This window comes from Capra hircus, chromosome 7 (genome assembly GCF_001704415.2).
Source record: "Capra hircus breed San Clemente chromosome 7, ASM170441v1, whole genome shotgun sequence".
In the NCBI taxonomy this organism is placed as follows: Eukaryota; Metazoa; Chordata; class Mammalia; order Artiodactyla; family Bovidae; genus Capra; species Capra hircus.
The window spans coordinates 92,691,162-92,979,519 of record NC_030814.1 but is presented as its reverse complement, the minus strand read 5'-3'; the positions used below and the strand labels follow the sequence as shown (position 1 = coordinate 92,979,519).

The following is a 288,358-nucleotide window of genomic DNA, read 5'->3' as shown; positions in this document are numbered from 1 at the left end:
CCATAGACAGCAGCCCACCAGGCTCCTCTGTCCCTGGGATTCTCCGGGCAAGAATACTGGAGTGGTTGCCATTGCCTTCTCCGGAAAAACGCCCTGAGCAGATATCAAATAATACTTCAGCAACACCCACAAACTCCTGAGGAGAAATCTTTTCTGAGAACTAAGAAAGAGGAAGGAAGACAGTCTGAGATCCTGTGGTTCAAACCTAGATATGGAAACTGAGCCAACCCATATTTGTAACCAAGGCAGGTGAAGCTTGAGAGTTTCAAATTACGTGAAAACTGGGTGATTTTTATCAATGTGGGGCATGATTCACGACGTAAGCTTTCAGAAGATGGAATATTGATTATAAAGAAGTGAGATGCATGTGTGCTAAGTCACTTCAGTCATGTGCAACTCTTTGTGACCTTATGGACTGTAGCTCACCAGGCTCTTCGGTCCATGGGATTCTCCGGGCAAGAATACTGGAGTGGGTTTCCGTTCCCTCCTCCAGGAGATCTTCCCGACCCAAGGATGGAACTCACGTCTCTTATGTCTCCTACATTGGCAAGTAGTTTCCTTACCACTAGCGCCGCCTGGGGGTAAAAATAGCAAATAGCATTGGATGCTGTACCTTCAGTTCAGTTCAGTTCAGTTCAGTTCAGTCGCTCAGTCGTGTCCGACTCTTTGCGACCCCATGAATTGCAGCACGCCAGGCCTCCCTGTCCATCACCATCTCCTGGAGTTCACTCAAACTCACGTCCATTGAGTCGGTGATACCATCCAGCCATCTCATCCTCTGTCGTCCCCTTTTCCTCCTGCCCCCAATCCCTCCCAGCATCAGGGTCTTTTCCAATGAGTCAACTCTTCCCATGAGGTGGCCAAAGTACTGGAGTTTCAGCTTTAGCATCATTCCTTCCAAAGAACACCCAGGGCTGACCTCAGAAGTGCAAAAGAGAAGACGTGCACCCTCCCAAGGAAAGCATTAGAAATGTCTCCTTCTGCTGCTTTTCCTATTTTTTTAAAAGATGAAAACACTTTATCAAAAATGTATTTGGAAGTATAAAAGCCCTGCAGTCTAAGCACATATTTAATATCTTGCAGCTACCTTTAAACTGGTAGTTGTTCAGTCGTGTCTGAATCTTTGCATGTCCAACTCTTTGAGTCACCAGGGACTGTAGCCCGCCAGGCTTCTCTCTCCATGGGATTCTCCAGGCAAGAACACTGGAGTGGGTAGCCATTCCCTTCTCCAGGGGATCTTCCCAACCCAGGAATCAAACCTAGGTCTCCTGCATTGGCAGGTGGATTCTTTACTGTCTGAATCAAGTATAGTCAAAGCTATGGTTTTTCCAGTAGTCATGGATGGATGTGAGAGTTGTTGGACCATAAAGAAGGTTGAGCACCAAAGAATTGATGCTTTTGAACTATGGCACTGGAGAAGACTCTTGAGAGCCCCTGGTACACAAGGAAATAAATCCAGTCAATCCTAAGGGGAATCAACATTGAATATTCATTGGAAGGACTGATGCTGAAGCTACAGCTCCAAGACTTTGGCCAGCCATCTCATTGGGAAGGACCTTGATACTGGGAAAAATTGAGGGCAGGAGGAGAAGGAAGCGATGGAGGATGAGATGGCTGGACAGCATCATCAACTCAATGGACAAGAATTTGAGCAAACTCTGGGAAATAGTGAAGGACAGGGAAGCCTGGAGTGCTGCAGTCCATGGGGTCGCAGAGTTAGACATGACTGAGTGACTGAACAATAACAAAATAACCTATAATGGAAAATAATCTGAAAAAGAATATATATGTATTTGAATTAATTTGATGTATACCTGAAATTAACATGTTTTTAAAACTTTTTATTTTGTATTGGGATATAGCCAATTAATAATGTTCTGATAGTTTCAGGTGATTAGTGAAGGGACTCAGCCATACATTTATTTACAAGTATACACTCTCCCCCAAATTGTCCTCCCACCTAGGTGGCCACATACCATTGAGCAGAGTTCCATGTAACACATTTTAAATCAACTATGCTTCAATTAAAAAAAAACACACACATTGCATTCTAGTCTCAATAAAGCCAAATGGAAAATGGTACTGATGAACCTGTTTGCAGGGCAGGAATGAAGACGCCCTCGTAGAGAACAGGCTTGTGGGCACAGGGCGGGAAGGAGAGGGTGAGATGAACTGAGAGAGGAGCACTGGCATGCGTACACTGCCATGTGTAAAATAGATAGCTAGGGGGGAGCTGCTGAAGAGCGCAGGGAGCTCCGCTCAGAACTCTGTGATGACCTAGAAGGGCGGGATGGGGGGAGGTGGGAGGGTGGCTCAAGAGGGAGGCGATATACATCGAGCTGATTCACAATGTTGTACAGCAGAAGTCAACACAACATTGTAAAGAAGTTATACTCCAATTAAAAATGAATGTAGAAGATCATTTAAAAAGTCAAATGGTAGGGTAAACAATCTTTAAGATCTTTTATTTTTTATTGTCTTTTCAATTGCTAATTTTTTTATTTTTTTTTTAATTTTATTTTTACTTTATTTTGCTTTACAATACTATATTGGTTTTGCCATACATTGACATGAATCAGCCACGGGTGTACATGAGTTCCCAATCCTGGAAAGGTTTTATCAGAATGTCTGAGAAGTTTGGAACATCATTTGAAATAAACATCTTTTTAGTGCAGTTCCGAATCTCATTAGAATGAGCTCCAAACACATATCTAAATGCTCATACAAGTTCTTCTGTTTGCTGGTCATGAGGATGGGCAGAGTCGTTATTATTGTTGGTGTGTCTCCCTGACCCCCTTTTGGGTCAGTTGTCTGCCCCCTTCTCCTGAAAATGCTGTCGTGTCTGACTCTTTGAGATCCCATGGACTGTAGCCCAGGCTCCTCTGTCGGTGGGATTCTCCAGGCAAGGATACTGGAGTGGGTTGCCATTCCCTTCTCCCGGGGATTTCCCGACCAGGGATCAAAAATGTCTCCAGCATTGCAGGCATTCCCATTCTAGCTATAGGATTCTTTACTGTCTGAGCCACCAGCCCTGCATCGCTCTGCTAGAAATTGGTCCCCATGAAGCAGGAGCTGTGAAACATTGTCCCATCACAGTGGGGGCAGCACACAGCCAGTAATTGACTGACAGAGATTTTTAAAAAATCGTTGGTTCCCTTGTGTCAAAATGGGATGAGGCTGAGATACAATTCATGGATCAGGCTGAAAGTAAGTTCCAGTCAAGACTGTAAACTTGCCTGGCTCCTTCTATTCCTCATCTTGTTTCCTTCACTTTTTCTCTCTTTTCAGAGCATTCTGTCGATAAATCATGAGCACCAAAATCACCCCTCCCACGTTCTGCTTTTAGGGAACCTGATTTAAGTCAATAGTTGTTATTTTATAAATAGTAGTGTTCAGTGGAAAACAGTGTGGAGAGTCCTTAAAAAAAATTAAAAACAGAGTGATCGTATGATCTAGCAATCCTACTCCCAGCCATATATCTGAGAAAAATGAAAAGTCTAATTTGAAAAGGTACATGCCCTAATGTTCATAGCAGCACTGTTCACAAAATAACCAAGACATGGAAACAATCTAAATGTCCATGGACAGAGAAATGGATAAAGAAGATGTGGTAAGTATATACAACGGAATATTACTTGGCCATTAAAAAGACTGAAATAATGTCATTTGCAGCAACACGGATGGACCTAGAAGTTGCGCTACTAAGTGAAGTAAGTCAGACAGAGAAGGAGAAATATCATATGACATCCCTTATATATGGAATCTAAAAAGCAATGATACAAATTGACTTACGTTCAAAACAGAAAGGGAGTCACAGACTTAGAAAATGAACTAATGGTTACCAGGGGGAAGTATGTGATGGACATGTACACACTGCTATATTTAAAATGGATAACCAACAAGGACCTACTGTATAGCACAGAGAACTCTGCTCACTGTTATGTGGCAGCCTGGAAGGGCGGGGAGTCTGGGGGAGAATGGTTACATAAATGTGTATGGCTGAGTCCCTTTGCTGTTCACCTGAAACTATCACAACATTGTTTGTTAATCGGCTATACCCCAGTACCGGGGGGGCGGGGGGGGGAAACGTTTAAAAAAGAGCTGGAGGTTTCTTCGTTGAAAAGCAAGCCAGCCAGTCAGAAAACAAGTCATTTATTGAGGGCTACTCTGTGTGCGAAGCATGTGATAGAAGCTGGAGAGGCATGCTTAAAGCCACACATCAATGGACTGAGGACAAATCAAAGTGGTAGCCAGAAGTTCTTGGTCCTGCCATTGCACTGAGATCTGTTGTCTCCACAAAACTCTGAAAAGTCAGAGTTGCAGAACACGGAAAGTAAAATGGTAAGCTGGAACAGAAGCTCTTCTTTTCTCACCAGGACAGGAAGCCATGGGAAGACCACCCCACCCAATCATCCATAATCCAAATTGTCCAGAGAGTTCTAGGGCTGGCGAGATACTGCATTTCCACATTAAGCTGAGAAGAGATTTCAGAGAAGGCTTCTGCAGGCACCTGCTTTCCTGAGATGTTATTCCATTGTGTATTTGAAAGCAAGAAGGGACTTCAACCCTGTAAGAGAAATCAGAATCAGAATCAATGGCAGGAGTAGTACAGTTTGAACTTAGGGATCATATGTGTGTGGGCACAGGTCTTAGAAATACAGGCAGAGATAAATACGGCAACAAAGACTAGAAGGATAAACATTAAAAATTTAACAATATTACCTCCAGGCACTGTTGACAAACTCAAAAGCTGTTCTCAGCCTCTTGACTATTGATATTCCCATTCTAGAAGCTAGAAAGCAGAATACTTGCTTTGTCAAATTCCTCTATAACTATTACTATACTATTACTATAACTATAACTATTCCTCTATTCCTCTATTCCTCATGTGATACAGTTCTGACCAATTAGGTGAAAGGGAAATCCACTAAGGGGCTTCTGGAAAAACTTTTGTTTCTTGTTAAAGAGAGAGGGTTGAAAGGTGAGTTTGCCACTCTGTCCCATCATTCTTCTTCCTGCCTTGAACACGCTCATGATGACTGGAGCTATGGCAGCCACCTTGCAACCATGAAAATAACTGATGAAAAGTCAGTATGTTATTGGTGAGATGGAAAACTAGGAAGAGCTTAGATCCTTAGCAACCTTCTAAGCAACAGAAGCAATACCAGCAACACCTAATTCTGAGCTTCTATTCTTGCAATAAAAAGAATTTCCTATTTATTTAAGCCACTGGATCTTAGTTACTTGTTCTTGGAATATGTCACGGGGGGGGGGGATTAATAAGGCATTCTGGTAGGAGATGAAAGACCACAAAAGATAAATGCAATAAATAAGGAAATTGTAGTGTTAGAAAGTAGAAAGTACAAAAAAGAAAATCAAGATAAGGGGGTGGGAGAACCATGAATACCTGGGTGGGTGAATAGGAAGCTGCACAAAATAGAGTTATCAGAGGAAAATCTATTGAAAAGAAATGACTGGAACAAAGATTTGAAGGAAGTGAGGGAGTTGTCTATGTGGGTGTTGGGACAAAACATTCATGGCATTCAAGAACATTCAGTTCAAGACTCCAAAGTAGTAAGTGAGCCTGGCATGTCTGAAGAATCTTGAGCAGGCCAGTGTGGGTGGAGCAAAGTGAAATGAGGGGTCTATTAATAGGTGACAAGGACAGGAAGGAAAAGAGAATCAGATCAGACAGGGCCGTGTGGGCCACAGGGAGGACTTTGGCTTTGACTCTGAATGAGGTGGGAGCCATGGAGTGTTGTAGGTAGAGACGGGAAGATACCTGTCTTGGGTGTTCACAAGCACCCTCTGGTTGCTGCAAGGAGAACTGACCAAAGATAGTGAAGTTGGTCAGTTGCGTCCGACTCTTTGTGACCCCGTGGACTATAGCCCACCAGGCTCCTCCGTCCATGGGGTTCTCCAGGCAAGAATACTGGAATGGGTTGCCATTTCCTTCTCCAGGAGATCTTCCCGACCCAGGGATTGAACTCAGGTCTCCCGCATAGCAGGCAGACGCTTTAACCTCTGAGCCACCAGGGAAGACCAAAGATAAGGCAGGGAATAGATTAGGGAGGCAGGGAGGCAGACCTCTTTTGAGTTTATTTCCATCATCCTGGATAGAGACAACAGGACTTGGACCACAGTAGAAGGAATGAAGGGAAAGAGAAGCAAGCAGATTCTAGATCTATTTTGAGGAGGAGTCATCAGGATTTTTGATGGAGCAGAGATGAGGGAAGGGGAGAGGGAAAGCAGAGTCAAGCAGAGTCAACGTTAATTTCACAACTTCACTCTTGAACAATAGAAAAATAGAGGACCCTCTGTGGAAATGAGAGGTAGGGGAATCTGATGATGTAACATATTGCAAATGAGATGCTCATTTGGGACAGGTTACCTCTGAAACATCTATTAGATATCTAAGTAGGCATTTGGTAGGTGGCAGGTTATATGAGCGTAGAATTCAGGAGACAAGGGTGGACTGCACATTACTTAAATTTGGGGCGTCGTTGCTAATAGATGGTGGCATAGCCATGAGACTGGATGAGATCCACTGTGTAGGAGACAACGTGCGCTGCGACGGAAAATGATGTGCTGTCAGGGGATACGTTCTCTGGGTTATCTGGCCCAAATCTATAGTGGAACTACTTTACAGTTTTATCAGTTTTAAACAACTGACAGTGATGGGAAATAATTTCATGGAAAAAATAGTTTTGCCCCTACTTGTCCATTCATTAGATATTATTGAGATTATATATGTATTATAATTAATATATTAAAACACAGATAAATACATTTATGAATTTTATGTGTTATGTAATATAAATGATTCTATATAACTCCTGAATATTTACATTATATGTACATTATATATATTAAAGAATATGAATAATTACATATAATGTCTATATATTTAAATTTTTATGAACAATTTATATATATATAAATTTATATTTATATAGCACATAATTTGAAATGCATATATTATGCAATATGAATACATATATAAAATCTGTATATACAATTATATGTATAATTTATATATTACACATAAAATTTTTATATACTATATGTATTTATTGGAGAAGTAAATGGCAACTCACTCCAGTACTCTTGCCTGGAAACTATATATTTGTACTTATATGTATATGTATGCTTATATGTATATGTATACTTATGTATTTATACTTATATATGTATACTTATATGTATATTTATACTTATATATGTTTATATTTATTAACATATAGTTGGGCTTCCCTGGTGGCTCAGTGGTAAAGAATCCGCATGCCAGTGGAGGAGACATGGGTTCAATGCCTGGGTTATGAAGATCCCCTGGAGCAGAAAATGGCAACCTACTCCAGTATTCCTACCTGGGAAACCCCATGGACAGAGGAGCTTGGCAGACTATAGTCCATGGAGTCACAAAGAGTGGGACATGTCTTAGCGACTAAACGACAATAACAAATATAAAATTTATATATTATAATATGAATGATTAGATATAGTGTTTGTTTATTTACAATTATGTGTATAATTACATGATATATAATTATGTTATATTATATATAGTACATTTATTTACCAGTGAGAAAACCAGGCAGATGTTATAACTGGTTCAAAAGACAACACAAAGAGCATACATATATATACATTAAAAGTATAGTGATATTATGTATTGTGTATACATTGTGAACATTGTATACATTATATGAGTGCTATGCATTACGTATCAGAGAAGGCAATGGCACCCACTCCAGTACTCTTGCCTGGAAAAGCCCATGGACGGAGAAGCCTGGTAGGCTCCAGTCCATGGGGTCGCTAAGAGTTGGGCACGACTGAGTGGCTTCACTTTCACTTTTCACTTTCACGCATTGGAGAAGGAAATGCAACCCACTCCAGTGTTCTTGCCTGGAGCTTCCCAGGGACAGAGGAGCCTGGTGGGCTGCTGTCTATGAGGTCGCACAGAGTCGGACACGACTGAAGTGACTTAGCAGCAGCAGCAGCATGCATGCCTTAGGTATACATTGTATACATTATATGTATGATGTAATACACAGACATGTCTGTTCTTTACATTCTCTTGTCAGCCAGTTACACCATCTGTTCATTTCTTCAATGATTAATAAGCAGAATAAAATCCTTAACATATGCTTATTTCATATCCATGAGTCATGATTTTATCTTTTTTAGTTTGCACAGCTACTGAAGTGCAGAGCTGGGATTTATTTATTTATTTATTTTAAATTTAAATTTATTTATTTTAATTGGAGGCTAATTACTTTACAATATTGTACTGGTTTTTCCATACATCAACATGAATCTGCCACGGGTATACACATGTTCCCCATCCTGAACCCCCCTCCCTCCTCCCTCCACGTACCATCCCTCTGGGTCATCCCAGTACACCAGCCCCAAGTATTCTGTATCATGCATCAAACCTGCACTGGTGATTTGTTTCATATATGATATTATACATGTTTCAGTGTCATTCTCCCAAATCATCCCACCCTCTCCCTCTCCCACAGAGTCCAAAAGACTGTTCTATACATCTGTGTCTCTTTTGCTGTCTCGCATACAGGGTTATCATTACCATCTTTCTAAATTCCATATATATGAGTTAGTATACTGTATTGGTGTTTTTCTTTCTGGCTTACTTCACTCTGTATAATAGGCTCCAGTTTCATCCACCTCATTAGAACTGATTCAAATGTATACTCCATTGTTTATATGTACCACAGCTTTCTTATCCATTCATCTGCTGATGGACATCTAGGTTGCTTCCATGTCCTGGCTATTATAAACAGTGCAGAGCTGGGATTTAAACCCAGGCAGCCTAGCTCCCCAACCCCCACATTTAAATACCACCGTTTATCAAATGAGTTAATACACATGAAGGTCAAAGCTATGGTTTTTCCAGTAGTCATGTACAGATACAAGAGTTGGACCATAAAGAAGGCTGAGCACCAAAAAATTGATGCTTTTGAATTGTGGTGGTGATGGTTTAGTTGCTCAGTCGTATGTGACTCTTGCAACCCCATGGACTGCAACCAGGCTCCTCTGTCCATGGAACCCTTGAGGCAAAAACACCGGAGTGGGTTGCCATTTCCTTCTCTGCCTTTGAACTGTACTGCTGGAGAAAACTCTTAAGAGTCCCTTGGACAGCAAGGAGATTAAACCAGTTAATCCTAAAGGAAACCAATCCTGACTGTTCATTGGAAGGACTGATGCTGAAGCTGAAGCACCAGTACTTTGGCCAGCTGATGGGAAGAGTCAACTCACTCCCTGATGCTAGGAAAGATTGAGGGCAGGAGAAGGGGACAACAGAAGATGAGATGGTTGAATGGTTATCACCAACTCAATGAACATGAGTTTGAGCAAACTCTGGGAGATAGTGAAGGACAGGAAAGTCTGGTGTGTTGCAGTCCATGGGGTCACAAAGAGTTGGACACAACTGAATGATCGAACAACAAATGCTTAGCTTACAGCACATAACACTCAGTCTGACCAGAACATGCAGACAACACACAGTCTCACCGTTTTGGAAGTGGAGGGAACGGATGACAGTACGATCCCTGAGGTCTGGGTCTCAGAGCTGGGTTTGGTCTTCCTGGCCATGCATCTTCTATATTCTTCCCGTACCTGAAGGCGGATACACACCATGGGGAGATGAATCACGCTTAGATACAGGGGGAGTGTCCGTGGCACGGATAAGCTCCCTGGAAGGAGCGGGGCTGGGAGGGCAGCAGGTACGCACCTGGCGGCTGAGCAGACAATGAATGAGGAAGATGAAGGCCCCCTGCAAGCTGTTGATGACGGTGAACAGATAAGCCATGATATTGGCCACGGGTCCAATTTGGAAAATGCCCAACACCCAGGAGCACCCCAAGATGAAGATCTGGGCAAAGGCTTTGAAGGTCAGTAACCTGGAGGGGAAGATTTGCAGAGGATATAGTTCTGGCTGTCACCCTCACGGGCCACCATGCTCCCAGGTATAGTCTGAGGCTGCCACCACGTGACCCATGACCTGGGTGAGAATCAATGTGGAACACAGGATCTAAGCCTAGAGGTAGGGAAGTCTAATCCTACAGCCACTGAAAAGGCAATTGGCCTACAGGTACACATGGTCACAAAGATGTGTGGACACATGTATTTAATGCAATATTGTCTGTGGTAATAAAAGGCTAGACATAAAGTAGCCAAGCCATGGAAGCAACCTGAACGGTCATCAGCAGGGGATGCATAAAGAAGATGTGGTGCATATAGACAGCGGAATATTACACAGCCACAAAGAAGGATGAGATAATGCCATCTGCAGCAACATGGATGGACCTGGAGAAGATCCTACTAAGTGAAGTAAGTCAGACAGGGAAAGACAGACACCATATGATATCACTTATGTGGGGAATTTGAAATATGGCACAAATGAAGCTATCTACAAAACAAACAGACTCACAGACACGGAGAACAGACTTGTGGTTACCAAGCAGGAGGGGGTATGGGGGTGGGGTGAAATGAGAGTTTGGAGTTGGTGTGTGTGTTCAGTCACTCAGTGGGCTCCAACTCTTTGTGATCCCATGGACTGTAGCCTGCCAGGCTCCTCTGTCTATGGAATTCTCCAGGCAAGAATATTGGAGTGCTCTTCTCTGGGGGATCTTCCCAACCCAGGGATCAAATTCAGGTCTTCCACATTGCAGGTGGATTCTTTATCATCTGAGCCACCAGATCATTTAAATAAACTGTGTTCGATCCTTACACTGAAACACTCTATCTTTAAAAAAAGGTATTGTCAACAGATTTTGGTATTGGAAACACTCGTTCCTCCTAGCAATGGTGCTAAGGCATGCTTCACACGCCTTCCTGATCTAGACACTATGCTGTATTCCATTTGGAGTGCAGGACCAGGCTTACAAAAGGTACTCAAGTGAATATTTGGGGAAATAAGGAAAGGGGACTAGAAGATGAGGGGAAAGGAAGGCTGGACTGTACCTGGTGTCTTTGAGTGTGGAGACTTCCGAATTGATGCTAGAAAGCTTCTGCCTCAGGATACATAGTGTCCAAGTCAGGAGGATGGAATTGACCTACAGAGCCAAGCAGAAGGGATGGAAAGGCTGGATATACAAATGGATGATGGCCAGACCATTTATGAAAAGGGAACTTTGACCCATAGTCTGCAGTAACCACTCCAGGAAGCCAAACAATAACTCCTTCAGCAACCCACCCCACATGATCAGGACTTGACTGATACTTGACAGCCTCCCTCATTTTTGCCTCTGCTTCCAACTTAGGACCAAAAGGAAAAAGCCAGTATATAACCCTAACCGATCCCCTAGGATGCCCTGCATTTAGTCAGCCTACCTGTAGAGTCCTTCTGTCAACAGCCTCTGAGCAGGGCATACCTGAAGCCTGCCCTTTTTTCCCCTATAGAACTTTCCCACTCATCTGCCTGTTTTTGAGTCTCTGACAAAAGCAAGTGATTTGACAAATGAAAGTGGCTGACTCCCTTACCATAAGTGTTTGTGTTCAGCCACGTCCAATTCTTTGCAACCCCATGGACTGTAGCTTGCCAGGCTTCTCTGTCCATAGGATTCTCCAGGCAAGAATGCTGGAGTGGGTTGCCATGCCCTCCTCCACGGGATCTTCCCGACCCAGGGATTGAACCCGCTTTCCTTACATCTCCTGCACTGGTAGGCGGGTTCTTTACCACGAAGTGCACCTGGGAAGCCCTGGGTCTCTTTGATCCTCCTCCAAAACACACCAAACCAAGCAATCAGCTTACCACTATAATTGTGCACACTGGCCCCAGGAAGCTCCAGATGAACCCTGTTTCTGTATTCAGCCAGCAGCTATGAAGAAAAACAGGAGTCAGTTATTGTATCAAAGTCCTAACCCTAAAATGACTCACACCCTGCCAGATATGCTTATGGAAGAGTATTGGAGGATGAGGTTGAAGTGAAAATTTTCACGATGGACCAGGTCACATTTCAGTTTTCTTCTTTCAGACCTTCTTCCTTAGTGAACGTTCCTGAAATGTTCTCTTCACGCCTGGGATAGAGATCATTTCTCAGTTCATAACCTTTGTATTTCCTCTCTCCAGAACTCTCCACGGTGCACTTTGTCATTCAATTCTCAGCTCGAATATCACCTCCTCTGAAAAGTCACACTGTGTCTGGTCCTTCCCTAGCAGAATTTGCTGCTTTTTTTTTTCCATAACACCTGTCAGTATCATAAATTATCTTGCTCAGTTGTTTGTTTAAATTGTCTATCTTTCCCTACTAGACTATGAGCTGCAGGAAAATTTGGGCTTTGAATTTTTTGTTTATCTCTGAATACCCAGCACTCAGTGCAAAGCCTGGCATGGATGAGGCATTCTGTAATTATTTGTTAATAGAAATGAAGTGAGAAATGGAGTCAGTAAACAAGGATGTCATAGCCATCAGTGATTCCAGCCCTCCAAAAGTGAATTTCTGAGCCTGGAGGGCAATCAGGAAAAACAATACCTGCTATCAGGCAGCCATAAACCACTCCCCTCCATGAGCACTGAGGACCTAGGGGTGGGGATGTGAAAAACCAGGATACTGGCCCCAGATAGCTGGGATGCAAATGAAAAGAATGATTTTAGTGAGCCCAGACTTTGTTGACAGATGTCCATATAGTCAGTTATGGTTTTTCCCGTAGTCACATATGATCTAAGAGTTGGACCATAAAGAAGGTTGAGCGCTGAAGAATTAATGCTTTTGTACTGTGGTACTGGACAGTGAGAGTCCCTTGGACTGCAAGGAGATCAAACCAGTCAGTCCTAAAGGAAATCAATCCTGAATAGTCATCGGAAGGACTGATGTTGAAGCTGAAGCACCAATACTTTGGCCACCTGATAAGAAGAGCTGACTCATTGGAAAAGACCCTGATGCTGGGAAAGATTGAGGGCAGGAGGAGAAGGGGGCAACAGAGGAGGAGATGGTTGGCTGGCATCACTGACTTAATGGATACGAGTTTGAGTAAATTCCAGGAAATAGTGAAGAACAGGGAAACCTGGCATGCTGCAGGCCATGGGGTCACAAAGAGCTGGACACAACTGAGCGACTAAACAACAACTATAACTACTATCTTCTCACATAGAACCTTTGATAAACCTACCTCACTTTAAAACAGACCCATGGCAGAATATTTCTAAGCCATAAAAAGGGACGAATTTGGGTCAGTTGTAGTGAAGTGGATGTACCTAGAGCCTGTTATACGGAGCAAAGTAAGTCAGAAAGAGAAAAACAAATATCGTCTATTAATGCATAGAAAAATGGTACTGATGAAAGTATTTGCAGAGAAGGAATGAAGATGCAGGTGTAGAGAACGGATTAATGAACACAGTGGGGGAAGGAGAGGGTGGGATGACTGGAGAAAGCAGCATTGAGATATACACACTGCCATGTGTGAAATAGGTAGCGAGTGCATGCATGCACAGCTGCTTCAGTCATGTCTCACTCTTTGCAACACTATGGACTGTAGTCTTCCAGGCTCCTGTTGTCCATGGGGTTGTTAGTGAGAAGCCACTGGGTAATACAGGGAGCCCAGCTTGGTGCTCTGTGACAACCTAGAGAGACTGGGGTGGTAGAGGGGAGGGAAGCTCACAAGGGAGGGGACATATACATAATTATGATTGATTCACATTGTTGTATGGCAGAAACCAACACACCATTGTAAAGCAATTTTCCTCCAATTAAAAACTAAATGAAAAAAAAGAGACCATGGCAAAAGAATAGTGGCAACAATAACAGGTATAATGCTTTACACTGTGCCAGGCACTATCTAAATATTTTGCAGATGCTAACTCATTTAACACTGACAATTACACGATAATATAGGCATTGTCATCAGCTTGCATATAATAGATGAGGAAATGAGAGCATACAGAGTTTAAGTAACTTACCCAAGGCAGCATAGCTAGACAGTGGTGTAGCCAGGATCCAGACCCAAGCAAGTTGGCTCTAGAGTCCAGAAACTGAAAACTTTGCGGTCAAGTTTACTGTTTACATTGCCACTACCCACTGATACTATAGTGCAAACAATGGCTTCCGGATTTGTGCGATGCACAACCTGTGCTATTGCCCATGGCAGCCCTGAGACCTACAGCCCATAAAGTAAGAGCTCAATAAATGGTAGCCATGACTACTGCTCCTGTTATTGCTCTTTTGTGTGTTCATTTAATTATCACCATGGAATAGTTAATAATAGCAATAATTTTCAGGGAAAGAGAAGAATGTCACTTACCGATTATACATCCCATAACCATGCGGTTGTAAGCCAGCAGAGACAGCCACCACCAGCCCTGGGAGCCCATAGCCAAAGGCGCAGAGATACAGCATCTTGACGTTTCGAGAACTGAAGTAATTCACCACTTTCAGGTTCCTGACCATAAGGAAGAGCACCACAGCCTCCACCAGCATCCAGAAGAAGCACGCAAGGAAGAGGTAGTGCAGAAAGCCTGCGATGAGGGCGCAGCCCATCTGCAGAGGAGAATCAGGCACCTTCAGTCTCCCTTACTCCAGGGAGTATGTTCAGAGGAAGAGGGCAGAGAAGTGGCTCCTCTGTCACTGTTGTTCTTGCTTAGAGTGTGCATTATTTATTTAGAATGTGTATCTATACATTCCATATGGCCTCCCAAGTGGCTCAGTGATAAAGAATCTGCAGACACGTGGGTTCGATCCCTGGGTTGGGAAGATCCCCTGGAGGAGGGTATGGCAACACAATCCTGTATTCTTGCCTTGAGAATCCCATGGACAGAGGAACCTGGTGGGCTACAGTCCATGGGGTTACAAAAAGTCAGACATGACTGAGCATGCACACCACACACCACACACACACACACAAACACACATACACATTCCATGACAGAATTCCGTCCGTCTCAAAAGGCAAAAGCAGCTGTAGTTAGTTTTCATGGGCTGGGTAATTTCATAGGCTAACAAGTAGGAAGATTATTTCAACTATATATTTGGGGGAAGGAGCAGGGATTTCCAGGAATTGGGCCACTGCCCACTTTTTGGTCTTTGATGGTGGGCCTGGGTGCCCATGGGTGGTCATTTAGCATCCTAATGTATTACAGTAGTGTATAATGAGGCTCAAGGTCTACTGCAAGTTGAATCTTCCGCCATCTTGGACCTAGTTGGCTCTAATCAGTTTATATTGTATCCTCAACAGCTATGTCATTCTTTCAGGGTTGTGCCAAGCCTCCTTCCCTGATTCATGTTGATGTATGGCAGAAGCCAGCACAGAATCATAAAGCAATAATCTTCCGATAAAATTTAAAAAAAAAACATAAAGGGGCTACTTTGACTGGACTTCCCCAAATACAGCCTCTTCATTCAGTCCACAAATATTTATAGATATATTCTTCACTACAGGTAGTTCCATCCCTTTAGTAGGGACACCAATCATTCTGGTTTCCCTAGAAATGAGTTTTCTCAGGATGTACAACTTCCAGCGCTAAAACTGGGAGAGTTTGAGAGGAAAACAGATAGATGACCACCCTACTTTAGGAAATGTTTGAAGATACAGGGGGAGGGGGAAGGGAAGGGATCCACAAACTACAGCCATGAATGGGTTGCAGGTTTTGTCATGAACATTTCATTGACACGCATCCTTCCCCATTTATATATTCTCTATGGCTGCTTTCAGCGGGTAAAGAACCCGTGTGCCAGTGCCAGGAGATGGGTGGGGGGAGGTTCAGTCTCTCAGTCAGAGAGATCCCCTGGAGAAGGAAATGGCAACCCACTCCAGTATTCTTGCCCCATGGATAGAGGAGCCTGACAGGGTACAGTCCACAGGGTCACAAAGAGTCAGACACGACTGAATGACTAAACAAAAACATGGCTGTTTTCATGTTAAAATGGCAGAGTTTCCTGCATTGAACCTGGGCTGGTGACTCGATTCATATATGATATTATACATGATTCAATGACATTCTCCCAAATCATCCCACCCTCTCCCTCTACCACAGAGTCCAAAAGACCATTCTATACATCTGTGTCTCTTTTGCTGTCTAGCATACAGGGTTATCGTTACCATCTTTCTAAATTCCATATATATGTGTTAGTAAACTGTATTGGTGTTTTTCTTTCTGGCTTACTTCACTCTGTATAATCAGCTCCAGTTTCATCCACCTATTAGAACTGATTCAAATGTATTCTTTTTAATGGCTGAATAATACTCCATTGTGTATATGTACCACAGCTTTCTTATCCATTCATCTGCTGATGGACATCTAGGTTGCTTCCATGTCCTGGCTATTATAAACAGTGCTGCGATGAACATTGGGGTGCACGTGTCTCTTCCAATTCTGTCTCTTCCAATTTCCTTGTTGTGTACGCCCAGCAGCACTGGATGCTTGGGGCTGGTGCACTGGGACAACCCAGAGGGATGGTACAGGGAGGGGGCGGGGGGGGTCAGGATGGGGAACACATGTATATCTGTGGCGGATACATGTTGATGTATGGCAAAACCAATACAATATTTTAAAATAATCAAGTCCAATTAAAATAAATAAATTTATATAAAATAAAATAAAATGGCAGAGTTGAGTAGTTGCCAACGGAGACCACGGCATCTGAAAAATTAAAAATATTTTTATCTGCTTCTTTACAGGAAAATTTTGTTCACCCTTGGTCCCATGATGAGAGGTGGGGAGTGCTACTAGCCTTTGGTTCCCAAGGGGCCTAGGAAGTGAAACATCCCATAGTGAGAGGGTAGTTCTGCTTTAAGAATGATCATCGTACCTGAAATGTCAGTAGTGCTTCCTTTGGAAATACCCCAAAAACCTACTGTTTCAGACACGGTTATTGGAGCTTAATTGGCCAAAAGTTCTTGTTCTCATGGGGCACACAATCTTGTGGAAGAGGTAATACACGATAAGTAAAACAACAACAACAAAAAATCAGTATGGTTTCAAATATTAATAGGTGCTGGGAAAAGATGCGGAATACAGTGATTAAAAAGTAAAATTTCTCACCTATGGATGCAACTAGAGATGATCACACTAAGTGAAGTAAGTCAGAAAGAGAAAACAATTACCATATGACATCATTTATATGTGGAATCTAAACTATGATACAAACGAACACAGACATAGAGAACAGACTCATTGTTGCCAAGCTGCGGGGAGGGAGAGGGATGGACTGGGAGTCTGGGGTTGTTAGATGCAAACGATTAAATTTAGAATGGATAGACACAAGGTCCTACCGTACAGCACAGAGAACTATGCTGAACATCCTGTGATAAACCATAATGGAAAAGAATATTAAGAAAGAATGTGCATATGTATATAAATGAGTCACTTTGTTGTACAGCAGAGATTGCCACAACACTGTAAATCAACTATATTTCAGTTTTTAAACAAAGAATTTCTCAACTGTAGAAGGCAATGGCACCCCACTCCAGTACTCTTGCCTGGAAAATCCCATGGATGGAGGAGCCTGGTAGGCTATAGTCCATGGGGTCACGAAGAGTCAGACATGACTGAGCGACTTCACTTTCTCGTTTCACCTTCATGCACTGGAGAAGGAAATGGCAACCCACTCCAATGTTTTGCCTGGAGAATCCCAGGGACAGGGGAGCCTGGTGGGCTGCCGTCTATGGGGTTGCACAGAGTCAGACGCAACTGAAGCGACTTAGCAGCAGCAGCAGCATTACTAATATTTATAACACTGCTACTGCTGTGCTGTGTACAGTTATGTCTGACTCTCTGTAACCCCAGAGGAGCCCACCAGGCTCCTCTGTCCATGGGATTCTCCAGGCAGGAATGGAATGGGTAACCATTTCTCCCTTCAGGGATCTTCCTGATCCAGGGATTGAACCCAGGTCTCCTGTGACTCCTGTACTGGCAGGGGGATTCTTTACCAACTGAGCCACCTGGGAAGTCCCTATTTGTAACACTATTTCCTCACTATTTTCTGCAATGGGTAAATGAGGGAGACAGTCTTGTGCACTGTAAGATGTTTAGCAGCATCCCCTCCCAAAGGCGACGACTAACAGCATCTCTATATATTGCCAAGTGTCCCCTGAGGGCACAGAATCAGCCCAGGTAAGAACCAAAGGCTTAAAGAGTAGGAATAGAGACCACCCCCATACATAACATGATCAGGAAAATCATTCAAAACTGAGACCTATCACAAGAAGGCATCAACTAGAAGCTGGTGGATGAGTATGGGAAGAGGGGAAAGCACGTGCAAAGATCCTGAGGTGGAAACTAGCTTTGAGGGAGTTAGGTGAGGATGAGCAGAAGCAGATGGGGAGATGGATGGGGACAAAGCCGGAGGGATACGAGACCTGGTTGTCTGTCTTGTCCGCACCAGTGAGAAACAGTATCTTGGCCAAGAAGAGGCATATGCAGAGGTGCAGGTGGATGTAGGTGTTCTGGTTTCGGAGGGTACGACACAGAAGGAAGGTGATGATGGCCACGGCAAGACACACCAGTGAGATGATCGTGCCCACATGACTAATGAGGTACAGGGTGAACTCCATCTGTCAGAAAAGAGATACACTGTTGGCCTCAGAGAATGACCAGTTATAACCCCCAGGCAGGAAAAAGAACTATCCAGACTCTTGGCTTGGGTATATAGAGCTTAGAAGCTTTTTCTCCCTCGGGCGCTCGGTGGTGTGAACTAGATATTGTTCATCATCACCCTTCGGCATCCATCAGCACCCATTCTCATCCCTCTCCTATGTCTTATTCCTATAGGGCAAGACATCTGCAAACTGCATTTCCCATAATCTCTTGGGGCTAAGGTCCTGAACATCATTTAGGTTCTCCAGTGAGATGCACACATGAAGGTTTTAAAAGGCAGGATGGAGGCAGATACCAGTTTTCTGCAGACAGGAGTGAGCTATGGCTGGACTCCACATTCCGACTATCCGATCTTTAATTTCATGGATGTGAGGTGAAATGCCAAAGGTAATTTATGACCTCTGGGTTTCAGCTGCAGAGGGGGTGATCTTGAAGCCAAATTCAAGTGGCAGAACCCCTTACTTCAAGTCCTCCATCCCTTCCAAGAATTCTGTGAGCATCTAAGCCCCTGTATTAAATACTTTCCTGCTTGACATACCTTGAGAGGTTCCTGTTACCTGCACTGAAACAAGACTGATAATAGGTGTTCCAAGATGCTCCAACTTCCAGGAGTGGAGGTGACAAGTTGAGTCCTTCCCTATGCCATTATTTGTAATTAATTTTATTGGGGTGCTTTCTGTGTGTTAAAGATATGCCAGGCACCAGCTTCTCTATGATGTTGTGATGTAGTGGTTAAGACTACAATTCTGCCAGTTTCTGGCTGTTTAAGCTTGGGCAAGATACTTAACTGCTCTGTGCCCATTTCCTCCTCTGTTAAAATGAGGATACTAACAGTAATGATCACGTGGAATAATTCCAAGAGGATTCAATGAAAATGCTTAAAGTACTTATACCAGTGCAGAAAACACGCATAAATGTTCATTTTTATCATCATTTTTCTCTTTTTCCCTAATTAAATGCTGATACTTTTAATTTTTTGTTTTTGTCTTTTGGCCACACCTTGTGGTATCTCAGTTCCTAGACCAGGGATGGAACCCAGGACATGGAAGTGAAAGTGGTGAGTCCTAATCACTGGACTGCCAGGGAACTCCTGAGTCATCATTTTTCTCTTGTTCTCATTTTTAAGATGAAAAAATTTGGCTCAGCTCAGAGAGGCTGAGTGATATGCCAATGGAAACACAGCTCTGAAGTGATTGAGATGGGACTTGAAACTAAGCTAGACTTGCTCTGGATCGAATTTTCTTAAGCCTTAAGCCTTACATTCCTCTAAGTAGCAATTTAGGACCTGCTTGGCAGAGAACTGAACTTGGGATCCTACTATAGACAAGGATACCCATCACAGCAGTAATGAGCATGTCTTCCCTATCTACCAAATCTAACTTCTCACCAAGTCTTATTTCATGTTCCACCTCCTCCCGGACCTAACCCCAGTTCTCAGTGACACAACTCTCAGTTTCTGTAACACAAATTCTTGCACCATTTACAGGCAGACCTCAGAGACAGTGCAGGTTCAATTCCAGACCACCGTAATAAAGCAAATATTGGCAATAAAATGAGTCACATGAATTTTTATCTCCCAGTGCATATAAAAGTTATGTTTACATGCCACCATACTCACCATACACATTTAAAGTGTATAGTAGCATATGTCTGGAAAATGTAGATGCCTTTATTAAAAAATACTTTATTGCTAAAAGATGCTACCATCGTCTGAGCCTTCAGTGAGTCATAATCTTTTTGCTGGTGGAAGGTTTGAGATATTGCGAGAATGACCAAAATGTGACACAAAGACATGAAGTGAGCAAATGCTGTTGGGAAAGCAGTGCTAACAGACTTGCTCAATGCACACAGGGTTGCCACAAACCTTCAATTTGTTTTCTCTTTTTTTTGAAAAAAAAAAAAAAAGTGATATCTACAAAGTGCAATAAAATGAAGTATGCCTATAGACGATTTTGTAGAAAAAGACCTCTGGACTGAGACCATCCTGGGTTTGAATCCCATCTCTACTAATTACTGGCTTCATGACTAAACAGACTATTGAAGTCCAGCCTCCTGTCCTGAAAAGTGCATCTAAAAACAGCTAAAGAGTCAGGCATATAGTGTGTGTTAAGGCGCTTCAGTAGTGTCTGACACTTTTCGACCCCATGGACTATATCCTGCCAGGCTCCTCTGTCCATGGGATTCTCCAGGCAAGAATACTGGAATGAGTTGCCATATCCTTCTCCAGGGGATCTTCCCGATCCAGGGGTCAAACCCACATCACTTTATATCTCCTGCATTGGCAGGTGGGTTCTTTACCACTAGTGTCACCTGGGAAGCCCAGGTGCTCTGTAAGTGGGGTTTCTAGTTATTATTGTGCCTGCACCTGTTTAGGGTCAGTTCTCATTTCATATATAAGTGTCATAGCTTCTCAACCAGACCACGAATTCTCTAAGGGCAGAGATATGGCACACACCCCTTCTGTCCCCATGACTCCCTCCCACAATGCCCAATTCCATGAGAGGCACACGATGAATGTTAATCAGTATTTTCCCATTGGATTTGAGGACCCAGACTACAGAGCATCATTACTGACCGTGACCTCCCCAGAAGCCATGATGACGGCCAAGTTCACCATTCGATTACAGCCACAGACAGTATGCGTCTTGGAAGCTTCAAGGAGCACACAGCCTGATGGTGTCCATCTGCCTCCCTCCACATCCGGTCTCCAGGAAACGCAGATAGCACTCTCAAAATCCTGCTTTGGCTGAAAATTCAGAGCCTTTAGTTGCCTGAGAATCCATCTTGAATGGATTCAACCTGACCAGCCTCAAGAAGATGTGGGCACGTTCTCTACGGAATGGAGAAAAATGCTGATATTTCAACGTGCAGTGATAAAAAGAAATGTCTCGGGTGCCAGACCTGTATCCATTATTAACTTGGTTATAATTAATATAAATAAAGTTCATGTAAATGTTCCTGCATCAGTGTTACTTAATCTAACCTCAACCTTTCCCATTGATGAATGGAAAAATGCCACATTGAAATAGAAGAGCTCATTTTTCTAGCAGTGGATTTTGGGAAGTGGTTGAGTTATCAGAAACTGTGGACACTTGCTGCTTAATGTTGTCACTAAGCCATGTCTGACTCTTTGCGAATCCATGGACTGTAGCCCACCAGGCTCCCCTGTCCATGGGATTTTTCCAGGAAAGAATACTGGAGTGGGTTGACATTTCCTTCTCCAGGGGAATGTTCCAACCCAGGGATCAAACCCACATCTCCTGCATTAGCAGGTAGATTCTTCATCACTGAGCCACCAGAGAAGCTCTGCTTAATGGGTCCCTGTCAAAAAATGAGAGTTTAGCCAGTAGAGGATGTGGAGTTCCCAGTAGATAGCTGGGGGCCCAGTGAAAACCTTGTCACCAACCTTGATGTTCTCCAGAGTGTAGATGACTGGTTTAGAGAACCCGTCTTTCTTCCCTCCTGTTATGATGCCCCCAACAACGCGAGAATTCATCTTCAGCTTCTTCTTGGAGTTGGCCCAGGGGATCTGAAGATCTTGGAAGAAGCGCTCATCCAAAATAGACTCCATGGCCGCAAAGGAAACGAAAGCCACCCCGTTGATCCCTGAAATTTCCCCCAAATTAAAAAAAAGCCAATCATTTGCTTAGTAGCTATTACAGATGACCCAACTCATCCACACATGCACACATACTTTAGTATCTCACGTATTTCTGCACCTTCACTGGCCTCCTCTGAGGACTGAAACACCAGTGGACTTCCAGATAGTTAACTCTCATCAGAAACTTTAAAAAAAATCTGAGACTTCCCTGGTGGTCCAATGGTTAAGAATCTACCTCGCAATGTAGGGGACTCAGGTTTGATCCCTGGTCAAGGAACTAAGATCCCACAAGGCGCAGGGCAATTGAGTCCAAGCACCAGAAGTAGAGAGACCATGTGCCACAACAGAGCCTCAACACAGCCAAATAAATAAATTTACTTGAAAAAAAATCCTGAGGTGGTATTACCTAAAAAAAAAAAAAAAAACCTTGGCTACATTTAAAAATTAATTTGAATTTATGTTGTTTTTAAGGGATGATTCAACTCAGCAGTGGGAAATAAGTTTCCCTTCTCATATTTATGGTTATTGTTGTTCAGTCTCTTTGGTGAGCTTCCCCTTTCAATGTTGGTGGTCTGTGTCCTAGCCTGTTCCTGGGCCATCCAGACAGCATATAGGTCATGGGAGTGATGAACAATGACCTACAAGCCAATCTGGCTATCATTGCTTTTTTTTTAATTAACAAAATGTTTTAGGCTGTGCTGGTCTTTGTGGCTGCAAGCAGGCTTTATCTAGCTGCAGGGAGTAGGGATACTCTCCACTTGCAAGGCAAGGGCTTCTCATTGTGGTGGCTTCTCTTGTAGAGCATGGGCTCTAGGGCATGCAGGCTGCAGGAGCCCCAGTGAATGGGCTCAGTAGTGGTGGCACACAGGCTTCATTTCCCTGCGGCATGTACGATCTTCTCTGACCTAGGATCAAACCCACGTCTCCTGCATTGGTAGGTGGATTCTTAACCAATGGACCTTAAGGGTAGTCCCCATTGCCTGTTTTTTTGTGTGTGTGTGAATAAAAATTTCACTGCAACACAGTCTCACCCATTAATTTACATATGGCCTAGGAATGCTTTTGCGCACCCTGAGGACACAGTTGCAAGAGTTGCAACAGATCCTATCGCGCTCAATGCCTTGAACATTTACTAACCACGGTTTACAGGAAGCATTTGCTAATTCCTGATACAGATTAGCACTGTATGTTAGAAATTTAGTATGAGTCACATGTGTAATTTGAAATTTTCCAGTAACCACATTTCAGAACAGTAAAAAAAAAAAAAAGGTGGGGGGATTATTTAAGTTATATATTAACTCACTACCTGCAAAATATTTTCATTTCAACATGTAGTCATTCTAAAAATTATTGATAAGATATTTTAATTCCTTCATCTCTGGCACCAAGACATTGAAATCCAGCATGTATATTACACTCAGAGTCTAACCACACTTAAAGCTCTCAATAACAAAATGTGACCAATGGCTGCTGACTAGACAGGAAACATCTTGTCACTCCCATATTGTAAGATTATTTTTAAATTAATTTTTTGTTGAGATATAGTTGATGTACAATGTTGTGTTAGTTTCTGCTGTGTACCAATGTAAATCAGCCATTGTCGTTCAGTCTCTAAGCCGTGTCTGACTCTTTGCCACCCCATGGACTGTAGCACACCAAGCTTCCCTATCCCTCACTATCTCCTGGAGTTTGCTCAAACTCATGTCCATTGAGTCGGTGATGCCATCCTACCATCTCATCCTTTGTCACCCCCTTCTCCTCCTACTCTCAGTCTTTCCCAGCATCAGGGTCTTTTGCATAGACCTGCCATACATATACAAATATCCACACTCTTCCAGACTCTACTCCCAGAGATTATTTAATGTCTGACTTCCCTAGAAGGTGGTAAACTCCCTGAGGGAATGGGCTATTTCTGCCTCTATCACTATTTTATTTTCAATAAATACTTGCGACCCCGTGGACTGTAGTCCACCAGGCTCCTCTGTCCATGGGTCTCTCCAGGCAAGAATACTGGAGTGGGTTGCCATTTCCTTCTCCAGGGGATCTTCCCAACCCAGGGATCGAACCCAGGTCCCCCATATTAGGGGCAGACGCTTTAACCTCTGAGCCACGAGGGAATATAAATATTTGCTCAAAATAATAAGTTAAAAAATAAAGGCACCCCAATGTTCATTGCAGCAATATTTATAATAGTCAAAGCATGGAAGCAATCTTTTTTTGTTGTTTGGGTTTTCTTTTTTTTTAACTTTTTTAAAAAATTATTTGTTTTAATTGGAGGCTAATTACTTTACAATATTGTAGTGGTTTTGCCATACATTGACATGAATCAACCATGGGTTTACATGTGCTCCCCATTCTGAACCCCCCTCCCACCTCCCTCCCCATCCCATCCCTCTGGGTCATCCCAGTGCACCAGCCCTGAGCACCCTGTCTCATGCATCGAACCTGGACTGGTGATCTGTTTCACCTATGATAATATACATGTTTCAATGTTATTCTCTCAGATCATCCCACCCTTGCCTTCTCCCACAGAGTCCAAAAGACTGTTCTATACATCTGTGTCTCTTTTGCTGTCTTGCATATAGGGTTATTGTTAACATCTTTCTAAATTCCATATATATGTGTTAGCATACTGTATTGGTGTTTTTCTTTCTTGCTTACTTCACTCTGTATAATAGGCTCCAGATTCATCCACCTCATTAGAACTGATTCAAATGTATTCTTTTTAACTGCTGAGTAATATTCCATTGTGTATATGTACCACAGCTTTCTTATCCATTCGTCTGCTGATGGATATCTAGGTTGCTTCCATGTCCTGGCTATTATAAACAGTGCTATGATGAACACTGGGGTACATGTGTCTCTTTCAATTCTGGTTTCTTCAGTGTGTGGCATAGAAGTAATCTAAATATCCATGGACAGATGAATGGATAAAGAAGATATAGTACATATAAACAATGGAATACTACTCGGCCATAAAAAAGAATGAAATAATGCCATTTGTATTAACATGGATGGAGCTGGAGATTATCATACAAAGTAAGTCAGACAGAGGAAATAAACCATAGGATGTCACTTATATGCAGAATTAAAAAAAACTGATCCAAATGAATTTATTTACAAAACTGAAACAGACTTGCAGACGTAGAGAATGAATTTATGGTAACTGCATGGATCGGGATGGGGAGAGTCTGGGGAAAGGATACAAAGGGGGAGTTTTGGATTGATAGGAACACACTGCTCTATTTGAAACAGATAACCAACAAAATATTGTTTTTGTTGTGCTCAGTCAAGTCTGACCTGACTCTGCTATCCCGTGGAGCCCTGCCAGGCTCCTCTGTCCATGGGATTTCCCAGGCAAGAATACTGGAGTGGGCCACCACTTTCTCTTCCAGAGGATCTTCCTGGCCCAGGGATTGAACCCGCATCTCTTGCATCTCCTGCGCTAACAGGCAGAGTCTACCACTAGTGCCACCTGGGAAGCCCAACCAATAAGGGCTTACTATAAAAATTTTGTTTAATTTTAAAAAGGTCTAAAAAGCAGTCAATCCGTGGGGAGGGTGGGAGGGAGGCTCAGGAGGGAGGGGACATATGAATACATATTGCTGATTCTGGAGAAGAAAATGGCAATCCACTCCAGTATTCTTGCCTGGGAAATCCCACGGACAAAGGAATCTGGTGGGCTATACAGTACATGATGTCGCCAAGGCTCGGACATGACTAAGCGACTGAGCACGCATATAGCTGATTCACTTTGTTGTACAGCAGAAATGAACACAACGTTGTAAAGCAAGTACACTCCATTTAAAAAACATTAAAAATTAAAATTTTCTAAAAAGCAATCAATCCATTAGTATTTGTTGCTTGAATGCACCATAACCCTCCTCTTTGTTTCTCAGGAATGGGTTTGTACCTGTGGATTCCGATTCTTTGATTGTGGAACACCAAATCTTCATTTCATCCCCTTTTGCTTTCAACTTAAATGTCTCATTCTCCTTAGTGCATTCTTTGTCGATCACTTTGCTCTCAATATCTAAAAGGGAGAAAGGGAGAAGTGGCAGGAGCTCACCCAGGAAGTAGGATCTGAATTTGGTTTCTGGCCAAGAAAGGAATGCATCTCTAGTTGTAAGCGAGGGAAAGAACAGAAAGAATGTTGGGTCATGGGAAAGACCTTGAGGCCCTTGATTGGCAGGCAGATGGAGGCACCAAACAAATTTGAAACCCAGTTGGAACTCTAGGAGTAAGGGTTCACATCTCAGGAGACGCTTCAGGGAAAAATGACCTTGAAGTGAACGAGGATGGAAGATAACAGAGTCATGAGCCTCTGACTATGTCAAATTTAGACTGGTTTTCCAAAACCAAAGGAAATCGGGAGGGTCTGGAGCAAGCCCAGCAGGGTGGAAAAGGGCTCAGGTTCTGCAGTCACAAACTAAGGGCCCGGCTCTACCACCCACCTGCTGTGTAAACTTGACCAGTGACTTAACCTCTCTGAGCCTCAGGTTTCTTACCTGTAACATGGCAATAATTACAGGACTTTTCATGAAAACAAGATAGGTAATGGAACCAGAGGTGTCCTTTAAAAATATAAGCTAGATGACACTGTGTTTATTCTCAAACTTTTCAATCCCACTCCCTCCCATTATCTCAAGTAAAACTGTGACTCCCTACTATGTGTTCAGTCACCTCCAACTCTTTGGGACCTCTTGGACTGTAGCCTGCGAGGCTCCTCCAACCATGGGATTTCCCAGGCAAGAATACTGGAGTGGATTGCCATTTCCTCCTCCAGGGGTTCTTCCTGACCTGGGGATCGAACCCAGGTGTCCCACATATCCTGCATTGCAAGCAGATTCTTTACCACCAAGATATCAGGGAAGCCTGCATTTGTCTACAAAATCTGCCTCTCTCTTTTCTGATCCCTTCTCTGACAGATTTTACTGTGTTCCACTCTTCTTTAGGGCTTCCCAAGTGGTTCAGTGGTAAAGAATCCACCTGCCAAAGCAGGAGACACAAGTTGGATGTGGTGTATGAGAAAGCCATGGGGAATCACAATGTCAAAGTCACCCACCTAAGTCAGCCCCCGGATGTGACCTTGACACCAAAGATATATCCTACCTAAATGTTTCGTCTGAATAGTCTGACTGACATTCGCTGAGGGTTTCAGAAAAGCTGCCAACGTGGTGCTTTGCACGCTCTCCAGCAAGACTGTGGCCAGCGTAGAGGTCTCTTCTTTGGTGAAGTTGGACCACTTGGATGTGTTTTCAATCACAGAGGCAAATTTCTTAGCTGTATTCTGCAAGGAAAGGTATGTGTTTGCTCTTTCTCTCATCAGTGAAACAGCAGTTGTCCCCCGTCTCTCACCATGAGAATGGGTTGACAGTCTGGGATGATGAAGAATTTAAAAGGCCATTCACTAGGGACTTCCCTGGTGGCCAGTGGTTAAGACTCCTCCATACAGTGCAGGTGGCATGGGTTCCATCCCTGGTTGGGAAGCTAAGATTCCACATGTCCCACATCCCACACATCCCTGGTTGAGGAGTTAAGACCCTACACATCATCCTACATTTTTTATTTTTTGGCCAAAAAAACAAAAACAAAAACAACAACAACAACAAAAAAAAAAAACAAACCAAAACATAAGCAATATTGTAACAGACTCAATAAAGACTTTTAAAAAAATCTTAAAAAAAAAAGAAAAGACATTTCCTCAGCCTCTTTTTCCTGATTCAGGAAGCCCTACTGGGGATGCAACTTGGCGTGCAGTAAGTCAGCACTTGTTGCCTTATAAATTACATGTACCCTTTTGACTCAGCAATTTCCCTTCCGGGAATTCCCTCCTTCAAGAAATACTTTAAAATTGTGCAAGGATCTTGTGTAATGATGTTCATCTTAGCATGGTTTTTGATAGCAAAAATCTGGAAAGCCTGAATGTCCAAGCAATTGGTTAAATAAAACATGCTAAAATCAAATCATGGTGATTTTGCAAAGCCCTGTCTGCCCAGCAGGTCCACTATCCTTTGGAGGTGCTAGGCTTGGGTAAACTGTAAGAGGGCCAACCTGGATCTGGGAATTGCGATCACAGCTAAGGGGACCAAGCTCTAAAATTCTATAAAGGAGTTCATGAGCTGGAATATTACCCTTAGGTACCTCAGTAACCCTATAAATCACCTAGTCTCCTCACCTCCTAGTGTTGGGGTACCCACTGCCAGCCTGCTTCCTTAGGCCAACTTACCTATGAACACCAGCACCCTCAACATGGCATTTTTGTACCGCTTGGGATTCCTCTGGCTTGGGGTGAGAAGTAATTGGGAAGAGCTGAGATACGAGCCCTAGGTGTTTGTTCAGTTTTTTAAAAATAAATAAAATAAAATAAAATCATGGGATAGTGTGAAAGTGTTAGTCACTGAGTCGTATCTGATTCTTTGTGACCGCATGGACTGTAGCCCACCAGGCGTCTCTGTCCATGGGATTCTCCAGGCAAGAATACTGGAGTGGGTAGCCATGCCTTTCTCCAGGGGATCTTCCATATACAGGGGAAGCTCCATATGCAGTTGCTAATAAAAGAATGATATAGCATACCCATATATATTAACAAGCAGAAAGGTTCATGAGCTATTTTTAAGTAAAGCAAAGTACAGAATCACATTTGTTGTTTTTTATCTGGTTTTGACATTTTCTCATTATATGAGATGTCACCACTGGGGAAATTTGGAAGTTTTCAAAGGATTCTGTCTATTTTTGCAACTTCCTGTGAGTCTACAATTATATTTCCTCTTAAAAATTTTTTATTTTATATTGGAGTATCATTGAGATCAGCCCTGGGATTTCTTTGGAGGGAACGATGCTGAAGCTGAAACTCCAGTACTTTCGCCATCTCATGTGAAGAGCTGACTCACTGGAAAAGACTCTGATGCTGGGAGGGATTGGGGGCAGGAGGAGAAGGGGATGACAGAGGATGAGATGGCTGGATGGCATCACTGACTCGATGGACGTGAGTTTGAGCGAACTCCGGGAGTTGGTGATGGACAGGGAGGCCTGGCATGCTGTGATTCATGGGGTCGCAAAGAGTCAGACATGACTGAGCGACTGAACTGAACTGAACTGATCATTGATGAATAATATTGTGTTAGTTTCAGATGTACAGTAAAGTGATTCAGTGATACATGTACAAGTATCTATTCTTCTTCTCCCATTTAGGTTATTAGAGAATATTGAGCAGAGTTTCCTGTGTTCTACAGGGAAAAGCCAGAAACTCTGGCTGTCTATTTTAAGCATAGCATTATGTACATGTCAATTCCAAAACCCCAATCTATATCTCTCCCCACCTATCCCCCCATAACCATAAGTTAGTTCTCTAAGTCTATAAATCTGTTACAGAACCATGTGTTATATTATCTCATTTTGCTTTTAAAACAGCAAGCATTTTAATTTAAACTTTCATATTTATGGTATTTATGTTTCTGGCACTAACTGAGATTTTAAAATAAATATAATTCATACTTATTGTGAACCAAGTATTGGTTATATAAATATTATTTAATTATATATGTTATATATTATTTTTATTTTATAAAATAATACATATTTATTATATATATTATTTATTTAATAATATATTATTTAATAAATGTTATATATCATATAAAATATATATGAATATTCATATATAAATATATTTATATATTATTTTAATATTATTAAATTTCTACTTAAATTAATTGTATTTAACTTATATTATATACAGTATATATTATATTATATATAGTATGAAGTGAAGTGAAGTGAAGTCGCTCAGTCGTGTCTGACTCTTTGCGACCCCATGGACTGTAGCCTACTAGGCTCCTCCGTCCGTGGGATTTTCTAGGCAAGAGTACTGGAGTGGATTGCCGTTTCCTTCTCCAGAAGATCTTCCCAACCCAGGAATTGAACCCAGGTCTCCTGCATTGCAGGCAGACACTTTACCATCTGAGCCATATATTGTATTATATCATAATTTATATATTATATTATATATTATTATATATTATATATTTAAATAGTATATAAATTGTATATAATATATAATTATATATATAAATAATATAGTTTTATATAGCATATGTAAATATTATATAATATATAATATATTATATATATCATAGATAATAGATAATATATAATAAAATATAATATATAACACACATATAATGTATATTTTATATTTATATTTTATATTTATTATATTTATATATTATATATTATTATATATTTTATATTTATATTCTATATATTATATATAATATATTTTATATATTATATTATATATAATATATTTTATATATTATATATATTATATATTTATATTTTATATATTTTATATATTGTATATCTTATATAAGATATATAAGATATATATACTATAAGATATATATTTATATATAGGATATCTTATATATCTTATATAATATAACATGATTTGAATATACATTATAATATAATGTTTAATGTATAATATTATACAATATATATATTATATTATATATGATATATAATACATAATATATATAATTTATATGTAGCATATATATTAAACTATGTATTATTATATGATATATTTTATACATAATCTTATGTATTACTTAATTTTATGATATATTATATATTATTTAATTATTGCATATATTATTTAAATATTATCTATTGTTTGAATAATATTATATATATTATTTAATTTTATGATAACTATGAAATTGAGGCTACTGTTAATACCACTTTGGATAGGAAAACATGAGTACATATCTTATAGGTAGCAGGACAAAGATTTGAACCTTGGGGATCTGACATCAGAGATTGGATTCTTAGTCACTGTTATAAACCACTCAGTAGGTACTCAATAAATGCTTCAATGTGTGTGTGTGTGTGTGTGTGTGTGTGCGCGCGCGCGCGTGCGGTGTGGATCTGTTTTCCATGTATTCACAAAGTAAAAAAAGATATGGAAAGATACACATCTAAAGGTTAACATTTGGTTCTGTCTAAGGAACAGAGTTAAGGAAAGAATAGCAATAATTATATTAATATTAATGCTGATACTATTTCTTCAATTGTTGATTATCAATAAGTTGACTATAAAATGTGATCCCAACAAAAAAAATCGGAAAATAATTCACAACCTAAAAAATGAAGGGAAGAAATTTATTGAATCCAGTCCAATGGTGAAGGACATTAACAGAAATCTTAGCAGGGAAACCAATTTCTATCTACCCAAATTTGATGATGAGAAGATGAAAAACTTCAGTAAAAACTGAGTCAGAGTGAAACTTGAGAGATGTTTGTCTGGGAAAAATAGAATGTACTGAGTTTTGTAACCATATCCCAAATGAAAGGTATGTATTTGGGGTCCCTCTCCACTGAGGCAGCAGAAGAATCTCAACTAGAATCATCCTGAAAAAGTGTGATTCTCAATTCTGTAGCAAATGAAATATCATCAAAACTTCCTCTGACATTAAATGTATTCATCTTAGCTAGGAAGTTTATTTTATATCTTCAGAAAAGAAAAAAATGGCAGGCAGGCTAAAACTCCATAATAGTGAAACATGTGTGTTAATTTTAGGACATCTTTTAATCTTTGGCTTAATGTGGAAATATGTTCCTTAATGGCTGGAACAATTTGATGTATTAGAGAAGGAAACCAACCAGATGATTTCATGCCAAAAAGCAATTAGACTTGTGATTTTTATCTGAACAATTTAAGAGAATAATTTTAAGATTGACATACTGCATTGCACATTTTAAAAATCTGAATTATTATATTCATATGTGTGGTTGATTGGATTTATAAATCCTTCAAGAGCATAGTAAGGGCTTCTCAGGTGGTGCTAGTGGTAAAGAACCCGCCTGCCAACGCAGAAGACATAAGAGATGCAGGTTTGATCAGGAAGATCCCCTGGAGGAGGAGATGGTAACCCATTCCAGTATTCTTGCCTGGGGAATTCCATGGACAGGGGAATCTGGCGGGCTATACTCCAAAGGGTTGCAAAGAGTTGGACATGACTGAAGCGACTTGGCACACATGGCATGTAAGGGTACAGTAACCTTGCCTTAGGTTTGTAAATCTTCACTCAGTACTTAAAATTTGGGGAGAAATGAGAATATATGTAAACATGGTAGAAAATGTTTATAGGAATTTAAATAAGTTTGTTGAAAGGGCTCATTGTTTATACAAATTTAATCTAAAAACTCCATGAATGAATATACACTTCATGAATAAATCTTATACTAATTAATTTAAAATTCACCAGAATACAAATGAAAGTGTTATTCTTATTTTCATTTAGATTTATCAATGAAATAACAACAACCATTAGTTGCAACTTAAAGACTTAATAGAAATTAATGTTTAATATCTGCAAATGTAGAGAACTATATTCAGTATCCTATGATAAATCCATAATGGAAAAGAATATTTTTTAAAATGTATATATGTGTGTAACTGAATCACTTTGCTGTATGACAGAAATTAACACAACACTGTAAACCAACTATATATCAACAAAAAGATCTAAATAAAATCTGCAACTATAATGATCTAGTCATTCCACTTCTAGGTATTTACCCTGGAGAAATGAAAATTCAGATTCACACACACACACACAAATGTTTATCGTAGCTCTATTGATAATCACCAAAAGTTGAAGTCGGGGTGGAGGAATGAAGAGATCTTGGTCAGGTGGAAACAATTAAAATATCTTTCAAAGATGAGTGGATAAACCTGCTGTGGTCCACCCAGAAAAAGGGATACTACTCAGCCACAAAAAGGAGTGAAGCATTAACACATGCTACAAAGTGGATGAAACTTGAAAACACAGTGCTTACTGAGAGAAGCTAGACTCTAAAGGCCACTTATTGTGTGATTCCGTTTACAAAACATTCTTGAAAAGATAAAACTAAAATGACAGAGAACAGATCAGGAATTCACAGGAGCTAATGGTGAAGGGATTGAATACATGGCTATACAGGGGAAACCCAAGGAACTTCTTCAGTGGTCCAGTGGTTAAGACTCTGCACTTCCACTGCCAGGGGTGCAGGTTTGATCCTTGGTTGGGGAACTAGGATCCCACATGCCATGCAGCCAAAAAAAATTTTTTTTGTTAATTTTTTAAGTAAAAAAAAAAAGGAAAACCATGGAAGTTGTTGGGGGAGAGGGATGGAACAGTTCTATTGTCTAATTGTGGGTGGTAATTACACAAACCTACTCAGGTAATAAACCCCGCAAAACTGTACAGAAAAAAGGCAATTTTTCTGCATGTTAATTTTTTAAACCTTACAGCTGGAGTAGATCAAATGTTGACTCACAACCCTTTATGCTAAAGAGGATGTTCTGCACCCAAGGTATCCCCCAAGATGTTCAAAACTCAAAACACAATTGCAAAGACTTCAGTGTTACCTTCAGAGAGACGACAGTGGTTTTGTTTTTACAGACATTGTCCAGAACGCTGAGGGTGTCATTCATCAGTGCACAAAAGGAAACCTGTATCCAAGCAGGAAGAGCATCTGTGAGCATTGAACAAGCATGAAATGCACAAACTGGGCCCTTGAGCCCTCCACATGGGGGTGGTCTTGAATTCCTGGATGTCACGAGGCTATAGTATTCTCAGGAAAATAAAAACTCACCCTCAATCAGAATTGGAATCACAGCACCTTTATCTCCCATAAGTAAGAAAAGAAACCATCAACCAACAGCAAAACTATTGAGTGGGGTAAAAAGACAGAAGTTCCAATATTTTAGCCACCTGATGTGAACAGCCGACTCATTGGAAAAGACCCTGATGATGGGAAAGATTGAAGGCAGAAGGTGAAGGGGGTGACAGAGGATGAGATGGTTGGATGTCATTATTGACTCAATGGACATGAGTTTGAACAAACTCCAGGAGACAGTAAAGAAGTGAAAAAGTGCAGAACCTGAGTGCTGCAGTTCATGGAGTCGCAAAGAGTCTGACACGACTGAGTGACTGAACAACAAGAACAAAAACAGACAGAAAATGTGTGGAAAAAAACCAGTGGTCCAATTGGAATATAATTCAGCTATGAAAAGGACTGAAGCACTGATATTCCCTACAACGTGGTTGGGCCTTGAGAGCATGATGCAGTGAGAGAAGCCAGACACAGAAGACCACATAGTATGTGATTTCATTTATATGAAATATCCAGAATGAACAAGTCTATAGAGATAGAAATTAGATCATGGTTTTTGGGGGGTTGAGGACAGGAGGGAAGACAGAGTAACTGCTAATGGGCATACAGGGTTTATTTTGGTGGTGATGAAAAGCTTTGGAGATAGAAGTGGTGTTTTCACACCACTGTTGAGTGTACTAAATGCCTCTGAATTGTACGCTTTAAAATGATAATTTTTATGTGTATTTCACAATTAAAAAAAAAACAGCTGCGGTCTGAAGTACACCGGAATTCCAAAGCTAATTTATAAGTTTATATTTAATATAGTGATATCAATTTCTGAAAATGCTTCTGGAATCTTTACACACTAGAATGACTTCATTAGAAAATCAAGATATCCAGATTCCTCTTTGCCTGGCTTGGAGGCTGTGTATCATCCATTCCACATCAGACAGATGCAGCAATACACCTCAAAAAAAGTGAGACTCCAACATTCTTACTTATTTGAGTAAATGAATTCCCAAGTTTTAGAAAGGTAAATGTCCTTCCTTTCCAGCTTTACTTGAAACTAGGTATAAGCAAAAGTGATACAGGTCATATGCTTAAATGGAAGGACTGTGCCTTTCACTTGCTCTTCTCCCCTGCCCACCAACTGGAATGCAGATTTGATGACAGGAGCTGCAGCAGCCATTTTGGGCCACAATAAGGGAGTCTTGTGTTGATGATGGAAGAGCCATCATCCATGGTATTACGGAGCCATCATGTCAGATCTCAGCAGCTTACATTCAGATTGCTACAAAGAGAGAAATACACATCTATCTGGTCTAGGCCATGATCATTTTTGTTTTAGTAAAAGCTGCAGGACAACATCCTACCTAAGTGCCTTCTGGGAAAAACCTCAAAAACTAGGATCCTTCAAAAATACTTACATATTTAGGCTCCACTGCTGCTCCCACGTGGCATAACTGGACCTGCATGTTGTTGCCTATCACATCATCTTTACACTTGAAGGGAATCCCTCCTAAGAAAACAAAAGCAACCAAATCAAACTTAACCCCAAGTCTGCGTTCATCATCCCCTGCATGAAATCCATCCATTGCCATGTTATACAATACAACCGTGAAAATGAACAAACTATAGCTACACACTACAGCAGTGATTCTGAGAAGCATGATAGCAAGTGAAGAAAGCAAGTCAGAAAAGACTATACATAATAAAATACCATTTTTATAAAGCTCCAAAGCAAACCATACTAAACAAGGAATGTTTAGAGGGGGAATATTTTAAGTTCAGGAGTTACAAAGTTCCAAGTGGGCCTCTCTTCAGAGGACTCAGGGATATGCATTGGCATTGATGATGTTCTAGTTCTTATGTTGCTAAGGACTTAAGATATACTCATTTTATTATTATACCCCTTTGCCTCCATATAAGTTATCTATACTTTTACAACATCAAATAGTCCATAACTTAAAAATTTTTACACCTTTCAAAGTTCCCTGTGGTTCTCAGCAAAAAGACTACAAAATTCTCTACATGGCACACAAGTCCTGTAGAAGCTGACTTATGCCCACATCCTCAGATGAAGTAAATGCCATTTCCCATGCCCTCCTCACTTTGCATTAGGCTCAGGGCCTTTGCACATGCTATCATTTGGAGCACCATGATCTCTGCTCTTCATCTAAATAATCCACACTCTTCCTTCAAATTTCTGTTTAAATGGCACTTCACAGAGCATATTAAATATCCCACTACACAATGCACAACAAAGTACACTGCAATTTTTCAATTATCACACTCATTGTGGTTATTAAATAATAATGCATGTGCTCCCTTCCCTAGACTATAAGCTCCATGAGGGTAGCTATCATGTCTGTCATCAGTTCAGTTCAGTCACTCAGTCATGTCCGACTCTTTGTGACCACATGAATTGCAGCACGCCAGGCCTCGCCGTCCATCACCCACTCCCAGAGTTCACTCAGACTCACATCCATCGAGTCAGTGATGCCATCGAGCCATCTCATCCTCGGTCGTCCCCTTCTCCTCCTTCCCCCAATCCCTCCCAGCATCACAGTCTTTTCCAATGAGTCAACTCTTTGCATGAGGTGGCCAAAGTACTGGAGTTTCAGCTTTAGCATCATTCTTTCCAAAGAACACTCAGGACTGATCTCCTTTAGAATGGACTGGTTGGATCTCCTTTCAGTCCAAGGGACTCTCAAGAGCCTTCTCCAACACCACAGGTCAAAAGCATCAATTCTTCCGTGCTCAGCTTTCTTCACAGTCCAACTCTCACATCCATACATGACCACTGGAAAAACCATAGCCTTGACTAGACAGACCTTTGTTGGCAAAGTAATGCCTCTGCTTTTGAATATGCTATCTAGGTTGGTCATAACTTTTCTTCCAAGGAGTAAGCATCTTTCCATCTGCAGTGATTTTGGAGCCCCCCAAAATAAAGGCTGACACTGTTTCCACTGTTTCCTCATCTATTTCCCATGAAGTGATGGGACCAGATGCCATGATCTTCATTTTCTGAATGTTGAGCTTTAAGCCAACTTTTTCACTATCTTCTTTCACTTTCATCAAGAGGCTTTTTAGCTCCTCTTCACTTTCTTCCATAAGGGTGGTGTCATCTGCATATATGAGGTTATTGATATTTCTCCCGGCAATCTTGATTCCAGCTTGTGCTTCTTCAAGCCCAGCGTTTCTCATGATGTACTCTGCATAGAAGTTAAAGAAGCAGGGTGACAATATACAGCCTTGATGTACTCCTTTTCCTATTTGGAACCAGTCTGTTGTTCCATGTCCAGTTCTAACTGTTGCTTCTGATCTGCATATAGGTTTCTCAAAAGGCAGGTCAGGTGGTCTGGTATTCCCATCTCTTTCAGAATTTTCCAGTTTGTTGGCAGTCAAAGACTTTGGCATAGTCAATAAAGCATAAATAGATGTTTTTCTGGAACTCTCTTGCTTTTCTGATGATCCAGTGGATGTTGGCAATTTGATCTCTGGTTCCTCTGCCTTTTCTAAAACCAGCTTGAACATCTGGAAGTTCACGGTTCACATATTGCTAAAGCCTGGCTTGGAGAATTTTGAGCATTACTTTACTAGCATGTGAGATGAGTGCAATTGTGCGCTAGTTTGAGCATTCTTTGTCATTGCCTTTCTTTGGGATTGGAATGAAAATTGACCTTTTCCAGTCCTGTGGCCACTGCTGAGTTTTCCAAACTTGCTGGCATATTGAGTGCAGCACTTTCACAGCATCATCTTTCAGGATTTGAAATAGCTCCACTGGAATTTCATCACCTCCACTAGCTTTGTTTGTAGTGATGCTTTCTAAGGCCCACTTCACTTCACATTCCAGGATGTCTGGCTCTAGGTGAGTGATCACACCATCATGATTATCTTGGTCTTGAAGATCTTTTTGTACAGTTCTTCTGTGTATTCTTGCTACCGCTTCTTAATATCTTCTGCTTCTGTTAGGTCCAGACCATTTCTATCCTTTATTGAGCCCATCTTTGCATGAAATGTTCCATGTTCCCTTGGTATCTCTAATTTTCTTGAAGAGATCTCTAGTCTTTCCCATTCTGTTGTTTTCCTCTATTTCTTTGCACTGATTGCTGAGGAAGGCTTTCTTATCTCTTCTTGCTATTCTTTGGAACTCTGCATTCAGTTGCTTATATATTTCCTTTTCTCCTTTGCTTTTCGCCTCTCTTCTTTTCACAGCTATTTGTAAGGCCTCCCCAGACAGCCATTTTGCTTTTTTTACATTTCTTTTCCATGGGGATGGTCTTGATCCCTGTCTCCTGTACAATGTCACGAGCCTCATTCCATAGTTCATCAGGCACTCTATCTACCAGATCTAGGCCCTTAAATCTATTTCTCACTTCCACTGTATAATCATAAGGGATTTGATCTAGGTCATACCTGAATGGTCTAGTGGTTTTCCCTACTTTCTTCAATTTCAGCCTGAATTTGGCAATAAGGAGTTCATGATCTGAGCCACAGTCAGCTCCTGGTCTTGTTTTTGTTGACTGTATAAAGCTTCTCCATCTTTGGCTGCAAGAATATAATCAATCTGATTTCAGTGTTGACCATCTGGGGATGTCCATGTGTAGAGTCTTCTCTTGTGTTGTTGGAAGAGGGTGTTTGCTATGACCAGTGCATTCTCTTGGCAAAACTCTATTAGTCTTTGCCCTGCTTCATTCCGTATTCCAAGGCCAAATTTGCCTGTTACTCCAGGTGTTTCTTGACTTCCTACTTTTGCATTCCAGTCCCTTATACTGAAAAGGACACTTTTCTTTAGTGTTAGTTCTAAAAGGTCTTGTAGATCTTCATAGAACTAGTCAACTTCAGCTTCTTCAGCATTACTGGCTGGGGCATAGACTTGGATTACTGTGATATTGAATATTTTGCCTTGGAAACGAAGAGATCATTCTGTCATTTTTGAGATTGCATCCAAGTACTGCATTTTGGACTCTTTTGTTGACCATGATGCCTACTCCACTTCTTCTAAAGGATTCTTGCCCGCAGTAGTAGATATTAAATCCTCAGGACCTAGTGCAGGGGACTGTTGAATTCATTAATTAGCAGTTGCTCCAAAAATACTTTATCAAATGAATGATTAATGAGTTAACAAGTGAACAGAAAATAGGAGAATATGTAGATAAAGTAAAAAAAAAATAGGAAAATCCAGAGAATGAGAAAAAGTGAAAATTCTACAAAGCAAGACACAGATTCCATTGCCAAGACATGTAAGGAGATTATTACTTTGGCAGCTGAAGTTGCCATGTTTCCAGGAGCCTTCTGGATTGGGATGAAAACCTACAATGCAGCCACAGCTGTAGGAGCCCAGGGTGTTGGTGCAGACAGAGTTTGGGCCACATCGTGAGGGATCCTGAAGGCACTCATCGATATCTGCAAAAAACTCAAAGATATCAAACAGTGCAGAGGAGTAAGGATATAGTTCTTTCCAAGGCGGTCCAGCAAACTTCCTACTCACCTATGCAGTCTGCCTTTTGATCTTTGGAGTTGAGTTGTCCATTGCTTGGTGCAAAGCCCGGGTGGCAGGTGCAGAAATAGCTCCCAGGGGTGTTGGTGCATGTCCCATTGAAAAGGCACCTGTCAAGGCACTCGTCAACATCTGTGGAGTAGAGACCAGGCATGATGCAGGATGGGTCACCAAGCCAATGAAAACCAGGCTTCCCCTTTCAAAGCAGAGGGTGCACATGTGCTCTGTTGCTTCAGTCGTGTTCAACTCTTTGTGACCCTGTGGACTGTAGCCCACCAGGCTCCTCTGTCCATGGGATTCTCTAGGGGAGAATGCTGGAGTGGGCTGCCATGTTTTCCTCCAGAGGATCTTCCACACCCAGGGATGGAATGCACATCACCTGCACCTCCTGCATTGCAGGCAGATTCTTTATCACTGAGCCACCAGGGAAGCCCCTCAAAGCGAAGAGTTCTTGCTAAAACATAACAGCCCAACCAGGGACTACATTTCCCAGAATCCTCTGCAGCTAGATGGGATCAAGTGACTAGCTTTCACTTATAGAATGTGAAGGAGTATGACGTGTAACTTCTGAGCCAAGGGGTTAAGAAGTTGCTGTACCTTTTCTCTTTTTCCCCACTACTGACTGTAACCAGAAATTTCTTTTTAAAATCTTCTGGCCATGCCCACATGGCTTAAGTGGTACCTTAGTCCCCTGACCAAGGATGGAACTTGCACCCCTTACATTGAGAGCATGGAGTCTTAACTGCTGGGCCACCAGGGAAGTTCCTGGAACCAGGAATTCTAATGTCTTAAGGGATAGAAGAACCAAGAGATACAAAGAGACTGGTTCCCTATATCACTCCACGGAGGAAAGTTGCCCCTCGGCCAAGTATATCTGTATTGGATTGGTGTGAGAGTAAGAAATCTCTATTTTGTTGATCTAGTGGTTCTCAACTGAGGGACCTTGGGCAATGTCTGGAGAAATTTTTAGTGGTCACTTGGATCCAATGGGTAGAGACCAAAGACCCTGCCAAATATCCTATAATGCACAGGTTAGCAGCCCCCACACACAACAAAGAGCTATCCAGCTCCTAAAGTCAATAGTACCAAAGTTGAGGAACCCTGGCCATATAACCAACGTCCCTCTGAGAGTTTCTGAGCCAGCTGCAGTGCTCTGAGGAAGCCCAAGCAGCCATGAGGAAAAGTTCATAAGGAAAACTGAAGGGCCAGCTGAACTCCCAGCCAGAGGCCATTGCCAACTACCAGCCATGTAAGCAAGGTTATTTTGGACCTGCCAACCATGGTAGGGCCCCCCAAAAACTGTATGGTCAACCCACAGAATCATGGGCAAAGACAGGTGACTGGGGACTTCCCTAGTGGTCCAGTAGTTAAGGATCTGTCTTCCAAAACAGGGGACATGGGTTCAATCCTTGGTTGGGGAACTAAGTTTTCAAATGCCATGGAGCAACTAAGCCTGCAAGCCCCAACGAAAGATCCCATGTACCACAACAAGACCCAAAGTACCCAAATAAATAAATACTTTTTTAAAAAGAACAAATGACTGTTTTTATAAGTCACCATGTTTCAGGGTAGTTTGACACCCACTGAGAAGTCCCCAAAATGGCTGGAAGAGTTACCTGCACACTTGAAAGCCTCAGGCTTTTCAGGGCTCCACACTCCAGGTGAAAAGAACCCTGGCAAGCAGGAGCAACTGTATTTTCCTGGGATGTTGGTGCAGACAGAATTGGGACCACAAAGAGTTGAGTTCCTGGAACATTCGTCCACATCTAAGTGGAAAATCAAAATGCAGAAGAATGATGAGAGTACAGTAGCAGTTCACAGCCCCATCACTGGCTAAAGCCAATGGGTTTCCCTGACTCCTTCAGGCTCACCTTTTAAACTCATTTTTGTCACTACGAAAATAAAGCATTTAGAGACGTGTGTGTGACCCATGCAAATCTTCTGATAAGGATCCCCCACAGCTCAGGACAGAATCCACACTCCTCATTAGAACATGTAAGACCCTGAGAGTCTGTTCTCAGCTGAGCTCATCTTTTCCTTTCTTTTTTTTTCTAAGTTTTTTTTTTTTTTTTTAATGTGGACCAAGGCTTCCCTAGTGAGTCAGTGGTAAAGAATCTGCCTGCCAAAGCAGGACACATGAATTCGATCCTTCGATCCAGAAAATTCCTTGGAGAAGGAAATGGCAACCCAGTCCTGTATTCTTGCCTGCATAATCCCATGGACAGGGAAGTCTACAGTCCATGGGGTCGCAAAAGAATCAGACATGACTTAGCGACCAAACATTATTTTAAAGTTTTTACTAAATTTGTTACAATTTCGCTTCTGTTTTATGTTTTGGGATTTTGGCTGTGAGGCAAGTGGGATCTTAACTCCCCAGCCAGGGGCCAAACCTTTTCTCACTGCATTGGAAGGTGAAGTCTTAGCCACTGGACTGCCAGGGAAGTCTCTCATATTTTGCTTCTAATGCTTTCATAATTCATGATTCAAATTCATCGATTACCTGTCGGTTCATGAGGCTCATTCTCTCTCACCTGTGTTCCCTCAGCCTCAAATTTATCATTCCCCTCTTTTGTTAATGAATTTCAATTCCTTTCCAAGGAATCACTATATCCAAGTGGAGGGGAGAGAGCATGGATGTCATGAGTTCAAAGCCTGGCTCTGATCCTTATAATCTGTGTGTTACTGGATATTATGGAGTGAATTATGTCTCTCCAAAATTCACAAGTTGAAGCCCTCCTCTCCCCCAGTGGGATGGCATTTGGATGTGGAAAACAATTAGGTTTAGATAAGATCTTGAGTGTGGAGCTCTCGTGATGGGATTAATGCCCTAAAAAGAAGAGGAAGAGGGACTTTCCTGATGGTCCAGTGGTTAAGAATCTGCCCTGCAATGCAGGGGATGGAGGTTCAATGCCTGGTCAGGGAGTTAATATCCAACGTGCCATGGAGCAACTAAGCCCTCACACCACAACTACTGAGCATGTGTACCACAACTAATGACTCCAGGCACCACAAGGAAGACTATGAGTGCCACAATTAAGACACAACACAGCCAAATAAATACAATGCAACCATGTGTAAAAAAGAAATACATGTTATACTTTTGAAAAAAAGAGGTAAAACACAAGAGCTCTTTCTCCCTCTCTGCTGTGTGGGGACACAGAAAGAATGCAGCTGTGTACAAGACAGGAAGAGAGCTCTCTCCAGAACCCTACCATGTTGATATTTAATCTTGGACCTCCAGCATCCAAAACTATGAGATAATAAATCTCTGTTGGTGAAGCCCCCACCCTCGATATATGGTACCTTGTTATGGCAGTCTGAGCTAATACACTGGATAAGAAAATTGATCTCTCTGTGTCTCTGTTTCCTCATCTTTGAAATGAAAGCAATAATAGAACCCACCCAATTGAGTTCAGAGGAAATAAGATGATGAGATCAAACCAGTCAATCTTAAAGGAAATCAACCCTCAATATTCATTGGAAGGACTGATGCTGAAACTGAAGCTCCAACACTTTGGCCACCTGATGTGAAGGGCCACCTAATCAGAAAAGATCCAGATGCTGGGAAAGATTGAGGGCAGAAGAAGGGGACAATAGAGGACGAGATGGTTGGATGGCATCACCGACTCAATGGACATGAGTCTGAGCAAACTATGGGACATAGTGAAAAACAGGGAAGTCTGGCATGCTGCAGTCCTCGAAGAGACAGACATGACTTAGTGACTGAACAACAATAAGTATCTTTAAATACTCAGAATGGAATCTGGGACAGAGCAAATATTATAGAAGTATTCACTAGCTAACATAAAAAATGCACTGCAAACGTGTTGCTCTTTCTTTATGGCAGGCAATGAGGAAAATCTTTATAGGCATCCACTTCATGAAAGCTCACAGCAGCCCTATGAATTGCAAACTAATATTTCAATTTTTCAGAGGAGAAAACTGAGGCTTCAAAACTGTGAAAAATCACATATCTTGTGAAAAGCACAACTGCGATTTAAATCCACGTTCTGTCTGGCTCTGGTGTTTTTACATGACAGCTTTCCAAGCTGTCTTGAGTCTCAGAGACTGGGAATTTGAAGATTAAGTTGATATCTGTCCTGCACAAGCCCACCCTGAGATGCTAGTGTTTGCAACCTGATTCAGAGGCAAAAGGGCATGGTGGTTGGGGTATGAAGTCACGCTGGGAAGAGCTGAATCTTAACTCTCTTATTTCCTTTCTATTTGACTTTGGTGATTCCATCACAATGGAGGCTGTTCCTCATCTGTAAGATGGGTATAAAATGCCATTGTACCATCAGTTTGTTGGGAGGACTGAACTAACACATGTTTGGAAGAGCTTAGTGTCTTGGCTGGGATCCTGCCTCCAGACCACTGCACCCACTGTTTCCTCTTCCTAGAATACCCTTCCCCAGACACCCAGTATCTCACTCCCTCGGGTCTTATATCAAAAATCAACTTCTCAGCATGACCTCTCCCTACCACTCTATTAAAACTACAGCATCACCCTCATGTATTCCCTATTCACCTTTCCTTGAACTATTCCTGACACACAAGATTTTCCTGCATGCATTTTGTTGTTACCTTCCTCTCCCCACATTTTAAGATAAGTTCCAGGAGAACAAGTAATTTTTACCTGTGTTACTCACTGCTGTATCCTTCATCGCTAGAATAATGCTTGGCATATACTAGGTGCTCAAGAAATATTTGTAGAATGAATGCATGAATGAATGATTGACTATTGGCTTCAGCTCTACAGACAAGGGCTTTGGACTCAGCTGAGACCCACTTCAACTTCTTCCCCACCACTGCTGTCTTTGCAAACAGATTGGACTTGATTCTTCACTTACCTTCACATGTCTCTCTTGGTCCCTGGAAATTCTTCTTTCCACTTCTGGATTCATATCCTGTGTTGCAGACACAAGAGTAGCTTCCAAGACTGTTGTGGCAAGTCGAATGCTCTGGGCAGCTTCTGGGATTGGCACATTCATCCACATCTGGTGAGTAGAAATCAAAAGCCATGTCAAAGAAGAAGAAATGGTAAAGATGGGACACTACAAACAGGAGATTATCTCCACTTGACCCTCCCCAATATCCAGACTTTCTCCTTCTCCCTAACCTCACTTTAAGTTAGGCACGGCCATGAGAATACATTCTGGCCAATTGCATGCACACAAAAGGTAACAAATAGTTTCAAACCATAATGATCATAGATTGTAGAAATGGCTGTCATGTTCTACTCCTCCCTATGTCCAACCTTGGCATGAGGCTTGTGCCATACAATGTGACATTGCCACTCATCTCTCTAACGTGTGGAGTTTGATTCTGCAGCCCTTCACTCTACCTGGCTCTATGACTTGCACTAGCCAATAGATACAGCAGAAGCAACATGGTGGCACTTCCAAACAGACCTCAAGAAACCTATTTCTGCTCATTCTTTGGGTCCCTTGCCTTTGTCACATGAACAAACTCCAGGATAGTAAGAAAAAGACAAAGTGAAAGAGACACAGATCATCCTAGATGAGCTGCAGATATATGAGGCAGCCCAGCCAAGATCATCAAAGCTGACACACAGCTGACCACAAACACATGAACTAGCCCAGTGGAGACCTAAAGAACTGACCAGAGCAGAGCCCAACCTAAACTTCCAACATGTGGAGTTAAGAAATAAACAAATGGTGGTAGTTTTAGCCACTAACTTCTGGGGTCATTTGTTACTCAGCAATAGCTAACTGCTACAAATAGATCAGAAGTGTCAGAGATGATTTCAAAATATCTCTAACTCCAAGCCAAGGGAATATGTTGAGGGCTTGATCGTTCTATGCCTTGCTTATGGAATCACCCTCCCTTCAGATAATTAGTAATGCTGCAGCAAGCAGACTCAGGAATTGAAGCCCATATCTCTTGGTGACAGTATTCTGGTTGCAGTGTGCAGAATAGATTTGAGAAAGCAACACTAGAAAAATGGAGAGACTAGTGAGGAGGCCACTGTAATAATGATGGAACTTAAACCAAGGATGGAAAAGAGTGGAGAGATTCAAGACATATTTAGCAGGTAGATTGCCCAAAACACAATGACCGATTTAATATGGAAGGGAAAGGAATATCAAGAATAACTCTCAGATCTTCATTCAAATACCTTTCAAGAAAAAATTCTGAATTTTGGATCTGAGCTTTCCCCAGGACAGAATTTATCTCAGTGCTAATGACACATGGGACCAGATTATTCTTGGTTGTGGAGAGGCTTAGATGTGCATTGGAGGATGCTTAACAGGATCTCTGATCTCTACCCAGAGACTGACCAGTTGATTAATACAAACTACCCACCAACATCATCAGAACGGAAAACCAAAACTATCTCCAGATACTGTCATATCTCCCACCAGTTAAGTGTAAATCAGGCTAGAGCTTGAGCCATGAAGTATTCTCAAGTATTGCCTGAGCCACAGCTTAACTCATAGATGACACTCAACAGGAGTTCAAATTCAGCTTCTTCCACTTCATAGCTGTGTATCCTTGGATAAATGACTTTACCTCTCTGAGCCTCAAGTGGATCATTAGGAACATAATCTTTACCTCATAGGAACATCAAATAAAATTCTTAATTAACTGAGTAGCTAAAAAAGAAGATCAAGTTCTCTATACTTTCACAGATGGGGTTTTTAGAGGTGAATCCAACATGACAGCTGTAGCGGTAGCTTCCCAAAGAGTTGATGCACTCAGAATGCTCTGGGCAGACCCGATGGGAGAGGCATTCATTAATGTCCGAGAAACAGTGGAGGAGAGTGAGCAGACCAAAGATTAGGTGTCTAAGTTTAGCACACCATGTACTCAACTAAATAGGAGTTGTCTACCAAAGATCCAAGCCTGAGTCTGAGCGCATTACCTGTGCAGGTAAAATGATCTGACTTTCCAGGGATCCAATTATTTCCAGTGGGAGAAGAGAAACCAGTCAAACAGCTGCACTCATACCTTCCTGGCAGGTTTCTACAGATTGAGTTAGGACCACAAGTTGGGGCCCTTTGAGAGCATTCGTCTATATCTGAAGAGAAAGAGAGACAAAGTTACAAATTTTCTTCATCTTGGGAAATAGTTTGTATTTTCCAAAGATAGTTGAACCAATATCTTTCATTCCTAATGCCATTAATTCAATGTCCTTTCTTTGATACTCCTTCCACCAACCAATGAGACTTATATTTCTTCCCCTTGAATCTGGGCACGTGTGTGACTGTGGTGGTGGTGACACTAGGTCATAAAAATACCATGCCAAGTCATCACAATATCACACACTTCCACCTGGTTCTCTTGAGATTCCCATGCTTGACTCAGCTGCCATACTGTGAGGAAGCTCAACTAGCCATGCTCTCATGGAGAAGAACTTAGACCTGCAGCTTACAACTCTGGCAGAGCTCCCAGCCAACAGCCAGCACCACCTTCACCTTGTGAATGAGCCCCTTTCAACGTGGATTCTCTAGCTCTCAGTTGAGCCAACACAGCTGTCACTGCATGGAGGAATGTCAAGCCATCAGCAGCAAACTCAGCCCAAATACATGACTGTATTTTGTTTCTTGTCTGATTCTCTCACCATAATAAGAAGTTCCAGTAGAATAAATGTTTTTTCTGTATTGTCACAGTTTCCTCCATCCCTAGAATAATGCTTGGCATACAGTAGGTGCTCAACAAGTGTTTGTTGAATGAATGCATGAATGGATGAATTGGCTTCAGTTCTGCAGACAAGACTGTGAACTCAGCTGAGCTACCTCAACTTTTAACTCTTCATCCAACACTGCTGTCTTTCCAAACAAATTGGATTTGATTCCCCAGAAACCCCTGCACTTACCTTGACATGTCTCCCCTGCTCCCTGGAAACTCTTCTTTCCACTTCTGGATATATATCCTGAGTTGCAGACACAAGAGTAGTTTCCAAGACTGTTGTGGCAAGTCGAATGCTCTGGGCAACTTCTGGGATTGGCACATTCGTCCACATCTGGTGAGTAGATATGAAAACCCAGATCAAGGCGGAGGAAGAAGCAAGGACAGGGGACTGCAAACAGGAGATTCACTCCACGTGTGCCACCTGATGCTCCCAAATACCCAGACTTTCCCCTTCTTCAAAACTTCCCTTGCAGTGAGGCATGACGTGAGAATAAATTCTGGCCAACTCTATGCACACACAAAATGGTGGCAAATACTTTCAAGACATAATGATCATTGATTGCAGAAATGGCTGTCATCATTTTCTCCTCCCTGTGTCCATACCTTGGGATGAGGTTCGTACTACACAACGCGACCTTGTCACTCTTCACTTTAAGATGTGGGGTTTGGCTCACCACCTCTTCACTCTCTCTGGTTCTGTGACTTGCTTTGAACCAATAAGTACAGCAGAAGAAAGTGGTGCCACTTCCAAACTTACACCTCAAGAAGTCTATTTGCTTCTGCTTATACACTGGGCCCCTTGCCTCTACAATATGAACAAACCCCAGGCTAACAACAAAAAAGACAAAGCAGAACAGAGATGGATCATCCCAGATGAGTTCCAGATATGTGAGACAGCCCAGCCAAGACCAGCAAAGCTGACACACAACTGACCACAAACACAGGAACAAGCCCAGTCGACACTTAAAGAACTGACCAGTGGAGCCCAACTCAAAGTGCCAACACATGGTCAAGACACAAAGAAATGGTGTTAGTTTCAGCCACTAACCTCTGGGATGATGTATTACTCAGCAATAGCTAACTGCTACAAATACACCAGAAACGTCAGAGATGACATCACATATCTCCATAAAAATCAGGTAGAAAATCATCATCTCTACCTCATAGCATCATCAAATGAAGTTCTTAATTAACTGAATAGCTAAAGAAGACCAGATTCTCCACACATTCACTGACTGAGGATGTTAGAGCTGAATTCAACTTGGCAGCTGCAATGGTAGCTTAACAGTTGGTGCACTCAGAATGCTCTGGGAAGACCCCACTGGAAAGGTGCTCATTAACCTCTGAGGAGCAGTGGAGAAGAGTGAGCATATAAAGATTAGGTGTGTAAGGTAAGAACACATATGTGTGCATGTGTGCTAAGTCACTTCAGTCGTGTCTGAATCCCTGTGACCGTATGGGCTGTAGCCCACGAGGCTCCTCTGTCCATGGGATTCTCCAGGCAAGAATACTGGAGTGGGTTGCCATGCCCTTCTTAAGGGGATCTTCCTGACCCAGGGATCAAACATGTGTCTCCTGAATTTGTAGGCCGGTTCTTTAGCACCTGGGAAGCCCCAGGAAACATATGCACCCAACACAATTGCAGCTGTTCACAAAAGCCCCATGCCTGAGAGCCTGAGCACATTACCTGTACAGGTGAAATGACCTGGCTTTCCAGGGATCCAATTATTTCCAGACAGAGTAACAAATTTTCTTTATCTTGGGAAATAGTTTGTATTTTCCAAAGATAGTTGAAACAATGTCTTTTATTCCTAATGCCATTAATTCAATGTCCTTTCTTTGATACTCTTTCCATCAACCAATGAGATTTATATTTCCTCCCCTTGAGTCTGAGCATGTATGTGACTGTGGTGGTGGTGACACTAGGTCATAAAAATACCATGCCAAATCATCACAACATCATACACTTCCACCTGGTTCTCTTGAGATGCCCATGCTTGACTCAGCTGCCATAGTGTTTGGAAGCTCAACTAGCCATGAAAATAAACAGCTCTCATTGAGAAGGCAATGGAAACCCACTCTAGTACTCTTGCTTGGAAAATGCCAAGGACAGAGAAACCTGGGTGGTGCAGTCCATGGGGTCGCACAGAGTCGGACATGACTGAAGTGACTTAGCAGCACGGAGAAGAACTTAGACGTCCAGCTCCCAACTCTGGCAGAGCTCCCAGCCAACAGCCAGCACTTCCTTCAACTTGTGAGTGAGCCCCTTCCAACGAGGATCCTCTAGCCCTCAGTTGAGCCAACACAACTGTCACTGCATGGAAGAATGTCAAGCCATCAGCAGCAAACAGCCCAAATACATGATTGTATTTTGTCTGTTGTCTGATTCTCTCACCATGATAAGAAGTTCCAGTAGAATAAATATTTTTTCCTGTGTTATCACAGTATCCTCCATCCCTAGAATAATGCTTGGCATATAGTAGGTGCTCAAGAAGTGTTTGTTGAATCAATTGCTATTGGCTTCAGCTTTGCATATGAGGGCTTTGAACTCACCTAAGCGCCACCTCAACTTCTCACCATTTCTGTCTTTGCAAACACATTGGACTGGATTCCCCAGAAGACCCCTGCAAATACCTTCACACATCTCTCCTCGCCCCTGGAAACTTTTCTTTCCACTTCTGGATTGAAAACCCAGGTTGCAGACACAAGAGTAGCTTCCAAGACTGTTGTGGCAAGTCGAATGCTCTGGGCAACTTCTTTGATTGGCACATTCATCCACATCTGGTGAGTAGAAATGAAAGCCCGGGGCAAGGTAGAAGAAGCAGTGAGAACAGAACACTGCAAACAGGAGATTCATCCCACCTGTTCTCCACCACATGCCCCCCCGCACCCCACAATATCCAGATTTTCTCATCCTTTCTAAGTTCCCTTGGAATTAGGCATGACATGAGAATAAATTCTGGCCAATTGTATGCAAGCAAAAGGCTGGCATTTGTTTCAAACTGTAATGATTATAGATTGCAGAAATGGGTGTCATCTTTTACTCCTCCCTGTGTCTGCACTTTGGGATGAAGTCTGTGCTACACAGTGTGACCTTGTCACTCCTCTCTTTAAGACGTGCAGTTTGGTTGACCAGTCCTTGACTCTAGCTGGCTCTACAACTTGCACTGTCCAATTGAAATGGCAGAAGCAATGCGGTGCCACTTCCAGACTTAGACCTCAAGAAACCTATTTTCTTCTGCTCATACATTGGGCCCCTTGCCTCTGCCATTTGAACAAACCTCAGGCTAATAAGGAAAAGACAAAGGGAAAGAGAGATGGATCATCCCAGATGAGTCCCAGATATGTGAGATGGCCCAGCCATGATTGCCAAAGCTGACACACAGCTGACCACAAACACATGAAAAGCCCAGGGGAGACCAGAACTGAGCAGCAGAGCCTAACCTAAGGTGCCAACACATGGAATCAAGAGATTAAAAATTGCGGTTGTTTCAGCCAGTACCTTTTGGGGTGATATGTTACTCAGCGATAGCTAACTGCTTCAAACAGATCAGAAATGTCAGAGATGACTTCAAATATCTCTAACTTCAAGATGAGGTACCCAAGATCCATCCTCACTATAAATAAATAATAGTGTTGTTTAGACTCAGGAAACTGGAGGCCTTAACTCCTGGTGAGAGTGTTACATACTGGCTGCAGTGTAAATGATAGATTTGAGGGAGCACCATTAGAAACAGTGAGAAGACTGCTGCAATAATGTTCGAACTTAAACCAAGGATGGAAAAGACTGGAGAGATTTGAGACACATTTAGCAGGTAGATTTCCCAGTGACCTGATGAGTCAATAAATATGCAATGGGGGCAAGGATCAGGAATAACCTCAGGTCTTCATGCAAATGCCTTTCAGGGAAAAGTTCTAACATTTGGGTCTGAGATCTCCCTGGGAAGGAGTGTCTCTATCTCAGTACTATTTACATTTGGGATCAAGCATTCTTGCTTGTGGGAACGTTATTCTGTGCATTGGAGGAGGTTTAGCAGGATCTCTGTCTCTACCCACCAGTTGACAGTTACACATCCAACACAGCACCATCAGCAGTTTGGACAAAAGTGTCTCCAGACATTGTCAGTACCACCCTCGCCCCCAGCAGGGCAAAAATCAGGCTAGGGACTGGGTCCTCCAGTACTCTCAAATACTGCTTGACCCACTGCTCTACTCATAGTACACCCTCAACAAGAGTTCAAAACCATGTTTTTCTACTTACTAGCTGTGTATCCTTGAGCTAGTCACTTTATCTTTCTGGGCCTTATTTGGATCATTCCTAAAATGGAGATCAAAACCTCTAGCTCATAGGATCATCAACTAAAGTGCTTAATTAAAGGAGTAGCTAAAAGAAATCAGGTTCTCTGTACATTCACAGGTGTAGTTTCCAGAGCTGAATCCAACTTTGCAGCTGCAACGGTAGCTTCCCAAAGAGTTGGTGCACTCAGAATGCTCTGGGCAGACCCCATGGGAGAGGCATTCATTAATGTCTGAGGAGTAGTGGAGGAGAGTGAGCAGACCAAAGATTAGGTGTCCAAGTTTAGCACACTATGTACTCAACTCAATAGGAGTAGTCTACAAAAGACCCAAGCCTGAGAATCTGAGCTCATTAACTGTACAGGCAAAATGACCTGGCTTTCCAGAGGTCCAGTTATTTCCAGTGGGAGAAGAGAAACCAGTCAAACAGCTGCACTCATACCTTCCTGGAAGGTTTCTGCAGATTGAGTTAGGACCACAAAGTGGGGGCCTTTGAGAACATTCATTTATATCTGGAGAGAAAGAGTCAAAGTTACACAGTTTCTTCAAATACAACTAGGATCTTCCAAAGATGGTTGAAACAATGTCTTCTCTTCCATATGCCCTTCATTCAGTGTCTCTTCTTGGGTACGTCTTCCATTGAGCAGGCTCTATATCTCCTCCTCTTCAATCTGAGCATCTCTGTGACTATGCAGTGGTGACACTAGCTCATGAAAGTATTGTGCTAAGTCATAAAACTATCACACACCTTCACCTTGCTCTTTTGGAATGCTCATGTTGGACTCAGCCACCGAACTGTGAGGAAGCTCAAAGAGCCATGATAAAACAGCTCATGTGGAGAACTAAGACCTCCAGCCCACAGCTTCATTCAGCACCAGCTTCACCTTGTGAGTGAGCCCCCTTTAAAGTGGATCTTCTAGCCCTTAGCTGAACCAGCTCAACTGACACTTTGTGGAACAAAGTCAAGTCACCCTCACCAAAGTCAGCCCAAATAGCAGATGCATGCGCGTATGTTGCTTATCATGTTTCTCCCACCCTCAACAAGGAGTTTCAGGGGAACAAATATTTTTGCCTGTGTTACTCACTGCAGTATCCTCCATCCCTCGAATAGTTTTCTTTCTTTCTTTTTTTTTTTTTTTTTTAGGGTCTCTCTCTTTTTTTTTTTAACTTTATTTTACTTTAAAATACTGTATTCGTTTTGCCATACATTGACATGAATCCACCACGGGTGTACATGCGTTCCCAAACATGAATCCCCCTCCCACCTCCCTCCCCATAACATCTCTCTGGTCATCTCCGTGCACCAGCCCCAAGCATGCTGTATCATGCATCGGACATAGACTGGCGATTTGTTTCTTACATGATAGTATACATGTTTAAATGCCATTCTCCCAAATCATCTCACCCTCTCCCTCTCCCTCTGAGTCCAAAAGTCTGCTCTACACCTCTGTGTCTCTTTTGCAGTCTTGCATACAGGGTCATCATTGCCATCTTTCCAAATTCCATATATATGTGTTAGTATACTGTATTGGTGTTTTTCTTTCTGGCTTACTTCACTCTGTATAATCAGCTCCAGTTTACTGATTCAAATGTATTCTTTTTAACAGCTGAGTAATACTCCATTGTGTATATATACCACAGCTTTCTTATCCATTCATCTGCTGATGGACCTCTAGGTTGTTTCCATGTCCTGGCTATTATAAACAGTGCTGTGATGAACATTGGGGTACATGTGTCTCTTTCAATTCTGGTTTCCTCATGTGTATGCCCAGCAGTGGGATTGCTGGGTCACAAGGCAGTTCTATTTGCAATTTTTAAGGAATCTCCACACTGTTCTCCATAGTGGCTGTACTAGTTTGCATTCCCACCAACAGTGTAGGAGGTTTCCCTTTTCTCCACACCCTCTCCAGCATTTATTGCTTGCAGACTTTTGGATCGCAGACATTCTGACTGCTGTGAAGTGGTACCTCATTGTGGTTTTGATTTGCATTTCTCTAATAATGAGTGATGTTGAGCATCTTTTCATGTGTTTGTTAGCCATCCATATGTCTTCTTTGGAGAAATGTCTATTTAGTTCTTTGGCCCATTTTTTGATTGGGTCATTTATTTTTCTGGAATTGAGCTGCATATGTTGCTTGTATATTTTTGAGATTAGTTGGTTGTCAGTTGCTTCATTTGCTATTATTTTCTCTCATTCAGAAGGCTGTCTTTTCACCTTGCTTATATTTTCCTTTGTTGTGCAGAAGCTTTTAATTTTTTTTAAGATTTAAAATGTTTTATTTTTTATTTTTTTTTAAATTTTAAAATCTTTAATTCTTACATGCGTTCCCAAACATGAACCCCCCTCCCACCTCCCTCCCCATAACATCTCTCTGGATCATCCCCATGCACCAGCTCCAGGCATGCTGTATCCTGCATCAGACATAGACTGGCGATTCAATTGTTACATGATAGTATACATGTTAGAATGTCATTCTCCCAAATCATCCCACCCTCTCCCTCTCCCTCTGAGTCCAAAAGTCCATTATACACATCTGTGTCTCTTTCCCTGTCTTGCATACAGGGTCGTCATTGCCATCTTCCTAAATTCCATATATATGTGTTAGTATACTGTATTGGTGTTTTTCTTTCTGGCTTACTTCACTCTGTATAATCGGCTCCAGTTTCATCCATCTCATCAGAACTGATTCAAATGAATTCTTTTTAACAGCTGAGTAATACTCCATTGTGTATATGTACCACAGCTTTCTTATCCATTCATCTGCTGATGGACATCTAGGTTGTTTCCATGTCCTAGCTATTATAAACAGTGCTGCGATGAACATTGGGGTACATGTGTCTCTTTCAATTCTGGTTTCCTCGGTGTGTATGCCCAGAAGTGGGATTGCTGGGTCATAAGGTAGTTCTATTTGCAATTTTTTAAGGAATCTCCACACTGTTCTCCATAGTGGCTGTACTAGTTTGCATTCCCACCAACAGTGTAGGAGGGTTCCCTTTTCTCCACACCCTCTCCAGCATTTATTGCTTGCAGATTTTTGGATCGCAGCCATTCTGACTGGTGTGAAGTGGTACCTCATTGTGGTTTTGATTTGCATTTCTCTAATAATGAGTGATGTTGAGCATCTTTTCATGTGTTTGTTAGCCATCTGTATGTCTTCTTTGGAGAAATGTCTATTTAGTTCTTTGGCCCATTTTTTGATGGGTCATTTATTTTTCTGGAATTGAGCTGCAGAAGTTGTTTGTATATTTTTGAGATTAGTTGTTTGTCAGTTGCTTCATTTGCTATTATTTTCTCCCATTCAGAAGGCTGTCTTTTCACCTTGCTTATATTTTCCTTTGTTGTGCAGAAGCTTTTAATTTTAATTAGATCCCATTTGTTTATTTTTGCTTTTATTTCCAGAATTCTGGGAGGTGGATCATAGAGGATCCTGCTGTGATTTATGTCTGAGAGTGTTTTGCCTATGTTCTCCTCTAGGAGTTTTATAGTTTCTGGTCTTACATTTAGATCTTTAATCCATTTTGAGTTTATTTTTGTGTGGGGTGTTAGAAAGTAAATTGTATGCCAATAAAATGGACAACGTGGAAGAAATGGACAAATTCTTAGAAAAGTACAATTTTCCAAAACTGAATCAGGAAGTAATAGAAAATCTTAACAGACCCATCACAAGCAAGGAAATTGAAACTGTAATCAGAAATCTTCCAGCAAACAAAAGCCCAGGTCCAGACGGCTTCACAGCTGAATTCTACCAAAAATTTCGAGAGGAGCTAACACCTATCCTCCTCAAACTCTTCCAGAAAATTGCAGAGGAAGGTAAACTTCCAAACTCATTCTATGAGGCCACCATCACCCTAATACCAAAACCTGACAAAGATGTCACAAAAAAAGAAAACTACAGGCCAATATCACTGATGAACATAGATGCAAAAATCCTCAACAAAATTCTAGCAATCAGAATCCAACAACACATTAAAAAGATCATACACCATGACCAAGTGGGCTTTATCCCAGGGATGCAAGGATTCTTCAATATCCGCAAATCAATCAATGTAATTCACCACATTAACAAACTGAAAAATAAAAACCATATGATTATCTCAATAGATGCAGAGAAGGCCTTTGACAAAATTCAACATCCATTTATGATAAAAACTCTCCAGAAAGCAGGAATAGAAGGAACATACCTCAACATAATAAAAGCTATCTATGACAAACCCACAGCAAACATTATCCTCAATGGTGAAAAATTGAAAGCATTTCCGCTAAAGTCAGGAACAAGACAAGGGTGTCCACTTTCACCGCTACTATTCTACATAGTTCTGGAAGTTTTGGCCACAGCAATTAGAGCAGAAAAAGAAATAAAAGGAATCCAAATTGGAAAAGAAGAAGTAAAACTCTCACTGTTTGCAGATGACATGATCCTCTACATGGAAAACCCTAAAGACTCCACCAGAAAATTACTAGAGCTAATCAATGAATATAGTAAAGTTGCAGGATATAAAATCAACACACAGAAATCACTTGCATTCCTATACACGAATAATGAGAAAATAGAAAAAGAAATTAAGGAAACAATTCCATTCACCATTGCAACGAAAAGAATAAAATACTTAGGAATATATCTACCTAAAGAAACTAAAGACCTATATATAGAAAACTATAAAACACTGCTGAAAGAAATCAAAGAGGACACTATTAGATGGAGAAATATACCATGTTCATGGATCAGAAGAATCAATATAGTGAAAATGAGTATACTACCCAAAGCAATTTACAAATTCAATGCAATCCCTATCAAGCTACCAGCAACATTTTTCACAGAACTAGAACAAATAATTTCAAGATTTGTATGGAAATACAAAAAACCTTGAATAGCCAAAGCAATCTTGAGAAAGAAGAATGGAACTGGAGGAATCAACTTGCCTGACTTCAGGCTCTACTGCAAACCCACAGTCATCAAGACAGTATGGTACTGGCACAAAGACAGACATATAGATCAATGGAACAAAATAGAAAGCCCAGAGATAAATCCACACACATATGGACACCTTATCTTTGACAAAGGAGGCAAGAATATACAATGGAGTAAAGACAATCTCTTCAACAAGTGGTGCTGGGAAAACTGGTCAACCACTTGTAAAAGAATGAAACTAGAAGCTTTTAATTTTAATTAGGTCCCATTTGTTTATTTTTGCTTTTATTTCCAGAATTCTGGGGGGTGGATCATAGAGGATACTGCTGTGATTTATGTCAGAGAGTGTTTTGCCTATGTTCTCCTCTAGGAGTTTAATAGTTTCTGGTCTTACATTTAGATCATTAATCCATTTTGAGTTTATTTTTGTGTATGGTGTTAGAAAGTGATCTAGTTTCATTCTTTTACAAGTGGTTGACCAGTTTTCCCAGCACCACTTGTTAAAGAGATTGTCTTTACTTCATTGTATATTCTTGCCTCCTTTGTCAAAGATAAGGTGTCCATAGGTGTCTCTGGGCTTTGTTTTTTGTTCCATTGGTCTATATTTCTGTCTTTGTGCCAGTACCATACTGTCTTGATGACTGTGGGTTTGCAGTAGAGCCTGAAGTCAGGCAAGTTGATTCCTCCAGTTCCATTCTTCTTTCTCAAGATTGCTTTGGCTATTCGAGGTTTTTTGTATTTCCATAGAAATTGTGAAATTATTTGTTCTAGCTCTGTGAAAAATGCTGCAGGTAGCTTGATAGGGATTGCATTGACTCTATAGATTGCTTTACATAGTATACTCATGTTCACTATATTGATTCTTCTGATCCATGAACACGGTATATTTCTCCATCTATTAGTGTCCTCTTTGATTTCCTTCAGCAGTGTTTTATAGTTTTCGATATATAGGTCTTTAGTTTCTTTAGGTAGATATATTCCTAAGTATTTTATTCTTTTCGTTGCAATGATGAATGGAATTGTTTCCTTAATTTTTTTTCTACTTTCTCATTATTAGTGTATAGGAATGCAAGGGATTTCTGTGTGTTGATTTTATATCCTGCAACTTTACTATATTCATTGATTAGCTCTAGTCATTTTCTCGTGGGGTCTTTAGGGTTTTCTATGTAGAGGATCATGTCATCTGCAAACAGTGAGAGTTTTACTTCTTCTTTTCCAATTTCGATGCCGTTATTCCTTTTTCTGCTCTGATTGCTGTGGCCAAAACTTAGAGAATTATGTTGAATAGTAGTGATGAAAGGGGGCACCCTTGTCTTGTTCCTGACTTTAGGGGAAATGCTTTCAATTTTTCACCATTGAGGATCATGTTTGCTGTGGGTTTGTCATAGATAGCTTTTATTATGTTGAGGTATGTTCCTTCTATTCCTGCTTTCTGGAGAGTTTTTATCATAAATGGATGTTGAATTTTGTCAAAGGCCTTCTCTGCATCTATTGAGATAAACATATGGCTTTTACTTTTCAATTTGTTAATGTGGTGAATTACATTGATTGATTTGCGGATATTGAAGAATCCTTGCATCCCTGGGATAAAGCCCACTTGGTCATGGTGTATGATCTTTTTAATGTGCTGTTGGATTCTGTTTACTAGAAGTTTGTTGAGGATTTTTGCATCTATGTTCATCAGTGATATTGGCCTGCAGTTTTCTTTTTTTGTAGTACCTTTGTCAGGTTTTGGTATTAGGGTGATGGTGGCCTCATAGAATGAGTTTGGAAGTTTACCTTCCTCTGCAATTTTCTGGAAGAGTTTGAGTAGGATAGGTGTTAGCTCTTCTCTACATTTTTGGTAGAATTCAGCTGTGAAGCCGTCTGGACCTGGGCTTTTGTTTGCTGGAAGATTTCTGATTAGAGTTTCAATTTCCATGCTTGTGATGGGTCTGTTAAGATTTTCTATTTCTTCCTGGTTCAGTTTTGGAAAGTTGTACTTTTCTAAGAATTTGTCCATTTCTTCCACATTGTCCATTTTATTGGCATATAATTGCTGATAGTAGTCTCTTATGATCCTTTGTATTTCTGTGTTGTCTGTTGTGATCTCTTCATTTTCATTTCTAATTTTATTGTTTTGATTTTTCTCTCTTTGTTTCTTGATGAGTCTGGCTAATGGTCTGTCAATTTTATTTATCCTTTCAAAGAACCAGCTTTTGGCTTTGTTGATTTTTGCTATGGTCTCTGTTGTTTCTTTTGCATTTATTTCTGCCCTAATTTTTAAGATTTCTTTCCTTCTACTAACTCTGTGGTTCTCCATTTCTTTCTTTTCTAGTTGGTTTAGGTGTAGAGTTAGGTTATTTATTTGACTTTTTTTCTTGTTTCTTGAGGTATGCCTGTATTGCTATGAACTTTCCTCTTAGCACTGATTTATAGTGTGCCACAGGTTTGGGGTTGCTGTGTTTTCATTTTCATTCGTTTCTATGCATATTTTGATTTCTTTTTTGATTTCTTCTGTGATTTGTTGGTTATTCAGAAGTGTGTCGTTTAGTCTCCATATGTTGGAATTTTTAATAGTTTTTCTCCTGTAATTGAGATCTAATCTTAATGCATTATGGTCAGAAAAGATGCTTACAATGATTTCGGTTTTTTTTTTTTTTAATTTATCAAGGTTAGATTTATGGCCCAGGATGTGATCTATCCTGGAGAAGGTTCCGTGAGCACTTGAGAAAAAGGTGAAATTCCCAATAGTTCTTTTCTATATAGCAGGGGCTCAAGAAGTGTTTGCTGAATGAATACACGAATGGATGAATTGGCTTCAACTCTGCAAGCAAGACTTTGAACTCAGCTGAGACCTAACTCAACTTCAAACTCTTTGTCCAGCACTGCTGTCTTTCCAAAAAGATTGGACTTGATTCTCCAGAAGACCCCTGCACCTACCTTGACATATCTCCTCGGGTCCCTGGAAACTCTTCTTTCCACTTCTGGATATATATCCTGAGTTGCAGACACAAGAGTAGTTTCCAGGACTGTTGTGGCAAGTCGAATGCTCTGGACAACTTCTGGAATTGGCACATTCATCCACATCTGGTGAGTAGAAATGAAAACCCAGATCAAGGCAGAGGAAGAAGCAAGGACAGGGGACTGCAAACAGGAGATTCACTCCACCTGTGTGCCACCTGATGTTCCCAATACCTAGACTTTCCCCTTCTCCAAAACTTCCCTTGCAGTGAGGCATGATGTGAGAATAAATTCTGGCCAACTCTATGCACACACAAAACGGTGGCAAAACTTTCAAGGCATAATGCTCATTGATTGCAGAAATGGCTGTCATCATTTTCTCCTCCCTGTGTCCACACCTTGGGATGAGGTTAGTGCTACACAATGAGACCTTGTCACTCTTCTCTTTAAGAAGTGGTGTTTGGCTCACCACCTCTTCACTCTCTCTGGTTCTGTGACTTGCTTTGAACCAATAAGCACAGCAGAAGTAAAGTGGTGCCACTTCCAAACTTACACCTCAAGGATTCTATTTGTTTCTGCTTATGCACTGGGCCCCTTGCCTCTACCACATGAACAAACCCCAGGCTAACAACAAAAAAGACAGAGTAGAAGACAGATGGATCATCCCAGATGAGTCCCAGATATGTGAGACAGCCCAGCCAAGACCAGCAAAGCTGACACACAACTGACCACAAACACAGAAACAAGCCCAGTGGACACTTAAAGAACTGACCAGCGGAGCCCAACTCAAAGTGCTGACACATGGTCAAGACACAAAGAAATGGTGTTTGTTTCAGCCACTAACCTCTGGGATGATTTATTACTCAGCAATAGCTAATTGCTACAAATACACCAGAAACATCAGAGATGACGTCACATATCTCCATAAAAATCAGGCAGAAAATAAAAATCTCCACCTCATAGCATCATCAAATGAAGTTCTTAATTAATTGAATAGCTAAAGAAGACCAGATTCTCCACACATTCACTGACTGAGGATGTTAGAGCTGAATTCAACTTGGCAGCTGCAATGGTAGCTTAACAGTTGGTGCACTCAGAATGATCTGGGAAGACCCCACAGGAAAGGCATTCATTAACCTCTGAGGAGCACTGGAGAAGAGCGAGCAGATAGAGATTAGGTGTCTAAGGTAGAAAACATATGTGTGCTGCATGCTAAGTCACTTCAGTCGTGGCTGAGTCTCTGTGACCGTATGGGCTGTAGCCCACCAGGCTCCTCGGTCCATGGGATTCTCCAGGCAAGAATACTGGAGTGGGTCGCCATGCCCTACTCAAGGGGATCTTCCTGACCCAGGGATCAAACATGTGTCTCCTGAATTTGTAGGCCGGTTCTTTAGCACCTGGGAAACCCCAGAAAACCTATACACCCAACATAATCGGAGCTGTCCACAAAAGCCCCATGTCTGAGAGCCTGATCACATTACCTGTATAGGTGAAATGACCTGGCTTTCCAGGGATCCAATTATTTCCAGAAAACAGAGTTACAAATATTCTTCATCTTGGGAAATAGTTTGTATTTTTCAAAGATAGTTGAAACAATGTCTTTCATTCCTAATGCCCTTAATTCAATGTCCTTTCTTTGATACTCATTCCTTAAACCAATGAGGATTATATTTCCTCCCCTTGAATCTGAGCACGCATGTGACTGTGGTGGTGGTGACACTAGGTCATAAAAATACCATGCCAAGTCATCACAATATCACACACTTCCACCTGGTTCTCTTGAGATGCCCATGCTTGACTCAGCTGCCATACTGTGAGGAAGCTCAACTAGCCATGCAAAAAAACAGCTCTCATGGAGAAGATCTTAGACCACCAGCTTACAACTCGGGCAGAGCTGCCAGCCAAGAGCCAGCACCACCTTCCCCTTGTGAGTGAGCCCCTTTCAAAGTGGATCCTGTAGCCTCAGTTGAGCCAACACAACTGTCACTGCTTGGAAGAATGTTAAGCCATTAGCAGCAAACTCAGCCCAAATACATGATTACATTTTGTTTGTTGTCTGATTCTCTCACCATGATAAGAAGTTCTAGTAGAATAAATGTTTTTTGTGTTGTTAAAGTATCCTCCATCTGTAGAATAATGCTTGGTATACAGTAGGTGCTCAAGAAGTGTTTGTTGAATGAATGCATGAATGGATGAATTGGCTTCAGTTCTGTAGACAAGATATTGAACTCAGCTGAGATCTACCTCAACTTCTAACTCTTTGTCCAGCACTGCTGTCTTTCCAAACAGATTGGACTTGATTCCCCAGAAGACCCATGCACCTACCTTGACATGTCTCCCCTGGTCCCTGGAAATTCTTCTTTCCACTTCTGGATATATATCCTGAGTTGCAGACACAAGAGTAGTTTCCAAGACTGTTGTGGCAAGTCGAATGCTCTGGGCAACTTCTGGGATTGGCACATTCGTCCACATCTGGTGAGTAGAAATGAAAACCCAGATCAAGGCAGAGGAAGAAGCAAGGACAGGGGACTGCAAACAGGAGATTCACTCCACCTGTGTGCCACCTGATGTTCCCAATACCTAGACTTTCCCCTTCTCCAAAACTTCCCTTGTGGTGAGGCATGACATGAGAATAAACTGCTGACAACTGTATGCACACACAAAATGGTGGCAAATAGTTTCCAGCCATAATGATCATTGATTGCAGAAATGGCTGTCATTGTTTTCTCCTCCCTGTGTCCACATCTTGGGATGAGGTTCGTGCTACACAATGCGACCTTGTCACTCGTCTCTTTAAGATGTGGGGTTTGAAGCTGTGGTACATATACACAATGAAGTATTACTCAGCCATAAAAGGAATACATTTGAATCAGTTTTGGTGAGATGGATGAAGCTGGAGCCTATTTTACAGAGTGAAGTAAGCCAGAAAAAAAAAACCCACCAATACAGTATACTAACACATATATATGGAATTTAGAAAGATGGCAATGATGACCCTGTATGCAAGATAGCAAAAAAGACACAGATGTGTATAGTGGAATTTTGGACTCAGAGGGAGAGGGAGAGGGTGAGATGATTTGGGAGAATGGCATTGAAACATGTATAATATCATGTAAGAATCGAATTGCCAGTCTATGTCCAATGCAGGATACAGCATGCTTGGGGCTGGTACACGGGGATGACCCAGAGAGATGTTATGGGGAGGGAGGTGGGAGGGGGGGTTCATGTTTGGGAACGCATGTACACCTGTGGTGCATTCATGTCAATGCATGGCAAAACCAATACAGAATTGTAGAGTAAAATAAAGAAAAAATTAAAATTAAAAAAAAAAGATGTGGGGTTTGGTTCACCACCTCTTCACTCTCTCTGGTTCTGTGACTTGCTTTGAACCAATAAGCACAGCAGAAGTAAAGTGGTGCCACCTCCAAACTTAGACCTCAAGAAGCCTATTTGCTTCTGCTTCTACACTGGGCCCCTTGCCTCTACCACATGAACAAACCCCAGGCTAACAACAAAAAAGACAAAGTAGAAGACAGATGGAACATCCCAGATGAGTCCCAGATATGGTGGGACAGCCCAGCCAGGACCAGTAAAGCTGACACACAACTGACCACAAACACAGGAACAAGCCCAGTGGACACTTAAAGAACTGACCAGCGGAGCCCAACTCAAAGTGCTGACACATGGTCAAGACACAAAGAAATGGTGTTTGTTTCAGCCACTAACCTCTGGGATGATTTATTACTCAGCAATAGCTAACTGCTACAAACAGACCAGAAACATCAGAGATGATGTCACATATCTCCAATCAAAATCAGGTAGAAAATCAAAATCTATACCTCATAGCATCATCAAATGAAGTTCTTAATTAATTGAATAGCTAAAGAAGACCAGATTCTCCACACATTCACTGACTGAGGATGCTAGAGCTGAATTCAACTTGGCAGCTACAATGGTAGCTTAACAGGTGGTGCACTCAGAATGCTCTGGGAAGACCCCACTAGAAAGGCATTCATTAACCTCTGAGGAGCAGTGGAGAAGAGTGAGCAGATAGAGATTAGGTGTCTAAGGTAAGAACGCATATGTGTGCATGCGTGCTAAGTCACTTCAGTCGTGTCTGAATCTCTGTGTCCCTATGGGCTGTAGCCCACCAGGCTCCTCTGTCCATTGGATTCTCCAGGCAAGAACACTGGAGTGGGCTGTCATGCCCTCCTCAAAGGGATCTTCCTGACCCAGGGATCAAACATGTGTCTCCTGAATTTGTAGGCCCGTTGTTCAGCACCTGGAAAGCCCCCTGAAACGTATGCACCCAACATAATCGGAGCTGTCTACAAAGACCCATGCCTGAGAGCCTGAGCACATTACCTGTACAGGTGAAATGACCTGGCTTTCCAGGGATCCAATTATTTCCAGACAGAGTTGCAAATTTTCTTCATCTTAGGAAATAGTTTGTATTTTCCAAAGATAGTTGAAACAATGTCTTTCATTCCTAATGCCTTTAATTCAATGTCCTTTCTTTGATACTCCTTCCATTAACCAATGAGACTTATATGTCCTCCCCTTGAATCTGATCATGCGTGTGACTGTGGTGGTGGTGACACTAGGTCATAAAAATACCATGCCAAATCATCACAATATCATACACTTCCACCTGGTTCTCTTGAGATGCCCATGCTTGACTCAGCTGCCATAGTGTTTGGAAGCTCAACTAGCCATGAAAATAAACAGCTCTCATTGAGAAGGCAATGGAAACCCACTCTAGTACTCTTGCTTGGAAAATGCCATGGGCAGAGGATCCTGGGTGGCTGCAGTCATGGGGTCACAAAAAGTCAGTCATGACTGCAGTGAACTAGCAGCATGGAGAAGAACTTAGACCTGCAGCTTACAACTCTGGCAGAGCCACCAGCCAACAGCCAGCACCACTTTCACCTAGTGAGTGAGCCCCTTTCAACGTGGATTCAATACCCTCTGGTGAGCCAACACAACTGTCACTGCATGGAAGAATGTCAAGCCATCAGCCGCAAACTCAGTCAAATAGCACACAGCCCAAATACATGACTGTATTTTGTCTGTTGTCTGATTCTCTCACCATGATAAGAAGTTCCAGTAGAATAAATGTTTTTTTTCTGTGTTATCACAGTAACCTCTATCCCTAGAATAATGCTTGGCATACAGTAGGTGCTCAAGAAGTGTTTGTTGAATCAATTGCTATTGGCTTCAGCTTTGCATATGAGGGCTTTGAACTCACCTGAGACCCACCTCAACTTCTCCCCACCATTTCTGTCTTTGCAAACACATTGGACTGGATTCCCCAGAAGACCCCTGCAAATACCTTCACACATCTCTCCTCGCCCCTGGAAACTTTTCTTTCCACTTCTGGATTGAAAACCCGGGTTGCAGACACAAGAGTAGCTTCCAAGACTGTTGTGGCAAGTCGAATGCTCTGGGCAACTTCTGGGATTGGCACATTCATCCACATCTGGTGAGTAGAAATGAAAGCCCGGGGCAAGGTAGAAGAAGCAGTGAGAACAGAACACTGCCATCAAGAGATTCATCTCACCTGTTCTCCATCAGATGCCCCCCCGCACCCCACAATATCCAGATTTTCTCATCCTTTCTAAGTTCCCTTGGAATTAGGCATGACATGAGAATAAATTCTGGCCAATTGTATGCAAGCAAAAGGCTGGCATTTGTTTCAAACCGTAATGATTATAGATTGCAGAAATGGGTGTCATCTTTTACTCCTCCCTGTGTCTGCACTTTGGGATGAAGTCTGTGCTACACAGTGTGACCTTGTCACTCCTCTCTTTAAGACGTGCAGTTTGGTTGACCAGTCCTTGACTCTAGCTGGCTCTATAACTTGCACTGTCCAATTGAAATGGCAGAAGCAATGCGGTGCCACTTCCAGACTTAGACCTCAAGAAACCTATTTGCTTCTGCTCATGCATTGGGCCCCTTGCCTCTGCCATCTGAATAAACCTCAGGCTAATAAGAAAAAGACAAAGAGAAAGAGAGATGGATCATCCCAAATGAGTCCCAGATATGTGAGATGGCCCAGCCATGATTGCCAAAGCTGACACACAGCTGACCACAAACACATGAAAAGCCCAGGGGAGACCAGAACTGAGCAGCAGAGCCTAACCTAAGGTGCCAACACATGGAATCAAGAGATTAAAAATTGCGGTTGTTTCAGCCAAACCTTTTGGGGTGATATTTTACTCAGCGATAGCTAACTGCTTCAAACAGATCAGAAATGTCAGAGATGACTTCAAATATCTCTAACTTCAAGATGAGGTACCCAAGATCCATCCTCACTATAAATAAATAATAGTGTTGTTTAGACTCAGGAAACTGGAGGCCTTAACTCCTGGTGAGAGTGTTACATACTGGCTGCAGTGTAAATGATAGATTTGAGGGAGCACCATTAGAAACAGTGAGAAGACTGCTGCAATAATGTTGGAACTTAAACAAAGATGGAAGAGACTGGAGAGATTCGAGACACATTTAGCAGGTAGATTTCCCAGTGACCTGATGAGTCAATAAATATGCAATGGGGGCAAGGATGAAGAATAACCTCAGGTCTTCATGCAAATGCCTTTCAGGGAAAAGTTCTAACATTTGGGTCTGAGATCTCCCTGGGAAGGAGTGTCTCTATCTCAGTACTATTTACATTTGGGATCAAGCATTCTTGCTTGTGGGAACGTTATTCTGTGCATTGAAGGATGTTTAGCAGAATCTCTGTCTCTACCCACCAGTTGACAGTTACACATCCAATCCAGTGTCACCATCAGTTTGGACAAAAGTGTCTCCAGACATTGTCAATACCACCCTTGCCCCCAGCAGGGCAAAAATCAGGCTAGGGACTGGGTCCTCCAGTACTCTCAAATACTGCTTGACCCACTGCTCTACTCATAGTACACCCTCAACAAGAGTTCAAAACCATGTTTTTCTACTTACTAGCTGTGTATCCTTGAGCTAGTCACTTTATCTTTCTGGGCCTTATTTGGATCATTCCTAAAATGGAGATCAAAACCTCTAGCTCACAGGATCATCAGCTAAAGTGCTTAATTAAAGGAGTAGCTAAAAGAAATCAGGTTCTCTGTACATTCACAGGTGTAGTTTCCAGAGCTGAATCCAACTTTGCAGCTGCAACGGTAGCTTCCCAAAGAGTTGGTGCACTCAGAATGCTCTGGGCAGACCCCATGGGAGAGGCATTCATTAATGTCTGAGGAGTAGTGGAGGAGAGTGAGCAGACCAAAGATTAGGTGTCCAAGTTTAGCACACTATGTACTCAACTCAATAGGAGTAGTCTACAAAAGACCCAAGCCTGAGAATCTGAGCTCATTACCTGTACAGGCAAAATGACCTGGCTTTCCAGAGGTCCAGTTATTTCCAGTGGGAGAAGAGAAACCAGTCAAACAGCTGCATTCATACCTTCCTGGAAGGTTTCTGCAGATTGAGTTAGGACCACAAAGTGGGGGCCTTTGAGAACATTCATTTATATCTGGAGAGAAAGAGTCAAAGTTACACAGTTTCTTCAAATACAACTAGGATCTTCCAAAGATGGTTGAAACAATGTCTTCTCTTCCATATGCCCTTCATTCAGTGTCTCTTCTTGGGTATGTCTTCCATTGAGCAGGCTCTATATCTCCTCCTCTTCAATCTGAGCATCTCTGTGACTATGCAGTGGTGACACTAGCTCATGAAAGTATTGTGCTAAGTCATAAAACTAAAACACACCTTCAGCTGTTCTTTTGGAATGCTCATGTTGGACTCAGCCACCATACTGTGAGGAAGCTCAAAGAACCATGATAAAACAGCTCATGTGGAGAAGAACTAAGACCTCCAGCCCACAGCTTCATTCAGCACCAGCTTCACCTTGTGAGTGAGCAACCCTTTAAAGTGGATCTTCTAGTCCCCAGCTGAACCAGCTCATCTGACACTTTGTGGAACAAAGTCAAGTCACCCTCACCAAAGTCAGCCCAAATAGCAGATGCATGCGCGTATGTTGCTTATCATGTTTCTCCCACCCTCAACAAGGAGTTTCAGGGGAACAAATATTTTTGCCTGTGTTACTGCAGTATCCTCCATCCCTCCAATAGTACTTTTCTATATAGCAGGTGCTCAAGAAGTGTTTATTGAATGGATGCACGAATGGATGAATTGGCTTCAGTTCTGTAGACAAGATATTGAACTCAGCTGAGATCTACCTCAACTTCTAACTCTTTGTCCAGCACTGCTGTCTTTCCAAACAGATTGGACTTGATTCTACAGAACACACCTGTACCTACCTTGACATGTTTCCCCTGGTCCCTGGAAATTCTTCTTTCCACTTCTGGATATATATCCTGGGTTGCAGGCACAAGAGTAGTTTCCAAGACTGTTGTGGCAAGTCGAATGCTCTGGGCAACTTCTGGGATTGGCACATTCGTCCACATCTGGTGAGTAGAAATGAAAACCCAGATCAAGGCAGAGGAAGAAGCAAGGACATGGGACTGCAAACAGGAGATTCATTCCACCTGTGTGCCACCTGATGCTCCCAAATACCCAGACTTCCCCTTTTCCAAACTTCCATTGCAGTGAGGCATGACGTGAGAATAAACTGTGGACAACTGTATGCACACACAAAACGGTGGCAAATTCTTTCAATCCATAATGATCATTGATTGCAGAAATGGCTGTCATCATTTTCTCCTCCCTGTGTCCATACCTTGGGGTGAGGTTCGTGCTACACAATGAGACTTTGTCACTCTTCTCTTTAAGATGTGAGGTTTGGTTCACCACCTCTTCACTCTGTCTGGTTCTGTGACTTGCTTTGAACCAATAAGCACAGCAGAAGTAAAGTGGTGCCACTTCCAAACTTACACCTCAAGAAGTCTATTTGTTTCTGCTTATACACTGGGCCCCTTGCCTCTAACACATGAACAAACTAAACCCCAGGCTAACAACAAAAAAGACAAAGCAGAACAGAGATGGATCATCCCAGATGAGTCCCAGATATGTGAGACAGCCCAGCCAAGACCAGTAAAGCTGACACACAACTGACCACAAACACAGGAACAAGCCCAGTCGACACTTAAAGAACTGACCAGCAGAGCCCAACTCAAGTGCCAACACATGGTCAAGACACAAAGAAATGGTGTTTGTTTTGCCACTAACTTCTGGGATGATGTATTACTCAGCAATAGCTAACTGCTACAAATAGACCAGAAACATCAGAGATGACGTCACATATCTCCAATCAAAATCAGGTAGAAAATCATCATCTCTACCTCATAGCATCATCAAATGAAGTTCTTAATTAACTGAATGGCTAAAGAAGACCGATTCTCCACACATTCACTGACTGAGGATGTTAGAGCTGATTGAACTTGGCAGCTGCAATGGTAGCTTAACAGTTGGTGCACTCAGAATGCTCTGGGAAGACCCCACTGGAGAGGCGTTCATTAACATCTGAGGAGCAGTGGAGAAGAGTGAGCAGATAGGGATTAGGTGTCTAAGGTAAGAACACATATGTGTGCATGCGTGCTAAGTCACTTCAGTCGTGTCTGAGTCTCTGTGACCCTATGGGCTGTAGCCCACCAGGCTCCTCTGTCCGTGGGATTCTCCAGGCAAAAATACTGGAGTGGGTTGCCATGCCCTTCTCAAGGGGATCTTTCTGACCCAGGGATCAAACCTGTGTCTCCTGCATTTGTAGGCTGGTTCTTTAGCACCTGGGAAGCCCCCAGGAAGCGTATGCACCCAACACAATCAGAGCTGTCCACAAAAGCCCCATGCCTGAGAGCCTGAGCACATTACCTGTAAAGGTGAAATGACCAGGCTTTCCAGGGAACCAATTATTTTCAGGCTGAGTTACAAATGTTCTTTATCTTGGGAAATAGTTTGTATTTTCCAAAGATAGTTGAAACAATGTGTTTCATTCCTAATGCCCTTAATTCAATGTCCTTTCTTTGATACTCCTTCCATTAACCAAGGAGACTTATATTTCCTCCCCTTGAATCTGAGCATGCTTGTGACTGCAGTGGTGGTGACACTAGGTCATAAAAATACCATGCCAAGTCATCACAATATCACACACTTCCACCAGGTTCTCTTGAGATGCCCATGCTTGACTCAGCTGCCATACTGTGAGGAAGCTCAACTAGCCATGCTCTCATGGAGAAGAACTTAAACCCGCAGCTTACAACTCTGGCAGAGCTGCCAGCCAACAGCCAGCACCACCTTCACCTTGTGATTGAGCCCCTTTCAACGTGGATCCTGTAACCTCTGTTGAGCCAACACAACTGTCACTGCATGACAGAATGTCAAGCCATCATCAGCAAACTCAACCCAAATACATGACTGTATTTTGTTTGTTGTCTGATTCTCTCACCATGATAAGAAGTTCCAGCAGAATAAATGTTTTTTTCTGTGTTATCACAGTATCCTCCATCGCTAGAATAATGCTTGGCATACAGTAGGTGCTCAAGAAGTGTTTGTTGAATGAATGCATGAATGAATCAATTGCTATTGGCTTCAGCTTTGCATAGAGGGCTTTGAACTCAGCTAAGACCCACCTCAACTTCTCACAGCTTCTGACTTTTCAAACACATTGGACTTGATTCCCCAGAAGACCCCTGCAAATACCTTCACACATCTCTCCTTGCCCTGGGAAACTTTTCCTTCCACTTCTGGATTGAAAACCCGGGTTGCAGACACAAGAGTAGCTTCCAAGACTATTGTGGCAAGTCGAATGCTCTGGGCAACTTCTGGAATTGGCACATTCATCCACATCTGGTGAGTAGAAATGAAAGCCCGGGTTAAGGTAGAAGAAGCAGTGAGAACAGAACACTGCAAACAGGAGATTCATCCCACCTGTTCTACACCAGATGTTCCCTCCACCAATATCCAGAGTTTTTCAATCTTTCTAACTTCCCTTACCCTTAGGCATAACATGAGAATAAATTCTGGCCAATTGTATGCAAGCAAATGGCTGGCATTTGTTTCAAACCGTAATGATTATAGATTGCAGAAATGGGTGTCATCTTTTACTCCTCCCTGTGTCCGCACTTTGGGATGAAGTCTGTGCTACACAGTGTGACCTTGTCACTCCTCTCTTTAAGACGTGCAGTTTGGTTGACCAGTCCTTGACTCTAGCTGGCTCTATAACTTGCACTGTCCAATTGAAATGGCAGAAGCAATGCGGTGCCACTTCCAGACTTAGACCTCAAGAAACCTATTTACTTCTGCTCATACATTGGGCCCCTTGCCTCTGCCATTTGAACAAACCTCAGGCTAATAAGAAAAAGACAAAGGGAAAGAGAGATGGATCATCCCAGATGAGTCCCAGATATGTGAGATGGCCCAGCCATGATTGGCAAAGCTGTCACACAGCTGACCACAAACACATGAAAAGCCCAGGGGAGACCGGAAGAACTGAGCAGCAGTCTAACCTAAGGTGCCAAAACACCAAAAAGAGATTTAAAATTGCAGTTGTTTCAGCCAGTAACTTTTGGGGTGATTTGTTACTCAGCGATAGCTAACTGCTTCAAATAGATCAGAAATGTCAGAGATGACTTCAAGTGTCTCTAACTTCAAGATGATGTATCCAAGATTCATCCTCACTAAAAATAAATAATAGTGTTGTGCAGACTCAGGAAATTGGAGGCCTTAACTCCAGGGGAGAGTGTTACATACTGGCTGCAGTGTAAATGATAGATTTGAGGGAGCACCATTAGAAACAATGAGAAGACTGCTGCAATAATGTTGGACCTAAACCAAGGATGGAAAAGAGTGGAAAGATTCAAGACACATTTAGCAGGTAGATTGCCCAATGACATGATGAATCATTTAATATGGAAAAAGAGCAAGGATCAAGAATAACTCACAGGTCTTCATGCAAATACCTTTCAGGGAAAAGTTCTAACATTTGGGTCTGAGATCTCCCTGGGAAGGAGTGTCTCTATCTCAGTACTATTTACATTTGGGATCAAGCATTCTTGCTTGCGGGAAAGTTATTCTGTGCATTGGAGGAGGTTTAGCAGGATCTCTGGTCTCTACCCACCAGTTGACAGTGACACATCCAACACGGCACCACCACCAGTTTGGACAAGAGTGTCTCCAGACATTGTCAATACCACCCTCGCCCGCAGCAGGGCAAAAATCAGGCTAGGGACTGAGTCCTCCAGTACTCTCAAATACTGCTTGACCCACTGCTCTACTCATAGTACACCCTCAACAAGAGTTCAAACTCATGTTTTTCTACTTACTAGCTGTGTATCCTTGAGCTAATCACTTTACCTTTCTGGGCCTTAATTGGTACATTCCTAAAATGGAGATCAAAACCTCTAGCTCACAGGATCATCAGCTAAAGTGCTTAATTAAAGGAGTAGCTAAAAGAAATCAGGTTCTCTGTACATTCACAGGTGTAGTTTCCAGAGCTGAATCCAACTTTGCAGCTGCAACGGTAGCTTCCCAAAGAGTTGGTGCACTCAGAATGCTCTGGGCAGACCCCATGGGAGAGGCATTCATTAATGTCTGAGGAGTAGTGGAGGAGAGTGAGCAGACCAAAGATTAGGTGTCCAAGTTTAGCACACTATGTACTCAACTCAATAGGAGTAGTCTACAAAAGACCCAAGCCTGAGAATCTGAGCTCATTACCTGTACAGGCAAAATGACCTGGCTTTCCAGAGGTCCAGTTATTTCCAGTGGGAGAAGAGAAACCAGTCAAACAGCTGCACTCATATCTTCCTGGAAGGTTTCTGCAGATTGAGTTAGGACCACAAAGTGGGGGCCTTTGAGAACATTCATTTATATCTGGAGAGAAAGAGTCAAAGTTTCACTTTCAGTCTGTATGTGTCCGCTGTTTTGAGGTGGGTCTCTTGTAGGCAGCATACATAATTATCAAAGGATCAATCCAAGATGAAGATATAACAATTATAAATATATATGCACCCAACATAGGAGCAATATGTAAGACAAATGCTAACAAGCATGAAAGGGGAAATTAACAATAACACAATAATAGTGGGAGACTTTAATACCCAACTCACACCTATTGACAGATCAACTAAACAGAAAATTAACAACGAAATGCAAACTTTAAATGATACAATAGACCAGTTAGACCTAATTGATATATATAGGACGTTTCACCCCAAAACAATGAATTTCACTTTTTCTCAATTGCTCACGGAACCTTTTCCATGATAGTTCACATCCTGGGCCATAAATCTAACCTTGATAAATTCAAAAAAACCGAAATCATTCCAAGCATCTTTTCTCACCATAATGCACTAAGATTAGATCTCAATTACAGTAGAAAAACTATTAAAAATCCCAACATATGGAGGCTAAACAACACACATCTGAATAACCAACAAATCACAGAAGAAATCAAAAAAGAAATCAAATTATGCATAGAAACGAATGAAAATGAAAACACAACAACCCAAAACCTATGGGACACTATAAAAGCAGTGCTTAGAGGAAAGTTCATAGCAATACAGGCATACCTCAAGAAACAAGAAAAAAAAGTCAAATAAATAACCTAACTCTACACCTAAAGCAACTAGAAAAGGAAGAATTGGAGAACCCCAGAGTTAGTAGAAGGAAAGAAATCTTAAAAATTAGGGCAGAAATAAATGCAAAAGAAACAACAGAGACCATAGCAAAAATCAACAAAGCCAAAAGCTGGTTCTTTGAAAGGATAAATAAAATTGACAGACCATTAGCCAGACTCATCAAGAAACAAAGAGAGAAAAATCAAATCAATAAAATTAGAAATGAAAATGGAGAGATCAAAACACACAACACAGAAATACAAAGGATCATAAGAGACTACTATCAGCAATTATATGCCAATAAAATGGACAATGTGGAAGAAATGGACAAATTCTTAGAAAAGTACAACTTTCCAAAACTGAACCAGGAAGAAATAGAAAATCTTAACAGACCCATCACAAGCATGGAAATTGAAACTCTAATCAGAAATCTTCCAGCAAACAAAAGCCCAGGTCCAGACGGCTTCACAGCTGAATTCTACCAAAAATGTAGAGAAGAGCTAACACCTATCCTACTCAAACTCTTCCAGAAAATTGCAGAGGAAGGTAAACTTCCAAACTCATTCTATGAGGCCACCATCACCCTAATACCAAAACCTGACAAAGACGCCACAAAAAAAGAAAACTGCAGGCCAATATCACTGATGAACATAGATGCAAAAATCCTCAACAAAATTCTAGCAATCAGAATCCAACAACACATTAAAAAGCTCATACACCATGACCAAGTGGGCATTATCCCAGGGATGCAAGGATTCTTCAATATCCGCAAATCAATCAATGTAATTCACCACATTAACAAATTGAAAAGTAAAAGCCATATGATTATATCAATAGATGCAGAGAAGGCCTTTGACAAAATTCAACATCCATTTATGATAAAAACTCTTCAGAAAGCAGGAATTAAAGGAACATACCTCAACATAATAAAAGCTATCTATGACAAACCCACAGCAAACATTATCCTCAATGGTGAAAAATTGAAAGCATTTCCCCTAAAGTCAGGAACAAGACAAGGGTGCCCACTTTCACCGCTACTATTCAACATAGTTCTGGAAGTTTTAGCCACAGCAATCAGAGCAGAAAAAGGAATAAAAGGAATCCAAATTGGAAAAGAAGAAGTAAAACTCTCACTGTTTGCAGATGACAAGGTCCTCTACATAGAAAACCCTAAAGACTCCACCAGAAAATTACTAGAGCTAATCAATGAATATAGTAAAGTTGCAGGATATAAAATCAACACAGAGAAATCCCTTGCATTCCTATACTCTAATAATGAGAAAGTAGAAAAAGAAATTGAACAAACAATTCCATTCACCATTGCAATGAAAAGCATACAATATTTAGGAATATACCTACCTAAAGAAACTAAAGACCTATATATCGAAAACTATAAAACACTGCTGAAAGAAATCAAAGAGGACACATAGATGGAGAAATATACCATGTTCATGGATTGGAAGAATCAATATAGTGAAAATGAGTATACTACCCAAAGTAATCTACAGATTCAGTGCAAACCCTATCAAGCTACCAGCGGTATTTTTCACAGAACTTGAACAAATAATTTCAAGATTTGTATGGAAATACAAGAAACCTCGAATAGCCAAAGCAATCTTGAGAAAGAAGAATGGAACTGGAGGAATCAACTTGCCTGACTTCAGGCTCTACTACAAACCCACAGTCATCAAGACAGTATGGTACTGGCACAAAGACAGAAATATAGATCAATGGAACAAAATAGAAAGCCCAGAGATAAATCCACAACCTATGGACACCTTATCTTCGACAAAGGAGGCAAGAAGATACAATGGAGTAAAGACAATCTCTTTAACAAGTGGTGCTGGGAAAACTGGTCAACCACTTGTAAAAGAATGAAACTAGATCACTTTTTAACACCCCACACAAAAATAAACTCAAAATGGATTAAAGATCTAAACAGAAGACCAGAAACTATAAAACTCCTAGAGGAGAACATAGGCAAAACACTCTCTGACATAAATCACAGCAGGATCCTCTATGATCCACCTCCCAGAATACTGGAAATAAAAGCAAAAATAAACTAATGGGATCTAATTAAAATTAAAAGCTTCTGCACAACAAAGGAAACTATAAGCAAGGTGAAAAGACAGCCTTCTGAATGGGAGAAAACAATAGCAAATGAAGCAACTGACAAACAACTAATCTCAAAAATATACAAGCAACTTATGCAGCTCAACTCCAGAAAAATAAACATCCCAATCAAAAAATGGCCAAAGAACTAAATAGGCATTTCTCCAAGGAAGAGATACGGATGGCTAACAAACACATGAAAAGATGCTCAACATCACTCATTATCAGAGAAATGCAAATCAAGACCACAATGAGGTACCATTTCACACCAGTCAGAATGGCTGCGATCCAAAAGTCTGCAAGCAATAAATGCTGGAGAGGGTGTGGAGAAAAGGGAAACCTCCTACACTGTTGGTGGGAATGCAAACTAGTACAGCCACTATGGAGAACAGTGTGGAGATTCCTTTAAAAATTGCAAATAGAGCTGCCTTATGACCCAGCAATCCCACTTCTGGGCATACACACCGAGGAAACCAGAATTGAAAGAGACACATGTACCCCAATGTTCATTGCAACACTGTTTATAATAGCCAGGACATGGAAACAACCTAGATGTCCATCAGCAGATGAATGGATAAGAAAGCTGTGGAACATATACAAAATGGAGTATTACTCAGCCATTAAAAAGAATATGTTTGAAACAGTTCTAATGAGGTGGATGAAACTGGAGCCAATTATAAAGAGTGAAGTAAGCCAGAAAGAAAAATACCAATACAGTATACTGACACATATATACAGAATTTAGAAAGATAGTAATGATGACCCTGTATGCGAGACAGCAAAAGAGACACAGATGTATAGAACAGACTTTTGGACTCTGAGGGAGATGGAGAGGGTGGGATGATTTGGGAGAATGGCATTGAAACATGTATACTATCATGTAAGAAATGAAGTGCCAGTCTATGTTCGATACAGGATACAGGATGCTTGGGGCTGGTGCATGGGGATGATCCAGAGAGATGATATGGGGTGGGAGGTGGGAGGGGGATTCAGGATTGGGAGCTTGTATACACCTGTGGTGGATTCATGTCAATGTATGGCAAAACCAATACAGTATTGTAAAGTAAAATAAATAAATAAAATTAATTCTCCATGAAAAAAAAAAAAAAGCTCATGTGGAGAAGAACTAAGACCTCCAGCCCACAGCTTCATTCTGCACCAGCTTTAACTTGTGAGTGAGCAACCCTTTAAAGTGGATCTTCTGCCCCAGCTGAACCAGCTCAACTGACACTTTGTGGAACAAAGTCAAGTCATCCTCACCAAAGTCAGCCCAAATAGCGGATGCATGCATGTATGTTGCTTATCATCTGGTTCTCCCCAACCTCAACAAGGAGTTTCAGGAGAACAAATATTTTTGCCTGTGTTACTCACTACAGTATCCTCCATTCCTTGAATAGTTCTTTTCTATGTAGCAGGTGCTCAACAAGTGTTTGTTGAATGAATGCATGAGGGATGAATTGGCTTCAGTTCTGCAAACAAGACTTTGAACTCAGCTGAGACCTACCTCAACTTCTAACTCTTCCTCCAGCACTGCTGTCTTTCCAAACAGATTGGACTTGACTCCCCAGAAGACCACTGCACCTACCTTGACATATCTCCCCTGGTCCCTGGAAACTCTTCTTTCCACTTCTAGATATATACCCTGAGTTGCAGACACAAGAGTAGTTTCCAAGACTGTTGTGGCAAGTCGAATGCTCTGGGCAACTTCTGGGATTGGCACATTCGTCCACATCTGGTGAGTAGAAATGAAAACTCAGATCAAGGCAGAGGAAGAAGCAAGGACATGGGACTGCAAACAGGAGATTCACTCCACCTGTTTGCCACCTGATTCTCCCAAATACCCAGACTTTCCCTTCTCCAACACCTCCCTTGCAGTGAGTCATGACGTGAGAATAAATTCTGGCCAACTGTATGCACACACAAAACGGTGGCAAATAGTTTCAAGCCACAATGATCATTGATTGCAGAAATGGCTGTCATCATTTACTCCTCCCCGTGTCCACATCTTGGGATGAGGTTCGTGCTACACAATGCGACTTGTCACTCTTCTCTTTAAGATGTGGGGTTTGGTTCACCACCTCTTCACTCTCTCTGGTTCTGTGACTTGCTTTGAACCAATAAATACAGCAGAAGTAAAGTGGTGCCATTTCCAAACTTAGACCTCAAGAAGCCTATTTGTTTCTGCTTCTACACTGGGCCCCTTGCCTCTACCACATGAACAAACCCCAGGATAACAATGAAAAATACAAGGTAGAAGAGAGATGGATCATCCCAGATGATTCTCAGATATGTGAGACAGCCCAGCCAAGATCAGCAAAGCTGACACACAACTGACCACAAACACAGGAACAAGCCCAGTGGACAATTAAAGAACTGACCAGCAGAGCCTAACTCAGACTGCCAACACATGGTGAAGAGACAACGAAATGGTGTTTGTCTCAGCCACTAACCTCTGGGATGATTTACTACTCAGCAATAGCTAACTCCTACAAATAGACCAGAAACATCAGAGATGACTTCAAATATCTCCAATCAAAATCAGGTAGAAAATCATCATCTCTACCTCATAGCATCATCAAATGAAGTTCTTAATTAACTGAATAGCTAAGGAAGATCAGATTCTCCACACCTTCACTGACTGTGCATGTTAGAACTGAATTGAACTTGGCAGCTGCAATGGTAGCTTAACAGTTGGTGCACTCAGAATGCTCTGGGAAGACCCCACAGGAAAGGCGTTCATTAACACCTGAGGAGCAGCAGAGAAGAGTGAGCAGATGAAGATTAGGTGTCTAAGGTAAGAACACATATGTGTGCATGCGTGCTAAGTCACATCAGTCGTGTCTGAATCTCTGTGACCCTCAGGGCTATAGCCCACCAGGCTCCTCTGTCCATGGGATTCTCCAGGCAAGAATACTGGAGTGGGTTGCCATGCCCTCCTCAAAGGGATCGTCCGGACCCAGGGATCAAACCTGTGTCTCCTGCATTTGTAGGCTGGTTCTTTAGCACCTGGGAAGCCCCCAGGAAACGAATGCACCCAACACAATTGGAGCTGTATACAAAAGACCTATGCCTGAGAGCCTGAGCACATTACCTGTACAGCTGAAATGACCTGGCTTTCCAGGAATCCAATTATTTCCAGAGTCACAGTTACAAATTTTCTTCATCTTGGGAAATAGTTTGTATTTTCCAAAGATAGTTGAAACAATGTCTTTTATTCCTAATGCCCTTAATTTAGTGCCCTTTCTTTGATACTCCTTCCATCAACCAATGAGGTTTATATTTCCTCCCCTTGAATCTGAGCATGCATGTGACTGTGGTGGTGGTGACACTAGGTCATAAAAATACCATGCCAAGTTATCACAATATCACACACTTCCACCTGGTTCTCTTGAGATGCCCATGCTTGACTCAGCTACCATACTGTGAGGAAGCTCAACTAGCCATGAAAAAAAAAAAAAAAGCTCTCGTGGAGAATAACTTAAACCTCCAGTTTACAACTTTGGCAGAGGTGCCAGCCAACAGCCAGCACCACCTTCACCTTGTGAGTGAGCCCCTTTCAACGTGGATCCTCTAGCTCTCAGTTAAGCCAACACAACTGTCACTGCGTGGAAGAATGTCAAGCCATCAGCAGCAAACTCAGCCCAAATACATGATTGTATTTTGTTTGTTGTCTGATTCTCACCATGATAAGAAGTTCCAGTAGAATAAATACTTTTTTCTGTGTTATCACAGTATCCTCCATCCCTAGAATAATGCTTGGCATACAGTAGGTGCTCAAGAAGTGTTTGTTGAATGAATGCATGAGGGATGAATTGGCTTCAGCTCTGCAAACAAGACTTTGAACTCAGCTGAGACCTACCTCAACTTCTAACTCTTCCTCCAGCACTGCTGTCTTTCCAAACAGATTGGACTTGATTCCCCAGAAGACCCATGCACCTACCTTGACATGTCTCCCCTGGTCCCTGGAAACTCTTCTTTCCACTTCTGGATATATACCCTGAGTTGCAGACACAAGAGTAGTTTCCAAGACTGTTGTGGCAAGTCGAATGCTCTGGGCAACTTCTGGGATTGGCACATTCGTCCACATCTGGTGAGTAGAAATGAAAACTCAGATCAAGGCAGAGGAAGAAGCAAGGACATGGGACTGCAAACAGGAGATTCACTCCAACTGTTTGCCACCTGATGCTCCCAGATTTTCCCCTTCTCTAAAACTTCCCTTGCTGTGAAGCATGATGTGAGAATAAACTGTGGACAACTGTATGCACACTCAAAACGGTGGCAAATAGTTTCAAGCCATAATGATCACTGATTGCAGAAATGGCTGTCATCATTTACTCCTCCCTGTGTCCACACCTTGGGATGAGGCTCGTGCTACACAATGCGACCTTGTCACTTTTCTCTTTAAGATGTGGGGTTTGGTTCACCACCTCTTCACTCTCTCTGGTTCTGTGACTTGCTTTGAACCAATAAGTACAGCAGAAGTAAAGTGGTGCCAGTTCCAATCTTTGTTTCTGCTTCTACACTGGGCCCCTTGCCTCTACCACATGAACAAACCCCAGGATAACAATGAAAAATACAAGGTAGAAGAGAGATGGATCATCCCAGATGATTCTCAGATATGTGAGACAGCCCAGCCAAGATCAGCAAAGCTGACACACAACTGACCACAAACACAGGAACAAGCCCAGTGGACAATTAAAGAACTGACCAGCGAGCCCAACTCAAAGTGCCAACACATGGTGAAGAGACAACGAAATGGTGTTTGTCTCAACCCCTAACCTCTGGGATGATTTATTACTCAGCAATAGCTAACTGCTACAATTAGACCAGAAACATCAGAGATGACTTCAAATATCTCCAATCAAAATCAGGTAGAAAATCATCATCTCTACCTCATAGCATCATCAAATGAAGTTCTTAATTAATTGAATAGCTAAAGAAGACCAGATTCTCCACACATTCACTGACTGAGGATGTTAGAGCTGAATTGAACTTGGCAGCTGCAATGGTAGCTTAACAGTTGGTGCACTCAGAATGTTCTGGGAAGACCCCACAGGAAAGGCGTTCATTAACGTCGGAGGAGCAGTGGAGAAGAGTGAGCATATAAAGATTAGGTGTCTAAGGTAAGAACACATATGTGTGCATGCGTGCTAAGTCACTTCAGTCGTGTCTGAGTCTCTGTGACCCTATGGGCTGTAGCCCACCGGGCTCCTCGGTCCATGGGATTCTCCAGGCAAGAATACTGGAGTGGGTAGGCATGCCCTCCTCAAAGGGATCTTCCTGACCCAGGGATCAAACCTGTGTCTCCTGCATTTGTAGGCTGGTTCTTTAGCACCTGGGAAGCCCCCAGGAAACGTAAGCACCCAACACAACTGGAGCTGTTCACAAAAGACCCATGCCTGAGAGCCTGAGCACATTACCTGTACAGCTGAAATGACCTGGCTTTCCAGGAATCCAATTATTTCCAGAGTCACAGTTACAAATTTTCTTCATCTTGGGAAATAGTTTGTATTTTCTAAAGATGGTTGAAACAATGTCTTTCATTCCTAATGCCCTTAATTCAGTGTCCTTTCTTTTATACTCCTTCCATCAACCAATGAGGTTTATATTTCCTCCCCTTGAATCTGAGGATGCATGTGACTGTGGTGGTGGTGACACTAGGTCATAAAAATACCATGCCAAGTCATCACAATATCACACACTTCCACCTGGTTCTCTTGAGATGCCCATGCTTGACTCAGCTGCCATACTGTGTGGAAGCTCAACTAGCCATGCAAAAAACAGCTCTCATGGAGAAGAACTTAGACCACCAGCTTACAACTCGGGCAGAGCTGCCAGCCAACAGCCAGCACCACCTTCACCTTGTGAATGAGCCCCTTTCAATGTGGATGCTCTAGCCCCCAGTTGAGCCAACACAACTGTCACTGCATGGAAGAATGTCAAGCCATCATCAACAAACTCAACCCAAATACATGATTATATTTTGTTTGTTGTCTAATTCTGTCACCATGATAAGAAGTTCCAGTAGAATAAATGTTTTTTTCTGTGTTATCACAGTATCCTCCATCCCTAGAATAATGCTTGGCATACAGTAGGTGCTCAAGAAGTGTTTGTTGAATGAATGCATGAATGAATCAATTGCTATTGGTTTCAGCTTTGCATATGAGGGCTTTGAACTCACCTAAGACCCACCTCAACTTCTCCCCACCACTCCTGTCTTTTCAAACACATTGCACTTGATTCCCCAGAAGACCCCTGTAAATACCTTCACACATCTCTCCTCGACCCTGGAAACTTTTCCTTCCACTTCTGGATTGAAAACCTGGGTTGCAGCCACAAGAGTAGCTTCCAACACTGTTGTGGCAAGTCGAATGCTCTGGGCAACTTCTGGGATTGGCACATTCGTCCACATCTGGTGAGTAGAAATGAAAACCCATGTCAAAGAAGGAGAAGCAGCAAAGATGAGACACTACAAACACGAGATTGTCTCCACCTGACCTGCCCCAGTATCCAGACTTTCCCCTTCTCCCTAACCTCCCTTGATGTTAGGCATGGCCATGAGAATACATTCAGGCCAACTTTATGCACACAAAAGAGTGACAAATAGTTTCAAACAATAATGATCATTGATTGCAGATCATTGTCATCCTTTAATTCTCCCTGTGTCCACTATTTTGGATGAGGTTTGTGCTACACAGTGTTACCTTGCTACTGTGCTCTTTCAGATGTGGGGTTTGGGTCCCCAGCCCTTGACTCTATGACTTGCATTGAGCCAGTCAATACAGGGCAAGCAACATGGTGCTACTTCAGAACTTAGATATGGAGAAATCTATGTCCTTCTACTCCTACATTGGGCCCCTTGCCTGTGCCATCTGAACAACTCCAGGCTAATGAAAAAAAGACAAGATGAAAGAGAGATGGATCATCCCAGATGAGCTCCAGGTATGTGAGACAGCCCACCCAAGATCAGCGAAGCTGACACACAGCTGCCCAGAAACACATATAGACCAGCCCAGTGGAAACCGAAAGAACTGACCAGCAGAGCCGAACCTAAACTGCCAACACATGGAATCCAGAGAGCTAAATAAATGGTTGTTATTTTAGTCACTAACTTTCAGGGTGATTTTGTTACTCAGCAATAGCTAACTGCTACAAATAGATTGCAAAAGTCATAGATGACTGTAAAAATCTCCAACTCCAAGCAAAGAGGATATGATAAGAGCTTAGCCACTCCATGCATTGCTTGATGGAGTCATCCTCCCTTTAAATATATAATAGTGCTGCAGCAGACTTGGGAAGATGGAGCCCTATCTCTTCATGAGAATATTCTGGCTGCAGTGTGGAGGATAAATTTGATGGAGTAACACTAGAAAAATGGAGAGACTAGTGAGGTGGTTACAGTACTAATGATGGTACATAAACCAAGGAGAGAGAAAAGTGGAGAGATTTAAGACACATTTAGCAGATAGAATGCAGAGAAGGCAACAGCAACCCACTTCAGTACTCTTGCCTGGAAAATCCCATGAATGGAGGAGCCTGGTAGGCTGCAGTCCATGGGGTCGCGAAGTCGGACACAACTGAGCGACTTCACTTTCACTTTTCCCTTTCATGCATTGGAGAAGGAAATGGCAACCCACTCCAATGTTCTTGCCTGGAGAATCCCAGGGACAGGGGAGCCTGGTGGGCTGCCGTCTATGGGGTTGCACAGAGTCGGACACGACTGAAGTGACTTAACAGTAGCAGCAATTGCCCAATGACATAATGACAGATTTAATATGAAAGGTAAAGGAGAATGAAGAATAATTCTCAGGTGAGACTTCCATGCTGATCCAGTTGTTAAGACTCAGCACTTCCAATGCAAGGGGTGCGGGTTCAGTTCCTGGTGTGGAAACTAGGACCCTCCATGCCATGTGGAGCAGCCAAAAAGTATAAAAACTAAAAAAGAAAGAAAGAAAGAAAAAGAACTCTCAGGTCTTCATTTAATTATCTTTTAGGAAAAAGTTTTGATGTTTGGTTCTGAGCTTTCCCCAGGACTACTGATATTTAGGACCAGATTATTATTGGTTGTAGGGAGGCTGCTCTGTGCATTGGAGGATGTTTAGCAGGATCTCTGTTCTCTACCCACCAGATGACAGTAACACCAACCACCCCATCACCACCACCAGTTTGAACAACCAAAAATATCTCCAGATGTTGTTAATATCTCCCCTCAGGAGTGGAAAGGTGTGAATCATGCTAATGATAGAGCTCCCTGTTACTCTCAAGTCCTGCCTGATTCACTGCTTAACTCATAGTAGACACTCAAGAGTGAAGAGTGAAGTGAAAGTTGCTCAGTCATGCCTGACTCTTTGTGACCCCATAGACTGTCCATGGAATTCTCCAGGCCAGAATACTGGAGTGGATAGCCTTTCTCTTCTCCGGGGTATCTTCCCAATCCAGGGATCAAACCCAGGTCTCCCGCATTGCAGGCAGATTCTTTACCAACTGAGACATCAAGAAAGACCAATAGACACTCAATGGGAGTTCAGATCCACATTCTTCTACTTAATAGCTGTGTATCTCTGGGCAAGGGACTTTACCTCTCTGAGCCTCAGTTGGATCATTCCTAAAATGAGGATCATAACCCTTACTTCATAGGATCATCAAACAAAGCTCTCCATTAATTGAGAAGGTAAAAAGATCAGATTCTCTCTACTTTCACAGATGGAGTTTTTAAAGGTGAATCCAACTTTGCAGCTGCAACAGTAGCTTCCCAAAGAGTTGATGCACTCAGAATACTCTGGGCAGACCCCAAGGGACAGGCATTCATTAAAGTCTGAAGAGCAGTGGAGGAGAGTGAGCAGACAAAATGTTAGTTGTCTAAAGTTAGAACACACGTTCCTAACAGTAGGAGCTGTCCACCAAAGACCCATATCTGAGCCCTTTACCTCTACAGGTGAAACGGCCTCGCTTTCCTGAGATCCAGTTATTTCCAGTGGGAGAAGAGAAACCAGTCATACAGCTGCACCTATATCTCCCAGGCAGATTTCTGCAGATTGAGTTAGGGCCACATGGTGTGGGCCTTTGAGAGCATTCATCTATATCTGGAGAGAAAAAGAGTCAGAGTTACAAATCCTCTTCAAATACAGTTTGTATTTTCCAAAGATGGTTGAAACAATGCTTTCTATTTCGTATACCCTTAATTTAATGCCCTTTTTTGGTACTCCTTCTGTCAAGCAGTGGGGTCTATATCTCCTCTACTTGAATCTGAGCATACTTGTGACTATGGTGGTAGTGACACTGTCATTAAAATTACCACGATAAGTCATCAAAATATCACACACTTCCACACCTTCTCTTGAGATGCTCATGCTTGACTCAATTGCCATACTGTGAGGAAGCTCAATAAGCCATGAAAAAAACAGCTCTCATGGAGAAGAGCTAAGACCTCCAGCTCACAGCCCTGGCAGAGCAACCAGCCAACAGCCATCACCAGCTTGCCAGCCTTGTGGGTGAGCCTCTTTCAAAATGAATCCTCTAGCTCCCAGTTGAGCCACTTCAACTGACACTATGTGGAACAAAGCCAAGCCATTGTCAGTGAACTCAGCCCAAGTAGAAGATTCATTCAGGAGCAAAATAAATGATCATTGGTGTTTTAATGCACAGAGTTTGCTGCTACCCAGAAATAGATAACCAGAACATCTTGCAAAAGCATTATACAAATTTACTCATTAAAGTGCCAATAGAATTGTGCAGTCTTGGTACCATGGGGTGAAAAGGAAAAAAAAAAAAAAGGAAAGTGAAAGTCACTCAGCCATCTCCAACTCTTTGTGACCCCCTGGAGCCTGCCAGACTCCTCTGTCCATGGAATTCTCCAGGCACTTCTACTGGAGTGGGTAGCTGTTCTCTTCTCCAGAGGATCTTCCTGACCCAGGGATTGAACCCAGGTCTCCTGCATTGCAGGCAGATTCCTTACCATCTGAGGGGTGGTCCTCCCCTAATTTCCTTCACCCCTGCTCTGCCAGATCACCCTAAATAAATACTTCCTATGTATTTATCACACAGATAGTAACATTCATTCCAGCCTTAAGTAATGAAACACTAGAACCACCTAATTGTCTATCAACTGCAGGGTGAGTAAGTCTAGAGCTGACATAAGGAATAAGGTAGCGCATTCCTTCATTTGACAGGAACTATAAAATATTCACAATGTATTAGGTACCACAGGTCAAAGACAGAGTATATAAGATTCTTATGTAGTATCCACCATTTTCTAGATGGGAAATGTTGCTTCCATCCTTTATCTAAAAACAAGAGCCCAGCAAGTCTACTATGTTTACTGAATAACCCATAAACTGTAGCCCAAAGATTTTATTTAAAAAACATTTGTGCAGATGACCAATACACATGAAAAAATACTCAACATTGCCAATTATTTGAGACATGCAAACCAAAACTACAATGAGGTACCACCTCACACTGGTCAGAATGTCCATCATTAAAAATTCTACAAATAATAAATGCTGGAGAGAGTGTGGATAAAGGGGACACTTACACACTGTTGATGGGAGAGTAAATTGGTGCAGCCACTATGGAGAACAGTATGGCAGTTCCTCAAAAAACTAAGAACAGAATTGCTTACGATCCAGCAATTCCACTCCTGGGCGTATACCAGGACAAAAATATAATTCAAAAAGACACATATACCTCAGTACTCATAGCAGCAGTATTTACGATAGCCAAGACATGGAAGTAACCTAAATTTTCATTGACAAAGGAATGGATAAAGAAAGTGTGGTATGTATATACAATGGAATATTACTCAGCCATAAAAAAGAATAAATAATACCATTTGTAGCAACATGGATGAACCTAGAGATTATTATACCATGTGAAGTAAGTCAGACAGAAAAAGGCAAATACCATATGACATCACTTATATGTGGAATCTAAAATATGACACAAATGAATTTATTTACAAAACAGAAATAGACTCACAGATATACAGAACAGACTTGTGGTTGCCAAGAGTGGGGATGGGTAGATTGGGAGTTTTGGATTAGCAGATGCAAAGTATTATATATAGGATGGATAAACAAGGTCCTACTGAATAACACAGGGAATGATATTCAATATCCTATAGTAAACCATAGTGGAAAAGAATACATATCTATCTATATATATATAATGCCTGAAACTAACATAATATTTTAAATCAACTATATTTCAATAATAACTAATTTTTTAAGAAAAGGATGTTTGGAGCTCCCTGGGAACTATAATAATGGAAATAAATTATTAAATGGAAATCTTGTTCAGAGCTCAATAAACTATAGCCCATGAATCAAATCTGGACTGTCACTTGTTTGAATAAATAAAGTTTTATTAGAACACACCTCCACTCATTCATTTATGTATCATTGATGGCTGCTTTTGCACTACAACTGGAGTATTGAGTACTTAAGAGAGAGATCATACAAACTGCAGTCTCCAAAACATTTACTATCTGGCCCCTTACAGAAATAGATTGCAGACACTTGCAAATTATGTCAGAGGCATAGTCAGGCCTTTACTGTCGAGAGGAGAGTTTGGGTCTAAATATAAGGAATATAGACCAAAAATTTAGGTCATTCTAGAAATTATTTTAGTTTCTATTATTTCTATTAATAGTAGCTCTTGGGACTGTACATGTGCTTAGCACACTGCATACATTAATGCATTTAATCTTCTCAAATATCCTTTAAGGTAGGTACTCTTATACATTCATTTTACAGATGGAAAGATTGAAGCTTAGAGAGATTAAATACATTTTCCCAACATCTCACATCTGGAGTGTGACAAATAGGTAAGTGGTTGAGAGACTGCCATTAGACTCAAAAAGACCTGGCTTTGAATTCCAATTCAATTGTTCAATGACCCTAAACAAATCATTTTAGCTCCCCAAGCCTCAGTTTTCTCATCTGTACAATGGAGATCATCACAGTGCCTATACTATGTGAAAATGCACATAAAGACCTTCACACAGGGCCTGGTATTCAGTACATATTAAAAATTATTTGCATGGAGAGGTGACAGGAAGAAAATCAGTGTTTATTTCTGTATATTGACATACAGCACAATTTTCTTTCTGTTTTTATGAGAATTTTTTTGCAAGGTCTTAGTTGCAGCATGCAGGATATTTAGGTGCAGCATGTGGAATCGAGTTCCCTGACCAGGGATCGAATCCCAGTCCCCCTGCATTGGGAGCACGGTGTCTTAGCTGGACCACCAGGAAGTTCCTCTTTTTTTATTCTAATACTTGCCTCTAAAATCATTAGAGTTTTTAGTGACCAGGAATTATGTTTATAATAGAAAGAAACTAAGAAAGAAAGAGAAAGACATGGGGGAAGGAAGGAAGAAGGAGAGGCAAAGGAAAGAAGGAAGAAAGAAAACAATGCTTTTACATACCTACATCTGCTGCCCAGCCAGCTTCTATCTGATTTTACTACCAAATGCTGGGGAGGAGGGGGTGGGGTTTGATGGCGCATGAACTCACCTCTGCATTCCACTCCTGGGCCCTTAAATGTCTTCAGTCCATTGCTGGACAGGAAACCTCTTTTGCAAGCGCAGTAGTAACTTGTTGAAGTGTTGGTGCAGGTTGCATACGCTGGACACAAGGTGGTATCTACACACCCATTCACATCTAGGCAGTGGAGAAGAAGGACTTTGGGTTAGAGCCCCGAGTGGAGCTGCAAGGGAGAGGAGGAAGGTTGATCCCTGGCTTGGAAAAATCTCCTGGAGAGGGGAATGGCTACCCACTCCAGTATTCTTGCCTGGAGAATCCCGTGGACAGAGGTGCCTGGCGGGCTACAGTCCATGGGGTCACAAAGAGTCAGACATAACGGAGCGACTAACACAAACACACACACAGAGAACAGTACGGAGATTTTTTAAATTAATGTATCTATTTTAATTGGAGGCTAATTACTTTACAATATTGTGGTGGTTTTTGCCGTACATTGACATGAATCAGCTACAGGTGTACATGTGCCCCCTATCCCAAACCCCCTGCCACCTCCCTCCCCATCCCATCCCTCTGGGTTGTCCCCAGTGCGCTGACTTTGAGTGTCCTGTTTCATGCGTCGAACTTGGAGTAGTCATCTATTTCACATATGGTAATATACATGTTCCAATGCTGTTCTTTCAAATCATCTCACCCTCGTCTTCTCCCACAGAGTCCAAAAGTCTGTTCTTTACATCTGTGTCTCTTTTGCTGTCTCGCATATAGGGTCATTGTTACCATCTTTCTAAATTCCATGTATATATGTTAATATACTGTATTGGTGTTTTTCTTCCTGACTTACTTCACTCTGTACAATAGGTTCCAGTTTCATCCACCTCATTAGAACTGATTCAAATGCATTCTTTTTAATGGCTGAGTAGTAGTCTGTTGTGTATATGTCCCACAACTTCCTTATCCATTCATCTGCCAATGGACATCTAGGTTGCTTCCATGTCCCAGCTATTGTAAACAGTGCTGTGATGAATATTGGGGTACACGAGTCTCTTTCAATTCTGGTTTCCTCAGTGTGTATGCCCAGAAGTGGGATTGCTGGGTGGTATGGTAGTTATATTTCCAGTTTTTTAAGGAATCTCCACACTGTTCTCCATAGTGGTTGTACTAGTCTGCATTTCCACCAACAGTGTAAGAGGGTTCCCTTTTCTCCACACCCTCTCCAGCATTTATTGCTTGTAGACTTTTGGATCGCAGCCGTTCTGACCAGTGTGAGATGGTACCTCATTGTGATTTTGATTTGTGTTTCTCTGATAATGAGTGATGTTGAGCATCCTTTCATGTGTTTGTTAACTATCTGTATGTCTTCTTTGGAGAAATGTCTGTTTAGTTCTCTGGCCCATTTTTTGATTGGCTCATTTATTTTTCTGGTATTGAGCTGCAGGAGCTGTTTGTACATTTTTGACATTAATTCTTTGTCAATTGCTTCATTTGCTATTTTTTTCTCCCATTCTAAAGGCTGTCTTTTCACCTTGCTTATAGTTTTCTTCATTGTGCAAAAGCTTTTAAGTTTAATTAGGTCCCATTTGTTTATTTTCACTTTTATTTCTGTTACTCTGAGAGGTGGGTCATAGAGGATCCTGCTGTGATTTATGTCAGTGTTTTACCTATCTTTTCCTCTAGGAGTTTTATAGTTTCTGGTCTTGCCTTTAGATCTTTAATCCATTTTGAGTTTATTTTTGTGTATGGTGTTAGAAAGTGTTCTAGTTTCATTTTTTTTACAAGTGGTTGACCAGTTTTCCCAGCACCACTTGTGAAAGAAATTGTCTTTTCTCCATTGCATATTTTTGCCTCCTTTGTCAAAGATAAGGTATCCATAGATGCGTAGATTTATCTCTGGGCTTTCTATTTTGTTCCACTGATCTGTATGTCTGTCTTTGTGCCAGTACCATACTATCTTGATGACTGTAGCTTTGTAGTAGAGCCTGAAGAAACTAGGAATAAAATGACCATATGACCCAGTAATCCCGCTACTGAGCATATACCCTGAGAAAACCATAATTCAAATAGACACATGTATCCCAGTATTCATTGCAGCACTATTTACAATAGCCAGGACATGGAAGCAACCTGGATGTCCCATTGACAGATGAATGGATAAAGAAGTTGTGGTACATTTATATGACGGAATACAACTCAGCCATAAAAAGGAACAATTTTGAGTCTGTTGTAGTAAAGTGGATGAAACTGGAGCCTGTTTTACAGAGTGAAGTAAGTCGGAAAGAGAAAAACAGTATCATATATTAAAGCTTGTGTATGGAATCTAGAAAAGTGGTACTGATGAACCTATTTATGGGCAGGAATGGAGACGCAAACACAGAGAACAGACTTGTGGACCCAGCAGGGGAAGGAGAGGGTGGGACAAACTGAGACGGCAGCATTGACATAGGCATTATCATGTGTAAAATAGACAGCCAGTGGGAAACTGCTGTCTAGCACAGGGGGCTCAGCTCAGTGCTCTGCGGTGTCCTAGATGGGTGGGGCGGGGGACGGGGGCCCCAAGGGGGGGGATACATGCATATTTACAGCTGATTCACTTCACTGTCCAGCAGAAATCACCATTGTAAAGTCATTAGAAGCCAATTTAAAATTTCATTGATTTTAAAAACTATGAAAATTGTGGCTTTTCATTACTAAGGTCTTGACAGCCAGACTCTTTGACACCTACAACATGCTTTGCCTATTTCCCTTCCCTGCTTAATGCCTTGGGTTCTCTCTTTCTACTCATTTCCAGCTTCCTCTTTCATCTGCAGAGGCAAAACTTCTCTTTGCAGATTTCCGGTGTATTACCACTTGTGATCTCTCAACTCGGACTTTCCTATTGCTTTCCTCTAGCTCTGCCTCTCATAACTCAAATCCATCCCAAACCAGAGTAGCAACACAGTCAGTCCTGTGTGACCGGGCACCTGTCAGCCTTCTTGGCTCGTCTTTGACCTGGCCCCACTAGCCACGTTCACCTTTGCTCTGTTCTCCAAATTTTCTCTGGTCTGCAGATCTTGCCAGAATCATGTGAGCCAATTCCTTACAATAAATCTTTACACATATTTATATGTGGGCTTCACAGGTGGCTCAGACGGTAAAGAATCTACCTGCTAATGCAAGAGACCTGAGTTCGATCCCTGGTTGGGAAGATCCCATAGAGGAGCGCATGGCAACCTACTCCAGTATTCTTGCCTGGAGAATCCCATGGACAGAGAAGCCTTGTGGGCTACAGTCCATTGGGTCTCAAAGAATCAGACATGATTGGGTGGCTTTCACTTTCACTTTTATTATCTCTGCTCCTTGCTGTTAATAAACATACTCCCTTCTGAAATGCTCTGTGTCTGGAAATTCTTTTCCAACATGTGCTCAGACTGCCGTGACAGTTGCCACGGGGCGTGAGCCCTAGAACCAAGATTCAGACCCAGGAAAGGCAATTCCACAGCCCATCACGTGACAACTCCACATGGAGTTGAGTCCGCACTTTGGCGGTGCTAGTGGTAAAGAACCCATCTGCCAATTCAGGAGAGGTGAAAGATGCAGCTTGAATCCCTGGGTGGGGAAGATCTCATGGAGGAGGGCATGGCAACCCACTCCAGTATTCTTGCCTGAGAATCCCACGGACAGAAGAGCCTGGTGGGCACGAAGAGTCGGACATGACTAAAGCGACTTAGCACACACACGTTACACTATACATATTAATCAGGTAACAAAACCAAGAGACGAAGGCACTTGTCCAAGGTCTAATTGCCTTCAAGCTGGGGGAGTCTCTTACCAACATTCGACGACGACCGCCGTGGCCGCTCATCTGCAAGAAAAGAGAAGTCAATAGATTTTTTGAGAGCTGGCCATGCCCCATTGTCTCAAACCAGGCTCCTTGTTTCCCTGTGCACCTGGTGAGTTGTGAAAGCGGGAGTGGAGAGGTAAAGAGGAAAACCCAGGCTCTTCCTGAGGATTTACCTTCATCAGGGAGGTGCAAGGAACTCCTCATGAATTCTTCACCCCTTGCCAGGTAACAAAGGGTGGATACCAGTGTTCATGGCAGCACTATTCATAATAGCCAGACATGGAAGTAACCCCCGTCCATCCACAGATGAATGGATAAAGATGTGGTGCATATGTGCCATGGAATATCACTCAGCCAAAAACAAGAATGAAACAGTGCCATCTACAGCAACGGAGACTATCATACTAAGTGAAGTAAATCAGAGGAAGACAAATGTCATATGACATGGCTTATATGTGGAATCTTTAAGTGTATGATACAGACAAACTTATTTATGTTAGGGACCAAATGACGGTCTCTAGGACCTGAGTCATGTTTACCAAAAAGAGACAGGATATGCGCTCATCCTGCCTGGCCAATCATGTAACGCCAGCTACTCCTGTAACTGAGACAAAGAACTGCCTGTATATAAGCCGCCATACTCCTTTGTTCGGGGCTCTTGTCAGATTCCCTTGTGTGAGATGAGACTTGGGCCCTAGCGCGCTAGAAATAAACAAACTCCCTTCTTGCGTTTGCAATACTGTGGTGGACTTGCTCTCTTGGTCGGTTCGGAGATACGGGCTCGGAGCATAACAATTTACAAAACAGAAATCGACCCACAGACATAGAAAACAAATTTATGGTTGCCAAAGTGGAAAGGGGGTCAGGTAGGGATAAACGAGGACTTTGGGATTAGCTAATGCACACCATTGTATATAAAATAGACAACAAAGACCTATTATGCAGCACAGGGGACTATATTCAATGGCTTGTAATAACCTATAATGGAAAAGAATATGAAAAGGTATATATATATCTCACTTTGCTGGACCCCTGAAACTAACACAACACTGTAAATTAACTATACTTTGATTTTAAAAAACAGTTTTTAAAAAAGGGTACATGTGTGCTAAGTCATTTCAATCATGTCCAACTCTGTGCTACCCTATGGACTGTAGCCCTCCAGGCTCATCTGTCCATGACGTTGTCCAGATAAGAATACTGGAGTGGGTTGACATGCCCTCCTCCAGGGCATCTTCCCCACCCAGGGATCCAACCTGTGTCTCTTATGTCTCCTTACCATTCTGGATTGGCAGGCAGGTTCTTTACCACTAGCACTACCTGGGAAGCACTTAAAAAGGGGGTGAGGGAATTCCCTGGTGTCCAGTGGTTAAAACTCTGCTTCCATCGCAGGAGCCACAGGTTTAAACCTGTGGGGGAACTAAGATCAAACATGCTGTGCAATGCAGTAAAAAACAAAGTTTAAAAAAATGGGTATGGGGGCTAACAGCCACTCTTGATACTGCCCCCTTTCACTTTACCTGATTGGCGTCCCATCTCACACTGTCTCGCTGGCCTAGGAGCACTGCTTGACACACGTGGGAGTGTAACAGCCTCTGGTGTAATTCATACTCCAGAGCTCCTGGCAGGATCAGGCTGTGACTGAAACTTTCCTGAAACACCTTCTGAATGACTTGTTCCTGCCCCTGCCCCAATCCCTGCTCCTCTTCCTCCCCTACAAGTGTCTCCTGGGAGTCCTCCCTTAGTAAGTTACTCACAAGCATCCTCATCTCTTACTCTGTTTCTTTGGAAACTAACCAAAAGCAGGTGCTGGTCCTGAAAGGGACAACAGAGGATGAGATGGTTGGACGGCATCACCAGCTCATTGGACATGAGTTTGAGCAAGCTCCTGGAGATGGTGACGGACAGGGAAGCCTGGTGTGCTGCAGTCCACGGGGGTCACAAAGAGTCGGACACGACTGAGCAACTCAACTGAACTTTGTTTCCTTCTTTATTGTAGTTGATTTACAACGTTGTATTAGCTTCTGGGATATAGCAAAATGATTCATATATATACATATATGTATGTATATATATTCTTTTTCATTATATATTATTTCAAGATACTGAATAATATAGTTCCTTGTGCTATACAATAGGACCTTGTTGCTTATTTGTTTTATATATAGTGCTGTGTATCTGTTGTTTCATTTGCTTTCATCTTTTGCTAAGAAGATGATAATTACTTATTGTAAAAAACTCAAATAAGGCAGAAATATATAAAATTAAAAGTGAAGATCTCCCTGTGCTCTGTTTTATACCAAGAGATCACCACTGCCAAAAAGAGGGAATACTTCTAGGTTAGGTCCTGTTCACAAACTCAGTCATGTAAATATGTTAAATAAATGTATACATTCACACAATTTTCTTCATGTGAATGGTATCATGCAATATACGGTCCAATACAGTAGATGGTTGTTTATACTGAAATCTATTAAAATTAAGTAAAATGGAGCATTGATTCTTCAGTTACACTAGCCACACTCCAAGTTCTCAGGAGCCTCACTGACTAGTGACTGCTGTAGATCCAGAACATGTTCACTGAAAGTTCTTTTCCACCACTCTGTTCTGCTTATAACTGTTTTTTCCATGTTACAATAAGTCTTGCAAGCCAAGAGCAGCAAAATCTGCCAAGTGTTGAAGTTGGGCAATAGGTACATGAGAGTTTGTTATACTATTTTTCCTACCTTTGAATGTTTATTTCTATAATTTAAAAAAATTAAGAAAATAATGTTTGGGGCAACTTGCCAAGTCAGTTCACATGACTGAACTCATGATTTCCAACAGCTGCATAGTATTGCATTAAAATGGGCTCTAACTGTGCCAGAGATAGCTCAGTAGCCCAAGATCAAACAAAAACTCCACGCTTTCCTTTCTATGGTATAAAACTGACAGTAGAAGGCAACTACCCAGCCATGGACTGTGTTTCCCAGCTCACCTTGTATCCAGGCATGGTCATGTGACCCTAAGTGGAAGTGACAAGTGTCATTGCCAAGCCTGAGTTTTAATAATGTGCCTTCTCCACTATCTGCAGAGATTCCAAGGCACTAGTGTGGCTGAGTCACAAACAGAAAGCATCTGGGTTCCTGAATCACTTCATGTAAGAAAACCACCCACTAGCAAGAGATATCCTCACTGGACTCTTGAACAAACAAGAATTAAATTTCTTTTTCTTGAGCCACTGACTGGAGTGTATTTGTTGCAGTAGCTTGGGGTACTCTAACAAATGCAACAAGTTTTCCAGCCAGTTCCCAGGGGTAAATATACATTAGTTTACTCCAGTGTTGTTACCATGCTTTACCAATAGACAAAACAACTCATTCAGAGTCCATACTTCACAGCTGCAAGATCCCACAGGCTTCCTCTGGGACAACACCCACACATCATCTTGGTAGGAACAAGAGTAGGGTGAGAAAATTTGAAAGATTAACTCTTCCTACGATATAGACTGAGTTTCCCAAACAATGCTGAATCAGAAAACTGAGACACTGACAACATTAAGAACTGACAATGTTTCTCTTCCTGAGTCCAGCAGGAGCTTGTGTGGAAGATGAGAATACTTAACAAAACATCCAGAAATGCATTTCTTTTCGCATTGAGTTGTAGTTTGATTAAACTCCATACCCATGCCCATGGCACCACCATTTATGGAGCCAAATGATTGACAAAGTTACCTCTTTGGGTTTAAGCTTCACAACATTCCTGTGGGATAGGAACCCTTGTTACCTGTATTTTGCAGCTGAGGAAACTGGAGATCAGAGAGGTTGTGTGACTTGCCTGAGGTCACACAGCAATTTTAAGGTACAAGAGAAAGAGCTCAGGTGGGAACTGGGAGACAGGATGTTATCCCTTTCTTCCCTTTCTTGGCGACTAACTAGCTCGTGGCAAGTGTCCAGCGGTGGTGCAGCCTCCTGGGACAGAAGCATCTCCTCCCCACCACATTGGGCATATGGAGTCTGTTTGTCCAACTTACGCCTTGTCATTGATCCCAGTGAGGGTAATGTGAGCATTCCCCAGGTGTATATACCACAACACCCTGTGAAGAAAGAAAAACAAGAAAGAAAAACACCATGATGCATCAAGAAGTTCTTTGGACTCAACCTGAAAAATCACTCCTGGAGTGGTCTCATAGAAGCAGGGCTTTTTAAAATATTTATTAATTTATTCGGCTGCGCCAGGTCTTAGCTGCAGTACAGGGGGTCTTTGATCTTCACTGTGGCTGGCAAACTCTTTAGTTGTGTCAGGGATCCAACCTAGGTCCCCTGCATTGGTAGCTCAAAGTCTTAGCCACTGGACCACCAGGGAAGTCCCTAGAAACAGATCTGATGAGCCTCAGTGAAAGCCCCAGCTGAGTGACAAGCATGAGTTATTATCCAGTCTTCACAGCAACCATTCCTGCTTCTCAGCACTTTATCTTTGTTTCTCACTTTGTTTGTATTGCCTTCATTTCCTTTTCAATTAAGGAGAGTTCCAGCTGATTTTCAAAAACATACATTTTTTTTTTCTAGGCTTTGAAATGGAGCAAGACCTTACAGTCCTTGTGCCTCCCCCCAACCTCCATGTCCTCTGCCTGCCTTTTATCTGCGGAAAATTTGAGTTAAAGAATCAGTTTAATCCGAGAAACGAGAACAGGCAGAAACAAAGGAGAGCAAATAATGATTAATGCAGTCATTAAGCATAGTCAGGGACTTTCAGTTCCTTCTCAAGGGCTACAGACAATTTTCTGAGCCACAGCCTGTGAGCTGTCTTATTCTGAAAGCCCCACCAGGTGGAGAAGTTAACGGCATGAGGGCCAGACAGTACCCACGGCATAAGCTGCCACAATTCTGAGAACTGGCCTCAAAGAGATGGAAATAAACCCATCCTGGAACTGAAGATTGGCTGTACCTAAAACAACCAAGGTGACAATGGTTAGACCACTGATGACCAAATTGAAGATGACTGTCAAAGATGACCACGCTGTTTCTGCGTGTAGCCTCCTCCTTCTGTCCATGAAAACTCTTGTCCCACTGGCTGCCAGTGTAGGGGAGCTGGCCTTTGGGCAGATGTCTGCCCTCCCTCCTCAGCTGCTAACATTGAAATAAAGCAAACTTTCCGCCAACCTGGCCTTTTTGCTAGGTTTTGAGCAGTGAGCAGCTGGGCTCACCACCTTTCAGTAACAGGCTGTAAAACTCAAGTTTATGAACCAATGAAATCAGAGTTATAAGGCAAAATAGAAAACGTAGGCCAACACAATGAAAGTCCACCTTCTAAGTTCTCAGGATCCAGCCTGTATCTGCCTCAGGGAGATTTATCCTTACACTTCCAGTTTATTTCATGCCGGAGAAGGAGCCTCTACAACTTGTTCGCAAAGAAATTTCAATGCTTTAAAACTATAATCACATGTTTCAGTGGTTGTAATTACTTAAATACAATTACTAACTTATAGCTTGGGTTTCTCTCCGTTCAAGTTTTTTTTTCTTTTTCTAAAACATACATTTAAACAAGCATTCTCAAAGAAAATAACCTCTCCCTTAAAAAGGCAAACCTTGGCTCTTGTGAAGAGATGAAAAGAATCTTGCTCTTTTACATATAGAACACATACAGTTATGCATATAATATATAAATAAGTCTATAGTATATCCATAGAGCTGCCATGTGTTAAGTGTTAGTTGCTCAGTCATGTCTGACTCTTTGTGACCCCATGGACTATAGCCCACTAGTCTCCTCTGTCCATGGGATTCTCCAGGGAAGAATACTGGAGTGAGTAGCCATTCCCTTCTCCAGGGGATCTTCCCTACCCAGGGATCAAACCCAGGTCTCCTGCATTGCAGGTAGACTCTTCACGATTTGAGCCACCAGGGAAACTCATAGTATATCCATAGTATTAAATTGGTTGGGAGGGTAAGACGATTCTTAATTTTATTTTGGCCAAGCCGCTCGACACAGGGGAATCACAGTTCCCCAACGAGAGATGACACCAGGGCCCTCTGCAGTGGAAGCACAGAGTCTTAACCACTGGACCATCAGGGAAGTCCACAATTCTTGTTTTTTTTTTTTAATGTTTAAAAGGCAGTTCAGCTACTCCAGCATTAAGCTCTTCTCTGTCACCATCACGACCACCACCATAATCGCATCACCTTCATCATCACCACCGCCACCACCATAGCTTTGCCATCATCATCATCTTCAGCACCGCCATTGTCATCACCACCACCATCACGGTCACCACCGTCATCGTCACCACTCTGCATATTAAGGGCAGAGCTGGAGTGCTAATGGCCAGCACTAATGGTGACACATCAGAGAAGCAAGTCTGCATTTTAGCATTTGAGGTCCACGAGTGACCTGCTCCTTCTAATGCAGCCTGCCAGTCAGCAAGTCCCAAGGAACCTAACTCCTACCTTTCTTTTGTTTGTTTTTTTGAAAATCACTCAGTCGTGTCCTACTCTTTGTGTCGCCATGGACTATAAAGTCCGTGGAATTCTCCAGGCCAGAATACTAGAATGGGTAGCCTTTCCCTTCTTCAGGGGATCTTCCCAACCCAGGAATTGAAGCCAGGTCCCCTGCACTGCAGGCAGATTCTTTACCAGTTGAGCCACAAGGGAAGCCCAAGAATACTGGAGTAGGTAGCCTATCCCTTCTCCAGCGGATCTTCCCAACCCAGGAATTGAACCCAGGTCTTCTGCATTGCAGGTGGATTCTTTACCAACTGAGCTATCAGGAAGCCTTATCTCTAACTGAAATTCTCTTGCTCTTCAATTATTTTAGAGGCAGCAAAGCCTCATGTTTAAGCATATCAGCTCTAGTGTCAAAATGCTTGGGTTTAAAATTTTGTTGTAAGAGGACTTCCCTGGTCATCCAGCGATTAGGACACTGAGCTTCCAATATAGGGACTCAGATTCAATCAGGGAAGTAGATCCCATGTGCCGAAACCAAAAGAGATTCTACATGCCACAACTGAGACATGGCGTAGACTAATGCATAAATAAATATTTCTGTAAAAAAAATCAAACCCAGAAAAAGCTGACATCTGAAGAAAAATAACAAGGTTGACTCCATCTCGCTGTTCTTCAGAAATAGCTTCCCTGACTTCCCCCATCACATAATCCCTAGTCACACTCTATGGCAATTTCTTCCCTAGCAATTGTCACTCCCTGAAATGCTTTTGTTTGTTTGTTGTTTGGAGCAGCACAGTTTAGAAAAAAATTGCAGACTCCACAACCAGGTTGTTAGTGTTAGTTTCTGGGTTGTGTCTAACTCTTTGCATCCCCATAGACTGTAGCCAACCAGGCTCTTCTGTCCAAGGAATTCTCCAGGCAAGAATACTGGAGGGGGTAGCCATTCCCTTCTCCAGGGGGTCGTCCCAGCCCAGGGACTGAACTCGCATCTCTCACATTGCAGGCAGATTCTTTACCATCTGAGTCACCAGGCTGCCCAGTTTTAAATCCTGGCTGTAACCCCTTACAAGCTAAGTGGGCTTGAGCAAGTTATTTCATCTCTTTTGCCTCATTTTTCTCCTTTGTAAAATGGGATTTTTCATGACCTGATATCGGAGGAATTTAGTGAAGGTTGAATGCAGTCCGTTTGAGGAACTTAGAAGGTTGCTATTACCGTCAGAGGTTTCCTTTCTTCCTGCCTCCTCTCGCCGGTATGCCAGCTTCTCAAGGGCAGGAAACTTGTCTGTTCATTCACAGCTCTATCTCTGATGCCTAAAACAGCAGCTGGCACATAGTAGGTGCTCAGGAAATACATGCCAAATGAAGGACTGTAACAAAACTCTTCCTTGATGGCTGAATTCCCTGGGCTGACTTTTTAGCCAAAGTTTCCCCAATGAAGTTGTACAGCATCCGGCCTAGAATCATGATGTCCTGGCTGGACAGTCGAGGTCCCCCCTCCTCCTCACAGTCTGTTTCCCCCAGGCCTCCTATTCCACCTCACACTCACCCCAAAAGAGGAGAAAACTGAGGCTCCACATCGTGCAGGTCCTGCCATTCAAAGAGGAGTACTTTTCCTCTGTTCCCAGGCTTTTCAACAACTGAGGGCGTGGAGAGAAGGGGAGGGCAGAGCGAGAATTGCTCAAGGCAGCCGGAGCATCACGCCCTTTTCTGCTGAGTTGCCTCTACTCAGAAAGGACACTCTGACAAGCCTCGAAGTCTCTCCTTTCTCCACAATGAAGATAAGATCATCTGGTTAGTGTGTCATTGTGTGGGTCTGTCTCCCCTTCTCTCTCTTTTCTTCCCACTCACTTTTTCCTTACCCCTACCAAGATCTATCTCCCATCTCTCATCACCTCATTTTATTGCATGCATGCTAAGTTGCTTCAGTAATGTCCAACTCTTTGTGACCCCATGGACTGTAGCCCTACAGGCTCCTCTCACTGTGGGATTCTCCACGCAAGAATACCAGAGTGGGTTGCTGTGCCCTCAACCAGGGGATCTTCCTGACCCAGGGATTGAACCCGCATCTCTCATGTCTCCTGCATTGGCAGGCAGGTTCTTTAGCCACTGAAGAAAGCCCGTTTATTTTATTGTACCCAATAATAAATAAGCTACCACTACCTAACCTCAAGGAAGCAAGCCCCAAACTCAAGGGTCCCCTCTCAACCTGCCCCATACAAACATCATAGCCATCGATCATCAGACACTGCGTGAAACATGTTTCCAATAAAATTTAATTTCATCATCATTCAATGTCATATAGTAAGGATTCTTACCCCTGCCTATTTCACCAAAAAGAAAAAAAAAAAGTACAATTAGAATGGAGACGAAGGGCTTCCCTCGTGGCTCAATGATTAAGAATCCACCTGCCAATGCAGGAAACATGGGTTCCACCTTTAGTCTGGGAAGATCCCATGTGCCGAGAAGCAACTAAGTCCATCCACTGTAACTACTGAGCCGGTGCCCTAGAGTTCAGAAGCTGCAGCTACTGTAGTCCAAGTGCCTTACAGCCCTTGCTCTGCAACAAGAGAAGCCAGCACAATGAGAAGCCTGTGCACCACAACTAGAGATTAGCCCCTGCCTTCCACAACTAGGGGAAAGCCTGTTCAGCAGCAAAGAGGCAGCACAGCCCCAAGTAAATAAATGAAATTACTTTTAAAAAATGGAAACCAAGGCTTGGAGAGGAGACATGACTTGTCCAAGATTACCTGGACCCAAGATTTGAATCCAGGATCCTCTGACTCCAAGGTCTAGAGTTTTAACCATTTTACTTGCTTTCATTTCCCTACAATATCTGGTCACTGGACAGTGATACTCATATCCCATTCCTAGCACCATCCCCAACCCAGCACACACACACACACACACACACACACACACACACACACACACACACACTCGCTATCTCATAAATATGGTGATCTAGGAATGTCTTAGTTAGGGTCCCCCAGATTTAGACACTGAGACAAGGATTCTAGTGAAAACATTGGGTTGGCCAAAAAGTTCTTTTGGGGTTTTCCATATATTATAGTTCATCAGAGAGGTGACCCCAGAAAACTCCAGCTGGGGATGGGGGAAGTGAGAGAGGGAAGGGAAAGAACATACAGTGGATGTTCTCAAGCAAGTTATCTCGTAGAAACTAAAACTTAAGGTGGCTGGGGACGTCTGGAAGGCAGCTTAGAGCACACTTCAGAGTTATCCCAACCGAGGGGCGAAGGAGTTGGGGTATTTCTCCACCAGCTACTGCAAGTCACTGATTAAGGCTGTGTCAGCCCCAGACTTGGGCTTCCTAGGTGGCTGAGCAATTAAGAATCCACCTGCCAATGCATGAGACGCAGGAGACTCTGGTTCAATCCCTGGATCGGGAAGATCCCCAGGAGGAGGAAATGGCAACTCCACTCCAGTATTCTTGCCTGAGGAATCCCATGGAGCGAGGAGCCTGGTAGGCTATAGTCCATGGGGTCACAAAGAGTCAGACACGACCAAGCAGATGAGCGCACACACGCACACACACAGAACCCAAGACCTGGCCTCCAAGCAGATAGAATGGGCTCCAGTTCATAACATACCAACCCTACTGGTAACAAAATGCAGTGACTGGCAGGTGTTAGTCTAGCATGCCTTGAAGATCATCACAGGTGTGGGAAGGCTCCCAAAACATCTGCTCTAAGCTAAAACTTAGGTGCAAAGACCACACCTGTGTTTTTGGAATGAAAGTTCCACTTTTATTTTTTTTAATATAAATTTATTTATTTTAATTGGAGGCTAATTACTTTACAATATTGTATTGGTTTTGCCATACATCAACATGAATCCGCCACAGCTGTACACGTGTTCCCCATCCTGAACCCCCCTCCCACCTTCCTCCCTGTACCATCCCTCTGGGTCATCCCAATGCACCAGGCCCAAGCATCCTGTATCATGCATCGGCCCTGATCTGGCAATTCATTTCACATATGATAATATACATGTTTCAATGCCATTCTCCCAAATCATCCCACCCTCGCCCTCTCCCACAGAGTCCAAAAGACTGTTCTATACATCTGTGTCTCTTTTGCTTTCTCGCATACAGGGTTATCATTACCATCTTTCTAAATTCCATATATATGCGTTAGTATACTGTATTGGTGTTCTTCTTTCTGGCTTACTTCACTCTGTATAATAGGGTCCAGTTTCATCCACCTCATTAGAACTGATTCAAATGTATTCTTTTTAATGGCTGAGTAATATTCTATTGTGTATATCTCAAAAATATACAAGCAACTCCTACAGCTCAATTCCAGAAAAATAAACGACCCAATCAAAAAATGGGCCAAAGAACTAAATAGACATTTCTCCAAAGAAGACATACAGATGGCTAACAAACACATGGAAAGATGCTCAACGTCACTCATTATCAGAGAAATGCAAATCAAAACCACAATGAGGTACCATTTCACGCCAGTCAGAATGGCTGCTATCCAAAAGTCTACAAGCAATAAATGCTGGAGAAGGTGTGGAGAAAAGGGAACCCTCTTACACTGTTGGTGGGAATGCAAACTAGTACAGCTGCTATGGAAAACAGTGTGGAGATTCCTTAAAAACTGGAAATAGACCTGCCTTATGGCTGGATCATCGAAAAAGCAGGAGAGTTCCAGAAAAATATCTATTTCTGCTTTATTGACTATGCCAAAGCCTTTGACTGTGTGGATCACAATAAACTGTGGAAAATTCTGAAAGAGATGGGAATACCAGACCACCTGACCTGCTTCTTGAGAAACCTATATGCAGGTCAGGAAGCAACAGTTAGAACTGGACATGGAACAACAGACTGGTTCCAAATAGGAAAAGGAGTAAGTCAAGGCTGTATATTGTCATCCTGCTTATTTAACTTCTATGCAGAGTACATCATGAGAAACACTGGGCTGGAAGAAGCACAAGCTGGAATCAAGATTGCTGGGAGAAAGATCAATAACCTCAGATATGCAGATGACACCACCCTTATGGCAGAAAGTGAAAAGGAACTAAAAAGCCTCTTGATGAAAGTGAAAGAGGAGAGTTGGCTTAAAGCTCAACATTCAGAAAACGAAGATCATGGCATCTGGTCCCATCACTTCATGGCAAATAGATGGGGAAACAGTGGAAACAGTGTCAGCCTTTATTTTGGGGGACTCCAAAATCACTGCAGATGGTGATTGCAGCCATGAAATTAAAAGATGCTTACTCCTTGGTAGGAAAGTTATGACCAACCGAGATAGCATATTGAAAAGCAGAGACATTACTTTGCCAACAAAGGTCCGTCTAGTCAAGGCTATGGTTTTTCCAGTGGTCATGTATGGATGTGAGAGTGGGACTGTGAAGAAGGCTGAGTGCTGAAGAACTGATGCTTTTGAACTGTGGTGTTGGAGAAGACTCTTGAGAGTCCCTTGAACTACAAGGAGATCCAACCAGTCCATTCTGAAGGAGATCAGCCCTGGGATTTCTTTGGAAGGAATCATGCTAAAGCTGAAACTCCGGTACTTTGGCCACCTCATGAGAAGAGTTGACTCATTGGAAAAGACTTTGATGCTGGGAGGGATTGGGGGCAGGAGGAGAAGGGGACGACAGAGGATGAGATGGCTGGATGGCATCACTGACTCAATGGACATGAGTCTGAGTGAACTCCGGGAGTTGGTGATGGACAGGGAGGCCTGGCATGCTGTGATTCATGGGGTCGCAAAGAGTCGGACACGACTGAGCGACTGAACTGAACTGAACTGACGACCCAGCAATCCCACTGCTGGGCATACACACTGAGGAAACCAGAATTGAAAGAGACACATGTACCCCAATGTTCATCGCAACACTGTTTATAATAGCCACTTTTATTTTTTAAGCAGTTTTAATCCCATGGATGGAGGAGCCTGGTAGGCTGCAGTCCATGGGGTCGCTAAGAGTCAGACACGGCTGAGCAACTTCACTTTCACTGTTCACTTTCACACATTGGAGAAGGAAATGGCAACCCACTCCAGTGCTCTTGCCTGGAGAATCCCAGGGACGGGGGAGCCTGGTGGGCTGCCGTCAATGGGGTCGCACAGAGTCGGACACGACTGAAGCAACTTAGCAGCAGCAGCAGTCCTAGATTTATTTGTAGAACCAATGGTTTCTAAAAAATGTTACTTTATTGCTTTTTTTTTCTTTCATTTTTTGGCAACATCATGAGAAATATGGGATGTTGGCTCACCCACCAGTAAACCTCTGCACCCTGCATTGAAAGTGCCGTCTTTTTTTTTGTCCTACTATTTTGTTCATTTTTTTCTCATTCATTTTTTAAAAACTTTTTATTTTGTATTGGAGTGGTGGTTCAGACAGTAAAGAATCTGCCTGCAATGCAGGATACCTGGGTTCGATCCCTGATTTGGGAAGAGCCCATGGAGGAGGGCATGGCAACCCATTCCACTATTCTTGCATGGAGAATCCCCATGGATAGAGGAGCCTGGTGGGCTATAGTCCATGGGGTCACAAACAGTCAGACATGACTGAGCGATTAAGCATAGCACATAGCCAATTAACAAACTATGCTGTAATAATTTCAGGTGAATGGCAAAGGTACTCAGCCATACATATACATGTACCCATTCTCCCCCAAGCTCCCCTCCCATCCAGGCTGCCACATAACATTGAGCAGAGTTGCCTGTGCTCAGTAGGTCCTTATCAGTTATCGATTTTAAATACAACAGTGTGTGGAAATGCAGTCTTTACCGCTGGCCCACCTGGAAAGTCCCCCTGCTTGTTTTTATATTCTCGTTTCTGCTCTGTGCAAGGCAAAATATCCACCTTGGAGTTACAATGACTGAAGCAGATTCATCAGTGGTTCTGACCATTCATCAAGAGACCCTACATGGTGAGGCTGCAGTTACAAGCCCGCAAAGTCCACCGAGAAAAAGGGTAAGCAGAGCTGTGTCATGTTTAAGAGAAGCGCCACAGGGTCGCAAAGAGTTGGACACGACTGAAGCGACTTAGCATGCATGCATTGGAGAAGGAAATGGCAACCCACTCCAGTATTCTTGCCTGGAGAATCTCAGGGATGGAGGAGCCTGGTGGACTGCCATCAATGGGGTTGCACAGAGTCGGACATGACTGATGTGATGCAGCAGCAGCAGCAGCAGAAGAAGATAAACACAAGACTCTGGCATCAGATTGTTGGAGGTTCAGATATTGTCTGCATGACTTGCTGGTTATGTGTCATCCTGGGCAAGTTCTTCTTTTTTATTATTTTTATTGAAATATAGTTGATTTACAATTTGTTTTATTTCAGGTGTGTAGTAAAATGATTCATATATATATATATATTCCTTTTCAACATTCTCTTCCATTTTAGATTATTACAAGATATTGAGTATATTTCCCTGTGCTATAGAGTAGGTCCTTGTTGGTTACCTGTTTCATATATAGTAGTGTGTATATTTTGACCCCAAACTCCTAATTTATCCCTTTTCCCTCCTCCCCTTTGGTGACCATAACTTTGCTGTTTATGTTGACGAGTCTGTTGCTGTTTTGTAAATATATTCATCTGTATGATCTTTTAGATTCTACCTATGAGTGACATCATATAACATTGTCTTTCTCTGATTTATTGTATTAAATATTTCACTTAGTATGATAATCTAAGGTGCCAAGACCAGCTCGACAAGCAGGGTTTCCAAAAGCGTGATACGGCGAGAGAATGAGAAATGAGACACAGAATTCAGAGAAAAGCGAGGATCAGGGGACCAACACCGCTCCAAAGTGAAGATGCCGAAACTGAATCCAAGCCAGGTTTATTACACTTTCAGCCATGAATGAAAGAATAAGCGGTGAGTTAAACTCTAACTCGTGTGGCCTTCAGGGCCAAAGAACAAAATGATCATTAGCCATTGAGTAATTAGGAAAGAGTAATCAATAACTAATCAGTAACTAAGACTAATATTCGTATCTATAGATTTTACACCAGATACGTAAAACACGTGACTCTGAGATGCCAGTTGAGAAACAGTCTGGGGTCAGTTTTCCGACCCCAGAACCATATCTTGTTTTCAAGATTATGAACTGCTTCCTCTGGACTTGTCCCAAGAGTCTCCTGCCTGATAGCATCCAGTTTATCATTATAAATCTCTCTTGCGGCCCTTGCCAGGGGCTGCTTTTCTTTTACTCTTCCTGTCTCCTATACTAAGTTCCATCCATGTTGCTGCGCAACGCATTTCATCCTTTTATGGCTGAGTGATATTCCACTGTGGGCTTCTCAGGTGGGGCTAGTGGTAAAGAACCCACCTGCCTATGCAGGAGATGCAAGAGACGTGGATTGGATTCCTGGGTGGGGAAGAGCCCCTTGAGAAGACTGACTACCCTCTCCTGTATTCATAGGCTTCTCTAGAGGCTCAGCCGGTAAACAATCTGCCTGTAATGTGGGAGACCTGGGTTCGATCCCTGGGTTGGGAAGATTCCCTGGAGGAGGGCATGGCAACCCACTCCAATATACTTGCCTGGAGAATCCCATGGACAGAGGAGTCTGGCGGGCTACAGTCCATGGCATTGCAAACAGCTGGACATGACTAAAGTGACTTAGCATACACACACACAATATTCCAGTGTATAAACATATCATATCTTCTCTATCTATTCACCCATTAATGGACATTTAAGTTGCTTCCATGACTTGGCTACTGTAAATAGTGCTGCTATGAACATCGGGGTGCGTGTATCTTTTGAATTGTGCTTTTCTCAGATAAATGCCCAGGGATGGCATATGCAGGATCATATGCTAACTCTATTTTTTTTTTCATTTTTTAAGGAAACGTTCTACTGTTCTCCATAGTAGCTATATCATTTACATTCCCACCAACAATGTAGGAGGGGTTCCCTTTTCTCCACGCCCTCTCCAGCATTTAATTTCTCTCTGCCTCAACTTTACCATCTATAAAATGGGCTTGATAATAGTAGGCTCTATCTCTTGGGGTTGAAGTGAGCATCAGAGGAGTGGCTGTGACATTCTTAGAAGAGAGCCTGGCACACAGGGAAAGCTCCAAGGCTTGGCTGTTACTCAAATTCTTTGATGTTCTTCCCTTCAAGAGGGGGAACCTAATCCTTCCCTTCTTGGGTATGAGCTGGACAGAGTGACTTGCTTCTAAAGATCAGAAAAAGGAAAGATGTGACGTTGTGTGGTGTCTGAGGCATCTGAGATTGTAAGAGTCGTGGTGGTTTCCCCTCTTTCTTTCCAGGATAATTCACTGGGTGGGGTTGGGGGGAAGCTAGTTTATCATGTTGTGGGGACACTCAAGTAGCACTTCAGGGGGAGCTAAGCCCACAAGAGGGGGAGCTAAGATTCCAACCAATAACTTGACAATGATCTCCTGAGAAGACCTGATCCAACTCTATCCAGTTAAGCCACCTTTAGACTCTCAACCCTCAGAAACTGCAAAGAAAATAAAAATGTGTTGTTTTAAGGCTGTTACATTTGGAGAGAAACTTGTTACATAGCAAAAGCTAACTGATACACTTAGAAGCAATAGTCCCTGTCAGTTTTTTTTTTTTTAAGGATAATCATTACATCACAGGGTTTAAAGGGTAATGTGATAAAACCCTAAATCCTTCCGAACCAAAAAAGAAAAAAAAATGCTCAACACTATCCGTTATCATTGACATTATTATTATCCTGCTGTGCTACGTGGTCTCAGTTACTCATCAAAGGTGTGGTACCCATAATGACTGAACTGGAAGAGTCAGCAATTTCATTTCAGGCAGGACTTTCCAGTACGTGTGAGCTAGTTTAGACCTTCCCTGTAGGGCAATAGAAGACATTTCAGCAAGAGAGTAACGGTCACGCTGGTGTCTTACAACACTCACGCTGTGTAGCATGGGTGTCAGGCAGGATGTGGTCATGGGTGGGGAGATGGGGAGAAGAAAAGGGTAATGACCTGGACTAGGGCAAGGGCTGTGGAGACGGAGAGGAACAGCAGAATGAGGGGAATGTCTGGATGCGGGCAGGGAGCCTGGGACCGACGGAGGAATTGACCTTCGGAGACTGGACTAAAGAATCAGAAGGTTTTTCAATTAAGCACAGATTCCCCAGGGGTGATGGGGGTGGGATGAGGCGGTGTATGGGTTTCCTGCTGCACCAAAACAAATCGCCACCAACTTAGAGGCTTGGGACAACACTAATCTATTACATTACAGGCCAGAATCCCAAATGAGTCTTAGAGGGCCTGAAATCAAGGTGTCAGGGGGCTGAGTTCCTTTCGGAGGTTCTAAGGAAGAGTCCATTCTCTGTTTTTTCCAGCTGCTGGAGGTGGTCCATATTTCTTAGTTCAAAGCCCCTTCCTCCACCTTCAAAGCCAGTAGTGCAGTATCTTCTAAATCTATCTCTCTCTCCCGCTATCACACACATTCACTCCATGGCTGGATGGATTGATAGACAGCTAGATTAATAAGCAATAGATAAATAGACAGACAATAGGTGATGGATAGATAAATGATAGATAGGCAATAAGTAGGCAGATTTCTCTGTCTTCATCCTCTCTCTCTTCATCTCCCTCTCTCTCTGACCTTCCTTCCTTCCCACTTAAAAGGACTTTGTGAGTACGTTAGACCTACTCAGATAATCCAGAATAATCTCCTGGTTTAGGATCCTTAACTTCATCACATCTGCAGAGTCCTTTTTGATGTATAAAGTCATATATTCACCATTTCTGGGGACTATGATCAACCTGTCTGGGGTTGGAAGGGAGGCTTATTATTCTACCAGCCACAGAGAGGGTCTGGGGTCCTGGTGAGTGATTGAAGATTGAAGGTGCCAGTCATCCTTCAAACACTAAAGAGGTGACCAAGGCTATGAAATCTGGATGACAGAGATCCTCTAGGGATGAGCGGGGGCGTAAGGAGAGAAGAAAGGGAAGGAAATGTTCAACTCTACTCAAGTGACTTGCGGAAGACTAACCTTTGTGACTTTCCTGGCAAAGAGGAAATTGAACGGACATTCATGATTCAAGAAGTCAGTTTGGAGAGGCCCCAGAGACGTCACTCAACTGTACTCTTAAAGAGAGTGTGGGGTGAGGGGTGGCTCCAGGCAGCCCTGCCTGACTAAGCTATGTTCCTCCTGCACCCTAAATCCTCCCGTGGCTCCCTGTTAACCTCAGGATGAAGTGCAGGCTCATTAATTCAGCACTCAAGACCCTGCCTAATACACCCAGTGAGAGTCTCAGTCACTCAGTTGTGTCTGACTATTGCATGGACTATAGCCCACCAGGCTCCTCTGTCCACGGAATTTTCCAGGTAGGAATACTGGAGTGGGTAGCCTTTCCCTTCTCCAGGGGCTTTCCCAACCCGGGGACTGAACCCAGGTCTCCTGCACGGCAGGCAGATTCTTTACCATCTGAGCCACCATATATACCATCTGAGAAGCCATATATACCCAGAGCAAACCGTAATTCAAAAAGATACGTGCACCCCAGTGTTCACAGCAGCACTGTCCACAAGACACAGACAAGACACAGAAGCAACCTGCATGGTCATCAACAGAGGACCAGAGAGAGAAGACGGGATACTTATACACAGTGAAATGCTACTCCACTAAAGAACAAGAACAAAATAATACCATTCGCAGCAACACGGATGGACCTCGAGATTGTCACACTGAGTGAGACAGAGAAGAGCAAATATCACCTGGTATCGCTTATATGTGGAATCTGAAAAAAAAATGGTACAAATAAACTTATTTACAAAATAGAAATAGAGTCATAACGGAAAAGGTAGGTGGGAGATAATTTGGAAGATTGGGAGTGACATACACACACGACTCCATATAAAATAGATAACTAATAAGGACCTACTGTATAGCACAGGGAATCCTGCTCAACACTCTGTAATGACCTATATGGGGAAAGAATTTTAAAGAGTGGATATGTGTATGTTTAACTGATTCACTTTGCTGTATAGCAGAAACTAATATAACTTTGTAAATTAACAATACTCCAATAAAAAATTATAATAAAAAATAAAAATAATATGCAAAAATAAACTCAAAATGGATTAAAGACCTAAATGTAAGACCAGAAACTATAAAATTCTTAGGGGAAAACAAGCACAACACTCTATGACATAAATCCTCTATGACCTCCTTCCTAGAGTAATGGAAATAAAAACGAAAATAAACAAGTGGGATCTAATTAAACTTAAAAGCTTTTGCACAGCAAAAGGAAACCATAAACAAGGCAAAAAGACAAACTTCAGAATGGGAGAAAATAACAGCAAATGAAATAACTTATAAAAGATTAATTTCCAAAATATACAAGCAGCTCATACAACTAAATACCAGAAAAACAAACAACCCAATCAAAAAGTGGGCAGAAGACCTAAACAGACATTTCTACAAAGAAGACACACAAATGGCTAACAAACACATGAAAAAATGCCCAACATCGCTCAGTTCAGTTCAGTTCAGTTCAGTCACTCAGTCGTGTCCAGCTCTTTGCGACCCCATGAATTGCAGCATGCCAGGCCTCCCTGTCCATCACCAACTCTCAGAGTTCACTCAGACTCACGTCCATCGAGTCAGTGATGTCATCCAGCCATCTCATCCTCTGTCGTCCCCTTCTCCTCCTGCCCTCAATCCCTCCCAGCATCAGAGTCTTTTCCAGTGAGTCAACTCTTCTCATTAGGTGGCCAAAGTACTGGAGTTTCAGCTTTAGCGTTAGTCCTTCCAAAGAAATCCCAGGGCTGATCTCCTTCAGAATGGACTGGTTGGATCGCTTTCAGTCTAAGGGACTCTCAAGAGTCTTCTCCAACACCACAGCTCAAAAGCATCAATTCTTTGGCGCTCAGCCTTCTTCACAGTCCAACTCTCACATCCATACATGACCACTGGAAAAACCATAGCCTTGACTAGACGGACCTTAGTCGGCAAAGTAATGTCTCTGCTTTTGAACAAACGATCTAAGTTGCTCATAACTTTCCTTCCAAGGATTAAGCGTCTTTTAATTTCATGGCTGCAGTCACCATCTGCAGTGATTTTGGAGCCCCCCAAAATAAAGCCTGACACTGTTTCCACTGTTTCCCCATCTATTTGCCATGAAGTGATGGGACCAGATGCCATGATCTTCGTTTTCTGAATGTTGAGCTTTAAGCCAACTTTTCCACTCTCCTCTTTTACTTTCATCAAGAGGCTTTTTAGTTCCTCTTCACTTTCTGCCATAAGGGTGGTGTCATCTGCATATCTGAGGTTATTGATATTTCTCCCGGCAATCTTGATTCCAGCTTGTGCTTCTTCCAGTCCAGCATTTCTCATGATGTACTCTGCATATAAGTTAAATAAGCAGGGTGACAACATCGCTCATTATTAGAGACATGCAAATTAAAACTACAATGAGATATCATCTCACGCTGGTCAGAATGGCCATCATCAAAAACTCTACAAACAATAAATGCTGGAGTGGGTTTGGAGAAAAGGGAACCCTCTTGCACTGTTGCTGGGAACGTAAATGGATACAGCTGCTATGGAAGCCAGTATGGATATTTCTTAAGAAGCTAGGAATACAACTACCATATGACCCAACAGTCCCACTACTGAGCACATACCTTGAGGAAACCATAATTGAAAAAGACACATGGACCCCAGTGTTTATTGCGGCACTATTTATGAGAACTAGAACATGGAACCAACCTGGATGTCGATCAACAGACAAATGGATAAAAAGGCTGTGGTACATATATACAACGGAATATTACTCAGCCATATAAAGGAACACATTTAAGTCAGTTCTGATGAGATAGATGAACCTAGAGCCTTTTGCACAGAGTGGAGTAAGTCAGAAAGAGAAAAACAAATATTGTATACTAGTGCATGTACATGAAACCTAGAAAGATGGCGCTGCTAGGGAACAGACTGCGTACACACGGGCAGGAGGGAGAGGGTGTGACGAATGAGCAGAGCAGCACATACACTAACATATGTAACACGGACAGCCAGTGGGAATTTGGTGTATGACTCAGGGAACTCAAACCAGGACTCTGCGACAACCTCAAGGGGTGGGATGGGACGGGAGCAGGAGGGAGGAAGGGGGCATATGTATACCTCTGGCTGATTCATGTTGATGTATGGCAGAAACCAACACAATATCATAGGCAATTATTCTTCAATTAAAAAGAAGTAAATTTTTAAAAATTAAAAGAAGAACAATGCAAACACACACACACAAAAAGACCCTGACTAGCCTTATACTGGTCTGCCTCTGGCCTCATTGCTCCCTCATCCCTCCAAAGCTCCAGTCATCCTAAACTAACCCAAGTCTCCTGTAACGGACACTGTTGGTGGCCTTGTCCAGCCACCTTTAGCTGCTGGAGCACCCATCCCCCAGTTTCAGTTTCTGTGGGTGTTGCCTGCTAACAGCTCACAGCTTCCCCTTCTGCAGACAACTGCTCTTCAGTTCAATGCCTGCACAAACCCTCAGACCCAACCCATGGCCGATAACCGATGGTCATGAAGGTCAAAATCTCACCCCAAGGTGAAGTCAACTCGGGGGTGTTATTCAGGCTCCAGGGAGCCCTGTGGGATCAGGCTAAGCCTAGGCTCCTGGTAGGACCACGTCCTTTCTCAGCTCTTTCTTCCATCTTACCCTCCTCCCCTGCTTATTGAATTTCTATGCACAATATCGGGGAAGGCAATGGCACCCCACTCCAGTACTCTTGCCTGGAAAATTCCATGGACAGAGGAGCCTGGTGGGCTGCAGTCCATGGGGTCACTAAGAGACAGACACGACTGAGTGACTTCACTTTCACTTTTTACTCTCCTGCATTGGAGAAGGAAATAGCCACCCACTCCAGTGTTCTTGCCTGGAGAATCCCAGGGACGGGGCAGCCTGGTGGGCTGCCATCTCTGGGGTCACACAGAGTCGGACACGACTGAAGCGACTTAGCAGCAGCAGCAGCAGCATGCAGAATATATCATGTGAAATGCTGGGCTGGGTGAATCACAACCTGGAATCAAAATTGCTGGGAGAAATATCAACAACCTCAGATATGCAGATGATACCATTCTAATGGCAGAAAGTGAAGAACTAAAGAGCCTCTTCATGAGGATGAAAGAGGAGAGTGAAAAAGTTGGCTTGAAGCTCAACATTCAAAAAACTAAGATCATGGCCTCTGGTCCCATCACTCCATGGCAAATAGATGGGGGGAAAGTGGAAACAGTGACAGACTTTATTTTCTTGGGCTCCAAAATCACTGAGGACCATGACTGTAACCATCGAATTTAAAAGATGGTTGGTCCTTGGAAGGAAAACTATGACAAACCTAGAAAGGATGTTAAAAAACAAAGACATCACTTTGACGGCAAAGGTCCAGATAGTCAGAGCCATGGTTTTCCCAGTAATCACACATGGATATGAAAGCTTAACCATAATGAAGGCTGAGCCCCAAAGATCTGATGCTTTCGAACTGTGGTACTTAAGAAGAATCTTGAGAGTCCCTTGGACATCAAGGAGATCAAACCAGTCAATCATAAAGGAAATCAAGCCTGAATAGTCATTGGAAGAACTGATGCTGAAGCTGAAGGTCCAATATTTTGGCCACCTAATGAGAAGAGCCAACTCATTGGAAAAGACCCTGATGCTGTGAAAGATTGAAAGCAAAAGAAGTGGGCAATAGAGGATGAGATGGTTAGATGGTTTCACTGATTCAATGGACATGAGTTGAGCAAACTTCAGGAGATAGTGAAGGACAGAGAACCTGGCCCTGCAGTCCATGGGGTCACAAAGAGTTAGAAACAACTTAGAGGGTTTGCACACAAACCCTCTTCCCCTCACTCATCCTTTGCTATGCCCTCCATCAATCAACCCCAAAATAAGAACCCTCATGGCAGAGTCAGCTTTCAGGGGAGCCTAAGAACCCCCTCCCACCATTAGACACTAAGCTGTCTCCAGCAACACAAGAGAAGACTCTACACATGGACATCACCAGATGGTCAATACCAAAATCAGATTGATTATATTCTTTTCAGCCAAAGATGGAGAAGCTCTATACAAGACCAGGAGCTGACTGTGGCTCAGATCATGAACTCCTTATTGCCAAATTCAGACTTAAATTGAAGAAAGTATGGGAAATCACTAGACCATTCAGATAGGACCTAAATCAACTCCCTTATGGTTATACAGGGGAAGTGACAAATATATTCAAAGGATTAGATCTGATAGACAGAGTGCCTGAAGAACTATGGACAGAGGTTCGTGACATTGTACAGGAGGCAGTGATCAAGACCATCCCCAAGAAAAAGAAATGTAAAAAGGCAAAATGGTTGTCTGAGGAGGCCTTACAAATAGCTGAGAAAAGAAAAGAAGCTAAAGGCAAAGGAGAAAGGAAAGATATACCCATTTGAATGCAGAGTTCCAAAGAATAGCAAGGAGGGATAAGAAAGCCTTCCTCAGTGATCAGTGCAAAGAAACAGAGGAAAACAATAGGATGGGAAAGAGTAGAGATCTGTGCAAGAAAATTAGAGATACCAAGGGAACATTTCATGCAAACATGGCCTCAATAAAGGACAGAAATGGTATGGACCTAAAAAAAAAAAAAAGGCAGAAGATATTAAGAAAAGACAGCAAGAAAACACAGAAGAACTATACAAAAAAGATCTTCATGACCCAGATAACCATTATGGTGTGATCACTCACCTTGAGCCAGACATCCTGGAATGCAAAGTCAAGTGGGCCTTAGGAAGCATCACTATGGACAAAGCTAGTCGAAGTGATGGAATTCCAGTTGAGCTATTTCAAATCTTAAAAGATGATGTTGTGAAAGTGCTGCACTCAATATGCCAGCACATTTGGAAAACTCAGCAGTGGCCACAGGACTGGAAAAGGTCAGTTTTCATTTCAATCCCAAAGAAAGGCAATGCCAAAGAATGTTCAACTACCACACAATTGCACTCATCTCACATGCTAGTAAAGTAATGCTCAAAATTCTTCAAGCCAGGCTTCAACCGTACGTGAACTGTGAACTTCCAGATGTTCAAGCTGAATTTAGAAAAGGCAGAGGAACTAGAGATCAAATTGCCAACATCCACTGGGTCATTGAAAAAGCAAGAGAGTTCCAGAAAAACATCTGCTTCTGCTCTATTGACTATGCCAAAGCCTTTGTGTGGATCACAACAAACTGTGGAAAATTCTTAAAGAGGTGGGAATGCCAGACCACCTGACCTCCCTCCTGAGAAATCTGTATGCAGGTCAAGAAATAACAGTTAGAACTGGACATGGAACAACAGACTGGTTCATATTGGGAAAGGAGTATGTCAAGGCTGTGTATTGTCACCCTGCTTATTTAACTTATATGCAGAGTACATCAGGAGAAATGCTAGGTTGGATGAATCACAAGCTGGAATCAAGATTGCCAGGAAAATTATCAATAACCTCAGATATGCAGATGACACCACCCTTATGGCAGAAAGTGAAGAAGAACTAAAGAGCCTCTTGATGAAAGTAAAGGAGGAGAGTGAAAATGTTGGCTTAAAACTCAACATTCAGAAAAACTAAGATCATGGCATCTGGTTCCATCAATTCATGGCAAATAGATGCAGAAACAATGGAAACAGTGAGAAGCTTTATTTTTCTGGGCTCCAAAATCACTGAAGATGATGACTGCAGCCATGAAATTAAAAGACTTACTCCTTGGAAGAAAAGTTATGATAGCATATTAAAAAGCAGAGACATTATTTTGCCAACAAAGGTCCATCTAGTCAAAGCTATGTTTTTTCTAGAAGTCATGTATGGATGTGAAAGTTGGACTATAAAGAAAGCTGAGTGCCAAAGAACTGATGCTTTTGAACTGTGGTGTTGGAGAAGACTCTTGAGAGTCCCTTGGACGGCAAGGAAATCCAACCAGTCAATCCTAAAGGAAATCAGTCCCGAATATTCATTGGAAGGACTGATGCTGAAGCTGAAATTCCAATACTTTGGCCACCTGATGTGAAGAACAGACTCATTGGAAAAGAGTTGGGAAAGATTGAAGGCGAGAGGAGAAGGGGACGACAGAGGATGAGATGGTTGGATGGCATCACCAACTCAATGGAACTGAGTTTGAGTAGGCTCTGGGCATTGGTGATGGACAGGGAAGCCTGGCATGCTGCAGTCCATGGGATCACAGTCAGACACGACTAAGCAACTGAACTGAACTGAACTGTCTTAAGAACTGAGATCTGTCATGGATACTTACGAGTCCCATATCCTATGTATGTTTCCTATGTAAATATCACCTCTTGAGAGGGCAGCAGAGCTTTCCAGTGTAAATATCACCTCTTCCAGGGACTTCCCATGTAACTATCACCTCCACCAGGGAGCCTTCCAGTGTATTTATCATCTCCCCCAAGAAGCTTTTCCATATAAATATCATCTCTTACAGGAAACCCTCCCTACCCTCCACTTCAAGATTAGGGATTTCTCCTGTGCTTCCCCGAATCCCAACATTCAGCATGACCTATGCTTATTGGAAAGAATGAAAGTGAAGTGTTAGTTGCTCCACCGTGTCTAACTCTTTGCAACCCAGTGGACTATAGCCCACCAGGCTCCTCTGTCCATGGAATTCTGCAGGCAAGAATACTGGAGTGGGTTGCCATTTCCTTCTTCAGGATAACTTCCTGACCCAGGGATAGAATCTGGGCTTCCTGCATTACAGGCAGACTCTTTACTGTCTGAGCCACCAAGTCTGCTTCCTTCAAAGACTGGGAGCATCACAGGGCCTGGAAAGGGATTCTGTGGGACACCGTATCCTAGAAAATGAAGAAACAAAAGAAGAAGAAAAAAAGGGGAACTAGTGAATGTCCTGATCCTCCCCTGACCCCAGAGAGATGACCGGAGATTTGACGCATCTGGGGATGAGCAGCAGTAGCCTTTCTCCTGGACTAAAGGAAAAGGAGCCCTGAGAGGGAAACAGGAGATAAAGGCCAGAGCCACTGCTTTCTCTGAATGATTCCTAGTTATCCTGGGCTCCTCAGACCCCTGCCAAGTAGGGGTGATTTACTGACAATCCCTCAGAACTCAACCCAGCTCAATGACTCCCTAGGATGACTCTTAGAACATGGCATACAGCCATCCTCTCAGTGAGATACAAAGCAAATCAACAAGAGGAAAGTACTGGGACTTCCCTTGTTGTCCAGTGGCTCAGACTCCATGCTTGCAAGGCAGGGGGCCTGGGCTTGATCCCTGGTTGGGGAACTAAGATCCAAATGCCAGCAAAAAAAAAAAACAAACATTAAAAAACAAACAAACAACAACAACAACAAAAAGAGGAACAGGTTGAAGTCCAGATGAAATTACATTCAATCGTCCAGGATTGCCTAGGGCCAGGAGTGGAGGGAGGGAAGGATGATCAAAAGGATGAAGAAAATTTAGGAGGAATGACATAAATGTTCTCTATCTTGATTGCAACAGAGTTTGTCAAAATGCACCAAATCTTACGCTGTGAAAAGAAACAGTTTGTTGTATGTAAATCACTCTCGTGATGAAATTGCTAAGATTAACTCCAAAATGAAGAGTACCCAGCATTCTGTCAAATTATTTTATTGTGCATGCCACATGAAGAGACCAAATTGTTAGATTTTGTATACTATGTATAAAGGGACCAAATTATTTTCATATTATTTATATTATATAAATGGATATTTATATTTATATATTTATTTATATAAAGGTATCAGAAGACATGTGCTTAGAGGATCACTAGTGAATTTTGTCCTCTTTTTCACTGAAGCATTCGTTTAAATAGATAGCTAATCTTGGGACTTTCCTGGACTTTCTTGGACTTTCCTTAGTCCAGTGGCTAAGACTCTGAGCTCTCAATGCAGGGGATGGGGATTTGATCCCTGGTCAAGTCATTAGATCCCTGACGTTGCGATTAAAGATCTGGCATGCTGCAACATAGTTCAAAGATCTTGCAATGCCCCAATTTAAGCCAGGCATAGCTAAAGAAATACGTTTTTAAATAGATAGCTGATCTTATTTCACAACTATAAAGACCTCAGAAAACTTAGAAACAATCTAAATGTACACTCCCTTTAAAACTGAAATGAAACCACAAACACTAATACAGCATGTGTTTCCTAACTGCGCCAGACAGATAAGAAATGTTCCTTGGAAGTCCTTCTTCATCCACAGTAACAACATGGTTACAGCCGTGAGCCTACACAGTGAACATGTTTTAATCTCATGTGATCTAATGGAACATTCCTCTCTGAGTGCATTGCTGGTGTTTGCAGGCTTTGCTGCACATCTACTCTCCCTCTGCAAAATAACTGCAGAAACTTAGTTCTCCGAATGGTTTCCTAGTGATTATTCCATCTCAAGGCTAGAGGAACTGTAAGTAGACCTCGTTTGGACGGAACCAAAAGTATCAACAGAAGAGGATGTGGACAGACAGAGCTGTGAGAGAAAAATAAGAAGTCTTCATATTTGCTCCCCAAACACAGGGTAATTAGGGGCCAGAATTTGAAGAAGCAATTCTCCAACAGCGTAAGAGGAAGGTGGGCCTCCAGGTCTGAGCCTCTGCAACTGTCAAAGATTCTGGAAGGAGTGGAACATCAGAAGGAGACAGCCCTTGAGGACTTCCCTGGAGGTCCAGTGGTTAAGACTCTGTGCTTCCAACACAGGGGGCAAAGGTTCAGTCCCTGGTCAAGAAACGAGATCCCAAACAGCATGGCCAAGAAAGAACAAGACAGCCCAAACAAGGGATAATTCTGTTCATGAGCTTAGAATACCCTGGCAGATAGAACTAGTATCAGTGCATTCCTTTGCTGGGGCTTTCCATAACAAAGTCCTACAGGTGGTGCTAGAGGCAAAGAAACAGCCTGCCAAAGAGGCGACACAGAGATGTGGGTTTCATCCCCGGATCAGGAAGATCCCCAGGAGGAGGAAATGACAACCCACTCCGGTATTCTTGCCTGGAGAATCCCATGGACAGAGGAGCCTGACGGGCTACATGGAGTTGCAAAAGAGTCAGACGCAATTGAGTACTCGTGTGTGCTCACACACACACCACACACATGTAGGTGGCCTAAGCAGCAGATAGACGTCCTTGCGTGGTCAGGAGGCCGGTTGCCCACAGTCAAGGTGTCAGCAGGGCTGGGTCTCCCTGCAGCCTCTCTCCTCGTCTTGTAGACAGCCGTCTTCTCCCTCTGTCCTCACAGAGTCGTCCCTCTACTCAGGTATCCGTGTTCTGACTTCCTCTTCTCTTGAGGACACAGTCCTTGCAGGTCAGAGCCCACCCTAATGACCTCCTTTAACTTCCTCACCTCTGTGAAGACTGCCATCTCCGAGAACACTCACATTCTGAGGACCTGGAGTTGAAAACTTTAACAAACATGTTTTGTTCAGGGACGGTGACACATTTCACTCACATTCCAGCTCTAACTGCTTAGCATGTGACCTCAAAATGTGACACCTTCTTTGATCCTCAGTTTTCTCATCTACTGAAAAATATGTCTACTTCTGGAAGGAACCTAAATGTCCGTTGACGGAGGAGTGGGTAAAGAAGATGTGGCCTATATATACAATGGAATACTACTCGGCCGTGAAAAAGAAGGAAATCCTGTCATTTATAGCAACATACACGGGCCTAGAGATTCTCATCCTAAGTGAAGTAAATCAGACAAAGGCAAATATCATATGCGCAATCTAAAACATGATACAAATGATCGTATTTACATAACGGAAATAGACTCACAGACATAGAAAACAAACTTATGGTTACCAAAGGGGAAGAGGGAGGGGAAAAATTCAGAGTTTAACAGATACACACTACTATATATAAAATAAGCAAAGGTCTTACTGAAGAGCACAGGAAACTATATTCAATATCTTGTAATAATCTATAAAGGAAAACAATCTGAAAATGATTATGATGTAGAGATAGATGGAGGAATAACTGAATCACTTTGCTGTATGCCTGAAACATTATAAATCAACTATACTCCAATTAAAAATTAATTTTAAAAAAATACACATCTACTTCAAATAGTAATCATAGGGACTAAATGAAGTAACATGGCACTTAGCCAAAGCACTTAGAGTAACAAAATACACAGTAAACATGCGTCAGCTGCATTATCACTATTACAATACGCTACATACGTCTACATCCATGCACACATATATTATCAGGCTTCCCTAGTGTGATCATTCACCCAGAGCCAGACATCCTGGAATGTGAAGTCAAGTGGGCCTTAGAAAACAGCACTATGAACAAAGCTAGTGGAGGTGATGGAATTCCAGCTGAGCTATTTCAAATCCTGAAAGATGATGCTGTGAAAGTACTGCACTCAATATGCCAGCAAATTTGGAAAACTCAGCAGTGGCCACAGGATTGGAAAAGGTCAGTTTTCATTCCAATCCCAAAGAAAGGCAATGCCAAAGAATGCTCAAACTACCGCACAATTGCACTCATCTCACATGCTAGTAAAGTAATGCTCAAAATTCTCCAAGCCAGGCTTCAGCAATATGTGAACCCCAAACTTCCAGAGGTTCAAGCTGGTTTTAGAAAAGGCAGAGGAACCAGAGATCAAATTGCCAGCATCCACTGGATCATGGAAAAAGCAAGAGAGTTCCAGAAAAACATCTATTTCTGCTTTATCGATTATGCCAAAGCCTTTGACTGTGTGGATCACAATAAACTGTGGAAAATTCTGAAAGAGATGGGAATACCAGACCACCTGACCTGCTTCTTGAGAAACCTATATGCAGGTCAGGAAGCAACAGTTAGAACTGGACATGGAACAACAGAGTGGTTCCAAATAGGAAAAGGAGTATGTCAAGGCTGTATATTGTCACCCCGCTTATTTAACTTCTATGCAGAGTACATCATGAGAAACGCTGGGCTGGAAGAAGCACAAGCTGGAATCAAGATTGCTGGGAGAAATATCAATAACCTCAGATATGCAGATGACACCACCCTTATGGCAGAAAGTCAAGAGGAACTAAAAAGCCTCTTGATGAAAGTGAAAGAGGAGAGTGGAAAAGTTGGCTTAAAGCTCAACATTCAGAAAACGAAGATCATGGCATCCGGCCCCATCACTTCATGGGAAATAGATGAGGAAACAGTAGAAACAGTGTCAGACTTTATTTTGGGGGGCTTGAAAATCACTGCAGATGGTGACTGCAGCCATGAAATTAAAAGACGCTTACTCCTTTGAAGAAAAGTTCTGACCAACCTAGATAGCATATTGAAAAGCAGAGACATTACTTTGCCAACAAAGGTCCGTCTAGTCAAGGCTATGGTTTTTCCAGTGGTCATGTATGGATGTGAGAGTTGGACTGTGAAGAAAGCTGAGCGCTGAAGAATTGATGCTTTTGAACTGTGGTGTTGGAGAAGACTCTTGAGAGTTCCTTGGACTGCAAGGAGATCCAACCAGTCCATTCTAAAGGAGATCAGCCCTGGGATTTCTTTGGAGGGAATGATGCTAAAGCTGAAACTCCAATACTTTGGCCACCTCGTGTGAAGAGTTGACTTACTGGAAAAGACCCTGATGCTGGGAGGGATTGGGGGCAGGAGGAGAAGGGGACAACAGAGTTTGAGATGGCGGGATGGCATCACTGACTCGATGGACGTGAGTCTGAGTGAACTCCGGGAGATGGTGATGGACAGGGAGGCCTGGCGTGCTGCGATTCATGGGGTCGCAAAAAGTCGGACACGACTGAGCATCTGAACTGAACTGAACTGAGTGGCCCAGTTGGTAAAGAATCTGCCTGCAATGCAGGAGTTACAGGTTCAGTCCCTGGGTCGGGAAGATCCCCTGGAGAAGGAAATGGTAACCCATTCTAGTATTTTTGCCTGGGAAATCCCATGGGCAGAGAGTTTCACATGTCATGAAATATCGCTCGTTTTGATTTTCTTCAACCATTTTTTAACTTTTTGGCTGAACCATGCGACCTGTGGGATCTTAGTTCCCCTCTCAGGCATCGACTCCATCCTCCTGCAGTGAAAGTGCTGAGTACTAACTGCTGGACTGCCAGGGAATTCCCTCTTCATCCACTTAAATGTAAAAAACACTCATACAAGCACTATTCCCAAAAGCCAAAAGGTGGAAACAGCCCAAATATCTGTCAACAGATGAGTGGATATGCAAAATATGCTATATCTATCTGTTACATAATTAACAGATCAGCTCTTCACATTGAGTGGCCAAAGTATTACAGCTTCAGCATCAAACCCTGGTGCTGGGAAAGACTGAAGGCAAAAGGAGAAGGGGGCGATAGAAAATGAGAAGGTTGGATGGCATCACCGACTCAAAAGACATGAGTCTGAGAAAACTCTGGGGGACAGTGAAGGACAGGAAAGCCGGGCATGATGCAGTCCATGGAGCAGCAAAGAGTCAGACCCAGCTTAGCGACCGAACAAGCACCACAGTCTGTTACCCAACCAAGCTTGGATCCAATATATTACGTATATTTGCCACAATAAAATATTATAACTTTTTACAAATCTTCAAACTTGTAGCTTAACTCAGGATGAGTTTTGATCTCCCCTTTTCCCCCCGAACAAAGCACTTTTGTGCAGAACACAAGTATATATAGAAACACCAGCTTCCCATCAAGGTTAGAAAAAAATCCCGTTTCCATCATGGTTTGTCTCTGCCAACATCTTACTTCTCTCTTTTCTCTATTTCAGCCACTCTGGCCTTATTACTAGTTCTTGATTTGACCAAACTCATTCTTCATACCTCCATAAAGTGGGTTTTAAAAAAAAGAAGAAGAAGAAGAAGAAGAAGCTCTGTCCGACATCTGACTTCCTTGCCTGAAATTCCACTGTTAGAGAGTCATTCCTTTGGCTAAACGCCTTTCTCTTCCAGGAAATACAGGGTACTGACTCAACAGTCTCCTCAGAGCCTTTTCACTTTTCATTTCCTCTGTTTAAAACACACATTTTTCCTCCTCGCTTTTCCACTGTGCACTCTCTCCATTCATTTGGAGTCTCAGTTCAAAAGTCAGAGATGACTTCCCTGCTGTCTGATCAATAATAACCACCCACCACCATCAAGACGCTCTCTACCCTGCTACTCTACCTCCTTTTCCTCCATGAAGATACTTTCTAAATAAACTCAAACTGAGGTCACATCTTTACTCAGCCTTATCTCCTGCCCCTTCCTGTTTACATAGGTCAGTGTGGCCAGAACAAGAAGAACAATGCAAATTACATAAGGTCCTATGGGTTATCCTAAGGATTCAGTTTGGTGCCTGAATTATATGATATTGATTGTGCTTTTGCAGAATGGATAGGAAATTGGGGAGACCTTTACAAAAGTCAATGAACATGATGATACTAATGACTTGAAATAAACTGTGACAAGTGTAAAGTGCCATGCCAGCATCCACTGAATAAACCCCCTTACCCCATGGCTCCATCCTCCTGCTGCTTAAAACTCAAACTTTTTTACAACTTTTTTTGGCTGAGCTGGGTCTTTTTTTTTTTTAACGTGCTCCACCGGCTCTGCATTGCTGTGGGCGCACTCTTGTGGTGAGCAGGGTCTACTCTCTAGTTGTGATGGATGGGCTTCTCACTGCAGTGGCTTCTCTTACCGCAGTTCAGGGACCCCAGCGTGCCGGCTTCAGGAGTTGCTACGTGCAGGTTCAGTAGTTGTAGCTTCCAGGCTTAGTTGCTCCACAGCATGTGGAATTTTCCTGGACTAAGGATCGAAACTGTGTCCCTTGCAGTGGCTAGAAGATTCCTATGCACTGTGTGTTAGTGCCTCAGTCGTGTCCGACTCTTTGTGACCCCATGGACTGTAGCCTGCCAGGTTCCTCTGTCCATGGAATTCTCCAGGCAAGAATACTGGAGTGGGTTGCCATTCCCTTCGCCAGGGGATCTTCCCAACCCAGGGATCGAACTCGGGTCTCCCGCATTGCAGGCAGATTCTTTGCCGTCTGCGCCCGCAGGGAAGCATGTACCCACCAGGTAAGTCCCAAAGCTCAAACTTGTAAGCCTGATGTAGACCCCGCCCTCCAGCCTGATCACAGAAGTACAAAGTTTAGAATCCGCCATGGCCACTAGAGGGCAGCACACAGCTTCAAATTGGTTAAGCGGGAACACAGTGCAAAAAGATTTCACCTGACCCGAGCCGTTCCTCTTTCCTCTCAAACGTAGTCCTGAGTCTCCGAGGACAGGCTTTCATCAAGTCAACAGTCCCCATGAAATGTGATAGGAACCCAACGTGGAAATCTACCGCAGAAGTCAATTTTGGGAGGTGATGAAGCTGTTTATGGCCTAGACAGTGGTGATGCTTTTGTAGGAGGATGAAAGACTGTGTTAGTCACTCAGTCGGTGTCTGACCCCTTGCGACCCCCATGGACTGTAGCCCGCCAGGCTCCTCTGTCCATGGGATTTTCCAAGCAAGAATACTGGAGTGGGTTGTCATTTACTTCTCGAGGGCATCTTCCCTACCCAGGGATCAAACTCAGGTCTCCTGCATTACAGGCAGATTCTTTACCATCTGAGCTACCAGTGTGGATAGAAAGTGAAAGTGAAAGAAAGTGAAGTCGTTCAGTCGTGTCCGACTGTTTGCGACCCCATGGACACTAGGCTTCTCCATCCATGGGATTTTTCTAGGCAAGAGTACTGGAGAGGGTTGCCATTTCCTTCTCAGGGGAACTTCCCAACCCAGGGATCGAACCCAGGTCTCCCACATTGTAGACAAACACTTTACCGTCTGAGCCACCAGGGAAATACCAGCGTGGACAGGTATCCCCAAACTCATTGCTGTGTATACACTCAATGTGTACAATTTTTATATTAATATGTCAATGATACCTCAATAAACTAGGTTCAAAACGAAAGAAAAAATGCCCTGTGCCTGACTTTATTGGCATTCCACCATTAGAGAGTCATTTCTTTGGATTTAATATTTCTCTTCCAAGAGATACAGGGTACTACCTCAACAGCACAAACTGAGCCCTGGAAGGGATTAAAGAATTAGGAAGAGCCTTTGTGCCACAGTAAAAGGTTCTGGGCAGAGCCCACTGTACATACAGCAGGGGTCTTTTCAAGAGTATAATTAGTAAGAGTTAGTGGCTCAGTTGTATCCAACTCTTTGCAACCCCATGGACTGTAGCCTGCCAGTCTTCTCTGTCCATGGGATTCTCCAGGCAAGAATACTGGAGTGGGTTGCCATTTCCTTCTCCTGGGGATCTTCCCCACCCTGGGATCATACCTGGGTCTTCTGCATTGCAGGCAGATGCTTTACCATCTGAGCCACTTGGGAAGCCCTTGAACACACGCTTATCCTCCAAAGGCCTAGATCCAATCTCTCCTTCCAGGAAACTCATTCCTCTTGGCTCCTCCAACTCTGTGTTTCTCCCTCTTGCCCCAACCTGGCCACATTAAGCTGTGAGTGTTTGTATCCAATGACTCTGACATGATGAGACCTCTGTGGATCCCGTCCCTTTACTTTTGGGTGAATGAATCGAGGGTGGGATTGGGGGTACCTCTGGGCAGTGTAATGATGCTGCAGGGCCAAAAGTATCAAGGGCTCTTTCTGTTGTTCAAACCTGGGCCCATATAAGCAGGCTTGTGAACAATCACATGCACACGCACACCCACACAAACACACACCCTGCTCTCCACTTCCCCAAGCCAAGTTATCTGACAAGGAGGTGGGTGCACTATTCCCAATACCCACCAGAGGGCAGGCGTGGCTTAATTTGGGGCTATCTGCATTTGTAATGCGTGTGTGTGTGTGTGTGTGTGTGTGAGAGAGAGAGAGAGAGAGAGAGAGAGAGAGAGAGAGAGAGAGAGAGAGAGAGAGAGAGAGAAAGAGAGAGAGAGAGATTTACAGTTTTTGTTTTGTTTTGTTTTTCCCTTTGAATGATGGCCATTCTGACCGGATGGCTTTGGGTTTCCCAAGTGGCGCTAGTGGTAAAGAACCCACCTGCCGCTGCAGGAGACAAGAGACAAAGGCTGGATCCTTGGATCTGATCAGGAAGATCCCCTGGAGAAGGAAATGGCAACCCACTCCAGTATTCTTGCCTGGGAAATCCCATGGACAGAGGAGCCTGGAGGGCTACGGTCCATAGGGTTGCAAAGAGTTGGACCCGATTGAAGCTACTTAGCACACACGCATTCTGATCAGTGTGAGGTGATGCCTCATTGTAGTTTTGATTTGCGTTTCTCTAATAATTAGTGCCAACGAAGGTCCGTCTAGTCAAGGCTATGGTTTTTCCACTGGTCATGTATGGATGCGAGAGTTGGACTGTGAAGAAAGCTGAGGGCCGAAGAATTGATGCATTTGAACTGTGGTGTTGGAGAAGACTCTTGAGAGTCCCTTGGACTGCAAGGAGGTCCAACCAGTCCATCCTAGAGGAGATCAGTCCTGGGTGTTCATTGGAAGGACTGATGCTGAAGCTGAAACTCCAATACTTTGGCCACCTCATGTGAAGAGTTGACTCACTGGAAAAGACCCTGATGCTGGGAGGGATTGGGGGCAGGAGGAAGAGAGGACGACAGAGGATGAGATGGCTGGATGGCATCACCAACTCAGTGGACGTGAGTCTGAGTGAACTCCGGGAGTTGGTGATGGACAGGGAGGCCTGGTGTGCTGCGATTCATGGGGTCGCAAAGAGTCAGACACGACTGAGCGACTGAACTGAACTGAATAATTAGTGGTGGCGAACATCTTTTCATGAGCTTGTTGGCCATCTTCTGATGTTTATAAATGTACTTGTTTGATCCAATGGATATACGTCTGATTGTGTTTGAAGTCTGTCCACCAGTTTCACCTGTGGATGTCTTCATCTGAGTAAGATCCCAGGGCAGGGTGTATTGTTTGAGGATGTTGTATCTGTCAAGCTGTCTGCTTGTTTCGGGTACCATATGGTGTGTGCTTGAGGGTGTGTTTCTGCACCTGGCTGAGTAGACACATGTCTCCGTACCTATCTTTATAAATCAGTTTGACAGGTGCACCTCTGAATTGCCAGTTGAAAGCGGATGTCAGTATTTTTGCACTTCTGTGTAGGCGTTTCTACTCTTATTTCAGTCAGTTTCGGTATTTGGGGAGGGGAGTGTCTGGGGTCTGGGATCTGTCGGCCTGGAGTAATGAATGAGGGGAGGAAATCTGTGTGCATCCCTAGAGATGTCAGCTTGCCATCAGATGTGGGCAGAGTCCTTCTGTGTCCACCTGCACGCCTGCTTTCCAGTCTATTTGCTGTATTTGCCTGTCTGTGTATTTGGGGGGCTGTGTTTCTTCCTGACAGTCAGTGCACCTGCTTGGCCTGTTATGTGTCTGTTTCATCACAAGGGCCTTTATATCCATCACGTATGTTATGGGTTAAATTGCATTGACCCCCCCCCACACACACAAATAGAGACCTAACACCCAGGACCTCAGAATGTGACCTTATCTAGAAATAGGATCTTGGCAGATATGATGAGTTAATTTGAGGCCACACTGGAGTAAGGGGGCCCTTAATGCAGTTAGATTGGTGTCCTTATGGTGGTTTAGTTGCTAAGTCATGCCTGACACTTTTGTGACCCCATGGACTGTAGCCCGCCTGTAGGAGGGAAGGGTCCTCTTGCCTGGGATTTCCCAGGCAAGAATACTGGAGTGGGTTGCCATTTCCTTCTCCAGGGTCTCTTCTAGACCCAGGAATAGAACCCATGTTTCTTGCACTGCAGGTGGATTCTTTACCAACTGAGCCATTGGGAAGCCAGTGTCCTTATAGAAAGGAGAAATGTCTTTGTTTTTTGTTTTTGTTTTCGCCTCATGGCTTGGAGAATCTTACTGTCCAAACTGAGGATCAAGCTCTGGTCCTTGGCAATGAACGCATGGAGTCCTAACCACTGGACCATGAGGGAATTCCCCAGGAGGGAGAGATTGGACACATGCACACAAGTAGGATGCTGTGTGAACTCTGGAGTTGTGCTCCCACAAGGCAAGCTCCCAAGAGGTGTGAGAGAGAGATGCCTGAAACAGATTTCTCTCCACCATCTTCAGAGGGAGAACAGCCCCCCACTGACACCTTGATCTTGAACTTCTGGTCCTCAGAACTGTGAGACAATCAATTTGTTTGGTTTAATTAAGCCATTCATGGCAGGAAAGCAATGACAAACTTAGACAGTGTGTTCGAAAGCAAAAACATCAGTTTGCTGACAAAGGTCCATACAGTCAAGGCTATAGTTTTTCCAGTAGTCATATACAGATGTGAGAGTTGGACCATAAAGAAGGTTGAGCACCAAAGATGCTTTTGAACTGTGGTGTTGGAGAAGACTCTTGAGAGTCCCTTGGACTGCAAGAAGATCCAACCAGTCCATTCTAAAGGAGATCAGGACTGAATATTCATTGGAAGGACTGATGCTGAAACTGGAGCTCCAATACTTTGGGCACCTGATGCAAAGAGTCGATTCATTGGAAAAGACACTGATGCTGGGAAAAATTGAAGGCAAGAGGAGAAGGGGACGACAGAGGATGAGATGGCTGGATGGCATCACTGACTCGATGGACATGAGCTTGGGCAAACTCCGGGAGATGGTGAGGGACAGGGAAGCCTGGAGTGCTGTAGTCCATGGGGTTGCAAACAGTCAGACATGACTTGGCGACCGAGCGACAATGGCAACAATTAAGCCACTCAGTTTGTGGTACTCAGTTGTGGCAAACTAATACAGTGTGCGTGCATCCCCAGGCTGCTGCTGCTGCTGCTGCTGCTGCTAAGTCGTTTCAGTCGTGTCAGACTCTGTGCGACCCCATAGACGCCAGAGCCCACCAGGCTCCCCCGTCCCTAGGATTCTCCAGGCAAGAACACAGGCAGCTGGATGTAACTGACAGCCAGAGCCAGGGAAGTTATAGGGCAACGTGGGGCTGCCCTGTGTTCCACTTGTTCGTTCATTGGTCGCGCTGGGTCTTTGTCGCTGCACACGGACTTTCTCTAGCTGCAGCGAGCAGGGCTGCTCTTTGTTGTGGCGCGTGGGCTTCTCACTGCAGGGGCTTCTCTTGTTGCGGATCATGCGCTGCAGAGCGCTGGCTTCAGGAGCTGTGGCACAGGGGCTTACTTGCTCCCCGATAGTTGGGATTCTCGCAGAACAGGATTGAACCTTGTCCCTTGCATTGGCAGGCAGATTCTTAACCTCTGGACCCCTTGCCCTGTGTTCCTCTGAACCTCTCTATGCCAATACATTTCGGTGACAGCTGCTCCCGGGAACCCAACTCTACAGGCCACACCAGGGCACACCTGAGGCCGCCCCTCACCTCCGCCAGCCGGTAAGAAGTGGCCGCCTTCAGCAGCTGTCTGCCTGGTCCCTCGTGGGGGGTGTAACAAGGCAGCTCCAACCACTTCTCCAGCCCCTTCCTCCCTCCCTCCCACTCTGAGCACAGTAAACTCCTGGTAATTTTCAGAACCTACAAGGCTCGCATTCATTTCTCTTTCCCCTAGACCCACCCCATTTTTCTTTTTTTCAAATTGAAGTATAGCTGATTTACAGTATTGTGTTAGTTCCAGGGGTACAGCAAAGTGATTCAGTTATACATACTTTTTTTCGGATTTCTTCCCATATAGATTGTTACAAGATACTGAGCATAGTCCCCTATACTATAGAGTAGGTCCTTATTGTTTGCCTGTTTATACAGCCTGTAGATGTTAATCTCATACACCTAATTTATCTCTCTCACCCCCCTCTTTGCCCTTTGGTAACCACAGATGTTTTAAATCTATGAGTCTGTTTCTATTTTGTAAATAAATAACTGTGGGTTGTTGTTTTTTTTTTAGTTTCCACGGATAAGTGATATCATACAGTATTTTTTTTCTGATTCACTTTGCTTAGTATGGTAATCTTTAGGTCCATCCATGTGGCTGTAGATGACAAGATTCCATTTGTATAATGGTTGAGTAGTATTCCAGTGTGTGTGTGTGTGTGTGTGTGTGTGTGTGTGTACACGTCTTTAGCCATTCATCTGTTGATGGTGTTGATGGTGCGTCCCAATCCTTAGAAGGACACTAGCCCCATTGACTTAGGGTCCACCCTAACACCACTTTAACTTAATTAGCTCTTTAAAGAACCCATCTTCAAATACAGTCAGCATCACAGCTTCCTTCTTATCACACAAGTGAGTGAATAAATCAATGAATTAATGAAGGAACGATAGAAAGGGCTTCTGGCAGGTTCTGATTTTATTCCGTGTATTCACTGCTTCTCCCTGGTTGAGGAGTAAACCTTTGCCAACTGATGTTGCTCTGGCCAATGAGATGTCTTCTTTTCATTCCCAAGAATACGAGAAAACCGCCGAGTGGTCCAGTCATTTCTCTGTTACTCCTGCCACAAGCCTGGCACGTCCCAAGGCTGCAGTGCCTTCTCCTTCCAGAAGCTTCTTCTTCAGCAGAGTTGAAGCCAGTGCATGAAAGAATTATGCGACGTTGAGATGAGAAATCATTTGTTACAGTAGCAACACTCAGCCCAAGGTGACAGATTTTTTTTCTCCTAAGAGTTATTTCTTCAGGAAATCTACCAAAGATGTGATTTCCGGGGTTTCAAAAGCCTAAGGAAAGATTCTGGTGCTCACATCAGCAGCACAAATATTAAAACTGGAACAGCACCTGTGCAAGGATGACAGCAAATTTGTCAAGCGTCCCATATTTTCGACATGGATGGACCTGGAGCCTGTCATACAGAGTGAAGTCAGACAGAGGAAAACAAATATTGTATATTAACACATGTATGTGGGATCCAGAAAAATGGTATAGATGATCATACTCACAAAACAGAAACAAAGATACAGATGCCGAGAAGAAACGAATGGACACCAAGGGGGAAAGGAGGGAGGGTGGGATGAACTGGGAGGTTAGGACTCACATATACACGCTATCAATACTGTGTGTAAAATAGGTAAATAATGAGAATCTTCTGTACAGCAGCTGGAACTCTACACAGTGCTCTGTGGTGACTTAAATGGGAAGGAAATCCAAAAAAGAGGGGACATATGCATACACATAGCTGATTCACGTTGCTGTACAGTAGAAACTAACATAACATTGTAAAGCAACCTTTGCCGACAAAGGTCCACATAGCCAAAGCTACGGTTTTTCCAGTAGTCATGTACACATGTGAGAGTTGGACCATAAAGAAGGCTGAGCGTCGAGGAATTTTTGCTTTCAAATTATGGTGCTTGAGAAGATCCCTGAGCAAGAGTCTTGGACTCTGGATAGCAATGAGATTAAACCGGTCAGTCCTAAAGGAAATCAACCCTGAATATTCATTGGAAGGACTGATACTGAAGCTGAAGCTCCAATACTTTGGCCTTCTGTAACGAAGATCTGACTCATTGGAAAAGCCCCTGATGCTGTAAAGATTGAGGACAGGAGAAGAAGGGGACAACAGAGCATGAGATGGTTGGGTGGCATCACCGACTCGATGGACATGAATTTGAGCAAACTCCATGAGATGGTGAAGGACAGGGAAGCCTGGCATGCTGCAGTCCATGGGGCTGCAAAGAATCAGACACGACTTAGTGGCTGAACAGCAACAATCTGTGAGTATAAAATTCTTTCCTGCCACATAGGAGTCCCATTTCCATATTTCAGGCCTTATTTGTTTGTTGTTTTTTTTGTTTTTTGCCTTATTTGTTTTTATACTCTAAACTTTTTTATTTTCTATTTAGGTATAGCCAATTAACAAACAATGTTGTGATAGTTTCAAGTGAATAGTGAAGGGACCCAGCCATATATATACACGTGTCCATTCTCCCCCAAACTCCCCTCCCATCCAGGCTGCCACCTAACCTTGAGCAGTGGAGTTCCATGTATTACACACAGCAGGTCCCTATTGGTTATCCATTTTAAATACAGCAGTGTGTAATATCCATCCCAAACTCCCTAACTATCCCTCCCTCCCATCCTCCCCCCACCACCCCACACCACCGGCAACCAGAAGTTCATTCTCTAAGTCTTCGAGGGCTTATTTTAAATGACAGAGAAAGGTGACAGAGCTGGAAAGCAGGAATGCGGGCTTGTGCCCGTCCCAACTCCCTCTCCCACCATTCCCCTTGCAGGTCTGACACAGTCCATCCATTCATCATTTTATTGGAAGTAGTTGCCTGGAGCCCCACCTTCTCAAGGGGACCCAAGAGGAAATGCACGTGTTATAAATTAACCATGGCAGGGCATCATCCCTGGAGCCCTGCCAGCTGGACGCTAGCCCTCCACAGTCCACGGACTCTCAGCCCACCAGGATCTGTCCCAGCTCCTGGCCCCACTGCCTGTTCATCCTGGGCTTGGAGCCTGGAATCTCTTGTCTCTCTGCCAATGTGCCAAGGCTCAGCAGTACTCAGAATAGTCCTCTTCCACATAGTTGGAGGGGAACCAGCCAACCTGGAAAGAGACGGGGAAGCAGTCAGGGCGGCCTCTCTGCACATTCTCCCGCTGTTCCTTGACAGGAACAGCCAGGTTTCCTCCTACCTCGGGGCCTTTGCCCCTGCCACACCTTCTACCCCAGAAAGTACCTCCCCGGATACACCCTCAGCCGACCCCCATCCTCCTGTCCGTTACTCATGCGTCCCCTTATCCATAAGGACTTCTAACCATCCTATTTAAGCACTGCAAACCTCACCCACCCCGACACTCTTCACCTCCACTTACTACTTTTCCGCAACACTTTTCACCATCTAATTGATTATACATGTTACTTATTTATGGACTTTTCTCTGTTCCCCCTCCTTTCACTACAACAGGGCAGGGATTTTTGTCTGTCTTATTCATCACTGAGTTCCAAAAACCTAGAATAGTTCCTGGAACACAGTATATACGTAAAAAATATTTGTTGAAAAGATAGATGGATGGATGATGGATGGATGGATGAACAACGGATGGATGAACGGAATGATGGATGGATGTTGGAAAGATGAATGGATGGATGAGCAAAGGATGGATGGATGGAATGATGGATGGATGATAGAATGATGAGTAGATGGATGGATGGATGGAATGATGGATGGATGGGTGAACAATGTATGGATGGACAAAATGATGGATGGATAGAACAATGGATGGATGGATGGGTGGGTGGATGGATGAATGGATGGATAGAACAATGGATGGGTGGATGGGTGGATGGGTGGATGAATTCATAGCCCAGACCTTCCTAAACACCCCAGAAGGCTCCCTCACACTCTGTTTGTCCTCCATCTCACAATAAATTTACCTTCTATGGCTCCTAAAACTGTTCTCCTAAGCAATTATCCAGAGGTCACTTTTCATGTTTCCCTCTGGTAGAATTTAAGCTCCTAACCTCTGTCCTTATCTTCATTCAACAAGTATTTTTTGAGAAACTGATACAAGCAAGGCAATATGCTGGAGATTAGAAATTCATCAGCAGGTGAAATAAAGAAGACTCTCCGCCTTTGTGAGGCAAAAATAAGAAGCAAAGAGAAGCAAAGCTTTCTGAGAAAATTTGAGTTCCCTCCTGAAAGTCCAAATTCAGGCAAAGAACACAGAAGGCAAAAGCAGCTGGTCTGCCTCTGCATGCATTCAATAAATACTGAGCAACTACGTGACAGTCACCGTTCTAGGCACTGGTGACACTGACGTGAATAAGACAAATTCCTCCCTTCAGGTTCCCCCAAACATGCCATTCACTCTCTCGCCCCAGGGCCTTTGCGCATGATGGTTTGTTTGCAAAACACACTGGTCCCCCTCCCCGCCCCCGACTGTGACTTTTTACCTGGCTAACTTTACTCATCCCTCAGTGATCAGCTTGCCTCTCAGGTGTCCTGACCTCATCCAGGGTGAGTCAGGGATTCCCCATCTCAATCTTGACCGCTCACTCTTACGAGGGTGTGTTCACAGTTCCACACTTCCCACTAAACCAAAAGTTTCGTAGGGCAGTGATGGCGCTGTGCTCTTTTGTGCCTCCTCGGCACCCAGCAGAATGGCACATAGTAGGTGCTCAATAAATAAATGCAAGATGCATACATGAAATCTCTTTCCCTTCCTCCTTTCCAACCAGGGACACCCCCCTTGCCCACCCTCCCGAGTCCACCATCCAGGACAGCCCCACTGTAACTGCATAGCCCCGCCCCAACTCACCCGGCCGTAGATCTCCCCTCGCCACCAGCCCTGCTGCCCCTTCTTGTTAAGGATCTTGATAATGTCGCCCTCTTTGAGGGACAGCTCTGATCGGTCCCGGGCGCAGAAGTCATAGCGGGCTTTGGCCGTGCCAAAGTACTTGGTGCTCCCGGCTGTACGGCAGAGAGCAGACATGGGAAACAGCCCCGAGCAGTGCCCTTCCACCCGCCCACCACCTGCAGAGGACAATGCTCTCAGGAGAATGCACTTGGATAAATGACCCCTCAATGCTTCTTTCAACTGTGTGTTGGGCACCCTGTGTTCTGAGGGAAGACAGCTGTCTTCCCAGAATCATCCAGCCCAACCAGCGTGCAAATTTAGAGGATAATACCATATATGATGTTTAAAATGTTTTGTATCTATTCATGCTTTCCTGGTGGCTCAGATGGTAAAGAACAGTTTGCGATGCAGGAGACCCTAGGTCGGGAAGCTCCCCTGGAGGAGGAAATGGCAACCCACTCCAGTATTCTTGCCTGGGAAATTCCATGGACAGAGGAGCCTGGTGGGCTACAGTCCATGGGGTCACAAAGAGTTGGACATGACTGAGCAACTAACAAACACACACATATATTCATAGTAAGAGAAACAGAAGAAAGATGTGGAAATTTCCATTCTAGATAATATTAATTATATTAAGGAGGTCTAAGAGTTAAAAAAGAGAAGGCGAGGGGCTTCCTTTGGTGACCCAGTGGCTAAGATTCTGTGCTCCCAATGCGGGGGGCCCAGATTCAATCCTTGGGCAGGGAACTGGATCCCACATGTCACAATTAAGTGGTCACATGCCACACCTCAAGATCCTGCATGTCACAACTAAAAAGATCCTGGAGGTCACAATGAAAATGGAAGATCCTGGGTGCCGAACTAAGACCCAGCACAGCCAAATAAATAAACAAATAGTATTTTTTTTTTTTTGAAACAAGAAAAGAGAGACAAAGATAAGCAAGAGGGAAAAGGACACAGGAAAACTCAAAGTACGATATTAAGTGATATTGTAGAAAATCAGTCTGTAGTATTTCTGCAGATAGGCTGATAGAATATATTTTCCAATAAGAAGTGTGCAGACAAAAACATTTGATTGAGTGATGAGAACAAGGACAATTTTCATCTTAGAGTCCTGATGTTGCGCTGGTGTTGCTTTCTCAAAAATATAGCTCTTTCAGTGCGGAACTGTTGTTTTATTGGCAAACATTTGAACAACCATTGATTTTTAAATCCACCTTAAAATTTTTTTCTGGACAGGTAAGAATTCAGAAACTCCACCACCCATGTGACTTTTCCACTAAACGTACTCCAGAATGCACTCCAGCAAAATAAAATTTGAATCAGAATAAGGAATTTTAAAAATGAAGGAAAACATGGAAAATAAGAAATGTAGACAGTTTAAACAATGCTTGATAACAACGCTGCAAACTGAAATGCAATGGTGAAGAAAGAATTCCTAAAATGTAAGGCATGATTGTTTTCATTCACAGAAAACCACAGCCAACATTCCAGAAAACTTCAACAAACCAGGTTAGTAAGCAATACAAAGGAAAACAAGTAAGAGAGCGCTAAAGATCTTGCCTTTCTGTGGGAGAAAGTTTATCATTGCTTTAGTCACTCAGTTGTGTCCAACTCTCTATCTATGACCCCATGGATTATAGCCCACCAGGCTCCTCTATCCATGGGATTATCCCAACAAGAACACTCGAGTGGGTAGCCATTCCCTTCTCCAGGGGCTCTTCCTGACCCAGGGATAGAACCCGGGTCTCCTGCATTGCAGGCAGATTCTTTACCATCTGAGCCACCAGGGAAGCCCAGGAGAAGGTTATCGATACCGATTAATACCTGATTTAATACAAAATTAAAGGCTTAAAAGATACAGATGAGCACCCTCCTGGTTTCTTGTATTCTCATTTTCCCAAATATGAAAGTAACCCCTTTCATCCAAGCAAACGGATATGCAGATCTCTCAGGAGCAAAGGGACGAACTGGAAGTGGGAAGGAGTTCAGGCTCTTTTACAGACAGGACTTCTCCATGCCCACTGGAAGCAACGTCCTCAGCATCCCCCAGTGTTCCCTCCACAACAGGAAGGAGCTGGCACTACAGGGCCCCATCTGGAGGCCTCCTACCTGGTGGTTTGCTAATGGCTCTCCTCTCAGGCTCCTTGAAGGGGAACTGCAGGGTGGTGTCCAGCGACTTGAAGCAATCCTTCAGAGAGTTCTGCTGGTAGAATTCCACCAGCTCCTAGAAAGAGAACGGGACAGATGCTCTTCCAGAGGGCCAGCCCACACAGGAGGGAGGCAGAGCTGGAAGGAACCACGTCCAGCTCCTTGTGTGAAACAGACCCCTCTTCTGCGCTCCCTGGCAACAGACTCCTTGAAAGCTCCTTGTGACAGGGAGCTCACTCCCTTCCCAGAGGCCAGGACCACTTTATGGGGAAGAAATCACACTGTCTCAAGACAGTTCTCCTAATATCCAGTTTGTTTAATGACAACCTTACCAAATAATCAACTTGCTTGACGACCAGTTCACCAAAACCAAACCCCCCTCCACCCTCTAGGCATCAAGAGCTCTATTTTTACAGATAATTGTAATAATAATAAATGTTATTTATGAAGCAACTACTGTGTGCAGGTCAGTGTGCAACCACACATCATCAAAATCTCTTAAGAACCTAGAGGGGTGGAAGGGAGGCTCAAGGGGGAGGAGATCTATGCATATTTATGGCTGATTCACATTACTGTATGGCAGACACCAACACAACATTGTCAAGAAATTATCCGCTAATTAAAAATAAATATTTAGGGGCTTCTCTGGTGGCTCAGATAGTTATTGAAAAGCAGAGATATTACTTTACCAACAAATGTCCATCTAGTCAAGGCTATGGTTTTTCCTGTGGTCATGTATGGATGTGAGAGTTGGACTGTGAAGAAGACTGAGCGCCAAAGAATTGATGTTTTTGAACTGTGGTGTTGGAGAAGACTCTTGAGAGTCCCTTGGACTGCAAGGAGGTCCAACCAATCCATCCTAAAGGAGGTCAGTCCTTGGGTGTTCATTGGAAAGACTGATGCTGAAGCTGAAACTCCAATACTTTGGCCACGTTGTGCGAGAGTTGACTCATTGGAAAAGACCCTGATGCTGGGAGGGATTGGGGGCAGGAGGAGAAGGGGACGACAGAGGATGAGATGGCTGGATGGCATCACTGACTCGATGGACGTGAGTCTGGGTGAACTCCGGGAGTTGGTGATGGACAGGGAGGCCTGGCGTGCTGCGATTCATGGGGTCGCAAAGAGTCAGACACGACTGCGCGACTGAACTGAACTGAACTGAACTGAACTGAACTGAGCTGAACTGAACTGGTGGCTCAGTGGTAAAGAGTCTGCTTGCCAGTGCGGGAGACATGGGTTCAATCCCTGATCCAAGAGGATGCCATATGCCACGGAGCAACTAAACCCCTGCGCCACAACTACTGAGCCTGTGCTCTAGGGTCCAGGAGCTGCAAGTGCTGAGCCCATGTGCCACAACTACTGAAGCGCATGAGCCTTCTGAGGCTCTGCGACAAGAGAAGCCACCACCATGAGAAGCTTGCGCACCTCAACTAGAGTCTAGCCCCTGCCTGCTGCAAGTAGAGAAAAGTGCGCACAGAAATGAAGACCCAGCCCCAGTTTTTTTTAGTTTTAAAAAATAAATATTTTTTTAAATCTCTTAATAATCATGGGAGGTAAATACATTGATGAGTCCCCTATTTTATAGATGGAGAAACTGAGTCACAAAGAAGGCTCATCCAGGGTCATACAGCTAGAAAAGGACAGATCCAGAATTCAGTCCTAGGACAAGTGATAGAGTGTAGTAGCCAAAAGCTGGTCTCTGTGTGAATGTGTGAAAGTCACTCAATCATGTCTGACTTTTTGCAACCCGATGGACTGTACAGTTCACGGAATTCTCCAGGCCAGAATACTGGAGTGGGTAGCCTTTCCCTTCTCCCAGGGATCTTCCCAACCCAGCAACTGAACCCAGGTCTCCCAAATTGCAGCTGGATTCTTTACCAATTGAGTCACAAGGGAAGGCCAGTCTCTATAATAAGACTCATCTGAATTCAAGAGTCAGATGTGTGTCATTTATGACTATTTCTCCCAGAAATGTTCAAGCTCATCCTAAAAGTAGGGGGAAAGGCAAGTCAAAATTAAGGGACATTTTGCAAAACAAAATATTTGATATGTTTAGGAGTTCTAGACTTCAAAAATGCCAGTGTCTTGATTTGTGTTCATGTTTGGCAGTGAAAGTTGCTTAGTCATGTCTGACTCTTTGCAACCCCATGGACTATAGAGTCCATGGAATTCTCTAGGCCAGAATACTGGAGTGAATGGCCTTTCCCTTCTCCAGGGGATCTCCCCAACCCAGGGATGGAACCCAGGTCCCCTACATTCCAGGTGGATTCTCTACCAGCTGAGGCACCAGGGAAGCCCAAGAATACTGGAGTGGGTAGCCTACCCCTTCTCCAACAGATCTTCCCAAGCCAGGAATCAAACTGGGGCCTTCTGCATTACAGGCAGATTCTTTATCAACTGAGCTATCAGGGAAGCCCGATGTTTGGCAGAAACCAATACAATACTATAAAGCAATTATCCTTCTAAATACATTTAATTATTTTTAAAATGACAATGTCATAGGTGATGGGAGTGGCTTTTTTTAACAGAATATGGTTGTTTTATGTAATTGAAATATTTTTCCAGTTCATTACAAGTGTGAAAAAACACTCAAAACGCTGGTTGTTTATTTCATTTTTGTTGGATTAACACATTCTCTCACTTGGAAAACAGACAAAAAACACCAATGTCATGAAAGATCAAAGAAATAAATAAAAGACTGGGGAGCTCCCGCAAATTAAGAGAGACACTAAGGACATGAATGCAATGCGTGAGTCCCCTGATTACATCCTGGGGATGAAAAGGCTGTAATAAACGTAATTGTGGCCATTAGGGAGCTTGGAAAACGCACTGTATTAGGTAATAATTTTGTATCAATGTTCAACTCCCTGACTGTGATAATGATACGGTGGTAAGGGAAAAAAAAGTGTCTTGGCTCTTCAGATATGCATGCTAAAGTACTTATAGGAAGAATTTTTAAAATTTATTTTTAATTGGAGGATAATTGTTTACAATGTTGTGCTGGTTTCTGCCATACAACAATGTGTATCTGCTCTAAGTGTACTTATGTCCCCTCCCTCTTGAATCTCCCTGCCACCTTCTACCCCTTCTCGCCTCTCTAGGCCATCAGAGTACCAGGGTGATCTCTCTGTGTTATACAGCAACTTCTCATTAGCTATCTATTCTGCACATGGTTCTGGAACAGGGCATGGCAACACACTCCAGTATTCTTGACTGGGGAATCCCATGGACAGAGGAGCCTGGTGGGCTACAGTCCATGGGGTTGTAAAGAGTTGGACACGACTGAAGCAACCTGGCATAGCATTACACATGGCAGTGTGTATGTTTCCACGCTACCCTCTCAGTTTGTCCCGCCTTCTCCTTCCCACACTGTGCCCACAAGTCTGTTCTCTATGTCTTTGTCTCTAATATCCTGCAAATAGGTTCATTGGTACCATTTTTCTAAATTATAGGAAAGATCTTGATATCTGTGAATTACTCCTAAATAGTGCAAAATAAATGTGTGTGTGTGTGTGTGTGTGTGTGTGCAGAGAGGGAGAGAAAGAAAGCAAAAGAGGAAGAATATTAACAACCAATCAGTAAAACCAGGTGAAAGGCCCACAGGTATTCATGACACTATTCCAGTAACATCTCAGTAATTTTTCAGAAATAAAAAAAAACGGAGGGAGGAAAAATTTTCAGAATAAAAAGTTTGGGGGAGAAAAAGATATGTGGAATGAGTGAACAGTTCCTAACCTTTGGGGGAGTTAAGGATCTGTTTGAAGCTCAAATGAAATTTGAGACACCTTCCTCAAAAAAAAAAAAAAAAAAAAGCAGATATATGCAAAATTCTAGATTTTTTTCCGGAGAATTCAAAGCTCCTCAAGGATCCACAAACCACAGGTAGGATCCATGAGCCTTATCAATGGGCTTAAGAGGTCTAAAAGATAGCCCAAAATTGCACAGCAACAAATAGAACACTTGAAAAGCCTCTGGATTCTCCATGAAACGGTCATTAAACAGGTTAAGAGCTAAATCTTTTTAAATAGGGGTATAGTTGCTTTACAATGTGGTGTTCATTTCTGCTATACAGCAAGGTGAATCAGCTCTATGTGTATATATGTATATATATATATATATCTCCCCTCTTGTTTGGATTTCCTTCCCATTTAGGTCACCACAGAGCATTAAGTAGAGTTCCCTGCGCTAAAGAGCAGGCTCTCATTAGACTTCTGTTTCACACATGTTAGTGGATATACGTCCAGTCCCAATCTCCCAATCCATCCCACTCCCTCTTTCCCACCTTGGTGTCTCTCCACACTGGTTCTCTATGTCTGTGTCTCTATGTCTGCCTTACAAAAAGAACTAACTCTTGATGTCTGACAAAAACGAGACTCTGCCATTCTATGATACCAGATGAGAACTAAACCTCACTTTCTCCCATCTGTGAAATGGGAACTCAGAGCTGAGCGAATGACCTGCAGTCCTAGTGATAATATGTCTGGCACTTAACAAGTGCTTTGCAAGTGATCACTGAAGCTACCGTTGTTAATATTATTCTCATTGTTGGCGATAAGAAAAACAAGTTTAAAGCCAGTTGCTCCATAGTGCCTCTTGGAGCGGTTATTCTGGATGGAGGAAAAGGGGTCCTAAGGTGGAGCTTCAGAGAGGGTCCAAGTTAGACTCTGAAAGACTGGGGTTAGGGGTAGGTTGACCCTTACCGTAAGCCCCCTGAAAGCTTTCTTTTCTGTAATCCGGTACAGTCCTTCTGCTGTCATGATTTTAATATGCTTGACTTCAACATTATACCTGCAAACAGGGAAACAGAGCAAGATGTCACTGAGACCTGAGTCGGGGAATTCAGGCCCATTTCCTGTCGCGTCTCAGCCCACCCCCCGCCTCCTGCCCCGACCAAGGAAGAAGGGTACTTGGCTGTTGGAGGGAACAGGCAACCACTGGCAACCAACAGAATCCCTTCCCTGGAGACTTTGCTGTTCTAAGCCTTCATTTCTTCCTCTGTGTAATAGGAATCATCTTCTTTAACTCGGGGTTGTTGAGAAGTCAAATAGACTCTGTAAGCAAGGCATCCTTCTAGAATAGATTGAATGAAATCTCCACTTCGACCAATATAAAGGACCATAGAATCTAAAGGGCGTAGAAGAGAATCCATTCCCACCAATAGGGCAGGAAAAGACATGAATTGGCAGGAGTGGTTCTGTTCACATGAAGAACTAGATAGCCAAAAAAAAATCTCCTACTTCAAAAAACCCCTAGAAATGCTGAGAGAAGAATGCTGAACTCTTAAAAACAAACAAACAAAAAATAAAGTAAGGGAAATCCCCCAAAGGACAAAATGAGGATGAAACTTAAAAGTCTGTGTCAGTTCAATTTTGGCTGAGCAATGCAGCTTGCAGGGTCTCCAACCAGGGATCCAACGAGGGCCCTCAGCAGTCCTGACACTGGAAAGTAAAAGCGTTACTTGCTCAATCATGTGCAACTCTTTGTGACCCCGTGGACTGTAGCCCACCAGGCTCCTCTGTCCATGGAATTCTCCAGGCAAGAATACTGGGGTGAGTTGCCATTTCCTTCTCCAGGGGATCTTTCTGACCAAGGGATTAAACCTGGGTCTCCCACATTGCAAGCAGCGCAGCCCCCAACTGACCACCAGGGAATTCCCTAGAGCGTACATCTTGATCACATAGAAATATGAGATGAGTTATTGTGTTCTTGTTGGGTAGAGAGTTGGCACTGAGACCCACCTTCATTCCCAAAGGCTGAACTATTATGTCAAAAACCCAGGGGGGAGAAGGTGTTCTAGAAAAACTCCACCCATCAGCACAGCAGGGGCCATGTGAAAGCTTGTTTGTCTCAGACTCAAAATGGAGAAGTCACACTTAAGAATTCATCACCTTAACTTCACCTTCTTATGGGTTTAGCATTTATACTTAAACCACCTGTACAGACTGGGAAACTAAGGAATGAAACAGAGCTATTTTAATCTGATAAAGAAGTAAACTTGTTGGTGATTCCCAACGGAAGCAAATGCAAAATCTCTGGAGACCCAAGCAGCAAAGATACCCATGGGGAAAGCCCCACTTATCATCACAAGACAAAATGAAAAAACCAACAAGGAAACGAGTCACCACAAGAAAGAAGCTGCACCCAAAACAAATAGAAAGGCAGCACAGCCAGGGTCTGCAAGACTTGGATCCAGACTGCATTTCTGCCTCTTATGGCATGACCGATCAATGGACATGAGTTGGAGCAAACTCCGGGAGATGGTGAAGGACAGGGAAGCCTGGTGTGTTGCAGTCCATGGGGCCACAAAGAGGCGGACACTGCATAGCCACTGAACAACACAAACAGTATGCTTAATGTCCCCGTGGAGCCTTGCTTAAGAAGCATATCTTTTTTCTGTGGGTTACCAATCAATGAAAAGAAATAAAAAACAAAAATTAAAAACACACAGGACCCTACAGGAGCTCAATAAAAGTGACTGTTGTTAACGTACAATAGTCAATCATCTTGACAGGGACAGAGTAAAGGGACAAAGTAGGTAATTAAACGGTCAAGCCCACTAGGGGATTGTAAATAGAAAAATATGGGAGACCCCTGTAAGTTAATGATTACTCAAGAAAGCAGATTTGCTTAACCACAAAACCAAGCAGGCTTGCTTAGCCACACAGCCATGTAACAGAGGCTCGGGACATGACCCAAAACAATAAAACAATGGTGGCATGAGCCCCACCTCCTGCCCAGTGAGCTCAGTAAGTTAATGAATCCTAGGACATGCTCTCTGCTCACAAGAAAAACAATAATTTGCAGACCACACAGGGACAAGAAAACTCCCCTGCTCAACCTGGGGGAGGAGGAGCTGACGCTGGAAGCATGACAGCTATCTACTCAGGAAAGTCAAAGAAGTTCTCTTCCCCCTCCCCACCGGTCCCTTGTTTATGAAATTGTAGCCCAGTGAGTTCTTCACTTCAGTTCAGTTCAGTCACTCAGTCGTGTCCGACTCTTTGCAAACCCATGAATTGCAGCACGCCAGGCCTCCCTGTCCATCACCAACTCCCGGAGTTCACTCAGACTCACGTCCATCAAGTCGGTGATGCCATCCAGCCATCTCATCCTCTGTCGTCCCCTTCTCCTCCTGCCCCCAATCCCTCCCAGCATCAGAGTCTCTTCCAATGAGTCAACTCTTCGCATGAAGTGGCCAGAGTACTGGAGTTTCAGCTTTAGCATCAGTCCTTCCAAAGAAATCCCAGGGCTGATCTCCTTCAGAATGGACTGGTTGGATCTCCTTGCAGTCCAAGGGACTCTCAAGAGTCTTCTCCAACACCACAGTTCAAAAGCATCAATTCTTTGGCGCTCAGCTTTCTTCACAGTCCAACTCTCACATCCATACGTGACCACAGGAAAAACCATAGCCTTGACTAGACGGACCTTAATTGGCAAAGTAATGTCTCTGTTTTTAATATGCTGTCTAGGTTGGTCATAACTTTCCTTCCAAGAGTAAGCATCTTTTAATTTCATGGCTGCAGTCACCATCTGCAGTGATTTTCGAGCCCCCCAAAATAAAGTCTGACACTGTTTCCACTGTTTCCCCATCTACTTGCCATGAAGTGATGGGACCAGATGCCATGATCTTCGTTTTCTGAATGTTGAGCTTTAAGCCAACTTTTTGACTCTCTTCTTTCACTTTCATCAAGAGGCTTTTTAGTTCTTCTTCACTTTCTGCCGTAAGTGTGGTGTCATCTGCATATCTGAGGTTACTGATTTTTCTCCTGCCAATCTTGATTCCAGCTTGTGCGGCCGAGCATTTCTGGCCCACCCTTTTGTAAACCTCACAAGCATCCCATCCTAATAAGTCACTTCATATCTATCACTTTGCCTCTCACTGAATTCTTTTCCTGTGCTGAGACATAAAGGACTGGTACTGGCGCTCCTCAGAGCCCTCGGAAACAATACCCAAATGGTTTCATCCTTCCCAAGCACCTGAAGTGCTCAGCTCACAAGGGGAAACAGGCCAGGAAAGAAGAAATTACTTAATGCTGATGGCAAATTCTGCAGCATCCTTCACCCTCTGCCGCACCAAGAACGTCCCATCCGAGCGGTTGGTAAGAATGCTTTCCGCCCCGGCTCGCTCCATGGGGCCAGCGTACCTGTCAAAACATACCAAGAAGAGAGGTTCACATAACTCTGATAGGTAAACCTGGGGGAGGCAGTGGCCATTAGACACCTTAAGTCACGCCCAAGCTTTCACAATTGGATTGCAGGAGACAACACAAGCCTTTGGGTGTAGCTATGTCTCAGTGCGATACAGGAAGAAATATATTTGCTCTCTATGCTCTCCACCCTTTCCTAGCATGCTGCTGCTGCTGCTGCTGCTGCTGCTGCTGCTGCTGCTGCTAAGTCGCTTTAGTCGTGTCCGACTCTGTGCGACCCCATAGACACCAGAGCCCACCAGCCTCCCCCGTCCCTGGGATTCTCCAGGCAAGAACACTGGAGTGGGTTGCCATTTCCTTCTCCAGTGCATGAAAGTGAAAAATGAAAGTGAAGTTGCTCAGTCGTGTCCGACTTTTCATGACGCCATGGACTGCAGCCCACCAGGTTCCTCTGCCCATGGGATTTTCCAGGCAAGAGTACTGGAGTGGGTTGCTATTGCCTTCTCCATATAACTCCTAAAACCTTTGGCATCTCCAAAGTAATATATCTTTTTAAAATTTTTATTTATTTTTATTTTTGTCTGTGTTGGGTCTTTGTTGTCTGTGTAGGTTTTTCTCTAGTTGTGGCACATGAGCTCAGTCGTTGCAGCTCCCGGCCTCTGGAGCACAGGCTCAATAGTTGGGGCACATGGGTTTAGTTGCTCCACAGCATGTGGGATCTTCCCGGATCAGGGATGGAACCTGTTTCTCCTTCATTGACAGGCAGATTCTTTACCTCTGAGCCACCAGGGAAGCCCAAGCTGACTGGGGCTCTTCTCTTTTTAATATTTACTTTTTTTTACTTGGCTGCCCTGGGTCTTAGTTGAGGCATGTAGGATCATCAGTCTTTGTCGCAGCTTGCAAACTATTAGCTGCATGTGGGATCTAGTTCCCTGACCAGGGATCGAATTCAGGCCCCCTGCATGGGGAGCTTGGAGTCTTAGCCACTAGACCAGGGAAGCCCCTGGGGGCTCTTTAATAGCCTCAGGATGAGGCTTAGTAGTCAGAAGAGCCATGTGATTAGAGGCTTGAAATTTTCAGCCCTGCCCCACCTCCACACCTGCAGAGATGGAGGTTGAGTCCATCACTAACGACCCATAATTTAATCAATCAATCTTGCCTATATAAAGATGCCTCAACCAAACTCCAACCAAATCATTTTTTTTGGTGGGGGTGTGGGGGTGGGGGTGGGGATTCCCAACCACCACCACTCGTCTTGTGGAATCCTACTTCCTTGACAGTTAGAACTGGACATGGAACAACAGACTGGTTCCAAATAGGAAAAGGAGTACGTCAAGGCTGTATATTGTCATCCTGCTTATTTAACTTACATGCAGAGTACATCATGAGAAACACTGGACTGGAAGAAACACAAGCTGGAATCAAGATTGCCTGGAGAAATATCAATAACCTCAGATATGCAGATGACACCACCCTTATGGCAGAAAGTGAAGAGGAGCTAAAAAGCCTCTTGATGACAGTGAAAGAGGATAGCAAAAAAGTTGGCCTAAAGCTCAACATTCAGAAAATGAAGATCATGGCATCTGGTCCCATCACTTCATGGCAAATAGATGAGGAAACAGTGGAAACAGTGCCAGACTTTATTTTTTGGGGCTCCAGAATCACTGCAGATGGTGACTGCAGCCATGAAATTAAAAGATGCTTACTCCTTGGAAGAAAAGTTATGACCAACTTAGATAGCATATTCAAAAGCAGAGACATTACTTTGCCGACTGAGGTCCGTCCAGGCAAGGCTATGGTTTTTCCTGTGGTCATGTATGGATGTGAGAGTTGGACTATGAAGAAGGCTGAGCACCGAAGAATTGATGCTTTTGAACTGTGGTGTTGGAGAAGAGTCTTGAGAGTCCCTTGGACTGCAAGGAGATCCAACCAGTCCATTCTGAAGGAGATCAACCCTGGGATTTCTTTGGAAGGACTGATGCTAAAGCTGAAACTCCAGTACTTTGGCCACCTCATGAGAAGAGTTGACTCATTGGAAAAAACTCTGATGCTGGGAGGGATTGGGGGCAGGAGGAGAAGGGGACGACAGAGGATGAGATGGCGGGATGGCATCATGGACTCGATGGACGTGAGTCTGAGTGAACTCCGGAAATGGTGATGAACAGGGAGGCCTGGCGTGCTGCGATTCATGGGGTCGCAAAGAGTTGGACACGACTGAGCGACTGAACTGAACTGAACTTCCTTGACCAGGGATCGAACCTGTACCCTCTGCATGGGAAGTGCAAAGTCTTAACCACTGGACTACCAGGGAAGTCCCAACCAAAGTGTTTGGAGAGATTCCAGGTTGGTGAACACAGAGAGATACCAGGGGTGGGGTGGGTGGGTGCAAGCCCAGAAAGGGTGTGGAAGCCCAGTCCCATTTCCCCATACCTTACCCCAAGCAACTCTTCCATCTGACTGATCCAGATTTGAATCCTTTGATAATAAATAGTTTAGTAAGGAAACTGTTTCTACAAGTTCTGGGAGTCTGTGTTAGCAAATTATCAAACCCAAGGAGGGGGCTATGGGAAGCTCCCATTTGTAGCTGGTGGGTCAGAAGTCTGGGTGACCCAGGCTTGTGACTGTCATCTGAAGTGGAGGGCTGTCTTTTGAAGTCTGTTAGTCACTCAGTCGTGTCCAACTCTTTGCAACTCTATGGGTTGTAGCCCACCAGGCTCCTCTGTCCATGGGATTCTCCAGGCAAGAATACTGGAGTGGGTTGCCATTTCCTTCTCTAGGGAATCTTCCCAACACAGAGATTAAACCCAGGTCTCCTGCACTGCACATGGATTTTTTTTACCATGTGAGCTAGGTAAACCAAGCTAGAAACCAAGCCCTTAATCTATGGGATTTGTCGCTAACTCCAGACAAATCGTGTCAGAATCGAATAGAATCATAGCACACCCAAGCTGGTGTCTGTGAAATTAGAGAATTGTCAGGTGTGGTGAATTAAAAAAAAAAACAAACACCACACATTTGGTTTCAGAACTATTGAGAGTATGAGTATAGAAAAACAGGTGTGGGTTTTTTTTTTTCCCTTTTACTCTGAAATTTGGCATTTCTGGAAAGGTATTACTGAGTGTCCACTGTCTGCCCATCTTTGTGGTCACCAGGATGGAAACAGGATAAGGAGAGTGAGACACAGCCTCAGGTACAAAAATTAAAGGACAAGCCAAAAAAGTCAGTCAACAGGATAAATAACAACAAAGAAAATAAGTAGCACTTTAATGCAATATTTTCTAAATCGCAAAAGCAGCCATACAAAGGAATGAAATACTGATTAAATGCTATAAGATGAATGAACCCTGAAAACATGGTGCTGAGTGAGAGAAGCCAGTCACAAAGGGCACACAGTGGAGAATTCCATTTATATGACGCGCCCAGAACTGGCAAATTCATAGACACAGAAAGTGTGTTCATGGTTGTCAGGGCTTGGGGAGGGAGAGGAAGGGTCACTGCTAACAAGGGGGGCATTTCTTTTGGGGGTAATGAAAATGTTTCGGAGCTAGAGAGAGGTGCTGGTTGCATACCATTGTAAATGTACATTTAATATAAATGTGAAAAATAAATAAAGATGTGACTATGAATATAATTATGCTGTAAGTGCAAATATACAGTGGAAATAATATATATTAATTATAGATAATATATAATTATATATGATGTATAGGCAAGAACATGAATATATTAATAGCATACATTTAAGTACATAACAAAAATATATATTAACTATAGACAACACATAATTATAAGTGGTATATAAATATGAAGTCAATGTGTTAATGCTATAAATATAAACATTAATATATAACAAGTAATATGTATTAATTATATACTATATAATTATAGATAGTATGTATGGAATTAGTATGAAATGAATGTGTATGTAAATATATAACAATTTATATTATTACCATATAATTACAGATAATATATGTGTGAATATGCCTATATGCTCTAAGTGTGAATATAACATAAATAATATATGTTAATCATACATTTTTGTTGTTAAATCGCTAAATAATGTCTGACTCTTTGCAATCCCATGCAGTATAGCTGGCCAGGCTTCTTTGTCCATGGGATTTCCCAGGCAAGAATACTGAAGTGGGTTGCCATTTCCTCTCCAGGGGACCTTCCCGACTCAGGGATCAAACCCGCATCTCCTGCATTGTCAAATATTGGCAGGTAGATTCTTTACTGCTGAGCCACCAGGGCTTCCCATAATATAAACACATAACCTAATATGTATTAATTATATATATAATTACATTATATATTTTAATATGTAGCTAACTATATTATGCAATATATAATTATATTGATAAATGTGAATATGTAATATAAGCGTAAATAATAACATAAATGCCACTTTAAATGGTTAGTTTTATGTCATGTGAATTTTACCTCAATTTTAAAACTAAATTGAAAAAAAATCTGTGATGAATAAAATGTCAAAACTTTAAGTAAGGACAAGATCTGACTCTGCACGTGCCTGGCTGACCACAATTCACCTTTCCCTACTCCCAGCCCTGTCATATCCTGCCTTGATTTACAGTTTTGATAGTCTGCCCATCATAGCTGTTTTTTTCCCCATTGCTTTTGTTTTTTAAAGTGAAAGTGAAGTCGCTCAGTCGTGTCGGACTCTTTGCGACACCATGGACTGGAGCCCATCAGGCTCCTCCGTCCTCGGGATTTTCCAGGCAAGAGTGCTGGAGCGGATTGCCATCACGTTAAAAGAGTATGGCTCTCAAAAAAAAAAAAAAAAGTGTGGCTCTCAAACTCTGAGTTTCTGGCACCCCCTTAAACCCTTGTTGCACCCAAAGTCAGGGTCTCGCTCTCTCCTCGCCCCAGCTCCGGCCGTAGTGGCCTCATTTTACCGCATCTGGCCGGGCAGGGATAGAGTGAGCACCCTGCGTCAGGTGAGCACAGTTCAAACCCTGGATCCGCCACCCAGTTGCCCTGTGACCTCGGGACCCGAGTGTGCTTCTCTCAGTCTTAATGTCCTTCTCTGCAAAGAGGAGATAAAACTGCCCATCACAGAGGAACATTTTCGACAAAAGGCAAAGACGCAGTTGAAGCACCTCATACGTGGTGAGTGTTCACCACACGGTGGCGTTATTAGACCCTTTGTGTAATAAGGTTGGGCTTTGAAGTCCGGCAGTCTTGGATTCGAATCCCACCTCTTTCACTTCCTTGCTTTGCGACACTGAACAAGTTACTTGCTGCTCTCTGAGTCCTGGTTTCCTCCATTGCAGAAAGAGATTAAGAAGAGTATGCACTCAAAGCATTATTCAAGAATTGCCCTCAAAATGCTGACACAGTGGTCATAAAAACAGTATCACAGTGCGTCAAGTCTAAGATACCAATCATTGCAAGATACACCATGCTTTCACAGGCAATTATGAAATAAAAATTACTGGTTTCCCTAGTGGCTCAGATGGTAAAGAATCTGCCCGGAGAAGGGAATGGCTACCCACTCCAGTATTCTTGCTTGGACAGAGGAACCTGGCAGATTGCAGTCCAAGAGGTCACAGAGTCTGACACAACTGAGTGACCTGGCACACACATGCACCCATAAAATTAGGCAGAAGAACTGAGACACCACTAATTGTAAGAGCCATTCCAATGCCAGAGGCGTTAAATAGTGAGAGGGAAAAATATGCATTTTACAATGGGTGAAATGTGGTCATAACAGCTAATGCTAATAGAAATAGCTCATTCTTATTAAGCTTTTAATAAGCTTAAAAGCTTATTATCTATCTATCCATCTATTTTTTGGATAGATAATAAAGTGCTTTTTGCATGTCAGGAATAGAGCTAAGCACTTTACAGGCTCATGGAAACTTTTTAACAGCCCTATGAATCAGATATTGTTACCAATCTGTTTTCCAGGGAGGAAAGCTGAAGCGCAGAGAAGCTGAGTTACTGGCTAAAGGGCACACAGCTGGATAATGTTAGAGTCAGGATTGGAACCGAAGTCAGTGGGCTCCAAAGCAACAGTATAAACCTCCATCCCTCTAAGCAGTAGGTTCTCAAAAAAAGGCAGGTGGAGAAGGAGAAGAAGCTCCCATTATATTGTCACCATCATTTTCTTTCCATGAGAACCTAATATCCCAAAGTCAAGGACCCTCTTTGGTCTGTGCTCTCTCCTCAGCAGCCCCCGGTGTAGGGCTAGACCCAGCAGTTAAGGCTGAAGAATGAATAACTGACTTGTTATTCATTCATTAAGGCTGAAAGTTTGAAGAATGAATAACTGACTTGTTTGCAGCCCCTTGTGGCACCCCAATGTCCAGCCCAAACATCCAAACCAACACACCCCAAGTTAAAAATAAGAAAGATGGTTCTTACTCACCAGAGATGAACAGACAGGTCCTGGGGGGGACCCTGGGGACACAGACAAAGACCGAGAGTTAGGGGAAGGGGTCAGCATGGCAACAGACTTCAGGACACTGCAATCACTCATTCCACCATCATGTATTGGGTGTCTATTATGTGCCGGGCACTGTGCTCTTCTCTGGAAATACAGCCCCAGAATCCAGTGGGAGAGATCAGTCCACCCCTCCCAAATGAATCAGCTTTAAAGAGGCAGCTACGAGTGTAGGCAGTAACTGGAAAGACGTTCAGATCTTGACGTGTGAATGCCAAGTCCCACCGAAAGGATCTTGGCTCCTTGGGAAAATGGTTGATTCCAAGATTGGGGCAGAAAGAGTACAAGAGCAGTCTGCTCTTGTGCTAAAAAGTAAGGAAGAGCTCAGAGAACAATGAGGTTATGTCAAAAGGACAGAGGAGCCAGCCTGAAGGGGCTCCCACTGGTCCAGTGAACCAGTGAAGTTGCCCAATCATGTCCAGCTCTTTGCAACCTCCATGGACTATAGCCTCCCAGGCTCCTCCATCCATGGAATTTTCCAGGCAAGCGTACTGGAGTGGGTTGCCATTTCCTTCTCCAGGGGATCTTCCGCACCCAGGGATCAAACCCAGGTCTCCTGCATTACAGGCAGATGCTTTACTGTCTGAGCTACCAGGGAAGACCTAAGCCCACTGGTCCAGGGCGGGACAATATTAAAATAAAACTCCAGGAACATTTCCTGAGATAGATAACAAACAGATACACAGATAGGTGCATAAAATGATTGATAGATACAGAGATGGCTATATAGATAGATACACAGATAATGCATGCATACACAAGGACATAGATACACAGATGATTGATTGGTACATACATAGATACACAGATAAATACATAGATGATTATTAGATCCATAGATAATTGATACATAGATGCAAATGGATACATGGATAGACACACAGATACACAGATATGCAGGTGAGTGATAGATTAATAGATACAAAGATGATTGATTGATTGATACATACATAATACACAGATACTTAGAAGAGACAGTTCTTTACAATAGAATATCAGCTAATAACTTAGGAGGAATGATGATATTAGAAATTCATAATGCAACTCCACAATGGAGAAAGGACCCCAAGCCAAAAAAAAAAAAAGCAAAAGATATTTTTTGGAAAATTGGTAAAGTGTAAATACATACTCTGGATTATGTAATATATAATTTATATATTATAATTTCTAATATGTGATAATTTATAATAGTAGAATGTCCATGCTGAATTTCATGTTTTCAAAAATCATGCTATGTATATACAAGAGAAAGTTACTCTTCTTGGCAGGTATTCAGATTAAAGGGGAAATGTGTCTGTAAACTTACTTTGAAGAGTCTCAAGAAAAAATAAATAATAGATATTTTCTAAATAAATAAAATGTTCAGAGAAAGATGACAGAGCCAATGAGACAAAATGTTAACAATTGTTGATCTGACTAACAGATATATGAGCGTTCTTTGCATGATTCTCAACTTTTCTGGAAGTCTGAAATAACATAAAATGAAAGAAAAAAAATGGGAGGGACTGTCTCTCTGCAGGCTCCTACGAGGGCTACAAAGCGGGCAGTGGGGTAGTGAGGAAGAGTGAGGTTTGGGAGAGTGGGGAAGATTTGAAGTCATTATCAAGATGAGGAAATCAAGAGAGTGGGAAACAGGTGAAGAAAGACAAGCGCCGGGCAGACCGGTGGGCAGGTCTGCTCCCTGTGCAAGGAGGCACAGGGGACGTGACCCCGTAGAGGACTCTGTTTGGTGCCTCTGAAGGAATGCAGGGGTTGCCCAGCCTTCTGAACCCCTGCTCCTTCCCCAAGTGATGGAGAAGATTCAAGGATGGAGGTTCTTTAAAAAACTAAAAATTGAGCTACCATATGACTCTGAAATCCCACTCTTAGGCACATTTACAGAGAAAAACATGGTCCAAAAGGATACAGTTCAGTTCAGTTCAGTTCAGTCGCTCAGTCGTGTTCGACTCTGCGACCCCATGAATCGCAGCACGCCAGGCCTCCCTGTCCATCACCAACTCCCAGAGTTCACTCAGACTCGCATCCATCGAGTCAGTGATGCCATCCAGCCATCTCATCCTCTGTCATCCCCTTCTCCTCCTGCCCCCAATCCCTCCCAGCATCAGGGTTTTCAACTCTTCGCATGAAGTGGCCAAAGTACTGGAGCTTCAGCTTTAGCATCATTCCTTCCAAAGAAATCTCAGGGTTGATCTCCTTCAGGATGGACTGGTTGGATCTCCTTGCAGTCCAAGGGACTCTCAAGAGTCTTCTCCAACACCACAGTTCAAAAGCATCAATTCTTCGGCACTCAGCCTTCTTCACAGTCCAACTCTCACATCCATACATGACTGCAGGAAAAACCATAGCCTTGACTAGACGGACCTTAGTCGGCAAAGTAATATCTCTGCTTTTGAATATGCTATCTAGGTTGGTCAGAACTTTTCTTCCAAGGAGTACGCATCTTTTAATTTCATGGCTGCAGTCACCATCTGCAGTGATTCTGGAGCCCCAAAAAATAAAGTCTGACACTGTTTCCACTGTTTCTCCATCTACTTCCCATGGAGTGATGGCACCGGATGCCATGATCTTTGTTTTCTGAATGTTGAGCTTTAAGCCAACTTTTTCACTCTCCTCTTTTCACTTTCATCAAGAGGCTTTTTAGCTCCTCTTCACTCTCTGCCATAAGGGTGGTGTCATCTGCATATCTGAGGTTATGGATATTTCTCCCGGCAATCTTGATTCCAGCTTGTGTTTCTTTCAGTCCAGCGTTTCTCATGATGTACCTTGCATATAAGTTAAATAAGCAGGGTGACAATATACAGCCTTGACGTACTCCTTTTCTTATTTGGAACCAGTCTGTTGTTCCACGTCCAGTTCTAACTGTTGCTTCCTGGCCTGCATACAGACCCCAATATTCATTGCTGTGCTGTTTACAATAGCCAAGACATGGAAGCAGCCTAAATGTCCATTGTCAGAGGAATGGACAAAGAAGATGTGGTACATATATAAAATGAAATATTACCCAGCCATTAAAAAGAACAAAATAATGCCTTTTGCAGCAATATAGATGGAACTAGAGATTGGCTTCTCTGGTGGCTCAGATGGTAAAGAATCCACCTGTAATGTGGGAGACCTGGGTTCGAGTCCTGGATTGGGAAGACGCCCTGGAGGAGGACATGGCAACCCACTCCAGTATTCTCGCCTGGAGAATCCCCATGGACAGAGGAGCCTGCAGGCTACAGTCCAAGGGGTCACAAAGAGTCAGACATGACTGAGCAACTAAGCACAGAGACTGTCATACTGAGTGAAATAAGTCAGACAGAGAAGCAGAGGCATCGTATGACATCCATTTTATGCTAAATCTAAAAAGACATGATACAAATGAACTTATTTAGAAAACAGAAACAGACTCACAGGCACTTAGAGAATAGACTTATGGTTGCTGAGGAAAGGATGGGAGGAAGGGAGGGTTGGGAAGTTTGGTATGGACATGTATACCCTGCTATATTTAAAATAGATAACCAACAAGGATCTGCTGTATAGCACAGGGAACTCTGCTCACTGTTATGTGGCAGCCTGGAAGGGAGCAGGGTTTAGGGGAGAATGGATACATGTATGTATGACTGAGTCCCTTTTCTGTCCACCTGAAACTATCACAACATTGTTCACTGGCTATACTCCAAAACAAAATTAAAGGTTAATTTTAAAAAGTCATATGTTCATGTGTATGTAATAAAAACTGAAATGTTAAAAATAAAAAGAACCAAGGAGAAAAGGACTGGTCATCCTTACCAGGGTGAACCCCTCTCTGGGCTCAGTCAGCAAGGTAGGGAGTGACATGCCATGATGGGCAGCCCCTCCTGATCTCAGGAGCATTCCCCTCGATGCTTCCCACCCCCACAGGACCCGCTCTGCACCCCTGTGCCCTCACTCCAACCAGACTGAGGCACTCACATGCACGTAGGGCTTGACCCTATTGCAGGGAAACCAGCCGACTTCATTGGTAGACGTATTCCTTCCCTAAAAAGATGGAAGGGAGAGATGGGCAGAGAGGTTACAGGCAGTCACAATGCTTGTGTGTATCCATCTTTCACCCAACAGCCACTCTGCTTGGCCATCTATCTCTCCATGACCTGGAATGACCCAGAGAGGGACCAACCAGTATCAACTTCTGGAAACACCACCAGCCCAGAAGGGCCAGGTCAGCCCCAGAAATCCCCATAGACATCACCCTGCCTGGAGCAAACTTCCATTGCCAGAGTCCAGTGGGAGCATGATATCATCCCCAAGGCCACCTACACCCTAACCCCACGTTCAGGTCCTTCCCAGTCATTCCCATGGCCCCAGCCTGTACCTCCCACCAGTTCTGTTCGGCTTCAGCCTTGGTGAGCTCCACGATGTCTCCCAGGCTGAGGCGTAGAAAAGGTCCAATGGCTCCAGGGGGTGGGGGCAGCCCATAGTATTCCTGGCACACCTCCATCTTGGGCAGGCCTGGAGAGGAGGGGAGGGGAGGGTAGGGGATGATACAGTGAAAGTCCAAGACTTTCAAACCCAAGTCTTGCCACCCAACAGGACGGCAAAAGTTAAAAAGACAGACAATACCAAGTGGCAGCAAGGATGTGGAGCAACTGGAAGCCACCTGGATTCTTGGATTCTTCTTTTTTTTTTAATTTGAAGAAGTTTTTAATATGAAAACATCTAAAATAATTTTTTTTTTGCATAAACGGGAAGGGTGGCCATGACTCCACAGCTCATTCTTGCATGAGTAGTAGGAACCCACTTTGGAAAACTGCTGGGCAGTATTCACGGAAGCTAATTCCACTCATGAATACATCACCCAGAGAAATGAAACACAGGTCCCCAGAGAGTCATAGATGAAGAATGTTCACAGCAGCTCTATTCACAAGAGCCAAAAAATTGGCAACATACCCAGTGTCTTTAAGAAGATGGATAAACACAGCATGAAATAACCATATCGTGGAATACAATACAGCAATGAAAAAGAACAAGTGACTGCTTCAAGCAGATACACTAATATGCTGTGAGAGTCCATGCTATACAACTTCATTTGTATGAAATTAAAGGGCAGGCAAAACTAATCTATGCTGACAGAGGTCAGAAAGTGGTTCCCTCTGGGAAACAGGACAGACTAGTGCTGAGTATGACCAGCTCCATCCACTAAAACTTTCTGTGATGATGAAAGTGTTCTATACATTGATCTGAGTGGTGGTTACATGGGTAGAGATTCAGTGAGCCATACTCCTAAGATTTATTCATCTTACACACCTTATGGTATGTATTTCCTGTCTCAATAGAAATATTTCTGTCTCATATAAAATTATATATACATTATGTATATTTCAATAGGAAATTATAGAAAGTTACATATTTCTGTCTCAACAGAAAATGTAATTATATATCCATATAAAAAGGATATGAGCAAGAGTATGTATATATATATATATGCAAACATATATGTGAACATATACATATTGTTTCAGTATCTATATAGTGGATGTATACACACATACACACATTCATATATATTTTCTCCTACTGAGAACATCTGGGTTGTTTCTGGGTTTTGACCAGTAAAGCTAATATATACATTTTTTTATAAAGCTGATTTTATACATATATACTATTACATTATATACATATAGAGTATATATCATATATGTATTCCCACTGTTGACCATATTTGAGTTGTTTCTAATTTTTAACTATTACAAATAAAGCTGAAGTACCTGTAGCTATAGATATAGAACTATAGCTATCTACAGATATCTATCTATCAAGATAGATAGATGGAATGACAGATATGAAACTGAATCTTTACATCGATTCTGAGCAAAGAGCTTATTTTTCTTGGCCACACCAAGTTCTTTTTTTCACTTTGCGGCCGCACTGTGCAGCATGCAGGATCTTTGCTTCCCGGGAATCAAATCCACACCTCCTTCACTGCAAGGCAAATTCTTAACCACTGCACCACCTGGGAGGTCCCCCCTAGTTCTTGAATTAAGTCTTGCCCTACTCACCTCCTGCTTCCGAGGCTTTGCACATGCTGTTTCCTCTGCCTGGACCACTCCTGCCTCCTCATCCATCCAACTCCACCTCCTCTTTCAAGTGTCCACTTTAATGCCTCCTCCTCGGAGCAGCCTTCCCTGATGGCTCAGACCCATCAGGTCTCCTACTGTGATGCTCCAGAAAACCCTCTACTCCTCCCACCTCAACTAGAATAACTTAGCCAAACCCTGTCTCCTGCTACCCACCTGGGAGCTCTGGAAGGACAGGAAGTATTCTGTTTTTAGTCACCAGTTTACTTCAGAGGATATATACAATAGATGTTGAATAAAAATTACTCATCATGACTGTGATCCCCCAGACACTGTTAACATATACACGAATCCAACCTTTCCACCACCACCCCCACCCCAGGCTAAAAAGAATTCTGCCTTAGTCAAACTGCATCTCCTGCTCTCTACCTTTCAGGTGGACTATGCTTTGCTGAAACCACCCTATTACGATAAGATTCTGTGACACAGAATCAACGGGAGAGGGCATGAGGTGTGCCCAGCCAGCTAAGACTACAGATGGAGTTTGTCAGCAAACAAAAAAAAGGGAGGGTGGTCAGTGAATAATAAAGGTGAATGGGAGGGGGTGGAGGAATAAACTGGGAATTTGAGATGGACAGATGGACACTACTATATACAAAGAGATAAACAACAAGGACCTACTTATAATACAGGGAACTATATTCAATATCTTATAATAACCTACAACAGAAAAGAATCTGAAAAATATCTGTACAACTAAATCACTTTGCTGTATACCTGAATCACTGTAAATCAACTAAACTTCAATTTTAAAAAACACCTGTATACATAAAAAAGTGAATGGGAGGAAAGTGCATGGTAACAAGGATTGCCATGTTCCAAGCACCCCCTTCACAGTGTTTAAGCAAAGCTAATAAGGAATTGACTTTGCTATTTAAAAATTCCTTTCAAGTTTCTGGGACTAGAACAGGTGTTTTATAAATAGGATGTTATGTGGTCATTAACATAATTGCTGCGATCTCTCCCTGGGTCAGCATCACTGAGGTAAAGACTAGGTTGCTTTCTGCCCTGCACAGCATCCCCTGCTGACTCACCTAGCTCATTCCTCTTTTTGTCTTGAGCCCGCCGATGTGGCTTATCCTGGAGAGAGAGACCAAAAGAGCAAGCATGACTATCTGTACCCAGTCTGGGGGCTCCTCAACCCTTATCTGCCTGCGGGTGTGCCTGCTCAGTCACTCAGTTGTGTCAGACTCTTTGCAGCCCCAGGGACTGTAGCCTGCCAGGCTCCTCTGTCCATGGGATTTCCCAGGCAAAAATAGTGGAGTGGGTTGCCATTTCCTACTCCAGGGGATCTTCCCAAACCAGGGATCAACTGGGCATCCAGCCAAGAGCCACAACCACTGATAGAGTCTCCCAGGTCCTTCCTTCCCAACTCCTGCCCCAATTTCCATGCACAGAAAGGAACATGGGGGGTCTCACCTTCTTCATAGTTCCTGAATAATCTATGAGAGGGTAAATATACAGATATACTGGTTAGAATGGGGTGGGGGGAACCCTCATGCAGAAACCCACCTCCCACCTCAGTCCCCTAGTACCTTGTCCATGTCGACCACATGGAGGGACCCTCCCAAGACACTCCTTGTGTGCAGGTGCTCGGCACCGTTGACAGCGGTACCCCTGATAGAAAGTGCCTCTGAGATGCAAGGAGGAGATAAAGGAAGGAGTCAGTGATGCTGAACAAACACAGCCAATCATTTTGCCAACAACATAAAGGGCCCCTTTGGGTTTTCTTTAGAGCAGAAGAGAGACAGAGAAGCTGCAGATCAAAGGAGAGCCTCCCCACTCCCAACTCAGGGGCATGATGGCCAGGGGAGTCCCCCACCCCAAAGAGGAATGGACAACCCACCCCAGCTACCAGGTCTCTCCTCCCAGACTCCCACCTCAGCAGCATCTGGCAAGCCTTGCAGGATGCGGTGTCCTCAAAGGAAAACATCTGGAAGTCATGACCATTGGCAGTGGCGTTCTCAGGGTAGATGTTGGAGCTGGCGAGGGAAGAGAATTCCATGCAGTGGAACAGGATTCAGCCATTAAAGGCAATGAGGTACCAGTACACGCTGCAACCTGAATGGATCAAGACCTCTTTCCTTTTTTTATGGCTAAATACTGTTCCATTGCACGGATATGCCCTGTTGTGCTTCTCCATCCACCCACTGATGGACATTCAGATTGTGACCACCATTTTGCTATTGTGAACAGTGCTTCAGTGAACACAGGTGGAGACAGAGAGTGGGTGAGTGGGTGCCAGGGGCTGGCCGTAGGGAAAACAGGAAGTGATCACTGCTTGAGTGCAGGGTCTCATCTTGGGGTCTGAAGATGTTTTGGAACTAGATAGAGGTGATGGTCGCACAGTGTGAATTTACTAAATACCACTGAACTATGCACTTTTTTTTAAAGATTCTTTTTTTAATGTGAACCATTTTAAAAGTCTTTATTGAATGTGTTACAATATTGCTTCTATTTTTTATGTTTTGGTTTTTTGGCCACAAGGCATGTAGGATCTTAGTTCCCTGACCAGGGACTGAACTCACACCCCCCTGCACTGAAAGGGGGAGTTTCAACCATTGAACTGCCAGGGGAGTCCCAGAATTGTGCACTTCAAAATGGCTAAGTTTTTGTTATGTGAATTTCATCTCAACAAAGAGAAGGAGGAGGAAGACAAGGAGGAATGATTTCCAGGCTGGTGATGGAAAATCGTGAACACTTGGCATTCTGGGGATGCAGACTGTCTTGAAAGCCTGTCCCTCCCATTTCCCAGAGCAAGAAACTGAGGTTCTGAGTGACCCCACGGCAGGGTGAGACTAAAGCCCAAAACTGCCTCAAGTCCTCTGAGGATGGAAAGATGGAGGAGGAGGGGGTCTCACATGGCCATCTCGAACTGCTCCATCCACTTCTTCTTTAGTTCTCGTGTCTTGAAGAACAGCTCATAGCCCTGAGCACCTTGGTCCTCAATCAGGAGGAACATGTGAGTCCACTGCAGAGAAGCAGGGTTTAAAATGAAGGCGCCTGCCCTGCAGAGGGTGGGACCACGCGCCCATTGACCCTGCTGCTCTGGGGAGGAAGGGGTCAAGCCAACTACAGCCTGTCTGCCCCCAGGAGGGCCCTGTAAAGGGCTTCCCAGGAGAAGCAAATACACACCCACAAATCTAGGTTCATACACACGCATACTTATACCTATGGCTGATTCACACTGATGTACGGCAGAAACCAACACAATATTATAAAGCAACTATCCTCCAATTAAAATCAAATTTAAATAAAAAATTTTTTTAATTACAAAACAAAATAACACTCAGGACTTTCGTGGCTGTCTGGGGGTTAAGACTCTGCACTTCCACTGCAGGGGGCGTGAGTCTGATCCTTGATGGGGGAACTAAGATCCCACATGCCATGTGGTCAAAATAAATAAATTAAAATTTTTAATTAATTTATTTCTCTTGAGTGGAGGCTAATTACAACATTGTAGTGATTTTTGCCGTACATTGACATGAATCAGCCATGGGTGTACATGTGTCCCCCATCCTGAACCTCCCTCCCTCCAACCTCCCTCCCCATCCCATCCCTCAAAGTTGTCCCAGTGTACCGGCTTTGAATGCCCTGTTTCATGCATCGAATTTGGACTGGTGATCTATTTCACATATGGTAATATATATGTTTCAATGCTAAATCACACACACACACACACACACACACACACTGGCATTCCAAGGGCCAAGCAGAGAGCTCAAGTGGCATTGAGGGTCCCCAGCATTGGGGTCTCCCAGTTACCACCTCCGAGACTCACCTTCTTGTTGTCCCTCTCTCCGGAGGAGTCATCTCGAATCTGGAAGCTGTGCAGGTTCACAAAGTCCTTGAGGTCGTAGGAGTCCCCTCGGCGCTTACAGATGAGCAGAGCTTTGTCAAGCAGGAAGGCATACCTGAAAGCAATCAAGTGTCCCCGTCTGGCTCCTCCCTAAGTTCCCACAAGCTCTCCACCTGATCCCCTCCCACTTTCCGGGCTCACTCTGCTGTCAGTCTAGGATTCTGGCTCTTCTTCTCCTGAGTGGTCAACTTGGCCACGCCTACCTGTCTATCTTGACCACACCCATTTGATTCTTGCTCTTCCTGCCACCTGTCCTCCTTGGCTCCACCCACACAACCATGCTGACTCTGCCTCTCCTCTCAGTCTAGGCTCCACCCACTGGTCCATATGGCCCCACCTACCTCAGATGGTAAAGAATCTGCCTGCAATGCGGGAAAACCAGGTTCGATCCCTAGGCTGGGAAGATCCTCTGGAGAAGGGAATGGCAACCCACTCCAGTATTCTTGTCTGGAGATTCCCATGAAGAGAGGAGCCTGGTGGGCTACAGTCTATGGGATCGCAAAGAGTCGGACACACCTAGGGGACTTTTTTTTAAAAACCTGTCTATCTAGAAATAGCACCAAGCCCTTGCCCAGATTCCATCCTAGATCTGTGTTGGCTCCACCCACCTGCCTAACCAGTAGCCTGGCCCCACCCTTGTCCAGGCTCCGCCCCAGATCCGTATTGGCTCCGCTCACCTGTCCATCTTGGAGCGCCTCTCCACCGAAGTTATCTTCAGCTCACCATCGATCTTGGGTCGGCCGTAGTGGGCTAGAGACTGGTCCTACACAGCAGACAAGACGTCTGGCAAGAGGCCCCCAGGAAGAGATGACACCCCCTCTCCACGTGGCCACACCCCGGCCCTCCCTGCCCACCCGCTCACCAGGTTCTCGATGGACAGTTGGAAGTTGGTAATCTGCCGCAGCGTCTCATTGTCCCGCTTGACCTCGTTTACACACTGTGCCAGGTCCTGGGGGTGGAGCAAGGGTGAGCCTGGGTGCCTCCTTCCCAGAACCCTATCCCCTACCTGGCAGGGGATAGAGGGTCAACCTCCAGCAGGGGGCAGAAGGGGAATGTCACTGTCCCCAAGGGGATGCTGGGAATGAGTCATTCGAGGTACAGGTGTGTCCCCTGCTGTGGAGGGAGGGGGCGGCCCATGGGTGTGGCCGTGCCTGGGTGGTACTCCCTGACTTAAACCTATGGTGTCTGTGTGGCACCGTCATCCCTGTGTGTGACCACTCACCCTCATGGCATCTAGGGCCAGCCGCAAGTTGTCCTTCTCCATCGCATCCTGTGTGTGTTTCACCAGCTCCTGTGTGATGCACAGAGATGCATATTGCCTGGGCCTGCCCCCTCCTCCTGGAGGGCCTTCCAAACAAGTCTGGCCCACCAGCTCCTTCTTCCTCCCTCTGCTGTCCCTAGAGGCTGGGGCACAGCTCCAGTGATCCCCTCCCAGAGAGGGAAGCCCAGTCCCCAGGAGCCCTTGCAGGGAGATCTATGTGCCCATGCCTTCCCCGCTTTGTGCACCTGGAGCAGGAGGTGATATTTGAGCACTCGCTGCATGGGGACCATCAACAGGTCCCTTAAGGTGAACCTCCCGTTGTTGGCGCGCTGAGAACATTCCTAGGAGGTTGGAGAAAGGGGTGAGTGAGAAGAGGTGGAGGCAGGTAGGGATTGTTCTAGAACCTGAAGCCTCTTCTCCCCACTCCCCAAGGAAATAAAGAAGAACGCTACGGGGTAAGGGTGACCAGCTGGAGGCTGCCTGGGGTAGATGTCCAGGATTCCTCAGCTGAAGGGGGCTCCAGAGAAGGAGGTACACAGGCCTGGAGGGTCCCCATGATGGAGACCAAAGATATTGAATGGACAGCAGAGACTGGCCATCCCTCATCATCCCTGCTCTGTCTATGCTTCCACTAGACAAACGGATCCAGGTTTCGGTTCAGTCCAGGATCCATGCTCCCTCCAGGATCAGGGCTTGGCTGGGATCGGGGCTCTGTGTGAAGTTGGAACTCAGCCCAGAACTGAGGTTTGGCCCAGACTTGGTGCACAGCCAGGGCTGGGCCTCTCGCTGGGGTTCAGTGTGCCCTCGGAGTTCAGGTCAGTGTCAGGATCTCAGGCTGGTACCAGGGCTCCATCCAGAGTACAGGGTTCAGCTGGGGTCAAGGCTCAGTGCTCTGGTCTATCTCCTCCTGCTCAGTTTCTCCCACTTGGCTGATCAGTACCTCCCTCCCCAAACCTTCAGCGGGCAGACCCCTGGCTGGGCTGCAGCAGGAAGGAATGCTCCCTCCAGCTCAGTCTCCCCACTACTGCCCCCCAGAGAGTGGAAAGGAGTGAGAGAGCTTCCCCCCGCAAAGATGAAGCCCATCCCCTACTTCCAGCTTCATTTGTACATCCTCCCGGGCTGTGGCCACGCGGTCCAGGTGCTTGCTGGCCGACTCCACCTGGCTGCAGTAGCGGCCGTAGATGAGGAACCTGCGGGAAGAGGGCCGGCGGCCGGGGAATGACACTGGCACCAAGGTTAGGCAGATCTGGGTGTCAGTCCCGGACCTGCCTCTTCCCAGCTGGATGGTGCTGAGCCTCAGTCTCCCTGTCTGTAAATGGGCATAACAATAGCACCTCCCACATATGGGTTATTGTAGCATTAAATGAGATAATGCACAAGAAGCTCTTAGTGGAACACCTGGCATATCATATCTGCTTAATGTTCATTTATTTAATAAGAATTTATTGAACATGTACTGTGTGCCAAGTTCCACATTAAGCTCTGTAGAATTCGCTGGTAGCCCAGCTGGTAAAGAATCCGCCTGCAGTGCAGGAGACCCCTGTTCGACTCCTGGGTCGGAAATATCCTCTGGAAAAGGGATAGGCTACCCACTCCAGTATTCTTGGGCTTCCCTAATGGCTCAGCTGGTAAAGAATCCGCCTGCAATGCGGGAGGCCTGGGTTTGATCCCTCGGTTGGAAAGATCCCCTGGAGAAGGGAATGGCTACACACTCCAGTATTCTGGCCTGGAGAATTCCATGGACTGTATAGTCCATGGGGTCACAAAGAGTTGGACATGACTGAGAGACTTTTAAAAAAGGCATCAATTTATTTGATCCTCACCACAACCCCAAAGAGGAACATTCTGGGGTCACACTGATTTTAGAGGTGCAGAAGTAGAAGCACAGAGCGGTTAAGTGACTTTCTAGTGCCATACGGCTCACAAGAGGAAGAGCTGGGAGTTTAACCAGAGATGAGCAGCCCTGTGCCCACAAGCAAAGAAAGAAAAGCCTTCTTTGTTTGGTGGTCTATGAGGGCAGTGTCTCCTGAATGCCCAGCCTGGGCAGGGCAGAGTGACCTCCAGAGGTCTGGGCTGGCTGCCTGGGTCTCACCTCTCCTTGTATTTGATGAAGACCTGGTAGAGGGTGGCTGCACTGGGGTTGGCCAGGGCTTCCTTCATCTCCTTTAGGAAATGGGTGTGCACACAAAGCAGGTCCTACTTGGAGGGAAGAGGTGAGGTTTGGGGTGGGAGCCTGGAGCTGGGGATGCTGGGTGGGAGAAGGGTCATCTGCCCACCCTACGAGGTTCATCTCCCAACCCCCAAACTCCAGGGACAGGTGAAGCCAGCAAACCATCCCCTCTGGACAGAAGCCCGGGAAGGCAGTAATCAGTCAGCTCACCTCGATGTTGATGAAGATAATCTCGATGTCTTGGTGTTTAAGGAACCGCTGCAAGGGCTTCATAAAATGCTGTGGGGGAGTGGGGAGAGAAGGATGGAGAAGGGGAAGACTCCTCCTCCCAGGCGAGCCCCAGAGACACAGAGAGGAGGAGACAGAGATGGAAATGGACAAATGGAAACATGAGAGACTGGGGGAGAGAGATGTGTAGAAAGAAAGAGACAGAGGCAAGGAAACGGAAAATGAGAGAAAAGAGAAATGGAGAAAGTCCACACAAAAAACCTGTACAGGACTGTTCCACGCAGAATTCATCATCATAAATTCCCAAAGTGGAAACAACCCACATGTCCATCGACAGATGAATGAATAACAAAATGCGGTCCATCCAGGAAAAGGAGTGAAGCCCTGACACTCACTACAGTGTGGATGAGCCTTGAAACACGATGTTCAGCGAGAGAAGCCAGGCACAGAAGGCCACACATGAATGAGTTCATTTAGATGAAATGTCCAGAATAAGTAACGCCACAAAGACAGAAAGTAGGTTAGTGGTTGCCAGGGGGGCTGCAGGGAAATCGGAGTTTAAGGGGTGATGGTTAAGGGGTATGGGGTTTCTTTGAGGGATGATGAAAGTGTTCTAAAATTGGGAATTTCCTGGTTGTCCAATGGTTTAGGAGAGCCTGGGTTCAATTCCTGGCCCAGGAACTAAGATCTCACAAGCTGCAAGGCCAAAACAACAGAAAAAGAAAGAAAATGTTCTAAAATTAAACAGTGGTACACAACTTTGTGGGGTTCCCAGGTGGCACTAGTAGCAAAGAACCTGCCTGCCAACGCAGGAGACACAGGTTCAATCCCAGGGTCAGGTAGATCCCCTGGAGGAGGGCATGGTAACCTGCTCCAGTATTCTTGCCTGGAGAATCCTATGGACAGAGGAGCCTGGCAGGCTGCAGTCCATGGGGGTCACAAAGAGCTGGACATGACTGAGCACACATACAACACTGTAAATCAACTACACTCCAATAAATTTTTAAAAAAATAAACAGTGGTGATGGTAGCAGACCCTTGTGAATATACTAGAAAATATTAAATTGTAGATGCTCAATGGCTGAATTGTATGGCATTTTTATTAAATCTCAATAAAATGGTTAAAAAAGAGATGGCCAGGGACTTCCCTGGTGGTCTAGTGCTTAAGACTCCATGCTTCCACTGCAGGGGGCATGGGTTAGATCCCTGGTCCAGGGAACTGAGATCTCACATGCCACATAGTGCAGCAAAAAAAAAAAAAAGAGAGAGAGAGAGAGCCAAAGGAAAAAGAGGAAGTAGAAAGTGAAAGTAATAGAGATAGATGGGCAAATGAGGATACAGGAAAAGAAGGAGACAGGGATAAAGAGACACAGAAGGAGAGAAATTCAAACAGTGGGGGAAGTAGGAAGCAACACCAACGGGACCAGAATCTATGAGAGACGAAGAAATACGGAGCAGTGAGATCAGGAAATATCCCCAAGCCTGTGTCGGGTGGATGCTGCCTCTCCGCTCTGCGCATGCGTCTGGCAAGGACCAGCTCGGAGCATCACCTGTTGGATGGAGCCCAGCGTGTCCGTATACTTCTCCTCCGTCTGCTGGATCTCCCGCAGACAGCAGCACCGCTTGTCATACTCTGTCATCTTGGGCTGAGAGTGGGGAGGATAGGCTGATGTTGGGGTGTCCGGGGATGCGCCCCACCCATGAGCCTGCCCAACCGGGTCCTGCGTCCCCACACACCGGCATGGGTACCGGCTCCGAGCGCATGAGGTCCTCGTAGACCTCATCGCCCTCTGCCTCCTCGTTCTCCACGCAGTCGTACAGGTCCTCATCCTCCTCCACCGTGTCGCTGCAAGACGCGGAGTCAGGAGGAGCTAGGGAAGCCCCCAGACCAGGGACCCTCCGACACCCCAGGGAGAGGCCATGTCCCCTCAGACCCGCACCCTCCTTGGCGGGGCCTTGCCTCCTCCGACCACCAGGGCAGGATCACAGTCTCAGACACTCACTCGATCTGGTCGGACAGTCCACTGTAGATGTCTTCATCACCCACACTCTCCTCAGTGGGGAAGGGCCTGGGGGAGAGATGGTATGAGCAGAGACCCGGGGGGCCAGGTGGGCAGGGGGCTTCAAGAAGGAGGAATAGGGCCGAACGGGGTCCAGAGTGTCGGCTCATGTAGTTACTCACATGATCCCCTTGTTCTGGGCAATCGGGGTCCAGGACAGAGCGGACAGGGTGTAGATGACCTGTGACGGGGGCCAAGGCTGCTCAGCAAGCCCCTTCCCCACCCGCATGCCACAACACAGCCTCCAAGCACTTGACCTTGAGGTTGGACTTCATGTCCCTGGGAGCCCAATTCAGAATTTTCCCACCTTCCTATGTCCCACGTCAGCATGTCCACATTCCCTTAACTGAGCACCCACCACTTGAACCCTTTGTTCTAGTCAGTCGTCATAAACGCTCAGACAGAATGGGATGATCTTATTTCCAAGTTACAAAGGACCTAGGGCTCAGAGAGGCACGGCCACATATCCGAGGTCACACAGCAAGTGATGAGACAGGGACTCACACTGGGTTCCACATGTTCCAAGCAAGGCTTTTTGCACCTGCTGTACGACTTGTTCTAGCCCAGCAGTCCTTCCCTGACAACGCTTGGTTTATCCAGTGTAGACATTCATGGAAATGAATTGAAACCCAGTCTTTGGGCTCTAGGTATCCAGCTCACAGGCAGCTCAGTCCCATCTTACCTTGCCAAAATCCTGCACATCGAAGAGGTCGAAGGCCTCAAAGAGTTCACTCCTCTTGAGGCCAAACTTCTCATAGCAGGTAGACAGGAAAGTGCGGATATTCTTAAGGCAGAGGAACTGTGGGAAGAGAAATGAGGTTGGAGGAAACAAAACGGGACAGGGGAGAAGTTGACTCCTGGCCACTGGGCTTGAGGTCTGGCCCAGGAAGAGGGAAAAGAAGGCACAGCCCCCTCAGGAAAGATCAAGCTATACCTGAAGCCACAACTACCCCTGCATTTTTTTTTTTTACTGAAGTACACTCATAAGATACAAAGCTAACCATTAACAGATAACAATCTGGCATATATAAACAATGCAATGAACAAAGCCATTGAAAAGGAATGAAATTTTGATTTATGCTGCATCACAGATAAACCTTGAAAATATTATGCTAAGTGAAATAAGCCAAATACAGAAGGTTGAAAGCTGTATGATACCACCTATATAAGTCCCTAGAAAAGGCACATCCATAAAGACAGAAATTAGGATGGGGGGCATACCAGAGGCTGGGAGAGTGGATGGAGAGTCTGTATTTAATGGGCACAGAGTTTCTGTTGGGGATGATGAAAAAGTTTTGGATATAGTGGTGATGGTGACACTACATGATGAATGTATTAAATGCCACTGAACTGTATACTTGCAAGTGGTTAAAATGGCAAGTATTATTGTTTTAGTTTATATATACGTTATTTGTATATTTTCACATAAAATTTTACTTATATTTATAAAATACACTTATTTTATTTATATATAATAATAAATATGTATAGTTTACCACAATAAAAAATTTAACCAGTAGCCACTTTATTCATTGTTCAATTAATTTTTATTGGGGTATAGTTGATTTACAATGTTGTGTTAGTTTCTGCTCTCCACCAAAGTTTTTCAGTTATGCATATACATATATCCACTCGTTTTAAGATTCTTTCCCCATGTAGGTCATTACAGAGTCTTTTTATAGAGCAATGTAAAAGTATTTTTATTTTCAAAAATAGTAGATGCAAGCATTTAAAGTTGTCTAATACTATTGTACAATTGATCTTCAGGTTGTATGCAAAATATCTGACACAGGGATACCCTAATTTTTAAATTGGAGGATAATTGCTTTACACAGAGAAGGCAATGGCACCCCACTCCAGTACTCTTGCCTGGAAAATCCCATGGGTGGAGGAGCCTAGTAGGCTGCAGTCCATGGGGTCGCTAAGAATCAGACACGACTGAGCGACTTCACTTTCACTTTTCACTTTCATGCATTGGAGAAGGAAATGGCCACCCACTCCAGTGTTCTTGCCTGGAGGATCCCAGGGACGGGGGAGCCTGGTGGGCTGCCGTCTATGGGGTCGCACAGAGTTGGACACGACTGAAGCGGCTTAGCAGCAGCGGCAGCACTTGCTTTACAATGTTGCGGTCCTCTCTGCCATTACAGAGTACTGAGCAGAGTTCCCTGTGCTATACAGTAGGTTCTTATTACTTATCTATTTTATAACCATTGAGCGGTGGTGGTTTAATTGCTAAGTCATGTGAAACTCTTCCCAACACCATGGACTGTAGCCCTCCAGGCTCCTCTGTCCATGCAATTTCCCAGACAAAAATACGGGAGTGGGTTGCCATTTCCTTCTCCAGGGGGTCTTCCCGACCCAGGGATCAAACCTGGGTCTCCTACATTGCAGGTGGATTCTTTACTGCTGAGCCACCAGGGAATCCCATTATAACCATTAACCATTTTTAAATGTCCACTTCAGCGGCATTTAATGGGTTCACAGTATTGTGCCATCATCACCCCACCTAGTTCCAAGACAATCTGTCACCCAAAAGGAAATCCTGCACCCACGAAGCACGCACTTTGCATTCCTCTCTCCCCTCCCTTCTCCCAGGCAACCGTTAGTGTGCCTTCTGTCTCTATGCTTTTATCTATGTCCATCAACTGATACTAGGTACACAAAATGAGGCATAGCTAAGCAGTAGAATACAACTCAGCCACAAAAAGAGGTGAAGGACTAACAATGCATTGTACAAATAACCAAAACCATGTTCTGTGAAAACTGCCAGACAGAAGGTCACGTATTTTGTGGTTCCATTTATATGAAACATCCCTGATAATATTTATATGAAATATCCTTGACATTCCACTTATATGAAATATCCCTGCTACTGTATAGCACTGGAAATTATATTTAATATTTTATAATAACCTATAATGGGCTTCCCTGGTGGTTCAGTGGTAAAGAATCTGCCTGCAATGCAGGAGACCTGGGTTCGATCCCTGGGTCGGGAAGATCCCCTGGAGAAGGAAATGGCAACACCCTCCAGCATTCTTGCCTGGGAAAATCCCATGGACAGAGGAGCCTGGGAGGCTACAGTCCATGGGGTCACAAAAGAGTCAGACATGACTTAGCAACTAAACAACAAGAGCAACAACAACTCTCTGATTCTACAACATTTGTATTTGGGGATGCCTACTCTATGTGGTTGGGCACTCGGACTTGTTCCATTCTCTTGATCACCCTGTGGGGTTTTAATGCCCATTTTACCTAAAAGGAAGGAGGCTCAAAGAGGGAAGGAAAGTTGCCCAAGATTATTAACTGCAAGAGTGACTCTGTGGCTGGGAATTCCCTGGTGGTCTAGTGGTTAAGACTCTGTGCTTCCAGTGCAGGGGGCACAGGTTTGATCCCTGGTCAAAAAATTAAGATCCCACAAGTCACAGAGGTGTGGCAAAAAAAAAAAAATTCTATGCACAGGGAACTCTGCTCAATATTATGTAACAACCTAAGTGGGACAAGAATTTGAAAAAGAGATACATGTATATGTATCACTGAATCACCCGACTGTACACCTGAAACTCACACAACATTGTTAATCAACTACATTCCAATATAAAATAAGAAGTTAAAAAAGGAAAAAGAGTAAGCATGTGGCATAGAAAACACACTTCTGGTCATCAAAGGGGAAAGGCCGAGAGGGTGACAAATTAGGAAATGGGGATTTACAGATACACACTATTGACTATTAAATAAACAAACAACAGGGACCTACTGTATAGCACAGGCAAATATGTCAATGCTCTTGAAATAACTTACAATGGAAAAGAATCTCAAAAAGAATATATGGCAACCCACTCCAGTATTCCTCCCTGGAGAATCCCCATGGACAGAGGAGCCTGGCAGGCTACAGTCCATGGGTGCGCAAAGAGTCAGACACGACTGAGCAACTAAGCACAGCACATACATATATATAACTGTATCATATTTGCTATGTACTTGAAACTAACAATACCGTAAAATTCCTGCCTGGAGAACCCCGTAGACAGAGAAGCCTGCTGGGCTACAGTCCATAGGGTCACAAACAGTTGGATATGACTTAAGTGACTTAGCACGCACAAATCAACTATACTTCATTTTTTTAAAAATCCAAATAAAAACAAACAAACAAAAGTAAGACCATGGAAGAGCTGAAATTTAATTCCAAGATGGTATGAGTCTGGAGTCGATTTTCTTGACTATAACTTCATTGCTTTGTATGCAGTGGAAGTCACCGTGAGCACCTGCGACGTGCTCCATTCTCAGCACTTTCTCTATATTGTTTTAAATTTATGTATCTTCAAATTAAAAAAATATATATATATATATAAGGTAAGCAACAGGACGGTTTGATGTACTTATTCATAGTGAAAGCATTACTACAGTCAAACTAATTAAGACTTCTTGTAGTCACCATGTTTTCGTGTGTAATGAATGCACTTGAAATCTACTCTCATAGAGTAGTTATGTTGTTCAATACACTGTTACCAAGTACAGTCATACAGTACCCTAGAGCTCCAGACTGACTCATCCTATGTAACTTCAACTTAATACCCTTTAACCAATATCTGCCCATTAATTTCCCCACCTCTACCCCCAGCTCCTTGTACCCGTGGTTCTACTCTGCTTCTGTTAAGTTTCACTCTCTCTGTGTAGAGAGGTCAGCTCATCAAAATGAATTTAAAAATTAAACAGGAATGCTTCTACTCTGTGTGTCCCCATTAATTATAATGTTTGCTGTTGGTTCCTAACAGAAATTCTGTTTTCCTTTTTCTTTTTTGTTAAATTGAAGTATTAGTTGATTTACAACGTTGTCTTAGTTTCAAGTGTACAACAAAGTGATTCAGATATAGATAGATAATTCTTTTTCAGATTGTTTTCCATTATAAGTTTTTGCAAGGTCTTCCCTGGTGGCCCAGTGGTGAAGAATCTGCCTGCCCATGTAGGCGACACGGGTTCAATCCCTGATCAGGGAAGATCACACATGCTGTGGAGCAACAAAGCCCCTGCACCGAACTATTGAGCCCACACGCTGTAACTGCTGAAGCCCACGCGCCTAGACCCTGTGCTCTGTGACAAGAGAAGCACCGCAGTGCAAAGCCCGCATGCAACTACAGTAGTCCCCACGGGATGCAACTAGAGAAAGCCAGCACAGCAATGAGGACCCAGTGCAGCCAAAAAAATAACAATAATAATAATAAATAAGTTGTTATAAGATAATGAATATAGTTCCCTGTGCGATATAGCCGGTCTTTGTTGGACATCTATTTTATATATAGCAGGGTATATATGTTAATCCCAAACTTCTAATTTATAGAAACATTTTTATCCATTTAAATAAATTTCTTTGTATTCCTAACTTCTTGGAAAGTCTTTGTATTTGCTTATTTCATTGAATCAAGAATGGATGTTGACTTTGATTAAGTGATTTCAAAGTCTTGTACAAGACAAGCAAGTGTATTTTGTTCTTGATTCTATTAGTATAGGGAGTTATATTAATCGAACCCCCGATACTGAATCTTTGGTTCTTTTGAAGTGACTCTCAATTTCTCTCTGCATTTGAAAAAGGTAAAAATGAGTCACACAACATCTATGGGCTCTAAAATGTCAGTGTAAAACCCTGGTTATAATTTTAGTGTCGTTAATTCCTATGTATCTAAAAATTGTAGATTTTTGGAGGCTATTCCGCCTCAATATTTGTGAATATTTTTGCTCGCATGCGTGTGGCCACATTTAAGTCAGATCAGAAATGATTAAAATAATGAAAAGAGGAATTTATTTAAAATTTTTAAAATATACGTAATCATATTTATATGAGAGATACCGTGGAATCCTTGCAATAATCTTACAAAATAATTACAACTATTATATTCATTTATAGATAAAAAACTCAAGCAGGGACAGACACTGCTGGAGTACAAACTTAGCTGCATTTATGAATCAATTCAATACACACTGTTCTCTGTATCTTTGTATCTCACACTTTCATCTTCAGATTGTATCTTCTTCTGAATTATTTCCACATCCACAGCCTACTTAAGCCATTCTACGTGGAACATGAACTTTAACATAAATGAATGTATTTAAGGCGAGAACATCCTACTCTCAAAGAAAACCAGGATCAAGTGCTATAGACAGAAGTCAGTGTAAAACAAATATGATGTAAATAGTGTTATAAATTTTTAGCTTGGCGGTCCAGTGGTTAGGACTCCGCACTCTCAAAGCAGAGGGCCGGAGTTTAACCCCTGGTCAGGGAACTAAATCCCACATGCCACAACTAAAGATCCTGTATGTCACAACTAAGATCTGGTGCCGCCAAATAAATACTTTTTTAAAAATTTAAACCTTTGTCTTAGGTACAAAGCAAAACATTACACTTAAGAGTGAAATGCTGCAGAAGTTTTCTTTGACATCAGAACTAAGGCAAGAGTGCCCACGGTTCATTCTTATTCATACTGTACCAAAGATCTTAGCCTGCATTGTAAAACAAGACAAAGAAAGAAAAGGAAAATAGAAAAGAAAGGCATTAATGCTCAGTTTCGCAGATGATATGACTGTCAACATAGAAAGCCCCAGAGAACACACACATAAATAACTGGACTCAATAAAATAGCAATGTCACTGAAGACAAAATCAACTTACTGCATCACATATCGGCACATCAACAACAAACAATCAGAAAATGTGTTTTTTTTTAAAGATAACATTTGTGAAATATTAGAATAAGCCAAACTAAACTATGGTGATAGAAATCAAATCAGTGGTTGCTTCTGGGGTGAGGAGGGTAGAAGAGATTGACTCAGAAAGGCCGCCAGTGATGAAAAAGTTCTGTTTCTTGATAAGGGTGTGCATTGCACAAGGGTACGTGTTTGTTAGAACTGATTGAACGATAAGTTGAAGAACCAAGCATTTCCCTGTATGAAAACTGGATTCGATTTTAAAAGGATAGCATTTCCCATCACCTAAAAAATGTAAACGGAGAAGGCAATGGCATCCCACTCCAGTACCCTTGCCTGGAAAATCCCATGGATGGAGGAGCCTGGTGGGCTGCAGTCCATGGGGTCGCTAAGAGTCGGACACAACTGAGCGACTTCACTTTCACTTTTCACTTTCATGCATTGGAGAAGGAAATGGCAGCCCACTCCAGTGTTCTTGCCTGGAGAATCCCAGGGACGGGGGAGCCTGGTGGGCTCTGGCATCTATGGGGTCATACAGAGTCGGACACAACTGAAGCGACTCAGCAGTAGCAAAAAATGTAAAAGCTCACTGCCTGCCAATTCAGGGACACAGGTCTAACCCCTGGGTGAGGAATATCCCCTGGAGTAGGTAATATATTCTCCAGTATTCTTGCCTGGGAAATCCTCGGACAGAGGAGCCTGATGGGCTAGAGTTCATCGGGTCGCAAAACAATCAGACACAACTTTGTGACTAAACAACAACAAAATGTAAAACAAACAACAAAGTTGGTTAATATTAACACGCCTAACAAAAGAAGTAAAAATCCTTTACAAAGTAAATTATAAAATTTTATGGGAAGGTATGAAGGAGCATCTAAATAACTAGAGTGAAATATGTACTAATTCTTACCTAGAACTACTCAATATTTTAAAATTTTCAGCCTTCACCAAAACAGCTATAGATTTAAGGCAATTACTATTAAAATCCCAGAATGACTTTTCATTGAACATCTTTTATGTGATCATCACTGAACTCCAGGGCTCTCTTTAAACCTTATAAGCTTTAATCCCTGGAGCCAGGACAGAGATCCTGGGATGGTAAGGTAGGGAACAGGATGGAGAATAAACTCCCACAGTGCCCCTAATCCAAAAGGATACACGAAGGAAATTCTGTGGCAGACCAGTGATTAGAACTCCATGTTCTCACTGCCAAGGGCCCAGGCTCAATTCCTGGTTGGAGAACTGTTGCTGCTGCTGCTGCTGCTGCTGCTGCTGCTGCTGCTGCTGCTGCTGCTGCTGCTGCTGCTAAGTCGCTTCAGTTGTGTCCAACTCTGTGAGACCCCAGAGACGGCAGCCCACCAGGCTCCCCCATCCCTGGGATTCTCCAAGCAAGAACACTGGAGTGGGTTGCCATTTCCTTCTCCAATGCATGAAAGCGAAAAGGGAAAGTGAAGTCGCTCAGTCGTGTCCGACTCTTAGCGACCCCATGGACTGCAGCCCACCAGGCTCTTCCGTCCATGGGATTTCCCAGGCAAGAGTACTGGAGTGGGGTGCCTTCGCTTTCACCGGGTTGGAGAACTAAGATCTCACAAAACTCAAGGTGTGTCCAAAAGAAGGATAAGAGAAGATTCTCCTATTTGCTGCGTGTCTTTGGAAAAAAATCACCTCCCCTCTCTGAACTTGTTTCCTCACCTATAAAACGGACCATCGCAATACCCACTGTGGCACGTTATTGTAATTCTATAGAATAATCCATGTAAAGAGTTCAGCATGGTGTGAAACCTCAATATCTGGAAGTAATCATTATCATCCTTACTATGATCCTTGTTATCACCATAGTGATTATCACATCATCAGTAGTATGATTACCACCACCATAATCATCTTTATCATCATCACATCCGTATCATCAGCATCTGCATCATCATGACCAATGTCACCATTATCACCATTACCACCATCATCATAATCATTACCATCACCATCATTACCATCTTCATCATCATGATCAATGTCCCCATCATGATCACTATTACCACCACCACCATCATCTTCATCATCACCATCAGCAGCAGCAATCACCATCATAATCACCACTGTCACCACCACCACAATCACCAGATCACCACCATCACTGTCACTGCCATCATCATCACCACCATCATCATCACTATAATTGTATTCACCATCATCTTCTTAGCTCCAGCTGGAAAGCCCAAGAGCATTCACCGACCCATCAGGTCTCAGAACTGGAAAAGACCTCAGGTAGCCACTGGTCTCGGAGAAGGCAATGGCACCCCACTCCAGTGCTCTTGCCTGAAGGATCCCGTGGACGGAGGAGCCTGGAAGGCTGCAGTCCATGGGGTCACTGAGGGTCGGACATGATTGAGCGACTTCCCTTTCACTTTTCACTTTCATGTGTTGGAGAAGGAAATGGCAACCCACTCCTGTGTTCTTGCCTGGAGAATCCCGGGAACAGGGGAACCTGGTGGGCTGCTGTCTATGGGGTCATACAGAGTCGGACACGACAGAAGTGACTTAGCAGCAGCAGCAGCAGCAGCAGCCGCCACTAGTCTCCAATGTTCATCAACCAGAGACAGGAAAAAAAAATCCAGACAGGAAGAACTTATTCAAGGTCACAAAGCAAAGCTGGGTATCTCATAGCACCTCCCAGGCCTTAGTTCTATTTCTGCTGCCTACCTGTGCAGAGGCCACTGGAAGTCCACAAGAATTCGTGCTTTCTCTTCTATAATATGGAATTGCTGCTGGAAAGCTGACTGCCCAGCCAAAGACTACATTTCCATCCCCTCTTGCAAGTGAGTGTGGCCATATGCCTAGTTCCAGCCAATGGAATGTGAGTATTCATTATATGCATCATTCTCAGGGCAATGCATTTAAGAAGTGAAATTGCATTCTGCATACTTTCTTTTCTCCCGTTGTCTACAGACAGAAATGATGCTGAGACTTTGAGGGATAGCAAAGCCACAAATGAAAATAGTCTCTGAATCACGCCATCAGAAAAAAACCTCCCTCCTGACACCAGGAGGAACATTGGACTACTAGGTGAACAGGAGATAAATTTCTTTTGAATTAAGTCACTGCAAAGGCTTATTTGTTACAGCGGCTAGTGTTAGCCTAATACAGTAACCTTAAAGGCCACAGCCAGCTGCGGTCTGAATGATCCTCAGAGGCCCCGTCACTACCCACTCTAGCTCTTCTTGTAATTGTTCCACTAATTACACACATGGCAATAAATGAACAGCTGGAACCTGAGCTAAGAGCTCCTGTCACATCTGCTTAGTGGACTTCTGCTCGTCCTTCAAGGCTCATCTCCAATAGCTCTTCTTCCAGGAAGCCTCCCCCAATTTCTTCACCCAAGCGGAGTCCTCACCCTCATTCCCCTACCCTGGAATCCCTTAGTATGATGTCCCTCCCCACCCCTAAATGGTACGTATTTTACGTTTTACACCTTGTTCCTATTTTCCCTCTGCCTGAATGCCCCTTGTGATCATCAACAAATATTTTTCAGCTCCTACCATCTAGAAGGGCTTTCCAGGTGGTACTAGTGGTAAAGAACCTGCCTGCCAACGCAGGAGATGCAAGAGACGCAGGTTCGATCCCTGAGTCAGGAAGATCCCCTAGAGGGGGGCATGGCAACCCACTCCAGTACTCTTGCCTGGAGAATCCCCATGGACAGAGGAGCCTGGCGGGCTACGGTCCATAGGATCGCAAAGAGTCAGACACAGCTGAAGCAGCTGAGCACACACGCACCTAAGCAACAGAGCCCTCCAAGACAACACGCCTGGATGCAAACCCAAGTCCTCTCTGCAGCTCACCCGCGCAACCTTCCACCATCACCTCCCTCCACTCAGCTCCTCCCCATCCTCTCCTCACCCACTTGGCCCTCGTCCCTATTCCTAGAACAGTCAGGCAAGATTCAGCCCTAGGACCTTTGCACCGGGTTACTTTCTTCCTAGAAGACTGTCCATCCCCCCAGTTAATTTGATGCCTCCCTTCCTTGTCACTTTTGGACCTTTGATGAAATGTCATTTCTCAGGAGACTCGACCCGACCACTCGATTTAAGCTTGTAGGGAATTCCCTGGTGGTCTAATGGTTAGGACTCGGCGCTTTCACTGCGCTAGGTCCTGATTCGATCCCTAGTCGGGGAACTAAGACCCCGCAAGCTGAGAAGCATGGCCAAAAAATAAAATAAAATTGTAACATACACATATTTCACTTTTGCAATTTTTAAAAAATTGTATTTATTTATGTTTGGTTGCACTGGGTCTCTGTTGCTGCTCAAGGGCTTTCTCTAGTTGTGGCAAGTGAGGGCTAGACACCAGTTGCAGTGTGCGGGCCTCCCATCGCAGTAGCTTCTCTTGTTGCACAGCACAGGCTCTAGGGCTCAACAGCTTCAGTAGTTGCAACTTTCAGGCTTAGTTGCACTGCAGCATGTGGCATCTTCCTGGACCTGGGATCAAACTTGTGTCCCCTGCATTGGCAGGCAGATTGTTAACCACTGGACCACCAGGAAGTTCTCACTTATTTATTTTGTGATTGTCTGTATTCCCCCCACGCAAGCCCCCCTAACACTCTAGGACATCAGCACCACGAAGGCAGGATTCTCTGTGTATTTAGTTCACTGCTGTGGCCTCGACAGCTAGTACAAGGCCCAGCACACAGTCAGTGTTCAAAAAAAAGTTGATGAAGAAGTGGATCTCCATTTGACAGATGGGACAACTGAGGCTCAGAAAGGAGATAGCCCCTTCCCAAGGCCACACAGGTAGAAGTGGGGAGCCAGATACCAGGCCACACAGGTAGAAGTGGGGAGCCAGATACCAGCTCTGCAGGTCCAGAGGCGGCGCTCCTCGCCCAGCCTCTTCAAACTACACCAGGTTGCCTTGCGTTTCATGGTGCTGCAGTGCAGGTGGAACTACCTGGAAACCGGGGTGCAAAGGCACCTGGGAAATGTAGTTCCCTTTGATACAGAGCAAAGCAAAGAAGTGCAGGTAGGATCTGAGAGCAAGCAGGCTAACGACCCTCATAGAGCCTGAGCAAGTGACTGCCTTTTTGAGTTCAGTGTGTTATCTCAGCTCCAATCCTTTGGCCACCTGATGCGAAGAGCCGACTCACTGGAAAAGACCCTGATGCTGGGAAAGACCACTGAGCAGTTTGAGGGGCTCAGCATGTGACAGGAAACACATGTACCACTCTGCAGCCTGGCAGCCTCTGTGGGATGAGTCCAGACAGGACCTACAACAAAACAGATGGCCCCATCTGGCCTGAGGGAGGAAGTTCTCTGCTGACCTCAGGAAGATCAGCTGAGCCTTAAGCCTCCCCCCAACCACCCAGTCATGTGACATCTCAAAAGGGGAAAGAGGGTATGACTCATCAGCCCTTTGGGCTGGAGTAGGGCCAGGTGAAGAAAGGGGCTCCCTCCGACAGCAGGAGTGACTGAGGTTAGACCACTAGAAGGACTTCCTGGTAGCCGGAAGTGTGGGCGAAGGTAGCAAAGGACAGGAGGCCCTTTGACTAAATGGAGAAGGGGCCTGGGAGACTTTTTTCCTCCCTGCCGGGGGAGTGGGCGGGCAACCCCCTCAGTTCCCCTCGTCCCTCCACCAGAACCTCAGAGCTGGGCTGGCATCTCGCCCATATGCAAATCAGCACCCAGACACTTCCCCTTGCTTGCAGGTCCCCCACCATCACAGCCCTGCACCAGGCAAAGAAAGCTGGAAAGGTCGACCAGTTCATCACCCTCTTTCGGGGAACTGGTGTGCAGTGATAGAGGTCCCTTGGGGTGCTGGAGATGGGGGCGACGGGATGTAGCGTACGTGGGGCAGGAGAGCCAGAAGCCAGAGCTGAGCCCACAAACAAGCAGAAACCAGCTCCCCCACCCCCACCCCAGCCCCAGGGAGCCGACCGGAAACAGGAAATGCCTGTTACCAGGGCTTGCTCGGGGGAGACCGAGAAAGGGCGGCCCCGCCGCATTCAGCCCGTGCAGCCCCTTAATCTTGAGCTCGCAAGACTTCTTCCTGCAGACCAGAGAGGGTGGGCGTGCTGTGCATCCTTTTCGAAGCCTGCAAGCAGAGGTGTTGAGTATAAACGCCTCTTCCTGGCATTCAAAACCCTCCCTACTCCAGCCCATCTCTCTCCCCATCCCCTCCCCTCCCACTCGAACACGCACTCAACATCTCACTACCAGTACAGGGGAATCAGACAAACAGGGTTTGACTCTCAGCCAAGTCAACTGCAACCTGAAGGGCCTTGGATGGGTCACTGCACCTCCCCGGTACCTCTGTTTCCTCATCCTCACCATGGAAATAAAAATACCAGTCGAATCTCCACTCTATCCCCTACCCAACAGTCAGGGCCACACTTTCATTCAGCAAGCATGTGTTGAATGCCCACGCTATGCCAAATCCTGGGACTGGCTGGTGGCTAAGACAGAACCTTGTCCCTACAGAGCTTACAGTCTAGTAGTTAGGCAGATACCAAGCAGTTGTCATTGTTTAGCCGCTCAGTCTTGACCGACTCTTTGCGACACCCATGGACTGTAGCCCGCCAGGCTCCTCTGTCCATGGTATTTCCAGGCGAGAATATTGGAGTGGATTGCCATTCCCTTCTTCAGGGTCTCTTCCCCGACTCAGGGATCGAATCCGCATCTCCTGTGGTTCCCACATTGGCAAGCAGATTCTTTAGCACTGCGCCACCTGGGAAGCCCCACTACTTGTGTAAAAAGTATTATAAACCTATTACAGTACAGCACTATATAACAAATTGTGTTAGTTTGGGGTACCTGGTCTAACTTTGTTGGACTTATGAAAAAATTTAGACTTACAGGGAATGGAGATTGTTCGTATGTAGGGGACTTACTGTAAATATTATTTTAGAGTGTGAGGTGGGGGGAGAGTGTTCTAGGCGAAGGGAATAACATGAAAGGGGTCTCTGATCATTTAGCCACTCATTCACTGATTAGGGAAATATTTATTGAGCAACTATTATGTTCCAAACACTGGTTTAAATGCTAGGGATACAGTTGGGAAAAAAATAGATTTACATCCCTGCCTCCACGAGGCTGACATTCTGGCAGGAGACAGACAACAAATGTGTTACATGAGTGTGTATATAGCTTGTGTGTGTGTGTGCGTGCGTGTGTGCGTGCGTGCGTGCGTGCATGCATGCTCAGTCATGTCCTACTCTTTGCAACCCCATGGACTGTAGCCCGCCAGGCTCCTCTGTCCATGGGGATTTTCCAGGCAAGAATACTATAGTGGGTTGCCATTCCTTTCTCCAGGGGATAGTCCCAACCCAGGGATCAAACCCATGTCTCTTGTGTCTCCAGCATTGGCAGGTGGATTCTTTACCACTGCACAACCTGGAAAGTTCATATAGCTTATTGCTGCTGCTGCTGCGTAGTCACTTCGGTAGTGTCCGACTCTGTGCGACCCCATAGACAGCCGCCCACCAGGCTCCCCCATCCCTGGGATTCCCCAGGCAAGAACACTGGAGTGAGTTGCCATTTCCTTCTCCAATGCATGAAAGTAAAAAGTGAAAGTGAAGTCGCTCAGTCGTGTCTGACTCTTAGTGACCCCATGGACTGTAGCCCACCAGGCTCCTCCATCCATGGGATTTTCCAGGCAAGAGTACTGGAGTGGGGTGACATGCTTATTCAGTTCAGTTCATTTCAGTCGCTCAGTCGTGTCTGACTCTTTGCGACCCCATGAATCACAGCACACCAGGCCTCCCTGTCCATCACCAACTCCCGGAGTTCACTCAGACTCATGTCCATCGAGTCAGTGATGCCATCCAGCCATCTCATCCTCTGTCGTCTGTCCCCTTCTCCTCCTGTCCCCAATCCTTCCCAGCATCAGTCTTTTCCAATGAGTCAGCTCTTCGCATGAGGTGGCCAAAGTACTGGAGTTTCAGCCATGCTTATTAGGAGGTGGTAAATATTAAGCGAGAAAAGTAAGCAGGATAACGGGATGGGGCATGCCAGGAAGGAGTGCCATTCTAAATGAAGGGGCCGGAGAAGGCTCACTGAGAGAGTGGCATTTGAATAAAGACTTGTAGGAGGACTTCCCCTGGTGGTCCAGTGTTTAAGAATACACTTGCCAATGTAGGGGACACGGGTTTGATCCCTGGTCCAGGAGATTCCCACATGCCTCGGGGCAACCACAACTACTGAGCCTGCGTGCCTAAAGCCCGTGCTCTGCAACAAGAGAAGCCACCGCAGTGAGAAACCCACGCACCACGACGAAGAGTAGCCCCTGCTTGCTGCAGCTAGAGAAAGCCAGCGCACAGCAACAAAGACCCAGAGCAGCCAAACATAAGAAGAAGAAGTGTTTAAATTAAAAAAAAAAAAAAAAGACTTGAAGGAGGGAATAATCTGGTTAGGTGTCTGGAAGAAAACCCTTCCAGGCAGAGGGAACAGCTAGTGCAAAGACCCTGAGATGGGACCCTGCCTGGTGCTTTGAAGGAAGAGGCTGGAGACCAGAGTGAGGAAGGGGGAGTAGGAGGGACTGAGCCACGGGTGGTATCCGATGCTGATTTACCAAAACTGGGGCCATGTGAGGGAAATGGGGCAAGTGTTGCCGTGGGAGCATCCCACCATCCTGCCGTTATCTCCCAGAGTCCCTGTGAGGGAAACACAAATTATATTTTTTAACATTTTAAAAAAGATTTTTTTGATATAGACCATTTTTAAGTCTTTACTGAATCTGTTACAACACTGCTTCGGTTTTATGTCTTGATTTCTCGGCCATGAGGCATGCGGGATCTTAGTTCCCTGACCAGGGGTCAAACCCACACCCCCTGCATTGCAAGGTGAAGCCCTAACCACCGGACCACCAGGAAAGTCCCAAGTACACATGAGTGGTGTCTTTTGAAGCATTTTCTCCAACTCTCCCCTGGTCCCCCGCTCAGTTACAGCTAAGATCGACGGCAACAGCCCCACCTTTCTTGGGATGCTCAGATGCTGCAAATATCTGGGGGTCACTCTGGGTCCCCCAAGCAAATAACCGCAAGACAGCCAACCCCCAGGGAGAAGTTCTGGAAACCCCATCCTTTGAGGGGCATGAAAGCAATGTGGGTGTTCTTCCTCAGTGAGAGGGAACTTGGAGGAAGCTGAAGACGTAATCATAGAGGCAGATCTCTGATGGGTTATCTGGAGGAGGACGATTAGCTGGGGACATGTGATAAGGAGAGTCCTAAGAAACAAGATCTGGGTTTGATCTAAGAGTGAACAAGAGTCCAAAAGCAGCAGAGCCATTAAAGCTTAGGAGGGCCCTGCCACTGGAAAGAAAACCATTGCTTATCATTGATTCTTAGGCAAAGAGCAAGAAGAGCTTTCTTTAACTAAGACATTCATTGCTGTTCAGTCGCTAAATCATGTCTCTTTTGTGACCCCCATGGACTGTAGTAAACCAGGCTCCTCTGCCCTCTACTATCTCCCAGAGTTTGCTCAAGTTCATGTCCATTGAGTTGGAGATGTTATCTAACCATCTCATCCTCTGCCACCCCTTTCTCCTTTTGCCTTCAACCTTCCCCAGCATCAGGGTCTTTTCCAGTGAGTCAGCTCTTTGAATCAGGTGGCCAAAGGATGGGAGCTGAGATAACACTCTGAGCACGAAAAGGCAGTCACTTGCTCAGGGTCTATGAGGGTAATTAGCCTGCTTGCTCTCAGATCCTACCTGTCCTTCCTTTGCTTGGCTCTGTGTCAAAGGGAACTGCATTTCCCAGGTGCCTTTGCACCCTTCCTTCCAGCTAGTGCTAGCCAATGGGAGGCCCAGGCAGGAGACCAGAGGGTGGAAGGAAGAGAGAAGCCAGGGTATTTTTCCTTCTCTTGTTCTGCCTCTCCAGCAGCAAATATACCTCCTCCGTGGTCTCAGCTCCCTGAAGACAGCTTTAGCCTGAAGGTCTAGCTCCTGTTAAATGGTTCTGACCCCAGGGTCCTGGTCCTACTATCTCCTTCTATTTTTTTCTTCAATCTATGACTACGCTCTGGCTTATCTTAGTAGCAGGCATCCCTGGTTGTTCAAACAGTAAAAGAAGCTGCCTGTAATGCAGGAAACCTGGGTCGGGAAGATCCCCTAGAGAAAGGAATGTCTACCTACTCCAGTATTTTTGCCTGGAGAATCCCATGGAAAGAGGAGCCAGGCGGGCTACAGTCCATGGGGTCACAAGACTCGGATACAACTCAGCGAAATTATTAATAACTGTGCTTTCCAAAGATGGCAACAAAAATACCACCATCCAGCATGCTCTTCTGCAGTATGACTTGTCAAATCCCCCTCAAGAGGTGGAGTTCGTTTCCCCACCCCTTGAATCTAGGCTGGTCTCAGCTACTTGCTTGTCACTGAGAACACAACCAAGGGGCACCATATGATTCCTAATTAGGTCAGAAGAAACCTTTCGGCTTCTGCCTTGGTTTCTTAAGAAACACTTGCTGTCTCTCCACACTCCTTGAAAGCCCAGTCACCATGTTGTGAGGAAACGCAAGTCACATGGAGAGACCTCATGCCAGTTTTCCAAGCAAGAGCTCCAGCTAAGCAGAGCTTCAAGTCATCCTAGCCTAGGCACTCCCACAAGAGAGTGAAGAAAGCTCCAGGTGCTTCCAGCCCCCAAATATTCAAAGTTTCTCCTCACAGAGCTGAAACCAGCGTCACCACACCCCATCTGAACCCGACTCACTAAATCTGTGAGAAAGATAACATAGTTATTGACATACATCACTTAGTTTGGGCGGGTCTGTTTCACAGCAACAGATCACTGCAACACAGAGGTACCTAAGTCATAAGTACTTAGAACAACACTTGCAGGTAAGTAAGTGCTCAGTTAGTAAGACCTGTTTCTGTTGTTATTCATTATACTTTCTGAATCTAGTCCCATCCATTTCATTAAAATTATTGTTTTCAAAGTACCCAAACCTGGGGAGTTCCCTGGTGGTCCAGCGGTTAGGATTCCACGCTCTCACTGCTCGTGGCCTGGGTTCAATCCTTGGTCAGGGAACTAAGATCCCACAAGCCACATGGTGCTGCCAAAATAAATCATTAATTAATTCATTTACAACAGGGTTTATTGATTAGCAACAATTTCAGCTATTAGCTATTGATCAGTTGCTAATCAAAAAACAATAAACCCTGTTGTAAATCAATAAATCCAATAAACCCCCAAATCGGTTTCCAAGGAAGATGGAAGGTTCTCCTGGAAAGAGGAATTTATGACTACCAGTTATTCACACTTTAGTGAGAATTAACAGACTATCAAAGTGACAGGTGATGGAGATTTACCAAAAAAAAAAAAAAAAATTCCAAGTACCAAGACCTGGATGTGGATACACTTTCTTCTTTAGGTCTCTTGACATTACATCCTTCTGGCCCCTGACACTACAACCTTATAGGGTAGGTACTATCCTTACCCCCAATCCAAAGGGGGGAAACCAAGTCACAGAGAGGTTCAGCAGCTCATCCAAGATCACAAAGTCAGGATTGGCACCCAGACACCCAGGCAACCAGAGTCCATGGCCCTCAAACAGGGTTTCTAGGTCCTAGCACGACTGATAATGGGGCAGCTATCTTGGGCATTCTTGCTATTGATCAGTTGCTAAGTTGCGTCCGATTCTTTGTGACCTCATGGATTGCAGCACGCCAGGCTTTCCTGTCCTTCACTATCTCCCGGAGTTTCCTCAAATTCATGTCCACTGAGTCAGTGATGCTATCTAACCATCTTATCCTCTGCCACTACCTTCTCCTTTTGCCTCAATCTTTTCCAGCATCAGTGTCTTTCCAAGTGAGGCTGCTCTTCACATCAGATGGCCAAAGTTTTAGAGCTTCCGCCTCAGCATCAGTCCTTCCAATGACTATTCAGGGTTGATTTGCTTTAGGATTGACTGGCTTGATCTCTTTGCAATCCGAGGGCCTCTCAAGAGTCTTCTCCAGCACCACCATTCAAGAGCATCAATTCTTCAGCACTCAGCCTTCTTCATGGTCCAGCTCTCGTGTCTGTATATGACCACTAGAAAAACCATAGTGTTGACGATATTGACCTTTGCCTTGGGCACAAGAGGACAAATAGCTACACCTCTGTTCTCTACCCACTCAACCTAGAACCACACCACTCCCTCCAGTAGGGACAGCCCGAAACATCTCCCCCGGTAGGGGAGCCACATGTCCCCCGGTAGGACAGAGCTGCTTCCCCCCTACCCCCAGTTAAGAACAACTGCACTGTGACCCAGGTTCGATCCCTAGTCAGGACTGAAAAAAACCCACTGCACTAACCGGCACGCTGGGCCGCCTCCAACTCCAGGGTCAGATGGCCCAATCAGAACTCCCCAAAGCTATATCTCCCCCAGCCTTCCCATCTCAGCAAATGATACCGCCGTTTGTGCGGGTCCCTAAGCTACAACCTTTGCCTGACATCATCTGGCCTCCTCCTTTCATTTATTTCCAGCCCTCCTCCATCCAATCTGTCAGCAAGTCTGATCAGCCCAACCGCCCCAAAATGGGAGGCAGATGCCTTGTCCCCAGCTCCTTGTCCAAGCCCCCATCACTTCTCCCTGGAACCCCTCCATCAACTCCCTCCTCCCAGGTTCCCTTGCTGCCACCTCTATTGCCTTTAGAGTCTGGTCACCGTAGAGCAGCTTAAAACCCTCCAAAGATTTCCAATCCCATTTAAATTCCATACACAGTCCCAAAGCATTTTCCAGTGAAGTGCCTTCCTCCCAAACATCATTTCCCTCCACTCACCCTTCAGTGGCTCACCTTCTTCAGCCAGCAGATTCTTCATTCTCACCTGCCTGCCACAGGGCCATTGCACAGGCTTTCTCGTCCCTGCCCCCATGCTTCCTCGAGCTGGCTCCTCATTCTTCAGCTCTCAGCTTTCCTTGACCACCCTGCTCTATTTGCTCTTCAGCATCCTGAAGCTTGATTTATTCCATCTGCAACACTTAACTACTGTGTTTTACTGATTTGCAGGGGGTTGGCAGGAAGCCCCCAGATACATCCACATCAGGTCCTTGGCACCAGTGAACGTGATGTTATTTGGAAAAGAGGGCCCGGGACGGAGGGTGGTCTTTCCCGGTGGCTCAGGGGTAAAGAATCAGCCTGCCAGTGCGGGAGACACAAGTTCGAGCCCTGACCTGGGAAGATCCTACATGCCACGGAGCAATTAAGCCCGTGCCCCACAGCTTCTTAAGCCTGTGCTCTAGAGCCTGGAAGCCGCAACTGCTGAGCCCACATGCTGCAACTACTGAAGCATGCACCCTAGAGGCCCTGCTCCACAACAAGAAAAGCCACTGCAATGAGGAGACCGTGTACCACAGCCAGAGAGCAGCCTCTGCTAGCCAGCGACAAAGACCCAGCACAGCCCAAAGAAGACCCTGTGCTTCCAATGCAGAGGGGGTGCGCTCCATTTTTCTAAAAAATGACTTTGCAAAAACATCATAAAGGATATCAAGGTGAGGAGATTATTCCAGACTATGAGATGCACAGACAGACAGACATAAAGGACACAGTCATGTGAAAATGGAGGCAGAGCCTGGAATAACACAGCCGCAAGCCTAGAAATGCCTGGAGCCAGTCGAAGCTGGAAGATGCAAATAAGGGATTCTCCCCTATAGCCTGGAGTTGGAGCAAGATGCTGCTGATGCCTTGATTTCCAACCACTGCCCTCCAGAACTCTGAGACAATATAGCTGTTGTTTCAAGCCACCCAGTTTTTGCAACTTTGTTACAGCGGCCACAGAAAGCAGAACACAGGCAGCCTTCTCTCCCAGGAGGCCACCAACTCAGGAGAGCAGAGAGCAAATCTGTGGTGTTTTTTCCCATCACCCCAGTCATCAGCACAGTGCTGCTGCTGCTGCTGCTGCTGGCTGCCCAATAATAAAATAAAGGGATATCTAACTTGAAGAAGCTCTCAATCTCATCTTTACCCCAGCCAGTAATTAATTGTTCATTTCTCTTTAAATTCTGAGCCACCCACCTCCCCCTATTCACCTCCCTCCCCCATCCACCTCCCACCTCTGGACACAAGAAGCTCACTCCCTCCAAAACAGCAGTTCTCCCAGGGGCAATTCTGCCCCCCAGGGTATATTTCGCAATGCCCAGGGACATTTTGTTGATCCCACCTTCCTACAATGCACAGGCAGTTCCCAGGACAGAGAATGAAATGCCAATTTCAGCACTACTGATATTGAGAAACTCTGGACTCAATTTAGCACTTGATACCAAGATAAACATCGGTGGATCAACTGCCTCTTGACTTCTCCCTGCTTTTCTGGTAACCATCCCTCAATTTCCCCGGATGAAACAGCCCTTCCCCCCGTCTAGTTCCTTTGGGTAGAGCTGACTCCCTCACCAATGCCAGGAATGTGCGTGTGATCTGGCCTGATCAACCAGACCATGCATTCTCCCAGCAATGGGTTCAGGACTGGACATGTCACCTCCTCCCTCAAATGATCGTCTCCAATGAAAGAGAGATCTGGGGTTTAGGGGCCATTAAATCGACCCTCTCATTTTCCACTGGACACGGAATTGTGGGAATAAAAATTTGGAACATCTGGACACTCATATCTACCTCTATGAGGGCAAAGAATGACTAAGATGGAGGAAAACACTTCAAAGAAAACAGTGTTAAGAGATGGAGGGCAATGTGTAGAGAGAGGAGGGTTCCTGAGATATTGTCAAGACCCTGGATCCAACTGAACCTAAAGGCCTTCTCTCCCAAGCTTTTCAGTTATGTAAGGTAATAAACATTATTTTTGACTAAGCCAGTTTCAGTTGGATTTTCTGTCACAAGATCTAAGACTCTTGCTCGAAACTTCTGCAGATTAAGCTCAGAATTTCCTCAAACCTTAAACTTCTCCAACTGAACATCCCTTATTTTTTCAAGAACACTGTTCCCCCCAAGGGACCTGACTTTCATGTTCCTCTTAAAGTCCAGGTCTCAGAACACCATCCTTGATATCAAAGGAGGACAGTCCATCTCGGCAAGGTAGTCAGATCGTTTGAACGTAATATAGTGAGATTGTTAGAAACCCAAATATGCCCATCCAACATATCCTCGGGTCCTGCCCACTTCCTTGCACCATTAGTTTTTGCAAGAGCGAAACAGAACTCCTTTTGGCCCCTGAAATATACCCTGACTTCCCACAGTCAGTTGGCATGTCATCTCCTCCAGAAAGCCTACCCTGATTGTTTCTGGGACTTCCCTTCTCTCTGCTCCCACAATGCCCTGGGTGCCACCCACCCATCACTGAGTGTGTTACTCTGTCATAACTGCCTACTTCCTCATCTGTTTCCATGAGCTGCAATATGGTCTGTGTCTCATTCATGGTGGGACTCTCCATCACCCAGTGAGTGGAACTAGTACAAAGAAATGTCTCTGAGGTGGGTGGCAGCCTCATCACCATTATTATTTTTGTTATTATTGCTATCATCATCAGCTTCATTTGCCCCATTTTACGGATGAGAAAACCGAACATGGGAAAGCTGAGGCAACTGCTTGCAGTCATGTAGCCTGGAACTAGTAAAGTCAGGATGATCTCAGATAATTCATTCTCAATCACCGATTACCAGCTACCACTACCTAGTCATAAGCACTCAACAAATACCTACTAAATCAGAGATGGATCAGCAAACTCTGTAAAGAGGCAGACAATCATTTGGGTTTTTTATGCTCTGCAGGTCATAGAGTTTTTGCCGTAGGTCACAGAGAGAGAGCAGCCACAATGTGACGACAAGTGGGCAAGACTTTGTATCAGTTAAACTCTGCTTACAAAAAGAGGCAGACAGCTGACGGTTTATAGGGTGCTGACCCCTGTACTGAATGACTGAATGAATGGATATCTGATCAATGTTTTATTGAGTGGGGCTTCCCCGGTGGCTCAGAACCTGCCTGAGCAATGGTAAAGAATCCGCCTGCCAATGTGGGAGATGAGAATTCAATCCCTGGATCAGGAAGATCCCCCGGAGAAGGAAATGGCAACCCACTCCAGTATTCTTTGCTTGGGAAATCCCATGGACAGAGGAGCCTGGCAGGTTATATCATCCATGGGGTCATAAGTCAGTCGGACACGACTCAGCAACTAAACACCAACAACAATTTTATTAAGCACCTACTATGCACTGAGTGCTGTCCTAAGAACTAAGGACACAATTGTGAACCAAACAGACAAAAAGCTTTTCCCTGATATTCCAGTGGGGGAAGCAGATAATAACCAAATAAGCCAAAAAACTATGGTAAGTCTGGGGCTTCCCTGGTGGTCCAATGGTTAAGAATCTGCCTTCTAACACAAGGGTCACAAGTGTGATCCCTCGTCCAGGAAGATCCTACATGCCGCAGGGCGACTAATCCCCTGCCCCACAACTACTGAGCCCATGGTGCCCAGGGTTAGCCCATGCACCACAACGCATGCCACAACCAAGACTCAACACAGCCAAATAAGTAAATAATTTTTTTAGTTAAAAAAAAATCAATAGTAAGTCAGCAAGTGCTAAGTACTGCTTCGTTTTTGTTTAGCCACTAAGTCGTGTCCAACTCTTTTGTAACCACAAGGACCATAGCCTTCCAGGCTCATCTGTCCATAGGATTTTCCAGGCAAGAATACTGGAGTGGGTTGCCATTTCCTCCCCCAGGGGATTTTCCCAACCCAGGGACAGAGCTTGCATCTGCTGCTTTGGCAGGCAGATTCTTTGAGCCACTTGGGAAGACCCACTAAGAATTACAGAGGAAAATTTAAAAAGGGAAGGGAATAGAAGGTGTTGTGGGCTGGCGGGGGGGGGGGGGGGGGCGGGCATGGCAGACAGGGCAGGGGATATAATTTCATATAAAGATACCAGCAGAAATCTCTCTGACAAAAAATCTTCAGGAGATAAGAGAACAACCAGGGTATATATCTGAGGAGAAGAGTGATCTGTGGAGAAAGACAGCAAGTGCAAAGGCCCTGGGGCTGAATTGTACCTGGTGAGTTCTAAGAACAGTTGAGGGGACCCATGTGGCTACAGTAGGGTGAAGGAGGAGATGAGAGCTGAGAGGCAGGCAGAGACCAAATGCATAGGCTCTTATGGATCATGCTGAAGATTTTGCCTTTTGCTCCAAGGGGAACCATGCATGGGAGAGCTGAGAGCAAGGGAAGGGCTAGGGGTTTCCAGCATACTCCATGAAGTCCTGAAGGGTAACGTTTCCCGGTACTAGTCCCAGAGAGGGAGTCAGTGAACAGAACAGAATGGAATGGGAAAGAAGGCATGGCACCAAATATTGACTCTGTCAAGTTTCCATCACCATCAGCCCTAATGGGCATGTTTAGATGAGGTCTTCCACCCAACCCAAGCCAACCCACTGGGCTGAGATTTCCTTGTTCCAGGCCCCACTCTGTCTCCAGCTGAATCCTTCCCCATGGCTCTGGTCCATGTCCTCCTCCTACTTCATCTCACAGAGGTTTCCTCAAATCCACCCCCCTCCAAAGCTACATGGCTGAAGTCAGCTAGGCATCACCCAGTGACAGACTGCCTTCTCTATATCCACCCAACCCATTTCTTTGTCCTTCCTGGCACAGAGCTAAACTATATTCCCAGCCTGCCTTGCAGTTGGATGGGACCACATAACCAAGTTCTGGCCAACAGAACAAGGATGGAGGTGATGGTGTCACTTCTGGGTCTGGTCCATGAAAACCTCCCAGGGTTTCCCTCCTCATCACTCCCTCCTTTGCCTTCTGACTCCAAGGGCTTCAGGGAGGGTGGGGCCATGAGGCTAGAAGGAGCCCAGGTCCTGTAGGGACTTTGTAAAGAGTGGCTGGGCTTCCCTGGTAGCTCAGTGGTAAAGAATCCACCTGCTAATACGGAAGACGTGGGTTCGATCTCTAGCCCGGGAAGATTCCACATGCCTCAAAGCAACTAAGCTGGTACAGCGCGACTGCTGAGCCGTGTTCTAGAGCCTGAGAACCACAACTACAGAGCGTGCGAGCCCCGGAGCTTGAGTTCTGCAGCAACAGAGGCCACAGCAGTGAGGAGCCCTCGTGCCACAACTAGAGAGTAGCCCCTGCTCACCGAAACCAGAGAAAAAGCCTACACAGAAACTAAGACCCAGTACAGCCAAAAAATAAATAAATCAATAAAAGATATATATATATATATACATATATAAAGGAATATTTCCTTAATCCCCCAGTTGACCCAAACCAGGTTGTGATATAAGCCAGAAGGAAATTCTTTAAATTCACTGAAGAAATACCGTTCACTACAGCAACTAACATTTTGCACCCTGACCTATCCTACAGGCAAGCTCAGACCCACTGAAATCAAATTAGCGAAAAGAATGACTCCCATTAATTTACATGCTGTCTATCAAACATATGTCAATCACTGTGATAAAAATTTAGCTTACATTATCTTGCTGAACCTTCACACAACCCTGAGATAACAATGCTGTCCACACCCCCATTTTGTAGATAAGGCTCAGATAGAATAAGTCATTTTTTTCTCCAAGATCACAAGGCTACTAAGTACCTGACTTGAAATTCAGAACAGCTCAGTATATAAAGAGTTCCTAAAAATCAATTTTTAAAAAGGGGGCAATAGTCCTAGAAGGGAAAAATATGGGCAAATGATATGAACAAATATTAGTTTGCAGAAAGAAAATGAAAATAACTCTTATAAGAAAGGATGCTCAGTCTCAGACTAAGAGAAATGTAAACTGAGTCATAATGAGCTTCATTTATCACCCAAGCTGGCAAGACTCCAAAAGCTTAACAACTGTTGGCAAGGCAATGAAGAAACCAGCATTCTCACTGTTAGAGGTAATGTAATTGAACAATGCATATGGGAACAATCCCATACAGAGAACAATTTGGCAAGATCTACCAAAAACACAGACTCACCTGCTTTGAGCCAAGAAACCCTTCTGAGAATTCATCCCAAGGATATATTTGCTCATGTATCTGGCTGCAATAACAGCATTTATGCATAACTAGATACTTTCCTATGTTCTTTATAGTAACTCATTTATCCTTCACAACAATACTTTCACATAAGGACTTATTATCTCCATTTTAGAGATGAGGAAACGGAAGCACAGAGAGGTTAAGTAACATGCCCAAGGTCACACAGCAGAGGAGCTGAAAAACAGTTCATGGACAAGGTTACTGATCACAGAAAGTGTGTCAGAACAAAAGCCTGGTTCAATACAAGTGCCCAGCAATAGGAGTAATGGTAAAATAAACCATTGCCCAGCTGGGGCCATGGAATTGAGTTTAGAGTAAGTTAACAGTAAAGATTCTAAGGAGAGAGTAGGAATTCTGAGGGACTTCCCTGGTGGGCCAGTGGTTAAGAGTCCATGCAGGGGGCATGGATTCAATCCCTGATTGGGGAAGTTCCACATGCCAACACAGGGCAGTCAAAAAGGAAAGAAAAAAAAAAAAAAAGAGTAAGGATCCTGGGGCCAGGCTGCATAGGTTCAAATCTCTGACTTTGTCACGTTCAAGCTGGTTACCCTGGGGCTAGGGACTTAACTTCTGGGTCTCAGTTTTCCCAGATGCAGTGTGCAGATTAAGTCACTGTGTAAAAAGTGTTTAAACCAAGGATGAGCTCGCTTTTTCTACAAACATCTAGATAATAAATGTCTTCAGCACCATAGGCCAGATACTGTCTTCGTCAGTTACTCAAATTTAGAATTGTAACTGGAAATTGGCCATAGATAAAACACAAACAAATGGGCATGGGTGTGTGCCAATAAAACTTTATTTATAAAACAAGCTGTGGTCCAGATGCAGCCCTCTTGTAGTTTGCCAAGCCCTAGTTTGGAAGAATGCCTGGCATGTGGTTAGCCCAATAGAAGTAGTTTGGTAAATGGACAATCTAGAATATCCTGCAGTCAATTTTTTATACATGATCTTAGCCGAAAGGCCGAGAAGTGATGCTGCAGTCATTTTTTTAAAAGAATGGGAACACTGTATGAATTGATTTGGAAAGACGACCAAGGTGATGATTAAAGTAACGAAAGCAGGGTATACAGATAGTATGTTCTGTCTCTCACAGAAAGAGAGGAGTGTAGTTAATAAGAACCTAAATTTCTATGTGCATAAGAAAATTCTGTAAGGATATATAGTCAGCTTAAAAAAAGTAGTCACTTACGGGGGAAAGCAGGACTTGGTATCTGAGGAAGATGGCCAGAGGTTATATTTTTCTCTGCACACCTTTTACATGTTTTGAACTTTGAACGATACACACATATTATTTAACTAAAGAATCAAATATTTTAAAGATTCTACCAGGCTCTCTGCCCCCCAGCACAGGGTTTTTCAAAGTCAGCCCTGTTGACATTGGGTGCGTGCGTGTTCAGGCTTGTCCGACTCTTTGAGACCCCATGGGCTGTAGCCTGCCAGGCTCCTATGTCCATGGAGTTTTCCAGGCAAGAATTCTGGAGTAGGTTGCCGTTTCCTCCTCCAGGGGATCTTCCCTACCCAGGGATGGAACCCACATCTCCTGTACTGGCAGGCGGATTCTTTACCACTGCACCACCTAGGAATCCCACTGTTGACACTGGGGCTGGGTAATTCTCTGTTGTATGTGAAATTGTCAGATGTTGCACAGCATCCCCTGTCTCTATCCACTGGATAACAGTAGCAGCTCCCAGAAGTGACAACCCAGGCTGACATTGCCGAACGTCCCCTGCTGGGAGAGCAAAACCACCCCAGCTGAGAACCACTGCCCTAACCCAAACTCCTACAAGCTACCAAGCTATGCTACCAACCCTCCCATTTTCCCTCATCTTTCCTAAGAAGACTTTTTAGTGAGAGTTTATCGAAGATTTGATCCCTGGGTGGGGAAGATCCCCTGGAGGAGGGCATGGCAACCCGCTCCAGTATTTTTCCCTGGAGAATCCCATGGACAGAGGAGCCTGGCGGGCTACAGTCCATGGGGTCACACAGAGTCGGACCCCACTGAAGTGACTGAGCACAGCACAGCACATCAGGTGTCGACACTATGCCGAGTGGTATTGAAATGTTACAACAGTCCTCCCCTCAAAGGTGCCATTTTTAGCCACAGTTCACAGATGGGGAAACTGAGGTTCAGAGAGGTGAAACCAGGAAGTGGTGCAGCCGGGATCTGAGCCCAGATCTGGCGCCTCCGAGCCACCACCACCACCACCACCACCACCTCTAGCATCAGCCCACTCCTCCTGTTCTAACCCTCCCACCCTCTCCCTTCCCTGCCTCTACTGATGGTGCCAGGATTTATTGGCTGGGGACGGAAGCACAGAGAGGTTAAGTAACATGCCTAAGGTCACACAGTGGAGAAACTGAAAAAAAGATTCATCATCTTGGCTCCAGTGACCACCCCCATTCCCAATATAATCAGCTCCCCAGTCCTGGTGGGATCTTTCCCACAATGACGGTCACATTCATCTCTTCCTCTCCACTTCCTCAGCTTTAAAGTTTCATGTCTGCCACCCAGAATTTGGGCTCCCAGAGACAGCAAAGAGTGTCCAGTCACTGCTGTGGCCATCTGTAATGACATCGTCCTCTCTCTGGGTCTCAGATCTCATCCAGCATGGAGACCCACTTCAATCTGACCTCACCCATGAACTATGCCCACACAGCCCGCCCATTCGCTGCCCCACAGCACGACTATGTGGCCACTGACCTGCTCCTACCTTGGGGCCTTTGCCAGGAGCTGTTTCCTTCGATTCACCCAGCTCTTCCCTCACTTCGCCCAGGTCTCTGCTCAAATGTCACCTCATCAGGGAAGCTTCTCAGACCTCATATGCGAAAGTGCAGCCTCACCCTCCCAAGCCCCCCTTTTTCCAGACCACCTACCATTCCAGACAACGTATATGTTGCCTTATTTGCCCACTGTCAGTGTCTCCCATTAGAATGTCAGCTCTTTAACAATGGAGTTTTTTTTTTTTTTTTTTTTTTTTTTCGGAGGGGCAGGGAGTACTTTACTTACTTATTTTTTTTTTTAATTTTATTTTTTTTTTATTTTTTAAATTTTAAAATCTTTAATTCTTACATGCATTCCCAAACATGAACCCCCCTCCCACCTCCCTCCCCATAACATCTCTCTGGGTCGTGCTGCGTGGCATGTGGGATCTTAGTTCCCTGACCAGGGATCAAACTCGTGTCCCCTGCAGTAGAAATAGGGAGTTTTAACCACTGGACCACCAGGGAAGTCCTGACAACAGAGATGTGTGTGTGTCTTTGTCCCACTGTCTCAGCACCACGGATGAATGAGTGAACGAATATGCTCTTCCCACTCTACCCAGGAAAGAGTGGAGCAAAAGCAGAGGAGCTCTCAGGAGGAAATGAGAGAAACCGAGACGCATTCTAATTCCAGACTCCACACCTTTATTTATGGCACTGTGTGTCCCCCACCCCATCCCACCCCCACCAGGAGCCCTCCCTTTTCTCTCTTTGCCCTTCCACACCTCACTGGCAGTTCATAGCCCTGGCTTAAATCTGTTGACAGGGACTTGCAAACTTAAAGAGGCTGTTCTTGGGGCACCTCCCTTTGGTTTAAAATGACTACCTTTTAGCTTCCCGCGCATGGCCCCACTGTGAACAGCGCACTGGATTGCACTTCGAAAGGAGATAAAATGCACAGGGCAGGAAGGCCCAGAGCTCCCAGATAGGGAGGATCATGGAACACCCTTGCCCAGTGCAGGGTCTGACACAGCTAGGCACCAAAGTCAGAGCAATAAGAAAACTCCTACTCACTCTTCAAAGCCCAGAACAAATGTCCCCTCTTGCATTAAGCCCAACTCCCCCAGGCAATCTTTTGCCTTTGCTCCAGGGCCCTCAGCCTAGAATTTTTTTTTCCCTCTGTCTCAGTCCTGACAACACAGGGCTAGGGAATGTCTGTCTTCCCCAGTCTGGGAACTCCTTGAGGGCCAGACTGAGACCTGGGTCCTTGGCATTGACAAGCACAGAAAATCAGGATTCATTAGTCCCTGCAGCTGCCCTCTTAGAGGTTAATGACACACCCCACTGCCCTTTATCAGAAACCAGCTGTAGGGAAGATACAGGCAAGGATGGAAGTTCATCCTTAGGTCTAACCACTTTCCCATTAGCGGCTATCGAAGCCACACTGGGTCTCGACTGCCCACAGGTCAGAGGCCTGACTGATCCTAGGGCTACTTCCTTCTGTGTGCAAACACATGTAGGCATAATTGTGTCCTGTGGCCACAACAGCTGGCCAGGGTGGGGGGATCTCTAGGATTCCCTCATTCTTTCAGGAAACCTGCCTGTGCTCAGGGAGGGTGAGCCACCCATCTCTCCCACGCGTGGGTCTGTCACCAGGAAACATCCCCAGGGACCCTTCCCTGATGACTTACTGCTCCTCCCCCCATCTGCACGTGGAATCTCAACCCAGAAAAGAGGCAGTGCCCCCAGGCCGCCCCCCATCCATCCCCAAAAAGGGCCCCCCACCACCAGCCCACTGCACCTCCAGACAAGGCTTTCATCCTGCGGTGGGACCTGAGGGCTGGATGGCTAGTGTCCCCTCAGATCCCAGGGCAGGCAGGGTGCCCCCAACCACTGGCCATCAGCAGACATTACTTTTCATCCAGTGCTCAAAAAGCCAGAGGGAACCAGAGAAGGTACAACAGAGAGAGAATCCAGTCCAGTGACCTCCCCCACCCAACCGCATTCAAATAGGGATTTGAATATATTTCCTGAGCCCAGGAGGTTGAAGTCAAATCCACCACCCCATGAACCCTGGGGCCCTTGCAGAAATCCCTACAGAGAAAAAAGCAGCTATTTCTAGGTTCCCCCACACCCCAAGAACCCAGTCTCAGGGCTCTTTGGACTGCCTCCTGCCTCAATGTACCTCTTGGGATGGACAGAGCTAGGAAGACCAGAGTCCCAGACCCACAGTCCCCCCAACCCTCCCCATGCTGCCCCAGGCCACGGCAGGAAGCCAAGGGGAAGATGTGAGGGGAAGGAAGGGGCCCAGGGCCCAGGAGGAGGCGACGCATGTGGGGGAAGGAATAGGAGGAGGCCCTTCCCCCATAGCCAGAATCTTAGGGGGTGGCGGGGTCAAGGGAGTCCAAAATCTCAGGTGCCCTATCGGCCACCCAGGAGATTCCTAGGGCCCCCTCCGGACCCCTAGCATGTCCCTTTCGGGGTCTAAATGTCCAGCGGAGTCAGCCTGAGGTTTTGGACTTGGGTTAACCCCAAGTTTGCCATTTTTCAGCCTAGACGTGGGAACTCATTCCTGTTAACCTTGAGGGGCCACCCCTCAATCTTCAGTGTTAGGACCCTCACATATCCCCCATGCCAGGCCCAGAGTGGGGGCCAGCCTCCTCTCTTCACTGCTGGCCCAGAGGTGCAATGCATCAACCTCCTGGGTACCAGCCTGGGGTGCCTCCTGCCACCCACCCTCCGGCAGGCCTGCCTGTGGCCCGTCTCACCTGGGACATCTGGGGACGCAGGTTGACTTCCCGCAGGTTGATAGCGTGGGGCAGCAGGTTGTTGAGCAGCTGGCACAGAAGGACGCCATCCCGGAGGGCCTGCGCCAGCTCGCACACCTGGGCACCATCCCAGGTCACACGGTGGCTGGGCGGTAGCACCCGGCACTGGATGAGCCAGTGGGTGCACTGGCGCCACAGCTCCATGGCCGCTGCCTTCCCAGGCCGGTCCGCACACCCTCGCGGCCTCCTCCACCCGCCCGCCGCCCGCCTGCCTGCCTGCCTCTGCTAGCTAGCTACCACTTCCTCTTTTTTGCCTGTAACTGTCGCCCTGAGAGGGGGTGGAGGAGGAGGAGCCGTGGGGTGGGGGCGGGGGGGGGGGGAGCACCTGGCCAGACCCAGCCCAGCCCCTTTTCAAGCAGGACCTGGCCTCTCTTTCGCCCACCAGCTAACACCAGGGCATCTGGGCATGGGGACAGGGTAATCAGGCAGAGACCCACTGCCTTCCTCTGCATGCAACCCAAGAGCGGTACCACCTCAGGAACATACTCAAAATCCATCCTCTTCTCACCCCTCCCTTCTTCACCTCCTTGCTTGGCCAGCCCTGCTTCTTGCTAACCTGGACCAGTCTCCTCCACCTCATCCCCAGGCTCCCGTTCTCACCCACCCATCAGACGGTGCCTATGAACACCCCAGTCAAGCCACTGAGTCCCACAGCCTCCCTCGTTGGGAGTAAAAGTCTTGCCTGTACACCACAAGGCTCTTCCCTTATCTCTCCCACTCTCTCCTTCATTTGCTCTCTTCCAGTCAAAAAGGGCCTCCTCAATGTTCCCCGAACCCACGAGGTCACCCCAAAATCTAGAGTCCTAGGACTCACCCTAGAGTCCTGCCACAGGGCCTTTGAACATGCTGGTCCTCTGCCTTAGACAGCTCCATGGCCAGCTCCCTCATCTTCTGCAAATCTTAGCTCCAGGCCACCTTCTCATGAAGTCTTCCCAAACCTTTCCATTTCAAATCACAGTCTTTATTCCCCACCCCATCACTCCCTGTCCCACTCCCTCCCCCCACATTAAGCCCTGATTACCAGTATTCTTGCCTGGAGAATTCGTTGGTGGGCTACAGTCCATGGATTACAAAGAGCTGGACATGATTGAGTGACTTTCACTTTTCACAACACTACTGTCCCAGAAACCTGATATTTTATTATGCTTACTTTTTTCATTGAGTATTTGGAAATTTGTGTCTATGTTAAAACCACTACCCCCAGCACCTGGCACATATATATACATATATATGTTTCACAAGTATTTGTTGAATGAATGATTGAATAGTTAAAAGCTCTATTGGCTCTATCTTTGACATTTATCCCATGGCTCTGGCCACCATCATCTTATAGACTTCCATAATGTCGTTCATTCATTTAGCAAATATTTGCAATCCCAAAGAAAGGCCATGCCAAAGAATGCTCAAACTACCACACAATTGCACTCATCTCACATGCTAGTAAAGTAATGCTCAAAATTCTCCAAGCCAGGCTTCAATAGTATGTGAACCATGAACTTCCAGATGTTCAAGCTGGATTTAGAAAAGGCAGAGGAACCAGAGATCAAATTGCCAACATCCGTTGGATCATTGAAAAAGCAAGGGAGTTCCAGAAAAACATCTACTTCGGTTTTATCGACTACGCCAAAGCCTTCGACTGTGTGGATCACAACAAACTGGAAAAATCTTAAAGAGATGGGAATATCAGACCACCTGATCTGCCTCCTGAGAAATCTGTATGCAGGTCAAGAAGCAACAGTTAGAACTGGACATGGAACAGACTGGTTCCAAATAGGAAAAGGAATACAAATGCTGGAATAGATGAAGCACAAGCTGGAATCAAGGTTGCCAGGAGAATTATCAATAACCTCAGATATGCAGATGACACCACCCTTAAGGCAGAAAGTGAAGAACTAAAGAGCCTCTTGATGAAAGTGAAAGAGGAGAGTGAAAAAGTTGGCTTAAAACTCAACATTCAGAAAACTAAGATCATGGCATCCAGTTCCATCACTTCATGGCAAATAGATGCAGAAGCAATGAGAACAATGAGAGACTTTATTTGGGGGGGCTCCAAAATCACTGCAGAGGGTGACTGCGGCCATGAAATTAAAAGACACTTGCTCCTTGGAAGAAAAGTTGTGATAAACCTAGACAGCATATTAAAAAGGAAAGAATTAAAGATTTTAAAATTAAAAAAAAAAAAACTAAAAAAAAAATTAACTGAAAAAAAAATAAAAAATAAAATAAAATAAAAAAATAAAAAGGAAAGATTACTTGGTCCGTCTAGTCATAGCTATGGTTTTTGCAGTAGTTATGTATGGATGTGAGAGTTGGACTAGGAAGAAAGCTGAGCACAGAAGAATTGATGCTTTTGAACTGTGGTGTTGGAGGAGATTCTTGAGAGTCCTTTGGACTGCAAGGAGATCCAACCAGCCCATCCTAAAGGAAATCAGTCCTGAATATTCATTGGAAGGACTGATGCTGAAGCTGAAGCTCCAATGCTTTGGCCACCTGATGCGAAGAACTGACTCATTTGAAAAGACCCTGATGCTGGGAAAGATTGAAGGTGGGAGGTGAAGGGGACGACAGAGGATGAGATGGTTGGATGGCATCACTGACTCTAAGGACATGAATTTGAGTAAGCCCAGTAGTTGGTGAGTGACAGGAAGGCCTGGCGTGCTGCAGTCCATGGGGTAGCTAAGAGTAGGACAAGACTGAGCAACTGAATTGAACTGCTGTCTTGAAGCTCTTATCATTACCTGAAATCATGTGGTCTACAAGGTCTCTCTCCCCACCTCCACCCCACTAGACTGGGAGTGTTCTCAGCCCCCTCTATCTCACAAGCCCCCACCCCACCCCACCCCTCCTGGGATTTTTAAATTATTGTAACCACCAGGGGGCGCTAGAAACCTTCATTGGATATAACCGAGCTGTGCACCAAAAGCAGGCTGGCCAAGGAAAAGACACTTCCTCAGCCTGAGACTGAAGTCTCTTCCATATTGGCAGGTGGGAAAGCCCAGCCTGGAAATTCCCAGATTTATGATTCTACAGACACCAAAACTTTCTTCCCCAGGCATCTGCGACTCTTTGCTTCAATTTCCTCATCTGTAAAATGAGTGACAGCAAACTTCACTGTTTAGAAATAACAGCAGGGATCAGAGACGGTGGGGCTGCAAAGATCAGAGGAAGACAGGATAGAGCTCCCAGGGCTCCAGGCTTGAATTCCACCTCGGCCAGTCACAAGCTGAGTCAACCTTGGGCAAACTTGGGCTTAGTTGCCCCATGCCTCAGTTTCTGCATCTAGAAAATGGGGTGATGAAAATAGGACCCGTCTTATTGAGAGGTCTATGTAAAAATAGAACTGTGGAGGCAGGGCAAACAAGTATACAGTAAGCACTTAATGAATGTTAGCTGCAGCTACTGCTTTCAGTTCTGTTGCTATTACTAAGCACCCTCAAAAAACTTGGCCAGAGGGTCCTTATTTCTGGTTCCAGATCCCCCCCATATACCTTCCTCACGCTTGTCTCCAGGCAACAGGATGGAAGCCCCCGTCCTCTCCTTCCCTCCACCTAGGAAACCACCTGAATGTTTGCCCCCTACGTCCCGCCAGAGTCTAGATCAAGTCCAGCTGTCTGTTACTGGGAAAGCCTGTCGTGTTTTCCCGCATCTCTCTCCACAAACCCGACACCCAATGTGGGGTTCCTTCCGAGAAACCCAGGGGGGCAGTCTGGAGGAAGCGCACTCTGCCACGTCACAGCCGCCACCACTCCTAGTCGTGTGAGACAGCCCGTAAGGGCCGCCCCGCCCCTGCCCGGAACAGAGGAGCTAGGAGACATCCCTTGCCCCGTTGCAAAGGGTCCGGGGCCCTTGGGACCAGCCTGTGGCCTTAAGCGGAAACAAGGGGCAGAGCTCTAAGGGCGGGACTAAAAGAGTGACTAGATGAGTGGGCGTGGTCAGCCTGAAGGGGCGGGGCAAGTTTGAGGGGGCGGGTCCACTAGTAGGAACGAAAGGAGTTCCCCGGGGAGCGTGACCTACCGGAAGACGGCTCATCCAAGGGGGCGTGGTTAGCGAAAAGAAAGTTTATAAGGGGCGGGGCGATAACAAGGGGCGGGGCGATGAGTTACAGTAGGAGAAAGGGCGGGGCCTGGAGGGGAGGGGTTTAAAGCGGGCGGGACCAGGTGATGGCGCTAGGTTCTCTTCGGGAGCGGCAGGGGAAGGCTGGACCTGGTTGGGGCGGGGAGGGAGGGGTCGGGAGACGCAGAGCCTCAGGCTTCCGCCCGGCCCCAAGTTCTTGCGAGCTCCGCGGGTCCCGGCCCAGGTGAGTGAGGGGCCCCAAGCAGAGCCAGGACCGGGAGATTTGGTGGGGCTAGGGAGTTCTCTTTTCCAGGTGGGGACACCTGCTCTCTGGAAGAATCTCTGTCCACGCGCGTCCGCGAACGTAAAAGGGGTCACCTAATTGGGTCACTGTGCGTCATGCGTGTCCGTGTACCTGGGCGTCCTCCTCCAAGCGTATTTTCTCTGCAACATGGACAGCCTCCCTGCTTCCATGCCCGAGCAATGTTTTTAAACCACAAACCAGATCGTGCCCCTCTCACTTCATACCTTTCCGTAGCTCCTCTTCCATCCCACCGAGACGAAAATTCGAGGTTCACCAGTTTCCTGCATCGTCTCTGCCTAACCTCACTGCTCTCCACTTTGCTTGTGGCTCACAGCATTGTCACACCTGCCTCCTTGACCACGTAAAACAAAAAGCAAGCTCTGCACCTTTGCCCTCCCTGTATACCCCTCACCCGTACTGCTCTTTCTTCACATCTTTGCTTAACTGTTTCCCCCGCTTACTGAGATCTCAGCTCCCAAGTCACTTCGTGGGAGACAGCCTTCTGACTACCTATTCATGTTTAAGGTAGCCTCCCCCGGCCAGCCTCTCTTTACATCTCCCTGTCTTATCACCTTCGTTGTTCACCCTTAGACATTATCTTCTTCATTCCTCGTGCACTTATCTGTTTTGTGTGTCTCCTCCACCGGAGGGGCCTTGGTCTCATTCATCACTGTTTCTCCTTGGCACACAGTAACCATTCAACCAGTCAGTACTTTGCTCACGTTTGAGTCTCCGTGTCCACCTGTGCCCCTGTCTGGTGCAAGTGGCTGCCCCCTGCAGGAGTATATGGTCAACAGAAAATGAATGATCCCCTCCCTTCTTTCCCCAACCTCTCACCCACCTCCTCTCTTGATTTCTGCCCCCTTCCTCTCTCTCCTGCCCAGATACCCAGAAATTATTCCAAATGATGCAGGACAGGTGGATGACTTAATTGGCCTGTGGCCATCCTGTGACTACTCTGAGCTCCCCCTGAACAAACCAGAGTCAGTGATGCACCTTCATACCCACTAAAGGGCACGCAAGACAGAGGACGCTGGAGTCAGGGGACTCTTAAAACCAAGGCCTGGCCAGGCCCAGCTGACAAACAGGAAGTGCACAGGTATCCAGGAGACACACCTGGTATTCAGGTATGTGGCGCCTGGAGCCAAAGCTCTACTCAGCTCTCCCGCCCTTTTAGCCACCTCAGACCAGTCTGGGAACTTCCTGGCCCTCTCAGGCCATCAGCCCAGCTGACTCAGGTCCTAAAAATCTTCGTGCTTTTTCTCTGCAGACCTGGCCAGGCCCAGAAGGCCCTGGGGGTAGGGGAAGCAAGACACTTTCCCCACCACCACCTCCTGCTCCCTCTCCCCCTCTTCCCTCTCTTCCAGAGCAGTTTTTTCACCAGATGCTTGAGAGATCTGGGGCCTGAGTCACGTGCAATGATCAAGGGGTCCTAGAGCATCCATGTCCTAAGTTTGATCACAGTAATAAAGAAGTGGATCGGCTCCAAACTATGAAACTCTGTAGATGTCTATTTGTTGTTTGCTGACCTGTCTACAAAAATGTGACCTTTTAATGGGCTTCCCTGGTGGCTCAGAGGTTAAAGCATCTGCCTCTAATGTGGGAGACCTGGGATTGATCCCTGGGTCAGGAAGATCCCCTGGAGAAGGAAATGGCAACCCACTCCAGTGTTCTTGCCTGGAGAATCCCATGGACGGAGGAGCCTGGTGGGCTACAGCCCACAGGGTCACAAAGAGTCAGGACACAACTGAGCGACTTAACTTTAACTTTAATGGTCTTTTAAAATGGGTTTCCCCCCTGGCTCAGTGGTAAATCACTTGCACCCCAGGATTTGGCTGAAGATACAGTTGATCCCTGGGTTGCGAAGATCCCCTGAAGGAGAAAATGGCAACCCACTTCAGTATTCTTGCCTGGAGAATCCCATAGACAAAGAAGCCTGCCAGACTACAGTCCATGGGATCACAAAGAGTGAGACACCACTGAGCGACTGAGCATATAAAATGACCTTATTGGAAAGCCACACATGGGTTAGATTTTTTTTACAATCTAAGAATCCTTGAGTGTGCCTACAGATCACTGAAATGCTATGGGTTTTAGTAAATTTAATTCTCCCCAGCCTGAAATTTAGGCTGCAGTCCATGGGGTCGCTAAGAGTCGGACATAACTGAGCGACTTCACTTTCACTTTTCACTTCCATGCATTGGAGAAGGAAAGGGCAACCCACTCCAGTGTTCTTGCCTGGAGAATCCCAGGGACAGCAGAGCCTGGTGGGCTGCCATCTATGGGGTCGCACAGAGTCGGACACGACTGAAGTGACTTAGCAGCAGCAGCAGCAACAGCCTGGAATTTATTTCACCCCAAGAACCACCAGGCTTGAGACTTCCCCGGTGCTCCAGTGGCTCTGCTCTCCCAATGCAGGGGGCCTGGGTTCCATCCCTGGCCAGGGAATTAGATCCCAAATGCCAGAACAAAGAGTTCTCATGCCACAACTAAGACTCAGTGGAGCCAAATACATAAATTAAATTTTAAAAAAAATTTAAAGAAAGAACCACCAGACTTGGCCCCTTAAAATCCTCCCAACCTTTACTCACCCCCAAGACCTTCCTAGGTCACCCTATAGACAAATCTTAACTCCACTGCTTCAATCTTCATATCTGATCCCTGGTTTCATTTTTCCCCTTAGTTCTCTCTGATCTATTTTAGGCTTCCTTTTCTACTCACTGATTTTCCTAATCTCTGTCTTCTCAGCTAGAAGATGCCTAAGAGCAGGAATCTTGGTCTGTGTTGTTCACAGCTAGGTCTCTAGTGCCTAGAAGGGGCTCCCGGCACAGAGTGGGTGCCCCCATAAATATTCTTTTGAGTTAATTTGTTAATTAAATTTCTATAAAACATAGCACTATGTCATCTGAATTAAAAATTGCATTACATTTGAGATCATTGTCTTCTTCGCAAGAATCCCAGTGAACTTGCATGACTGTTTTCATGAAATCACAGCCTATTCTAAATTAAAGTTAGGGACTTCCCTGGCAGTCTAGTGGTTAAGACTCCGCACTTCCAAAGCAGGGGGTGCCAGTTTGATCCCTGGTTGGGGAACTAAGACCCCAGATGCTGCATGGTACAACCAAAAAATAAATTAATTAAAAATAATAAATTAAATTTATTCATTTCATGCTTAGTCGCTCAGTCATGTCTGGCTCTTTGCAACCCTTTGGACTGTAGTCTTCCTGGCTCCTCTGTCAATGGGATTTTTCAGGCAAGAATACTGGTTGCCATTTCCCACTCCAGGGGATCTTCATGACCCAGGGATTGAACCCACGTCTCCTGTGTCACCTGCATTGCAGGTGGCTGCTTTACCCACTGAGCCATCCAGGAAGCCCCAAAGTTACTCATAGCTTGAATTTAATCTGATATATATATCAAATATAACTCATATAATTTATAATTAAAAATATATAATCTGACTATGGGTAACTTCTTTAATTTAATATAAATATATATTAACATATAGTTAAAATATATTTATATTTAGAATATACAATACACAAATATGTAAATATTTAAATACATTTACATATAATTATATAAACATGCTGTATATTGAAATATAATATATATATACATATACAGAGAGCATTGCATTTTATGGCTTGATAAGATGTGGGCTGTTGTCTTCAAACTATGAGGAGCATGAAAGGGCTGACCAAGCCATTCAGGAAGCAAGAATAATTATTCCTGTTTTATAGATGAGGAAGACTGAGGCCTGTTGGAAGTACAAAGCACAGCCCCTGCACCCTCTGCCCCCAAGAGCTCCATGCAGGTGCCACAAGATGGAGAGGACTTTGTGGGCCAACCCTGGTACCACGGCCCCCTGTCCCGCCAGGTACCGCTGCCTCTCACAGGACCACATACCATCTGATGGGGAGTCTCACTCACCTTTGACTTATTGGGGACTCCTGGGTCCCAGATAAGGGCCTTAGGGTCAAGATCTATCAGAAAGAATGGCTTGAGGGCTGAGGATTGTTTTGCAACTTGGTCTATGTGGGATGGCACTTCTTATCTTTAAATTATCACTTCCTTTGGGATGGTGTTGAAGAAGGTGACAGGAGTTAAAGAGGGTACTAATGACTCCTCAAACCACCCTTTGGCCCTACTTATCTCTCTTTCTCTCTCTGTATCCCAGGTCACCTGTGGCTGCCAGGATCCCATCTCCCTCTCAATTAAAAACACCTCACTTGCATCTCCAACTTAGGAGTCACCTTCAGGAGTCCCAGGACCTTAGACATCTAATCAAATCATGAGAGGCAGTGTAGCTTAATGGTGAATACCCCACACTTTAGCCACAAGCAGCCTGAGTTCAAATCCTATCCCTACAACTTATATTGGATGTAAAACAGGCAGTGGCACCCCACTCCAGTACTCTTGCTTGGAAAATCCCATGGACAGAGGGCCTGGTGGGCTGCAGTCCACGGGGTTGCTAAGAGTCGGACACAACGGAGGGACTTCACATTCACTTTTAACTTTCATGCATTGGAGAAGGAAATGGCAACCCACTCCAGTGTTCTTGCTTGGAGAATCCCAGGGACAGGGAAGCCTGGTGGGCTGCCGTCTATGGGGTCGCACAGTCAGACATGACTGAAGCGACTTAGCAGCAGCAGCAGCAGAGCAAGGTACTTGATGTCTCTGGGCCTCTGTTTCCCCATCTGTAAAATGGGCATAATAGTACCTCTCTTATCCTTGGTAAAGGATGAAGTGAGTTCATACATTTTACACTTAAAACAGTACCTGGCATATAATAAGGGCCATACAAGTGTCCTTTGCACATATTGTCCAGCTCCCAGCCTCCATCAGCAGCTCTGCTTTGCCCCTCTGTGATGTTGTGGCCCTCAGGCCCTGTTTTCAGCCACCATAGCTGGCATGATAGTGCTCTGTTTTTATAAAGGTGAATTTCAAGGCCATGGTCTTTTTGGAAGAACCTAGCAAATGGCTTTTCTGAATGCCACATTTGCATAAGAAACTCAGCACATGTCGAACTTGCATTAGTCAGCATCAGCTAGTGGCTGTAACAAACATTCCCATGCTGTCAACGACTCCATCGACATTTAAGGACTAGTTCATGTCACAGTCTAAGAAGGATGCAGAGCTTCAAAAGGAGTCAGACCCAAGCCCTCTCAGTCTTCTGCCCACCCCCCGTCCCCCCCCCCCCCCGCTCCGCCCCCGCCCCCCCTCGCCCCAAGGGCTGTGGGGGCATCAACTGACAGATTCAGGACGAAACCTGTAGGACTCTACTAGGCTTACTTCATGGGCCGGGTCTGACCGGTCCCCACAGGACTCCTCCCACATCCCATTGGTCAGATCTTGTCACACGGCTTTAACCACAAAGGAGCCTGGGAACTGTAGTGCGGAAGTATTTCCACTAGACAAGAAGAAATTGTTTGGCTCAAAACTACCCAGTCTCTGGGGTGGCTTTTCTTGGGTCGGAGGGAAGGGTCGGGAGTCTCCATTAATTATTGATACGTGCTCATGCGTAAACCCTTGCCCCCCAATCCTCCATCCTCAGAAGGCCGAGGACCTTCTCCAGCAAGATGGTGACTTCTTAGTTCGTGCGTCCAAGTCCCGTGGGGGCCACCCTGTGATCTCTTGCCGCTGGCGGGGCTCAGCCCTGCACTTCGAGGTGCTTCGTGTGGCCCTGAGGCCCCGGCCAGGCCGGCCCACAGCCCTCTTTCAGCTAGAGGATGAGCGTTTCCCCAGCCTGCCTGCCCTGGTTCGCAGCTATGTGATTGGCCAGCGTCCACTGTCCCAAGCCACAGGGGCTGTGGCCTCCAGGCCAGTGCCACGGCAAGGACTAATTCGACGCAGCTTTAGTGAGGACACCCTTCCAGACGGCCTGGCTCGCACAGAGCCGCTCAGGTATTCACAGGCTCTCTACATCCCGAAGACAACCAAGGACCGCCTCTCCCCCCTTCCCCCCCCCCCGCCCCGCCCCCAGGGTTCTCCACCACTGTTCCTGTGTGTTCCAATAGTGGACGGCTCTGTCCACTATTGACATTTGTGGCCAGATTATTCTTGGTTGTGGGGGCGGCCATCCTGTGCATTGCAGGCTGTTGAACGGCATCCCTGGTCTCTTATCTACTAGATGCCAGTAGAATGCCCTGCACCCCTCCCCTTAGTTGTGACAACCAAAACATATCTCCTGACATTGCCAAGTGTTCCCTGGGGTTAGCAAGCAACCCAGGGGTTAGGGATCCCCTGGTTCTGAGTGATGGGATGTAAGGTTTTCTGGGCATTGGTGGAGGCTATATGCTATCTAACCATCTGCTCAGAGTAGAACAACATATCTCCCTTATCTCTGTCCCCCAGGGATAGGAAGCGGAGTGATAGTCAGCCCGCAGGTTTGGAGCATATGTGGCGGCTACCAGAAGACCCTCCTGGACCAGGTAAAGGGTCTTCCAGGATAGGACATAGCTCCGAAATTCCTCTGCGATGCACTATCCAAGTGACACTGGGCAGGTAACAACCTGCTGGGAAAAAAGGATGGTGATGCTCTCAATGTTGTCACAGTGACTAAAACACACACAGGAACTCTGTAGGTGCTTAAAAGTATGGGTTTACAATGATTCCAAGAAACCCTCCATGCTCTAAGCATAGCTAACCTCTCCAATAATTCCATCCCTCATCCCCTGTTCACTCTGGCCACACAGACTTCCTTTCAGTTGCTGGTTGTTGCTGTTGTTCAGTCTGCTGGAACCTTGTACATTTGTTCCTGCCTCAGGACCTTTGCACTTGCTGGTCTCATCTTTGGAAAGCTCATTCCCTAACCTTTACCTGACTGTTTCTCATCTAACAGGAGTTCCTCAAAGCAGTTAACCCTGACCATCCTACATAAAGGAGGAGTTCCCTTTGTGCCCTGACTGGCCTGTTGTCTCCCATTCAACATGAGCCCTCACTGTGTGTGTCAGACACAATACTAAGTGCTGAGATGCATCAGTGAACAAGAAAGACAAAGATCCCTGCTCAAGTGGAGCCAACATCCTATTAGAGAATGAAGGACCATGAACAACAGAAACGAGTCAATTTGTTGTTGTTCAGTTGCCAAGTCATGCGTCCACTCTGATCCCATGGATACAGCACACCAAGCTTTCCTATCCTTCACTATCTCCCAGAGTTTGCTCAAATTCTTGTCCATTGATTCAGTGATGCTCTCTAACCATCTCATCCTCTGTCACCCCCTTCTCCTTTTGCCTTCAATCTTTACCAGCACCAAGGTCTTTTCCAGTGAGTTGGCTCTTCCCATTAAGTAGCCAAAGCATTGGAGTTTCAGCTTTAGCATCAGTCCTTCCAATGATTATTCAGGGTTGATTTCATTTAGGATTGACTGGTTTGATCTTCTTGCTGTCCAAGGGACTCTCAAGAGTCTTCTCTAACACCACAGTTTGAAAGCATCAATTATTTGGCACTCAGCCTTCTTTATGATCCAACTCTCACATCCATACATGACTACTGGAAAAATCATACCTTTGACAATACAGACCTTTGTCAGCAAAGTGATGTCTGTGCTTTTTAATATGCTGTCTAAATTTGTCATAGCTTTCCTTCCAAGGAACAAGCTTCTTTTAATTTCATAGCTGCAGTCACCATCCACAGTGATTTTGAAGTCCAAGAAAATAAAATCTGTCACTCCTTCCAATTTTTCCCCTGCTGTTTGCCATGAAGTGATGGAACCAAATGCCATAATGTTTGTTTTTTGAATGTTGAGTTTTAAGCCAGCTTTTTCATCCTCCTCTTTCACCCTCATCAAGAGGCTCTTTAGTTCCTCTTCACTTTCTGCCATTAGAATGGCATCATCTGCATATCTGAGGTTGTTGATAGTTTGCCTGGCAATCTTGATTCCAGTGTGTAATTCATCCAGCCCAGCATTTCACATGATGTACTATGCATATAAGTTAAATAAACAGGGTGTCAATATACAGCCTTGTCTCACTCCTTTCCCAATTTTGTACCATTTTCAGTAAGATTCTAACTGTTGCTTCTTGTCCAGCATACAGGTTTTTCAGGAGACAGGTAAGGTGGTCTGGTATTCCTGCTTTTTAAAGAGCTTTCCATAATTTGTTGTGTTCCACACAGTCAAAGGCTTTAGCATAGTCAATAAAGCAGAAGTAGATGTTTTTCTGGAATTCCCTAGCTTTCTCTATGACCCAATGAATGTTGGCAATTTAATCTCTGGTTCCTCTGCCTTTTCTAAACTCAGATTTTATATCTAGAAGTTCTAAGTTCACACACTGCTGAAGCCTAGCTTGAAGGATTTTGAGCATAACCTTACTACCATGTGAAATGAGTACAACTGTATTGTAGTTTGAACATTCTTAGAGAAGGAAATAACAACCCAATCCTCTAGTATTCTTGCCTGGAGAATCCCAAGGACAGAGGAGCCTGGCAGGCTACAGTCCACAGGGTCACAAAGAGTTGGACATGACTGAGCAACTTCACTTTTGAACATTCTTTGGCATTGCCCTTGGAGAAAGCAATGGCAACCCACTCCAGTACTCTTGCCTGGAAAGTCCCATGGACGGAGGAGCCCAGTAGGCTTCAGTCCATGGGGTCGCTAAGAGTCAGATAGGACTGAGCGACTTCACTTTCACTTTTCACTTTCATGCATTGGAGAGGGAAATGGCAACCCACTCCAGTGTTCTTGCCTGGAGAATCCCAGGGACAGCAGAGCCTGGTGGACTGCCATCTGTGGGGTCTCACAGAGTCGGACACGACTGAAGTGACTTAGCAGTAGCAGCTGGCATTACCCTTCTCTGGGACTGGAATGAAAACTAACCTTTTCCAGTCCTGTGGCCACTGCTGAGTTTTCCAAATTTGCTAATATATTGAGTATAGTACTTTAACAGCATCAACTTTAAGGATTTGAAATAGCTCAGTTGGAATTCCATCACCTCCACCAGCTTTGTTTGTAGTAATGCTTCCTAAGGCCCACTTGACTTCACACTCCAGGATGTCAGGCTCTAGGTGAGTGACCACACCATCGTGGTTACCCGTGTCATTAAGACCTTTTTTTTGTACAGCTCTTCTGTGTATTCTTGCCACCTCTTAATAGCTTCTGCTTCGCTTAGGTCCGTACCGTTTCTGTTCTTTATTGTGCCCATTCTTGCATGAAATGTTCCCTTGATATCTCAATTTTCTTGAAGAGATCTCTAGTCTTTCCCATCCTGTTGTTTTCCTCTATTTCTTTGCATTGCTCATTGAAGAAGGCCTTCTTGTCTCTCCTTGCTATTCTCTGGAACTCTGCATTCAGTTGGGTATACCTTTCCTTTTCTCCCTTGCTTTTCACTTCTCTTCTTTCCTCGGTTTGTAAAGCTTCCTCAGACAACCATTTTGCCTTCTTGCATTTCTTTTTCTTTGGGATGGTTATGGTTACTGCCTCCTGTACAATGTTACAAACCTCTGTCCATAGCTCTTCAGGTACTCATGTCTATCAGGTTTAATCCCTTGACTCTGTCACTTCCACTGTATAATCATAAGGGATCTGATCTAGGTCGTACCTGAATGGCCTAGTGTTTTTCCCCTACTTTCTCCAATTTAAGATTGAATTCTGCAATAAGGATTTGATGATTTGAGCCACAGTGAGGTCTAGGTCTTGTTTTTGCTGACTGTATAGAGTTTCTTCATCTTCTGCTGCAAAGAATATAATCAATCTGATTTCCATATTGACCATTTGGTGATGTCTATGTGTAGAGTTGTCTCTTGTGTAGTTGGAAAAAGGTTTGCTGTGACCAGCATGTTCTCTTAACAAATCTCTGTTAGCCTTTTCCCTGCTTCATTTTGTACTCCAAGGCCAGACTTTCTTGTTATTCCAGGTATCGCTTGACTTCCTACTTTTGCAACCCCCTATGATGAAAGAACATCTTTTTTGGTGTTAGTTCTAGAAGGTCTTGTAGATCTTCATAGAATGGTTCAACTTCATCTTCTCCAGCATTAGAGGTTGGAGCATAGATTTGAATTACTGCGATGTTGAATAGTTTGCCTTGGAAATGAACCAAAATCATTCTGACATTTTTGTGATTGCACCCAAGTGCTGTGTTTCAGAATGTTTTGTTGACTGTGAGGGTCACTCCATTTCTTCTAAAGGATTCTTGCCCACAGTAGTAGATAATGGTCATATAAATTAAATTTGCCCATTCCTGTCCATTTGAGTTCACTGATCCCTAAAATGTCGATGTTTACTCTTGCCATCTCCTGCTTGACCACATCCAATTTACCTTGACTCATGGTGTGCTGCAGTTCATAGGGTCACAGAGTTGGACACACCTTAGTGACTGAACAGCCACAGAAAATGGATCTAATGTTCCAGATTCTTATACAATATTGTTCTTTACAGCATTGAGGTTTACTTTTACCACCAGACACATCCACAACTGAGCACCATTTCCCCTCTGGCCCAGGTTTCATTCTTTCTGGAGCTATTAATGATTACCCTCCACTCTTCCCCAGTAGCATATTGGATACCCTCTGACCTGAGGGGCTTATCTTCCGGTGTCATATCTTTTTGCCTTTTCATACTGTTCATGGGGTTCTAACGGCAAGAATACTGGGCTGGTTTGCCATTCCCTCCTCCAGTGGACCACTTTTTGTGATAACTCTTCACTGTGACCTATCTATCTTGGGTGGCCCTACACGGCACGGCTCATAGCTTCATTGAGTTATGCAAGCCCCTTTGCCACGACAAGGCTGTGATCCATGAAGGGGAATCAATTATGCTTTGGGTTAAAAATTAAAAGTAGGACAGAGCAAGGAGTATTACCGTTTTTAGTAGTAGTTAGGAAAGTTTTTCATGGAGAAATATTTGAAGGAGATGAGGGAGGGAACAATGTGGATAATGGGGTGAGAGTGGCCCAGACAGAGAGAACAGTCAGTGCAAAGAAACTGGAACCAGAACAGGAGTCTGAGCTGTTCATTGAACCAAAAAGAAGTGAGTATAGCAGAAACAGTGGGAGTGAGAGGGAAGTCGGAGAGAGATCAGGCTCAGATTGTGAGAGCTTTGAGGGCTAACAAGAAGACTTTGATCCTTATTCAGAGAGATGGGAACATTAGGGAGGTTTTAAACCCCCATAACAGGGTCGACTTAAATGTTTAGTAGATACAGTCTCCCAAAAGTCTGTGTGCAGTTTTAAGTTAATAACCTCAGAAGTAAATATATCACAAACTTAACAGAAGACATCATTCGAAAGTTTGATAAATTCACTTTCTTTGAGGCATATGTAACTTGGTGAATTTTGAGTGACATTTTTTTTTTCATTTTAATTTTGTGTGGTCAGTGCTTACCATCTTCAATCAGAGGAGCAAAAAGGAAGAGTTCAGACTTAAAATGGAGTCTTCAGAATTGGCAGAACTACATCCATGTCAGAGAAAGTTCATTTTCAGACCGACCATTGATAGGTATCTAGCATTGATGTTGATGAAGCTGTTCAGCTTCAAAGCTGCAACAGGTAATTTAGGATACCTGGTTATTGGCCGAATGAGTGCAGGAACCAGAAGGTTGGTAGCTCAGGAAGCCATCACCCCAGCCAGCTATCTTCTCTGTGTACTTCTTTCTCCCCTTCTTGTATGACCCCCAGGAGCCTCCACTGTACCTGCATCTGGCCTGCCTCGGACAGGTAGTGACCCCGTGATACTAAAGACCCCAGTTCCCTTGGGGTCCGTTGCTGACAGTCTCAGGGCCTCTGATGGGCAGCTTCATGCCAAGGCCCCAACCAAGCCACCTCGAACACCCTCATTGCTACTGTCTGATGCCACTGGACGCCCCCCGACGTACTGTGAGCTGGTGCCCCGAGTGCTCAGGGTCCAAGGACCGCCCCCTGGCCACAGCTGCCCAGAGTCAGAGGTGCCCTGGTGGGAAGCCGAGGAGGAGAAAGAGGAGGACAGATGTTTTGCAAGACCGCAGGCTGAGGTCTCTTTCTGTCTCCCTGACACCCCCTCCTGCCTGCTGGGCTCCCAGAATCGGCCTCTGGAACCCCAAGTCCTGCATACTCTCCGTGGCCTGTTCCTGGAACACCATCCTGGGAGCACAGCTCTCCACCTGCTATTGGTAGACTGCCAGGTGGGTCCCTTACCAGGTTTCCCTCCCCGGGTAGGGCCTGAAGCCAGGGCACGACCCAACCCCACCTCACACCCATAGACTCACTCTGCTCCTTTAACGTCCCTGCTCTTACCCCCGCCCCCCATCGCCAGGCCACAGGCGTCCTGGGAGTGACCAAGGCTCAGCGGGGCGCCATGGGGGTCGCCTCTGGTCTGGAGCTGCTCACACTTCCCCACGGGCATCGCTTGAGGTTGGAATTGCTGGAGAGGTGAGCCAGCCACCTGAAATCCCCAGGGTCTTCAAACCTCCTCCCATTCCCGGTTCCCCAGGGAGGAGAGGAATGGGCAATGCCGCCGACTGTCCCTCCTCACCCCCACATCGCAAACCTCCCCACTGCCCCCAGACCCTTGCTCTCCGCCTCTACAGGCTCGAGACGCTGGCGTTGGCGGGGGCGCTGGCAGTGCTGGGCTGCGCAGGGCCGCTGGAAGAACGCGCGGCCGCCCTGAGGGGCCTGGTGGAGCTGGCCGTGGCGCTGCGGCCAGGGGCGGTGGGTGACCTGCCCGGACTGGCCGCGGTGATGGGCGCCTTGCTCATGCCCCAGGTGCGTGGGAAGCAAGGGAGGAGGCCGAAGTGCAAGTGATGGGGAAGAGTGGAAGGAAGGAGTGCTCAGGTCTCTTCCTCCAGGTGTCGCGTTTGGAACGCACGTGGCGCCACCTGCGAAGGAGCCACACGGAGGCTGCGCTGGCCTTTGAGCAGGAGCTGAAGCCGCTGATGAGATCGCTGAACGAGGGCGCCGGTGAGTGGCGGCTTTCGAGGAGTGATAACTCTAACCAGCCCTAAGCCCCGCCCGCCCGTGTCTTAGTCCCCGCCCCTGGGTCGCTCCTAGGCCACGCCCCCTGCCTAGGCCCGGCCCCTGACTCACATCCAGCATTGCGCTAGGCTCTGGCCTACCGGTCTCGCACCGAACCCTTGCTTCTGTCTCGGGCTCCACCTTGGCGGTACGAGCCGCCTGCTCTTTCGGTCCTAGGCTCCGCCCCTTAATCGAGGCCCCCGCCCTCCACGCCCTTGCCCCGCCCTCCACGCCCTTGCCCCGCCCTCCACGCGAGACTCTGCCCTGGACCCAACCCCTGGGCGGGCCTGTTCTAGGCTCCGCCCCGGCTCCAGGCCCCACCCTTGTCCTCCTCCCGTCAGGACTCGAGCCTCCGTGTCTGACTCAAACCCCACACGCTGCCCTGTCCTAGGGTGCCCTGGCCCCAGTATATGTTGCGTCCTCTTCACCCTAGGACCCGCACCCCGCCCCTAGCTCAGCCCAGACCCTTCCCCCAACAGGACCCAGCGAACCCGGCGAGGTGGCGCTGCCGCACGTGGCACCCGCGGCGCGCCTGCTGGAGGGTGAGGAACTCCCGGGGCCCTTGGACGAGAGCTGCGAGCGGCTGCTGAGCACCCTGCACCGGGCGCGTCAGACGGCCCAGGACGCGCCCAGATTCCGCGAGGCGGCGGCGCGGCGCCTGCGAGGTGAGCGCCTCCCCTTTGAGGGGTTGCCAGAGGATCCCCACTTTAGAAACAACCTGCATGCTCCAGCGCGGTAACCTCCAAACCCACCGGGCCAGAGACTAGACTCTTCTGACGCCTCCCAGAGTCCCACCCAAACTGGGCGGGCCCCGGTCCCAGGGGTGTTCCCACCTCCACACATGCCACCGCCCCCTGCAGCGTTGATGGGCACAGCGCCCTCTGCCCCTCGGAGCCACGCCCACAGGGCCCCACCCCCACTCTCCCACCTGGGAAGGCCCTACCCCCAGAGGGTCTCAATTCCCCACAGGAATGCGCAGCTCCCTCCGAAATGACTCAGACCATCACTCTGGCAGAATAGCGCCCCCACTGTACTCAGAACCACACTTCTGTCCTGGGGCAGCCCTGCCTCCGGAATCCGCCACCTGGGTGGTTCCTTAAGGCCCTTCTTCCAACATGGCCCAACCGCCTCTTCCCAAGTTTGTTACGCAGGGTAGCCCAAATTCCACCCTCAAGGCAGCTCCATCTCCAGGTTCAAGCCCTAAAGCAGGGGATGCCCTGATGTGGCCCCTGGAACAGACTGGCCCCCATGCACCCTGGCAGAGCCCGCATCGACCAAGCCCGTCAGCCACCGCCCCCCCGCCCCCCAACCTCCACTGCTGCAGACCTCTCCCCAGCTAACCCTGCCCGGTTGTTCAGATAATCTGGGGCAGTCCGTCCTGGGTCAAAGTCCAGAGGGAACCAGGCAGGTGTGGGAGGAGTAAGGCAGGTGCCTGGGCCCCACCCCCAGCTCACCTGGCCTCGCCCCCAGGATTCCGGCCCAACCCAGAGCTGACAGAGGCCCTGACCACCGGCTTCTTGAGGAGGTTGCTCTGGGGGAGCCGAGGGGCTGGGGCACCATGGGCCACACGACTCGAGAAGTTCCAACGCGTCCTCAGCGTCCTCTCGCAGCGCCTGGAGCCTGACCCTTGAAAGCACAAACCCTCTTCTCACGCTGGGATACCGAAGCATCTGGGGACCCCTGATGGAGACCAAGGAAGCCACCCCGTTTCTTCACCCAGCCAAATGCAGTGGGGACCTGCACCGTGCCCCACAGAAGGAGCGGACTGGTTTGCAAGCACCCACCTTGCACCCTAAAAAGGCATGTGGATCCTGGGAGTGGGCAGCTCCTGCCTTGCACTAGAAGACCCAGATGTCTGGAGGCTCTGCACACCCCACCCCACCCCTACCCCTCAAGTGATGAACGTATGTCTCTTAATGTTAAAGATAACTTGAAGATCTGTCTGTAAGAGGCCAGAGTTCAAGTGTTTTAAAAGCTGTGTGACTTTTATCAGATCACTTGACCTCTCTGTGCCCAGTTTCAATGTAAAAGTGAGACTGTACTTTCTAAGGGTTATCATAGTGATGAAAACTCAATGTTTGAATGAGCTCCTAGGTGGAGAATGCCTGGCACACAGTAGGTGCTCAGCAGATGTGAGCTGCAGGGAACACCAAAGGGGTGACATCCAGCACCCTCCTCCCTACCGGAGTCACAGACAAACACTCGACTCCCAGCAAGGGGCAGAGTTTATCCAAGGTGTACCCAGGTTCATTGCCACTTCCTCATTCCCTGTGTGGCCCTTAAGGAGGGTGGTGTTTGAATATCCAGCCCCAGTATCCAAACCTCCTAGTAAGCCACAGACTCCAAGAGTTTTTCATCATTTTTTATATAAAACAAAATGACCCTAGCCGAGCGGCAGGAAGAAAAAAGATTCGAAACATGAGTATGTACATCAATGGTAGAAGGCACAGCGGGTCCATCTGGGGAGAGGAGTGAGGGGGTGGGGGTGGGGGGCAGCAGGTTACACAGGTCTCAGCCAAAGCCACGGGGGCAGAAATAAAGTGCGTAGGTCCTGGGGCCCCCCGTGGCCCAGAAGCAGCAGCCAACAGCCCCCCTCTTCCTGCTTCCAGCAGGGTTCAGTTGAGCATGACGCGGAGGTAAGAGGTGGGCACATAGCCCTCACCTCCCTGTTTCCGCCTGACCCGGGTCCACCCGTCGCCTTTGTCTTCTTCCATGAGACTGAGGTCCTCGCCCTCAGCCATGGAGATGGTGCCCTCGCTGGACCCTGTCACAGAGTGGCAGTGGGCTCAGGTCTGCTGGAGGCAGATCTCAACAGAGTCTAGCCCCAAATGCCACCCTCCCCTGCCCCCATCCCCCACCAAAGTCACCAATGTACCACTCAGGCTGTCCATACCTTCAAAGTGGTAGATGGCCACACAGTGACCAATGGGGGAGGCGGGCTCCTCCTCAAATTCCTCATCAAACTCTGTGTAGATGGGGGCGTCCTGACCCTCCTCAGAGGGGGGCTCTTCAGAGCTGGTTGAAGAAGGAAAAGCAGTGAGAATAGGCACCCCTTACCAGGGTCCCGGCTCTGGGGACAGACCCACCCTAGCCTCCCTGCTCACCTCTCCTTGTTCTCTTGCGATCCATTGTTGCTGTTGCTGCTGCTGTCCGGTGGCGCGCTGGCTGGGGGGTCTGGAGGCCGGGTGTGCCGGCCCAGGGTGTCTCCCCGGTTGCTTAGGACTCGGCTCTCAGCTTCTGCCAGCCAAGCCTGAAAGGAGGGGACCGCACACTCAGCTCCAGGGCCAGGCTCTGGGGTCAGCCCACTCTGGGCCTGGACGTTTCCTGAGATCACCCATGTACACCAGAGGCAGTGATGAGAAACAGCTGGAGCCCCCACCACCTACACCTCCCTGTCCCTCATTCTCCCCGTCCCCACCAGGCAGTGACTCAGCCAGGCCTGCCGGCCCCGCCTCTCCCCAGGGTCTGCCCTGACCTCATACTTCTGTACTTCCAGTTTCAGCCGTTCGATATTGTTCAGGGTTTCTGTGATCCGGGGTTCCAAGCTGGCTGGGTCTCCCATCTGGGGTGTCTTTTCATACACATCCTTCATTTTCTTCAGGGCCTCCCTAGGGTGAGAACAGATGGAGGAGAAAGAAATCCATGTGATTTAACAAACAAAAAAAGATGGGCTTTGCTTCAGGGAGCTCAGCCAGTGCTTCATAGCCTGGATTCAAATCCCAGAGCGGGCATTTCCTAGTTGTTCCAAAACTGTGTCTCAGTAGGCTTGTCTGTGAAAGGAGAATAATGGTATCTATATGTGTTGTGAAGATGAGAGCAGTGCCTTTACTGGAGTATAACTATGCTGGAGTATAGTTGCTGTATAATGTTGCGTTAGTAAAGTGAATCAGCTCACATGTATACATACATCCCCTCTTTTTTTGGATTTCTTTCCCATTTAGTCCACCACCGTGCACTGAGTAGAGGTCCCTGTGCTACACAGTAGGTTCTCATTAGTTATCTATCTTATACATAGTAGTGCAAAGAGTCGGGCACGACTGAGAGACTGAACTGAACTGAACTGAACTGAACTGAACTGAGTGTATATAGGGGGCTTCCCAGGTGGCACTAGTGGTAAAGAACCACCCATGCAAGAGATACAGGACATGCAGGTTTGATCCCTGGGTCAGGAAGATTCCCTGCAGAGGAAATGGCAACCAACTCCAGTATTCTTGCCTGAAAATTCCATGGACAGAGGAGCCTGGAGGGCTACAGTTCATGGGGGTCACAAAGAGTCTGACATAACTGAGCAACTAACACTTTCAGATTTTCATACTGAGAGCATATGGCATACCAGAAACCCATCCTAAGCATTAGAAATACAGCACTAAACAGAACTATGTGGATCCTACCTCTCAGGTAGGAGACACATTGTCTCCTATGTGTATCACAGTCTCTCAGGAAAACAGGAATTCTAATGATCCATGTAAGGAGTTAGAAACTCTATAAATGCTAGGTATTATTATTATTATCATTAGTCTCCCGTCCCTGCTTCTTCCATGTCTATATATACAGGCGGTAATTGTTACACGCATGGACCTCTGGACGATGACAAACCTGGATTCAACTTCTTCCCAGTCTTAATACCTGATGCTCATTACAGATGAGGAAACTGGAAAGAACTAGAATAAAGGCCAGTCCGTTTGGACTCCAGAGCATGCACCAGTAACCTCGACATCATAAAAACCTCAGGAATGGGGACCTCTCTGGTGGTCTGGTGGTTAAGAGTCTGCACTTCCCCTGCAGGGGGCACAGGTTCCATCCCTGGTAGGGAACGAAGACTCAGGATGCTGCTCGGGGTGCAGCCAAAAATTAAAAAAAAAAAAAACAACAAAAAACAAAAACGAAACACTCAGGAACAATAATCAAATGGAACTTTATACCAATAAAAGCCATTTTGTACAAGAAGTTCTGTGCAAAACAGCAAAATATCATTTGGCTCCCTATCTGCAAGTGGCAAACGTCATTCTTATTATGTAAGAGGACTGGGAAGAGAATCTTGCTACTTGGAAAGTTTGAGGAAAGATTTTTTTTTTAATCTGGCAGGTTTTTTTATTGTTAATATTGTGAGTGTTTTGAGTTATTAAATGAAAAAACCATATGCTTTTTTTTCTTTTAGCCAATTAATGGAGTGAATAAGACTCATAGATGTTTTTGATATTGAACCATCTTTGCATTCTGGACTAACCCCACTGATCATGATTTTTTTTTGTTTGTTTTTTATTATTATTCTTTATTGTGGTATATATATAATATAAAATTTGCCATTTGTGCTATTTTTAAGTGTACAATTCCATGGCATGAAATTCATTCATGGAGTTGGGCAATCACCATCACCACATGATGTAATACTGTTTTTAATACATTGCTGGACTTGGATTGGCTAGGATTTTGTAATCTAAGATCATTAAGTTAATTAAATAAATCCATAATTTTATTTTCTTGAATTCTTGCTAACTCAGTTTTGGAACTGAGATTCCACCAGCCTCCTAAATGAACTGGCAGCTTTCACTCTTTTTTTTTTTTTCCCAATCTTTTTGGCAGCATGTGGGATCTTCATTCTCTGACCAGGGATTGAACCTGTGCTCCCTGTGTTGGCAGCACAGTCTTAACCACCGGACCTCCAGGGAAGTCCCTTTCACTCTTTCTCTGTTTCCTAGAATGACTTGTATAAGGTGGGAAGAAACTGCTTCTTCTCCTCGCTGCTGCTGCTGCTGCTAAGTCACTTCAGTCTTCTACTTGCAATTCACCTTCTAAACCCATTCGGGCCTGGGGTTTGTTAGAAAGGAGATCTTTGGGTACCATTTCAGTGTGATTCATTTATCCTTTCACCTTGTTCCTTACCTGCTCAGCCCCTCACCTTACCTCTGGTCCATCTCCTTCTGTAGTTCACGGTTCCGTTCTTCCAGCTGCTGCTGCAGTCGCTTTCTCTGCTGCTCCGGGGGCAAGTGGCTGAAATCCTCAGTCACCACTGTCTGCAAGGTGGAAGAGGACTGAGTTCCGGAACACAGAATTCGAGCTCCCAGGTCTAAGACAGGCCTAAGACACACCAAGTCCACCTTCCTCCCTGCCCAAGGTTCTTGGGGGGCAAGGCCATGCACAGAGCGAAGCAGGTCCAGGTGGGGCCTTGGAAGGAGGGGGCCCAGCCTGCGGCAGGAAGCGAGCCCAGGGTCCCGCCACCCGGCCGCTGGGCGGGCTGGGGCCGCCCCCTCCTCCTCCCCCAGAGGCCTCACTTACCCCACGGCTGCCTCGAAGGCTGCGGAAGGATGCTAGCCGCGGTTTGACCGACTTACTGATCTCGCTCAGTATGGCCAAGGGGTCGAGGCCGGAGCGGGGGGACGGGGGTCCATTAGGTAATGCCGAGGGCAGGGGGCCCCCCAGGGGGGAGAGAGGTGGGGGGCACGGCTACCGGCAGGGGCCAGGGAAGGCATGGGTCAGAAGGGTCGGGAGGATGTAGAGAACAAAGACGGATGGACGGACGGATGGACGGCGGATGGACGCAATAAAGAAAAAAGAAAAAAAAAAAACCAAATGGAGAAAAGAAAAAAAAAGTAAGAAAACCACAACTCAAGATGCACAATCACACACACAGAAAATGCATGCAAAGAGCAACACAAAAATCTGGGAGATGGCGGGAGGGCATTAGATTGTGAGCCAGAAAGCCAGACCCCTCCCCCTCTACCTCCCTACACTTCCCACCTCCCTTGCATCTTATGTCCAGTTTCTAGAATGGAGGCTGGGGGCACAGGGAGGCCCATGTTTCTCTACCCCACCCTCATCCCCAGCTTTCTGGGCTCACAGTCTAGAAGGTGGAGGGAGAGTCATGCAGAAATCAAGGTCTCAGACGAAAATGGGCCATAGATGTCAAGGGCAAGCTAAGAGAAGGGTCAAAGGCATGAAATACCAAAAGGGCTACGGCCGGGGTTTAAGCTAGGGGATTCAAAGCGTATGTCTACAGGGATCAAAAGTATGAAGCAGGAGTCAAAGGTATAAATTGGGCAGAGGAGGGGGTTGTCAAAGGTATAAACCAGGGGTGTCCAGGTATGTGCCTGACATTGAAAGCCAAAAATCCCCCCAAGAAAAACCAGCCTGAGGTTAGGGAGCCCAATGACTCATCATAGGGTTGAAGAGACTCAAGGGGAGTCCCTAGGGCTGGTGTCCCAAGCCCTCACCCAGCCCCGAACCCTAAAGCAGGTCTCTTCTCTCAGCCTCCTAAGAAGCAGCAGACAGACGCCACAGGCCCTTCCCCGTCAATCCGCCCCCCCACCCCCATCTCCCTCCCCACCCCCCCCCCCCCAGCCTCGGGGGACTCGAGACCAATGGCCCAGCCGCCTTCCTTCCCTCCAGCCCGGGCCAGCAGCCAAGAGGAAAATTCCTGCCCGGGACTCAGCGTTCCGGAGGCTGGGGCTGACTCAGTGTGGGCCCCTGCTGTCCCCACTCACACCCAGCCCTCCACCCTGAGGGCCCCGGCCCCCACCTTGTTCTTCTTGCCGAATGGCCAGCGTTTAGCCCGGCTGCGGCTCGTGCCTCGGAGCTCTGGCCGTCCATCGGAGGGGGTACCCAGGCTGCTGTCCGAGGGCACGCGGTTCATGGGCTGGCTAAAGTCTTCGAATTCCACGTCACCCGGTCGGGCAAAGCCTGACTTGTGCAGCTCAATTAGGACCTGGGAATCCTGGGGATGGTGAAGGGCAATCAGGGGCAAGACTGGGGGTCCAGCCTTCGGACTCCTACTTCTGCACACCACCCCTGGGCAAGACTGGGGGTCCAGCCTTCGGATTCCTACTTCTGCACACCACCCCCAACCACTGCTTGTCCCCCTTGGTCCACTGCCAGGACCAGGCACCCACGTTCTTGGCATTCACAGCATCTGCGGCCACCTTCATGCCCTCCAAACACTTGGCGATGATGGGTACCACCTCCAGCTCAGTCTCTGACAGGAGCCCGTAACCAGCCCCCAGGTGGGTGGCCCGCCGCTCATCCATGTCCTGCAGCTTCTGTAGAGACGGGGGGCACAGTTCTCAGGGGCATTGATCGAGAGGCTGGTGGCAGAGTGATTCCCTCCTGAGCATAATGGAGCCCCACACTGACCACAGCCCCAAGCCCAGTTTAGCAGGGAAAACACAGAATTGAACACAGAGACTTCCAGCTCAGTGTGGTCAGGGGAGAAATTTCAGAGGCCAGGGAGATGTCAGAGAGGAATCTGAGGCCCTCCCTTTGCCTAGGGAGTCAGGAAAGGCTTCTCAAAGGAGGTGAAAATGTGGCCAGGAAGGGACTTCCCCGGTAGTCCAATGGCTAAGGCACTGCATTCCCAACGCAAGGGGCCCAGGTTCAATCCCTGGTCAGGTAACTAGATCCCACATGCTACAGCTAAGACAAGGTGCAGCCTAATTAATTTTTTAAATATACTAAGAAAAAAACACAGCCAGGAATTTCAAGAAAAAAGCAGACCCAACACAGATACTGCCAGTCTCAGTGTTGGGATAGAGAGTAGAGTACAGAGCTGAAACAGGAGAAGGGAAATTTGAGATCTTTCAGAGGGTTTGTTACAATTGGGGCTTGGAAGAACGTAGGAATTACAAAAGGAAAGAACGACATCCTTGGCAGAAAGAACAGCTTGAATAAAATTGGAGAACACTGACTATTTGGTTCTAACTCCTTTTCAATTTAGAGATTAGGGCATTACAGGTGGGGTTTTGACAAATGTGTAGGAGTTGGTTAACTCTGGGCTTCTCTAGGGAAGGTGGGACTGGGGTTTGTAGCACTCACATCAAATATCTGGGGCATCTGGGAAAAATAGAAGTGAGACTGGTCACGGTTGAAGCGCTGTAGTTGGGCTGCATACTCATTTTTGCTTTCTTCTGCCATGTGACTCCGAAGGTGGGCTTGTTGTTTGGCCTGAGGAATATCGAGGTGGGGGAGGGTCATAGCCCAGTTCTGGCCTTGCCGAACCCTGACCCCCAAGCCTGTCTCAGACCCTATAGGCACCTTCTCCACATCAGCCTTGGTGGCGTTGATATCCTGGTCAAGCCTCTCAGCGGTCTGGGCTGCCTTCTCAGCCTCCCGGCAGTCCCGTTCAAATTTACGTTTACTCTGTGTTGGGGACAGAACCGGAATGAAGGAACCGCCTGCCACGGTTTCAGGGACTGGGGGGAAGTCACCAGCAACTGGGAGTCAGGGTGGGGACAACAGGCAGCTTGGAAACCCACAGGAGAGGAGGGGTCCAGGCCAGATTAAGTGAATCGACAACCCTCACCCAGCTGCTCGGGGCCAGAGCCTCGCTTCTCCACACCCACAGACTCACATTCTCCAGCTGCTTGAAGCCACTTTCCAGCTGCTGCTGGGCCCGACGACCTTCTTGGAAGTGCTGTGGGAAGAGGGGGCGATAAGGCTCACCCTGATGTCAGGGGACCCTTGGGAAGCCCCAGAGAAGGGGTCACCCACCATCTTTCTCTCCTGTTTCATCTCCTGCGAGTACTTGGCCAGCTCCAGACATACACGCACGCTGAGGTTCTCGGCCACCAGCTCCCGCTGGCCGGCAAAATCATTCACCTCCTGCAGAATCTGCACGAAGGACTGTTGCTGGCTGAACCTGGGGTGGGGTGGAGGGGGGACAGGGGCTGAGGGTCAGGACCCCTGGGAGCCACAAGCCCCCAGACCCACCTCCATATGAAAAAGCGTGAGCCCCAAAACATTCACCCCAGAAGCAACAATAAATTCTGGCCCACACCCTCAACCCTCGAGGGGGACACAGAAACTCAGAATTCTCAAAATTTGGGGAGGTCTTAGAAAGGGGATGCGATGCTTACACCATCTTTTTGCATCACTCTCGTGGTGTCAGTAGCAGCATCGTATAATCAAATACTATAAATGCTTTTGCAAGAAGTATTAGTATTCACATAAGTGAGATAAAATCCAAAAGACCCTAATAAACTTAATTAACTTCATGTCAGTTCAGGTCTTGAGATTGCCTCCAAACAAGCGACCAGAAAATCTTTTGCTTTCTAGAGCTCTGGGGGTTTCTGGAACTGGAATAAAGTGAAATGAGCCAGGCATTGTTTTAACACACTATCTTAATCTTCATATGAGCCTCTACAAGGACATCATCATCCCCAATTCACAGGAGAGGAAAACCAAGGCTCACAACGTGAGTCACTTGCCCAGAGACATTTAATAACTGTGGGAGCCTCTCCCATTTAATAGGTGAGGTAAACGGAGGCTGAGAACTGAAGTCAAGTGGTCAAAGCAGTTCAGCTGGAAAGTAGTGGATTTAGAATTCCAAGCCAGGTAATTCGGTTCCTGCATCCAAGCTCACGCCTCTAGGTGGAACTGGGGTGAGAAGTGAGGGATCTGTTTGCGGGAGCCCAGCTTGAGAGAGAGAGGAAGTGGGTCCCATACCCTCGGCCCTCCCAAATCTAGCTCTGTATCCATCCGGTGTTCGTTCTTACTTGGATTCAGGGTCATCTTTGGCAGGTCTTTTGGGCATGTATTTTTTCACCAGGCTCCTACGGAGAGAGGCAGGAAGGCTGAGCCCCCAGTCCTCCAACCGCTCCCCCTAACCCCAGGGCGCGGCCACTCTAGGGTCTCACCGCAGTTGCTTTGCATAAGCCTGCTCCACCTCTGTCCGCTCTTTCACGAACTTCACGTATCTGTCCAACAGGTCCAGACCCCACTGCGTGTGCCGCTCGAGCACCTCAAACTGATCCTAGCAGGGGGATTGGGAGGACCAAGGTCAGGACCCGGGGACCCCACAGCCGCCAACCCAGCGGCAGGGGAGCCTCCTGGCTCCGAGCTCCAAGAAGGAGTGGCTTCCCGGCCCCGCCCCGGAGCGGCGCGGGGGGAGGCAGGAAACCGGCGGGAACCCCCTCCCCTTCCCGGGAAGGGCCAGAGAACTGGGGCGGGGCCCCAGCCGGACTACAGGGTCCCCTCTCCCGGCTCCAGGAGGGGTGTGGAATGGGGCAAGGCCACTCCCCCTGCCCCGGGTCCCCTAATCCCCCCTAGATTCCGGAAAATCCGGCCGGTCTGCCGTGAGTCAGGGCCAGAGGGGCAGGGTTCCCTGCAGCTTGGGGGGGCCCCAGAATGGTCGGAGCGCGGGCATTAGGTTCCCCCGGTCGCCAGGCTTCCCAGGGTCCCCCAGGGGCGACTCAGTTTTCCTCACTGACTCCACTTTACCTCCAAAAGAAATCCCAGAGTTGGTGTAGGGGGGACGATCTAGTTAACCCAGGGCACCCAGGAACCCAGGAGTACCACCGCCCCCAGAAAGAGGAGGCGTCAGAGGTTCCGGCTAGGAAAGGGGGAAAAAATTCTGGGGCTTCCAGGGCATAGGTTCGAGGCGATTGGTGGCGGCCCCTCCCAGTGCCTAAGGAGGGCTGGGGGAGGGGGCTGAGGCCGAGGCTCGCAGCCCCCTCCCCCCTACAGCGTCCCAATTCCCTAATTGTAGATTAGAGGCGACGCGAGGGCGGTTTGGACTTCCAGGTCCCACGTGGGGTTGGAAGTGGCCAGAGGGCCCCCTCCCCCGCCCCAGCCGGACAGGAGGACGGCGGGCAGGGACCCAGGGGCCGTAAGATAAGCCGCCGGCCCAGTCAGGGCGCTCAAAATAGGTGACCTCTCCCGGCTGCTCAGGCCTGGTCCCAGAACTTCTTCTGCCCTCCTCACTATGAACCCCGTACCTCAGTTTCCCTACGCGGCTCCTTAAAGGTCGCCCTCCGCTCCGGGGCGTCCTGAACCGCCCTGGGAAACTCCGCGGAGAGAGGGGATTCCAGGGGTCGGTGGAAGGGAACGCGCAGAGATCCCGCTGGGGTACTTAAGGGGCAAATCGTGGGTCTGGACCCCAGGAAGGGAGGAACTTGGAGTCAAGCGGAACGGACTCACCCACAGTTCGGTGCCCCAATCCATGCTGCTCCCGCCGCGGCCGACGCCTCCACCGCACCCGGTCCCTGCCGCCCGCCGCCGCCGGGAGACTCAGCCCAGGGCGAGGAGCCCGACCCCGCCTCGCTAAGGCCCCGCCCACTCCAAGCTCTGCCACGCCCCGTACACTCTGCCACGCCCCCGCACTCTTGGAGCCCTGGCACGGCCCCCTGAAAGCAAGACCCCCTCCAAGGAGGCGGGGCCCAACGGACGCCCCGCCCCTTCTTAAAGGAATGCGCGCCACCCGACGCCACTGGACAGACAGACCCCTTAAAGGACCCCCATCCATTTTCCAAATCCCCTGGGACCCTTTTGTCCACCCCATCCCTGCCCCGCCCTGGACAGTTTTTCTTTTCCTCTTTCCTTTCAATCATTCATTAAAGGGCCAAGACACTAAAACCCCAACCCAAGAGGTTTTCCCCCCACTCTATCGCAGGGAGAACTGAGGTCACCCCGCTCTTGAGGGCCGGCCTGGCTCCAGACGTCTACGTTCGTCCCACTAATGGTCTGGTCCCTCCGGCCACAGGGCGGATGGGAGGACTTCGATCCTGTCCAGGACGCGCCTCCGCCAAGGCCGGGTCCATTAGCGCCCCTACCGCATCCTGCCTCCCTCCCTAAAGTCTGCGCCGGGAAACTGAGGACGGGCTGTCCTTGGGGCGCCAGGCCCAGGCCTTTCCTCAGCTCCCGTACAGTTCGAGCTTGCACCTGCCCATTTCCCAGTCTCATCCATTAAGGCGCAATCAGGTTTAATAGTTTGCACAGACCCTAGTATTCCTACTCCACCACTCCCCCGCTCCTCGAACCCTTGGGCTTGGAAGTCTGTCACCTCTCTCATAAAAGTCAGTTCACACACTGTTAATCCCTTTGAGGCACTGGGATGAAAGGGGCGAGATCCAAGCAGCAACCTCCCCCCATTCCCATCCTCTTCTGCCTTTGGTGCTTTCTCTTTGGTTACAGAGGTGACAGTCGCCCTGCTGGGGCTGAGGGCATTAGACCCCCTGGGACAAGTCAGACTCTGAGCCCCGTCTTCCAGGACACAAGAAGTCACAACACGGCTAGGAGGATAGATAGCTCTAGTAACCCACAATGGGATAGACGGCTCTGCGGGGACCTGGCCCCACCTGCTGGTGGCTTCCGAGTTAGAAAACTTCAAATTGCAAAATAGACGGGCTCCAGAGGTTAAACAGAGACGGAAACGGCAACCCACTCCAGTACTCTTGCCTGGGAAATCCCATGGACAGGGGAGCCTGGCAGGCTACAGTACATAGGGTCACAAAGAGTCGGACATTACTGAGTTACTGAGCATGCATGCCAGAGGTTAGAGGGTCAGATCAAGTCAGAAACTCAGCCTGGGGTCTGGAACTCAGCGGCTCAGCCTGGGAGTTGGGGTCTCAACTGAAATTGGGATTCATCCCAGGGGGCACCACAACTGGGATGGAACCTGACTAAGATCGGAGGTTTAGGAGAGGGGTGAGCCACTAGTCGAAGGCCTGGGACTCAAACGAAGGACCACAGGTCTGTCTTAATCTGAGGTCAGGGCTCAGTCTTTATCTGAGATCTGTCTAGGTGTAAACTCAGCCAGAGATTAAGGCTCAGTATAGGCTGAGAGTAAAAGGGGAAGGGAGAGCTGCGTTTCAGCTGAGATCAGGACTTAGCTGCAGGTAGGCGCTCAGCCTGGTGTTGCGGTTCAGCCTGAATCAAGATTGTCCTGGGTTCTGGGGATGGGACTCCGTCCAGTGGCCTCACTCCAGGATAGAAGCGTCCGCCTAAGCCTGGTAACTCAGTCTGGGATCAAAGGTCATTCCAGGGTCATGATTTAGCTTGGGGCCAGGTTTTGGCCTCTCAGTGGATCAGCAAGATTAGGAAAACAAGACAGGCTTCAGCAAATGCAAGTGTTTACTAAAAGCCTGAGCTTTGGCTGGGAGCCACATCCCCAGGGGGAAAGAGGGAAGTCTGTCTTTAGGGATACTGGGAGATGTAGTTTATTGTATGCCCCCATTGAGTTGTTTGCTGCCCCACCCCCTCCAACTTTGCGTTCTGGGTAATGTAGTTCTGAACGGATCTGTCAGTTAAGAGTGGGTGGAGGAACTCCTCTTCAGGGAAGGAAATCGGCTCCATCACAATTGGTTGGATGAACTGTTTATCAACTTACATCCGGGACAATCTTTCTAGTGATTGGTGGGCGTGAAGGCGGGGTTAAGCAATATTAACATTCCCATTCGGGACTGGTGCTGTCCATTTGGTGTCTTACAGGGGGCGGGCACGAGAGGAGGCAATCGGTGATTGGCTGGAAGGGCTCAAAAAGCAGAAGGGTCGGCCCCCACCGTGCGGCGATTGGCTCACTGGTAGGCGGGCCTGGGGGCGTCAGAGGCGGTGTCAAGGGCGGTGGCTCCAGAGATGGCAGTGAGAGAGAGGAGGGGGCTCGGTCGTGGGAGCCCCGCGGAATGGGGGCCGTGGCTACTTCTGCTGCTGCTGTTAGGCGGTTCCTCTGGACGCATTCACCGGCTGACGCTGACGGTAAGTCCCGCCGCGTGGCGGTCTGGGGTGCGGGGCCCAGCTTTGGCCCGGAAAAGCCCCTAGCTTGGAGTGGTCTCGTCCTGCCTCCCCCGCTCCTTCTGCGGAATGGAGAGGTCCAGCGCCCCTGCTTCAGGCCAGGAGTGGTCTCGCCAGAGGATCCCCCTCAGTGGTTCTTTTGAAATTGCCTTGCCTGCTGCCCTGGGGTCGTCCCTAGCCCACAGCGGGTGGAGCTTCACCTCTGGGGACCCAGGACTCTGAGGCCTTTAAATTCTTGGGATCGTTTTGGGGCTGCTAGGGACCCTTGACGCCGCCCAGGGAAGTCCCTGGGGGTTCTAGAATGGGAGTACTAATTGGGATCCTGGGGACTCAGTTTGAATCTAAAAATTTTCCGAGAATTGAGGACCAGGGTCCCCAAGATGCGTAACTCTGCTTTACGGGTGATACCACCTCGTAGGGAGAATTCCACGTATCCCAGACCTTCTCTTCCTGGACTCTCCGAATGGTGGCCAGAGGATCCCGAACCATTCTGTGCTTACCTGGAATTGGTCTGGGGTCATGGCCTACAGAGGTGGCCCTCTCTTCCTCTCCCGTCACCCTTTGAACCTGTCCTAAATACAGACATACCGGGAGGGGGCCGAAGCCCTTGGCGGAACCTCGTGCCAGAGCCCTGGGGCTGGGCTGGTGGGAAGTCTGAACTGTCTCTGTTTCCTTGGTCTCCGGCAGGGGGAGAAGCGAGCAGACATCCAACTGAACAGCTTTGGTTTCTACACCAACGGCTCCCTGGAGGTGAATCTGAGCCTCCTGAGGCTAGGCCGCCAGGATACAGAAGAGAAGCCCCCGCTGGTGAGGGGCTTTGGGAAATTTGCTGGAGGAGGGAGAGGTGCACGACGAGTTTCTGAGCCCACCCACTCTCCCCAAATTCTGGATTCACATCCTAGCTCTGCCTCACCCTTGTGATCATGGGCCATTCCTTTGGTCTCTCTGAGTTTCTATTTGCTCATCTGTAACTGAGGAATATTTGCTCATCTGTAACTGAGGAATATTTGCTCATCTGTAACTGAAGAGAAGGCAATGACAACCCACTCCAGTACTCTTGCCTGGAAAATCCCATGGACGGAGGAGCCTGGTACGCTTCAGTCCATGGGGTCGCTGAGTCGGACTTGACTGAGCGACTTCACTTTCACTTTTCACTTTCATGTGTTGGAGAAGGAAATGGCAACCCACTCCAGTGTTCTTGCCTGGAGAATCCCAGGGACGGTGCGGGGGGGGAAGGGGGGGGGGAGGCCTGGTAGGCTGCCATCTATGGGGTCGCACAGAGTCGGACACGACTGACTTGACTTAGCAGCAACTGAGGAATAATTTCTCAGGCTATACACTGAGCTGGTGAGAGGGGAGCCTACCAGTGAACGGGACAGCCCCAATTCCTGCAGTCAAAATAAGAGGCTAGTGTTATTGAACCCCTGCTGGGTACCCATATACTGCAAATCAATTTCCATGAGTCTGTTCTGTCATAGCCACCTTTCAGGATTCCTGTGAAAATATTACACCTGTAAACCAAATTGTACAGGTGTTTGTACAGACTCAGAGGTATGTGGCTTACTCAGAGTCCCAGAGTTTGGACATAGATCCAAGTGTGTTGGATTCAAGAGCCCAAGGCAGGAAGCCGTAAACATTCCGTTTATTTTTTACATCATCATTTTAAATTGGGGGTGGGGGGAGAGGAACCAGTGAAGGTCTCCTGGAGGAAATGACATCCCAGTCGAGTGGGTAGGAGTTAAAGGAAGAGGATTGGGGTGCTGGGGGCAAGTGGGAAAAGTCAGTGAATGCAGGATCTCCCCCTTAGTAGGTATTAAGGAAATTCGAGGTTATCTATCTGTGTCCTTGCTGGCGTCCCTCACCTCACAGTCTCTTTTCTTTCCACTTGCCAGGTGGGGTTCAGTCTGACCCGGGTGAGATCTGGCAGCATTCACTCCTACTCAGTGAGTGGTAGGGGTGGAAGTGGCGAGAGGAGGGTGGAGAGGCAGAGGCAGAGGAAGGGGATGGTTGTCTGTTGGCCTTTGAAGGCGCCTGTCCTCTCCCAGGGAGGAAGGGAGAGACTCACCCTTGCCCCGGGGAAGGGGGAGGGGATGGGGAGGGAGGAATGGTGGGACTGGACAAGTGGGTGGGGGTAACCAAAGCTCCCTACTGCCCACCCTCCAGAACCGGGACTCCCATGAATGTCCTCTCCGGAAAAACAGTAGCAGCCTCCTGGTTCTCTTCCTCATCAACACCAAGGATCTGCAGTGAGTATGGGGGCTACCCTAAAGATCCATCACTGGGGTGTCCCTCGTTGTGATACCCATGTGAGCTGATCAGGTGGAATGAGAACCAGCCAGAAAGAACCTTGATGCCTTTGGAGAAAGCCACTCGCTTTTGTTGTTGTTATATTTTTGTTATTTATTTATTTTTGGCTGCACTGGGTCTTTCTGCGTTGCTGCGCAGAAGGTCTTTCTGGGTTGCTGTGCATAGGCTTTCTCTACTAGTGGCGAGCAGAAGCTACTCTCTCTCTACTCAAGATGCTCCGGCTTCTCATTCCTATGGCATCTCTCATTGCGGAGCACGGGCTCTAGGGCATTCAGGCTTCAGTAGGTTCGGCAGGTGAGCTCTAGAACGCAGGCTCAGTGCTTGTGGCGCATGGGCTTAGCTGTTCCGTGGCATAGGGGATCCTCCCAGACCAGGGACTGAACCCATCTCCCCTGCATTTGGCAGGTGGATTCTTCACCACTGAGCCACCAGGGCAGCCCTCCCCGGTGGTACGGCAGATAAAAATCCACCTGCCAGTGAAGGAGAGGCAGATTCAATCTCTGGATCAGGAAGATCCCCTGGAGTAGGAAATGGCAACCTGCTCCAGTATTCTTGCCTGGAGAATCCCGTGGACAGAGGAACCTGCAGGGCTACAGTCCATAGGGTCCCAAAGAGTTGGACAGAACTGAAGCGACTTAGCATGCACACACGACCAGGGAAGCCTGACAGCATTTTCTTGTTAAATAAGGTGTACTTCAGTAGAATGAGTGACTCGGTGTCATGCGAAGTAACAGATAATCCCTGGTGCTGGCAACACAGGGATGTGGCAGCCATCTCGATGAATGGTGGCCAAATGCTGCCACTTGATGACCACTGATAGAGCCCCTCCAGAGAGGAGACCCTGAGGACCTGAGTGGCCATTGAGTCCCTCAGCATAGCTGGTGTGCCTGACCTCAGCCTTCAGCCTCCCCACATCATCCCCAGGGTCCAGGTACGAAAGTATGGGGAGCAGAAAAAGCTATTCATCTCTGCTGGGCTCCTCCCGGAATCACCCTCCGAACCAGGGCTCCCGAAGTCAGAGCACATCGTCATCCCCAAGGTGGACCACGGTGAGTCAGGCTGGAAGGAGTGGGTGGGCAAGGGTGCTCCATACATCCCCCATCGTTCTGCTGTCTGTCCATCTCTGATCTCACCTATGTTTTACCAGCAGGGACCACAGCCGCACCCGACAAAGCCAAGTCGAAACCCACAGGGTCACAAGGGGACCGGCAGGTATGGGAAGCCAGGGCAGGAGGGAGGAAGGCCCCGCCCCCATAGGAGGCAGCTGATGCTCCATAGAGGCACTCTGTCCCCACCAGGGTGTCAGTGGGAAGGACCAGGAGCTGGTGTTGGGCCTCGGCCACCTCAACAACTCCTACAATTTCAGTGTGAGTGTCCGGGGATGCCTGCAGCCCCTCCCCTCTGCAAAGTGGGGACGCCCCCAAGCTGAAGTCCCCTCTCCCCTCTGCCCGCCCCACCTCTCAGTTCCATGTAGTGATCGGCTCTAGGGCCGAGGAAGGCCAGTACAACCTCAACTTCCACAACTGTGACAACTCGGTGCCAGGCCGGGAGCAGCCGTTTGACATCACGGTGAGTGGAGGGGGAGGGCAGTGGGTTCATGGAGCCCTCACTGTGGGCCAGGACCCCATGTGCATCAGGGAGACAGGAAATCTGAGGATCAGAAATGAGAGAACGGAACCTGGAGACTCACACTCAGGGCCCAGCACGTCTAGAGCTAGCCTGCAACCCCCTGTCCCGCTTTGCTCCCTCCGCAGGTAATGATCCGGGAGAAGAACCCCGAGGGCTACCTGTCAGCGGCGGAAATCCCTCTTTTCAAGCTGTACATGGTCATGTCTGCATGCTTCCTGGGCGCCGGCATCTTCTGGGTGTCCATCCTCTGCAAGAACACGTAATGCCCTTGACCCTGGGGGTCCTCCACCTCCTGTCTCCCCACTTTCCCACCCCTGCCCCTGACCAGTGCCCCCTCTCTTATGTCCCTCATCTCTCCTCCCCCTCCAGGTACAACGTCTTCAAGATCCACTGGCTCATGGCAGCCCTGACTTTCACCAAGAGCATCTCTCTCCTCTTCCACAGTGTGAGAGTCTGGGGCCAGGAACAGCGTAGGGTGGGCTGGAGTCTCTGGGGCCAGGAAAAAGCCCCTACAAGCCACTGCCCAAATCTCTGCAGACCCTGGGCTGGAGAGTTCCATATGTCCATCCGAGTGTCCATCCATTTTTTCACTGTAGCCAGCTTTCCATCCAGCCCTTCTGTCCAGCTGTGATGGCCCACCTTTCAGTCTAACTATCTGTGGGTCCAGCTGTGACTATCAACCAGGCTGATTGTCTGTCCATCCATCCGACGATGACCTTCCCTCCATTGTCGAGGCTGTGACTGTCTCTTTCTCTGTCCACACGCCATCCTGATTGGAACCATCCGTTCCTGTCCCCTTCCTGGTCATCCATCCGACAGTGATTGTGCATGTTCCCAAACCACCATCCATCCACCCTCCCCATTCCCGTCCATCTGTCTGACTGTCCATCCGTCCACCCACCTCCAGATCAACTACTACTTCATCAACAGCCAGGGCCACCCCATCGAAGGCCTCGCTGTCATGCACTACATCACGCATCTGTGAGTGCCCCTTTCTGCCGGGCAAGGTGGTGGGGAGGCAGACAGGGGAGGGCTGGACCTCCAGCATCTCACCACACCTCCTACCTCCCTCCACCAGGCTGAAGGGTGCCCTCCTCTTCATCACCATCGCCTTGATCGGCTCCGGCTGGGCCTTTGTCAAGTACGTGCTGTCGGACAAGGAGAAGAAGATCTTTGGGATAGTCATCCCACTGCAGGTGCCTAGGGAGGCCCCAGGGGTGGAGCCGGTGGGCGTGGCTACACATGCCCAGTCCCCCCGCCCATCTGGCCCGCCCCCGCCCCGCAGGTCTTAGCCAATGTGGCCTACATTGTCATCGAGTCCCGCGAGGAGGGTGCCAGCGACTACGGTATCTGGAAGGAGATCCTCTTCCTGGTGGATCTCATCTGCTGTGGCACCATCCTTTTCCCCGTGGTCTGGTGAGTACCCCCACTGGGCCCCCCCCACCGTGGGCACGGGTGGGGGCGGTGCTGACTGCCCCCTGTGTCTCTCCCTCCATCCCAGGTCCATCCGGCATCTCCAGGACGCATCTGGCACTGATGGGAAGGGTGAGGCTGTGCCCGGGGCCCTCGCTGGCTGCTGGTCCCTCTTGCTAACCCCTGGATGCTCCTCCCATCCCTCCTCTGACTGACTCTCCTCCCACTTACCTTCCCTTGCACATCCCTCTCCACACTCTGCCCCCAAATGTCCTCTCCTCCACCCCTGACCCCTTCGTCCTGCCCCCCACAGTCATCCCCTTGACCCCCACTCTCTGTGCCCACCATTCAGTGGCAGTGAACCTGGCCAAGCTGAAGCTGTTCCGGCATTACTATGTAATGGTAGGAATCCTCTGCTCATTCGGGAAGTTTGGGAGGCGGTGGTAGAGCCGGGTGGGTGGGGGGCGGGTTGGGGGGCCGTGGGAACGGACGACAGCCAGCTCATAAGCAAGCACACCCACCCTAACCCCTCCATCTGCAGTCCCTTGGAGCCTGGCCCCCCTGCCCTCCACCGATAATCCCCTGGCCCCCAACCCAGGCATCCTCAGTGGTGCCGGTGGTCTCACCCCCCAGTGGCCCTGTGTACACCCACGTCCCTGCAGGTCATCTGTTACATCTACTTCACACGGATCATCGCCATCTTGCTGCGGGTGGTCGTGCCCTTCCAGTGGCAGTGGCTGTACCAGGTGAGCACAGAGGCCCCAGGAGGGGCAGAGGGTGAGCCAGACGATAGCGGTGGAGGCAGGGGGCGTGTGCCTTTCACTCCCACTGCGCCCCCTCGACCCCTGAGGGGATGAGACCACCAGGACCCCTGAGGATGCTTAGGGTGGGGGCTGGGGAATTATCGGTGGAGGGCGAGGGGGCCGGGCTTCAAGGGACTGCAGATGGAGGGGTTAGGGTGGGTGTGCTAAGGAGCTGGCTGTCCTCCGTTCCCCCCACCCACCCCCCACCTCCGCCTCCCAAACTTCCCAGCTCTTGGTGGAGGGCTCCACTCTCGCCTTCTTCGTGCTCACGGGCTACAAGTTCCAACCCGCAAGGGACAACCCGTACCTCCAGCTACCCCAGGAGGATGAGGAGGGCATGCAGACAGAGCAAGTGTGAGCCCTAGGGCTGGGGTGGGTGGGGCTTTGGCAGCGAGGGGCGTGGCCTGGGCGTGGCCAGGAGGCTCTGGGGTGGGTGTGGTGGGGCTGAGTGGGTGGGCCTAGGTAGCGGGGAGGAGAAAGGGGGGCCAGGCTCAGAGCACAGGTGGGTGGGATCTGGGCGGGGCCGGGAGGCTCGAGGTGGGCCTAGGGAGCTTCGAGGGTGAGACTTGGTTCCCCTCAACTCCTGGACCACCTCCTTACTCTGCCTGTAGAATGACCGATTGTGGGTTCCGGGAAGGCCTGTCCAAAGTCAACAAAACAGCCAGCGGGCGGGAGCTGTTGTGATCAGGTCTCCACCTCGGACAGTCCTTCGTCCTTCCTCCTCATCTCTTCACACATTCCCGGCTCTGGCTTCTCCTAAAGACGGTGAGGGGAGGAGGGGGCCGATGCTTACAGAGCACCCAGCATCCTGGGACCAGAGTTCCCGGAGCCCGTTCAGAAGACGACAGACAGCCCCCATCCCCCACAGATGTTGAGCACTGTGGCCCCACCCGGGACCACCCCCTACTTCCAGCTGTACAATAATGACCCATCTGTTTTGCTACCCTGGTCTCTTGCCTTTTGGGGGGTTGGAGAGCGCATTGCAGAGGCTGTTTGGAATTTAGAGACCCCGGGTGGGGGTGGGGGCGGGGGTTGAGGTTGAGGTTGCAGTACCCATTACTTTGCACATTAAATAAATATCAATTGAGCCACCACGGGGTGCCTGCCCCACACAGGACACAGCAGTGACCACAGTCCACCCCAAATCCCAACACTTAAGTGTCTGCTTCCAGCACAGGGTCCTGACCCAGCCTGGGGAGTCAGAGGTGAGCAGAGAGAGAAGAAAGAGATGCACAGGCCCAGATGAGGGGACCACCTGTGCAAAGGCTGGAGGGGAGGAAAAAATGGTGATTGGATGAACACAAGAAGCTCAGTGTCATATCTTTTTGCCTTTTCATACTGTAATAAATTTCTCTCACAATGGAAACAGAGACTTTCTGTTGGGAGGCTCCAAAGTCACTGCAGATGGTGACTGCAGCCATGAAATTTAAAGACACTTGCTCCTTGGTAGAAAAGAAGAGTTTAAAGCAATGAGGGACTTGGTTGTCCAGGGATGATGTTTTATTCTTCGTGGGTGTTAGGGCATATGGCTTGGTAGAAAAGCTATGTCCAACCTAGACAGCGTATTAAAAAGCAGAGACATTACTTTGCCAACAAAGGTCCATCTAGTCAACGCTATGGTTTTTCCAGTAGTCATGTGTGGATGTGAGAGTTGGACTATAAAGAAAGCTGAGCGCTGAATAATTGCTGCTTTTGAACTGTGGTGTTGGAGGAGACTCTTGAGAGTCCCTTGGACTGCAAGGAGATCCAACCAGTCAATCCTAAAGGAAATCAGACCTGAATATTCATTGGAAGGACTGATACTGAAGCTGAAGCTCCAATACTTTGGCCACCTGATTCAAAGAACTGACTCATTGGAAAAGACCCTGTTGCTGTGAAAGATTGGAGGCAGGAGGTAAAGGGATGAGATGGTTGGATGACATCACTGACTGGATAGACATGAGTTTGAGAAAGCTCAGGGAGTTGATGATGGACAGGGGAGCCTAGCAGCTGCAGTCCATAGAGTTGCAAAGAGTCGGACACGACTGAGCGGCCGAACTGAACTGAAATGAGGTGGCTCAGGCTGAGTGCTGTGTGCCACATCCTAGTCTAAAGCCTCCAGGGTCTTTAGGGTCTTTAACTCTAGAAAATCTTATGAAGCACTGAAAGACTGTTTAACTTGCCCAAGGTAACACAGCAAAATCTTGGAAGGCTCAAGACTCAGAACATCAGCAATCTGGTTCCAGAGCTGCCCTTTACCATGGTATGCACTGCCCGCTCTGCACCAGACTTGCCCCCAAGCCTCTCGACCTTGCCCACATTTGCTGTGTAGCCTGTTAAGTAGCTTAACCTCTCTGTTTCCTTTCATGTAAAATGGGGACCCCAGAGAGCTGAGTATCACACATCATGATGGGAATCTGGCTCGGCACAGTGCCCTGCAGCACAGCCTGACCATTTGTGAATTTCCCCCAACCTCCAGGAGTGCAGATTAGAGGTGCACCTGTACACACTTCTGTGCACACACCTGTGGGCAGGCGCCCATGTTGCATTTTGTTCCGCCCCACTTCACCTTTCATCTAGAGCTCAGAACCACTTCTGGAGCCCTGAGAAATATTCCTTGGTGGGGACTGCAGGCATGGATGGGCCAGGGGGAGGAAATCAGGCTGGGGTCAAGGGTTTCTGCAAGCGGAAACAGGTCCAGCTAGGGCCCAGATGAATATATATAGCCCAGCCAGACAAAGAAGGAAGTGGGAAGGCTGAGGAAATTCTGCAGCAAGGCGATGCCCAGAACAGATTGCAAGTTCCTCTGCAGGTCTGGCGGGGGTCAGGGGGGAGGGCAAGAGCAACTGGCAGAAGCCTAAAGGCAGGCAGACATTGTTGGACTCTATGCTGGGGCCCATGGGAGGCAAGAAGAGTTTAAAGCAATGAGGGACTTGGTTGTCCAGGGATGATGTTTTATTCTTCGTGTCTGTTAGGGCATATGGCTTTCCCAAGTTGTCCCCTCCCTAATCCCCACAGCCTGGAACTATGTCCCCTTACATGACAAGAGGCACTTTCCATGTGTGATTCTATTAAGCATGTTAGAATGAGGAATGATTCTGGATTGTTTGGATGGATGCACTGTCATTACAAGAGTCCCTGTAAGAGGGGGGCGGGCACTCCACAGGAGGCTCAGATGGTCAAGAATCAGCCTGTAATATAGGAGACCCACGTATGATTCCTGGGTCAGGAAGATCCCCTGGAGAAGGGAATGGCAACCTGCTCCAGTATTCTTGCCTGGAGAGTCCCATGGACTGAGGAGCCTAGTGGGCTATAGTCCATGGGGTCACAAAGAAATGGACACGACTCAGTGACTAATCCTAGGCGGGTCAGGATCAGAGACTGAGATGTGATGGTGAAAAGTGATGTGGGTTTTTTGTTTCGTTGAGTTTTGCTTTGGTTTGGTTTTTGGCTGTGTCAGGTCTTAGTTGCTGCACGCAGAATCTTCCAATTTTTGTTGCAGCATGTGGGATCTTTAGTTATGGCTCTCAGGATCTGTTATTTGCTCCCTGTGGGATCTAGTTCCCCAACCAGAGATGGAACTCAGGCCCCCTGCATTCAGAGCGCAAAGTCTTAGCCCGTGGACTGAAGATAAGTCCCTAGAGTCATGCATTTGGAAGATGGAAGAAGCCACGAGCCCAGGAATGGAGGCAGCCCCTAGAAGCCGGCATGGCCCTGATACAGATTCTCCCCTAGAGCTTCCAGAAGAAACACAGCCCTCCTGACACCTCAATTTCAGACTTCAGCTCTCCGGAACTGTAGGATAATAAACATTGTTCTAAGCCACCAGAACTGTGATCATCTGTTACAGCAGCAATCAGAAACTCTGGAGCCCGGCTGCCTGCTTCAAATCTCAGCTGCTACCAGCCAGAGGCTCTTAACCAACTGGCCAAAGCCCTCAGTTTCTTTACCTGTAAAATGGGGATAGTAATAGCACCTAATGGGCTTGCCCGGTGGTTCAGTGGTAAAGAATCCACCTGCCAATGCAAGAGACTTGAGTTTGATCCTTGGGTTGGGAAGATGCCCTGGAGAAGGAACTGGCAACCAACCCCAAAATTTTGCCTAAGAAACCCCATGGACAGAGGAGCCTGGTGAGCTCCAGCCCATGGGGTCACAAAAGAGTCAGACACAACTGAGTGACTAAACAGCAACAGTAGCACCTAAGGTACTCAGAATAAACAAGATGTGCAGAGTTAAGATGCATAAAATCAATAAGACGCTGCCACTGAGAGGTTCACAGTCCTTAGCATGCATTCCGCGATTACGCATCATGATTTTGTAGAAGGGATGCAAAGGTGTATTTTAGAAAAAAATCCCCAGTTGCTGTGGACTAGATGACCTGGAAGAAGTGAGTTTACAGCAAGGAGGCCAGGGACCACAGGAGTGGAAAGAAGGATGGATGGGGAGAGACAACCGAGGGGTCCCAGGGAGGATTACAGGGGATGAGGGAGAGGAAGAGGGAAGTCTGGCTTGGAGGCCTGGAGGGGCTGTCACTGAAATAAGGCAAGAGAGAGGAGAAGCAGAAGTTAGTAAAAATAAAAACACAGTGCAAGTACGTCTTGCATGCACCAAGTGCTGGGCGCCTGTCTGAGCACTAGCTTGCCTGATGATAGACGCTGTCACCCCAAAACTCAGAGGGAGGTTCCTTGCTCTGTTCTGCAAGGAACAGAGGCTGGGAGAAGGCAGAGCTGGAGTCAAAACTTCTGGCTTGGAACTCACTGGTGGTCCAGTGGTTAGGACTCCACGGTCACTGATGATGGCCTGTATTTGATCCCTGGTTTGGGAACTAAGATTCTTCAAGCTGAGTGGCATGTTCAAGAAAAAACAAACAAACAAACCTTGGCCCCTGTATTCCCCAAAGTGGAGGGTTCCTGGTATCTCTGCTTGCATATGCATGAGTAGGTGGGGGAAAGGAGCCAGAGGGCAAATGGATGGGTTCCATCAGGTCAAGGTTAACCCAAGTTACTGAGTAACAAGTAGGGGAAAAGGGGAAGCCTAGGCTGCTGATGGGGAGGGAGAGGTGGAGGTGGGACCAGGCTCTAGGTCCTGGAGAGAAATTCCCAGAAAGCAGTGTAGCACCCATCCTGGAATGGGTGGGGGTGAAGGGTGAGGAAGATGGATGTCCGCTGCCCCCAGATGTGGCCACGCCTGTGTGGGGAAAGGGTGGGGTTGGGGTGCAGCCAGGAGATAACAATACTAAGGCAAATGCAGAGAACTGAAGGGGAGAGGGGCACCTGGGCTCCCGTCACTCAGAAATCACACCCATTTCTGCCCCTCTCCCTGTTCTATTTGCACCCTAGCTAGGGTTGCCAGAAAAAATACAGGATGCCCAGTTAAATCTGTATTTCAGATAAGTAACAAATATTTTGGGTTTCTCTGGCGGCTCAGCCGTAAAGAATCCACCTGCCAATGCAAACAACTCGGGTTCAATCCCTGATCCAGGAAGATCCCCTGGAGAAGGAAATGGCAGCTCACTTCAGGATTCTTGCCAGGGAAATCCCACGGACAGAGGGCCCTGGTGGGCTACAGTCCATGGTCTCGCAAAAGAGTTGGGCACAGCTTAGCAACTAAACAACAACAAGCAAACATGTTCTGTTTGTGTAAGAGTCTCCTAGAGGGGCATCCCTGATGGGCCAGTGGTTAGGACTCCAGGCTTCCAGTGCAGGGGTCCTGGGTTTGTTCCCTGGTCAGGAAACTAAGATCCTGCAAGATATATGGCATGGCCAAAAAAAAAAAAAAATCCCCTAGATATTCCACTTAGAACCTGCCCAGGCAGCCTCGCTCCCCCTGGGTCCACACCAAGAATGCCTCCTTCTCTTTCTCCCCTGCTGGCTTATCTTTCCCATCCTCCTCCTCCCAAACTTCTGGATGCAAATATCCATTCCCCTGAAAAGAGCCTGGAAGAATTCCTCTTGTTTCCTTCCCTCCCAGGAGACCTTGGTTCACTTTCCCCTCCATCCCTCTGGTCACCTCCTGGATGTCATGGGTAGGACCCTTCTCAGACCTTCATCACTGTGGGCATGAGCCTTCCCTCCAAGCCCAGGACTTCAAGGCATCTGTGTGTAGTCGGTCGCTCAGTGTCCGACTCTTTGCTGCCCCATGGACTATAGCCCACCAGGCTCCCCTGTCCATGGGATTCTCCAGGCAAGAATACTGGAAGGCGTAGCCATGCCCTCCTCCAGGGGATCTTCCTGTCTCTCACAGCATCTGGGTTCTCGTAATTGTCAAAACAGCAGGAACTGGGACTTCCCTGGCGGTCCAGTGGATAAGACTCTGCGCTTCAAATGCGGGGGGTGGGGGAGCAGTTTCGATCCCTGGTTGGGGGAGCTAAGATCCCACCTGCCTGCTGCTCGGTAGTGGCCAGAATAAAAAAGCAGCAGGAACTGCCATCAACCCCTTTGTTCAGATGGACTAACTGAGGCTCTGAGGGAGGGGCAGGCAACCCCACGGGGAGAGCGAGGTCAGCAGGAATTCCTTCTCAAATTCTTGATTCCTTGACAAATCACAGAGCCCTAAGGCTTAAGTCTATAACGGAACCAGGAAACGGGGTGAATGTTTTGGCGGGTGGACGGGGGAGAAAGATAAAGAAAATACTGGGGAGTGGAGGATCCTAGAAGGTGGCCACATCTCAGTTTCAGAAGTTGAACCCTAGTTCTGTAGAGTAAGCAAGTGTTTGCCTCCCCCACCCCCTCCTCCTCTTCCAAGGAAAGGGTGTCGCAATCAGATCAGACAGAGTCCAGGTTTGTTGTTTCTCCACGCCTCCCCCTACTGGGGGGGAGGGACACAGGGGGCATGGCCAGGAAAAGAGCATGGTTTACAGGAAATCAGAGTGAGGTCCCTGTTAACCCCTTCAAGGAGGCTTTGGAAAACAGCCCTCTGGGCTTCTGAATCCTCCATCTCTTCAGGGTTCTAGATAGATCCCCCATCCTCCCTACACCTGGCTTCACAGTCTCCACATCCCCCAGAGGCTCAACTTACAAGCACATTAAATTGACACTGAGGCAAAAATAGGGTGGTGGGCCAGGGGCAGGGGTGGGGGTGGGGGAGGGGCGGGAATGAGGAAATTGGCAACTTTGTGCAAGACTGGTGAATATGCAAATCAATATAACTACGGAGGGGAATTTAGCGATATCTAGCAAGGTTATTGTTAGAACATAGCCTTTGATCAGAATTATCTTTTCTCATTGTAGTAAGAACCCTTTGAAGTTGCTTGCTGTTATAACCCCTTTACAGGAGGAAACTGAGGCTCAAATGGTTATCAGTAATTTCCCCAAGGTTTACCAGTTAATAATCATGAGAACTGGGCAATAACTGGGCAATACTGCAGATTACTCTCTGGAGGGAGCATGGTTTTGTAACAATAGGAAGTCTGTCTGTCCGTCAGTAGATGACTGGTTACTTTCACTGCCTGTAAGAACAAGGAAGCTCTCTGTGCTCTGATAATGAAACAATCTCTACTGTATATTGTTTATGAAAAAGCAAGGTGTAACCCACGGAGACCAGGAAGAAGAGTGTGTAGAGCTTTCTGATATTTGTTTTTGAAACGTGTGAATGTTTGTAAATGTATAATATACCTCTGGAGAGAACCGTGAGACTTGGTTACAGGGTCATGTCTGAGACCCTGATGGCTAGCAACAAGAGCAGGAGGAAGGTTACCTTTTCGATATTGAACCATATGACTATATTACCAATTCGTATGCAACAAGTTAAATACAATTTTTAACAATAATAATATCCCGAGGATGTTTTTAAATTTATTTTTTAATTGGAGGATAATTGTTTTACAATGTTGTGTTGGTTTCTGCCATACATAAACATGAATCAACCATAGGTATACACATGTCCCATCCCTCTTGAACCTCCCTCCCCTAAGAAGGCATTGATGTAACACAAAAGCTAGCCATGGGACTTCCCTCAATTATGACTTTTTAGCCACTCAGGCCTCTTGACGAGATTAGGTGAAGGGAATTCCAGGCTCTCCTTGCCCTAGAAAACATTCTCAGTTGGATAGTGAACTCCTACACATACTTCAAAGCCCAGCTGAAATGTCCCCTCCTCCAAGAAACCTTCCCTGACTCTCCAAGAAGCTGAGTCCTTCTCCATTGGAGAAAACACTCCATGAGGCTAGGACCATTGATGCTGGACTCTGTCCCCGGCCCCCAGCCCCATGCCAACATGGAAGATTCTGGAAGTGGGACATGAGATGCTAGCACAGAGATGGACTCACAGGAAGAGTCTGCTGAATAAATGCATGCTTAAAAGTAGACTGAGGGCCAGGCCCAGATATCTGGAGTTGAGGGCGAAGGGTGGCCCTCTGCCCTCTGCTTTCATCTACTACCAAGTGGATGTAACCGGGAAAGGTCCCTGATCACCAGCTGGCCGTGACCCGGAGGGAGGCCAGGGCAGGAGGTTGTTGTGACCCTGTAGCTGAAGAACATGGCCCCGGGTTACTTATGCCAGGCATGCTGGCCCTACAGATTGAAAAACTTAGGAAACAGTATTGAGAAATCTGGGGCAGTCCCAGGGAGGGGGAAGCCCACAGGGAGTGAGGGCTGGTCAGGGGAGGGAGGAAGGCAGGAGCCAAATAAAAGGAAGCCTCCAGCAACCTCAGCTCATTCCCCTCCCCTGCCCTCTCCCTCTGTCCCTCCATCCCTCTGTCCCTCCACTGCCCCAGCACCATGCAGCCCACCTCAGGTCCCAGCCTGCTGCTGCTGCTGCTTCTAGCCAGTCTCCCCATGGCCTTGGGGAACCCCATGTGAGTAGTCACAGCCTGACCCCCAAAAAAGGCTGCTTCGGAGATGAGAGTGTGTATTTGTGGTACAAGGCCCTGCGTGTGTAGGGTGTGCATGTGGAATGAGTGATTCTGCAGGAGAGGTGACTTGGCGTCCTGGACATTTGACCGTCACAGATTCTGGGAGTTTGTAGTTTCAGGTTTTAAGGGTCTAGAGACTTCGCGTGGGTGTATGTGGCTGAGGGAGTGGATCTGGGTCTGGGGTGCCACAGGTTTAGGGAGGAGTTTGGGATGGTCTTGGCTGTCCTGGTGGCTCAGCAGGTAAGGAATTTGCTTGCAATGCAGGAGACACAGGAGACGCGGGTTTGATCCCTGGGTCAGGAAGATCCCCTGGAGGAGGGCACCAGCAACCCACTCTGGTATTCTTGCCTGGAGAATCCCATGAACAAAGGAGCCTGGCCGGCTACAGTCTAGAGGGCAGCAAAGAGTCGGACACGATTGACTTAGCACATAGCACACATGGTGTTCAGGGCTGGGTGTTTAGAGGCTTGGGGTGTTTAAAGATTTTGGGATTAGAGCTCCTGGAATAAGTGGGTTCAGTGGTGAGTCTGGAAGTCTTGGAAGAGTTGGCACCTCTCATTTTGGTGTTCAGCAGTTGATGGGATGTGAAGCACCGCCCCTGCCTCCCACCCCCCACCCCCACCCCGCCCCAGTTGTCTGCCGGTCACTGGATCCCCTGTGAGACCACGGACTGGGGCAGAGTGCTCACCCTGGGGAAGGGTTGGCAGCTCGGGCTTCCGGGCATGACAGCTCCACGCCCCATGCTCCCCTCCGGCAGGTATTCCATGATCACCCCCAACATCCTGCGTCTGGAGAGCGAGGAGACTGTGGTGCTGGAGGCCCACGGAGGACAAGGGAATATTCAGGTCTCGGTCACTGTCCACGACTTCCCGGCCAAGAAACAAGTGCTGTCAAACGAAAACACCCAGCTGAACAGCAACAATGGCTACCTGAGCACCGTCATCATCAAGGTGGGCGCGCCAGGGAGCCCAGTCCTGCGGATGCCGCACTGGCTCCGAGAGTCCTCCACGGAGTCCTCCGAGAGCCCTTCCCCCTCTCTGAGCCCCACCCACACTGCCTGAGCCCCGCCCCTTCTGAGTCTCCCCCTCCCCCATCTGAGCCCTCCCTTTTCTGAGCCCCTCCCACTGCTTCATCCAGAGCTTTCTCTGAGCTGTCTCCACCTTTTTTTTATTTTAAGTTTATTAACTTATTTTAATAGGAAGACAATTACTTTACAATATTGCGATGGTTTTTGGCATACATCAACATGAATCGGCCACGGGTATGCATGTGTCGCCCCCCCATCCTAAAAACCGCTTCCACATTGCTCCCCACCCTATCCCTCTGGGTTGTCCCAAAACACTGGCTTTGGGTTCCCGGCTTTTAAATTTATACTGGAGCATAATGTTGCAGTAATTTCAGGTGTACAGTCAAGTGATTCAGTGATACATATACATATATATATATATTCTTTTCCAAATTCTTGCCTCATTTAGGCTGCTACGTAATATTGAGCAGAGGTCCCTGTGCTATACAGTAGCCCCCTGGTCTCTCTCAAGTCCACCTCCTTCCAAGCTCTAGGATCTCTGAGCCCTTTCCCATTTCTGAGCCCCGGCCCTCCTAGCCCCTCCCTCTCTAAGCCCTCCTTTTCCTTCAGAGGCCCTTCCATCTGAGTCTTCTCTTTGAGTCCCTTCCCCTTCTGAGCCCTCTCTCCTCTGAGCCGCCTCTTGCTTCCCCTTCCCATGCCTCCCTCTGACCCCAACCCCCTCTCTAACCCTCCCCCCATCTCAGTACCCCGTTACTCCCCAAATCTGGGCAAACCAGAATTGATGGGCAGGCTTTGTTGTGAAGAGGGCAGGTGGAGCAGACCCCTAATGATCTCTTGGTTCACTCCTAGATCCCGGCCAGCAAAGAGTTAAAATCAGAAAAGGGGCACAAGTTCGTGATTGTTGTCGCGACCTTCGGGAATGTCCAGGTGGAGAAGGTGGTGCTGATCAGCCTTCAGAGCGGGTACCTCTTCATCCAGACGGACAAGACCATCTACACCCCAGGCTCCTCGGGTAAGGGGCGAGGAGCGGTGTCTGGAGAGGGCGGGATTGGGGAGGGGCAGGGCTGGAGGAGGGGCAGAGTCTCACCCAACTGTCTCTCTCTCTCCCACCCCTCAGTCCTCTATCGGGTCTTCACTGTGGACCACAAGCTGCTGCCCGTGGGCCAGACGGTTTTCATCAGCATCGAGGTACCAGCCAACCGGGGCCCCAGACCTACCCGGGGCTGAGACCAAGGGAGAGACAAAGAGATCTAGACAGAGAAAGAGCCACCGGCGGAGACCCAAAGTCAAAGAGAGGCATATAGAGAGGTCGGGAGAGGGGGCCGGGAGCCAGGGAGACCACGTGGCGCGATGCTTGCTTGTGCCTGAGGATTCTAGCTCCAGATAGACACCCGGTCACTGTGTGACTCTGGACAGGTCACTTCACCTTTCCAAGTCTGTTGCTTCATCCCAGGCTTGGGATGATGACAGACACTAATTCCCTAGTGCCGCCAGAGGGCGCCCGTGAGCACTTGAGTCAGGCCCTGCCGCCTCCTCAGCCCCCAGCCCTCCAGGCCTCCCACTTCCCTGAGAACAAAATTTCAAGTCCTCCTGCGGCCCACAGGACTCTGCAAGACCTACCCCATCCCCTCCCTGCCCTCGCTTCTTCCCTCTTCTCCTTGGCTCGCTCTGCTCCAGCCACACACGGGTCTCCTCAGGCACAGCCCTGCCCCGGGGCCTTTCGTGGGCTATTCCCCCTACCCAGGAAACCCTCTTCCTGGAAATTTCCGCACCGACCGCTCCCTCACCTCCTTCAAGTCTTCGTTCCGTGTCCCAATTTTACAGTGAGATCTCACTGAGTGCCCTGTAAAATTGCAACATCCCCTCTCCTTCTGGCATCGTAAATTGGATCTATACATTTTATTAATTGCACCTTCCCCTAACCTCCACTGAACATAAATTCCAAATGGAGGGGAAGGGATTTTCTGTTGACAGCATGCTTGGCAGGTAGTGGGATAAATAGAAAGTTACTGGAAGGAGGGAGGGAAGGAGAGGGGAGAGAGAAGCAGGGAGAGACGGGGAGGGAACCATACATGTAAGGTGAAGGGAGAGAGAAGGCAGGAAGACTGGGGCATGTCCTCCTCTGGGGATCTTCCTGAGTATTTCCTGAGATGACACAGAGCTAACAAGGGCCAGGTCCTGAGGGCTGTGAGCTGGCTTTAGAGATGAACAGGACACACATCTCCCCTAGAGGCACAGTGCTCAGCTCCCAGCAAATGTCACCCCGTACCAACAGAAGCATGTTATCCACAGTGACCCTAATTTCCAAGAGAAGCCAGAAAACCGGATTTCTATGTGATGTCTGCTGATGTTTAACTGTCGGCAGTGCATGAAATCACATGTGTATGAGGTCGAGCCATGCAACATTGCTATGTCAAAAAGGCAAATGTGGGCAGTTATGTGTGGTATATGTATGTGCTAATCAAATGCTTAGCACAGGGTCCTGCATCACAATAGATGACACGTGCTAGTTATTATCATTTTTAACATCTATTTATTAGGTTGTGTTGCGTTGTAACTGCGGCATGTGGAATCTAGTTCCATGACCAGGGGTCGAGCGTGCAATCCCTGCAATGGAAGTGTGGAGTTTTAGCCAGTGGGCCACCACCAGGGAAGTCCCAAATGCTAGTCATTATTTGTCTTTGGAGAGACGCTGATCATCATCAGCTCTTGCCTGTATTAACATGTCCGAAACCAGTGACATAGGAGTAATAATTATCTTTTTCTAGATATGCTCATTGAGCACAGAGAGGCTAAGTAACTTGCCCAAGGTCCCACAGCTTGTAATTGGCTCAGTGGGGATTTGAACCCAAGCTGACTGGCTCAGGGGCACGTTCTTACCACTGCCCCTGTGGACCTAACACAGAGAGAATGTCCAGACGCAGAAGGGAGGGACGAGCCAAGAGGCAAAGCCTCATCTCTGAAGAGCCATTTCTCTGTCTCCCCACAGACTCCCGATGGCGTCCTTGTCAAGCAGGACTCCCTGTCTTCTCACAACCAGTTTGGCATCTTGGCCTTGTCCTGGAACATTCCAGAACTGGTGAAGTATGTCAGGTCCTCCAGGAGGGGGTTTGGGGCTCCCCTACCCCAGGAGAGGGAGTGGGGGGCTGCCAGGTGTGCCCAGATCACCAGCCTACCTTCCCCACAGCATGGGGGTGTGGAAGATCAAAGCCCACTATGAAGATTCTCCGCAGCAGGTCTTCTCCACTGAGTTTGAGGTGAAGGAATATGGTAAGAGGGCCAGGGAGCTGGGGCTAGGGGGTGGGGGGAGGGGAGAGTGCATCAGGCTGGGCCCAGTGCTGGTCCCCCAGCAACATAATCTGTCCCCCCAGTGCTTCCCAGTTTTGAGGTCCAGCTAGAGCCTGAAGAGAAATTCTACTACGTTGATGACCCAGATGGCCTGAAGATCAACATCATTGCCAGGTGAGGGGCAGGGGGAGGGGCCAAGTGCGGTGAGGGGCTTAACGGAGGCCAAAGCTAGTTTGGAGGAAGACTCACCTGCAGAAGCAAAAATCTGAGACTGTCCCTGCATTGCAGGTTCTTGTACGGGGAGCAGTGGACGGAACAGCTTTCGTCATCTTTGGGGTCCAGGATGGTGACCGGAGAATTTCATTGACTCACTCCCTCACCCGTGTTCCGGTACCTAACAGAGGCCCTGTCTGGTCTCCTCCACCCTGAACACCCTTCCTGTCTCCTGTCGTCTGACCTCACCCCCTGGGCACTCCCCCCAGGTCTCCCCTCCGCCATGAACCCTTACTGTCTCCCCCAGATCAACGATGGTAATGGGGAGGCCATACTGAAACGTCAGGTTTTGCTGAATGGAGTACAGCCCTCCCGAGCTGATGCCCTGGTGGGCAAGTCCATATATGTGTCCGCCACCGTCATCTTGCAATCAGGTGAGGCCCAGTCTGGGGGTGGAGGCCCAGAATGAAAGGGGGATCCAGTCTGAGGGGGGACATGCAATCTGAGGAAGAAGGCCAAGAAGGAAGGGGTCAGGATCCAGTCTGACAAGGGAGGTCTCGTCTGAGAGAGGAAGCCCAGAATTGAAGGGGGGCGGTCCAGGCTGGCAGAGGAGGTCTAGCCTGAGGGAGGAGGTGCAGAATGAAGGGGGGCATCCAGTCTTACAGGGGAGACCTAGTCTGAGGGAGGAGGCCCAGAATGAAAGAGGGGTCCAATCTGACAGGGAAAAACCACTCTGGGGCATAAGACCCAGTGCAAGAGGGGAGACTCATTCTGAGGGTGGATGCTCAGAATGAAGGTAGAATCAGGTCGATGGGGGAGATAGTCTAAGGACAGAGGGCCAGTACAAAGGCAGAGTGCAGTCTGATGGGGGAAGCCTGGTCCTGAGGGGTGGCCCAGGAGCCCACCCTCATGGCTGGCCCCCCTCAGGCAGCGACATGGTGGAGGCGGAGCGCACTGGGATCCCCATTGTGACTTCCCCCTACCAGATCCATTTCACCAAGACCCCCAAGTTCTTCAAACCTGCCATGCCCTTCGACCTCATGGTGAGTCCCTGGGCAGGACTGCACCCCTCGACACTGGTCCTGAGCACGATCACACCTCTGGGTCTGCCTAAATGCCCTCCACCTGCCCCTGTACCCACAGGTGTACGTGACGAACCCTGACGGCTCCCCTGCCCGCCACATCCCAGTGGTGACCCAGGGCAGCAATGTGCAGTCCTTGACCCAGGATGATGGCGTGGCCAAGCTAAGCATCAACACACAGAACAAACGGGATCCCCTGACCATCACCGTGAGTTCTGGGCCAGCCTCAGGGGACTTAATTTTGTAGAGTGGGGTCCTAACTTATGCACAAAAGGATCCTGTCCTGGGCATAGAGTGGGTTCCTTTCATTTGCATAAAGGGATGTGCCATCCACAGACATGTTTTCATTTGCATAAAAGGGCTCTCTTTATGTTTTCATTTATTTGATTGAAGTAGAATTGACTTACAATGTTGTGTTAATTACTGCTGTACAGCAAAGTGATTCAGTTAGACATATACATATGTACGTTCTTTCTCATAGTTTTTTCCGTAATGGTTTATCACAGGATATTGAATAGAGCTCCCTGTGCTGTGCTGTAGGGCCTTGGTTATCCATTCTGTATATAAAAGTTTGCACGCACAGATGTGTTTCCATCTGCACAGCAGGGTCCTACCTTCTAGATGTCTTCTGCCCAGATGCCTTTTTATTTTAAATTATTAATTTATTCACTTTATTTATTCATCGGTGGCGCTGGGTCTTCGTTGCTGTTTGCCAGCTTCTCTAGTTGTGGTGCTTGGATTTGTCACTGAGGTGGCTTCTCTCTGTTGCAGACCACAGGCTCCAGGGTGCATAGGCTCAATAGTTGTGACACACAGGCTTTTGCTCCACAGCCTGTGTAATCTTCCCGGACCAGGGATCGGACCCATGTTCCCTGCATTGGCAGGCAGATTCTTATCCACTGTGCCATCAAGGAAGTCCCTGCCTAGACATCTTATATGCACACTTGTGATGGCATTGGGCCCACCTGGATCATTCGGTTTCTTCCCCATCTCCTTAATATCCTTAACCTAATCTCATCTGCAACGTCTTTCTCCTCACATAAAATGCCTAGTCTCAGGGGTATGGATTTAGATGTCTCTGGGGAGGGCAGGTGGGCATCATGGCGTCTGTCTTTCCCTGACCAGGTACGCACAAAGAAGGACAATATCCCCGAGGGGCGACAGGCCACCAGGACCATGCAGGCCCTACCCTACAACACGCAGGGGAACTCCAATAACTACCTGCACCTCTCTGTGCCCCGAGTGGAGCTCAAGCCTGGGGAGACTCTCAACGTCAACTTCCACCTGCGCACAGACCCCAGCCAGCAAGCCAAGATCCACTACTACACCTACATGGTCCGTGGCTTTCTAGAACTCTCAGCATCCCTGGGAGCACTCATCCATCCCAGATTCCACCCTCCCCCAACCCCGACTCCCACCCATTCTCCTGCTCACCTTCCTGATCCTTATACTGAACTGTCCCCCCAGATCATGAACAAGGGGAAGCTGTTGAAGGTGGGACGCCAGGACCGAGAGCCCGGCCAGGACCTGGTGGTGTTGCCCTTGACCATCACATCAGACTTCATCCCTTCCTTCCGCCTGGTGGCCTATTACACGCTGATCAATGCCAACGGCCAGAGGGAGGTGGTGGCCGACTCCGTGTGGGTGGATGTCAAGGACTCGTGTATGGGCACGGTAAGCTCCCTGGCACCTCTCTGTGCCCATCTGGGGACCCTCCGCCTGGCTGTCCCTCTCCCCGTCTTGTGCCTCTGGCTCTGTCTCTCTCCAGCCTTTCGAGTCCGTGCCTCTCCCCCATTTCAGAGTTTCTGCCCCTCCTCCTTTCCCATCTCATTCTTCCGTCTCTTTCAGCCTCAGTTTCTTCACCTCTTTTTTCCTTCATGTGGACCATTTTTTAAAGTCTTTATTGAATTTGTTGCAATATTACTTCCATTTTATGCTTTTGGTTTTGGGCTGGGACGCAGGTGGGATCTTAGCACCCCAACCAGGGATCGAACCTGTACTCCCTGAATTGGAAGGCAAAGTCCTAACCACTGGACCACCAGGGAAGTTCCCTTAGCTTCTTTTTCTCCCAGTTTTATTGAAATGTAATTTACACACAGTACTAAGTTTAAGGTGTAGAGCATAATGATTTAACCTAGGTACATCATAAGTGATCACCACAATAAGTTGAGTGAATACCGATCATCTCGTAGAGATATGAGATTAAAAAATAGAAAAAAAAATCTTTCCCCTTGTGGTGAGAATTCAGGGTTTCCTCTAACGACCTTCCTATATAATGGCACAGCAGGGTTAAGTACATGTATTTATTATGTTGTACATTACACCCCTGGTACTTATAGCTGAAAGTTTGTTTTTAACCACCTTCACTCAGTTCCCCCTCCCTTTACCACACATCTGATCTCTTTTTCTATGAGTATGTTGTTTGAAGTAGAATTGACCTATGGTCATGGTTACTCGCTAAGTCATGTCCGACTCTTTGAAATCCCATGGACTGTAGTCTGCCGGGCTCCTCTGTACATGGGATTTCCCAGGCAAGAATACTGGAGTGGGTTGTCATTTCCTTCTCCAGGGGATCTTCCCAACCCAGGGATCAAACCTGGGTCTCCTGCATTGCAGGTGGATTCTTTACCGACTGAGCTACAGGGAAGTGCCTAATTGACCTATGCCACTATGCTAGTTCCTGGCGTACGACATTTCTACAATCCGAATATCAGTATGTGATTCGATATTTCTGTGTTTCAAAATGCTCACCATGATGAGTCCTGTTAGTAACCACGTGTCACCATACAAAGATCCTATGTGGTTACTGACTCTCTTCTTCACACTGTGTATTTGATCCCTATGATTCATTTATTTCGTAAGTGGAGGCTTGCACTCAGGGTCTGCCTTGCTCCTGGTTTTCTCTCTTTTCTGCCTGATGCCAGTTTGGCTTGCTTCTTCCCCTCCCCTTTCAGTCCAGCTCAAGACCTCCTCTGTCTTGGGCTTCTTGGGGTCTTACAGGGCTGACTTCCCCCTCCAACCTGCTCCCCCTCCCATAGCTGGTGGTGAAAAATGATGGGAAGGAAGAGAAAAAGCATCGACCCGGGAAACAGATAACCCTGAAGATCGAGGCTAACCACGGGTCCCGAGTGTGGTTGGTGGCCGTGGACAAGGGCGTGTTTGTGCTGAATAAGAAGAACAAATTGACCCAGAGTAAGGTATGCCCCAGAGTCGCTGAGGTTGGTTCAGAGATGGCATTGGGTTGAGGTGGGAATGCTGCTTGTTGTCGTTCAGTCACTCAGTCCTGTCCAACTCTTTTTCAACCCCATGGACTGTAGCCCACCAGGCTTCTCTGTGCATGGCATTTCCCAGGCAAGAATACTGGAGTGGGTTGCCATTTCCTTCTCCAGGGGACCTTCCCCACCCAGGGATGGGACCTGTGTCTCCTGCATTGGCAGGCAGATCCTTTACCACTGAGCCACCTGGGAATGGTGATGGAGCGGAGCAGATGGGCTGAGCATAGAGGTCTGAATGGATGTAGACATGGGGATGGGTTGAAGTCAAGTTGAGGAAGAGAATGTGGGTGGACAAAGGTCCACGTTGAAGATGGTGCTGGGAATGGATGCAGTCCAGAGTCCAACTCTGGATCGTCCATCATGGCCTGCCAGCTTGTGGAGCAGGATAGGATGGGTGGGGTGGGGCTGGATGGACAAGTTGGCCAGAGGGTGGTGGCACTTCTGACCTTCTGCCTCCACTCCACCCCGCAGATCTGGGACGTGGTGGAGAAAGCGGACATTGGCTGCACCCCAGGCAGTGGAAGAGACTATGCCGGCGTCTTCACGGATGCAGGACTCACCTTCAAGACAAGCCAGGGCCTGGAGACCCAGCAGAGGTCAGGTGAGGAGGCAGGGAGAGGCAGGGCAGGTGAGAGCGGGGCCTCCATCCCCCAGATATTGAGAGCAGGCTAAGGGCGGGGCTCTGGGGTGCAGGTTGGGGTGTTGAAGTCCCACCTCCACCACCATCTCTCAAATCACTTCTTTCTGAGCCTCAGTATGGGCTGCAATAACACTCCAACATCACGGCGGGGGTGAGGGTGGGGTGGGGGTAGGGGGAGGCGGCAGTAGGGAGGAAACCAAGGACACATCAATCAGTCAGTCAGTTCAGTTGCTCACTCATGTCTGACTCTTTGTAACCCCATGAATTGCAGCACGCCAGGCCTCCCTGTCCACCACCAACTCCTGGAGTTTACCTAAACCCATGTCCATCGAGTTGGTGATGCCATCCAGCCATCTCATTGCCTGTCATCCCCTTCTCCTCCTGCCCCCAATCCCTCCAAGCATCAGGGTCTTTTCCAGTGAGTCAACACTTCACATGAGGTGGCCAAAGTATTGGAGTTTCAGCCTCAGCATCAGTCCTTCCAATGAATACCCAGGACTGATCTCCTTTAGGATGGACTGGTTGGATCTCCTTGCAGTCCAAGGGACTCTCAAGAGTCTTCTCCAACACCACAGTTCAAAAGCATCAATTCTTCGGCACTCAGCTTTCTTCACAGTCCAACTCTCGCATCCATACATGACCACTGGAAAAACCATAGCCTTGACTAGACAGACCTTTGTTGGCAAAGTAATGGCTATGCTTTTGAATATGGTATCTCGGTTGGTCATAACTTTTCTTCCAAGGAGTAAGCGTCTTTTAATTTCATGGCTACAATCACCATCTGCAGTGATTGTGGAGCCCAAAAAGATAAAGTCTGATACTGTTTCCACATCTATTTGCCATGAAGTGATGGGACCAGATTCCATGATCTTAGTTTTCTGAATGTTGAGCTTTAAGCCAACTTTTTCACTCTCCTCTTTCACTTTCATCAGGAGGCTTTTTAGTTCCTCTTCACTTTCTGCCATAAGGGTGGTGTCATTTGCATATCTGAGGTTATTGATATTTTTCCTGGCAATCTTGATTCCAGCTTGTGCTTCCTCCAGCCCAGCGTTTCTCATGATGTACTCTGCATAGAAGTTAAATAAGCAGGGTGACAGTATATAGCCTTGACGTACTCCTTTTCCTCTTTGGAACCAATGTGTTGTTCCATGTCCAGTTCTAACTGTTGCTTCCTGACCTGCATACAGGTTTCTCAAGGGGCAGGTCAGGTGGTCTGGTATTCCCATCTCTCTCAGAATTTTCCACAGTTTATTGTTACCCACACAGTCAAAGGCTTTGGCATAGTCAATAAAGCAGAAACCTAGTAGGTGCCTAACCCATCTGGTTCCCCTTCCACCTGCCTTTAGATCCGCAGTGCCCGAAACCAGCCGCCCGCCGACGCCGCTCGGTGCAGCTCATGGAGAAGAGGATGGATAAAGGTGTGCGCCCTCCGCTGCTTCCCACCCCTCCTGGATCCCAGCTAGAGAGGGAAGGGGAGGGTCTGACCGTGGGGAAGTTCTCCCTGGGCTGTGTCCTGAGTGCCTGCTGCTTCGAGGCCGCAGCTGAGGCCGCGCGGGACGTGGGGGGGAATCTGTGTTCCCACAGTGGGTCAGTACAGCGGCGATCTGCGCAAGTGCTGCGAAGACGGCATGCGGGACAACCCCATGAAGTTCCCGTGCCAGCGCCGGGCCCAGTTCATCCTGCAGGGCGACGCGTGCGTCAAGGCCTTCCTGGACTGCTGCGAGTACATCGCTCGGCTGCGGCAGCAGCACAGCCGCGAGGGCGCCCTGGAGCTGGCCCGGAGTGAGTCCCGGGGAGGCCGGGCCTGTCCGAGGTGGGAGGAGGAGCCAATCCGTTCAAGGGCGAGAGGGGTAGAGCCAGTCCCTTCAAGGAGCGGGGAGTCCAGTCCTAGGGGGAGCAGGTGCCTGTCTGAAGGAAGAAGAGGTCCCTATCCAGCGAGCCCCAGGTGGGGAGGAGGCCTGTCCGCAGAGGGAGGAAGGCGTGCCTGTCTGAGGGAGGAGGAGATCTCCAGTGGGGGAAGGAGATCCCTGTCTGAGACGGAAGGACGTCCTGTCTGAGGGGGATGTCCTGTCTGAGGGGGATACGGGTCTGTCCTGGGTGGAAGAAAGGGCCTGTCTGAGGGAAGAGGGACCTAGTCTAGCAGAGAAGACTCCTCTCCTGAGGGCAAGGAAATTTCCTGCCTGGGTGGATTAGCCTGGCCCTGGCCCCAGACACTCTGAAGTTTGACTTTGCCAGTGCCCAGGACACCCCTCCCTCCCATGCTCTGAGGGAACGTTCTAGAAGATAGAGCTGGTCACACTAGTTGCCAGTAGGAAGACATGAGATGGGTTATAAGCTTGCCTTTACCAAAGAAAACTAATTCATGTTGCCTTCTTAAGAGACCTGCTCAACCTTTGCCCAGTCAATGTTCAATCATTCATTCATTCATTCGGTTCTAGATAGGACATGTACGCACTCAAAATTCTACATCTCAGGCCACATTAATCTTAAGCAAACCCAGGGCTTCTCCTAGAAGCCCCCTTTAAGCAAAATCAGAGTGATCTCACCACAAAGTGGCCTTTACAGAACTGACAAGAGTCTCCACTGCCATCTGTTGAGAGACAGAGGAGCCCGGTGTGGCCTGATCCCACCATTATTCAATTTTTTAAATTTTTGGTTATGCCATGTGGCATGCAGAATCTTAGTTCCCTGATCAGGGATTGAACCTGTGCCCCCTGCAGTGGAACTTCAGGACCTTCACCACTGGACCACCAGGGAAGTCCCTCTCCTTTTCTTTTCATTTTTTTAAAAACATCTTTTAATATGTCTTAATTAGAGGACTTCTGTGCCAGAATGGGCTTTGCTGAAACTGAATTATCTGCAGACACCTCTCAAAAGCAGCCATTGCCAAAGTCAAATATTTCTGAATTCTTTTAGCCGGAAAACTAGCAACCCCTTCAACCCTCTACCCCACCAAAATCATAATGATTCCCAACATACATGAGCACAGAACTCGACCTTCAGTCTCTTTGCAAATTACAATGACTAGGCATGCTACTCTCTGCTCCAGTGACCCAAGACTTTTCTTTCGCAAAGAAGAAATTTAGACAATGTGTGCATGATTTACACACACATGGATGACTTCCCCCACCCCCCACCCCTAGCATTGTGTCATTTCTTTAGCCAACTGGGGACGATACAGAGGGTTGATTAAGAGTTAGTATCCCAAAGACACTTTGATAGATTATTCTAGAGTATTGGGCTTCCCTTGTGGCTCAGCTGATCTGCCTCCAATGCAGGAGAAATGGGTTCCATCCCAAGGTTGGGAAGATCCCTTGGAGAAGGGAAGGGCTACCCACTCCAGTATTCTGGCCTGGAGAATTCCATGGACTGTGTAGTCCATGGGGTCGCAAATAGTCGGACACTACTGAGTGACTTTCACTTTCTTCACTTTTATGGGTGGATTTAAGTATCTATGGAATCTCACCTACTCTGTGGTTAGGCAGAAAAGTGAGAGTGTTAATCACTGAGTGACTCTTTGTGACTCCATGTCTGTAGCCCACCAGGCTCCTCTGTCTATGGGATTTCCCAGGCAAGAATACTGGAGTGGGGAGCCATTTCCTCCTGCAGGGGATCTTCCCGACCCAGGGACTGAACCTGAAACTCCTGCATTGGCAGGCAGATTCCTTACAATCTGAACCTCCAGGGAAGGCCCAAAATCAAATTAAAATCTGTTCATCGTTCTTTGAAGAAAGCCCAGCCAGAATTTAACTCTATTCTAGCCCAGCTTTGTGTACTTGCTGATGGGGTCAAGATGACTTTTAAAAGCCACTGTCTCTTTGGCAGTCTCCATCAAGTCCAGGGAATCTCTCAGCTAGCCCCATTGTTTTCAGGATAGATTTAACCATCACATGGTTAACATAACACAGCAAGCTTGGACCAATGATGCTTTTAGAGGCTCATTCATGCCAATGTTTTCATTCCTTTGAAAATCAAAGAAGTGGAAAAAACAAATCAACTCAATGCAGTGTGGCTTATTTTCACCTTTATACCAACATGGCTGTAAAATATGACTTTTAATATTTTTTTATGGAGAAAGGAGCCTCTAGGGGCAAATGTGCCTAGGACCCCTGGAAGTGATCATGTGACCTTGGGCGTGTCCATGCTAGGAATCCCTTTAGGGGATTATAAAGATAAATATCTAAAAGGGACAGTGGAGGGAGCAGGAGGGGGGGATTCAGTCTGTTTTAATCCCCCACCCCCACCCACAGGTGACCTGGATGATGAAATAATCCCAGAAGAGGACATCATTTCCCGAAGCCAATTCCCCGAGAGCTGGTTGTGGATCATTATTGACGACTTTAAACAACCAGACAAAAATGGGTGAGGCTGGGATGGCCCCCCTTCAACCCCTCCCCAGGCCAGCTTCTATGATCACCCTAGATTGGACACTGCATTTGCATGCACCTCAGACCCCCTTCTTGCGTGGAATCGTGGAAGCACACAACCCAGCCTAGAAAAATCGAGTTGGGGCTACCTAAATGTACCCACCTCCAGCCCCCTTCCAACCCTGTCCCTTGTGGCCCCTCCCTACCTGGTCTCCCCCTGCACCCTGCTAGATGTCTTCTCCTAATCCTCAACACCCCGCCCCCCCAATTTCTCCCTGGACCAGAATCTCCACGAAGCTCACGAAAGTGTTTTTGAAAGACTCCATCACCACTTGGGAGATTCTGGCCGTGAGCTTGTCGGACAAGAAAGGTGAGAGAGGATGGTGGTCCAGTCCTCGGAGGCCAGGACCCCAGATCCCCTGAGCATTTTCTCATTCCATCCTGACAGATCTTTTGTTTCTGTTGGCTGACACTTTGCCCTGTTACTAGAGAGGGAGTAGAGTGCAGAATGTGAGTGACATCATGACTTGGTAAATAGACTTTATTTTTAGTGCAGTTTTAGTTCAGAGCAAAATTGAGAGGCTGGTGCAGAGACTTCCTATGTACCATTTTCCCGCCACATACACAGCCTCTCTCACCATCAACATTGTAACAATTGATGGACACATCATTATCTTTGCTAGTTCTTAGCTGACATTACAAGAAGGCAATGGCAACCCACTCCAGTACTTTTGCCTGGAGAATCCCATGGACAGAGGAGCCTGGTAGGCTATAGGCCTGGGGTCGTACAGATTTGGACACGACTGATGCGACTTAGCAGCAGCAGCAGCTGACATTAGGGCTCACTCTCGGTGTCTTAATGTTTCTGTGGGTTTGGACAAATGTATAAAAACACACAGGCTTCCCAGGTGGCGCAGTAGTAAAGAATCTGCCTGCCAAAGCAGGAGATGCAAGAAAGGCAGGTTCAATCCTTGGATCAGGAAGATCCTCTGGAGTAAGAAATGGAAACTCGCACCTGTATTCTTGCCTGGAAAATTTAATGGATGGGCTACAGTCCACGGGGTCGTAAAGATTTGGACACAACTGAGCGATTGAGCACACACTTGCATAAAGACTTATATTCACCATATCATATAGAATTATTTGCTATGTGATATATTATTCTATAATATCATATAGAATAATTTGCAACAAGAACTTGTTAGGGGTGATGTTGCCATGATAGTGAGTAAAGCAATTAAAAGAGGAAGCGGGATGAAGTGAGTGATTAAAACATCAGTGGGTAGGCTGTGAAACACAACAAAAAGGGGTATGCATACCCTCCCCCTGCCACTGCCACCAAGGGCTGCATGTGAGACCCTGACAAACCCTAGTCAAGTATGAATGGTTTAGAGCTGGTCTGGGAGTGGGGCAAGGAAAATGAGGCACTGACTTTGAATGCAAAATTAAGTGGGTGCCAAAAAACTCAGTCATCAAGATAAATTGTATTTTCATGCAATAGTTTTCTTAAATCAAAATGAATGCCAAAAAAAAAAAAATCCAGGAAGTACAAAATACCTAGATTTTAAATAAAGACCAGCACCGTGTTGAGCCCTGTTGGAGCTTGAGGCCAAAGGAAACACGTGGTTCATATACATATTTTCTGTCCATTTTAAAGGTTATTTTTTTCCCCAGAGCATTAAAGTAGTTGAAAAACTATTAAAAACACTAAAAAAAAAAAGATGTATTAAAACTCACAGCATTAAGTGTATTTCATTTATACCACACCCAGTTACTCTAGTATAAGTTTATTTAGTTATAATTTATCATAAATTATACTTTGGTGTCATTTTACTTTCCTGGTTTCAAGACTTTTAAAATCTGCTTCTTTGCTTGTCTTGCTTTTCATGGAAGGAATTGTGATTTTCTGACAATTTCTCTTGACCAAGTGATGACAGCAGATGAAATCATATACGCAAGGCACATAGTTTTCCTTCTGCCTGGGACTGCAAAGCCACTCAGCACAGTTCTAGTTTGGGGTCCCCATCCCTGTTTCAAATCAGGGCATCTTCATATTTGCCTGTTGTACATTTCTGTATACCAAGGTTCTGTCTGAGGTTTCCTTTACCTAAAAAATGTTCCTGCAGCTTGAAAAAAAAAATCTTAAAAACTATCGTTAGACCCTTGCCCCTTAAGCATGGTCCCTGGACTATTTGCAGTCTGCTAAAGGAGCTTTACCTCAGAGTTTGTTAGACATTCAGTATCTTTTATTTTTTTTTAACTTTTTAATTTTATATTGAAGTACAGCCGATGAACAGTGTTGTGACAGTTTCAGGTGGGCAGTGAAGAGACTCAGCCATACATATCCATGCATCCATTCTCCCCCAAACTCCCCTCCCATCCAGACTGCCACATAACATTGAACAGAGTTCCCTGGGCTAGACAGGGGGTCCTTATTTGTCATCCATTTAAAATACAGCAGTATGTATAACACATTTAGTCTTCCCTATGGCTCAGTCAGTAAAGAAGCTGCCTGCGATGCCGGAGACCTGGGTTTGATCCCTGGGTTGGGAATATCTCCTGGAGAAGGAAATGGCAACCCACTCCAATATTCTCGCCTGGAGAATTCCATGGATAGAGGAGGCTGGCGGGCTACAGTCCAGAGTGTTGCAAAGAGTCAGACACGACTGAAGCAACTTAGCATGCATGCAACCAATAGAACATGAAAATTTTAGACTTAAGAGCTCTTATGGGATAAAGAAGGAGTATCGTTAAAAGTGGGCACTTCCCAAGCCCAAGTCCCTGAGTCCAAATCCCACATCTTTCTCTGGGCAGCTGTGTGGCCTTAATCAAGTTACTCAGCCTCTTGATGCTCATCCATAAAATGGGCACAACTGAAAGAGTAACTATGCAAAGTGTCTGGATTTTATAATTGTTATAATACTACCAGACACATTGTACATGTTCAGTGAGTGTGAACTATTATTTTTATTATTGGAGTTGAGCATATTTTAGGGGTCAAAGAGTAAGTGCCTTTTGGAAATGTATAGATGCCTCCTTAAATGACACAAATCAGGTATCAGAAGTCAATTCTTTTTTAAAAGTATTTCTTTTTATTTGTTTATTTGACTGCACTGGCTTTTAGCTGTGTCATGTGAGATCTAGTTCCTTGACCAGGGCTCAAACCTAGGCCCCCTGCATTGGAAACCAGAGTCTCAGCCACTGGACCACCAGGGAAGTGCCTTTTTTAAAAAATTGAATTATGGTTGATTCACAGTGTTGTGTCAGTTTCTGGCTTAGTCATTTCTTTTTAAGAGATTTTCTTTTTGTCCACACCATGCAACTTGCAGGATCTTAGTTCCTTGACCAGGGATCAAACCTCCCCAACCCCCCGCCCCCACCATGGTGTTCCATCTATGTGTGTGTGCTTAGTAGCTCAGTCATGTCCAACTCTGAGACCCCGTGGACTGGAGCCCGCCAGGCTCCTCTGTCCACAGGATTTCCCAGGCAAGAATCCTGGAGTGGGTTGCCATTCCCTTCTCCAAGGGAATATTCCTGACCCAGAGAGCAAACCCAGGTCCCCTGTGATGCAGGCAGAGTCTTTCCTATCTGAGCCACCAGGAAAGCCCCCATATTGTCTATGGGCTTCTGCAAAGACCTTGGGATAGCTCCCGCGGTCAAGTGTAAGCACTGAGACATTGGTAGGGGCAAGAACTTGGACCCAGTCCATCCTGCCCAGTCCCCTGACCCCACTCCTGACACTCTGCGTTCTGTTTCCACTCCGGGCAGGGATCTGTGTGGCTGACCCCTATGAGATCACTGTGATGCAGGATTTCTTTATTGACCTGCGTCTCCCCTACTCGGTGGTGCGCAATGAGCAAGTGGAGATCCGAGCGATCCTCTACAACTACCGGGAGGCCGAAAATCTCAAGGTGCGTACCTGGTGCAACAGAAGCATGGATGGAGGGGGGACTTGAGGGAGCCAGTCCGTGGCATGTTCTCCTGACCCCATACTCTCTCTCCCTGGCAGGTGAGGGTGGAATTGCTCTACAATCCAGCCTTCTGTAGCCTGGCCACTGCCAAGAAACGCCATCAGCAGAATATAATGATCCCAGCCAGGTCCTCAGTGGCGGTACCTTACGTCATTGTGCCCCTGAAGGTCGGCCTCCATGAGGTGGAGGTCAAGGCTGCCGTCTACAATCACTTCATCAGTGATGGTGTCAAGAAGACCCTGAAGGTCGTGGTGAGTCCTTGGAGTACCTGCTGTCCCTTGTCCTTCAGGAGAGGCTCCAGTTCTCCCTGTGTTGTGAACCCAACTTGGAGACCCAGGCACACCATAGGAGATTCAGGAGTTCTGGAAGTTTGGAAGGAGGGCCAGGATTAGGGTGAGGCAAGTGAGGCATTATTCTTGGGCACAGAATTTTTAGCAGATACCCCAAAACTTAGAGATCAATAATATTTTTTTCATTAAAATATATTTTAATATCAAATCTGACATCTTGTAACATTTTAGCACAGGGGTTTTCTTCTGACTTTAAAGATCTTGGGGACAGTTCCTTGGTGGCTGGTGATTAGGACTCAGTATTTTCACTGCTGTGGCCCTGGATTTGACCCCTGGTTATGGAACTAACATATCATAAGCTAAGATATCATAGATATCATAAGTTAAATAAATAAAAGTTTAAAATCTTGAGAAAATATATTTCACAGAGCAAATATTGCAAAAGAATAATATACAATTGCAAGAACTAGGACACTTCTTTTGTACCTATGATTCTTACCCTTAAAATATGCATTGACACACAACAAAAAAGAAGATCCATGGGAAAAATAACTCAACCCAGAAAAAAAGAAATATGCATTAGCAGTCATATTTTTGTTGAACATTTTCAAAGACAAAATCTCATCAACCAAAATGAAAGGATTTAAGCATCTTTCATGAATACTTTAAAGCAAAACATAAGATCATAAACAAGATCAAAATTACTTTAATGCAATATTTTAAGAAATCAAAATCCATTCCAAAAACCCCTGCAATATACAGAATATCAAAATTTTAGAGACAAATTTGATGGTATCAAACTATGTCATATTGACGCCTAAAGCAAAAGAAAACTGAGTTGGGCCTGTGTATATTTTTTATTGGTTATTTTTTCCCAAAAAACATTACAGTAGTTGAAAAAAATATTGAAACATTCAAAACCAAATGTATCCCCACCGCTGTCACTCTCAAAAAAAAAAAAAAAAAACCAAATGTATCAAAACTGACAGTAAGATTTCACATTGAAATGTTTTATTTATACCCAAATCATAACTTATTATAATTTTTCTTTCCTGGCTTTAATGGAAGCAAACATATTTTTTCAACTACTTTAATGTTCTGGAATAAATCTAATCATTAAAACAATATATTTTAAAAATTACATGAAAGTGTGTCTAGATAGGTGCACACAGTTTTCCTCTTGCTGTGAGTTTCAATATGACTCAACACAGGCACTGGTGGGAAGAAACCAGTAGTGTGCTGGAGCCTGTGATACCCAGCTCCCTAGATCCAGTATGTCTACCACTTCCCAAGTCTGCACTCACTCATGGTGGTGGCTTGGAATCCATCATGGTGGAGAAATCTACACCAAGGAAATTGGCAGCACTGCTGATCAAGAGCTTTTCTTCCTAGAGAGCTGGATGCCACATACTGATGAATACAGCATAGGCAGGAACTCAGTCTGCAAAGGGAAAGATGGGAATCACTCCAGGCAAAAGGAGAATGGGTTCTGTGAAGGCAAAAGCACCCACTGTCCTCCAGGGAGGCTTATGTGCATACACACATGAGAGCTTGTGTTGGGCCTTTGACTCTAATTAAGATGCCCCTATTTTAATTGAGCACTTACTGTATGCTAGGCACTGTGTTAAATAGTTACGTACATTGTTTCATCTATTTTTTCTCTTTCCTGTAATATTTATTCTTGTTTACTGGCTCAAAATTTTTCTTTTACTTTTAAATTACTTGTTTTAAAATTTTTATTTTATTTAGCCCATTAAGAGGCATTGTTTTAAAAACAGACTCTGGAGCCAGACTATTACGTTCAAACGCAAATTCTGTTCTACTTGCTTTGTGACCTTGGGCAAGTTACTTTGCCTGTCTGTTCCTCAGTTCCCCCATCTTTAATGTTTATTTATTTGGCTTAGTTGTGGCCCAGGGATCTTCTTCTCTAGTTGTGGCATATGGGCTCAGTAGTTGCAGCACGGGGGCTTGGTTGTCCCATGGTATGTGGGATCTTAGCTCCTTTACCAGGGATCAAACTCATGTACCCTGCACTGCAAGGCAGATTATTAACCACTGGACCATGAGGAAGTCCCTGCCCCATCTGTAAAATGGAAGTGATAAAAGCGGTACCCACTCCAGTGGGTTGTTGTAAAGATTAAATGAACTAACCACAGGAGAGCAATCATCTAGGCACATAGAAAGATTTCTAAAGGTCTTGTTACTTCTTTGTTAATTTATAATTTTATTATGAACTTGCACAACAATAGGCATGAGGTAGATGTTTATATTACCTCCTTATAAGGAAGGAAGATGAGGCACAGAGAGGTTAAGTAACTGACCTCCAGTCACACAGCTAAGATCTCGGGTGGAGGCCCTCATGCCTTATGCTACAGTAATCCCCAGAATATGACTGACTGTCTGTCTTGTTCATGCAACTCCCCCTGCCCCTAACACCATCCAGCCAGAAGGAATAAGAGTCAACAAAACTGTGGCCATTCGCACACTGAATCCAGAATATCTGGGTCAAGGTGAGTCAGCCACGGGAGAGGGAGTGAGGCCTGGGTGGTGGTGATGAGGAGGGGGTGGGAGGGAGCTGGTGCCATCGGTGTCTCCCATTCACCTGGCAGATGGGGTGCAGCGAGAGGAAGTCCCAGCTGCAGATCTTAGTGATCGAGTCCCAGACACCGAGTCAGAGACCAAGATCCTCCTGCAAGGTGAGATGCCCTTGGACCCCAACCCCAGGAGACCCAGAACAGTGTTGGGAGGAGAGTCATGACCCAAGGGTCGGGAGCCCACTTCCATCTGCTCTCACCCCAGGGATATTTAACCACTGGTCTCCTGCCTCCTCTTCAGCTAGAACCCCTCCTCAAACCATTTCATAGAAGGCTCCAGGTGGTACTTAGTTCAGCAAACAGCTTTTGCTGATAAAGAGGTTTACATGAGCAATATAGTTCAAGAGCAGAAATTCCAGATCTAAATGTCTTCGATGGAGAACTGGGGCAAGACGGAGCTAGAAAGGCACCTTGCACCTTGAAAGCTGTGAAGTTTGGGAAGAGACCCTTGGTTTCCTCATCTGTGATAGGAGCGAATAATAGTATTGATATCTAAGGGTTGTTGAGAGGATTAAATGAAATACTCTATGGTATTCTCCTAGAACAGAGCCTGGGGAATAGCGTGAAGCCTGATAAAAGTATTCATGACTGTTATTACCGCTGGTGGAACCAGAGGAGCCAGCGCCCAGAGTTCCCCGGTGAAGCACAAGCCCACCCCCACCCCCCACAAATGCAAAACCCCCTCCAGCCATTCAGCCACGAAGCATCTCCATCATTCACATGCCCCAAGCTGTCCCTGACCCCTTTGGCCCTAGCTGGTCAGAGCGTGAAAAGTCTGGAAGCAGCCGTGGACTTGAGTGCCGTCCTCCTGCCCGGTTGCAGGGACTCCGGTGGCCGAAATGGCAGAGGACGCCATCGACGGAGAGCGGCTGAAGCACCTTATTCAAACCCCCTCGGGCTGTGGGGAGCAGAACATGATTGGTATGACGCCCACGGTCATCGCCGTGCACTACCTGGACAGCACTGAGCAGTGGGAGAAGTTCGGCGTGGAGAAGCGCCAGGAGGCCCTGGAGCTCATCAGAAAGGGTGCGCGTCCTACCCGCCCCTCTGAGCCTGCTCCACCCCTGAACCCCGCCCCTCTGAGCCTGCTCCACCCCTGAGCCAGCCCCTCTGAGCCCACTTCATCCCTGAGACACGCCCCTCTGTCCTTGCTCCGCCCCTGAGACCCGCCCCTCTGTCCTTGCTCCGCCCCTGAGACCCGCCACACTGAGCCGGCTTCATCTCTGAGCCCCCTCCACTCCTGAGACCCCGCCACTCTCGGGGTCCCGCCCCTCCTCTGAGATTGCCCCCTTGTCCCTCTCTGAACCCCTCTCTGAGCTCCGTCTCTCGCTGACGGCCCCTTGCCCCTGAGAACCCATTTTGAAAACCTCTTCTCTCTGAATCCCCTCTCCTCCAAGAATTCCTTCCCCCTCTGATCTTCCCACCTTCTGAGTCCCTCTTTAGCTCTTCGTCCTCCCGCACACCCGCCCCCTACCCAGAGCCCCTCTTTCCTCTCTAGACCGCCGTCCCGCCCTTCACAGAATCTTTATCTTCTCTCTAAGCCCCTTCCCTCCCTGGAGGGCCTACACCCACCAGCCACCCCCTCCACTCAGCCTCTGGTGACACGTCTCTCTTCCCTGCAGGGTACACCCAGCAGCTGGCTTTCAGACAAAAAAGCTCAGCCTACGCCGCCTTCCAAAATCGGCCCCCCAGCACCTGGTGAGTCTCCAGGATCAGCTTGCACATCCTCAGCCTTTCACATCCCTGAGCAGGCCCTAGATCTCAGCCTGGGGTGGTCTAGGTAGGTCTCCACCCAGAGTCAAGGTACCAGCCTGCTGAATAATCAGCATACCACGCTGGGTTACTAACCTGAAGGAACCAGGCCAGGTCCGGCCCCACTCTGCTCATTGGTTGGCTGGAATGCCAGTCTCCGGATCCCAGAGCCAATTGGCTCACGCTCTCGACCCACCCCCAGGCTGACTGCCTACGTGGTCAAGGTCTTTGCACTGTCCGCCAACCTCATCGCCATAGACTCCAGGGACCTCTGTGAGACCGTCAAATGGCTGATCCTGGAGAAGCAGAAGCCTGATGGAATCTTCCAGGAGGATGGGCCCGTGATACACCAAGAAATGATTGTAAGAGGCAGAGATTCGGGGCAGGCCAGGGGAGAGGGCACCAGAGCATCACAGGATGGACTGGAGAAAGCTCCACCATCCACCCACTGCCCAATTCACAGCGTGCGGGGACAGGGAAATAAGGGAGCTGAGACTGTCTCTCCTCCCTTGCAAAGATGAGAGACCTGCAGGATCCAGTGCAAAATGAAACCCCCTGGCTTCCTGTTGCTCTTAAACATAGAACTCCTTAGAGCTATGGTCCTGAGTGTGATCCCCAGGCCTGCAACATCAGCAAAATTACCTGCAAGCTTTAAGAAATGCAGAATGTCAGAAATTCTCAGGCTGGACTCCAGGTGCACTGAATCAGAAGCTTTAGGGGCAACATCTAGGAATCCGAGTTTTAACACGTCTCCACCCCCACCAGGTGTGCTTAAGTTGGAGAATGGATGCGTAAGCCTGACCTTTTAGGCTTCCAGCCTCGTGGCCTTACCCACTTCTCTCCTCACTCCATCTGTACTGCTAGGAACCTTGCTCTCCTTTGTACATGCTGTTCCTCCTGCCTGGCATGCTAAGCCCCATCCTCTTTGAGAGTTGACTTCTCTCTGCTCAGATTGTGGTTCCAGCTATCATCCCTCGGGGACACTTTTCCATGACGGAGTCACACTCCCATAGTCCATTCTCAAGGCCACATCGCTTCTGCACAGCACTCATCACTTTCTAATTATATATCTGTCGATGAGCTGGTTGGTTGCCATCTGTCTCCCCTAGCAGACCGCGAGGGCTGGGGCTAGAATCTGGTCTTCATCCAACATCTCATCCACAGCACCAGCAACATTTGCAGGATGAATGAATGAATACTAAAGAGCCTGGCCCTTCTGGAGAGGGCTGGGGAGAGACCAGCCCTGCCTTGATCCACTGAGCCTACAGGGGCCGTAGGTTGACATGTGAAGACACTGGTGACCCTGTCTTTGCTTCCACGCTTCTCCTCTAGGGTGGCTTCAAGGACGCCAGGGAGAAAGATGTGTCCCTTACAGCCTTTGTTCTCATCGCGCTGCACGAGGCTAAAGACATTTGCGAGGCACAGGTCAACGTAAGTGTCCCCACCCTCCCCTCCCCAACCAAGGACACAGCCACCTGAGGTGAGATGTTGCTTTCAGGGCATTTCCAGTGCTCCTAGTGCACTAACAGTCACCACAGTGGCCATAATAGTTTCCAACATTTATCTAGCAATTAACTAGATCCCAGGTGGCTCAGTGGTAAAGAATCTGCCTGCAATGCAGGAGACTGGATTTGACCCTGGGTCGGGAAGGTCCCCTAAAGAAGGAAATGGAAACCCACTCCAGTATTTTTACTTGGGAAAGTCCACGGACAGAGAAGCCTGGCAGGCTACAGTCCATGGAATCGCAAAAGAGTTGGACACGACTGAGCGACTAAACAACAAAACAAGAGTCTCATATGTTTAATTCCTATAATCCTTGTAACAGCCCAAGAGATAGGCTACTCTTACTGCCCCCAGTTTACAGAAGAGACAACTGAGGCACAGAGAAATCAAAGATTGAGTCTTTTCTGCCTGCTCTACCATTTTCAGAGAGTTGTACCCAAGCCCAACAAAAAGCCCCTTCAGCTTGCTTTCCACAAGACTCCTACATTCATATTCCTGTGTGTTAGTCACTCAGTCATGTCCAACTCTTTGCGACCCCATGAACTATAGCCTGCCGGGCTCCTCTGTCCATGGGTTTCTCCAGGCAAGAATACTGGAGTGGGTTGCCATTCCCTTCTCCAGGGGATCTTCCTGACCCAGGGATCAAAACTGGGTTTCCTGCATTGCAGACAGATTCCCTACCACCTGCGCCACCAGGAAAGCCCTTTATATCCTTATGGCTTCCCTAAAGAAAACTGAGGACACAGAACTAAAAATGGGAGGAACATCCTTCCCGGAGATCTTTAAGAGGATTCTTAAAGGGACCTATGTCCATGACCCCAAAGAATTGCCCAGTGGCTCAGTAGTAGAATCCACCTGAAGTGCACAGGAAACGCAAGAGATGTGGGTTCGATCCCTGGATTGGGAAGATCCTCTGCAGTAGGAAATAGCAATCCACTCCAGTATTCTTGTCTGGAAAATCTCATGGACAGAGGAGCCTGGCAAGGATAGTCCATAGCGTCGCCCATAGGGTCACAAAGAGTTGGTCATGACTCAGCATGCGTGATCCCAGAAGGGAAAGGATTAATAATGTTGGCTTTTTGCTGTCCCTTATTCCTTTAGTTTTGGTTCTGAAGCAGAGAAGCTTAGAAAGACAGGCTCCTGAGAGCCTGTAATCACTCCATCTGCTTTGCTCTGGGGTTTTGCAAGTGGGTTGTTTGACTTTTAGTTTCCCTAGTGGGGGACTTGAGGATCTCCCTTTCAGCCAGCTGCTGCTTCCTTCTCAGGACCCCAGAAAAGAGATGGATGGGAGGGAGCTGCTACCATTAATGCCGGTGACCTTTAAACCAGGTTTTCCTGGTTCCAATCTTGGAGATTTGAGAGAAATTATAGTAGAAAAGAGCTTCAGGACTGTGGGGTCAGATAAAATTCACCTCAAATCCTGACTCTCATGTACCCTTTGTCAGGCCTTATGTGTGCGTTTGTAAAATAGACATAATAGTTTTTGCATTTTTTTAGGACTCTCTGAGTTGTCTCAGAGGCCACATGTGTGTCCTAGCTGTCATATGTGTGACTAGATTGTGCAAAAATAAATGGGAAATTTATTTTAGGGATCTAAGAATTTACAGAGTTCAAAAATGAAAGTAGGAATCTGGTGGTCCAGCGGTTAAGACTCCTTGTTTCCACTACAGGGAGCATGGGTTCATCCCTGGTTGGGGAACTAAGATCCTGCTTGCTATGCGTTGCAGTCAAAAAATTAAAAAAAAAAAAAAAAAAGAAGAAAGTAGCTTCAAGGACTCTGCCAGAATTCTTTGTTCTTTATGTTCTCCCATGTCTTCCAATCCTTTCTTGCCCTATAATTCACCTTTGCCTGTCACCCAATCTGCCTGGCAGAACATGGCTGTCTTCCTTGAGGAAACAGTCAGACCAAGGCTAGAACTTTTGGATTCCCAGTGAAGGTCTCTGATTGGTTCATCCTGGGTCAGGTGATCACCCCTGAACCAATCAGCTGAGACCAGGAAGTAGGTCTCAGTGGGCAAATATGGCTGCTTCCATTGTGGCCATGTGAATGAAAGGGAGGAGGTGTTCTTACAACAGAGGAGGATACTTGTAGGAAGGCAGTCAAAAGGGTTGTTTCTACTACAACACAACATTTTCTACCATACAGCAACATTAAAATAAAGTATGGCATAGGCGGTGGAGCCAGACTGATGGTGTTTAAATCAATAGGATACTACCCAGCTTGGGAAAGCCAGTTGTTAAATTTCTAGGAATTTGCAATCTGGTTGCTGAACACAATCATTGTTAAAAATTAAATCATATAAACTCACACTGTAAAGATTAAACACTGAAAACAGGTGATAAACTTACAATGTATCACTTCCTAAATATTTTGCTACTTTTTATCATTATTCTCAGGGTTATTTATGTCTATTGTATCTCTATATTGGAAATATTATATCATATTGTTCCACTGTTCCTCTCTTGCCATATCTACAGTCAGCAATGCCACGCTGGTGGGTTGAAATCAGGGATGATAGTATTGACACCATGGAAATCAGCAAACACTTCAAATCATGTCTTCCCCTGGTCCCCATCTTTCTGTGTCACCATATTTAATCTGTGCAGTAGGATAATGATGAAATTAATGCCTGCCTCATGGGATTTTATGAGATTAAATGAGCAGCTATATGACTGGGACATTGTAAGAGCTAGCTGAAAATGATTGAATAAGAGGTGTTCCCTTGGTGTGCTGAATCTGGCTCATACTAGCTCACGAATGCCTGTTGGGAGTATGTCTTTCCCATTCTTGTTCAAGGACATCACAGTGTTACTTGAAATTGACCCTGGTGGAAGTTTTTATGCCATTGTAATGGGCAATTTATTGGGTTGGCAAAAGTTCAGGTTTTTCTATAACATCTTGCAGAAAAGCCTGAATGAACAACTAGCAACACACCCCTGGCCCGCCACCCAGTCCTGTGCCTCCACTAGAGAGCTGGTTCTTAAATATTCACCAGCACACCACTTGGTATTTAGACACACACACCACTCACACACCACCCCACACACACACACAGAGCCCATAGTAGGTACTCAGCAACAAAGCAACTGACAACGGAAAACCCTCAAACATAGATCCAAGGCAAACAGGTCCCAAGGACAAAAGCCACATGGTCCAAGAAAGTGATCTTCATCAGTTGTCTGTAACAGAAATGCTCCCCTGACCAGAGTACCCAATCCTCTTTGTCACAGAGCCTGGGCCGCAGCATCACTAAGGCAGGAAACTTCCTTGAAAACCACTACAGAGAGCTGCGAAGACCATATACTGTGGCCATTGCTGCCTATGCCCTGGCTTTGTTGGGCAAGCTGGAGGATGACCGCCTCACCAAATTTCTGAATACAGCCAAAGGTGAGGGGTAGCCTGGAGGAGTACGGAGGGACCCATGGCTGGGGACTGAGGGTAGCCCTCTCGAGCTGGGGTGCATGGCTTTAAGCTGCACTGGGATGGACCTCTCCAAGCTGAACTGCGATGAATGGCTCTGTGGTGTGATAATTTCTCCTTGTAAACCACACGAGAAAGCTCACTGCATAATTCATTCAACCATGTTGAATGCTGGGTGTTGAGCACTTGCTATGACCCAGCAGTGAGGTGTGATTAAGACCATGAGCATGGACATCAGACAGATCTAAATTGAAATCCAACTCTGCCACTTTCTCACTGTCTGACCTTGTACAAGTCGCTTAACCTCTCTGGACCTTAGTTTCCTCATCTTCAAATGATACCTAGGGCTTCCCTAGTGGCTCAGTGGTCAAGAATCTGCCTGCCAGGAGATTCTTGGGTTCAATCCTTGGGTCAGGAAGATCCCCTGGAGAAGGAAACGAGTCCCATGGATGGAGGAGCCTGGCAGGCTACAGTTCATGGAGTCATAAAAGAGTCAGATACCACTTAGTGACTCACAGCAACAACACTGTAACGTTATAATCATCTCAAGGGTAATTGGGATTCAGTAAAATAATACCATAGGGAATTTAGCACAGTGCCTAGCACATAGTGGGCAGCTAATCATTGATTCCAGTGATGACACTGTATCATGTTTGTACTCACTGATAATAAGGTATCTCAAGTATCATATAAATACCGAAGTGGTTTAACACGACAAAAGTATGTTGTTGGTGGACAGCTCTCCTCCATACAGTGATGCAGGGATCCAGGTCTCTATCTTTTCATGGCTCTGCCATTCTGGGGCCTCAGAATCCTGCTCTTTCAGGCTGAAAAGGAAATAGGAAAATTGGGCAAGGGACTAGACTGCTGTGCACATTCCATTGGCCAGAGCTTAGTCATGTGGCCATATACCTGCAAAGGCTTCTGGGAAATGTAGTCCAACTGTGCGCCCAGGGACAGGAGGTCATCCTCCTCTTGGTTCTCAGTGACAATCTCTGCCATCATAACTTTCTTAGGCACTTGGGACACCACCGTGAGTACAGCACAGCCCTTGCCATTATGGCCTCACACTCCAATTGAAGAAAGAAATGAGTTCATAGATTACTATAGAGTATCAGAGTGCTGGGATCAGAGAAGCACAGGATCCTTTGAGAGACAGGAGGAAGAGGGACCTCCACTCAGTCTTGGGGTGCCCACTAATTGTGCACGGTGGGTAAGAATTAACAAAGTAGATGGAGAATAGGTACTCTATGTAAAGGGAACAGAATATGCAAAGGCTCAGAGGTAAGAATGTGTGTTTCAAGTTTAGGAAATCTCCCACAGTGGGGCTGCAGTGCAGAGCTCATATGGAGGAGTGAAGGTGGATGAGGGAAGAGAATGAGGCAGGAGCCAGCAGATTGAGGTCCTAGAATGTGGGCCAGGACACCTGAACACCAAGTGGTTTAGGCTATGAGTCTTTTTTTCCTAAGTTTTCTCTGAGCTGTTCACAGGATGGACAGGGTTGTGAGCATTGGGGGTGGGGGGTTCTCCCTGCAGAAAAAAACCGCTGGGAGGAACCCAACAAGAAGCTCTACAATGTGGAGGCCACGTCTTACGCCCTCTTGGCTCTGCTGGCACGCAAAGACTTCGACACTGTGCCTCCTGTCGTGCGCTGGCTCAACGAGCAGAGATACTATGGAGGTGGTTATGGCTCCACGCAGGCAAGTAGTCCACACATACCTCGCCCCGGTAACTGCATCCCAACCTCCTCTGGCCTCATTAGTCTTCTGAAGAAAGTACCAAGACCAAGAGAGGCAGTGTTTCTCTTCCATCAGCCAGGATGATTGGAATGAAGTCAAGAATCTTTTTTTTTTTTATCGTTTCAAACCCATCTGTGGATTCTAGACTACATTCTGGATGCCCTGAGCTGTGTTTCAAGCCTCCTTTTCCCTCTTGGTGTCTAGATCATATTCTCAGGGCCCAGGTTCAGGTGTGAACCTCTCTTTCCTACTGTGGGTTCTAGACCATGTTCCCAGTGCCCCATCTTATTCTGTCTCACTGGTGGGTTCTCGATATAATGTTCATTTCACCAGGCCCCCAATGTTATTCTGTATCACTGATGGATTCTAAATTAGATTGTTAATGACCCTACCCCATTGTCCAAACCTCTCTGTCCTTCTGGTAGGTTCTAGATCATGTTCGCAGTTCCCTATCTTATTCGTCTCACTGGTGGGTTCTAGCTCATGTTCATTTCACCAGCCCCCAATGTTACTCTGTCTCATAAGTGGGTTCTAGACCAGATTCTTAATGACTCTACAGCATTATCCAAGGGGCTTCCCTGGTGGCTCAGTGATGAAAGTATCTGCCTGAAATGCAGGAGACCTGGGTTCGATCCTTGGGTTGGGAAGATCCCCTGGAAAAGGGAATGGCAACCCACTCCAGTATTCTTGCCTGGAGAATTCCATGGATAGAGGAGCCTGGTGGGCTACAGTCCATGGGATCACAAAGAGTTGGACACAACTGAGCAACTAACACCTCACACACCATTATCCAAGCCTCTGTCTCCCACTGATGGGTTCTAGACCACATTCTAAGTTCCATCAGGCTCCCAGTGTTACCACATCTTATTGTGAGTTCTAGACCAGGATTTTAGTTATTCCAGTCCCTGATGGGTTCTAGACCAGGGTTCAGTAACCTCAAACTCCAGGAAGCTCAGGCTCCAGTCTAACCGCTTTTCTTTCTGGTGGGTTCTCAATCACACTCTCAGTGTCACTTTGGGGTTCTAGATCAGATGGTCAGTGTTCCCAGATTCCAATTTCATTCTTTTATTTCATGAGTGGGTTCTAGACATATTCTCAGTGCCTCTACCAATGCTTGTCTTAGACTCTCTCCTCTGGATGTGTCTGGAGCACCTTCTCAGTGTGGCTGAACTTTCTGTCTTATGTTTGTACACTCTGGTGGATTCTAGCCATGTTCCCAGTGTCCTAAGCTCTTGTCTGACCTGTCTCACTCAGAGAGTTCTAGGACATGTCCTCAGTATCTGACCAGCCCCCAATCGTATTCTCACCCTCTCTGGTGGGTTCTAGGTCACTGTCTCATTGCCCCAGGTCTGATATGAGTCTCTTCATCCCTCAGTGGTTCTCACCACTTTCTCAGTCACCTAAATTCACCCCCTTTCTCTGTCATGGGTAACAGGCCACTTTCATGGTGTTCCAAGCCCTGGCCCAATACCAGAAGGATGTTCCTGATCACAAGGAGCTGAACCTGGATGTGTCCATCCACCTGCCCAGCCGCAATTCTTTGGTCAAGCATCGTATCCTCTGGGAATCTGCCAGCCTCTTGCGCTCAGAAGAGGTAAACTCACCTGGCCACACCCTCATCACTTTCATCCTCCATGCCAGCCAGACTTTCTAGGAGGCAGGAGGGAGGGTCGATGACCATCACAAATGGGAGAAGGCTTGGTTCCAAATATTCTCTCTTCTCTCTCCCCGCTCCTTGCAGACTAAGGAAAATGAGCCTTTCACAGTAAGAGCTGAAGGGAAAGGACAAGGCACCTTGTCGGTAAGGAATGGGAACCTACACTTTCTTGACCCACCACCTTCTCTAGGCCCCTCTGCTCCAGTATCCCCTTTCCTTTCTGAGTCAAATGGACTGACACCTCATCTCCCCTTCTACCTCACCAGGTAGTGACCATGTACCATGCCAAGCTCAAAGGCAAAGTCTCCTGCAAAAAGTTCGACCTCCGGGTTTCCATACACCCAACCCTCGAACCAGGTGAAAGGAGTGGAGACCCTATCTGTTACTCTTCCCCCAACCCTGTTCTTTTGTCTGCCTCCCTCCTGGATCAGAACCCAGGAACTACACCCCTCCCACTTCCCCACCACCATCCATCCTTCTGTTTTCTGTGTTTCTAGTCAAGAAGCCTCAGGACGCCAAAGGTTCCATGATCCTTGACATCTGTACCAAGTAAGAGATGGTTCAATGGGATTCATCTTGGCCATCCCTCCGTCTCTAGCAAGACTTCTTACAAATAATAACTGTGATGCTTAACGCTTTCTGAGAGTATATTGTGCATCTAGTCCTGTGCTGAATACAGGACAAGAAGTCCTCCCTTTGCATGGCAGTGTGAGATTAGCAACGTGGTCTTGATGTCCAAACATGGTGCTGGGGGACTGGTGACATTGAATTAGACCATGGTAACGGAATCATACAAAGTGAGACCTGCCCATGTTCATTTCCCAGAACTGAGGCACAGAGAGGTTAAGTAACCCCTCAGATGTTACAGAGAGCTGGGATTTGAACCCGGGCCAGTTGGGTTCCAGAACCTGAAAAATGAATCACCTTGATCATTATGTAGCTTTTCCTGTATTCCCTTTAGGAGAATGTTTCCTACATTTGAACCTCCCTCTATGCTCCTATGTGGGAACTAGAGGCCTCGCTCTTTCATATGACCCCCTTGTCTGGGCACTGATCCCACCTTGGGGGCCAACCCCCTCTCCCTCGGCCCCATCTAGGTACCTGGGAGACCAGGATGCCACTATGTCCATCCTTGATATATCCATGATGACAGGCTTCTCACCTGATATTGATGACCTGAAACTGGTATGAAGGCCTTGGGCTCAGGGGCTGGGATCCATGGGCAGGAGCCCAGGGTCTGGAAGAAGCTGGAGTGGCAGGGGGAATGGGGATGCAGGAGGGATTTTCACAAACCACATCCTTCCCCAGCTGAGCACTGGTGTCGACAGATACATCTCTAAGTATGAGATGAACAGAGACTCCAACAAGAACACACTCATCATCTACCTGGACAAGGTAAGGCTTCCATTGGGATCCTGAACCTCTACCTGGCTGACCTTTCCTTCTCCACTGGCCTCGTGCCCAGGTGGGGCCAGGGAGACAGGGTCTGGACTGCTGGGTGTGGGAAGACAGGGGCATGTAAAACAAGGCCAACCCACTTTCTGTAAGCATCTCACCTTCTCACCACTCATGTCCCAACTGCATTTTTCACTTGTCCCCTCCAGCTTCTTCTCACCAGAGTCTTAACCACTGAGTGGAAAAAAACCCACTTGTGGTTTTTAAAACAGCAGTGCTTGATGGAGAGAAAGAGCTTCCCTTGTTCCCCAGCCCCTAGCGTTTCTCTCTTCTCTTATTTTCTCCCATCCTTCCCTTGTTCTGTTTGTTTATATGACGGAGCTGGGTCTTCATTGTGGTGCATGGGCTCTTGGCTGTGGCATGCCACAACCACTGACCCACATGCCATAAGTGGAGAAGTCCACATGCCGATTTGCAGGCCGACCAACAGTGCACAAGGCTTCCCAACATTTGTTATTTGTGTTCTTTGTGATGATAGCTATTCTGGCATGTGTAGGGGCTATCTCACTGCAGGTTTTGGGGTTGTTGGTTTTTGGTTTTTTTTTTTTTGGCTGAACTGGATCTTCTTTGCTGCACGTGGGCTTTCTCTAGTTGCGGCGAGTGGGGGCTACTCTTCGTTGCAGTGTGCGGGCTTCTCATTGTGGTGGCTTCTCTTGTTGCTAGAGTGTGGGCTCTAGGGCACAGGCTCAGTAGTGGTGGCGCATGGTCTCAGTTGCTCCACAGCATGTGGAATCTTAGTTCCCCAGCCAGGGATCAAACCCGCATCCCCTGCATTGGAAGGTGCATTCTTAACCACTGGACCAGCAGGGAATTCCCTGCCCTTGCTCTCTTTCTCTCTACTATGGCTTTTCTCCAAATATACGTGTCATCACATATACACCTGTGTATGTATCAATATGGGGCTTCCCAGCTCTCTCCGTGGTAAAGAATCCACCTGCCAATGCAGGAGACTCTGGTTTGATCCCTGGGTGGGGAAGATCCCCTAGGGAAGGAAATGGCAACCCACTCCAGTATTCTGTCGTGGGAAATCCAATGGACAGAAAAGAGCCTGGCGGGCTACAGTCCATGGGGTTGCAAACAGTTGGATGCCACTTAATGACTAAACAACAACAATGTCTCAGTACATATATGTGTATATCTGTCTCCTTCCTCCCTCCCTCACTCCCTTTCTCCCTCTTTTCTTTCTTTCTCTTTAATTTTTCCAATTTTATTGAGCTGTAATTGACGTATAACACTGTGTAGTTTTAATGTGCACAATGCAAGGATTTTATATATTTATATACTGAGAAATAATTACCACAATAAGGTCAGTTACATCCACCCCCTACATAGCTATAATGTGTGTGTTGGTAACTTTTTTAAGACCTACTCTTTTGGCAACTTTCAAGTGTCTAATGAAGTCTTGTTAACCACAGAATGTTTTTAAGGACATATATAGCAGTCCTTGGCCAGAGCTCAATCACGTGGCCACAAGGAACTGAAACATGCTGAGAAGTACAATCTAGCTTTAGCGAGGGTGGGGTGGGGTGTGGGTGGGGTAATGGATTTGATGAACTGCTTATTAATCTTTTGTCAAAGACTCCTGCCCACTGCCACCCGCCCCCCATCTTCCCCACCTAGATCCCTCAGCTTCTCCACCACTTTCCAACCCCCAGAATCCCATGCTGGACTTCCTTCCATGTAGGCCCTGCCACTGACCAACCTCTTTCTTCCCAGGTCTCACACACACAGGAGGACTGTCTGTCCTTCAAAGTTCACCAGTACTTTAATGTCGGACTTATACAGCCTGGGGCAGTCAAGGTGTACTCCTATTACAACCTGGGTGAGCAGCCATCCTAGGACCTGGGATCTGGGAGTTAGACTCTGGGGGTCTTGGGGAACTGAGGGTTAAGAGTCTGGGGGTCCCCAGGTCTTGGAGTAGGGCTCTGGGGTCCCCAGGTGTGGGAGTTAGGGGTCTGGGAGTTAGGGATCTGGGGGTTAAGGGTTTGGGGGCCCCAGGGATCTGAGAGCTAGGAGTCCGGGGTTCCTGGAAATCTGAGGGTTAGGAGTCTGGTGGTCCCTGGGTCTGGGAGTTAGGGATCTGGGGGTCCCCAGGTCTGGGAGTTAAAGGCCTGGGGGGGTCCCTGGATCTGGGAGTTTAGGGATCTGGGGGTCCCCAGGTCTGGGAGTTAGGAGTCTGGGGGTCCCAGGGCTGGGGACCTGGCATCTGGAGGTCTGACCAGCTGGAGTTGGATAACTGAGCCTCCAGGTGTGGTGTCTGGGGTGGAGGCCCTAGCCCTCTGACCCCTCCCCATCACCTCTGCCACAGATGAAACTTGTATCCGCTTCTATCACCCGGATAAAGAGGACGGAATGCTGAGCAAACTCTGCCACAAAGATACCTGCCACTGTGCAGAGGGTAAGTGCTCAGGTGCTAGGAGGGTGCCCACACCCACTGGACCCCGGCTCCCTTGGGGTGGGGGATTGACCCAAGAGGTCTGAACCAGGGGACCAGGCGTACCCCTCGGTAGTGGGTGCCCTGAACAGGAAGTGGGTCTTTGACTGTGTCCCCGCCTCACCCCCCACTCACCCCTCAGAGAACTGCTTCATGCACCACACGGAGGAGGCGATCACTCTGGAGGACCGGCTGGACAGGGCCTGCGAGCCGGGCGTGGACTATGGTGAGTGGGGCACTGGGCAAGAGGCGCGGAAAAGGTGCACGCATGCGTGCTTGTGTGTGAGCAGCAGTGTGAAGGCAGGTGTGGTCCTGGCTGCGTGTGGTGACTGGTTGTGGGTGACTGGTGTATGTGTGTGTGTGTTGTGAGGGGCTCTGATTGCACGGGAGACATGGTCATGAGTGGGGTGGGTTTGTGGGCGTGTGTGTGACAGGTGGTTGGGAGTGGATGTGGTTGTGTGTACCACCATGTTGTGGGGAACCTGTGGGTCACGGTGGATAGGAGTCGCTATCATCGTGCCTCTGACAGTGGTTGTGGAGGGCTCTGATTGTGTGCATGGCTGTGAGTGTAGCCCGGCGTGTTACACTGCGGTGACGGGAGTGGCTAGCAGGGACGTGGGCATGCCTGGCTGTGATCATCGCTTGGGAGGAGCCAGGTGAGGGCGCCCCACAGAGAGCCCTGCCCAGGAAGCCCCGCTGTCCTCCCCACCCCTCAACAGTATACAAGACCAGACTCCTCCAGAAGAAGCTTGAAGAGGACTTTGACGAGTACATCATGGTGATCGAGCAAATCATCAAATCGGGTTAGTCCTGTGTCTACTAAACTTGCCTTCCCCTCCGTCCTCATACCCAGTCCCTCCCCTCCCCCTCCCCCTCCCCCAGTTCAGCTTCCCTTTCCCTCCCCTCCAGGCTCTGACGAGGTGCAGGTGAAACAGGAGCGCAAGTTCATCAGCCACATCAAGTGCAGGGAAGCCCTTAAACTGAAGGAGGGGGCACACTACCTCGTGTGGGGCGTGTCCTCTGACCTGTGGGGCGACAAACCCAAGTGAGTTCCCGCCCCGTGCCTTCTGGAGGCCGCCTCCTCCCACCCTCCGCGCCCCCTCCTGACCCGTCTGTCTTCCCGCAGCATCAGCTACATCATCGGAAAGGACACCTGGGTGGAGCTGTGGCCCGAAGCTGAAGAATGTCAAGATGAGGAGAACCAGAAACAGTGCGAGGACCTGGCCAGCTTCACGGAGAACATGGTTGTCTTTGGCTGCCCCAACTGATCCCACACACACACCCTCTCACACACACTGTCCACCCAATAAAGCTTCACTTCTGTTTCACATGTCTCCCAAAGTCTGGAGGTCTTTGAGAGGGGGACAGAGGCAGCTTTGACCCCCCACTGCCTCACTTGCCAGCTCAGCTCCATCCTGCAGGAACTTGACCTAATTCCCACTTCATTCCATCCTGCAGTTCACCTCCACATTCACGGGCTTCCTCATCTCCAGTGCCCATGCCTGCCTCGCCTGTTCCTAACTGGAAGTGCGTAGGCCTCTTCCCCACATTGCAGGCGGATTCTTCACCATTTGAGCCACCAGGGAAGCCCAAGAATAGTGGAATGGGTAGTCTATCCCTTCTCCAGGGGAACCTTCTGACCCAGGAATCCAACCAGGGTCTCCTGCACTGCAGGTGGATTCTTTACCAGTTGAGGTTCCCTGACCGGGGATTGAACCCTGCATTGGGAGCATGGAGTCTTAGCCACTGGACCACCAGGGAAGCCCCTCTTCGTGTTTTCTTACCAGCGTCCTTGCCTACATCTTCACCTGGGTATTTACCTGGCTTCTTGCTTGCACCTCCCCTGCATTTCTACCTGTGCCTTCAGCATCAGAACCCTCCGTCCTTCTCTGCCTTCTCACCCTCATGCTCACCTGTATCCTGAGCTCCCATCCTCACCTGCTGGGACCTTCATCGCATTTGCCCTCCTCCTCAGCTCACTTTCACTCCATTTCCAGTCTCACCTGCACCCCGTGTGCCACCCTCTAGACTCACCCTGCTGGTCACCATTTTGTAGATGGGCCTGAGCAGACTGGTGGAACTGTATGAGGCGGCTGGGCCGGGAGGGGGCGGTCACAGGCAGGTCAGCGTGATGTTTCCGCCTGGAGCCTGAGGGACCAAGTCAGAGATCTGACTCATCAGCCAGCGACTGAGGAGGGAGTGCAGGGGCTCTTGTGGTCACAGCCTCATCAGAAACACAGAGGCTCTGGCAGCAGCCACAGAGGGTGAGGCCACCGGCTGCCCAAGGGCCCTAAGTGCCTATCCACCTGTGTCCCCTTGAGGATGGTTGAAGGTGAGATCCAGGCTCCAGCTCTGGGTGAGACCATCACAGGAAAACACCTCTGAACCTGGAAGTCACCCCTGCACAGCCCCCTTCCCCTAAGACCCCAGGTTCTGGAATTCCCCACCCCCTTAACTCCAGGAGTGTGAGGGAAAATTGACTCATAGCCCATCCCTACTCCCTCCAGTCCCTGATTGCCAGAGACTCCTGTCAAGGGGACACTCAAAAATCCTCCTTAATCACTAGGTGTCCCAGGTGATGTCTACCAGCCACTCCCCTCCCCATCACTCTCCTTCGTGGACAGTTTCTCATTTCTTTTCACATTCATTTCTCCTTCCTTCTGGCTTGGAATTCAAGTTCCTCGTTTCTTTAATGCATTGGCTGTTTTTGTTTTGTTGTTTGATTTTTTTTTTCCAGCATCTATGGTTCGAGGGTGTGAACATATGGTTTGAGGATCTCACATTTCTAAAGATAGCATGGAGTTGATTTCAGACAGTGAGGGTGTCCAAATAAGAAAGGAACACGGCGATGTGGAAAGCCTGCCTGTGATGCAACCACCTTCAAAGTCATTTAGACTGAGGGATGGTTCAGTTTACATGTCAGTTTTTGCTAGGCTATGGTGACCAGTTTTTAGGTTAAACACCAGTCTAAATGTTGCTATGAAAGTTGTGTTTTTTCCTTGAATTTTTTTTTTTTACTTTTTTTGAAAACTGGGCAGAACACTAAATATCCACCTTTACAATAACAAATATAGTAACAGTAACTCACACTAAAACAAACCATATTGGAGAAGGAACTAGCAACCCACTCCAGTATTTGTGTCGAAAAATCCCATGGACAGAGGACCTGGCAGGCTGCAGTCCAAAGGGTCACATAGGGTCGGACAAGACTGAGCAACTAAGCACGCACATGGCTGATTTGTGTTGCTGTATGGCAGAAATCAACACAACATCGTAAATCAATTATCCTCTAGTTAAACATAATTTAAAAAATCATATTCTGATAGCCATATTTTTCTGTTTGGGACTGTTTTCAAGTTTTCTTTTGTTAATATTTATATATTTATTTGGCTGTGCCAGGACTTCAGTGGCAGCATGTGGAATCTAGGTCCCTAACCAGGGATGGGCCCCAGGCCCCCTGCACTGGGAGTGCAAAGTCTTAGCCACTAGACTACCAGGGAAGTCCCTGTTTTCAAGTTTTCTTGTCTCTAAATCATGAATGTCCTAATCCAAAGGCTCAAAATAGGCCATCTTTTAAACAAAGAGGCGGATTGACAAAAAGCTATGAATACAACATGTAAACAGTTGATACAGACCTAATAGGATTTGTCAAAATCAGTCACATCTAATAACACACCTGAAGTGTTTTTGTATAAAATACCATGTGAAGAAAAGAAGACTTTATCAATGTCTAAAAAAAGTGGGTTTATAGACAATCTGACAAGTTATCTTAAGAAGTGTTTCCTGAGACTTCCCTGGCAGTCCAGTGGTTAAGACTCTGTGCTCTCAGTGTAAGAGGCACAGGTTTGATCCCTGAACAAGGAACTAAGATTCCATATGCTTTCCTGAGATATAAGTTAATGCAACATTATTCTTGAACCTTTTCAGTTCAACTTCCCACTCAATAAAATAGCTGAGGATCTGAAACTGAGAAAGTATATTTGAGTACAAACAGCTTGTGAAACTTAATAATTTTTAAACTTTTTAAATTTATTCTTTAATTGGAGGAAAATTGCTTTACAATGTGGTGTTGCTTTCTGCCATGTGTGCTTTAGCGCTCAGTCATGTCCTACTCTTGTGACCTCATGACTGCAGCCCGCAAGACTCCTCTGTCCATGTGGATTCTCCAAGCAGTAATACTGGAGTGGGTGGTCATGCCCTCCTCCAGGACATTTTCCCAATGTAGGGATTGAACCCAGGTCTCCTGCATTGCAGACGGATTCTTTACCATCTGAGCCACCAAAGAAGCTCTGTTTCTGCCATACAACAATGCAAAATTGGCCATAATTATGCATATATCCCCTCCTTCTTGAGCCTCCCTCCTCTTGCCCCAGCCCTCCCCTCTAGGTCCACAGAGCGCCAAGCTGGGCTCCCTGTATTATACAGCAACTTCTCACCAGCTATCTGTTTTACACATGGTAGCAGATATACATATATATGTCACTGCCTCTTTCTCCATTCATCCCATTCTCTCCTTCCCTCCCTGTGTCCACAAGTCATTTTTTTTCTTTTTTGCATTATCAGCAGGTCTTACTGAACTACCAACCAACTTGCCCACTCCATATGCATTTCAGATGGGTGAGGCTTCTCTGTAGAGGAGCCTATATTGTCTTTGATCCTGTGCTCAATGTTGTCTAACAGAACGTTTTCTCCCCATTTTGCAGTACTTTAGCCTTCCTATTGGCAAAAGAGGTGACCAGCCCCATAGACCAGAGGGACTACAGTCACAGGATGGGGATTTCCTCTTACTTTTTGTTTTCTGACCGAGCTCCATGGCATATGGGAGGGAGCTTAGTTTCCAGACAGGGATTGAACCCATGCCCCCTGCATTGGAAGTGCAGAGTCTTAACCACTGAACCACCAGGGAAGTCCCTCCTCCTCTTACAATTTTTCAGTTTGATGTTTGGAATTCTTTTGTTGTTGTTTGAGTTTTTGGTTTGTTTTCTTGCTTGTTTGGGGTTCTTTTTGTTTCTTTGTTTGTTTTTGATTGAAATAAGAGCTTCCCAGGAGGCGCTAGTGGTAAAGAATCTGCCAGCTAATGCAGGTGACACAAGAGACGTGGGTTCAGTCCCTGGGAGGGGAAGATCCCCTGGAGGAGGAAATGGCTACCCACTCCAGTATTCTTCCCTAACGAGGAGTCCCATGGACTGAGGAGCCTGGCGGGTTACAGCCCATGGGGTTGAAAAGAGTGGGACACGACTGAGTGACTGACACTACTACTCTACTAAAGTTAACTTACAGTGTTGTGTTCAGATGTTTGGGACCCTTGATGCCAAGTCTATTTACTTTATTGTTTGGGGTTCGAGTTTATAACCCTTTCTGTGTTTCCTGTCTAGAGAAGATCCTGTAGCATTTGTTGGAGAGCTGATATGGTGGTGCTGAATTCTCTCAGCTTTTTTTTTTTTTTAAACAGAACTTTATTTTCAAAATATAAATTTACTTACTTTAATTGGAGGCTAATTACTTTACAATATTGTATTGGTTTTGCCATACATTGACATGAATCTGCCATGGGTGTACATGTGTTTCCCATCCTGATCCCCCCTCCCACCTCCCTCCCCATCCCACTCCTCTGGGTGATCCCAGTGCACCAGCCCCAAGCATCCTGTATCATACATTGAACCTGGACTGGCGATTTGTTTCACATATGATAATAGACATGTTTCAGTGTCATTCTCCCAAATTATCCTACCCTCGCCCTCTCCCACAGAGTCCAAAAGATTGTTCTATACATCTGTGTCTCTTTTGCTGTCTCACATACAGGGTTATTGTTACCATCTTTCTAAATTCCATATATATGCGTTCAGTTCAGTTCACTTCAGTTCAGTCGCTCAGTCATGTCCGACTCTTTGCGACCCCATGAATCGCAGCACGCCAGGCCTCCCTGTCCATCACCAACTCCCAGAGTTCACTCAGACTCACGTCCATCGAGTCCGTGATGCCATCCAGCCATCTCATCCTGGGTTGTCCCCTTCTCCTCCTGCCCCCAATCCCTCCCAGCATCAGAGTCTTTTCCAATGAGTCAACTCTTCACATGAGGTGTCCAAAGTACTGGAGCTTCAGCTTTAGCATCATTCCTTCCAAAGAAATCCCAGGGTTGATCTCCTTCAGAATGGATTGGTTGGATCTCCTTGCAGTCCTAGTATACTGTATTGGTGTTTTTCTTTCTGGCTTACTTCACTCTGTATAATAGGCTCCAGTTTCATCCACCTCATTAGAACTGATTCAAATGTATTCTTTTTAATGGCTGAGTAATACTCCATTGTGTATATGTACCACGGCTTTCTTATCCATTCATCTGCTAATGGACATCGAGGTTGCTTCCATGTTCTGGCTATTATAAATAGTGCTGTGATGAACATTGGGGTACACGTGTCTCTTTCAATTCTGGTTTCCTTGGTGTGTATGCCCAGCAGTGGGATTGCTGGGTCATATGGCAGTTCTAGTTCCAGTTTTTTAAGGAATCTCCACAATGTTCTCCATAATGGCTGTACTAGTTTGCATTCCCACCAACAGTGTAAGAGGGTTCCCTTTTCTCCATAACCTCTCCAGCATTTATTGCTTGTAGACTTGGATAGCAGCCATTCTGACTGACGTGAAATGGTACCTCATTGTGGTTTTGATTTGCATTTCTCTGATAATGAGTGATGTTGAGCATCTTTTCATGTGCTTGTTAGCCATCTGTATGTCTTCTTTGCAGAAATGTCTGTTTAGTTCTTTGGCCCATTTTTTGATTGGGTCGTTTATTTTTCTGAAATTGAGCTGCAGTTGTTCTTGTATATTTTTGAGATTAATTCTTTGTCAGATGCTTCGATTGCTATTATTTTCTCCCATTCTGAAGGCTGTCTTTTCACCTTGCTGATAGTTTCCTTTGTTGTGCAGAAGCTTTTAATTTTAATTAGGCTCCATTTGTTTATTTTAGCTTTTATTTCCAATATTCTGGAAGGTGGGTCATAGAGGGTCCTGCTGTGATTTGTGTCAGAGAGTGTTCTGCCTATGTTCTCCTCTGGGAGTTATATAGTTTCTGGTCTTACGTTTAGATCTTTAATCCATCTTGAGTTTATTTTTGTGTATGGTGTTAGAAAGTGTTCTAGTTTCATTCTTTTACAAGTGGTTGACCAGTTTTCCCAGCACCACTTTTTAAAGAGGTTGTCTTTTCTCTGTTGTATTCTTGCCTCCTTTGTTGAAGATAAGGTGTCCATAGGTGTGTGGATTTATCTCTGGGCTTTCTATTTTGTTCCATTGATCTATATGTCTGTCTTTGTGCCAGTACCATACTGTCTTGATGACTGTGGCTTTGTAATACAGCCTGAAGTCAGGCAGGTTGATTCCTCCAGTTCCATTCTTCTTTCTCAAGATTGCTTTGGCTATTCAAGGTTTTTTGTATTTCCATTCAAACTGTGAAATTATTTGTTCTAGCTCTGTGAAAAATACCTTTGGTAGCTTGATAGGGAGTGCATTGAATCTATAGATTGCCTTGCATAGTATACTCATTTTCACTATATTGATTCTTCCGATCCATGAACATGGTATTTTTCTCCATCTATTAGTGTCCTCGTTGATTTCTTTCACCAGTGTCTTATAGTTTTCTATATATAGGTCTTTTGTTTCTTTAGGTAGATATATTCCTAAGTATTTTATTCTTTTCGTTGCAATGGTGAAAGGAATTCTTTCCTTAATTTCTCTATTTTCTCATTGTTAGTGTATAGGAATGCAAGGGATTTCTGTGTGTTGATTTTATATCCTGCAACTTTACTGTATTCTCTGATTAGCTCTGGTAATTTTCTGGTGGAGTCTTTAGGGTTTTCTATGTAGAAGCTCATGTCATCTGCAAACAGTGAGAGTTTTACTTCTTCTTTTCCAATCTGGATTCCTTTTCTTTTTCTGCTCTGATTGCTGTGGTCAAAACTTCCAAAACTATGTTGAATAGTAGTGGTGAGAGTGGGCACCCTTGCCTTGTTCCTGACTTTAGGGGAAATGCTTTCAATTTTTCACCATTGAGGATAATGTTTGCTGTGGGTTTGCCATATGTAGCTAGGAACCCATATGTTCCTTCTATTGCTGCTTTCTGGAGGGTTTTTAAATCATAAATGGATGTTTAATTTTGTCAAAGGCTTTCTCTGCATCTATTGAGATAATCATATTGTTTTTATCTTTCAATTTGTTAATGTGGTGTATTACATTGATTGATTTGCAGATAGTGAAGAATCCTTGCATCCCTGGGATAAAGCCCACTTGGTCATGATGTATAATCTTTTTAATGTGTTGTTGGATTCTGTTTGCTAGAATTTTGTTAAGGATTTTTGCATCTATGTTCATCAGTGATATTGGCCTGTAGTTTCCTTTTTTGTGTGGCATCTTTTTCTGGTTTTGGTATTAGGGTGATGGTGGCCTCACAGAATGAGTTTGGAAGTTTACCTTCCTCTGCAAATTTCTGGAAGACTTTGAGTAGAATAGGTGTTAGCTCTTCTCTAAATTTTTGGTAGAATTCAGCTGGGAAGCCGTCTGGTCCTGGGCTTTTGTTTGCTGGAAGATTTCTGATTACAGTTTCAATTTCCGTGCTAGTGATGGGTCTGTTAAGATTTTCTATTTCTTCCTGGTTCAGTTTTGGAAAGTTGTACTTTCTAAGAATTTGTCCATTTCTGCCAAGTTGTCCATTTTATTGACATATAGTTGCTGATAGCAGTCTCTTATGATCCTTTGTATTTCTGTGTTCTGTTGTGATCTCTCCATTTTCATTTCTGATTTTGTTGATTTGGTTTTTCCCCCTTTGTTTGTTGATGAGTCTGGCTAATGGTTTGTTAATTTTATTTATCTTCTCAAAGAACCAGCTTTTGGCTTGGTTGATTTTTGCTATGGTCTCTGTTGTTTCTTTTACATTTATTTCTGCCCTAATTTTTAAGATTTCTTTCCTTCTACTAACCCTGGGGTTCCTCATTTCTTCCTTTACTAGTTGCTTTGGGTATAGAGTTGGGTTATTTATTTGACTTTTTCTCGTTTCTTGAGGTAAGCCTGCATTGCTATGAACCTTCCCCTTAGCAGTGCTCTTACAGTGTCCCACAGGTTTGGGGTTGTTGTGTTTTCATTTTCATTCATTTCTATGCGTATTTTGTTTTCTTTTTGATTTCTTCTGTGATTTGTTGGTTATTCAGCAGCGTGTTGTTCAGCCTCCATATGCTGAAAATTTTAATAGTTTTTCTTCTGTAATTGAGATCTAATCTTACTGCACTGTGGTCAGAAAAGATGCTTGCAATGATTTCAATTCTTTTGAATTTACCAAGCCCAGATTTATGGCCCAGAATGTGATCTATCCTGGAGAACGTTCAGTGTGCGCATGAGAAAAAGGTGAAATTCACTGTTTTGGGGTGAAATGTCCTATAGCTATCAATTAGGTCTAACTGGTTTATTGTAGCATTTACAATTAGTGTTTCTTGTTAATTTTCTGTTTAGTTGATGCATCCATAAGTGAGTGGGGTATTAAAGTCTCCCACTATTATTGTGTTATTGTTAATTTACCCTTTCATACTTGTTAGTATTTGCTTTACATATTGCAGTGCTCCTATGTTGGGTGCATATATATTTATAATTGTCATATCTTCTTGGATTGATCATTATGTAGTGTCCTTCTTTGTCTCTGTTCAAGGCCTTTGTTTTAACGTCTATTTAATCTGATATGAGTATTGTTA

At 46.0% G+C, this 288,358-nt stretch overlaps 6 protein-coding genes across 12 annotated transcripts; 3 read left to right on the top strand and 3 right to left on the bottom strand.

The window, feature by feature from the left end:
• On the bottom strand, positions 4,137 to 99,091 carry ADGRE1 (adhesion G protein-coupled receptor E1). Of its 2 annotated transcripts, XM_018050945.1 has the most exons (33): positions 99,025 to 99,091; positions 95,072 to 95,134; positions 91,048 to 91,080; positions 87,276 to 87,422; positions 83,689 to 83,844; positions 81,027 to 81,173; positions 78,702 to 78,848; positions 76,347 to 76,493; positions 71,748 to 71,903; positions 69,735 to 69,881; positions 67,400 to 67,546; positions 66,457 to 66,612; positions 64,441 to 64,587; positions 61,434 to 61,580; positions 47,144 to 47,290; positions 46,190 to 46,345; positions 44,154 to 44,300; positions 40,920 to 41,069; positions 39,295 to 39,435; positions 39,063 to 39,209; positions 35,228 to 35,319; positions 33,571 to 33,654; positions 27,264 to 27,441; positions 26,065 to 26,184; positions 21,957 to 22,156; positions 21,126 to 21,296; positions 18,313 to 18,507; positions 14,260 to 14,495; positions 11,774 to 11,840; positions 10,984 to 11,075; positions 9,752 to 9,920; positions 9,532 to 9,636; positions 4,137 to 4,567 (listed from the first exon to the last, which is right to left on the bottom strand). In XM_018050945.1, exons 1-33 carry the CDS (start codon positions 99,053 to 99,055, stop codon positions 4,562 to 4,564), a joined length of 4,374 nt encoding a protein of 1,457 aa, XP_017906434.1. In that variant the 5' UTR covers positions 99,056 to 99,091; the 3' UTR covers positions 4,137 to 4,561. The 2 variants fall into 2 exon arrangements, with proteins under 2 accessions (XP_017906434.1, XP_017906435.1); XM_018050946.1 differs by lacking the exons at positions 66,457 to 66,612; positions 67,400 to 67,546.
• VAV1 (vav guanine nucleotide exchange factor 1) lies at positions 131,514 to 197,439 on the bottom strand. The gene is made up of 27 exons (XM_005682495.3): positions 197,105 to 197,439; positions 166,690 to 166,806; positions 166,130 to 166,188; positions 165,951 to 166,016; positions 165,685 to 165,793; positions 165,498 to 165,593; positions 163,930 to 163,998; positions 163,642 to 163,745; positions 162,640 to 162,739; positions 161,795 to 161,890; positions 161,511 to 161,579; positions 161,151 to 161,237; positions 160,966 to 161,051; positions 160,211 to 160,343; positions 159,291 to 159,400; positions 158,310 to 158,411; positions 157,965 to 158,062; positions 157,849 to 157,871; positions 157,464 to 157,509; positions 154,668 to 154,804; positions 154,268 to 154,333; positions 150,260 to 150,291; positions 143,749 to 143,865; positions 140,425 to 140,512; positions 135,686 to 135,800; positions 133,535 to 133,686; positions 131,514 to 131,821 (listed from the first exon to the last, which is right to left on the bottom strand). The coding sequence occupies exons 1-27, from the start codon at positions 197,306 to 197,308 to the stop codon at positions 131,768 to 131,770; spliced, it is 2,535 nt and encodes an 844-aa protein (XP_005682552.1). The 5' UTR covers positions 197,309 to 197,439; the 3' UTR covers positions 131,514 to 131,767.
• On the top strand, positions 201,377 to 216,533 carry SH2D3A (SH2 domain containing 3A). 3 transcript variants are annotated; one of them, XM_018050982.1, is made up of 11 exons: positions 201,377 to 201,461; positions 202,535 to 202,648; positions 205,265 to 205,401; positions 207,079 to 207,428; positions 207,879 to 207,955; positions 213,137 to 213,618; positions 213,750 to 213,865; positions 214,024 to 214,198; positions 214,282 to 214,393; positions 214,927 to 215,112; positions 215,918 to 216,533. In XM_018050982.1, exons 3-11 carry the CDS (start codon positions 205,333 to 205,335, stop codon positions 216,076 to 216,078), a joined length of 1,728 nt encoding a protein of 575 aa, XP_017906471.1. In that variant the 5' UTR covers positions 201,377 to 201,461; positions 202,535 to 202,648; positions 205,265 to 205,332; the 3' UTR covers positions 216,079 to 216,533. The 3 variants fall into 3 exon arrangements, with proteins under 3 accessions (XP_017906471.1, XP_017906470.1, XP_017906469.1); XM_018050981.1 differs by having other exon boundaries at positions 202,406 to 202,648; XM_018050980.1 differs by lacking the exon at positions 202,535 to 202,648.
• TRIP10 (thyroid hormone receptor interactor 10) lies at positions 216,796 to 226,485 on the bottom strand. Of its 2 annotated transcripts, XM_018050977.1 has the most exons (15): positions 226,355 to 226,485; positions 225,073 to 225,188; positions 224,932 to 224,988; positions 223,928 to 224,075; positions 223,788 to 223,850; positions 223,472 to 223,576; positions 223,253 to 223,381; positions 222,334 to 222,480; positions 221,964 to 222,158; positions 220,724 to 220,891; positions 220,352 to 220,461; positions 217,923 to 218,055; positions 217,552 to 217,697; positions 217,341 to 217,462; positions 216,796 to 217,211 (listed from the first exon to the last, which is right to left on the bottom strand). In XM_018050977.1, exons 1-15 carry the CDS (start codon positions 226,376 to 226,378, stop codon positions 217,063 to 217,065), a joined length of 1,812 nt encoding a protein of 603 aa, XP_017906466.1. In that variant the 5' UTR covers positions 226,379 to 226,485; the 3' UTR covers positions 216,796 to 217,062. The 2 variants fall into 2 exon arrangements, with proteins under 2 accessions (XP_017906466.1, XP_017906468.1); XM_018050979.1 differs by lacking the exon at positions 220,724 to 220,891.
• Positions 228,745 to 236,038, top strand: GPR108 (G protein-coupled receptor 108). 3 transcript variants are annotated; one of them, XM_018050983.1, is made up of 18 exons: positions 228,745 to 228,907; positions 229,631 to 229,750; positions 230,836 to 230,886; positions 231,107 to 231,189; positions 232,175 to 232,299; positions 232,401 to 232,462; positions 232,549 to 232,617; positions 232,715 to 232,819; positions 233,005 to 233,138; positions 233,249 to 233,324; positions 233,787 to 233,860; positions 233,958 to 234,075; positions 234,165 to 234,295; positions 234,381 to 234,424; positions 234,645 to 234,694; positions 234,955 to 235,038; positions 235,325 to 235,449; positions 235,707 to 236,038. In XM_018050983.1, the coding sequence occupies exons 1-18, from the start codon at positions 228,788 to 228,790 to the stop codon at positions 235,777 to 235,779; spliced, it is 1,644 nt and encodes a 547-aa protein (XP_017906472.1). In that variant the 5' UTR covers positions 228,745 to 228,787; the 3' UTR covers positions 235,780 to 236,038. The 3 variants fall into 3 exon arrangements, with proteins under 3 accessions (XP_017906472.1, XP_013820689.2, XP_017906473.1); XM_013965235.2 differs by having other exon boundaries at positions 232,398 to 232,462; XM_018050984.1 differs by lacking the exon at positions 228,745 to 228,907 and adding an exon at positions 229,132 to 229,475 and having other exon boundaries at positions 232,398 to 232,462.
• On the top strand, positions 243,716 to 279,967 carry C3 (complement C3). The gene is given in 42 exon segments (XM_018050944.1): positions 243,716 to 243,868; positions 244,683 to 244,875; positions 245,802 to 245,964; positions 246,070 to 246,140; positions 247,942 to 248,036; positions 248,140 to 248,222; positions 248,324 to 248,414; positions 248,529 to 248,545; positions 248,548 to 248,630; positions 248,761 to 248,887; positions 249,381 to 249,496; positions 249,597 to 249,743; positions 250,661 to 250,870; positions 251,003 to 251,209; positions 252,574 to 252,732; positions 253,282 to 253,411; positions 254,797 to 254,868; positions 255,035 to 255,232; positions 257,701 to 257,812; positions 258,102 to 258,187; positions 261,586 to 261,728; positions 261,827 to 262,039; positions 264,522 to 264,588; positions 264,688 to 264,774; positions 265,495 to 265,698; positions 266,295 to 266,370; positions 266,627 to 266,786; positions 267,757 to 267,855; positions 271,159 to 271,315; positions 272,885 to 273,048; positions 274,523 to 274,681; positions 274,829 to 274,888; positions 275,011 to 275,101; positions 275,242 to 275,293; positions 275,842 to 275,929; positions 276,053 to 276,139; positions 277,916 to 278,021; positions 278,508 to 278,597; positions 278,776 to 278,859; positions 279,353 to 279,436; positions 279,543 to 279,678; positions 279,760 to 279,967. Coding segments are annotated over 42 exon segments (4,986 nt in total). The 5' UTR covers positions 243,716 to 243,791; the 3' UTR covers positions 279,902 to 279,967.

Coding starts and splice junctions, on each gene's coding strand:
- GPR108 (XM_013965235.2), top strand. CDS start 228,788: ATGGCAGTGAGAGAGAGGAGGGGGCTCGGTCGTGGGAGCCCCGCGGAA. Junction 232,300..232,397: donor CATCCCCAAGGTGGACCACG/GTGAGTCAGGCT, acceptor ATGTTTTACCAG/CAGGGACCACAGCCGCACCC. Junction 233,139..233,248: donor TCCATCCTCTGCAAGAACAC/GTAATGCCCTTG, acceptor CTCCCCCTCCAG/GTACAACGTCTTCAAGATCC.
- SH2D3A (XM_018050980.1), top strand. CDS start 205,333: ATGCAGGTGCCACAAGATGGAGAGGACTTTGTGGGCCAACCCTGGTAC. Junction 205,402..207,078: donor ACGGCCCCCTGTCCCGCCAG/GTACCGCTGCCT, acceptor CTCCATCCTCAG/AAGGCCGAGGACCTTCTCCA. Junction 214,394..214,926: donor ATCGCTGAACGAGGGCGCCG/GTGAGTGGCGGC, acceptor TTCCCCCAACAG/GACCCAGCGAACCCGGCGAG.
- ADGRE1 (XM_018050945.1), bottom strand. CDS start 99,055: ATGTGGAGCCTCAGTTTTCTCCTCTTTTGGG. Junction 71,904..76,346: donor ACCAGGGGAGATATGTCAAG/GTAGGTGCAGTG, acceptor CTTTCTCTCCAG/ATATAAATGAATGTTCTCAA. Junction 18,508..21,125: donor TGGCTTCTGGGGAGGTCACG/GTCAGTAATGAT, acceptor CTTTTCTGACAG/ATGGAGTTCACCCTGTACCT.
- VAV1 (XM_005682495.3), bottom strand. CDS start 197,308: ATGGAGCTGTGGCGCCAGTGCACCCACTGGCTCATCCAGTGCCGGGTG. Junction 162,740..163,641: donor TTCATCAAATACAAGGAGAG/GTGAGACCCAGG, acceptor CTCTTCCCGCAG/GTTCCTCATCTACGGCCGCT. Junction 154,334..154,667: donor CCGAACAGAACTGGTGGGAG/GTACAGGCTGGG, acceptor CCATCTTTTTAG/GGAAGGAATACGTCTACCAA.
- TRIP10 (XM_018050977.1), bottom strand. CDS start 226,378: ATGGATTGGGGCACCGAACTGTGG. Junction 225,189..226,354: donor ATTGGGGCACCGAACTGTGG/GTGAGTCCGTTC, acceptor TCCCCCTGCTAG/GATCAGTTTGAGGTGCTCGA. Junction 217,698..217,922: donor TGGAAGTACAGAAGTATGAG/GTCAGGGCAGAC, acceptor CCCTCCTTTCAG/GCTTGGCTGGCAGAAGCTGA.